General features: G+C 44.4%; 1 protein-coding gene across 4 annotated transcripts; it reads left to right on the top strand.

Annotated features, from left to right (window-relative positions):
- Positions 1 to 7,998: 7,998 nt before the first annotated feature.
- HLCS (holocarboxylase synthetase) lies at positions 7,999 to 193,383 on the top strand. Of its 4 annotated transcripts, none has more exons than XM_040423107.1 (12): positions 7,999 to 8,046; positions 20,940 to 21,289; positions 24,423 to 24,566; positions 29,805 to 29,967; positions 36,984 to 37,891; positions 38,996 to 39,178; positions 86,990 to 87,258; positions 181,094 to 181,161; positions 184,715 to 184,875; positions 188,929 to 189,043; positions 189,820 to 190,033; positions 192,897 to 193,383. In XM_040423107.1, the coding sequence occupies exons 2-12, from the start codon at positions 21,065 to 21,067 to the stop codon at positions 193,066 to 193,068; spliced, it is 2,622 nt and encodes an 873-aa protein (XP_040279041.1). In that variant the 5' UTR covers positions 7,999 to 8,046; positions 20,940 to 21,064; the 3' UTR covers positions 193,069 to 193,383. The 4 variants fall into 4 exon arrangements, with proteins under 4 accessions (XP_040279041.1, XP_040279040.1, XP_040279043.1 ...); XM_040423106.1 differs by having other exon boundaries at positions 8,006 to 8,046; positions 20,943 to 21,289; XM_040423109.1 differs by lacking the exon at positions 7,999 to 8,046 and adding an exon at positions 9,221 to 9,239.
- Positions 193,384 to 225,130: the final 31,747 nt, after the last annotated feature.

Genomic DNA, 225,130 nt, shown 5'->3' on the forward strand with positions numbered 1-225,130 from the left:
GAAAAAAATATTTTTCATTACACCTCAGGTCAGACCACCAATCAGACCCCCAAAGTTAATCAGACCTCAGCTGACAGCCCCAATCAGACCCCCAATGTTAATAAGACCCCAATAATGGAAGTGCTCATTAGTATTCGTGCCATAAGACGCAGGGGAATTTCTCCCCCACTTTTTTTGGGGGCGAAAAATATGGTATGTAGTTTTGGAAGCCAATATCACATATGGATCATAATAGGAGAGAAAGGATTGAAAGTACTAAGGGTAGATAATGCTTCTCCTGGTTTTGCTTTCAAAAATGGTATAAAAATCTTGAATGTGTGGGCGTACCCTAATAAACATTTTTGCAATAACACTGTCAGCCCCGAGCGATTTTCTGTTTTCGTTTTTTTTTATTCTCCCTGCCTTTCCAGAGCCTTTTTTATTTTTGCACTGACATATCTGTATGAGGGTATGTTTTTTTGTGGGACAAGTTGTACTTTCTAATGGCACCATTTAAAGGGATCCTGTCACCTGGATTTTGTGTATAGAGCTGAGAACATGGGTTGCTAGATGGCCGCTAGCAAATCCGCAATAACCAGTACCCATAGCTCTGTGTGCTTTTATTGTGTTAAAAAAACAATTTGATACATATGCAAATTAACCTGAGATGAGTCCTGTCCCTGACTCATCTCACGTACAGGACTCATCTCAGGGTAATTTGCATATGCATCAAATATTTTTTTTTTAAAACAATAAAAGCACACAGAGCTATGGGGACTGGGTATTGCGGATGTGCTAGCGGCCATCTAGCAACCCATGTCCTCAGCTCTATACACAAAATCCCGGTGACAGGTTCCCTTTAATATTGCCTACAATGTAGTGGGAAGCTGGTATTCCAAATGGTGTGAAATTGGAAAAAAACACAATTCCGCTATAGTTTATGGGTTTGGTTTTTATGGCGTTCCCTGTATGGTAAAATTGAACAGTGCCCTTCATTCTCCAGGTCAGTACCATGGAGTGATATCACATTTGTATAGTTTTTTGTGTGTTTTAATACTTACTTCTTTTCATCGCCATAGTCTGACTAACTTTTTTATATTGAAGTCTATGGAGCTGTGTGAGGGCTAATTTTGTAATTTTCAGTGATACCATTTTGGAGTGTGTATGACTTTTTGATTACATTTTATTCATTTATTCATTTTTTGGGGGGGGGGTCGGTGAAGAGATGAAGAGATAAAAAAAACATTTGAGTCGACCATTTAGATTTTTTTCTCCATTATGGCATTCACCGTACAAAATAAATTTTGGGATGCGGCAGTGCAAATGGTCTTTTTTTTTTTTTTACTGTTTATTTTTATTATGGGGAAAGGGAAGTGATTTGAATTTTTATATAATTATTTTTTTAGACTTTTTTTTTTACTTTTTTTGTTTCCCTCCTAGAGAACCTGAACACACAATCTTTAGATCACTTCTGCAATACATTTCTGTGATTTAATACAGTAGTGTTTGGGAAATTCTATATATTCTTATGGGGCACTGCAAACTACAGTACATGTGATAGTCCTGGTAGCCTCCAGTAGGCTCCAGCCAATCACCACCAATAAACGGCTTCCCCGATCTCAGCACAAGGATACCGTTCAGGCCCTGCAATGCTCCTGCTTTTGAGGGTTTAAATATATGCAATCTGCATTATTGCCGATTGCAGACATTAGACCTGTGTGTCTGCTGTTTAAAACAGCAGATACCCGGTGGCTATGGCACCTGCTGCACTCACAAGTGAGCGCCATCTTTAAATATCTGACCAACGCATACATGTACACCGGTAGTCGTGAAAGGGTGAAAATAAAAAGTCCCCGAACCATCCTGTTCTGTTCATCCATGCGTTAAATGGTGTCTGTCAGCAGTTTTGACCATGCTAAACTTCTGACAGCACTAGACAGGGGTTGGGCAGAGCAGGATGAACATACCTTATACAGAGCTTTAATTATCATTAGTAGTGTGAATAGGAACTATTAGTTTGCCAGTTCTGCATCTTAGGTGCCCAGAAGGTGGAGCTTCACTGTGAAGTGCTTTCTGCATTGGGCTGCTTCACACTTCCTCCCCTCTGCTCTGAGTGACAGCTGTCGTGGTTCCCTGGTTGGATGCTATAGCTGTCACTCAGAGCAGAGGGGAGGGGCTCTGCTCAATGCAGAGAGCACTTCACAGTGAAGCTCCACCTCCTGGGCACTTGCAGGAGCAAAACCTGGCAGAATAAAACTTTATATTCTCACTACTCCTGATGAGAAAAGCTTCACAAAAGTCACATCCAGCTGAACGGAACAGTTGCAGAAAAGTCCACAACAAATCTGCCGCATGTGAATATACCCTTACTATCCCTGCAGTTGGAACCCAATATTTCTAGACTCTTAATGACTAGTGTTGAGCGAACTTCTGTTTTAAGTTCGGCGTCTAAAGTTCGGCTTCCGGTTAGCGGAGAATCCCGATATGGATTCCGAATTCCGTTGTGGTCCGTGGTAGCGTAATCAATAATGGCCGATTATTGATTCCGCTACCACGGACCACAACGGAATTCGGAATCCATATCGGGATTCTCCGCTAACCGGAAGCCGAACTTTAGACGCCGAACTTAAAACAGAAGTTCGCTCAACACTATTATTAGAAAATGAATTAAAATCAATTAACATAAATTAATGAATAAATTTACTAAAAATGAATTAAAAGCAATTACAAATTAATAAAAAAAATAAATAAAGAAAATAACATGGTTGATAGAATATAAGGTTTCCATACTTGATAGAGGAGATTAGACTGGTGACAGGGACTGATGTGAGTGCACCCTCTGTACGGCGCTGTGGAATATGTCGGCACTATATAAATAGCAGATAATAGAATAAACAGGGCTAAATAATCATCACTCTGGGGAAGAAGATTGAACTGTACTTGTCCTGTCCAGTCTAAGACAGATGCATCGTCTTCACTCACGCCATGACAGCCGGGTATCTCACCAGCATCGTCTGTACATCAACAGGCGGACCTCACCTTTTCACACACTGCAGCCAGGACCTAGGGCCTCCCTCCCTCCATCTTATCACAGGCCTTATCTGGCCTTGGTGAATGCAGGGGAGATAATGACTCCTCTGCCCTCCTCCCCCCAGCAGTCATACTGCAGGTGAATCCATCTGTCATTGCTGGATTTAGCCCCAGGTATCAGTTGAGATATGGAATGTTATGTTAGTATAATAACCCTGATGGGGCAGTAATATACTGGGGGGCGCACTGACAGGAACTGGGAGTCATGGAGAAGGGCTCACTAATTCTGTTATCTGCGAGTAAATAAAAAAACACTATTCTTTAATTTTTATTCTTTAATATTTTTTTTTATATATACAACTTGCTCTAGGTGTTTTGGAGACCTTTATCACCCATAGAACTCAATTATTAGAAACAGTGCTTGTGGAGGTATTAATCAGACACTGCTTGGCAGTACTATTTACTTACTGTATATTATTCATTCTTCATATGACGGTATTATTCAGTAACTGTATACTGGTTTTATCCTGTCACTGTATAGTATTATTATTCAGGTAATGTATGGTGGTACGATTCAGTCATCATATGTCGGTATTATTACTCAGTAGCTGCATCCAGCATTAATCAGTTACTGTATAGTGGTATATTATTCAGTCTCCATATGACGGTATTATTCAGTAACTGTATGTTTGTTTTATCCTGTCACTGTACAGCATTATTATTTAGGTGATGTACAGAGGTATGACTCAGTAAATATATGGTGGTATGATTCAGTCATCATACGTCGGTATTAGTCAATGTACGGTATTAGGGTCAATTCACACGCCCCCGCAAATGGGTCCGCAATATCGGGAACGGGTGCGGACCCATTCATTCTTTATGGGGCCAGAAGAGATGCGGAGAGCACACTATGTGCTCTCCGCATCCGCATTTCCGGAGCGCGCCCCCGATCTTCCGCTCCGCAGCTCCGCAAGAGAATAGAGCATGTCCTATTCTTGTCCGCAATTGCGGACAAGAATAGGCATTTCTGTGGGGGTGCCGGCCGGGTGTATTGCGGATCCGCAATACACTACGGATGTGTGAATGGACCCTAAGGAAGAGGCTGCAGCGCTCTCACCAGAGCACTGCGACCTCTTCAAACAGCTGATTGGCAGGAGTGCCCGGAGTAGGACCCCCACTGATCAGATAAGGATAAGTCATCAATATTTTATCACTTGTAGAGCATTATTATTCAGCTTGTATAAATCATTCATCACACGGCGGTGTTATTTTGTCACTGTATGGTAGTATTCAGTAACTGTATGGCGGCTTTATTCATTCAGTGTATAGCTGTATTATTTAATTTATGCACCTATATAGCGCTACTATATTCCGCAGCACTTTACAGACATTAGCATCAAGCTGTCCCCAGTGGAGCTCACAATCTAAGTTTCCTATCAGTATGTCTTTGGAGTGTGGGAGGAAACCGGAGGACACGGAGGAAACCCGCGCAAACACGGGGAGAACATACAAACTCGAACGCAAGAACCCAGCGCTGCAAGGCACCAGTGCTAACCACTGAGCCACCGTGCTGCCCATTCTGCATTGTATGGCGGTATTAGGACAGGAATGCCCACTAAACAAAATATATGCACTTCTGGCATACACGCTCTTCTATAGAAGTCGATGTATCCGTTAGGCTACGTTCACATCTGCTTTGTGCTGTCCGGTTTTGAGATGCGGCACAGGCTCTCAAAACCACAGCACAACGTTTCAGTTTTGTCTCCAGCAGGGTTGCCAACCGTCCGTAAAAATAGGCCGCTTTTTTCCTGTATCCGTGAAAAAAAAAATTGATGGTGGTATTTTACTGGATTATTTTGGTGGAAATACTCATCATTTTACAGCTGCCAGTAAATGCTGGTAACGAGTTCTTATCAGTATACTATCAGGGGTGCACCTAGCCTTTCTTGTGCCTGAGGCGAAAACTGAAAGAACGCCCCCCCCCCCCCATCCCCATTTCTTAACCTAACCCCTTCCCTTCAGCACATGGCTATTCCGCTGCCCCCCTCTTGCCCCTACCTGGTGCTGCCTGAGGCAATCGCCTCACCTGGCCTCATTGGTGGTGCCAATAGTATAGTAGTAGTATAGTATGTATGTACATATATAGTATGTATTACTATAATGTTCATCATTCATTATGGTTTCCAAAATTGTCCGCAAAAAAAATATTCGCTGTCCGTGATTTTGGGATAAATTGTCCAGAAAAAAGAAAAATTTGGGTTGGCAACCCTGGTCCCTATTCATTGTCAATGGGGGCAAAACTGAACAAACCGGAACGGAGTGCACCAGAATGCATTCCATTGCGGTTTGCTGCGTTCCCATGCAAGCAGCGTTTTTGTGTGCGGCATGGGAAACCGAAGAAACCGGATCCGGCACTAAAAACCATGGACACAAAAAAAAAAAAAAAACGGATCCAGTGCCTCATTTTCAATATAATACAACCGGATTGGTTCTGAAAGGACGCAGCTCGGGCTGCAGTAAACGATTATTTTAGTAATCAAGTATTCTATTGATTATTTTTTACGATTGAATAATCTAAAAAGAAAAAATGAATTAATAGACTGTTTTCCTTTATAAAAACTCGGACCCGTTGCTATCAGTCCCCAACACCCTTCTTTCCCCCCTGTGCGATCAGCCTAAGTGCATCAGTTCCCCCAGTGCCATCAGCTCCACTATCCCCCAGTGCCATTAGCTCTGTCCCCCCAGTGCCTTCAGCTCCACTATCCCCCAGTGCCATCAGTTCTCCCCCACCCCAGTGCCTTCAGCTCCACTATCTCCCAGTGCCTTCAGCTCTGTTCCCCCAGTGCCTTCAGCTCCGTTCCCCCAGTGCCATCAGCCTCTCCATGCCATCCATTGCCATGTCCCCCACTCCCCCAGTGCCATCAGATCAGCCCCTCCATGTCCCCCAGTACCATCAGTTCAGCCCGTCCATGTCCCCCAGTGCCATCAGATCAGCCCGTCCATGTCCCCCAGTGCCATCAGATCAGCCCGTCCATGTCCCCCGGTGCCATCGGATCAGCCCCTCCATGTCCCCAGTGCCATCAGAGATCAGCCCGTCCATGTCCCCAGTGCCATCAGAGATCAGCCCCTCCATGTACCCAGTGCCATAAGATCAGCCCCTCCATGTCCCCCAGTGCCATCAGAGATCAGCCCGTCCATGTCCCCAGTGCCATCAGAGATCAGCCCCTCCATGTCCCCAGTGCCATCAGAGATCAGCCCGTCCATGTCCCCAGTGCCATCAGAGATCAGCCCCTCCATGTACCCAGTGCCATCGGATCAGCCCCTCCATGTCCCCAGTGCCATCAGAGATCAGCCCCTCCATGTCCCCAGTGCCATCAGAGATCAGCCCCTCCATGTCCCCCAGTGCCATCAGATCAGCCCCTCCATGTCCCCCAGTGCCATCAGAGATCAGCCCCTCCATGTCCCCCAGTGCCATCAGATCAGCCCCTCCATGTCCCCCAGTGCCATCAGAGATCAGCCCCTCCATGTCCCCCAGTGCCATCAGATTAGCCCTTCCATGTCCCCCAGTGCCATCAGATTAGCCCTTCCATGTCCCCCAGTGCCATCAGATCAGCCCCTCCATATCCCCTAGTGCCATCAGATCAGCCCCTCCATGTCCCCCACCCCCCCCACTGCCATCAGTCCCCTCCATGTCATCCATTGCCGGCTGTCCCCCTTCAGTTCCATGTCCCCAGTGCCAGTGAAATAAAATACTTACCTTTTCTGTATGTGCGCCGCTCCACAGCTCCTTCCTCTTCTTCTCCTTGCTCTGCACTGGATCCTGACGTCACACAGCGTCGGGTCATAGTGCTCGCTTACGTGCACTATGACCTGACGATGTGTCAGGATCCAGTGCAGCGCGGTACGGGCCGGTGGGTGACCACGGAGCGGTAAGTAATAGCAAGCGCTTCACTCCCGCTCCGTGGTCACATGACACAAACGAATCCTCGATGCAAAAAAATTTGCATCGATGATTTTTTGGGTGTCGAATTTTACTCGATTCAATCGAGTAATCGTTTCAGCCCTAGACGCAGCCGGTTGTATTATTCAAACGGATGCGTTTTGCTGTGGTTTTGAGATTCCATGCCGGATCTCAAAACCGGACATCAAAAACGCAGACGTGAAAATAGCCTTAAACACATCTGAAAATGGAAACATCCATCTTCGTATCTCAAGTAAGGAATTACTTCAAGTCTTGGCACCAACGAATTCTAAGAATTGTTGACCCTTGTGAGTGTTGGTTCAGGGTATTTGCCTCACTGTTCAACTACATAGACCTCCAGCTGTTGTGAAACTACAACTCCCATCATGCACACTTGCTCTGCTGTTCTCAAAACTTTCATAGAAGAGAATAGAGCATACTTAGAGTTGTAGTTGCTGACCAAGGATGAGCGAATCGACTTCGGATGAAACATTTTAAATACTGCAAAATTCAGATGAAACGTTTGAATACTGTCCGGCGCGCTCGCTGCGTACAGTATTCAAACAAAGTATAATGGATTCGCTCATCCCTATTGCTGACCCATGACATACACACTCCATAAATGTAAATATGAACAGCGTAATGCTTAATTTCTCCTGTGGTGGCGCAGTAGAGCTGAACACCTACAGCAGCGGGACACCCTATTCATTGGCCTCATAACTCTAACTCATTGTTACTGAATTACAGTCCCACCACCCTGTGGAAGCCTAAAACGTTATTCTATTTGTTTTTGTTGTTGTTCATAAAGTTTTACAGTTCAAAGCATAACTCAGCTGCCAGCACTTCATCTTAACTTCCGGGTTCCCTTGCATGGGTTGGGCAGGGTCAACCAATCAGGAGACAGGCCTTTTCACCATGTCAGAAATCTACCAATCGGAAGTCACCTATCCCAACGCCCGGTAGCCTCACTAAGAGACAAGAGCGCGGATTGGCTTTTGTGTTGGCACTGACAGCAAAGCAAGGTTGGTAGGCGGCTTCAGGTTTGGTTTCACTATCAAGTCTCCATAGGAGTGCATGTGAGTTGTCTGTTGTGTTGTATCTGATGTCCCCCAGTCTGTAATGGCGCCTGTAATGCATGTTCTGCTCTGCTGCCCTGTACTAATCCTCTGCATGGGGTCAGGAGGGGTGCCATTGCTCCATGGTATAGTGATGCTGAGGGTTATCCTCCTGTGCTATTATCATGCAAGGGGTTGGTTAATCAATGCAATTAAAATATATTATAAAAATATTTTACATTTATAAAAAAAGATCCCTCCCAGAATGAAAAAACGAAAAATAAATATAGCAACTTGTTAAATTTTTTTATTTATTTTTTCTCCAAAAGTTCTGTTCTTCTGGGAAAGTTGGGTGACAACCAATATGGAAGCCGTCAAAGCTGTAGAGGTTGTCAGAGGGTTTTTTCTAAACCCCTGCAACACACGGCAAATGTGACATTCTGGAGACCGTGATGCCTCGTAGAGCAGTCGTCACAATGTGTCAGTATGTCGTGACACATTCTATTCAGCAAGTTCTGGTTATGGGATACCCTGTAATGATGGACGGATTCGTTGTCGGGGACTTAAAGGGGCATGGCGTAGCATGTGCCCTGAGTACCGGGTATTTCTATAGAGGGCTCGGGCATCGCTGCCTGCGGTGAAGAGAAGCCGGGCTATGACTCTGGTGGTCACCCAGCTCTTCCAGGGTCAGATACAACTTGTTATGCAGAGACAGAAGGAGGGGTCAGGTAAAGATGGATGATCTTCTTTCCCCTCTCTTCTGGGAGGCGGGAGCTCTAATGGACACCATATTGGTTGTCACCCAACTTTTCCAGGAACAGATATCCTTTCTTATATCAGGTATGAATGATAAGTAGAAGGAGGGATCGTGGACACGTATTTACCGGTGGTTTTCATTCATTTTTCCTTCATAGTGAGCCCCGTGCTCCACGGTGCCTGATAGTCATGGTAGAATTGCTTGTTACCCCGACCTCTATGGGAGAAGAGGCGCAGGCGGCCCCCAAACCGCAGGGGTCTTTGCCTCCAATGGAAAAAATTGAGGTTGAAGTTATGGTGACCGTGGAGACCTCACCTAACGTTATACCTGTCATTTACGTATACTCGTACCAGACATTTGCAATTTGTGTTAATTGGGTGCTGGTAAATGTGTGTCTGATGGGCGAGATATATACCCAAAATGTGTCTACATATAAGACCTTCCGTCGTCCATAGGGGTATGTCCACTATATTAGCTAAAGATATAATCTACATAAAGAGTGGACTCACTTTATAAATATTGTACAACTATTACTGTGCTGATCCTTAGTTACATCCTGTATTATACTCCAGAGCTGCACTCACTATTCTGCTGGTGGAGTCACTGTGTACATACATTACATTACTTACCCTGTACTGATCCTGAGTTACATCCTGTATTACTGCAGAGCTGAACTCACTATTCGGCTGGTGGAGTCACTGTGTACATACATTACATTACTTACCCTGTACTGATCCTGAGTTACATCCTGTATTACTCCAGAGCTGAACTCACTATTCTGCTGGTGCAGTTACTGTGTACGTACATTACATTACTTACCCTGTACTGATCCTGAGTTCCATCCTGTATTATACTCCAGAGCTGCACTCACTATTCTGCTGGAGGAGTCACTGTGTACAACATACATTACATTACTTATCCTGTACTGATCCTGAGTTACATCCTGTATTATACTCCAGAGCTGCACTCTGTAATGTATATACACAGTGACTCCACCAGCAGAATGGTAAGTACAGCTCTGGAGTATTACTTATTATGTAAATCAGGATCAGTACAGGGTAAGTAATGTAATGTATGTACACAGTGACTGCACCAGCAGAATAGTGAGTGCAGCTCTGGAGTATAATACAGGATGTAACTCAGGATCAGTACAGGATAAGTAATGTAATGTATGTACACAGTGACTCCACCAGCAGAATAGTGAGTGCAGCTCTGGAGTATAATACAGGATGTAACTCAGGATCAGTACAGGATAAGTAATGTAATGTATGTACACAGTGACTCCACCAGCAGAATAGTGAGTGCAGCTCTGGAGTATAATACAGGATGTAACTCAGGATCAGTACAGGATAAGTAATGTACAGTCAGGTCCATAAATATTGGGACATCGACACAATTCTAACATTTTTGGCTCTATACACCACAACAATGGATTTAAATTAAGCGAACAAGATGTGCTTTACCTGCAGACTGTCAGCTTTAATTTGAGGGTATTTACATCCAAATCAGGTGAACGGTGCAGGAATTACAACAGTTTGCATATGTGCCTCCCACTTGTTAAGGAACCAAAAGTAATGGGACAGAATAATAATCATAAATCAAACTTTCACTTTTTAATACTTGGTTGCAAATCCTTTGCAGTCAATTACAGCCTGAAGTCTGGAACGCATAGACATCACCAGACGCTGGGTTTCATCCCTGGTGATGCTCTGCCAGGCCTCTACTGCAACTGCCTTCAGTTCCTGCTTGTTCTTGGGGCATTTTCCCTTCAGTTTTGTCTTCAGCAAGTGAAATGCATGCTCAATTGGATTCAGGTCCGGTGATTGACTTGGCCATTGCAGAACATTCCACTTCTTTCCCTTAAAAAACTCCTTGGTTGCTTTTGCAGTATGCTTTGGGTCATTGTCCATCTGCACTGTGAAGCGCCGTCCAATGAGTTCTGAAGCATTTGGCTGAATATGAGCAGATAATATTGCCCGAAACACTTCAGAATTCATCCTGCTGCTTTTGTCAGCAGTCACATCATCAATAAATACAAGAGAACCAGTTCCATTGGCAGCCATACATGCCCACGCCATGACACTACCACCACCATGCTTCACTGATGAGGTGGTATGCTTAGGATCATGAGCAGTTCCTTTCCTTCTCCATACTCTTCTCTTCCCATCACTCTGGTACAAGTTGATCTTGGTCTCATCTGTCCATAGGATGTTGTTCCAGAACTGTGAAGGCTTTTTTAGATGTCGTTTGGCAAACTCTAATCTGGCCTTCCTGTTTTTCAGGCTCACCAATGGTTTACATCTTGTGGTGAACCCTCTGTATTCACTCTGGTGAGGTCTTCTCTTGATTGTTGACACACATACACCTACCTCCTGGAGAGTGTTCATGATCTGGCCAACTGTTGTGAAGGGTGTTTTCTTCACCAGGGAAATAATTATTCAGTCATCCACCACAGTTGTTTTCCGTGGTCTTCCGGGTCTTTTGGTGTTGCTGAGCTCACCGATGCGTTCCTTCTTTTTAAGAATGTTCCAAACAGTTGTTTTGGCCGCGCCTGATGTTTTTGCTATCTCTCTGATGGGTTTGTTGTGTTTTTTCAGCCTAATGATGGCTTGCTTCACTGATAGTGACAGCTCTTTGGATCTCATCTTGAAAGTTGACAGCAACAGATTCCAAATGCAAATAGCACACTGGAAATGAACTCTGGACCTTTTATCTGCTCATTGTAATTGGGATAATGAGGGAATAACACACACCTGGCCATGGAACAGCTGAGAAGCCAATTGTCCCATTACTTTTGGTTCCTTAACAAGTGGGAGGCACATATGCAAACTGTTGTAATTCCTGCACCGTTCACCTGATTTGGATGTAAATACCCTCAAATTAAAGCTGACAGTCTGCAGGTAAAGCACATCTTGTTTGTTTAATTTCAAATCCATTGTGGTGGCGTATAGAGCAAAAAATGTTAGAATTGTGTTGATGTCCCAATATTTATGGACCTGACTGTATGTACACAGTGACTCCACCAGCATAATAGTGAGTGCAGCTCTGGAGTATAATACAGGATATATTTCAGGATCAGTACAGGGTAAGTAATGTAATGTATGTACACAGTGACTGCACCAGCAGAATAGTGAGTGCAGCTCTGGAGTATAATACAGGATGTAACTCAGGATCAGTACAGGATAAGTAATGTAATGTATGTACACAGTGACTCCACCAGCAGAATAGTGAGTGCAGCTCTGGAGTATAATACAGGATGTAACTCAGGATCAGTACAGGATAAGTAATGTACAGTCAGGTCCATAAATATTGGGACATCGACACAATTCTAACATTTTTGGCTCTATACACCACAACAATGGATTTAAATTAAGCGAACAAGATGTGCTTTACCTGCAGACTGTCAGCTTTAATTTGAGGGTATTTACATCCAAATCAGGTGAACGGTGCAGGAATTACAACAGTTTGCATATGTGCCTCCCACTTGTTAAGGAACCAAAAGTAATGGGACAGAATAATAATCATAAATCAAACTTTCACTTTTTAATACTTGGTTGCAAATCCTTTGCAGTCAATTACAGCCTGAAGTCTGGAACGCATAGACATCACCAGACGCTGGGTTTCATCCCTGGTGATGCTCTGCCAGGCCTCTACTGCAACTGCCTTCAGTTCCTGCTTGTTCTTGGGGCATTTTCCCTTCAGTTTTGTCTTCAGCAAGTGAAATGCATGCTCAATCGGATTCAGGTCCGGTGATTGACTTGGCCATTGCAGAACATTCCACTTCTTTCCCTTAAAAAACTCCTTGGTTGCTTTTGCAGTATGCTTTGGGTCATTGTCCATCTGCACTGTGAAGCGCCGTCCAATGAGTTCTGAAGCATTTGGCTGAATATGAGCAGATAATATTGCCCGAAACACTTCAGAATTCATCCTGCTGCTTTTGTCAGCAGTCACATCATCAATAAATACAAGAGAACCAGTTCCATTGGCAGCCATACATGCCCACGCCATGACACTACCACCACCATGCTTCACTGATGAGGTGGTATGCTTAGGATCATGAGCAGTTCCTTTCCTTCTCCATACTCTTCTCTTCCCATCACTCTGGTACAAGTTGATCTTGGTCTCATCTGTCCATAGGATGTTGTTCCAGAACTGTGAAGGCTTTTTTAGATGTCGTTTGGCAAACTCTAATCTGGCCTTCCTGTTTTTCAGGCTCACCAATGGTTTACATCTTGTGGTGAACCCTCTGTATTCACTCTGGTGAGGTCTTCTCTTGATTGTTGACACACATACACCTACCTCCTGGAGAGTGTTCATGATCTGGCCAACTGTTGTGAAGGGTGTTTTCTTCACCAGGGAAATAATTATTCAGTCATCCACCACAGTTGTTTTCCGTGGTCTTCCGGGTCTTTTGGTGTTGCTGAGCTCACCGATGCGTTCCTTCTTTTTAAGAATGTTCCAAACAGTTGTTTTGGCCGCGCCTGATGTTTTTGCTATCTCTCTGATGGGTTTGTTGTGTTTTTTCAGCCTAATGATGGCTTGCTTCACTGATAGTGACAGCTCTTTGGATCTCATCTTGAGAGTTGACAGCAACAGATTCCAAATGCAAATAGCACACTGGAAATGAACTCTGGACCTTTTATCTGCTCATTGTAATTGGGATAATGAGGGAATAACACATACCTGGCCATGGGACAGCTGAGAAGCCAATTGTCCCATTACTTTTGGTTCCTTAACAAGTGGGAGGCACATATGCAAACTGTTGTAATTCCTGCACCGTTCACCTGATTTGGATGTAAATACCCTCAAATTAAAGCTGACAGTCTGCAGGTAAAGCACATCTTGTTTGTTTAATTTCAAATCCATTGTGGTGGCGTATAGAGCAAAAAATGTTAGAATTGTGTTGATGTCCCAATATTTATGGACCTGACTGTATGTACACAGTGACTCCACCAGCATAATAGTGAGTGCAGCTCTGGAGTATAATACAGGATATATTTCAGGATCAGTACAGGATAAGTAATGTAATGTATGTACATAGTGACTGTATTTGTAGGAGATATCTATAGGTAAATGGTGGTCATAGCTTTTAAAGAGGATTTCCATATCGCCTCCCAGTTTTTATTGCAGTTTTCACATCCTCCACCCATTACAGATGCAGAGCCCCCGGACGTAGACCACTGCCTCCTTCACACATGTATGCAGGTGATCGGCAGCTCGGTATTCACAGAGACTCGTATTGGACAGCTTTGGTTTCTACATGTAGCGCTGTGATTGTGTATGTTGCTGTCTCTTTAACCACCTCAGCCCCGCTAGCTTAAACACCCTGAAAGACCAGGCCACTTTTTACACTTCTGACCTACACTACTTTCACCGTTTATTGCTCGGTCATGCAACTTACCACCCAAATGAATTTTACCTCCTTTTCTTCTCACTAATAGAGCTTTCATTTGGTGGTATTTCATTGCTGCTGACATTTTTACTTTTTTTGTTATTAATCGAAATTTAACGATTTTTTTGCAAAACAATGACATTTTTCACTTTCAGTTGTAAAATTTTGCAAAAAAAACGACATCCATATAGAAATTTTGCTCTAAATTTATAGTTCTACATGTCTTTGATAAAAAAAAAATGTTTGGGTAAAAAAAAAATGGTTTGGGTAAAAGTTATAGCGTTTACAAACTATGGTACAAAAATGTGAATTTCCGCTTTTTGAAGCAGCTCTGACTTTCTGAGCACCTGTCATGTTTCCTGAGGTTCTACAATGCCCAGACAGTACAAACACCCCACAAATGACCCCATTTCTGAAAGTACACACCCTAAGGTATTCGCTGATGGGCATAGTGAGTTCATAGAACTTTTTATTTTTTGTCACAAGTTAGCGGAAAATGATGATTTTATTTATTTATTTATTTTTCTTACAAAGTCTCATATTCCACTAACTTGTGACAAAAAATAAAAAGTTCTATGAACTCACTATGCCCATCAGCGAATACCTTGGGGTCTCTTCTTTCCAAAATGGGGTCACTTGTGGGGTAGTTATACTGCCCTGGCATTCTAGGGGCCCTAATGTGTGGTAAGTAGGTAAATGACCTGTGAAATCCGAAAGGTGCTCTTTGGAATATGGGCCCCTTTGCCCACCTAGGCTGCAAAAAAGTGTCACACATCTGGTATCTCTGTATTCAGGAGAAGTTGAGGAATGTGTTTTGGGGTGTCTTTTTACATATACCCATGCTGGGTGAGATAAATATCTTGGTCAAATGCCAACTTTGTATAAAAAAATGGGAAAAGGTGTCTTTTGCCAAGATATTTCTCTCACCCAGCATGGGTATATGTAAAATGACACCCCAAAACACGTTCCCCAACTTCTCCCGATTACGGAGATACCAGATGTGTGACACTTTTTTGCAGCCTAGATGCGCAAAGGGGCCCATATTCCAAAGAGCACCTTTCGGATTTCACTCGTCATTTTTTACTGAATTTGATTTCAAACTCCTTACCACACATTTGGGCCCCTAGAATGCCAGGGCAGTATAACTACCCCACAAGTGACCCCATTTTGGAAAGAAGAGACCCCAAGGTATTCGCTGATGGGCATAGTGAGTTCATGGAACTTTTTATTTTTTGTCACAAGTTAGTGGAATATGAGACTTTGTATGAAAAAAAAATAAAAAAAAAAAAATAAGCATTTTCCACTAACTTGTGACAAAAAATATAAAAATTCTAGGAACTCGCCATGCCCCTCACGGAATACCTTGGGGTGTCTTCTTTCCAAAATGGGGTCACTTGTGGGGTAGTTATACTGCCCTGGCATTTTCCAGGGGCCCTAATGTGTGGTAAGTAGGTAAATGACCTGTGAAATCCTAAAGGTGCTCTTTGGAATATGGGCCCCTTTGCCCACCTAGGCTGCAAAAAAGTGTCACACATGTGGTATCGCCGTATTCAGGAGAAGTTGGGGAATGTGTTTTGGAGTGTCATTTTACATATACCCATGCTGGGTGAGAGAAATATCTTGGCAAAAGACAACTTTTCCCATTTTTTTATACAAAGTTGGCATTTGACCAAGATATTTCTCTCACCCAGCATGGGTATATGTAAAATGACACCCCAAAACACATTCCCCAACTTCTCCTGAGTACGGCGATACCAGATGTGTGACACTTTTTTGCAGCCTAGATGCGCAAAGGTGCCCAAATTCCTTTTAGGAGGGCATTTTTAGACATTTGGATACCAGACTTCTTCTCACGCTTTGGGGCCCCTAGAATGCCAGGGCAGTATAAATACCCCACATGTGACCCCATTTTGGAAAGAAGACACCCCAAGGTATTCAATGAGGGGCATGGCGAGTTCATAGAAATTTTTTTTTTTTGGCACAAGTTAGCGGAAATTGATATTTTTAATTTTTTTCTCACAAAGTCTCCCGTTCCGCTAACTTGGGACAAAAATTTCAATCTTTCATGGACTCAATATGCCCCTCACGGAATACCTGGGGGTGTCTTCTTTCCGAAATGGGGTCACATGTGGGGTATTTATACTGCCCTGGCATTCTAGGGGCCCTAAAGCGTGAGAAGAAGTCTGGAATATAAATGTCTAAAAAATTTTACGCATTTGGATTCCGTGAGGGGTATGGTGAGTTCATGTGAGATTTTATTTTTTGACACAAGTTAGTGGAATATGAGACTTTGTAAGAAAAAAAAAAAAAAATTCCGCTAACTTGGGCCAAAAAAATATCTGAATGGAGCCTTACAGAGGGGTGATCAATGACAGGGGGGTGATCAATGACAGGGGGGTTGATCAATGACAGGGGGGTGATCAATGACAGGGGGGTGATCAGGGAGTCTATATGGGGTGATAACCACAGTCATTGATCACGCCCGTGTAAGGCTTCATTCAGACGTCCGGATGCGTTTTGCGGATCCGATCCATCTATCAGTGCATCCGTAAAAATCATGCGGACGTCTGAATGGAGCTTTACAGGGGGGTAATCAATGACAGGGGGGTAATCAATGACAGGGGGGTGATCAGGGAGTCTATATGGGGTGATCACCACAGTCATTGATCACGCCCCTGTAAGGCTTCATTCAGACGTCCGGATGCGTTTTGCGGATCCGATCCATCTATCAGTGGATCCGTAAAAATCATGCGGACGTCTGAATGGAGCTTTACAGGGGGTTGATCAATGACAGGGGGGTAATCAATGACAGGGGGGTGATCAGGGAGTCTATATGGGGTGATCAGGGGTGATTAGGGGTGATCAGGGGCTAATAAGGGGTTAATAAGTGACGGGGGGGGGGGGGTGTAGTGTAGTGGTGCTTGGTGCTACTTTACTGAGCTACCTGTGTCCTCTGGTGGTCGATCCAAACAAAGGGGACCACCAGAGGACCAGGTAGCAGGTATATTAGACGCTGTTATCAAAACAGCGTCTAATATACCTGTTAGGGGTTAAAAAAAACACATCTCCAGCCTGCCAGCGAACGATCGCCGCTGGCAGGCTGGAGATCAACTCTCTTACCTTCCGTTCCTGTGAGCGCGCGCGCCTGTGTGCGCGCGTTCACAGGAAGTCTCGCGTCTCGCGAGATGACGCGTATATGCGTGACTGTGCGCAGGGCTGCCACCTCCGGAACGCGATCCTGCGTTAGGCGGTCCGGAGGTGGTTAAAGGGAACCTGTCACCAAAAAATCGCTTATTAAGCTGTTCAGAGCACCTTATAGTGCTGCATAGTAGTGTCCTATTGCACTTTTTCTTAGTTTTCCAGCATTTAGCCTCATTGAGAAATCGATGTTTTATTCAGTCGCTGCCCCGTGCTTCAAGTCAGGTTTGAAGTCAAGGGGGCAGCGGCCTAGTCGTCTCCAATCCTTCTCTCCCGCCTCCCGCCGCCTTGATTGACACGCCGCATCTCACTGCTGCGACCGCGCTCTCAGCCCGCATGCGCAGTAAAGGATTGCTGTAGCGCGATCCCGGCTCCGGCTCGTACACTCAGCCGGCTTCAGTCTCGCTACAGCGCATGCGCCCGCTCTGTATGCGCAGGTAGAGAAGATGCCGGGCGCGAGTATGTAAGGCTGGCGGGCGCATGCGCTGTAGCGAGACTGAAGCCGGCTGAGTGTACGAGCACTATAAGCACTATGTAGCACTATAAGGTACTCTGAACAGCTTAATAAGCGATTTTTTTTGGTGACAGGTTCCCTTTAAAGTGCATGCTTGAGATCACCGGTCCTAGGGCAGTCAGCCCTGTATCTAATTGCATTGTGGCCCCCCCAGGATTTGGCATCCTTTGCACCTGCACTGCCTGCCCCCCCCCCCCCCCCCCCCAGTTACGCTCCTGTGTGCATTTATCATATCTAACCTTATTGAAGTAACGAGCACCTGGATAACCAGTGTGATGTGTGCAGCATGCAGTGATGGACAGACCATTGTGTGGCCCCTGGTGTACTGGGTATACCCGCCCTCGGTAAACATCGTCCTCGGAGCAGAGAAGTGCAGGCTGGAGGAGCGACACTTTTAGACTGTGGGATTTTGCCAGGAAATGGGCTGATTAAATTGTATATTTTCTCTTGAGTCCTGATCAGTTCTACAGTTGGGGGACCCCTTTACAGCAATCGGAGCTCTGTTTATTTTTATATATATATATTTTTTAATAAAAAACTCCAAATCCCCTGTGTAGACGTAGAGGTAATAATAAAATTCTCTCTACCTGCAGCCACCTCTAGAGGGAGCTCACCGCAAACTATCTGAACATTGGACCCCGTAGGGGACCACAAAGGGATTGAAAGCATGCACATACAGAGGGATAGCAACACAGCCGTCACACGTTCATGTGTAGCCTAAGAATGAGAGCCCACCTCAAAATGCAGTGACCACCTTCTGTGACATTCATATGCCCTAATACAGGCATGCTAAACCTGCGGCCCTCCAGCTGTTGCAAAACCACAACTCCCAGCATCCCTGAACAGCCTACAGCAGGGCATGGTGGGAGTTGTAGTTTTACAGCAGCTGGAGGGCCGCAGGTGGAGCATCCCTGCCCTAATAGGACATATAAACAAGGGTAGTTCATACAGGACATCACCTTAAAATTGAAATGTCATCTTTTAAAATGACGTTGTTTTAGGTCCATGATTCTGTGCCGATTAATTTTTATTCCTGATAGAGTTTCACATCACTTGTGTAGACCTAAAATGGTTTACTTTCAGCCACCACAAGGGGGAGCATGCTGCTTTAGTATTGAATTCAGTGGATGAGCTGTATGCAGGAAGCTCCCGAGGCTCCCCCTAGTGGTGGCTGTAAACAAACAGAAATGTATCGTTTAATTTTAAAGGGTTTCTACATCAACTGGTAACCTTTCTCCATCCTTTTGTGTAGTGGATGGAGCTGGTTACTGCGGTATTCACTTTAATGGGAGCAGCACTGCAGTTACCAGCTCCGTCCACTACACAATGGGCTGGAACTACTCCTGAACAGCTGATTGCTGGGGGTGCTGGGTATTGGACTTCCACCAATCTGATGACCTATCCTTTGTGAAGGGAAGCGGGGAATTTGGAGCAGTGTAAGGGTCCATTCACATGTCCGCAAGTGTTTTGTGGTCTGCTAATTGCAGATCCGCAAAACACGGATACCGGCCATGTGCGTTCCGCATTTTATGGACCTTCTGATAGATTTGCCTATTCTTGTCCGTGGCTGCGAACAAGAATAGGACATGATATATCTTTTTTGCGGGGCCGCGGAAAACGGATCTACACGCGGTGTGCTGTCCGCATCATTTGCGGCCTTATTGAAATTAATGGGTCCACACAGTTCCGCATTCATACGGAGGTGTCAATGAACCCTAACAGAGAATATGGCCTCATGCACACGACCGTTGTTTTGGTCCACATCCGAGCCGCAGTTTTTGCGGCTTGGATACGGACCCATTCACATCAATGGGGCCGCTAAAGATGCAGACAGCACTCATTGTGCTTTCCGCATCCGTTGATCCGTTCCGTGGTCCGCAAAAAAAATATAACCTGTCCTATTCTTGTCCGTTTTGCGGAAAAGAATAGGAAGTTATATTAATGGATGTCCGCGCTGTTCCGCAAATTGCGGAACGCACACGGCCGCCTTCCGTGTTGTGCGGATCCGCAATTTGTGGACCGCAAAACACACAACGGTCGTGTGCATGAGGCCTAAGACTGCTATAAGATAAATTACCATAGTAAGGCCTCTTGCACACAAATGTTATTTTTTTTCCCGTTTCCGTTCCGTTTTTTTTTTTTGCGTTCTGTATACAGAACCATTCATTTCAATGGATCCGCAAAAAAAACAGAAGGTATTTCCGTTTTTCCGTTCAAAGATAGAACATGTCCTATTATTGTCCACATAACGGACAAGGATAGTACTGTTCTATCAGGGGCCAGCTGTTCCGTTCCACAAAAAACGGAATGCACATGGACGTCATCCGTATTTTTTGCGAATCCGTTTTTTGCGGACAGCAAAATACTGAAAAATCCATACCGTCGTGTGCAAGAGGCCTAAAGGGCATCTGTCAGCAGTTTTGTACCTATGACGCTGGCTGACCTGTTACATGTGCGCTTGGCAGCTGAAGATGTCTGTGTTGGTCCCATGTTCATAGGTGTCCTCCGTGCTGAAAAAAATGAGGTTTTAATATATGCAAATGAGCCTCTAGGAGCAACGGGGGCGTTGGCGTTACACTTAGAGGCTCTGCTCTCTGCAGCTGCCACCGCCCCTGTACTTTAATTGACAAGGCCAGGTACTGCAAAAGTGATCACGCCTGGCCATGTCAATGAAAATTCGGAGGACGCAGCAGTTGCAGAGAGAGCAGAGTCTCTAGGTGTAACGACAACGCCCCCGTTGCTCCTAGAGGCTAATTTGCATATAATAAAACATCATTTTTCTCAGTAATGCGGGCGCATATGAACATGGGACCAACACAGACGTCTTCAGCTGCCAAGTGCACATGTAACAGGTCAGCCAGTTTCATAGCTACAAAACTGCTGACAGATGCCCTTTAATCTGTTCCGAATTTTGGGCCTATTTACAAAAAATAAAATAAAAATCAATCAGTTTTTTGGCTCCTGGTTCGGCGCGGCTCATACAGACTTCTGACTTTGACATTGGTTTTCCATTGTTTTACTTTTATGTTGTTTTTTTTTTTCTTTCTATAAAGTAGGAATTTCATTCTGGACATAAGGGGGATTTATCTTCAGGGCCCCCCAACCTTTCACACCTATGTGGGATCTCTGAGTTAATGGCTGTGTTTGCCCGCCTCCATCTTTCAAGTCAGCGACCGTCATGCTCATAACCCTCTGCTACGTGTATTTGTGGCTGCGCTTCCGATCCCGCTACGCCGTACTGATCAGGCACTGTGTCGGCCGCTTCCACAGGACCAGCTCCTTCACTTTTTGCAGCCACAATCAGGAACGGGGGGAAAAGATCCATAGTGGACGACAAGGGCCCGGGGAGGAAAAGTTGTGCCTAAGAGTGGGCAACAAAGCCTTCTTCATTGACAACCGCCAGGTACTTCAGGCCTCTTTAAATCTCTGATGTGTTAAAGGACTATTCCTCTGATAATGATAAGGGGATAAGTGGGGAGGGGGGGGGGGGGTCACTGGGTGGACCCTCACCTTTCAGAAGAATGTGGTTCCCATGACTTCTTTGGTGAGCAGAATCGGCAAACTGGGGTCACAGGACCTCTCAAATGCTAAAGGTTTACCATGGGACTGCCCCTTTAAATTAGCTATGATGTCCTGAGATATGCATGCGATGCACCTATATGTCTGTAGTTTGCAATTTTGCATAAATCACCTTTAACCATGAAAAATTGCACGACTTTGTAACATATTTAGTTTTGATTGCTCAAAATTTTCAAGATCTCTGCTTGCTGTCTGCATCAAAAAGTTGAGAACCACTTAAAGGGGTGAGCTAAAGAGACAGAGCAGTATGTTTTTTCTTTTCTGCATTATACAAGAAATTAATACAGGTTTTTTTTTTTTTACAGTTTTCGGTCTTGTGATTTCTTCTCTGACTTGCCCCGGCCCCTTAGATGGAACATAGCGGTCATTTAGGGGCGTGTCCTTGCAGTTCTAACAGTGTCATACTGTACAAGGACACGCCCCCAACTGGTAACTCCCAGCTTACAGGCATACAGAGTGCATCTGCTGTAGAAACTATGGGGGGGGGGGATTTAGCAAGACCTCGCCGGAGGGAGATGTGCCAAATTTATTAAGAGGAATTCCTCTTAATAAGGCTACATGCACATGACCGTATGTGATTTGCGGTCCGCAAATTGCGGATCCGCAAAAAAAAAAACGGATGACATCCCATATGCCATCCATTTTTTTTTTTGGGCAGATCCATTGTAACAATGCCTAAAACGGACAAGAATAGGACATGTTCTATTTTTTTTGCGGGGCTATGGAACGGACATACTGATGCGGACAGCACACGGTAAGCTTTCAATGGTTCTGCAAAAAAACGAAATGTACTCCGTATGCATTCCGTTTCCGTATTTCCGTTTTTCCGTTCCGTTGAAAGATAGAACATGTCCTATTATTGCCCGCAAATCACGTTCCGTGGCTCCATTCAAGCAATGGGTCCGCAAAAAAACAGAACACATACGGAAATGCATCCGTATGTCTTCCGTATCCGTTCCGTTTTTGCAGAACCATCTATTGAAAATGTTATGCCCAGCCCAATTTTTTCTATGTAATTACTGTATATGCCGAACAGAAAAACGGAACGGAAACACAACGGAAACAAAAAAACGGAACAACGGATCTGTGAAAAACGGACCGCAAAACACTGAAATAGCCATACGGTAGTGTGAAAGAGGCCTAAATCGGTTATTTCGGTGGCCTTCCGGGTGCCAGAAATAAAATTTTGGGCGTAGACTTGAGCTGTAATTTCTGGCACAAATTAGAGTAAATCTGGCGGGCTGTGGGAAGCTCCGCCCCTCCTGTTAAGCCGCACCCCTTTTCTCATTACTTCGCAACTGGGGAGTGCGCCCTTATTTGCAACTTTTTAACGCTAGTTTTGTGCCGTAAAAACTTTAACAAATTCCCCCAAAGAAATAGTTTTGTTGGAATGACCAACATGTTCTAAGGGGGCGGGGCCAGCCGGAGGGAAGATCACATGATCAGCAGACCAAGGGGAAGAAGAGGGAGTCACAGCCAAAACTGAGTATGAAATGTCATTGGGAACAAATATATTGCGCTATCTTTCCGTCTGACCGGACTACCCATTTAAAGAGGACATGTCCCCTCTCCTGACATGTCTGTTTTGGTAACTACTTGCAAAGAATAACAATTCTGGATTATATATGTTATAGATCCCTTTATTATTCCCACTAGAAATTTATGAATGAATTGCCAATGTTTGCAATATAGGTCCAGCTGGGTCTTTTACCAGTTGGGGGCGTGTCCCTGCACAGTCTGACACTATCCAATCAGTGCTGCCTGTGTCGGACTGTGGAGGGGCACAACCCACAACTGTTAACTCCCGACCGGATCTCCTTTACAAACTGCTAGTATTTGATTCCTGAACGTCTAGTAGGAATAATAGAGGAGCGGCACAACATAGAGTCATAAGAATTGATGCTCCAGAATTGTTATTCCGTCGGGAATGCAAGTAGTTACTAAAACAGACTTGTCAGGAGGATTGCACGTCCCGTCTGAAGCTGGTGTTTATTCCAGATGCAACGTTTTGGCTGAAGAGCTTGACAAAGGCTCTTCCTTCTTTTCGGGTTGTCAGGTGGTTATGGGGAAGCTGACCTCTTTCCCAGGGGGCGTGCACCCATCACCTATGCACGAGGAGTGCTGTCGTTATCTATACTGAATTGGATTTGTCCGGAGAGGGGACAGCCCTTCTTTAGAGACCTCTTTAGTTTACGTTACAAATTGCTTGAAGTTGCAGGTCCAAACCCTGAGGCTGCACTACTGAGAGATTCCGATGACTTCATGTCTTCTTCTGACGTCTTCCGGGGTGCAGTGTTGTACTATGCATTTAATGACATCATGCAGAAGGGGACATATGATCAGAATCCCTCAGTAGAGCATCTATTCTTCTGACTGTATGTTGTGCCATTCCTCTATTATTCCTGCTAGAAGTTTATGAATGAATTACTAGCAGTGTGCAATGGAGGCCCAGCTGGGTGTTACCAGTTGGGGGTGTGTCCCTGCACAGACTGACACTGACAGCACTGATTGGATAATGTCAGACTGTGTAGGGACACGCCCCCAACTGGAAACAATCCAGCTGGACCTTTATTGCAAAAAACGCATTTGGCCTGTATTTTCAAGCGCTCATTGCTTGCTGCTCCTGACAGATCTGGAATTATAATGGTGAATAGATTTGACGTTGAATCCATCAACAGCAACTTGCTGACAGTTTCCTGAAAGAAATGAAAGAGCAAAATGGATCGGTTTCATCACCTATTAATTTGCCACCTGTAGTAGTCTACTGCTGACTTTTTGCTCCACTTCCAAGTCCAGGGGCCACATGTGGGCACCGTGGTAGCACGCACGCAGCATGGTGCGCAGGTGTATGATGTCTGACGCAGCACACTCACAGTGTATATTATGGAGGGCTCATCCTCTTTACGGTATTGACTTTGGCTTCCATTACCTCTCATTTCCCATGTCTCTTTTTGCAGCTCTTTGAAGATCTGAACAAGTGGAGCCTGTTGCTGAGCCCCCGCAGTGATAGTCATCTCGGAGTCAGGAGGATCGCCTTTATTACAGAGAGCGCTTCATTACCCAGTGAAACCTTATCAGCTGCTTCGCACTCTCCCAAAAAGGTGACCCGCCCCTCCTCCCCCCCCCATTCTCAGATCCTTTGTCTTCTCTTCCCATCCCTGGTGTTGTGTAAACCTGTAAATCCAAACCTCATGTAAACATAGAAGAACAGGGACAGGGATCCGAAAATCATCTTACGCCATTTATATGGGATGATTATTGATATGAAGCGCCTGGTAATAAATGGCGTAACTGACCATGTGAAATGTGCTCATCAGATGCAAAATTCATTATTTAATGGGCAAGTTCACCGTATAGAATGAATCTACATCAAACGTTGTCACCGTGAACATATCCCTGTGATGGCTAACCTCCGGAACTCCAGCTGTGGTGAAACTACGACTCCCAGCATGCTCCATTCATGGAGTTCTGAGAACAGCCAAGCAAATGTGCATCTTGGGAGTCGTAGTTTTACCACAGCTGGAGTGCCAGAGGTTAGCCATCGCTGACTTATCCTCTACTGATCCTGAGTTATATCCTGTATTATACTCCAGAGCTGCACTCACTATTCTGCTGGTGGAGTCACTGTGTACATACATTACATTACTTATCCTGTACTGATCCTGAGTTACATCCTGTATTATACCCCAGAGCTGCACTCACTATTCTGCTGGTGGAGTCACTGTGTACATACATTACTTATCCTGTACTGATCCTGAGTTACATCCTGTATTATACTCCAGAGCTGCACTCACTATTCTGCTGGTGGAGTCACTGTGTACATACATTACTTATCCTGTACTGATCCTATGGATAGAGAAATCCCCTTTAAAAGCTATGACCACCATTTACCTATAGATATCTCCTACAAATACAGTTGATTCACTGTGTACATACATTATTTATCCTGTACTTTTTCTCAAATATATCCTGTATTATACTCCAGAGCTGCACTCACTATTCTGCTGGTGCAGTCACTGTGTACATACATTACATTACTTATCCTGTACTGATCCTGAGTTACATCCTGTATTATACTCCAGAGCTGCACTCACTATTCTGCTGGTGGAGTCACTGTGTACATACATTACATTACTTATCCTGTACTGATCCTGAGTTACATCCTGTATTATACTCCAGAGCTGCACTCACTATTCTGCTGGTGCAGTCACTGTGTACATACATTACATTACTTATCCTGTACTGATCCTGAGTTACATCCTGTATTATGCTCCAGAGCTGCACTCTATTCTGCTGGTGCAGTCACTGTGTACATACATTACTTATTCTGTACTGATCCTGAGTTACATCCTGTATTATACTCCAGAGCTGCACTCACTATTCTGCTGGTGCAGTCACTGTGTACATACATTACATTACTTATCCTGTACTGATCCTGAGTCACATCCTGTATTATACTCCAGAGCTGCACTCACTATTCTGCTGGCGCAGTCACTGTGTACATACATTACTTATCCTGTACTGATCCTGAGTTACATCCTGTATTATACTCCAGAGCTGCACTCACTATTCTGCTGGTGCAGTCACTGTGTACATACATTACATTACTTATCCTGTACTGATCCTGAGTCACATCCTGTATTATACTCCAGAGCTGCACTCAGTATTCTGCTGGTGCAGTCACTGTGTACATACATTACATTACTCATCCTGTACTGATCCTGAGTTACATCCTGTATTATGCTCCAGAGCTGCACTCTATTCTGCTGGTGCAGTCACTGTGTACATACATTACTTCTTCTGTACTGATCCTGAGTTACATCCTGTATGATACTGCAGAGCTGCACTCACTATTATACTCCAGAGCTGCACTCACATACATTACATTACTTTACTTGGCCTGATCTTGAGTTAGAGTCTGTATTATACTCTAGCACTGCATTCACAATTCCTCCGACTTCAGAGCTGAATTCCCTTTGTAGTCCTTACTGTCCATGGCTTGCTCTGTTGATTTGCATTAAGCCCTCCTGATGCAGTCAGTTAATTTTTGTTTTGTTTTTGTTTTTTACTCCCTGCCTTCCCGTAGCCATAACCTTTTTATTTTTCATTTCATGTAGTCATATGAGGACTTGTCTTTTGCCACCATTTAATATTGCATACAATGCAGTGGGAAGCTGAAAATATTCCTAATCGGGATGGAATTGGTAAAAAAAATAAAAAATAAAAATGCAATTTGTGGCGATACCAATGTCTTGAGCATATGACCATTAGATGACTTATTCCATTGGTATGGTCTGTCTCCATTGTGTCCTTATGGTACAAAGCAGCCGCTGTGTGTGATGATCCGTCCCGCCCGGGGAAGCCTTCTCAGGACACAATGGTCTTTGAATGGAGCCTCTTGTTTGGGGCAAGGCTGGCTTCCTCCACTTTGATGCTCATGTCTCAGGAAGGTCTGGTCCTTGTTTACCTTCTAGCCTGAGTGCACGGGAAGCGTCTCTTGTACCTGGGCTGCCATGCGACATAACAGGGCTTTGATCAGGTTACCCAGTCCTTGTTTTGGTTGTTCTACATCTCATGTCCTGACCTTATTGGTTATGGAGGATGCAATTAGTTGCAGAACGGGAACTTGATCAGGAGAATATGATTTCAGGCTGAGAAGCTCTCACGTTACCTTCACGCATACAGTGATTCCTGAGATACATGATACCGCCCTTAGCTAGGACTTCCAACACCTGGGTGCCGGACTCAGTTTGGTGCCCCTGCTTGTATCTGAATACCCCTGCCAGTATGGTTTCTGGCACCCAGCACGTAGCACAATTGCCCATCCACCACCCTCTAGCTACACCCATCCTACTGCCTGCATTGCCGTTTACTCTCAGTTGATACTTAGAAGGGTACCGTTAAAAGGGAAATATTCTACATTTTTCAAACCAGCACCTGGATCTGAATACTTTTGTAATTGCATGTAATAAAACATTTAGAAAAGCCACTGAGTTATTCAATAAAATGTATCTGTATAGCGCCACCTGCTGTTTGTTCTTTTCGTTTTTTTGTTTTTTTTCTGTCCATCTCGCTGAGGTGGTCGCACGCGCTCAGTTTAAATCGTCAACTGTCACAAGCCTTATCTTCTGTTAGAAGCTGTGGCAGGTACAGGGAAAGACCTACAGCAGAAAGGACACCCCCCCTGAGCTGCCAGTCTGAAATAAATGTAGCAGAACAATAGCAGCAATTAATGAGGAGATCTCTGGATCCATGTGAGGTACAGGGCTGGTTCTAGCTTTATTAGACAGAGATTGTTGTGTACTATATACAGTTTTCTTTTTTAACCTCAATCATGGCATATCCCCTTTAACCACCTCACTCAGCTCGTGCAGAAGTGGAATGGCGGCTTTAGCTGCTGATATCTGAACATATTGCTGTCATTCTGCTATTGTATGAAAGCTTGGAAGGCCCATATCTGTAGCTGGTACCAAACCAGAGATATGAGCAGTTAAAGCTGCCCCCTCCGTCAGTCTGGAGGAGAAGGAGGGAGCAGCTGCAGGAGGAGAGAAAAAAACGGTTAAAATATATAGAAATGTGGTATTATAATCACTGTATGGACCCACATAAAAAAATCTACACAATCATGTAAAATGCTGTTTTTTTTTATCTTTCCCCCTAAAAATAAAATAATAAAAGTTATTTAATACACTATATTTACCCCAAAATGGTTAAAAAAAAAAAAAACTACAACTAATCGCACAAAATAAAAAAATATAGAAGGAAAAATGTAAAAGTTATCACTGCTGGAACACAAAGGGAGAAAATATTACTGGTCCTTAAGGCTAAAATTAATAATGTCACTAAGGGGTTAAAAATGCAATAGTGTCCCCCGAGTTGTGCGCCAACAAGATTTACTACAGACACACATTAAAAAAATCTACAATAAAAAAAGTGACCTCTTTGGGAGGGTTTTTCCAATTTTAACATGCTTGTTAGGAGGTTGAAGGCGTCCTCCAGATGTACATTGGCATGGCCCCGTTTAACATTAGGGCGAAGGTTCCTTTCATTTCCGCATATGAGGTTGGTTACAATTTACTCTCTGACTGCGAGGGAATTTGTGACTATTTGTTGTCTTAAAGGGGTTGTCCACTTCTAAAAAAGCCCTGTCAATCGTTCTTACCAACTCTCCTGAAATGTCCTGGAGAGTCAAAAAAAAAAAAAGGAGCGACCTCTCAAAGTCCCGGAATAGTTGGCAAATCTGGGCCCTGCATGGAGGACGCCTTTCTTCCGAAAATCAGCCCTCCTTATGCGTGGTTATCCGTATGTGGCACAGGATGCTTAGTCATAAGACTCGGCTCTGGCCCCCAAACAGTACATCGAAGAGGCGGCACTGCAGCGTGGCCAATTATAAAGGGGTGAGGCCTGACTAAACGGGCACGTTTGCTCCCTCGGCACAGGTTCGGCTGCTCGTATAATGCATGGATGTGCTGAGTCCTAGATCTTGGCAGTTTAGTATAACCCTCAGCGTGTGGCTGTCAGAGCACGCTCTGAAGGACCGCAGGTTGCTGAACTCTGTTTTGATATGTTAGGTTGCCTAGCAACCACTAACCTCCTGCCCAGGTGACCACTATTTTAATACTTATAATAAGACAAGGGTTGGAGAACTCTGTTCTAGAAGCTTTAATACATTTGGTTGCCTAGCAACCACTAAGCTCCTACCTGGGTGACCACTTTTTTTTAATACTTCTAACTAGATAAGGGGCAAAACTATGGGAGAAAAATGTATGTTGGTTTATTTAAGCCTCCAAATAAGTGGGGAATGGCCACCAAACAACGACGTTTGAGTGGGTTTTGCAGGAACCATGCCAGTTTTGGATTGTCCTGGCAGAATTTGGACATGTCACTTCTTCATGCGGTTTCCTCATGGAAAATGTGGTGGGAGTAGTTGCAACGTGTGTGGACCCCCGGCAGAAATCTGGAGGTCAGACCCAGATTTTTGCCGCAGCAAATGTTTCCGCTGTGTGAACATATCCTAACCCTTTGATGGCTAACCTTCAGCACTCCAGCTGTGATAAAACTACGATTCCCAAGATCTACACTTGCTTGGCTGTTCTCAGAACTCCATAGAAATGAATGGAGCATGCTGGGAGTCGTAGTTTCACCCCAGTGCCGGAGGTTAGCCATCGCTGCGCCTAACCCGTGTATATGTTAGCATGTGCCATCTGTGAACACTATGGTATCTTGCATGCCAATCCTCCATAGCGCTGCACTAGTTATCATATGTGGCATGCTCTCCCTTTTCACGTTCTACTAGATGTCCTGATCTCACAAGGTTCTTCTTCCCGTTCTTCTGCTAGGTTCGGAAGCTCTCTGAATACTGTTTACCTCTGGCTCTCTACCATGGAGACTCTTCAAGGTTACTGGCGGAAGCGAGCGTAGATAACTTCAGCGAGCTGGGTATAGCATTCATGGAAGATCGCCTGCAGATGGACAATGGATCACTTCCTCAGAAGATAACCTGTAAGCTCCTGTCCTCCTAACTAGTCAGGTCTAAAGCAAATGATGATGGCAGGGGGGACCCGAGGCACCACTTACCTCAGCCCTCACGGGTTGCAAGTGAATTGGTAGCTGCTGCTTTCTTCTCACTTCATGTACTTGAACACATTAACAGGAGAACGCAGCATTTTCTGATACCAGAAGGTTTCTATTCTGGGCAGTGAATCAGATGACCCTCCTGTGTGTGCAGTACGAGCTCCGCACAGTGGTCCTCTGTCTACTAATCTTATACTACAGTTACTCAGAAATATTCCGGTCAGATGATTGTGTTTAGTATGTCCCGGGGTCTGTTTCTGAGAAAATTTCTAGGAGCGGTCACCCTGTCCAAGGAGAAGTCTACCGGGAGCCTAGACCCTCTCGGCAAGGTGGTAAGATACCTGTTTGGGTGGTTAGTTCTGTATGGGAGATAAACTTGACCCAGGAACAGCCAAAACAACCAGGATCATGCAATTTTGGGTGATATTTGCCAACCCCTTGTTCCGGTTCCTGGAATAGTCCTTGCAAAATTGAGACTGTTGGCATGTAGGTAACACCTGTGGTTTAAAGGGGTTGTCCAGGATTTTTTTTTATTTTTTTTTTATGTCTCTCATCGCTCTCCAGTGGGACCTGCAAAGAGATCTGTACCTACCTGCTCCTTGCCGCTCCATTTGGGCTCTGTGGCTGCCAGGCTATCTTCACCAGACTTCTAGGTCCCGCTGCTGCAGCACTGACATTTCCCCAAGCAGTACTCCAGTGGGAAGATATCACCACTGAGACCAATCAATGGCTTCAGCAGTGCATTTGACCGCGTCCATGCAGCAACCATGAGTCTGGTGAAGACAGCTTAGGAGCCACGGACCCCGAATGGTTGGGATGCAGGTAAGTCTAGATCTATTCACAGAAACTACCGGGGGAAGGGGGCGGGGGGCTTAAAAAAAGTCCCGGAAAACCCTTTTACAGGGAATACCCGTCTTATAAAGCCCTTTGCTATCTCAAATGTTTTTTGAAAGGACAGGTACACTGGGAAGGTGCAGCACACTAATATCTGGGAAATGGATGACCTATCAGTAGGATAATCCATCACGTTATAATCATGAGGACTGACCTCTGGGACCACCATCTATCCTGGGAATTAAGAGGACTCAGCAGTGATTCGGCATAGTGGCCCCTTCACAGTTTTTCCCTGGGCTCCTAACCACCCGCTGCGTTCCTTGCTCTAATTCTCTTTCCGGCAATTGCGGGATCACATGCCGTACATTGGGCACATGATCCTAGCCGGTTTCAACCCACAATGTGGGTTGTGCCTGGGCAATCTGGCTGCCTTGGGCTTAGACAGCTTACAGCGCCCGAGGCTACTGGACTGCGCAGACGCAACACCCCTACACGTGCCCAATGTACGGAATGTGATCCCGGAATCTCAAGCAAAGGAATTACACCGGGGAGTGCAGCGCTCGCCCAGTTATGGAGTATACACATCATCATGATCACTTCTTGTAATTCCTGGGCACTGTGGGCATATTGAGATAAATAAAAAAAAGGATCACCCCTTTAAAGGGGGTTTCCGGTATTTAGATGCCGATGGCCTATTCTCAGGATAAGTCACCAATATCAGATTGGTGGGGGTCCAACACCCGGCATCCGCACTGATGTTTTGAAAGGCCTTTGGTGCCAGAAACTATGCAGTGGATGAAGCTGGAAGCAGAAGGTGCCGTCCACTGTGTTTCGGCCGTGCCAAGTTACCATCCACATAAATGGAAGCTGAGAGGTAGTACCCCAAGACACCTACTACATAATGGATGGAGGCTCCTGCTTCTAGCTCCAGTGCCAGAGACTGCCGAAAACAGCTGATCAGTGGGGGTGTCGGGTGTCAGACCCCCACCGATCAGACATTTATGACCAATCCTGAGGTAGGCAATGGCATCTAAGTAATGGAAAGCCCCTTTAAATGACTGGAGCATCAATGTCTCGTAGTGTGTCTGCACACCTCCACCTAAAAGACAATAAAAAAAATCCTAAAGGGATTATTACCCTTAATGGAGATCTGTTGATTCAGTGTATGGAGCTGAAATCTCTACAGAACTGTCTGTGCCCTAGAAAAAATCCTGAATACGTGTATTAAATATGTGAAACGGAGCCTAGGGATCGGCCGGAAGGCAAAAGCGGTTGGGAACCAGAGGACGCTGTGTTGTGTTTTTATGGTCCGCCGTCTTATTAGGGCTTTATCTTGTGAGGGTGACCATCAAGTGGAATCAAGGGATAGGTGGGGACGCGAATCCCAGAAGGAAGTGAGACTCAGATTTCTACACGTTTTCATAAGCATTAATGTCATTTACTTTTAAGAAATCATCTAAACCCTTTTTAAAATAACCCTATTTCCTATTGTGACCACGTCCTGAGGGGTCTATTCCACAGATTCACAGTTCTTACAGTAAAAAAGCTTTGACGCTTCTGGAGACAGAACTTTTTCTTCTCCAGTCGGAGGCAGCGCCCCCTTGTCTTTTGAGGGCATTTTACATGGAACAGTTTTTCACCATATTTTTTGTATGGCCCATTTATATACTTGTACAGTCTAATCATGTCCCCCCTTAGACGTCTCTTCTCAAGACTAAATAAATTAAATTATTTTAATCTTTCTTCATAACTAAGACCCTCCGTGCCCCTTATCATTTTAGTCGCTCTCCTCTGTACTTTTTCCAGTTGCAGAGCATCCTTTCTATGGACTGGTGCCCAGAACTAAACTGCATATTCCAGATGAGGCCGCACCAACGCTTTGTAAAGTGGTAATAATACATCCCTGCCCCGCGAGTCCATGCCTCGTATAATACATGACAATATCCTGGTGGCCTTAGAAGCAGCTGATTGACATTGTGTGCTGTCATTTAATCTACCATTCACTCTCCCAGTGCTACATCACCTAGGACATATGAGGCACAGAGATTATTACTACCAAGATGCAGAACTTTACATTTATCCACATTGAACCTCATTTGCCAAGTCGATGCCCAATCACTCAGAGTGTTCAAGTCAGTTTGTAGTTTGTGGACATCTTCCATAGACTGTACAGTACTACATAGCTTAGTGTCATCTGCAAAAATAGAAATGGTGCTATTAATCTCGTCCTCGATATCATTAATAAATAAATTAAATAATAGAGGGCCCAGCACTGAACCTTGGGGTCACCACTTATAACCCGGGACCATTCTGAATAGGAATCATTGACCACAACTCTCTGGACACAGTCCTTCAGCCAGTTTTCAATCCAGTTACAAACTATACTTTCCAAGCCTATAGACCTTACTTTACTTATTAAGCGTCTCAAAAGCCTTTGCAAAATCCAGAAACACTACATCCACAGCCGCCCCTCTGTCCGGGCTACTACTCACCTCACTACATCCACAGCCGCCCCTCTGTCCAGGCTACTACTCACCTCACTACATCTACAGCCGCACCTCTGTCCAGGCTACTACTCACCTCACTACATCCACAGCCGCCCCTCTGTCCAGGCTACTACTCATCTCCTCATAAAGACAAATCAGGTTAGTCTGTCAACTTCTGTCCTTGGTAAACCCATGCTGGTTATCACTTATAATATTATTTACAGTCACATACTCCTGTATATAGTCCCTTTAAGAGTCCTTCAAACATTTTCCCCACAACAGAAGTTAATCTAACTGGTCTATAATTACCTGTGGAGGACCTTGATCCTGATATCCTCATGCAGATTGCAGTAATTGTGCAGCAGCTGGTAATCAAACAACATATAGCAAAAAGCCCTGGACGGGTAAACATCTCAGTACTGCCACATGCGGACCACGAAGACCATTGCTCGGGATGTTGAGGTTGGAGAGAGCAGGGAAGTAACCATGCACAACGGTGAGAGATTTTATCACTGTTCCACCATGCCGACTCTAAGGAGGCCATACACATTAGATAGAAATTGCTTGATGGGTGGACAGCAGTTGACCATTTCACAGACAAGGCTGTACGCGCTTCGCTCCATATTGGCCATACACTTTCGATTAAACCAGGTGATGGACAAGCAAACCTTCTAGGAACTTTCTTTCCATGGAAGTTTTTTTGACCGACCACTGGATGAAAATTTCAAACACTGACTCCTTTTCAGACGATGACGATCGTAAAATGATCGTTCGGTAAATTTCACTCTATAAGAGTGATGATTTTGGTTGAAATTGCCCATTTTCTCATCAATTTTAGGCTAAGGCTACTTTCACATTAACGTTTTCCTATGACGGATCTCGATAGCGGAAGAAAATGCTTCAGTTTTGTCCCCATTCATTGTAAATGGGGACAAAACTGAACTGAACGAAACGGAATGCACCAAAATGCATTCCGTTCCGTTTGATTGCTCTCCCTTGCAGCGTTTTTCTGTCCGCGATGGGGTGCGGAGCAAGTCGGATCCGTCCTGGCACACAATGTAAGTCAATGGGGACGGATCCGTTTTCTCTGACACAATAGAAATCGGATCCGTCCCCTATTGACTTACAGTGGTGTTCATGACGGATCTGTCATGGCTATAGAAGACATAATACAACCGGATCCGTTCATGACGGATGCATGCGGTTGTATTATGGTAAATGGAAGCGTTTTTGCAGATCCATGACGGATCCGCAAAAAAACGCTAATGTGAAATAGCCTAATGTGTCTGAGATGCCACCAACCGTAATCCACTGTGGAACTCCGAGTCCTGTACTTATTGATTGACTGTTTTCTTCATGGTAGATAAGGGTTCTTTCACACCTGCGTCCTGCTCTCCGTCAGAGCTCTCTGCATCCGGTATTGGCGTATGTTAACGCATTAACTGCCAGCCCTGTGGACTATAATGGGATCCAGAGGAGATCCAAACACTACAAATAACAAACTCCACCTGCCAGAGACCTGTAAAAGTAGAATCTAGCATAAGGAACTTTTTTTTTTCTTTCTGCTTTTACTTGCTCAGTAGCCTCTTCTGTCGTTTTTTCCCCCCGATTCAGTGTAGCGGCCTTTTCACAATCCTTACCTGCATGGCTGGTGGTCACAAGCGCAGCTGTGCAGGGAAAAAATAGTAAAGGGACTGCAATGCTAAATCGGCATTGTGTCCCAATCAGGATAGATTGTGGTCCTAGAGGTCAGTCCTCATGATTATAAAGTGATGGGATATCCTACTGATAGGTCGTCCATTTCCTATATATTCCTGTACTGCGCTTTCAAAAAACATTTGAGAAGTCATAGTGAAAGGTCAAAGCCTTTGGTGGGGGTCCGAGTGTTAGGACCCCCACCGATGGCTAGAATGAGGAGAAAGTACTGGCACAGAGCGCTGTTTCTGCTCACTGCTGAAGACTCCATCAATAGCTAAGAGGCTGTGCTCTGTGTGAAAACCTCTAACTCATCGGTTTTAGCAATCGGAGAGGGTCTCGGCACTCTGACCCCCACCGATATGTCACTATGACATATTCAAAGTTTTTTGAAAGTACAGGAATACTTTAAGATACAAGTTTAAGGGACAGACTTGTTCTAAAACCCAGTTGGTGGAAGGTGTCCCAGTTCGACGCTGGGTAAACTGGTTGTGATTCGCCCGTAAGACTTCAGTAAAGGAGCAGAAAAGGACGTTCCCTTGTGTGATGCCCCACAGGGCATAGAAAACGAAAGCAGCAGCCCTGCTCACCATAGGGAGTTGTGCAGTCCCGGGAACTACTCAGTGGATTGCAGTAGAAGTGGTGTTCCCGCTCCCTCTCGATGAGTGATCTCAGGTGAGGTCCCAATACAATAGCGAAATAAGACAGGCAAGGGTTAAAACCATGGCTAAAGACACGATACATGGTACGCTACTACTGTAAACAATCAAATGGGGCTTTATTGAAAAAAAATATGTTACAAAGGTCTTTCCCTTTTTGAGCACATGACCCTGGTCCCGAAACGCATCGTACTTTACAAAATAAACCCCCATTTTATTGCATATAGTAGTAGCGCCCCGTGTATCCTGTTTTCAGACATCACCCTAACCTGTCTGATTCCGCTTTAGTTCAATGATAGCCTCCATCTACTTTACTTCATGTGAATGGCTGAATGTGGTATAGAAACATACTTCTAATATCTATATTAAAGGTTAAAGTTGTATTCCTGACTTCACAAAACTGATGGCTTATCCTTAGGTGGGGGTGGTCCGATCTGAGAGATTTATGGCATATCGATAGGATATGCCATATATGTCTGATAGGTGCGGGTCTCGCCTCTGTGACCTGCTCTTATCTCAAGAACAGAACCCCACCATGGATGGAGAGAAAACCGTGTATGCACAGCGTCCTCTCCATTCACTGCTATTGGAATCCGGAAATTGCCGAGCTAGTGCTGGGCATGCTTGACCAGTGGAACAGCGGAGGGCGTGCTCGACCAGTGCTCTTTTCAAACTGGAGACACAGGTCCCTCATTCTCTTGATTGGTGGGAGTCCCAGCGGTCAGACCCCCACTGATCTAACTGCCCATAGGGTATAACTTGTTCTTACTGGAATACCCCTCTAAGTAAGAGGTGGTGTTAGGAAGAGAAAAATGCAGAAGATGTCTAGCAAGAGCCACCTGAAATATCATACAGCTTGAGCCAGTGTGATACATTTTAGCACAACTGACTGCCTGAAGAGAGGCAGGGACTACACGGCGCCTGTGGTCACAACACATGTAGCAGAGGCAAAGATCGCAATGTATCACTGTCTGCATTGTAACTAGTGAAAGTGAATGGGGTTGCATTGCAACCAGCAAGTTGGTGCGACCCGAAAGTTACAGGATTTTTTGCAACCGCTAGGTTGCGAACAATTAAGGTTCGCGGTGCGACCCCCTTCACTTTCACTACTTGCAATGCAGGCCATGCTATACTACAGTCTTTGCCTGTGTGACATGTGTCGCTGTCTAGCCTCTGCCTTAGCATTGCCAATGTTTTACGGTACTTTTGTGCCATAACTGTGCCTTTTTATGTGTTGTCATATTACGTACTTTTTGTTACTGTGTTACAGCTGTGCACTTAAGAGAGTCCTTGGCCAATAAAAGTGAAGCGTTACAAGAAGACGGCTTAGTTGAGACAACATCCACGAAGGAACCAAACGTTTCCAGTTCTGAGAAGAACCCTAAAGAGGATATGGGGGCAGCCGAGAGTGCCGAGATGATTTGTAGCCAGAAAAGTGATGGAAATTCTGATGCGAGTGGTGGAACTGATCCTGAACAGAAGGATGAAGCTGTTGGAGAGCATCTTCATCTCCACCTATCTAGCTGCCACGAGTGCCTCGAGTTGGAGAGCTGTACCATCGAGTCGGTAAAGTTTGCGTCTGCTGAAAACATTCCAGAGCTCCCAGATGATTCCTTCAGCTTCGAGGACAATTCTGATTGTCTTGGAGAGGCATCAGCCCTTAATAGAAGCGGCAAGCCACCAAACGTTCTCATATATGGTGGCACTTCATCCCAAGACCGTCTGCAGCAAGTCAAAGATGTTCTTCTCCAGTGCTTTGATTCATGTCGATATGTGGTCTACCCTCTCCGGGAGGAGCAAGCCCTCAAGGATCCATGGATGGATAACTGCTTGTTATTGGTGGTGGTGGCCGAGGAGCCAATACCATCCCAGGTTCAAAACCAGTTCATTTCCTACATGGAAAATGGTGGGAAGATTCTGGGTCTCTCCTCCTCATTTACATTTGGTAACTTGGGTTTACAAACGAGGCCTCAACTAAAGGACTGCGTTCAAGCTTTTGTTTTTGATGGACCCAATGGCAACCTAATTAATTTCAATGGGCTCGCCAGTGGCTATGTGTATGAGATGCCCAGAGATGATCAAGTGGATGGGTGGATCTACATAGACGGTGACAATCGAGATTTGATAATGGTCCACCAGACCTATGGAGACTGTGGCGGAGAAGCTGTTCTTTGTCAGGTATGTTTTCCTGCTCAGTCCCATTTTAAATGTACTTAACTTTTTAAAGTTTTTTTTCATCCTTCACCCGATACTGATGACCTATCCTCTGGTCTGACTTCAGCCGCCTCGACCGATCAGATGATCCGTGAACTGATCTAATACTGAGCACCAATGTCTTGGATATTAAAGGGGACCCCTATACAGGTCATGGCACTGAGTTCTGATGTCATGGATATTAAAGGGGATACCGTACAGGACACTACAAAGAGCACCGATGTCGTGGATGTGTCAAGTGAATGGCCTTCAGTATGCCACCAGCACTGGAAAAAACAGTGGACAGAGCCAGAATCGGAAGGCTTCATCCAATGCTGGTGGCATTTTGGCTGTTCCGACGTACTGCAGCTGAACTCCCATTCAGTGCACACATCTATGACATTGGTGCTCTGTGTGCTGTCCTGTATAGGGGTCCACTTTAATATCCATGACATCAGACCTCTGTGCTCTTCCCTATAGGGGTTATGCCATGATTGATGTAAAAAGTGATCCTCAGACATCATATAGTAAATGAAAATCTCCTTCTAACAAAGCTAGAACCAGCCCTGTACCTCACATGGATCCAGAGATCTCCCCATTCATTGCTGGCAGCTCAGTGGGTGTGTCCTTTCTGCTGCAGCTCTCCCCCTATCACAGCTCAGCACAGCCGATGCCCAGGGGGCTGCCTGGGCCCTCCGCATGACCGGCCAGTGAAAGTGTTTGAGGATGTATTTTGTGCTGCTGGCAGTATTTTGTGATGGACTGCGGTATTTGGCTATGTTGGGATGGTATAATGTGCCACAATACGGTATTGCTGGCCCTGTCTTCCATCAGTTTGGACCCAACTACAAAACGGGGCCACTTTTAGTATTTTTTCCGGAACCACTTTAAGTTCCCAGTCCGCCCCTGGGATTCGTACTCGTGCTTCAGATGATACTGGACAGTGCGCTGCTGCACAATCATGGTTTCCCCAAAAGTTGAAGTCCCCTTTAAATGGCTGCCTCTATCTCTGAGGATTTCAATGTGTTTCTTCTTTTTTTCTTTTTTTTGTGTTAACCCTTTAATCTGTCCTTTGTATTCTGACCACAGGTGAGACTGGAGATCGCTCCGCAGTGTCAGACGGATTATAATAAGGAGACTTTTGACTCTCTCAAGCTGGGCAACCCCCAGAGGCACGAGGTGCTGACTGAGGTCCTCACCAGTCTCGGCCTGAATTGTGGAAGCAGCTCTGTACCCTCTCTGACACCTGTCTACCTGCTGACTGCCCGACAGGTAAGTGTCCGTCGGTGAACCTCTGAGAGGCTTGAAAAGCCTTTCCCCTTAGGCTGGGTTCACACGGGCGTTGCGGGAAAATGTGCGGGTGCGTTGCGGGAACACCTGCGATTTTTCTGCGCGAGTGCAAAACATTGTAATGCGTTTTGCACTCGCGTACGAAAAATCGCGCATGTTCGGTACCCAAACCCGAACTTCTTCACAGAAGTTCGGGCTTGGGATCGGTGTTCTGTAGATTGTATTATTTCCCCTTATAACATAGTTATAAGGGAAAATAATAGCATTCTGAATACAGAATTCATAGTAAACTAGCGCTGGAGGGGTTAAAATAAAATAAAATAATAATTTAACTCTCCTTAGTCCACTTGATCGCGTAGCCCGGCATCTCCTTCTGTCTCCTTTGCTGAACAGGACCTGTGGTTAGCATTCATTATAGGTCAACGACCTTTGGTGACGTCACTCCGGTCATCACATGATCTTTTACCATGGTGAAAGATCATGTGATGGATCATGTGATGACCGGAGTGACGTCACCAAAGGTCCTTTACCTGTAATTAATGCTCACCACAGGTCCTGTTCAGCAAAGGAGACAGAAGGAGATGCCGGGCTACGCGATCAAGTGGACTAAGGCTACTTTCACACTTGCATTAGGAGCGGATCCGTCTGGTGTCTGCACAGACGGATCAGCTCCTATAATGCAAACGCTTGCATCCGTTCAGAATGGATCCGTTTGCATAACCATGAACAAAAAAATAAAAATAAAATATATATATTTTTTTTTTGTTCATGATAATGCAAACGGATCCGTTTTGACTTTACATTGAAAGTCAATGGGGGACGGATCCGTTTGAAAATTGAGCCATATTGTGTCATCTTCAAGCGGATCCGTCCCCATTGACTTACATTGTAATTCTGGACAGATCCGTTTGCCTCCGCACGGCCAGGCGGACACCCGAACGCTGCAAGCTGCGTTCAGGTGTCCGCCTGCTGAGCTGAACGCCGCCAGACTGATGCATTCTGAGCGGATCCGCATCCACTCAGAATGCATTAGGGCTGGACGGATGCGTTCGGGGCCGCTTGTGAGAGCCTTCAAACGGAACTCACAAGCAGAGCCCCGAACGCAGGTGTGAAAGTAGCCTAAGGTGAGTTAAATTATTATTATTTTTTTTTTAACCCCTCCAGCGCTAGTTTACTATGCATTCTGTATTCAGAATGCTAATATTTTCCCTTATAACCATGTTATAAGGGAAAATAATAATGATCGGGTCTCATAGCAACCGTGCGTGAAAATCGCACCGCATCCGCACTTGCTTGCGGATGCTTGCGATTTTCACGCAACCCCATTCACTTCTATGGGGCCTGCGTTGCGTGAAAAACGCAGAATATAGAGCATGCTGCGATTTTCACGCAACGCACAAGTGATGCGTGAAAATCACCGCTCATCTGAACAGCCCCATAGAAATGAATGGGTCGGGATTCAGTGCGGGTGCAATACGTTCACCTACCGCATTGCACCCGCGCGGAAATCTCGCCCGTGTGAACGCAGCCTAAAAGTCACCTTTTCTGCGGAGCCATTTATGTATATTCTGTTTCTGAACTCTATCTGCTCTGGAAAATTTGGTGGGGGCGCTATAGGGGGGCATGGCAGTTGTCACTGGCAGGTCGGCTCAAGCGTGCTTTGATACGTCCCCCTATTCCCATATCGCATGAAGGTGCTCTGATGGTTGATTGTCTGTTTATGGGCGACCCGGATCCTTGTTCAGTGGCCAGCTGTAGGATAAGACCATACACAGTGGCCGTGGTTTGGCCAAAGCGTGGTTGCACCGCCATGCGTTTTTACAGCAAAATCGTCGCGGTTTACATTGCCCGATTGTGTCTGTGCAATTTTTGCAGGTAAATAAGCGTGAACATAAACTAGCACTGCAAAACTTGCTGTAAGAACACATCCCAGCCTGTTTTTCGGAGGGGCGTGGACACAATCTGTGGTCGTACTCTATAATGTTTGGGAGGTAGAAGGTTAATTTAGAGCCAAATATTAAGGGGTTATGGGGAACATTTTTAGACGTCGGTCTTAATAAAGCCCTATATGTGACGGTGCATCCGCCGAAGTTATGTAGAGGCCGGGACCTCAGGGCTCGTGCACACGACCGTATGTATTTTGCGGTCCGCAAAAAATACGGATGACGTCTGTGTGCATTCCATATGTTGTGGAACAGAACAGCTGGCCGTTAATAGAACAGTCCTATCCTTGTCCGTAATGCGGACAATAATAGGATATGTTTTATTTTTTTGCAGAACGGACATACGGAAACGGAATGCACACCGAGTACCTTCCGTTTTTTTGCAGACCCATTGAAATGAATAGTTCCGCATACGTTCCGCATAACGGAATGGACAGCTTCCGAGCTGTCTTACATTTAGACCAGGTGTAGAAAATGGTTAATGAGACGGGCCTGCCGGCCAGTCCCCTTCTCCGCCCATGCTACGCCCACTTTTTTAGACCTGGCATGAGCGAGGAGAAGTCGTAGATTGCGGCACAAAGGCTGATAGCTGTAGGCTGTCCGGGTATGCTGGGAGTTGCAGTTTTGCAACAGCTGGAGGGCCGCAGGTTGGGCATCCCTACCCTAGTGCGTGCTGGGCAGGAAGGTTGATGAGGCGACTGCATGACGCTGTGCACTAGTCTTATTCTAATTAAAGGGGCAGTCCCATCTTGGACAATTGGCGGCATATCGCTAGGTTGTAGCATATAGCCTATAGCCGCTCAGAGCTCCCATAGACCTGAATGGAGGGCAGCTGCGCATGCACGGGGCAGGTCTCAGAGGCACCAATCCCTTTAATAGTACATGGTTCTCCCCAGGTTGCCTTGCCAAGTATTCAATCCAGTGTGTACTGGCGTCTTTCCTCCCCTGATGTCACATTGGGCAGTGCATCATAACTGGAGGTACACTTTAAGGGTACGACCAGGCGGTACAGTCCGGTCGTGTCAGTGTTCAGTGCGTCTGTGATGTTAATGGGTGAACGGCATTGATGTTGGTGCGCGGCCATTAACAATACAGTGCAGTCTTCATGAGTTAGTCAGCCGTGTGGTACTTGAGCGCAGCACGGCCGTGTCACCACCGTGACGTGACTGCGCCATGTGTTCGCACCCTAGAAGGAGCAGCAGTGCCACGTGCTCGACCATTGCTCCATTCACATGGGGGGACGATGCAGCAGCTTTGTCCTTGCGATTGATGGGGGTCTAGCGGTTGGATCGGCGCACTCACTCCCTGCAATGGGGATACGTTTAAGGCTAGGGCTACACGGCGACATTTGTCACGCAACATATTTTATAATGCTAGTCTAAGGTGTTGCACTGCCACATGCTGCGACACGACATTCAAGATGGATTTTTGTGCGACTGTCACTTTGCGGTTGCAGCATGTCGCAGTGCGACACCTAGACATTATAATACGTGCAGCACTACATTGGTGCAACCTGAATGTCGTGCCCCACATGTTGCGGTGTAGTTGTGACCTTTATCTCACGCGACATGACACCGTGTAGCCCAAGCCTGAATCCTGACACAACGAAGCTGCTCCTATTGGGCACAAGCCTGCCATCTAGTGGTTGGTTACTGCACTTCTTATCTGGTAGGTAGTAGTTTATTGTTTGGATGCAGTGCAGGCAACAAACTCATTTGGCTGGAAATCAAAATGATTAATATTTCAACCTTTGTACCTTTTGTAACAGTGAGTCCTGGGTCCGAATGGGACCAAGACTTGTTCTCCCAGTATTTGTCAGGGTTTTCTCTCCAAAGAAACTGGTCCCAGAGTGCGTCTGAGAAAGGGACATTAGATTGTGACTATATTGGGGCTCTGTAATGAGCGTTTGTAGTAACGTCATTAGCGATCATCTGACAGTCTAATACTGACACTGTTTTCCTGATGAATGAGCAATCCAAATCTTTTGACAGGTTAAAAAAAATCATCATTTGCAGGCGGCAGATCGTGGAGTCTAATCACAATCTGCTGCCGGCAACCAGTGATCTAGTAAAGGGAAGGTATAACGATCGCTCCTCCCTGTACTGAGGAGGAGATTACTGCATGTAATAGCAGCAGTCTCCTCCGCTAGCGAGCAGACAATTGCCGGGAAGGAACACTTCTTTCCCAGCAATGGCCTGTTTAGGCTACTTTCACACTTGCGTTGTGGCTTTCCGTTTGTTAGATCCGTTCAGGGCTCTCACAAACGGTCCAAAACGGATCAGTTTTGCCCTAATGCATTCTGAATGGAAAAGGATCCGCTCAGAATGCATCAGTTTGCCTCCGATCAGTCACCATTCCGCTCTGGAGGCTGCCTGCAGCGTTCTGCTGTCCGCCTGACGAAGCGGAGCCAAACGGATCCGTCCTGGCACACAGTGTAAGTCAATGGGGACGGATCCGTTTTCTCTGTCACAATAGAAAACTGATCCGTCCCCTATTGACTTTCAATGGTGTTCAAGACGGATCATGGCTATAGAAGACATAATACAACCGGATCCGTTCATGACCGATGCATGCGGTTGTATTATTGTAACGGAAGCGTTTTTGCAGATCCATGACGGATCCGCAAATAACACTAGTGTGAAAGTAGCCTTTATTGGGCTGTCTAATACAGCCTTAAGGGCGCCTTCACACGCGGAAGATTTTGTTGCAGAAAATTTCTGGCGCTGAAAACTGGTTCCATTCAACTGAACGTGGGGCAATTTGCGGTCCCCAATGCACAGAACGGGAGCGCACGTGTGCGTGAGCCCTCATATCCTCGTGTCCTGAGGATAAGCCATCAGTATCAAAATGTCGGAAAACCCCCGTTAGTATCTGCAGCACTTGTCAAGTTGCGTGTGGCTATTGCTGCGGGAGACGTCCGCAGGGTGTGGATGAGATTTATGGAATCTCATCGACTTTGCCGTTTCTGTAAACGCGGTGAATTTTTCGCCCACCGTTCCGCGGCAGGTTTACTCTCGCTACAATAGGACGGAGATCATATCTGCCTCAAACACCGCGGGACGGAGCCAGACGGACTTCATTATAAGTCAGTGCGTCGGGGGCGCCATCGGCGTTATGTCATGTATCGAATTCGGCTGTTTCTAATTTTTAAGTATAATGCCCCCTTAACGGGGAACAAAAAACGGAAATGACAACGCAGATGTGAAACCAAACTCGGTGCTGGAGATTCATTATGAGGAGAATGTTTATAATCCGTTTGGCAGAAGTCTACGTTGCCGTAATTTGTGCGAAATTTATCAAATGTCGCACAATGCTTGATAAGTTTGGAGCCTCTTTAAATCTACCACCTCTGTTCTGTGGTGTTCCTCCCGTTCACTGCAGTAGGATTGCCACAGTTGATAAATCTGGACGACAGGCTTAGCACGGCCACTTTTTCAAAACTGGAGTGAGTGGTGTAAAAAAATGAAAAATTAGCTAATTTCTTGCTCCCCCCCAAGTTTAAAAGCCAGTCTGTATGTAAGCCGCTTTATGGTCGGATCTAGATATGCACAAATTCCACGGGAATATATTGGCTTCTGTGTAATCTTGTCATTAATTAATAAATTAAATCGGTAGCGAAAAATAAAAAATTCTCAGGCTTAGTTTTAATTCTTAATTGCAATTTTGTCACTGTCCACAGGGTGTCACTGTTGATGCGCAGTTAGATTTGCAGATTCCGCTCTGTCGGTGAGATTTATTATACAGATAATTATAATGCCGTTTTTACAGACTCCTGCATATTATTCACATAAGCTAGAAAGCTCTGCACGACCAGAAGAGTGGGATTCCTACAGGTACAAGTTGCAATGGGAAAAGCCCTGCAATTCCGCCTTTGTTTTTGTGTTTCATGTTTATGGTGTTCATTGTGCACTACAAATTGCATGACGACCTTATTCTGCAGGTCGCTAAGATTAGTCATATCGTTTTTATTTTATTATTTTTTTACTACATTTTGTTAAATTTTGGGCTACATACGATGTTTTGAGCCTTTTTTTATTTAAATTTTGGGGACCAAAAAAAGAGGCAATTCTGGCATTGTACTTTTTTTTAATGGCGTTCAATATATGACATACAGTTGAAACTCGAAAAATTTGAATATCGTGCAAAGTTCATTTATTTCAGTAATGCAACTCAGGCCTCATGCACATGACCGTTGTGTGTTTTGCGGTCCGCAAATTGTGTCCGTGTGCGGTCCGCAATTTGCGGAACAGCGTGGACAGCCATTAATATAACTGCCTATTCTTGTCCTCAAAACGCGGAAAAGAATAGGACAGGTTATATTTTTTTTGCGGACCACGGAAGGGAGCAACGGATGCGGACAGCACACGGAGAGCTGTCTGCATCTTTTGTGGCCCCATTGAAGTGCATGCGTCCGCATCCGATCCGCAAAAACAACGGCCATGTTCATGTTAAAAGGTGAAACTAACATGAGACAGACTCATTACATGCAAAGCGAGATATTTCAAGCCTTTATTTGTTATAATTTGGATAATTATGGCTTATAGCTTATGAAACCTCAAAGTCACAATTTTGAGGTACCCTTTGCTCAGGGGTATGGATTAACCTCTTAAGGACACAGGGCGTACCTGTACGCCCTGTGTATTTCCGATCACTGCTGCGCGACAGGCGGTGATCGGAACAAGGTGCCTGCTCAAATCATTGAGCAGGCACCTTGGCTAAATGCGAGGTTGGGTCCCCTCCCCCCCCCCCCCCCCCCGTGTCGGCGATCGCCGCAAACCGCAGGTCAGTTCAGACCTGCGGTTTGCGGCTTTTCATGTTGCGGGTGGCGGCGGGCAGCTGTGCGATCGGGTCCCCGTGGGGCTGTAGAGAAGTATTGGAATGCATTGTAAAAGGGATTAGACCCCCAAAAGTTGAAGTCCCAAAGTGGGACAAAAAATAGAGTAAAAAAAAAATTTGAAAAAATTAAGTTTCAAGTAAAAATAAACAAAAACGTAATTTCCCCCAAAGAAAGTTTGAAAAAATTGGTAAAAAATAGGGAGACATTTTAGGTATCGCCGCGTCCGTATCGACCGGCTCTATAAACATATCACATGAGTTAACCCCTCAGATGAACATCATAAAAAATAAAAACTGTGCTCAATAAACCATTTTTTTGTCACCTTACATCACAAAAAGTACAACAGTAGGCGATCAAAAAGGCGTATGCCCACCAAAATAGTACCAATCAAACCGTCATCTCATCCCGCAAAAAATGAGACCCTACCTAAGATAAGATAATCGCCCAAAAACTGAAAAAAATATGGCTCTCAGACTATGGAGACACTAAAACATGATTTTTTATGTTTAAAAAATGAAATCATTGTGTAAAACTTACATAAATAAAAAAAATTGTATACATATTTGGTATCGCTGCGTCCGTGACAACCTGCTCTATAAAAACACCGCATGATCTAACCTGTCAGATGAATGTTGTAAATAACAAAAAAAAAAAAACGGTGCCAAAACATCTATTTCTTGTTACCTTGCCTCACAAAAAGTGTAATATAGAGCAACCAAAAATCATATGTACCCTAAACTAGTACCAACAAAACTTCCACCCTACCCCTTAGTTTCTAAAATGGGGTCACTTTTTTGTAGTTTCTACTCTAGGGGTGCATCAGGGGGGCTTCAAATGGGACATGGTGTCAAAAAAAACAGTCCAGCAAAATCTGCCTTCCAAAAACCGTATGGCATTCCTTTCCTTCTGCGCCCTGCCGTGTGCCCGTACAGTAGTTTACGACCACATATGGGGTGTTTCTGTAAACTACAGAATCGGGGCCATAAATATTGAGTTTTGTTTGGCTGTTAACCCTTGCTTTGTAACTGGAAAAAAAATTAAAATGGAAAATCTACCCAAAAAGTGAAATTTTTAAATTGTATCTCTATTTTCCATTAATTCTTGTGGAACACCTAAAGGGTTAACAACGTTTGTAAAATCACTTTTGAATACCTTGAGCGGTGTAGTTTCTAGAATGGGGTCATTTTTGGCTGGTTTCTATTATGTAAGCCTCACAAAGTTACTTCTGACCTAAACTGGTCCTTTAAAAAGTTTTTTTTTTTAAATTTCTGAGAAATTTCAAGATTTACTTCTAAACTTCTAAGCCTTGTAACGTCCCCCAAAAATAAAATGTCATTCCCAAAATGATCCAAACATGAAGTAGACATATGGGGAATGTAAAGTAATAACAATTTTTGTAGGTATTACTATGTATTATAGAAGTAGAGAAATTGAAACTTGCAAATTTTTTAATTTTTCTATTTTTTTTTAGCAAATTTGGTATTTTTTTTATAAATAAAAATGAATTTTTTTGACTTCATTTTACCAGTGTCATGAAGTACAATATGTGACGAAAAAACAATCTCAGAATGGCCTGGATAAGTCAAAACGTTTTAACGTTATCACCACTTAAAGTGACACTGGTTAGATTTGCAATAAATGGCCTGGTCCTTAAGGTGAAAATGAGCCCGGTCCCTAAGGGGTTAATTAGCTGACTAGAGTGTGACACTTTGAGCCTAGAATATTGAACCTTTTCACAATATTATAATTTTAAGCTGCATTAATGCAGCTCCTTTTAATTTGCATTAGGCTCCATTCACACGTCCGCAATTCTGATCCGCATTTTGCGTAACGGGATTGCGGACCCATTCATTTCTATGGGGCTGCACGATGTGCGGCCCGGATCCAGAAATGCGGATCCGCACTTCCGGGTCCGCATTTCCGTTCCAGAAAAAAACAGAACATGTCCTATTCTTGTCCGCAATTGTGGACAAGAATAGGCATATTCTATTAGTGCCGGCGATGTGCGGTCCGCAGAATGCGGAACACACATTTCCGGTGTCCGTGTTTTGCGGATCCATGGATTTAAAAGCAGGCAGTTTTTGCCTTCTATCTGCTGGTAGACATGTCCTCTGTGTATTAGGGTAAGTTCACAGAAGGGAAGCTTTACGTTCGGATTTTAACAAATGCGAAAAACACGCTGTGAAAAAAACAAATGTATAGAAATGAAAGTTTTTTTTTGAGATTCTGATATTGATGGCCTCTCCTCAGAATAGGCGGGGGGTCTGACTGCCGGCACCCCTGCAGATCAGCTGTTTGAAGAGGCCACAATGTTCCAGTGAGCGCCACTGCCTCTTCCTAGGTGCAGCTCCGTCCCATTCAAGCGAATGGGGCTGAGCTGCAGTTCCATGCACGGCCACTAACAATGGATGGAGCTGTGCGGGCAGGTCCTAGGTGCCAGGGCTCATGCACACGACCGTTGTTGGCAGATGCCCGTATTGCGGCCCGCAAACAGCAGGTCTGCAATATACGGTCACTGGCCTTTTGTGCACCGCATCACGGATGCAGAGCCATTCACTTGAATGGGTCCTCAATCGCAAAGGAAGGTGCAGAACGGAGGCACGGAACCCCATGGAAACACTACGAAGCGCTTCCGTGGTTTTCTGTCCGTGCCTACGCATCTCAAAAAAATAGAGCATGTTCTATTTTTATGTGGTGCGGACGGATCAAAATTTGCTCATTTCTCTCCCCCCCCCCCAAAAAAAAAAACCCCAAAAGTTTAAAAGCCAGTCCGTATGTATCCCGCTTTATGGTCGGGCCCAGATAAGCACCCACTTTGTGCTGGAATTCCACAGGAATATATTGGCTTCTGTGTAATCCTGTCATTAGTTAATAAATTCAATCGGTAGCGAAAAATAAAAAAGTCTCAGTGAAACCCAGGCTTAGTTGTAATTCTTAATTGCAATTTCCCCACTGCCCACATGGTGTCACTGTTGATACATAGTTCGATTTGCAGACACAGAGATTGAGACGTTCTTGTTTCGCTCTATCAGTGTTGCTATTAATGAGATCTGTCATACAAATAATTATTATTCTGTTATTAAAGGCTCCTGCATATTATTCACGTAAGCTAAAAATCTATGCAAGAAGAGTGGGATTGCTACAGGTACAAGTTGGAATGGGAAAACCCCTGCAATTCCGCCTTTGTTGTTGCGTTCATTTTGCACTACAAATGACATCACACCCCTATTCTGCCTGTCACTAAGATTAGTCGTATAGGTTTTTTATTTAATTTTTATTACATTTTGGAGCTGTAGTTTTAATTGTTACCATTTTGGGATACATACAATGTTTTGAGCCTTTTTTTATTTTTGGGGAGCAAATAAATAACGTGACATTTTTAGATGCAGCAATACCAATATTTTATCTTTTATAGTTTTTATTTTTATTTGATCAATTAGAAATAGAGGTTGTGTTTTTTTTTTTAATATCTTAAAAAACTTTATGAAACCCTTTCTTACTTTTTTTTTTTAGTCCCCCCTAGGGTAGCGCTTATACAATACACTGCAATGCTTCTGTATTGCAGTGTATTGTGGTTTTACCATTATTCTATTACATAATATACATTAAATGTACATGTAATAGGGGTTCTAAGATGGCAGGCGTGGGGTCCTTTGACTGTCATGACAACTGCTCAACACTCGGCGGTTGAGGGACAGAAGGAACCCCTCCGCTTGTCTAAGGCCCCTTTCACATGGGCGAGTTTTCCGCGCGAGTGCAATGCGTGACGTGAACGCATAGCACCCGCATTGATTCCTGACCCATTTGTTTTTTCAATGGGTCTGTGTACATGAGTGTTTTTTTTTTCACGCATCAGTTCTGCATTGTGTGAAAAATGCAGAATGTTCTATATTCTGCGTTTTTCATGCAGCCCTGACCCCATAGAAATGAATGGGGCTTCAGTGAAAAACACATTGCATCCGCAAGCAAGTGCGGATGCAATGCGTTTTTCACTGATGGTTGCTAAGAGATGTTGTTTGTAAACCTTCAGTTTTTTATCACGCGCGTGAAAAACGCATCAAAACACATTGCACCCGTGCGGAAAAAACTGAACGCAATCGCAGACATCAGCGCAAATAAAATTAAAAAAAAACACTTACCTCTCCTGCTCCTGGACGCCACCGCTCCTCACCATCGTGATCCTCTCCATCCTGCTGTCGGCTGTGTATCGCGGATGCGGCGCCCAGTGTGAGGTCACAGTGCACCCTCACGCTGTGCGCAGCCCTGCACAGCCGACAGCCAAGCCGAGGACCAGGAAGCGGTGATTACAGATTCTTCACCGCTTCCTGGTCCTCCGGTACTACCATAATGAAAGCGCTTCATTAGTACCGTGTTAAAGATGGCCCTGATTGCTGCAGCCCAGCAAACAATCTTCCAGTAATCTCCATTACAGGCAGCTCCATTACAGTTCGCTCCAGACACCATAAATTCGGATCAACTAGGCCCTGACCCCCAAAATACCCCCAAACTGTGGGTGGGTTTATATACGCTCTATCCATTTTTGGCCTGGGACAGCCACGGACTGTCTTTTTCTATTTGAGCACTGTTGACAACTGCATTTAAATGAATGGAGGATGCTGCGAGTTGTAGTTTCATAGCAACTAGAGTGTCATAGGTTTCTGACCCCAGTCCTAGGATATGCTAGGACATCATGATTAGTGATGGTCAGTTCGCAGTGTTCGCCAGCGAACACATGCGGGCTGCCATCTTTAGTAAGGTAGACTCACCCGTCCGGCGACGCACAGGTAAGCCCTTACTTGTGCCTGTGCCGGGAGCCGGGCTTAAATCAAATGCAGTCACCGGGAGCAGGCAGTTCCGACAACAGCCGCCGGGGGCCTTCATCGGGCTATTCTCGGAACTGCCTGCTCCCGGTGACTGCATTTGATTTCAGCCCGGCTCCTGGCACAGGTAAGGGCTTACCTGTGCATCGCCGGACGGGTGAGTCTACCTTACTAAAGATGGCAACCCGCATGTGCTGGCGAACACTGCGAACTGACCATCACTGATCATGATTGGTGGAGTCTGACATCTGGGACCCCACCGATCACCAGATCGCAATCCCTTCATTTTGTTTTGGTGCCCTCTGTTGGCCATGCATTGAATGTCTCTGTAAGTCTAAGGCCCGAGCAGGGATGTTCTGTTCTCTCACAGATTAACATTGGTCGCGTTTAACGTCTGCGGAGGGGAAATTTATTGTATATCGAGAGCGGTTTTTCCACTTCGAGCTATTCCCCATCTTCTCGTAACTTTACCTTTCCTGACTACCAACAATGTCATAAAATGGCATAATTGTTAAGAAAGTCGGAGCCTCGGAGACTCATAACCGTTCTACATGAAAAGTGAACCCGTAAAACCAGGACGGGCAAGAACCTAATACCTCGAACGAGCGCTCGTCTCAGCGAGGAAAGAGAATTGGCTTCAGTACACTTGAACAGATGGCCGGACGGCACAGGAGAGGGACGAAAAACCAGTAAGCCACCCCTCCCATACGTTACATATGAACCAGTCCTTCTACGAGGAAGAATACTGGAAGGATACGATTTAACATCACAACGTCGTAAAGTTCTTTTGCACCGGAACATGGGAATTCCTGGGTCTCACCGGCAGATATTTAAGATCTTCATTGTATAACCGTCAAATTGGCCCCTATGAAAACCACGCTAAATCTTTAACTTCAGTCGAGGGACCAATATATCATCGCGCGCCCGCAAAAAAACAGCAAGGACGTGATCTTTTTCATGTACTTAATTGACACAGTCTATAACGTTTTCCCATTCGTGATACCAGGTTGTAAATGGGTGAAAAAGTTTTCTTGGGTTCGCGCTTTTTTTTTTTCTTTTTCGGATACGAGAAGAGAAAAGGACAAGAGTCCTTTGTGCCGGGCGTCGTAAGGAGGCGAGCGGCTCATTAACACCTTCTGCTATTGTTTACACAGATGTCTGCTTCAAAAAGTAATGAGGAAATAAAAAAATTTAAAAAAATGGAGGAAAGCCGGGGATATGTTGTCACATCTGTGACTGGGAATCTGCTCAGAACGCACGAGGTCGTCTTGACTCCGCGTATCGCTGGATTTGGCTTCCAGGTAGAGCCAAGTTCAGTTTAATTGGACGTTTTGTGCTCATTTCTTTGCACTGGGTTTATTCGGCTCTTAAGAGGAAATCCATCTGTGTTTTAGCTTCGTGAACAAATTATAATGTTTTACGCACTTAAAGGGAACTTGTCATGTGGATATTTGATTATAATCTAACTAATTATATACAATCATTAACTACTAAAAAGTGCCTTAGATGTATTCACATACTGGTGTGACAGATGGTTACCTCATAATATGCACACAAAGATGCCGCATGCTAATGAGCTGATTTGAGTCCAGCGTGATGTCATAGTCCAGCGTTTATTTAATTCAGAGCTATAGCCACTCCCCTGCCCACCTGCTGCTGATTCATATGGAAAAAAACGGTCATTCAGCAGCAGGTGGGCGGGGAGAGTCAGGAGCTCATGAATATTCAGGACTCATCATTATCAGCTGGGGCTTTTCAATACAAGATGTTGGCAGATTGACTGGGTCAATTAAAGAAAGTGACCCAGCATTGTGCTAAGAGAATCAGTCACTTATTTATGTTGCCCTTAGTTAGGACACCATAAAACTGGTGACAGGTTCCCTTTAAGGAACACTGCTGATAAAATGGCTCTTGGTAAAAAAAATGGTTCCTGTCTTGGTTGCCCATAGCAACCAATCACAGCGCAGCTTTCCTTTGGTATTCTGCTCTTGATTGGTTGCTAAGGTTAAGGAATTTGTTTTCGTTTAGAAATCTGCACTATTGTATTAATTAGACTTACTAAAAGGGCCCGAAATGGTGAAGCATGACACTAGGGGGGTCCTAGAACACCAAGACCTTTTTCATAAGGTCCACAGGGTTACACAAACTGTCTTTTTTGCCCATAACAGCCAATCACAGCGCAGTTTTCATGCTCTGGTACGGGGAGCTGTCTAAAAGAAAACTAGCTTTGCCTTAGCAACCAATCACAGTGCAGCTTTCATTTCTTGAAGTGTGCTGGTGAAATAAAAGCTGAGTTGTGATTGGTTGCTAGGGGGCAATTGGCTAAAAGAAGAACCGTCATGGTTGCCCATGGCGACTAGGGTTACCCTCTTTTGCAACAAAAAATACTGGCCAAGTTAAGCCACACCCCAAAGGGGTGTGGGGTTGTGGGGGCGTGGCTTAACACAAAGTGTTAAGTCACTGTCATAATGTGGCTCCCAGTAATATTAATGCCTTTATTAGTGCCTCCCAGAATTAATAATGCCCCCATTATTGCCCCCCCAGCATTAATAATGCCCCCATTAGCGCCCCTCAGAATTAATAATGCCCCCATTATTGCCCCCCCAGCATTAATATTGCCCCCATTAGTGCCCTCCAGAATCAATGCCCCAATTAGTGCCCCCAGTAATATTAATGCCCCCATTAGTACCCCCAGTAATAGTAGTGCACCCCAGAATTAATGCCCCCCAGTAAGAGTAATGGCCCCATTAGTGGGCCCCAGAATGAATAATGTCCCCCATGTATTACGGTACTTATAATATTTATCCTTCATTATGTTTTTCCAATTTGTCTGTAAAAAATGTTGGCCGTCCGTGACTTTGGGATAAGATGTCCAGAAAAAAGAAAAATTCTGGTTGGCAACCCTGGATACCGGCCGAGTGGCAACCCTTATGGTTACCAATCACAGCCCAGCTTGCATTGCTTAAACTGCTGTGGTAAAATGAAAACTGCACTGTGATTGATTGCTGTGGGTTGCTATCTAAAAGAAGAACTGTCTTTGCCCATAACAACCAATCACAGTGCAGCATTCATTTGTTAAAGTGCTCTGGTGAAATGAAAGCTGAGCTGTCATTGGTTGCTAGGGGGAAACTGGCTAAAAGAGGAATCTTCATGGTTGCCCTAGTATAACCAGTCACAGCACAGCTTTCATTTCTTAAACTGCTCAGGTGACATGAAAACTGCGCTGTGATTGGTTGGTCTGCGAAGCCGTCTAACCGAAAAACTGTCTTTGCCGCTAGCAACCAATTACTGTGCAGCTTTCATTTCTTAATATGCGCTGCGATTGGTTGTGGTGGCCAACCGGCTTAAAGAAAGAAAGCATTGTTGCCCATAGAAACCAATTACAGTACAGCTTTCATTTTACCATAGCAGAGTAAGAAATGAAAGCTGCACTGTGATTGGTTATTATGGGAAGCAAAGACAGTATGGATAAATCTGCCCCAGTGTACTAGTTTTTTCGTCAGTTAGCGCTCCTCTCAGAAATCGCCATTTACCCCTCCTGTGAACTCCTCTTGCTCTCTTCCTGTGTGCTGTGGTGTCTTTCTATAGCAGCCACGTGTTACTAAACTAAAATTCCTGTGGTAGAGTTTAGGAATTATTATTAGGATGTCACAGCAGCCATTCTGAAACAGAACCTGACATGTCTGTTTTAGAGAATACCTGTATTTCCCATAAAAAAAAAATTCTTAGAACTCTGCATTGTGCCGTTCCTTAGTTATTCCTTCTGGGCATGTATCAATAAACTAACTCCTGGGCATTATCATTGCCATTGTCAATAGATTGTGTCCCTGCACAGTCAGCACTAATCAGACAATGTCAGATTGCTTTAAGGGGTTCTCCGGGAATTAACAAAAATGAAAATACTTAAATTTTACTTTATAATAAATATATTACCAAATACCTTTCATTAGTAAAAGTGGCTAGTTTTGTCTACGGAGCAATCACTAGGAGAAATAAAATGGCTGCCGTCCTACCAGTACACACAGAATCTGTCCTAACCACACAGGAGGACAAGTTACTTCACAACACTGAGCTAAAGAGCTGCCTCATCCTCCTCTCTGCTCTGTGGGAATGGAAATGGTGAGGAGACATTAAGTAGAGAGAGGAGGTGGGGGTAATGAGCAGCAGCACTTGTATGCAGTCTCCATTACCACAGTCTGTCCTGTCCGTCCTCTCTGTACTTAATGTCTCCTCTGAACTAAATTCCCCAGAGATTCAGCTACAGTTCTTATCAGCTGTATTCAGGGTCATAATCACTGACAAGTAGAGCAGAGAGGAGGATGAGGCAGCTGTTTAGCTCAGTGTTGTGAAGTAACTTGTCCTCCTGTGTGATTAGGACAGATTCTGTGTGTACTGGTAGGACGGCAGCCATTTTATTTCTCCTAGTGATTGCTCCGTAGACAAAACTAGCCACTTTTACTAATGAAAGGTATTTGGTAATATATTTATTATAAATATGATTAGGACAGGTTCTGTGTGTACTGGTAGGATAGCGGCCATTTTGTTTCCCCTGTTGATTTCTCCCCCAACAAAACGAGCCATAATAAATAATGAAAGGTATTTGGAAATATATTTATTGTAAAGTAATATTTAAGCACCCGCCGCCGCCGTGCCCAGCTCCGCCTTTCCCGACCTCAGCGCCGCCTCATAATCCTGTGTGACGCCTCCGGCTCTCCTTCCCTCCCCCCTCCTTCTGCTCTAACATCTCGCGCGTGCGCACAGGGCTCTGCCTGATGCGCCCGTGCGGACTTCTCCGTTCGGCTTCATCGAGCGAAGTGCGCATGCGCCGGCACTTCGCTCAACCTCTCGATGACCTGCACACTGGCAGAGCCCTGTGCGCACGCGCGAGATGTTAGAGCAGAAGGAGGGGGGAGGGAGGGAGAGCCGGAGGCGTCACACAGGATTATGAGGCGGCGCTGAGGTCGGGAAAGGCGGACCTGGGCACGAACGGCGGCGGGTGCGGGCGGCAGCTTCTGTCCATTTACATCCCCTTGGGCACCTTTTTCTGTTGATTGACAGGTCAGTAATAGCGATTTTTGAGAAAAATGAGCCTTCAGATTACATTTATAAGACCACATTAGCAATCGTGAAAGCTCCCTGAACATAACCATATTTTTATCTGGAGGGGGTGAAACCTGGTGACAGAATCCCTTTAAAGACTCCTTAGTGTGCACCAGTAGTAAATATGCCCCCTTATAGTGTCCTCCGTAGTACTAGTGCCTCCTAAAGTACCCTCCACTAGTAATAATGCCCCCATAGCATGTCCCTGAAGTTATAATGCCCGTCTATAGTACCCTCCAGTAGTACTAGTGCCCCCAATATTACTAAAGACCCCATAGTGTGTCCCAGTAAAAAAGAAAATGCCCCCTTATAATACCCCCAGTAGTATTTATCCTCACTATAGTGCCACCTAGTATTAATAAAGCCCCCATAAATTAACACAAATGCCTCTTTATAGTACCACCTGTAGTACTCCCCATATTGTGTTCTCAGTTATAATAATGACCCCCATAGTGCCCCAATAGTGCTGCTCCATTTATAATAATGACCTCCCATAGTGCCCCAATAGTGCTGCTCCAGTTATAATAATGACCCCCCATAGTGTCCCAATGGTGCTGCTCCAGTTATAATAATGACCCCCCATAGTGTCCCAATAGTGGTACTCCAGTAATAATAATTACCCCCCCATAGTGCCACAATAGTGGTACTCCAGTTATAATAATGACCCCCCTAGTGCCCCAATAGTGCTGCTCCAGTTATAATAATGAACCTCTATAGTGCCCGAATAGTGCTGCTCTAGTTATAATAATGACCCTCTCCCCCATAGTGCCCCAATAATGCTGCCCCAGTTATAATACTGACCCTCCATAGTGCCTCAATAGCGCTGATCCAGTTATAATGACCCCCATTAGTGCCCCAATAGTGCTGCTCCCATTAAAATAATGAGCCCCCCATAGTGCCCCAATAGTGCTGCTCCAGTTATAATAATGACCCCCCATAGTGCCCCAATAGTGCTGCTCCAGTTATAATAATGACCCCCCCATAGTGCCCCAATAGTGCTGCTCCAGTTATAATAATGACCCCCCCATAGTGCCCCAATAGTGCTGCTCCAGTTATAATAATGACCTCCCATAGTGCCCCAATAGTGCTGCTCCAGTAATAATAATGACCCCCAATAGTGCTGCTCCAGTTATAATAATGACCCCCCCATAGTGCCCCAATAGTGCTGCTCCAGTTATAATAATGACCTCCCATAGTGCCCCAATAGTGCTGCTCCAGTTATAATAATGACCCCCCCATAGTGCCCCAATAGTGCTGCTCCAGTTATAATAATGACCCCCCCATAGTGCCCCAATAGTGCTGCTCCAGTAATAATAATGACCCCCCCATAGTGCCCCAATAGTGCTGCTCCAGTTATAATAATGATCTCCCTCCCATAGTGCCCCAATAGTGCTGCCCCAAGGTGGCAAATGAAAATAACAAATACCTGTGCGGTGCAGGACACAAGCCTCTTCCGGCATACATCCTGAGCTTCTTGCAGCCTGGCTCAGGTGGCGCGATGATGATGTCATCACGCCACCTGTGCTGTCCTCTGATAGGCTTCAGGCCTAGTGAGTGGTGGCATAGGGAGACATTGTCTCTTGCACAGAGTACCCCTTGAGGACCGCTGGTCTAGAAGACGATGCTCTGTCAGCTAATTAGTTTGTTACAAAGTATTAGTGCAGGAGAAATGTATCCCCCTGGAGTCCAGAGTATTGTATAGCGTGGTGATGCCTCATCCCATGGCTGCGGTCAGACTGTATAGCCACACGATGCTCCGTCACTCTCAGACCCCCCCCCCCCCCAGTCCTGGAAAACCCCCTCAATGTGTCCCGTGGTTGTGAATGATGTCTGGGTGACATGTTTGGCGTCCCCTCCGTATGAATTCCTTGTCTGAGCCCCATATGCCGTGTTTGGGAAGGGATATGTGTCTGCATCTTGGTGCTGAAAGGCTACAGAAAAGGGCAGCTGGGACACAAAGGCAAACACTTAGGGGATCCCGCCTGACACAATAGGCCTGTAAAGTTGTCAGGTTTCGGCTTCTTGACTTTGCTCTTGTGTTTGGATAACCCTGGAGTCTGGGCTGTGAGGATATTCAGCTCTTCTCCACGGGTCTAATCCCTGGCAGAATGAAGGTGTGTGCAGAAGAGGAGCGCCGAAAACAGATGTCGGGAGCGGAGACCAGACAAGGAGGAGAGGAGAAGGCCAAGTGTCTTCCAGGCCTGACCCCCTCCCTATAAATGACATATTCTGTTGTGACGAATCTCCGAAAAAGTGTGCAGAATAGATGCCCTCTGGACCATGGCTGCCAGTGCACTTCCTTAGCAGCACCCCAAATTTCGATTTGGGTGCCAATTTAAAGTGGTTTGATTAGCCAAAAGGAATCACATGGTCACGACTTCAGCTGAAATGATGCGGTACACGTGGTGCAATGCGGCCTGCCGCTCTGAGGGATACGTTAAAGAGGTCAGGGGCGGACTGGGAACCTAAGGGTAAATGCACACATTTTGTTTTGCAGGGAACTCCGTGCGGACAATCCACATCAATTGGTGCGGATTTACTTGCGAATTTGATGCGGATTTTACTCTCCCTATTGAAGTGAATGGAGAAAATCCGGTCAGGAAAAATAAAATAAATTGACATGCTGCGGATTTTAAAATTCTCATAGAATACAATGTACACGACCTATGGTGCGGATTTACCGCGTGCAAATCCACACGCGATCCTGATCGTGTGAATTTAGCCTAAAAGTGGCCCCATGTTGTAGGCGGTAGCACAAGTAGGCAGGGGCAACAGAAGTGGGCAGGTTCAGCAATACTGTAGTGCAGCACGAAATACCGCCCCAGCAGAACCAAATATCACAGTGCAGTACAAAATACCGCCACCCTCACCACAGTATTCAACTGGACCACCGTCCTGAGGACCAATATACAGTTGAATTCAGGAGAGTGGCTGCTGGTCAGGTGCACTAGTATCTGATGCTCCTACGACCACCCTGCAATCCATCAGAGGTGGTCGTGCATGCACACTATAGGAAAAAGCACCAGCCTATGTGCACTCCTACAATCCCAGCCACCAGAGAGGCCAATGCTTTTTCCTATGGTGTGCAAGTGTGACCACCACTGCTGGATTGCAGGATGGTCGTAACCATGGAAATTGACATGTATAATATGATGGGAAAAATGAATCCAGCCGGCAAAGGAGACAATATGGACAATCACAACACATTAGTAAGAGGCTTGTATTAACTTTCTCTACATGATAAATACCATTCGCTGTAGTGAGAGAACCCCTTTAATGCTGAGAGCATCAGATCGTTATGTGCCTTCCTGGGGGGCCATGAGAAGTACCTGTACAGAGAAATGTCCCTGTAGGGTCTATGGCCAGTCCGACACCCCTTCCCCCCGCTTCCCCAAATTGATCACAAGAACAGGAGTCCTGTGTTCCCAATTTGAACGGAGCAGTGGTCGAGCATGTGCAGTGCCGCTTCATTCAACTTGACAGGCTTGACTGCTGCTCCATTTATACAGGGGCAGGACCCTCGTTCTCATGAATGGTTGGGTTCCCCCATCAATCTGATGGTTATCCCTTATCTAATGAATAGGAGATAGCTTGGAGTTACTGGGGTGCCCCTTTAACTTACATACCGTGCATGTGTAAAATCAGTAGCACCTACTGTTAGATTTCCTATACTGTAGGTAGATTACTTCTGGGGTTGTCCCATTAGAACAGCCATCGTCCATATGTCCTATAAGAGTAGGTGCAGAGAGCTGCTGCAGAATGTTCAACAGTGTGTAATGCAATGAATGGGTGCTATGCAGTGCTGCATTTCTCCTGCAGGGGGCGCCGCAGGAGAAATATGGAGCTGCCTGCATCTTCCAGGCTCCTGGTGATCAGTTGATTGCTAGTATGTTCAGATGGGACATAAACCTGTAAGATATTAGTTTAGTTTCAAAACATAAAATACAAATGCAATAGCACTCTGCAACCAGCATTCTGCCCTGCCTCCATGCTGGATGAGGCATTGGTGTACATTTTGGCCAAAGCGCAATAAGCCACTCACCACGTCAGCATGCATGTTGGTACTTGCATCCCTGGATCCGATGAAAGCTGTAATGGCACCGGACGGGGTTAAAAGCAGAGTGTGCTTGGCGTGCCCGCTGACCTGCATTCCCTGGACTTTGTGTGGCTGTTATGGCCCATAAACAGGTAGGAATTAGTGTTAGGGACCACTCCATAGAGGCGACCTTGACGTGGTGAGTGGCTTATTGCGCTTTGGCCAAAATGTACACCAATGCCTCATCCAGCATGGAGGCAGGGCAGAATGCTGGTTGCAGAGTGCTATTGCATTTGTATTTTGCGTTTGTATATGTATTTCGCCATAGCGATGTGCACCTACATACAGGTTGTGCTGACTCAATCCCCCACATAGTTTCAAAACATAGTTATTGGTTTGATGGCAAGGGTGGAGAAAATATACATGTATATAAGGCTCGGTCTACACGACGATTTTTACAATGATAGTCTATGGTGTCGCACTGCAACATGCGACATGCTGCGAATGTCGCAAAAAGTCCATTTGAGGTGGATTTTTCCGCGACTGTCGTAGTCGCAGCATGTCGCATTGCGACACCATAGACTATCATTATAAAAATTGTCACGCGACACATGTTGCAGTGTAGTTGTGCCCTATCTGTCGCGCGACACATGTCGTCGTGTAGACCTAGCCTAAGAGTACAGAATGGATGATCATAGTTCTCCAGTGATATTGAATCATTATCAAACATAGTTTAAAGAAGTACAAAGTAATAAAACATGAAATATGTAGGACAGTAGGAACCCGTCCTACATCATGAGTTAGGCCTAGTTCACACGAACGTATGTGATCCGTGCCCGTGCTGCACGATCGCCGGCCATAGGTCAGCCGCATCGGATCGCGGACCCATTCACTTTAATGGGTCCACGATCCGCCCGTTCCGCAAAAAGATAGGACATGTTCTATCTTTTTGCGGAACGGAAGTACGGGACGCAACCCCACGGAAGCACTCCGTAGTGCCTCCGAGGGGTCCCGTTCCGGGCGGCCGTTCCGCAATTCCGGATTTGCGGACCCATTGAAGTGAATGGGTCCGCATCCGTAACTGTGGCCGTGTATTGCGGACTAGGCCTTACAAGAATAAAACAGTACAGAGTAAAAAGCGTTCAGCTCTCGTGAATCTCCCAGTCAGAAGTAATAGAAAGAATAAGGGGGATGGGGGCAAGCAGGTAAGTCTTCCAGCCCCTGAAGCAACTATTTAGAGGGATAGGAGATACTGTAAGTTAGGAGAGTTGGTACAGTTTAACCAGGGGTTCCATATCTGCGAGCAATGTTCCCTAGTATCCTGTAAGATATTAGTTTATAGGAGGCAGTATACGAGGTCTGAACTTCCTGCAGTATTAATCCACACTCCAAATTAAGCCCTATTCTGCCCAGGGTTTCAGGATCTTTTTAACACAAATCCTAAATTATAAAAAAAAAGAAAGTCAGATAATGCCGACCTACCAATATATATTTTCTAAAAGTAGGTACATGGTGCCCAGCGCTTTCTAAGTATGGGCACCTTCATGGTGTATGCAAACAGGTTTCTCCCAGGGAAAGAAATTACGGATTTCCAAAAATATTACCTATTACCTACATATAAATTCTCCCGTGGCATTCGTCACTAAGCAATAAATCCAGAAAAATTGCGCAGGAGAAATATACATATAGAAGTTGTAGTGTATCCCATAAATCCCCCATGTAGTCTAAAAAGAGCACCGTATTTTTCGCCCAATAAGACACATCTAGGTTGTAGAGGAGAAATATAAGAAAAAAATATTTTTCATCAGACCCTCAGTGTTAGGTTCCATTCACACGTCCGCAAATGGGTCCGCATTCGTTCCGCAATTTTGCGGAACGGGTGCGGACCCATTAATTTTCTATGGGGACGGAATGGATGCGGACAGCACACAGTGTGCTGTCAGCATCCGCATTTGCGGAGCGCGGCCCCGATCTTCAGGTCCGTAGCTCCGCAAAAGATAGAACATGTCCTATTCTTGTCCGTAGCTTGCGGACAAGATTAGGCATTTCTATAGGGGTGCCGGGCGGGTGTGTTGCGGATTCGCAATTTGCGGGTCCGCAACACACCACGGACATGTGAATGGAGCCTTAGGGCTCATGCACACGGACGTATTTTCTTTCCGCTTCCCTCCCGCTTTTTTTGTGGACTGTATGCAGAACCATTCACTTCAATGGGGCTGTAGAAAATAGTGAAGTTACTCCTTGTGCATTCCCTTTCCGTTTGTCCGCAAAAAACTAGTGCATGTCCTATTATTGTCCGCAAATCACGGTCCGAGGCCCCATTCAAGTCAATGTGTCCGCAAAAGATACAGAACGCACGCGGAACACATCCGTATGTCATCCGTATTTTGCAGATCCATACTGTAGAAATGCTATGCCCAGCCCATATTGCTCATGTGTTTGGTAATTAATAAGTTACTGTTTCCTATTCCGATCCGCAAAAAAAGTGTCAAATACGGAAACCATACGGATATGTTTTGTGGAATAACAGAAGAGGACTTAAATCAGAGAAAAAAAAAAAACTCAGATACGGACAAACGGATCCGTGAAAAACAGACCGCAAGACAACAACAGTCGTGTGCATGAGCCCTTAATCAGACCTCAGCTCAGACCGCCAATGCTAATAAGACCTCATCTGAGACCCCTAATCAGACCACAGATCAGACCCCCAATGTTAATCAGACCTCAGCTCAGACCCCAATGTTAATTAGACCTTAGATCAGACCCCCATGGTTACTCAGACTCCTAATTTTAGGGCTCATGCACATGGCTGTAAGTGTTTTGCAGTCCGCAAATTGCAGATCCGCAAATCACGCATGCCGTCTGAGTGCATGCCACCATTTCTTTTTGTGCTCTTGTAGAAATGCCCTGTCCTTGTCCGCAAAACAGACAAGAATAGGACATGTTCTATATTTTTTTTGCGGGGGCCGGGGAACGGACTTACGGACCGCACTTGGGTGTGCTGTCCGCATCTTTTGCAGCCCCGTTAAAATGAATGGGTCTGCATCCGATCCGCAAAAACTGTGAATTGGACACGGACAGAAACTACGGCCATGTGCATGAGCCCTTAATCAGACCTCAGATCAGACAAAAAATAAAATCAACTGGCCTCTTCTGCTCCGAACGCCATCACCACACGGAAGATCCGGCGCCCTTCTTGTCGCACAGAGTGAGGTCACAGAGCGCCCCTACGTCCTCACGCTGCGTGCAGGTCGCAGCACAACATATGGTGCTGGCAGAAGAAAACCAGGGTGTGGTGAGTACTACCAGCGGTGTATTCACCGCTCTTCGGTCCTACTGTACTAATGAGCTTTTTTAAAAAAAATGCATCTTACAGGACGAAAAATGTGGTAAGTCTATAAATGGATTATAAATATATATGTTATATTGCAGCAAAAAGCTATACTATCAGCACACCTATACAATCCACAAAGTATGGCAGTATATATCACCCCACATTTGTGATTCAATTACGGCATCACACAATGTTCTTCTTTGGGCATCTTTTTCTAGAAATTTTAAGAGATTAAGAGAGTAATGTCATAATATTATCCTAATTCTATGGCTACTATTATCATTCGATTACCCTCTGGGTAACATTTTCTCCTCCCAGCAGCAGTAAACTCAAAATGGGTCTAGGAATTTTATTTTTTTTCTAATTGCTGACTACTACAGACGGACAATATTTCATCATCAATAACCTAGTACTGCCGAAAGGAAAAAAAACGCCAAAAATTCTAAAAAAAGTTGTAAAAAATTTCCCTTTTAGATAGAAGTGTCCATTTACATATCGACTGAGAAAAATTCCCAAATCTGTTGGAACCAATTTCTGGGTAATAATCAGTATGACCTCCAATTCCCAGTTGAGCCAGGAAGTCTTCACCTAATTTTCCTAGAATTTTGAACGATAAACCTGCTTATGCAGTGATTTACACCCGTCCCACCCCAGCCTTACTGCCTTACACACCATTGTGGGAGCGTTAAATGTGAGCCTGTCACCCAGCTTTCCCAGGAACAGATAGAACCAATAAGCAACCAAGTAGAATTTTTGACTCAAGGGTTCAGACATTTATTTGGCATTTTTTGGTGGCCGATTAGATTTTTTTCAATGTTTTGTAGGATTTCTCCATTTACCTATCACTTGTGGATTTCATATTTATTTGGCCAGTCCTAATATAAAGAGCCCGTATCGATGGTGCCGGGCGCACAAGTGGAACACTGCTGTGACTGAACAGCACCGCTCATTCAGCGCACACGGTTCCTGAGTAAATATACATGCTCGCCCTGCAGACCTGAATATGTTTTTCTTGTATTATTTGCCTGTTTTCTTATGCAGCCGGTGTATCAATATGCAGGTCTATTTGCTCGCCGATAGAGTTTAGCTCTTGACCCTAGTGTTTTCCTACAATAAACACAGCGGTGATGAGGGGAGCAGTTCCGCAGATTGCTTCCAGATCAACCTATTTTGCAAGCTACAGGTAACGTGAAGGGTGGTCAGCACTGAACCTGGGGAAACGGAGCTGAGCTCATATTGTCATTCATTACTGTGTGCCTTTTAAAGGGGTTGTCTCACTAAACACATTCTACATTTTCCAAATCAGCCCCTGGATCTGAATACTTTTGTAATTGGATGTAATTAAAAATTCAGCATAGCCACTGAGCTATTCAATAAAATGTATCCGTACAGCGCCACCTGCTGTTTGTTCTTTCCTTATTATTTTGTCCACCTCACTGAGCTGGTCGAACGCGCTCCGTTTAAATCGTCAACTGTCACCAGCCATGTGTTCTGTTAGAAGGTGTGGCCGTTACAGGGAGAAAGCTGCAGCAGAAAGGACACGCCGCCTCAGCTGTCAGGCTGAAGATAATCCAGCAGAACAATTGGAGCAATGAATGTGGAGATCTCTGGACCCATGTGCGTTACAGGGCTGGTTTTGTCATGTATTATATCATGTTTGATTTAGATTTTTTTCCATCAATCATGACATAACCCCTTTAAGCAAAAGAAGGATTTCTATAGCTTCCATGTAACTCAATCATAAATCAGTCTTTAGAAAGATACTTGGCTCCCTCTAGTGGTGGCTGCAGGAAGCTAGTAATTTTTTTTTAAAGGGTCAGAATGATTTTAAAAAAATTTAAAGTTGTACCCAACTCACTGATCTCCCTCCACTCCCCGAGTTCCTCACTGATCTCTACTCCCTGATCCCTCTTGACACTGAAGTCTGACCATCCAAAATAGATCAGGAAATAGACACTGGCGGAGGAACCTAGGAAGCTTAGGAAGTAGGGGATTTGGAGCCCTGTGTCAGGAAAACAGAGCTTCAGCCCCTATAAAACATATGGCGTAGACTTCAGCTCTGAATTCCGCCACTTGCTGGCAAAAATTATCGTAAATGCGGCAGCACTAAGCCACGCCCCTTCAACTAAGCCACACCCCTTTTCCGCTGCACTTCATAAAAGTACTGAGAAGCTCAAAAAGTCGCACAGATGCGCCATAATGTGCAACTTTTTTACTCCACAATTGTGGCTTAAAAGCATTGCTAAACGTCTCCCAATATATGTAATATCTTACTTTGCTAATTCTAGTTGTTCCTTGGCTAGCGGTTCCCCTGAGTCAATTGTTATGGCAGAAACATGTCGGGAGCAGCTAGGGATACAATAGGTCCATATTTTAGGGTAAGGTTCCAGGTAGGGTCACCCTTATTGGGGTGGGTTGCTCTGTGGTTAGGCTCTTTAGGGTGCAATAGACCCCCTCATCTAAAGGTGTAATAGGGCTAGCTATCCTCGTTTTTTTTGTATCTTGCATCTCAATCTGACAATATATACGGGCTTATATCCAAGACATTATAAACTTGTGCATCTTGGCCTCTCTGACGCCATGGTTTAGTATTAAAGAGGACCCGTCACCTTTCCTGTCATGTCTTAGTAACAACATGCATTCCCCATGTAAGAACATTTCTGGAGCAGCTATTCTTATGACTCTCTGTTGTTCTGTTACTCTATTATTCCTACTAGAAGTCATGAATGAATTGCCAGCGGTTTGCAGTGAAGGTTCAGACTGGTCTTACCAGTCATGGGCGTTTCCCCGCACAATCTGACATTATCCGATCTGTGCTGCCAGTGTCAGACTATGCAGGGACACAGCCACAACTGGTACCACCCCTCTGGACCTTCATTGCAAACTGCTAGCACTTTTTATAGTAGGAATAATAGATGAATGGCACAACATAGAGTCATAAGAATAGATATTCCAGATTGTTTCTTACATGGGGAATGCAAGTCGTTACTAAAGTGGACATGTCAGGAGAGGTGAGGGGTCCTCTTTAATAGGGTTGCCTGCTGTAGTGAGCATGTGATGGATGCCCACTACTTCAGCCGGTCACGTTAGGTTTTTGGTGGCAGTTAATGAAAGTAAGCTGATAATGAATTTGGTAGAAACTCTAATGAGCAATCACATAGGTCGTAACTTTGGGAAACGGATGGTTCTGGTCGCCACATGGGACATCATAAACTTGTGAATTGAGAGGCGCGCTGAAGCTTCTGGTGAGCGGAGAATTCGCAAGAAGAAAAGATGTGAAAAATAAAAAAATGCAGAGTGAGGGGGTAGAAGGCTGCCTCATGCATTACACATAAGTAGCCATTTTCTAGGCGATTGGTCTTAAAGGGATTGTCCGGTGGTAAAAAAAACCTCTTTGATATACTTATCATTGCCTGCTGCGCTGAGATTCATCAGTATTCATTGTGTCACCTTGTAAACAGAGAGACCTGGGGTCGAAGAGCGACAGCGCAGAGAAGCGCACAATTAATAAATTAATCAGTTTTAGAATGTTTTTATTTCTGCATTTTATTGAAAATTGCACCCCGTAGTGGTAACCTAGATGAAAACGTTATATTTCCAAATATTCCCTAATATAATTACCTATTCAGTAATAGGGCAGGGGCGGGGAAATGAACTTCCTGACTCTTGTCCTCCTGCAACGGCATCATTAACTAGCATATGTAAAATCATCAATGTAATGAAATTATTATTATTTTTTTTAGTTACTTCACTAAAATCACAACAAATTATTTTCTCCTTTTTTTCATGAAAATTCGTTTTTTAAATATGTAAAAAGGGGGTTTCCAGTTTGCTTCAGTGTCCTTTAAACAAAAGATTTACGAAGGTTGCTGTAATTTTGAAATGTATTTTTTTTTTAACTTTATTGCTCCTATCTCTCGTTCTGGGCTGTGGTCACATGACCGTGTCCATGCAGCTCTTTTATATTTCCTGTGATGTCATGTCCATGGGCGGAGCAGTGATAGGGGAGTGTCTATGTAAGTAGCTGGGCGGGAGGAGCTATAAACTAGCTGGGCGTTGTTAGGGGGCGGTGCTGGAGCTGTGGCAGAGGAAGGAGAAGTGCATCATGGGTTTGGTTGGATACAGGAACAGGAAGTGCTACATACAGGAAGGAAACAGACAAATCACAGGGATTGGTTTACATAGTGATAACGAGTCCAAAGTAAAGAAGAAAAAGCACATGGAAGACGTACTGGCGGTAAGCAACCACATGAGCATAACCATAGTAATCCTGGCAAACCACTTTAACTTGGTTTAACACAGTTTTGTGGCTATAGGCAAGACTTATTTTTATTATATCTATGGCCACGTTTTCCTACTGCTATTGTCTGTACATTGATTAGTAGCTGAATTTTTTTGCTGCTTTTTTAAGTGATATTGCAGCTTTTTCCTCTTTTTATTCAAAACACTACAGTAACTTCACATTTCAACTAAATTTTTGTTAGAATTTAATCTTTTTTTTTTGCCCGCTAATTATATATTTTTTATATTGTGATGGTGTTTGTTGTTCACCCCCAGGCCTACAATGTCCATACGCTACAAAATCCAGAACACATCAGTAAATTGTGCTTTTTTTTTTTCTTTCTTACACAAATATTGCCATTTTTCTAATGTGCTACTTTGACTATTCGTGCAAGATTGGTAACAAGATCTGACCCCATGTTGGTAGTCATTATTGACTTTCCAAGTATCTGGTGCCGTTCAGAAGTTGTTGCCGGGGCAGCTGTTAAATCATTGTGAAATTTGGCGTGGCCTGACTGTCTTGCACCGATAGATATTGTGCGCTGAGAAAAGGTAGATTTATGTAGACTGAATGAATTCTCATGACAATTTTCAAATGGACTTATATGTATTATATCTACTAATTAAATTACCTATAAATTTAAACAAATTATTCAAAAATTATTATTAAAAAAAAGTCTAACAATATTATAAAAAAAATATGTAATTACCTATTTTTATTTTTTAGATTTTTTTTATTTTAGGGTTTTTTATTTTTATTTATGTTATTATTTTTTATTAGTTTAAGATTTTTTTTTTCAGCTAACACCATAAATCTTAAACCGTTTACCTAACTAGTGTTCAATTAGGTTATTATTATCATTAATTAATTAATTATTGTTAATGGTCTTTTAGATGGGAACATGCTTTTATTTCGAATTTAATTCTGTAAATTGTAATTCTGTATGATTCCCTGTGCATCTAATAGGTACCGTAATTCATTTTAAGTTTTTTTATTTTTTTTTATTGCAGATTCGAATTGGTAAAATTGATCTAAAAAATGGAAAAATCTTAATCCCCAAAACAATAAGGATATATAAAGTTTCTTAGCTCTTCCCGTGTGTTCTAAAATTTAAATTAACTAATAGTTTTAATTGACCCATTTTCAGGTTTTTAACATTTTTTTTCAACGTTATTCTTTATAATTTGTCCTTGTATTTTCAGGTGACTTTTGTTTTACTGTTTCCCCATCCATGGCGCCGTTCGGTGCTGCTCTGTGGGGTGTTTCAGTAGGTATAAATTAGAGATTTGTCAAATATTAACAAGTTCATGGCTGCTAAAATAAATCTTTAAACATTCAGAATTATTTTATTGGATTTTTGGAGCCAATATTTTCTTAAGCAAGGGTCCTTTTTATACAGGCAGATAAATTGGCCTTAATGAGCGCCGATCGGTGATATAGTAAATTGATCTACGGTCGTTTACTGCACTTATATGTTAGAATTATTTAGAAGTTTTTTTTTTGTACAAACCCAAAAAAATTGTCTCCCCTCCCGTACAGCTTCTGTTGGCAGCACCTCTCCTGTTTACACAGTGGAATGTGCTGCTGAAAAATTATCAGTTTTATGTCATTATAACAGATGCGATCAACTGTGTGATCTTATCGCCGAACGCGTCCCACGGGGCAATGATTGGCAGTGAATGTTCATAAACACAGTGATTTGCAAGATTATCTTTTCTGTGTGAAAGGCCCTTAACGACAGATCTTTAGTCCATTGAAGAATTATTATTTAGAAATATAATGAGAACGTTTTGAAGAATGATATAGTGTATAGAAATATTTGACATTTGACAAAAAAACAACACATTTTAAATTCAGATCCGACCTTCCAAAACCATGAATTTTATCCATAACAGAATTAATAGGCACTGGCAAAAATGAAAACCCATAGAAACACGTAGATATTACGGTATTTATAAGACAAATACACACAATATTTGATCAGTATTATATGTCAAGAGTAGCATTTCCCATTTTTCTTATTACAAAAAAAGTCAAACGTTTCCAGATATAGTCAGTTTTGGAATTTAAAAAAAAATATATATTTTTTTGACTATGTGGACTGTAGTAAAGGCATCTAGATATTATTATTATTATTTTTTTTAGATGTTTTTACTGTGTCGATGTATGGTACATAGAATTACTATAAATATAATAGAAAAATATTAAAAGCAAGAAAATAAAATTGGCGATGGAATTGTAGGCTTCATTTTGGCTATGTCCAAGGGTTTATGTTTGTGCTTACGTGGGGCATCGCGGTGAGGAGGAATTTGAACACTAGATGGTGCTGGAGATTGGAAACGGCAAACTATTTGCATTCTGTCTACGGCCGTGTGAGAACAAATTACCTCTTAAACCTGCATTCTATAATTTTAGTGAGTATATTTTTATACGGTGTATATATTGTATATCTATCTATCTCCTATCTATATAAATATATATTTATTTATACACATATACTATATATAGACCATATTTACAAAACTAAAACTGTACAAAAAAATAAATAACACATTTTTGTTTAAATATAATTTTAGTATATGAATATCTATCTATCTATACACAATATGTCTGTGTCTCTCTCTCTCCCTATATATATATATATATATATATATATATATACATATATATACACACACATACACACACATACTGTGTATAGATAGATAGATACAAAAATTATTATTTTTTTGTAATTATGGTAATTTCAGGCAATATAAAAAAAAATCTTATTTTGGATAGGTTTTTAGCGTTAGTAAATGTACATGCTAATTTCTTGCGGCTGAAAAAGTGATCGGTATGGTATGTGATATGTTTGGTATTTCACCCGAATAGGAATTTAGCCATATATTGCTCTTGCTGTACACTAATGGCTCCCACCTGTTTAAGGCCTCATGCCCATGACTGTATTTTGGGTCACCGTCCGATTAGCATTTTGTACATGGACACAGTCATTTCTATGGGGCTGCAAATATTGCGGACAGCACACGAATGTCATCCGTGTGCTGTCCACATCCGTGTAGCCATTCCGCAAATTACAGAACATACTCCTATTCTTTTACGTTTTGCGGACCAAAATAGGCATTTCTACAAAGAAGTTGCAGCATGCACATGACTGGTATCTGTATTATGCGGACCCGCAGTTTGCAAACTGCAAAATACATACAAAAATATGGAGATACATTTTTTTTTATTACACTGGCTTTTCATTTTGTCATTGTATATTTTTGAGATAATATTTAATTAATGCAAGATAAAGTTACGGTAAATCTTTAGTATAAATTTGATGTCTTGCAGTCAGAAGCCTTTTTATTCCTCCCATTTTTATGTCTGCATTTTATTCTATTTTTTTTTTATATTTGCCTTGCAAACCACAAAATAACATAACTATCCTCAACTGTGCTTGCTGGCCGGGTAAATGTAATGAATCACTATGGGTATTTATATGGGACAGGTTTTACTTCTAGGGTGTAGATAGGGTCTCTATTATGATTGCCTGGCGATTCTGGCAGCAGATTAGTCTTTGGAAAATTTGCATTGAATTTTTTTTTTTAAAGGGGTTCTCCAGGATTTTACGGTACATGTTGATGACCTGTCTTCAGGATAGGTCATCAATATGAGATCGGTGGGGGTCCGACTCCCACCACCCCCACGAGGGTTTGAGGAAGCTGCAGCGCTCACCAGAGATTACCAAGCACAGCGCTGTACATTGTATAGTGACTGCATGTGGTATCGCGGCTCAGCCCCACTTACTTGAATGGGACAGCTGCGCCTAGGTCATGTGACCGATGAACGCGACATCACATGGCCTAGGAAGAGGCTGCAGCACTCGCGGAGCTGCACAGCTTCTTCGTACAGCTGATCGGCAGGGGTTCCAGCAGTCAAACCCCCTCCACCAATCTGATATTGATGACCTATTCTGAGGATAGGCCATCAATATGGAAATCTTGGAGAACCCCTTTAATAGAAGAAAATCTGGTCAGCCTGTTGGAAATGTTTTTTTTTTCTGCTAAGGGTATCAAAAACCATCCAGACATGGCCACGAGACGATTTTTAGCACGGCATTTGGTCCATATGTACTGTGTGTGTAGGACACGGACCTGGCAAACACTGGAGACAGTTGTCTCCAATGGTCTCCAGGTCCAGAATAGCACCACTTCTATGGGTCCATGTTCTTAGGCAGCCTGTGGTGCACACGGTTAGCACACAGGCGAAAAATATTTTTATGTGAAGCTGTATTGTAAATGATATCCTGAAATACTTTTTTTATTATTAATTTTTATTTTTTGATTGTATTATTTTTTTTTCCAGAGGTTTGCTTCAAATGTACTCTGCAAATCCTTATGCTTTATTCTAGAGATGGGACGGGGGATTCGTCGAATCCACGAATTCCTCGAATCTTGCTGGATTCGTGGACTCGAATCCCGACGTAATTTACCGGATACGAATCCGACGAATCCCGGTGGGGCCCAGACTGGTGGTGGCGGCGGCAGGGCACAGCAGAAGATGAGCGCTTCGCTGCTGCGACAGGGGAGGGAGAGGCGTTTCCTTTCCCTGTTCCTCTGATAGGCTGCGGGCCTTGTGCCGGCAGCCTATCAGAGGCCGGTGCAGGCGGCACGATGACGTAATTGCGCCGCCTGAGCCGTACAGCGCGGGACACAGGCCAGAAGAGGCCTGCATCGCAGCGGAGGTAAGTAAATGTGTTTTTTTTTTTTTTTTTATCTGTTACTGGCACATTGGCGAGGGGGAGAGGTGAGAGGCACTATGATACTACTGGCACATTGGGGGGGGGGGGGGGGGGAGGCACTATAATACTGGCACATTATGGGGGGAGATTGCACTATGATACTGGCACATTATGGGGGGAGATGGCACTATGATACTGGCACATTGGGGAAGATGGCACTATGATACTGGCACATTATGGGGGGAGATGGCACTATGATACTGGCACATTATGGGGGGAGGTGGCACTATAATACTGGCACATTATGGGGGGATATGGCACTGATACTGGCACATTATGGGGGGAGGTGGCACTATAATACTGACACATTATGGGGGCAGATGGCACTATGATACTGGCACATTGAGGGGAGATGGCACTATGATACTGGCACATTGGGGGGGAGATGGCACTATGATACTGGCACATTGGGGGGGAGATGGCACTATGATACTGGCACATTGGGGGGAAGATGGCACTATGATACTGGCACATTGGGGGGGAGATGGCACTATGATACCGGCACATGGGGGGGGGGGGGAGAGAGGCACTCCACACTTGATACTGGCACATGGGGGGGAGGAGAGAGGCACTTGATACTGGCACATGATTAGGGGGGCATCTATGGGGACACTTACTGGCACATTATTGGGTGGCTCTGTGGGGCCACTTCTTATTGGCACATTATTGGGGGGCACTATGGGGGGCATCTACTGAGGCCACAAAGAAGGGGTATTTTATATGGGGGGCTCTGTGTGGTACTAGTATTATCAGGGTTTTTTTCTGTTTCTGCAGTATAGTATTGGGGAGCACAGCGGCACAGTATTGGAGGTGTTAGGATGATTTGTCCAGAAGATGCGAGGATGATGGAAAAGTAGTAAACTAAGATTTTTTTTTTTGTCAAACTGCAGAGACTAAAAATGGCTGAAAAATGGTGGTCTGGTCTGAAGGTCTGAAAGGAGAAGATGAGGAAAGAGAACATCTACATCAAAGGAGACGTCACTGGATGTAAGAGGTATGGGGCGCTGTATTACCCTGTATGTTCTGTAGTGAGAGGAGCAGGGGCGTAACGATCGCGGTCATATAGGGTGCGACCGTGACTGGGAGGTGGAGGTTCAGACAAACTGACGCGGTCTGACTTTGTTTCTTACACCGTTCACACAATTATGTACAGGATTTGTAGGATTCGAGATTCGAAAGATTCGATATTTTCGAGAACCGATTCGGATTCGGATTTGAAAAAAATTGGATTCGTCCCACCTCTACTTTATTCACATGTCAGTGATCTGGTCAGTGATTTCCATTAGCTATTGTGAGCCAAAACCGGGATTGGAGCCTCCACAGAGATGAGGTCTAAGGGAAAGATCAGCAACTGTTCAGTGTTTAGACCTGTACCTGGTTTTGGCTTAAAATCGCTCATAGGAAATAACTGACCAAAACAGTGACGTGTGAATAAGGCTTTAGTCAGAAAATGATTACCGGTAATTGACTTCTTTAGACGAGTGTGGTGTGCGTGCTCTGTAATCTGTGCAGAGGTGACTGTGCGGGGAGGGGGAGGAGGCGAGCTGCAACATCACCAATTGTAAATGGTGGATCCTGTATTATTTATATATGCGTGTTTCCTGTCATTGTAATCCCGCCTGTGATGATAATGACTGCTGAGAAGTGATCTCTGCAGAACAAGAAGTGACAGAGTGAAAAGTGTACATTTTCAAGATAATTTTGAAAATATACATAATATAGAAAATATAGACAAGGAAAAAACACCAGGTGATAAAACAATACAGTAGTTCACGTTCTTGTCTTACGATAGATTCCCTTTAAATGGCCGTTGAGTTGATTCTGAACTGTGCAAAAATGTCTGTGTGTGTGTGTGTATATAATAAAAACATTTTATTCAATATTACAGTGAATATTCATAAAAAATAATATTTCTTTAAGGCCTCATGTAGTGGAATTGAGGAGATCTTTTGCAGTAATTCTGCAAGCAGTGGCAAATCTAAACCAAATCCTGCCGCTTCTGGTGCATATTTGTGTGTGGATTTCACCTGTGGAACACTAGCGTTCATGTAGCTCCCTTGTCTGACCTCCTTGGATGGCGTCTTGTAAGATGTGACCTCTGCAGCCTGTGATTGGCTGCAGCAGTCACATGGATGCTAGACATCATTGCAGGATGCTGCTTGTCATTCATGGCGGGGCCCCATTCTTGAGACTGGAGCAGATCTCAGAGGTGGGACCCTCACCTATCAGACATTTATGGCCTACACTATCTTTAATCCTAATTTAAGCTTCAATGGGGAATGCAGCTAAAGTATTCTTAAAAAAAGTAACATGCAAGTGTATTGGAAAGCAGCTGTGTAAAACATAAAGATAGCCTTAGGCCTCTTTCACACGGTCAGTATTTTTGCATCAGTATCATTTGTAAGCCAAAACCAGGAGCAGGTTCAAAACACAGAAGAGGCAAAAATATTTCTATTCTACCTTTTCTCTGTAGATTCCATTTCTTCTTTTGGTTTACAAATACTGACCAAATGCTGGCCATGTGAAACAAGCGGCTTTTCAGCAAGTGCCAGCAGCCTGCAGCGCTAAACTTGTGGCCATGTCACCGCCAAAGGCAGTTATTGGCTGCAGCTGACATGGACACACCGGAGCCAGTGGGGAGGACTGGAGCAGGTAGGTATGAATCCTCAGCTTAGTGTGGCAGGCTGCTGGCATTTGCTAAAAAGTCATTATTCCTGGAGCAGTGTCGTTCCCAGGGTGTTTGGCACCCGGGGCGGGTCATTTCTCTGACACCCTTCCCCCACCAATACTTGACCACATCCCTCTTACATCCAGGGACATCTCCTGTCATGTAGACCTTCTCTTTCCTCTTCTCCTCCGTTAGACCGCCATGAGAAATTCTTTCAGCCGCATCTCGTCTCTACAGAGTTTGTTACACAGACATGTTAGATTTCTAAATTTTTCCATCAACCTCCCCATCCTGGTGTCCCCACAGTGTCATCCTGCTGCCACCCCCAATACTGTGCCGGTTGTGCTCCCCAATGCCCCAGGTACTATACTGCTGAAGAAATAGTGACCCTAATGGACATAATTGGGGTCATTTATCAAACTGGTGTAAAGTAGAACTGGATTTCCAAAAGAGCTGTCAAAAATTAAAGGTGGAATCTGATTGGTTGCTATGGGCGACTAAGCCGATTCTACTTTACACCAGTTTGATAAATGACCCCAAATGTCCTTATAGTGTCCACAGCAGCTATAATGTCCCCTAGAGTGTCCCCAGTAACAATAACACCCTCTATTGTGCTCCAGGTAATAATCCCTGTATAGTGTCCCTAGAAATAATAGAATGGCCCCTACAGTGCCTCCCTAATAGCATTGCCCCCCACGCTGCCCCCATACAGTAATTTCCCCTACACAGTAGTGTCCCCCACACTGCCCCCCACACAGTAGCGTCCCCCACACAGTAGCGTCCCCCACACAGTAGTGTCCCCCACACTGCCTCCCACACAGTAGTGTCCCCCACACTGCCTCCCACACAGTAGTGTCCCCCACACTGCCTCCCACACAGTAGTGTCCCCCACACTGCCTCCCACACAGTAGTGTCCCCCACACTGCCTCCCACACAGTAGTGTCCCCCACACAGTAGTGTCCCCCACACTGCCCCCCACACAGTAGTGTCCCCCACACTGCCCCATACAGTAGTGTCCCCCACACTGCCCCCCCCACGCAGTAGTGTCCCCCACACTGCCCCCATAGAGTAGTGTCCCCCACACTGCCCCCATAGAGTAGTGTCCCCCACGCTGCCCCCCACACAGTAGTGTCCCCCACGCTGCCCCCCACACAGTAGTGTCCCCCACGCTGCCCCCCACACAGTAGTGTCCCCCACGCTGCCCCCACACTGCCCCCCACACAGTAGTGTCCCCCATGCTGCTCCCCACACAGTAGTGTCCCCCACGCTGCCCCCACACAGTAGTGTCCCCCACGCTGCCCCCCACACAGTAGTCTCCCCCACGCTGCCCCCCACACAGTAGTGTCCCCCACGCTGCCCCCCACACAGTAGTGTCCCCCATGCTGCCCCCACACAGTAGTGTCCCCCATGCTGCCCCCACACAGTAGTGTCCCCCACATTGCCCATATAGTAATTTTCCCCCCACATAGTAATCCCTCCCATAATAATTTGCACCCACACAGTATCCCACTATATTCCCCCCACATCCTCCTGTGTGCACCCCCCTCATGTCCCCCAAAGTTGGCACATAAAATAAAATAAAAAAATTTGCCCCCACACAGTATCCGACCATATTTTCCCCACACACGTTCTCCTGTGTGCACCCCGGCCCCCTCATGTTCCCCAAAGTTGGCACATAAAAGACTCGCAGAGTCCCGACACTGTGCTGCTGAGTCCCAGCACAGGCGCGCGAGATGACGTCATCACGCGCCTGCGTCGGGATTTCACTACTGCATAGGCTTCAGGCCTACTAGGCCTGAAGCCTATGGCGGTGATCGGCGGCGGGGCAGGGAACTATGCGCTCTGCTCCCTGCCCCGCCGCAGTATGTGGCTGTCAGCGCTTCAGCAATAAGCGCTTCCATCTGTATTGATGGAAGCGCTCATTGCTTCTGGGCCTGCTGGCACCCCCGTGAGAGCCAGCACCCGGGGTGGACCGCCTTCCCCCTCCCCCTGGGCACGCCACTGTCCCGGAGAACCCCTTTAAGGGGTTGTTTCATCTCATCCTAGTGATATGCCATCAATGTCAGATAGGTGTGAATCCCATCTCTGAGACCTGCACCTATCTCCAGAACGGGCCTCGAAAGTGAAGCAGAGCGCATGCAGGTCTTAGTCTCCATTAGTTTTTATGAGAGTCCCATAGAAATGAACGGAGAACGCATTGTGCAAGCGCAGCCACTGCTCTATTCATTTCTATGGCACTGCCACAAATAGCCTAACCAGCGCTCGGCTATTTTCCATAGTGCCCTACAAATAAATAGAGGGCGACAGCACATGCTTCGTTCACTTTAGGGGTCCATTTCTGGAGATAGATGTGGGTCCTACCTCTGGCGATATGCTACCCATATCGAAAAATGCTGTGGGCCAAGGCCAGTACATAATGGTTTTTTTTCCCCCTATACTAGCTTGCCATACATTCATTTTTGTGTCTGATTAAAAAAATATATATATACTTTAGTATTTTTAAATTTTAGTTTCTTTCTATTTTTCATTGCATAAATATTTTTATGAACATTTTTTTGTCAGAGATTTTGAAATTAATCTGGCCTGCAAAATGTAAGGACATGTGTTTTGTTCCCTTGTGTCCGGTAAGAGCGTATCTCACCTGTGTGGTCACGGGGATCAGCTAGGAGATGGTGTGTAAACAATAATATTTGCATAGTTCTTTGGAACGTCTTGGAATTCCCTTTTTCCTTGGAAGTCACTTGACTTCTCTTGCTAATATGTCGCCACACCTTTCTAAATAATTTATTATGCAGACTGGGCAATATTTGTAAAACTGTAAGGGTCCATTCACACGTCCGCAAGTGTTTTGCGGTCCGCAAATTGCGGATCCGTAAAACATGGACGCCGGCGGATCGCACATGCCAGGCACTTTTAATAGAAATGCCTTTACTTGTCCGTGTCTGCGGACCAGAATAGGACATGTTCTATTATTTTGCGGAACGGAAGTGCGGATGCGGACAGCACACAGTGTGCTGTCCGCATCTTTTCCATCCCCGTTGAAAATGAATGGGTTCGCACCCGTTCCGCAAACTTGCAGAACAGATGCGGACCCATTCATGCGGACGTGTGAATGGACCCTAAGCATGGTAGGAAATCTTCTATACGGCTGTCATCTGATTTTATAAATTTTACAAGTTTTAAATTTTGTAGAATAACTTTTTGTCGTTTTCATTTGTTAAATTAGTAAAAAGTTTTATTGTTTCTGAAATATAGCTAAAATGGTACCTACAGTGCAGCTCCCAGATGACCGGTCACCCAACTTTCCTAGCATCCTGACTGACAAATGTGGCGAGGCCAGCACAGTAACGCAAAAACTTGAGCAAATTTTTTGCGCAAGTGCCATTGAAAAAAATTTACAATCTTGCAGTTTGCAAAGTGGTGTATTATAAATGAGAAATGTGGCCCATAGAGGTGAGTGAAATGTATGGCTAAGCATGTATCCATACACAACCTGACATGAAACTATGAGGCATCCATATTGTTTGGTATTCATCTGCCCATAAATTAAAGTAATGAAGAATTTTGGTGAATTCAAATTAAAAAAACTGGCGGAATATGACAATTGATGGTCTTGCCTACAGTAGTTTTCCCATACTCCTGAAACGTATGTTCACAGATCTCATCCACCAATTGCAGAAAAATTGATCTGCTTGGAAATTGAAATATGGTTTGGATTTTAAATCTGCAGCATGTCAATTATTTATGCAGATTTTCACCCATTCGAATACATTGGGTAAAATCTGCCACAAAATTTGCAACAGATTTTTTGCACCACTGCAAGAAAGTTACCATGCATGTGAATCCTCTTTGCTAACTGCCTGATTGTCAGGGGTGTTAAGTGGGCTCAAGATAATCATTAGGGTACTGTTAATAAATGGATTGTCTCATCACTGACAAGCCCTTTAGGAATGCCATCTGCCTGGATTTCAGCACCCCAGGGAATAACATTTCAGAGCTTTCAGGCTCTCAATGTTGTAGCAATACCCAAGAATGGCTGTTTTTGACTTTTGAGTTAAAGGGGCTCTTTGAGTGTCATAATGAAATTATTTTCATTTCCCTAGAGCAGTGTTTCCCAACCAGTGTGCCTCCAGCTGTTGCAAAACTACAACTCCCAGCATACCCGCACAACCAATGGCTGTCCGGGCATGCTGGGAGTTGTAGTTTTGCAACAGCTGGAGGCACACTGGTTGGGAAACACTGCCCTAGAGTACCTCAAAAACGGCATATTTTGCTCCCTATACCTGTTTGTCATGTCGGCTCTTTCCTTCCCCTGTTGTCAGCATCACTGCATCCTGGCAGGATGTTTACACACAGAACTTCCTGTTGGGGTTTCTAACCAATCCCAGCATGCTTTGCTCTATAATGTTACTCAGGGCTTGTTCTTCCTCCCACACTGTTCCCTCTTCAGTAGTCATGCCCCCTACACCACCTCTCTCCATGCTAGCTAGGTGAAGGATGCTCTGTGAAACAAGGTGATGAAAACAGAAAGTTCTGTATGTAAACATCCTGCCAGGATGCAGTGATGCTGAGAACAGTGGAAGGAAAGTGCTGACATGAATACAAGTATCTGGGGCATTGTTTGAGGTACTCTGGAAAAAAATTCTTTATTGTAAAACTGGAGAACCACTTTAATGTGACTGTGGTGGGACCTTGGTGTAGATAGATGAGAGATTTCTAACGTGATCACAGACTAATTTAAAGAGGAAATGGAAATAGATTGGATTTAATGTTGTGTATTGAGAAAATGGACCTACCACAAACCTAATGCTAGGCTTGGAAACCAGAAGTAGAGTCTAATTAGCTGACCAGTCTTTATCAAGGTGCTTATTAGTATAGAATGGATTTGGATGTGTGCCACATAAGGCAAGAAAATAGATCTTGGCTAAATTGTTGTATCTGAACCAGAAGGCACAATCGAGAAAAAGGCTGGATGGAAGGCGATGACCACAAGCATAGATGGATCATCCTTGGATCAGGTCTGGTATCTAAAAATCAATGATCAGACTAAGAAATCAAGAATCAGAATACCAGAACAGTAATATCTAAAGAAGAGGAAGTCTGGTATGGGAGTCACCAATCAGGGCAAAAGACTTGAGTCATGCAGCACGGCCATCTTGAATAGACAGATAAAACAGTCCAGAACCTTACATGTGCTTGTTGGGTTGGCAAAACCAGTAAGATTCGCCATGTTTATTGTAGACACGATATAGATTTGGTAGTTCTGACTTATATACCAAGAATAGATAAAATATTATGTAGTTTTTGACCTTGAGGACCAAGTGTGTCGGTGGCCAGAAGTGGCTTCTTCTTGTTCTGGCCATGAGAAGTGATCAGTATTTCTATTGGCGGACAGCACTGGTAAATGGTATTTTAATCTCACGCTTTGACATTTCCATTGCAAGTATCACAGTTTCCTTTCCATTACATTAGGAGGATCTGAAATGATTGGATTTAGCAGATTTGCTTTGTTTCTGAGAAATATTTCCCGATGAGTCCACGTGCAGCAGTCCTCCCTCACCAGTGTTATGTTTGTCTAAAGAAGACAGCATGTGTGGCCAAGCCATGCCGGTCGGTCTGACTTGTCAGATGCGTAGATTACTATTAAATCCATTGACTAGACCCTTCACTTGTTGAGGACACTTACAGGAATTGCCAACGACAAATATTATTTTAAAGAGTAGTTCATCACCCAAGTATCAGTAGCTGTGAAAATAGCTCTCGTCTCATTCCTGAGCACATCTGTAATTCCTTGGGAGATTTGTGGCAGGCAGTTTGGAAAAGTCTGACATTGGAAAATTTGTGTCGCTGTGGGAGGGGGGTGCTTCAGAAAGATGAGCTACGTTGGTGATGTATCTGTAATTTGTATTGAACTTCGATGAATGTGAAAAGTATGTAAGTTCCCCCCACATTTATATAATAAATCTAGAATACCTCAATACAATATCCATGTATTGGAGGTAAGTTAAGCACAGATGACTACGATCTCAGTAGGACCCTGCCTTGGTGTCTGTCCAAGATTTGGGATGCAAATGAGCTCTTAACAAGCTCTGCCTCTAATGCCACCCGATGTAAGGCAGCTATCCTATAAGTCAACGTTTGACCCTTTAACTAAGCCAGCACCTCATCTGCAGACAGCTGTTTCGGGGTGCTTGCCCCTCGTCGATGAAGAGCAGAGAGTACTGGCTTAAATGGGTTGTCTCACTTCAGTAAGTGGCATTTATCATGTAGAAAAAGTTAATACGAGCTACTTACTAATATACTGTTATTATACATATTGCTTCCTTTGCTGGCTGGATTCATTTTTCCATAACATTATACACTGCTCGTTTCCATGGTTACAGACCACTCCGCAATCCAGAATCGGTGGCGGTGCTTGCACAATATACGAAAAAGAACTAGCCTATGTGAGCTCCCATGGTCCCAGCCACCAGAGAGGCTGATGCTTTTTCCTATAGTGTGCAAGCACCACCACCAGTGATGGATTTGAGGGTGGTCTGCACCATGGAAACTAGCAGTGTATAATGTGTTGGAAAAATGAATCCAGCCAGCAAAGGAAGCAATATGGATAATAACAATACATTAGTAAGTGGCTTGTATTAACCTTCTCTCCATGATAAATGCCACTTACTGAAGCAAGACAACCCCTTTAACTGGGTGAGAGGCCGAGTCAGAATTTGGGGGATCCTGTCCAAGATGCCACACATCAAATATGGGTCAGAAAGGCCTTTGACTTAATTCTAAACCCTTTTCCTTCTCATCTGTAGTTTGAAAAGCACGGACTGTTCAGGCAATATGAATATTAAAGAATTATTCCCATCTCATAGATTGATGAGATATTGCTAGGATATGCCATCAATGTCAGGCAGGTGCAAGTCCCACCTCTGGCCCCCTGAAGTCTTGGGAGAGCAGCAATGCATGAGTGGCCACCCTTCATTTACCGCTATGGGAGCACCTGCTCAGCTATTTTCAGGCCTCCCATAGCAGTGAATGGAGAGGCCTGCACAATGTGCTCTCCCTCACTTCAGGAGCCCCGTTCTGGTGATAGGAGCATGTCCCAGGGGTAGGACCCTCACTTATCTGACATTGATGGCATATCCTAGCAATATCCCATCCATGTCTGGGAATGATGGGAATACCCCTTTAATATGTCTGCTGAATGCTAGTTTGGCTGACAACTATATCTTGCGATCCGTCCATATACCTGCATGTGTCCTAGACAGGAACAGGGGCGAGAACCGCCGACAGAATCCTCTCACAATGGATTATCTCCCTGAGTACAAAAGAATCTGCAGATGAAATCCAACTGCTTGATCTTCATCTCCCCCAGACCATAGTTGCCAACAGTCCCGAATTTGTAGCGGCTGTCCCTAATTTGATAGACATTAGACAGTTCTTGCTAATTCAGAGTGAAAATAAGTGGGGCTTAACAAAACTCGTAAATGTGTCCCCCATGGTTTGAGGGCCTCTCTGTCCCGAATTTACCAAATGCAACATTGGTAAGTATGCCAGACATCTGTTTTCGGTGGAGAGTTGGGGAGTTGTAGGGAGTCTTCCGAGATGTGTTATAGGGGAAGTACTGTAATTTTCTGGTTGTATTCTAAAATAAACTTGCACCGCCTTCTAAATGTTGGCCTCTTGAGAAGGACCTAACAGGTACAGGAGAATGTACCTCTTTCTTTTGGAACTAAACCCATAGACTGCACCTTACCAGCTTGTCCTGGAAAATGCCCCTAGAATGTGGAAGAACGTCACTGACCTACACAAGAGATCTGACCTCAGTTCCATCAAATAACCTTGGATAACATTGGAACGCCAATTGAGAATCACAGCATCCCTACTCATCCTCACTTATGATATTGTGGCTGAACGGACATTAATTCAAAAAGCATATTTTAATATCCATCTGAGTGGAAGTGGGTGCAGACTTCAAAACAAGAATAGGGTTACGATTCTCCCTGGGGAAGTAGATCCTTGAGACACAGTGGGTTCTGCGCTGGTCAAAACTGAAGTGTGGAATATAATCAATTTCTCTCTCTAGTTACACCCCTGATTATCACCACCTACTTGGAAATCAACATCAAGGTTGTCCTCTCCATGCCATTGTCCAACGGTCAACTAATCCAGAAGTGGTGACTTCATGCCCAGTTAGGCTGCATTTATAGACAGTGCACTTAAATCTGCAGACGTTCTTGCCCCCTTTTTTGTGATTTTGCAGACCTAGTTCTTTGGAAAAAAAAAAAAGATGATCCCTCGTGATCATGACACAGATTGCATAGAAAATGTCTGTCCAGGGTTTATTTCCTTCGGGATGTTCAGATTCGATGTAACCGCACAGCCAGAATGTAATCAGAGGTTACAGCGTGGGATTAAGATAAACCGCACATTGACGGGAACCTGACGGGGCTGATGTGATACAGACATATGGTCTTCTGCCAGTGTGATACCTGGCCTTACTATCCATGAAGGAGCTAACCACATGGAGCTCCCAGGCCCATCCATTCACGGGTCATGCTTTTCAGCCCCGCTCTGGATCTCAGCACGGAGAACTGCATCATGTTAATTGGTGTTACATCATTCTTCACAATCTTCTTTTCAGCAGCCTCGGACTTCATTACAATGCTCGTCCATCATGTCGTTTTATGCTAGTGGAGTGCCAAAATCTTCTGTAATGTTATATCCGTACAATAGCCTCTGCAGTTCATAAAATCAGGGAAGTATCATCAGCAGTAACGTGGCCACGGAGGCCATCATCCACCTGAACTCCTGAGTAGCCACTGTCAATGGTGGATTATAATAGGGGCTTTTGGGTCGGTGGCCTCGGGCCGGACATCTCTGTGGGGCCCAACACCGGTCCAAATTACAGAATACATCCAGCAGGGCTGAGCGCTGCAGTGTCTCCCTGGACTGTGCGGCCGCACAGATTCTATTCCCACTATCCGCTAACCAGCTCAGGGCCGCTTTGCAGGCCGACGCTCCACTGCAGTCCCCGCTTCCTCCCTCTTGCAGAATGAGGAGGGTGTGCCAGCTTTGACTGCAGTATCATCTACTCACATTATCTGTACCCAGAGAGGTATCATTGTGCGATGTGGGGTGTTACGTAGGACTGCAGGGAACATCTTGTACGTTATCTGTACTCAGAGCATTATCTCTGTTATCTGTGGCATTACATGGGACTGCAGGTGACATCCACTACAATATTTGTACTCGGATACTCTAAGTACAAATAGTGTAGTAGATGGTACCTGCAGTCCCATGTAACGCCACAGATAATACAGTAATAGCTCTCTGAGTACTGAGTATATACTGTGGCTCCCAATAATATTAATGCCCCCATTAGTGCCCCGCCAGTAATATTAATGCACCCAGTAATAGAAATGCCCACATTAGTGTGCCACAGAATTAATGCCCCCATTAGTGCCCCCAGTAAGAGTAATTACCCCATTAGTGCGCCCTAGAATTAATGCCCCTCATTAGTGCCCCACCAGTAAGAATAATGCCCCCATTAGTGCCCCCAGTAAGAATAATACCCCTATAAGTGCCCCCGAGTAAGAGTAAGGCCCCCAGCAAGAGTAATGCTCCCCATTAATGCCTGCATTAGTGCCCCCATTAGTGTCCCCCAGTAAGAGTAGTGCCCCCTTCTCTGCTTCTTCTTCTTAAAAAAAAACAAAAAACACCTCTATTTGCTTGCGCTGCGGGAACGCACACTGCTGACTGGATGTGCACAGGACAGGACCTGCGCTCCAGCGTGATGACGTCTCTCAGGTCCTGTCCTCCAGTCAGCAGCGAGGGTTCACTGCGGCGCTAGCAAATGGAGGAGGGGAGTGCTTTTTTTTTTTTTTTTTTTTAACACAGGTTGCGGTGGGGAGGGTTGGTTAAAGGCGGCACTAATGAGCGCTCCGCACAGAAAAATACCGGCAATTAACATTCCCGGGCGAAAATAAATTACCGGCACCGGCAGGGCCACTGAAATACAGGCCCTGCTGGTGAGATGCCGGCCGAGTGGCAACCCTACCTATAATGCACTTAATCCACCCCTAGCCACTCTGCCTGGTTATTATAGGGTACCCAGTTCCATGACATTACATGTAGAGCTCCGACTTCTAGAGGGAGCAAATGGGGTAATAGAAATACATGAGGACACTGCTGATAATGCTAATAGTGGTGTAACCAGTTCAAGACCAGGCCATTTACCTCCGTTCCTGATCAGACATATTTTCCATTCTTTTCAGTACATACGCCTTTGAAAGCCATAACTTAGATTTTTGCGCATTTTATCATAGATACATAGATCTTTATTTTTACGTCATTTTTATTTTTAGTATTTTATTGTTTTTAGTTTTTATATTCGGGGAAAATGAAAAAATAAAGGGAAAAATGTTTTCATACCTTTTTAATAGCAAAAAGCGCAACCAAAATACTTCTTTTTAAAAATGTATATCCCCTTTCTGTAATTGGTCATATATCGGGTGATAGTTGTTATGGTTACGGGGGGTGGGTGGGGCTAGAAGCTGTGGTATGGTGTGTGATGGCATTTTAAAATATATATATATATATATATATTTTTTATTTGACACCTTTTGCCACCCCATAAGATCATACAAGACATTTGGGGGGCAGTATAACATTATCTTTTATTTTTATTTTTTTTATTACTACTGACTTCTCCTGTAACTGGGGCTGACATCATAGCTCTAGTTACAGGAGGAATACAGCCCTACAAGGTTGCTGAGCCTCACTGTAGAGCTGATCTGGGTGTGCTAAGACCCAGGAGTTCGTTCAGTTACCTCGCACCCAGTGATCGCATGATCGTTAGGACCTGAGCTTGAGGGCAGCATTGCCGCTTCAAGATCTAAATACACAGTCCCCTTTAAGCCACACCCTTTGCTCGCAAAGCCCCTCCTCTTTCCCGCTAAGCTACACCCTCTAGCTAAAAAGTATCTAAAACACATAATACATGTGGTGCATGTGCAGCGACCGGGTCACAGGGGCAATATGTGTGAGTTATGGTGGGCCGATGGGGGTAGCAGCAGTTTGACTCCCTTGGCCCCTGGCGTGCAGTGAATGGAAGGAGAGCACCAGTTCCTTCGGGGCACACTCTGTTGTCCAGGGACTCCCGCCAGATAGTGGATGAGGTGCCCTTGGTGGTGTGAGTTTAAGGTGCCGTGGAGGCAGGGTCCTTGGTGTTCATGACGCCAGCACCGTAAGGTGCAAATAGGTGATAAGTTCGCACAATAAGGAGACCTGTTCTCTTAACAAATTCCCAGTACTTTACTGAAGCTGATCCAAAGGTCATCAATGTGCACAAAAGTCATTTACAGCAAGGCAGCTTCTACAATGGCTCAGGTTAGTTCCCAAAAGTTGCATAAGGGGTATTTTCCTCTATAACAACAAGTCCCTTGTTTCTCCAGGCTGGAGAGATGGACTGTCTCTGCTGTACTGTATAGTCATATACTTCTGTAATCTTTCCCTTCTATGGGCTGGTACATGGAACTAACTCTGGAGTTTAGATAACTCTCCAAAATGGCTGCTGAGATGCCGCTTTCTCCTCCTTCTTCTTCTCCTCTCTGAGCAGAGCTTGTTAGAACCTCCGCCTCCCTGTGCAACTTTAAGGGAACTCCGGCACAAGCACATTTTCATGAAACACAAACCCAATATTAAGCAGTGTGTTTCAGGACACTGCACGTGCACACCAGTTTTTTTTTGGCACACATTAAACCAGAATTTAGCTAAATAAATCTCCCCCTTCGTGCTCCAAGTCCTCACCATATAAACAACAGTATTCTCATTCACTGACAGCAAAGAGAGATCCTAAAAACGGTGAGGAATTGTAAGGATAAAGTCTATTAGAAAGTTGTAGAGCGAAGTAGTCCCATCAGCTCCATGTTATTTGTAATGAGACCCTTTTGTGGTAGTCACCATACTTCATGTTTGTGTCTCTCGTACAGGAGGATTACCCTGATGTTCTCCAGTGGATTCAATCAAGAAGCAAAAATGGTTTGATAAAATCTAGCAAGATGTCTTTGAAAATCTGCGACTGCCCTCAGCATGATATGGACATCAGTCCATCTCTAGGTGCACTCATCACTGGAGAGGAAAGCTTCACGTCTGAGGACTTCAACATGAACAGATACCGGGAGAATCTCCAAACCGAAAAGCTTGGTAAAGCCGTACTGTTTTCAGAGGTCACTACCTCCACGTTTAGTGTTCTTGATGGGTAAGTTTAACCTAGACTTCTTCCAAGTCTTATTCTTTCTTTTATCATCATAGACTGAATCTAAAATTCCACCTTTCAACTAGGAGCCACCATAAATGCTATAGGGTTGTCCATGCCAACTTCTTTTGGTTTAAGTTAATATAAGACAGCCTCTTCAAATAGGTGGCACTAGCGAGATGGTTCTCTTTCTCTGGGAGATACCTCTTTGCATATTATATAATACCATGGAGTAGGGATCGACCGATATAGATTTTTTAGAGCCGATACCGATAATCTGTGAACTTTCAGGCCGATAGCCGATAATTTATGCCGATATTTTATATCTCATAATATATATTATATTAGTTGGTAGTCACTGAGGTGGAAGAAATTTTTCATTTGGCACTAGTATATTATAAATGTAAATTATAAATTAATAAAGCCCTTAGTTGGTAGTCAATTTATAATTTACATTTATAAGATACTAGTGCCAAATCCCAATTTCCACACCATCCCGCCCTCCTCACTGACTTTATTAACCCCTATCAGACCTCAGATCAGACCTTTTCTTAACCCCTATCAGACCTCAGATCAGACCATTATTAACCCCTATCAGACCTCAGATCAGACCTTTATTAACCCCTATAAGACCTCAGATGAATAAAATAAAAAACTCCTCACCTCTCCTGCGCCGCGGCTCCTCTTCATCTCCGGGTCCAGCGTCTCGCTCCCCTGTCTTCTCCGGCCCGTGCTGCACTGTCACCTGACAGAGTGCAGCGTCCGGTCATAGTGCACGCACTACGTCCTGACGCTGTACGGGGTCAGGACAGTGGCGCGCGGGCCCCATCAAAGAAGACCAGGGAGGGTGAGTATCAGAAGCGCTTGCTGCGCTTCTTCTCCGCTCCCGGCACCCGATGCATACTAGTGCGCGCTTCCATAATGGAAGCGCTCACTAGTATTCGCTTTATACGTATTATTGGTATATCGGCAAGGTTAGATGCTGATACCGATAATCTACAAAATCCTGAATATCGGCCGATAATATCAGTACTTCCGATAATCGGTCGATCCCTACCATGGAGCATTGCCTTTAATTCTCCTCAAGAGAGCCAGTACCTCCCCTAAGCTTTGTTTAAAGGGATTCTGTCACCTTCTTTTTGCTTATTAAACTAGGCATAGTGTCAGGTAGTCTTAGCAGAAACATATAATTTGTTCCCTTTCTTATGGCAAACCATTGCTTCAATTAGAAGAAAAAGTATGCTAACGAGTTGTTCGGAGCACTGAGGGCGGGCCCTTTTCCCTTGGTTGCACCATTGTTCCACTCCTCTGCTTACTTTGCCTGTCCTACTTCTTGGTAATTGCCTGGGCCAGACTTCTGAGAACAGCTCTCGCCTGGCCTCGTTTGTCACGGGTAAGGAAGGTAGAGAGGAACTGCACCCCCTAAACTTCCACCCTCAACCCTCTCCCTGCCTACTTGCACCACCCGCCCTAGGTGACGGGGCGCAACTGGGCGACGGTCCCTGACCTACGTAAGTGTAGAGCAGAGCGAACAGAGAAAGAGAGGAACAGACAGCCAAGGCAGAAGGCGGTACACAAGACTAAGGCAAACGGATAGACAGGGAGGTAGATAAGACAACAGTACCCAGTGATGGGAAAGGCAATGGCGGGTCAACTAGCCGAGGTCGGTCCGGGAGGTCACGTCAATACAAGGGATGAGGCAGGAGACGAAATCCGAGAACGAGCTGAGGTCAAATCCGAGAGATAGCGTAGGTACCAAGGGAGCTGGCAAAGCGAGGTCAGGAAACAAACAAGGTCAATACCAGAGGTCAAGTAGGAAGCAATAATAATAGTACACACAGCCCTAGAGACGAAAACCACAGGCAACCTGTAGCCAGTAGGCGCCTGTATTTATAGTGGGGAGTGAGAGTCATGTGACGTGGCCCGCGTCACATGACCGACAGACAGACAAGTCGAGCACCGAGTGATCAGCTCGGCGCTCAAGGCAGACCTAGGAGCAGGGAGCCTCCCAGCTAGCAAAGCTGCCCTGGGAACCAGGCCAAACACAGATCCTCGCTCCCGAAGCTAAGCAGCAGGTCTGCGGCTGATGGGAGACCGAGTGCGCCTTCGACGACACGATACATCGTTATTCCGCCCTTGCACCAGGCATCAGAATTTCAGTGCATGTGTACTACACTTCTCTCCAGGACAGGAATAATGTACTGTGCATGCGCCAACATTCTGGCACGCGCACGAGATTACAGAGTCAGGCAAGAGCAATTCTCAGAAGCCTGGTCTTGTCAATCACCAAGGGATAGGAGGGACTTAGTGAGCAGAGGGAAGGAACAATAGTGTCTTCGGTGCTCCGAACAACTCATTTGTATATGTATTCAAACATCTTTTTGTGCTATTTGAAGCAATGATTTAACTAAAGAACAGTAACCCTTTGAAAGTCTCTGCTAGCACTACCTGACACTAAGCTTAGTATAATAAGCAAAAACAAGGAGGCTGCCAAGGGGCTTATCTCATGATATAGTACATGACAAAGCTAGAACCAGCCCTGTACCTCACATGGATCCAGAACTCTCCCCATTCATTACTCCACTCGCTCTGCTAGATTTAGTTCCAGCTGGCTCCTCAGGGGCGTGTCTTTTTCTCAGGGCGTTTGGCCTTTTTGCTGCAGCTCTCTCTCTATCATAGCTCAGGGTGTGTTGTGTCCTTTCTGCTGCAGCTCATTCCCTGTAACCATCACAGCTTCTAACAGGTGGCAGTTGAAGAGTGGAACTGAGGGTGTGCAACCACTTCAGCGATGTTACCAAGGTGGACAGAGAAATAAGTAAAAGAACAAACAGCAGGCAGAGCTAAACGAATACATTTTATTTGATAACAGTACTAATTTTTTTATTGCATTATATTACAAAAGCATTTAGATCCAGTTGCGTATTTTTTGTGGGACAACCCCTTTTACGTTACCAACATTCCCCTTAATGTGTCATTCCATTGAACCAAAATGTCCATTGGTGTTTCATATCTGGTGGATTGGTTACAGGACATATTGAAGATATTAATCTGGCTTCAAAGAGGGTCCTACCAATTGTCTAACTGGTTTGGGCAACCCCCTATTTCAGGATGAGGGCCTCCCTGGTTGATTAGGTGGGGTCATTCTGATAGGATTCCCAGTTTTCAGGTGTTGTCTCTATTTTCATTGCCAGGCAATTGTCGGTTCTGTAGTGGTGTCTTATTATCTCAATGTGCCGTAATAGACACAGTTACGGAAATGTATTGCTTTCCAGTTCATTATCTAGCTGCCAAGCAACTTACAGCCGGCTGTGATCTTCTGCGTATGGTCTGCACAAACCCTAAAAAAAAATTGTCTTCATGATAGGAGACTCTTGTCGGCTTCTAGTCCCTGCATTGTATAACTTGACCATCGGAAAGCAGATTGTAGTTTTTATGATGTTGATTTATCTTGTGGACCTTAATACGCCTTACAGATGATATTTGCAGCGTGACGCGGCTTTACTGTCTGCCTGCGAGATGATTGGATGAATCTCGGAGGTTCAGCGGATAATGGATTGGATAGAGCAAGGTATCTCTGCTGTGTTAATAAATGTAGGGATTAGATCTGGTGTGACAATTGCTTTTTAAGTTGGACATTTCCGTCATCTCAAATACTCTCGAGAAATTTTATCCCCTTTGAAAACAGTTTGGTGATGGTGAAGCGTTGTCTTTCAGCTTTATACATTTGCATATGGCTAAAGCAATTCCTAACCAGATATGAAATTCCTCCTACCATGGTCTTGCCCACACGAGGCACTATTATAGGGAGAAGACCTTGTGCTCAGAGCATTATCCAGTAGGGGGGCATCAGTGAACACAGGAGAAGCCTCCTCCAAGGGTAAACGTAATATAAAACCTATTCACCAATCAGAAGCATGGTGACAGTTTGACCCTCATCAGATATAAAGTAAGCCATACATTGTGTACCATAGTGAAGTGCCATTTTTGGATCCTCGAACAATGCTCGCAGAAAATAGGACTCCTTGGGGGTCTCTCAAAACCTCCCCTCTTTGTAAACAGCTTATAGTTCTTCTTGTTTCCACACATTCTCGCCTTGTTAGAGTGCCCATAAATATGAAAGAAATCAGCGTAACTGGCCAATATTCTTATTTGTATTGGGTTTTCCGTCCATCCCTCGATGGCAGATGTCAAGAGGCAGAACCATTGAGTAGGTTGGATTTCAGCACGCTCAAAACGTTGATCCCGCTGGAGATAGTCCTCTGCTAGAGGTCTCTGGTAACAACTTATTCCCACCTTCCCATAGAAAGGACGTGCTAATCCAAGCATGCGTGTTTATGGTGGTTACTCTAGTGTTAGTAGGCAACCTGAAGCTAAACAGTTAAAGGGGTTGACCACTTTCTGGGTACTGTTGACCAATGTCTGTGTGAGATGACAATATGCCACTTACTAATATATTCTTTGTTGATATTCTGTGAAGGTTTTCAATATTTCATAAGCCATGTACCCTTGTTGGGAAAATCTTCTGTGCTTCCACACAGAGCTCCTGTCCATAAGATGGCCACTGATGGAGTGTCATGTGACCAGACATCACTCAGCCACCTCCATTTCTAACATATCGCACCTACCCTAAACTCTTAACAGTCCAAGCGCAGATGGCAGGCGCCGTGTATTTGCCTGGAAAACACTGAGTCACTTGACCTTCCATCAGAAGCCATTTTATGGACAGGAACTGCATGTGTACAGCTCAAAAAGACTTGACTGACACGGGGAATAGCTTATGAAATATAGAAAATGGTGCAGAATATCAACAAAGTTTATATTAGTAAGTGCCATATAGCCATCTGACAAAAGCATTCAGCAACCCTAGACTGAAAGTGACCAAATCCTTTAAGTACAGAGGAGGTAACCAATACAGCAGAGAATTTTTTACACCACTTCCCGATTCAGATTCCAATCCTTTGGCCATTAGGATGGGTACTACCATCTGAGACATTGATGGATATTTCCAGCAGTCCCATATCGGCAGGGGCGGATTGGCCATAGACTTTACAGGGAAATTTCCGGGTGGGCCACCTGGGCCCTCCTCACGGCCGGCGAGTGGAAGTTTTTAGGGATGTATTTTGTGCTGCTGGCAGTATTTTGTGATGGACTGTGGTATTTGGCTCTGTTGGGGTGATATAATGTGCCACAATATGGTATTGCTGGCCTTGCCTTCTATCAATTTGGACCCAACTACAAAACGGGGCCACTTTTAGTATTTTTTCCAGGTCCACTTTCATTTCCCAGCGCGCCCTTGGGAGAGGTGGCGGCGCTTGGGCGGTGCGCTCTCCATTTACCGCTATGGGACTTCTGAAAATAGCTGAATGTGTTCGCTATAGCGATGAATGGAGAGCTTGCTGCGCAGGAGCGGTGTGTTCTCCCTCACGTCGGGGACCCGCACCTCCTAGTGATATGCCATCAATGTCCCAGATGGGCCAACCCCATTTAAGTGAATCTACTTCGCCGGACCGGCGAATAGAAAAATTTGGTGAATCTCGTTAAACGAGTTGGTCTAGTTCCCATCTGGTTCCTGTTTACAGAGGAAATGTATGCCCGTGCTGCCTAGTTTTCATACATGTCTGCTGTTATTCGAACGTGAATATAATCTTCACAGGTAGATCGCGGCCAGTTTTGAGAGCTTAAATATTCTGCCTTTCCTCCCCTCCGTCCATTCTTTCCGCAGCGCTAATGAGGACACTTAGAAGCCTATGCAGATCCCGACCACAGAACAAGTCAAATCCTGCCAACAATAATACAACATATATATTAATATGTAAAACATCAACAGAGACCATCTGGAGATCTAATGAATAATCAAGGGATTCCAAATTAAACTATAGAATTTTTTTTTCCCTCCCTAGCTCTGAATCTTTAGGACAACACTGTCAAATTCAATTTAGTCAGCTCGGGCCTAGAATCCATTTTTCAAACTTTCTGTGACAGGACTAATCGCTTCCACCTGTTGTTTGACTCTGAGCCTTGACTGGCATCTTACCAGTCAGGGTGGAAACATATACACACCGACTCTTATTAGACTCCGGCTGTTTCTCTACTGTGAGCTCATTCAGCCATTAAATTAATTCCATCCCGTTTTTTTTTCTCTCTTTTTGCTGTGATTTTTTTTTTTGTACTTATGTATGTATTATATAGATTTGTAGGTAGGTTGTTGGTAGATAGACTGTTATTGGTTTAGTGATTTGTGAGCAGAGCTGTAAGAATCGGCAAGGTACCAGAAAAGTACCTCTCTGTCTTTTGGCTAGGCTTTGCAATTTGACACATCATTACGAGCGGTCACTAAACTGATGACTAAGTCGAACATGACACGTTCCTAATTGCTTCACGTATCTGAGAGCAGCAGTTTGTCATTGTCTTGGACCTAAAGTTTCTGTAGCGCGAGGGGATGAAAGCTTCATTACTGGAGGAGTTTGGCCGGTAAGAATGGGCGGACGTCTTAGTGATATATTATACACAGGGGCAGTTTGGTCGGGGGCTGTTTTTATCTTTTTCAATTCTATATATTTTTGATATTTTACCCTCTAACGAGAAAATGATTTTTTTTAAAAAACACCTTCAGACACCCATTTAGCCACACTCCCTGCCAAAAGCATGGGCCGTAGTTCCTACGATAGATACAAATGTAGATATCCTAGTAACGACACACAGTGACTTGATACTGCGGCAGACAAATTATTTCAGATCTTTTCAAACTGTCGGAGCATTTCTTCCTTTCTACCTATCTCATGTCCACTTTTTTAAGGGGTTCTCCAGTTTCATAATGAAATATTATTTTATCTGCCCAGAGTACCCCAGAGACTCCATATTTTACCCCCTATACCTGTTTTTCAGGTCAGCACTTTCCTTCTCATCAACATCACTGCATCTTGGCAGGATGTTTACATGCAGAACTTCCTATTTTCACCCCGACCTGTTGGTGTAGTCCCTGTGTGGTTGACAGCCTACCCACGGGGGTCAGAGCGCCGAGGGATCAGGCAAAACCGTAGTCAGGGACAGGCTGAGGTCAGGGCAGGCAGATTATGTGCAAATCCAAGAAGCAGGTCCAAGGTCAGAACAGGTGATGTGGCAGAGGGTCAGAATCCACAAATATGGCAGCAGTTGGAACACGGGCAGACAAAGAGAAACAACTCACCTTTGCAGGATGTAGCAAGCTTCTAAACCTATTGCTCAGGCACCCTTTCCTAGGGAAAGGTGCCTTAAATACCCTGAGATAGCCAGCCATAGGTTGGGGAGGATTAGGATGTACAGACTTGCCTTCTCAAGAACTGGGAGCGTGTGTGCCTTACAGGCGGACAGGGGAGACCTGGCTGAGAAGCACAGGCTACGGCCTGCTGCGGATGATGAGACATTGGATTCCGGTAGCGAGGCCTTCTTCAGGTGGACAGAGGAGGGACAGCGTGTCCAGACCAGCAGATCCACGGAAACAGCAGCAGGATGATCGACACGGTGTTTGCACAGGGTGGTGGGGTGGCAGTTGACATGGGTCGCTGATATAACAGGGAGGATATGCAAGATAGCCACTAGTAAAATTGTGGTCTTGTGGTGGTTTCCAATTTTTCCTTGATGTCAGGGAGACAAGTGTATTCTTCTTCTTTAAATTAGAATCCAGTCTCATTGGACCTTGTCGCTTACCTTGAAGGAAATTTATCATATGATTTTTGAGTAAGTATCCTCATAAATAAATTGCCGTTTTCAAACTAGTCACTAAATTGCAGTTTTTAAAACTAGCCACTAAAGCACATACCATAAGCTGCTGCTACCTATTTTCTGCCCATCACTTGCCAGCTTTGCTGTATAGACTGAGACAGAATAAGCAGAGTCTTCTCATTATCATAAAAGGGCTGGGGATTATTATTGGCAGCTCTGTTTTACTGTTAAAGGCCTGAGTAAAGCAGGATACCAACACTATACACACAGATAAGGCTCTATGTGTAGCTCCTATGTCACTCTCAGGGTTATGGGGAGGGGGCTTTACTCTATATCTTCCTGATGACTGTAATAATCTGTTACTTTGTCAATTGACTTTCATTCATTTCAGCTGCCATAAAAAACACACCCTGCTGCACGGTCTGTACATTGAATATAGGAAAGAAGTGTGTGCCTGCAATATGGCCGCCATCAGGGAATGTTTTCAAAAATAAAAATACAACAAAGCTACATTTCAATAACTTTAAAAAAAAAAGAGAACAAATTTGTGATTTCTCTTCTACAGACTATAATTAGTAAGACTAAAATAAATGACACACTTGGGGTCATTTATTAGGATTGGCCGCCCATGCTACCCCCTTTTTCCGCCACCTCGGAAGAGTGGCGTGAGCGGGAAAAAGTAGCAGATTCGTCCGTAAATCCCCTTGGCGTACTTCTCATCATAAATGACTTTAACTTTTTTTTTTACACAAAATATTTGCCATAAAATGTACAAAAATGAAACAGGCTGGTGTAAATAAATCATACAGCATACCATAAAGAAATGAGTAAACTATATATATAAATTCTGAAAAATAAAATACGAATCAAAGCTAGAGGATGTCGGATTGGGATGTCCTTTAATATGGAGGCAACACCTATGTTTATGCATTCAGCTCTGCAGGTGTGGATGAACCGAGGCCTGTTTTATTGCACCTTGTAATGTATTCATAATCCGCCGTATGGAATTGCTGGATGAATGCTTTTCCTTCATTTGTAGGCTTTGAGAAATCGTGAAAAGTGAGAAGACTGGTACAAATAGAACTGGCAGGACCTGAATCTCACTGCCTCGGGGCTGACTGCATAAGTAATGCCCTCAGAATACACCCTTTAATGGCTGTACAGATAACAAAGCTTCTCCGTGCCCTTAAAGGGAAATGTGTCATCAGAAAATGACCAATTGTTTAAATCACATTTTTGTATTAAACATATTTCTTTAGCGTTTTTGGTGATTTTTTAAAAAAAATTTTGCACTGGCCACAAGGCCTAATAATACAGTGAGACTTCCTGATCTGTACAGATAAGTTTTCAGCATCCATTGCATTATCATCAAAGGTAGATTTACAATGACAGATAAAACCTTTGTTTAGATAACGCAGGATCCACCATTCACAGTAGGTGATATCACAGCTTATCTCCTCCTTCCTGACAGCTGCACAGGTCACAGAGCGTGCCCAGAAAACTCTCCCATAGAAGTCAGTGAGGTCCCTTCCTGTCCATTGTGTCCATGGCCCATGTGACTGCTCTCAGAACAGGAAGAACACGAAGTCTTGACATATTTAAGCTAGTGGCCAGTGTGAAAACTGCAGGATTTTAGGATTATTTTTTTAAATGTAGTTAGGGACATGAATTTTTTTTTTTTTAAAAAGAAAAACACTGAAAATTCTTAAAAAATATATTTATTTATAAATTTTCTGATGACCCATTACATTTAAAGTGCTTGTCCAGAAATGTTATATGGTTGGCCTATCTTCAGGACGGAGCTGTGTAGTTCCTGATTGGCGGAAGTGTGGGTGTTGGACCGGAATTATTTATGGATGGCTTATTCTCAGGACAGAGCTGTGCAGTTCCCGATCGGTGGAAGTGCGGGTGTCGGACCGTCACCGATCACATATTAATGGTGCATGCAGAGGATGGACCGTCGATATACAAATCTGGACAGAGTGGCATCTATTTCTATACAAAACATAGGGGCAGACTGAGAGGTAGCTGGGCACGACGCCCTTACCAACCACTATAGTCGTGATACACTTGATTTGAGTGAATGCATTACATTTTAGGAGCACCTATTGCTTCCTTAGTATGGTAACTGTGGGCGCCTTCCAGGTATGGAACCTGTGTTAAAGGGCTTGTCCAGCAGGATAAAATAATAAAAAAAAATTAAAGGAGCATTATTCCCCTCGCCGATCCACTCCGCTGCCGTTTCGGTACTTACTGGGTCTCCACTTCCTGGTCTGGCCACGACACAAAGGAATTGGCAGGAAACGGAGACCGTTGGGGACCCGATAAGTGTCATACTCGGTAAGCGGGGGATCGGTGAGGTGAGAAAGGCTTCTTTTATTTTTTACACCATTTTGCCCCTTATCTAAAAATATTTCCCCACCAGACAAACCAATTATAATTAATGCTCTTTCCCTTAAATGCAAACAGTCCTCTACTGTTCCAAGTTCTATTTAGTCACACACTACGGCCCTCGTTCGTTTTGGAAGGCAAATCTAGCGTTGCACGGGATGTATTTTTTGCACAACTATACAAATGTAGGGCCTAAAAAAGGGAGCTGACCAGGGGTGGACTGGCCATATGACCTTACAGGAAAATTTCCTAGCGGACCAATGCCCAGGGGACTACCCAAGCCCTCCTCACGGCGACGAGCCAGGTACATAAAGATCTAATGCTTTCAGCATTTATAAAAGCTACTGGTACTTATGCATCTGGCTGGTGGCTGCAGGTGCCTCCTGTATTCAACTATATTGCTGTCCTCAAGGCAGTGATATAGTTGAATACTGTGGTGGGGGCGGCAATATTTTGTGTTGCATTGTGGTATTTGGCTCTGCTGGGGCGGTATTTTGTGCTGCACTGTGGTATTTGGCTCTGCTGGGGCAGTATATTGGGCTGCCCTGTGGTATTTGGTTCTGCTGGGGCAGTATATTGTGCTGCACTGTGGTATTTGGTTCTGCTGGGGCAGTATATTGTGCTGCACTGTGGTATTTGGCTCTGCTGGGGCGGTACATTGTGCTGCACTGTGGTATTTGGCTCTGCTGGGGCAGTATTTTGAGGTGCTCTATAGTATTTAGCTCTCCTGGGGCAGTATTTTGTGCCGCACTGTGGTATTTGACTCTGCTGGGGCAGTATATTGGGCTGCCCTGTGGTATTTGGTTCTGCTGGGGCAGTATATTGTGCTGCACTGTGGTATTTGGTTCTGCTGGGGCAGTATATTGTGCTGCACTGTGGTATTTGGCTCTGCTGGGGCGGTACATTGTGCTGCACTGTGGTATTTGGCTCTGCTGGGGCAGTATTTTGAGGTGCTCTATAGTATTTAGCTCTCCTGGGGCAGTATTTTGTGCTGCACTGTGGTATTTGGTTCTGCTGGGGCAGTAAGTATATTGTGGTGCTCTGTGGTGTTTGGTTCTGCTGGGGCAGTATTTTGTGCCGCACTGTGGTATTTGGTTCTGCTGGGGCAGTATTTTGGCTCTGCTGGGGCGGTATTTTGTGCCGCACTGTTGTATTCTGCTGGGGCGTTTTTTTTATGCACTGTGGTATTAGGTTCTGCTGGGGCAGTATTTTGTGCTGCACTGTGGTATTAGGTTCTGCTGGGGCAGTATTTTGTGCTGCACTGTGGTATTTGGTTCTGCTGGGGCAGTATTTTGTGCTGCACTACAATATTTCTGACCCTGCCTACATCTGTTGTCCCCTCCTACTTGTGTTTGCCCGCCTTCTGTCAGTTTGGACCCACCTCCAACATGGGGCCACTTTTTTTTTTTTGCAGGGCCACTTGAAGTTCCCAATCCGCCCCTGGAGATGACCTTTGCAGGGGCTGTAATGGAGGCCACATTTATATATTATCACATCCTTCTTACTGACAATAAGGAAGCTCAGAAAGCTGTGTGACAACCCCCAGGACTCGTAGTCTTTTTGGTTCCTACCCAATTTTTTTGGTGAGAAATCTGCCAGCTTTCATATCCACTCAGATTTGAGCGCTGGGGGGCAGTCCGTAACGGAGCTATAGTGGCGTCCATATTGGCGGTCACCCCCTTTTAAAAACTTTCTTTATCTTAGAACATCCAGTGCCACCCTAAATAAATAAAAAGTATTTAAAAAAAAAAAAAAACTGAGAAAGTAGGAAAACTCCTGATTTAGGTAGTCAGGGTCGTGGCGCTGAGTTACTTATTTCATTTGAAACAGGTTAATTTGTGTTTGACTTTTAATCCGCTGCGAGTCAAAGGCCACGGGTTAATTTTGTTTTCAGATAATCAAATGATTGTCTCGAAAATCCAGCTCCCTGCTCAGAATTAGCTGACACTGACCCCCCATAAACGCGTTAAAAATATCAGAATCTTTCCCCCTCTTGTTGCTCCCAGTCCCTGCGGCCTAATTTTCTTCCAATTATACCGCGAGTGCAAATATTTTAACAATCTTATTTTGTATTCACGTGAAGTTTTCAGTCATAACACCTCATATCCTTGAGGCTCAAGTGTCCTTTTAATTGTAAAAGGAACATTTCATTTCCCCTCACGCTGATTTGGAGTCTGTGGGATTTCGGTAGAGACGGATTTCACATTTCACTCCTTTTGAAAAAAAATTTTTTAACCCTTGTTGGGGCCTCGTGAAAAATTGTCTCCGAGAAGAAGCGGCCTTGTTGCCTGGGGCAACCAATCAGCGCTTAGCTTTCATTTTTTTTAAAACAAACTCCTTATTAGGGAACGGAGCGGTAAGTGGACGCTGGTTGCTATGGACAACAAGGCCCCTTCTGCTTGGAGATGACTTTCAAAACACTCTGCATGGAAAGGAAAAGTGGTTTAGTTGCCCTTAGCAACAAGTCAGATCCCACCTTTCATTTTTCAAAGCTCCTACAGAAAACGAAACTGGTATCTGATTGGTTGCTATGGGCAACTAAACCAGTTTTCTCTACACCACTTTTGATAAATTTCCCTCCCTTGTGGAAAGGAAAACTTACTTAGTTACCCTTAGCAACCAATCAGATTCCACCTTTCATTTTCCAAAGGAGCTCTGAAAAATGAAAGGTGGAATCTGATTGGTTGCTATGGGCAACTAAGCCAGTTTTCCCTTACACCACTTTTGGTAAATCTCCCTCTCTATGTGGAAAGGAAAACTTACTTAGTTACCCTTAGCAACCAATCAGATTCCACCTTTCATTTTTCAGACCTCCTTTGGTGGAATCTGATTGGTTGCTATGGGCAACTAAACCAGTTTTCCGTTACAGTAGTTTTGATAAGTCTCCCCCTTTGTTCTTACTTTTTCCTTGTTTGTGAGGCTCCAGAGCTCTTGTATAAATGGATTGTATCCCAAAAATTTGGTGCCGTTATGTGTTTTTTAACAATATAATGGAATGATATACCTCTTACACCACTTAAGAAACCGGTAGAGTGGGACATATTGAAATCCAACGTGTCAGATGATAGATGTTGAGTATCGGCCAATGGAAATCTTCGGGGTCTGCCAAAAAAAAAAAAAAAAAATCAGACTGTGGCCTTAAAGGGGTTGTTCAGGATTTTGAGGATAGGTCATTAGTATCTGATCGTGCGGGTGCAACTCCCGCGGCCCTCACTGATCAGCTTACCAAACCTAGTGGCACTACCTTATCAGGTCTGCAATCCTGCATGCATGGGGGGTCTTCTGAGACTTCGGTAACTTGACAAAACGGAGTTGCTTAGCAACAAGACCAAAGAGATCCAGAAGTAGTAGAATGTAAAGTGCGACACTCACCAATAGCTAAAACCGCTCCTTTATTCGTCACAAAGCCTTACAGAGGGTGCAGCTGGCATATCAGGGGCATATATTGCATAGTGGCAGTGCTTGGTTTTGCAGCTCAGGCACATTTACCGGAATGGGAACCACGTGACCTCATTGGCCTCTTCAAACAGCTGATCGGCGGGGGTGCTGGGAGTTCAGATATTTAGATATAATGACCTATCCCTCAGCATAGCCCATCAATATTAAAGGGGGAAAAGATGCCGCTGTACCACAAATCAAAGTGCAGACACGTGATGAGGAGTCCAAAAATACTAAAGGTATGTTCACACCATGAATTCTGAAAAAATCTGCCTACAAAATTCAGTGCCGAATCAGCGACTCTATTTTTCAGCACATTTTCTTAAACGCATCTTTTTTTATTTGTTTTGATGCAGTTTTTCAGTGCATTTTTTAATCTAATGGGTGATCACTTCAATACAAAACTGCATTTTCAGCTCGTGGCTTTTGGAGTGGATCCGCACTAAAAAAACACACAGAACACACAAAAAAAAGCGCTGTGCGATTTCGTTATGCTGGGGCAGTATATTGTGCTGCACTGTGGTATTTGGTTCTGCTGGGGCAGTATTTTGTGTTGCACTGTGGCATTTGGTTCTGCTGTGGCAGTATTTTATTCTTTACTGTGGTATTCGGTTCTACTGGGGCAGTATTTTGTGCTGCACTGTGGTATTTGGTTCTGCTGGGGCAGTATTTTGTTCTGCACTGTGGTATTTGGTTCTGCTGGGGCAGTATTTTGTTCTGCACTGTGGTATTTGGTTCTGCTGGGGCAGTATTTTGCTCTGCACTGTGGTATTTGGTTCTGCTGGGGCAGTATTTTGTGTTGCACTGTGGCATTTAGTTCTGCTGGGGCAGTATTTTGTGCTGCACTGTGGTATTTGGTTCTGCTGGGGCAGTATTTTGTGTTGCACTGTGGTATTTGGTTCTGCTGGGGCAGTATTTTGTTCTGCACTGTGGTATTTGGTTCTGCTGGGGCAGTATTTTGTTCTGCACTGTGGTATTTGGTTCTGCTGGGGCAGTATTTTGCTCTGCACTGTGGTATTTGGTTCTGCTGGGGCAGTATTTTGTGTTGCACTGTGGCATTTAGTTCTGCTGGGGCAGTATTTTGTGCTGCACTGTGGTATTTGGTTCTGCTGGGGCAGTATTTTGTGTTGCACTGTGGCATTTAGTTCTGCTGGGGCAGTATTTTGTGGTGCTCTGTGGTATTTGGTTCTGCTGGGGCAGTATTTTGTTCTGCACTGTGGTATTTGGTTCTGCTGGGGCAGTATTGTGTTTCACTGCGGTATTTGGTTCTGCTGGTGCAGTATTGTGTTTTACTGTGGTACTTGGTTCTGCTGGGGCAGTATTTTGTGGTGCTCTGTGGTATTTGGTTCTGCTAGTGCATTATTATGTGTTGCACTGTGGTATTTGGTTCTGCTGGGGCAGTATTTTGCTCTGCACTGTGGTATTTGGTTCTGCTGGGGCAGTATTTTGTGTTGCACTGTGGCATTTAGTTCTGCTGGGGCAGTATTTTGTGTTGCACTGTGGCATTTAGTTTTGCTGGGGCAGTATTTTGTGTTGCACTGTGGCATTTAGTTCTGCTGGGGCAGTATTTTGGGTTGCACTGTGGCATTTAGTTCTGCTGGGGCAGTATTTTGCGGTGCTCTGTGGTATTTGGTACTGCTGGGGCAGTATTTTGTTCTGCACTGTGGTATTTGGTTCCGCTGGGGCAGTATTTTGTGTTTCACTGCGGTATTTGGTTCTGCTGGGGCAGTATTTTGTGTTTCACTGCGGTATTTGGTTCTGCTGGGGCAGTATTTTGTGTTGCACTGTGGCATTTAGTTCTGCTGGGGCAGTATTTTGTGTTGCACTGTGGCATTTAGTTCTGCTGGGGCAGTATTTTGTGTTGCACTGTGGCATTTAGTTCTGCTGGGGCAGTATTTTGTGTTTCACTGTGGCATTTAGTTCTGCTGGGGCAGTATTTTGGGTTGCACTGTGGCATTTAGTTCTGCTGGGGCAGTATTTTGTGGTGCTCTGTGGTATTTGGTTCTGCTGGGGCAGTATTTTGTTCTGCACTGTGGTATTTGGTTCTGCTGGGGCAGTATTTTGTGTTTCACTGCGGTATTTGGTTCTGCTGGGGCAGTATTTTGCTCTGCACTGCGGTATTTGGTTCTGCTGGGGCAGTATTTTGTGCTGCACTGTGGTATTTGCTTCTGCTGGGGCAGTATTTTGTGCTGCACTGTGGTATTTTGTTCTGCTGGGGCAGTATTTTGTGCTGCACTGTGGTATTTGGTTCTGCTGGGGCAGTATTTTGTTCTGCACTGTGGTATTTGGTTCTGCTGGGGCAGTATTTTGTGTTGCACTGTGGCATTTAGTTCTGCTGGGGCAGTATTTTGTGTTTCACTGTGGCATTTAGTTCTGCTGGGGCAGTATTTTGTGTTGCACTGTGGCATTTAGTTCTGCTGGGGCAGTATTTTGTGTTGCACTGTGGCATTTAGTTCTGCTGGGGCAGTATTTTGTGTTGCACTGTGGCATTTAGTTCTGCTGGGGCAGTATTTTGTGTTGCACTGTGGCATTTAGTTCTGCTGGGGCAGTATTTTGTGTTTCACTGTGGCATTTAGTTCTGCTGGGGCAGTATTTTGGGTTGCACTGTGGCATTTAGTTCTGCTGGGGCAGTATTTTGTGGTGCTCTGTGGTATTTGGTTCTGCTGGGGCAGTATTTTGTTCTGCACTGTGGTATTTGGTTCTGCTGGGGCAGTATTTTGTGTTTCACTGCGGTATTTGGTTCTGCTGGGGCAGTATTTTGCTCTGCACTGCGGTATTTGGTTCTGCTGGGGCAGTATTTTGTGCTGCACTGTGGTATTTGCTTCTGCTGGGGCAGTATTTTGTGCTGCACTGTGGTATTTGCTTCTGCTGGGGCAGTATTTTGTGCTGCACTGTGGTATTTGGTTCTGCTGGGGCAGTATTTTGTTCTGCACTGTGGTATTTGGTTCTGCTGGGGCAGTATTTTGTGTTGCACTGTGGCATTTAGTTCTGCTGGGGCAGTATTTTGTGTTTCACTGTGGCATTTAGTTCTGCTGGGGCAGTATTTTGTGTTTCACTGTGACATTTAGTTCTGCTGGGGCAGTATTTTGGGTTGCACTGTGGCATTTAGTTCTGCTGGGGCAGTATTTTGGGTTGCACTGTGGCATTTAGTTCTGCTGGGGCAGTATTTTGTGGTGCTCTGTGGTATTTGGTTCTGCTGGGGCAGTATTTTGTGTTTCACTGCGGTATTTGGTTCTGCTGGGGCAGTATTTTGTGTTTCACTGCGGTATTTGGTTCTGCTGGGGCAGTATTTTGTTCTGCACTGTGGTATTTGGTTCTGCTGGGGCAGTATTTTGTGTTTCACTGCGGTATTTGGTTCTGCTGGGGCAGTATTTTGTTCTGCACTGTGGTATTTGGTTCTGCTGGGGCAGTATTTTGTGTTGCACTGTGGCATTTAGTTCTGCTGGGGCAGTATTTTGTGTTTCACTGTGGCATTTAGTTCTGCTGGGGCAGTATTTTGGGTTGCACTGTGGCATTTAGTTCTGCTGGGGCAGTATTTTGTGGTGCTCTGTGGTATTTGGTTCTGCTGGGGCAGTATTTTGTGTTTCACTGCGGTATTTGGTTCTGCTGGGGCAGTATTTTGTTCTGCACTATGATATAGCTAACCCTGCTTACTTTTGTTCTCCCCTGCACAGACACGTATTGGGCGTTTTTTTTATGCTTTCTATTCATTTCATTGAGAGATTCAGCGTGGATTCCGCCCTAAGATGGGGCACACTGCTTCATTTCCCCATGCTTCCCATTGAAATAAATGGGAGGCTGTTTTGAGGCGTTTTTTTAAAATCTGATTTTGAGTTTGGAAGGCGCCAAAAAGTTCAGTGTGAATTGGTCCTTATAACGGGTCAACCAAGACCCCATTTACGCCAATCATTACAAATATGTGTTAAGCACAGCATTTGTGTCAGCGCCATACTAAACATAAAAGACGCCGTGGGTCTGTCTTGCTATAAGGTCACTGTGTAACAAACCGGTAAGCTTGAACGTAATACGTCATTGTAATCCTGACTAACAGCGCAAAACGCGTGGAAGGTACAGCGGTAAGCTTGAGTGATGTACATGCAGCCACATAAACCCAATTCAAAAAGTAATCACCTACCCATGGTCATGTTGAGGGCCCTTTGGCCTTGGTGTGTTGCCCACGTCGACACGCGTTTCACTTTGATAAGCTCTGCCAGGCAGTACAGCCAGGACTCGAGAGAACTGCTTAGATCAGGGATGCCCAACCTGCGGCCCTCCAGCTGTTGCAAAACTACAACTCCCAGTATGCCCAGACAGCCTACAGCTATCAGCCTTTAGCAGGACATGGTGGGAGTTTTACAACAGCTGGAAGGCAGTAGGTTGAGTGTCCCTGGCTTAGATGAAACCGTCAATATTGAGAGCGGCATCTAAGTAGTTAGAAAACTAAGGTACTTTTCACTCCCATGCAGTTTAAATAAATAATACTGTTCAATTAAATCATAAAAATGTATATACAAACACAGAACTATTTTTCATATTTTTTTCCCCCCACATTTTTATTACATTTTATTATAGTTATTATATTTTATGACCTTTTTCAGTCCATCGGCAGGATATAAAAGGAACGTGTGTTTTCATTTTGACTTTTCTCGAGCAAAAAAAAAAAGTGTTACAGATTTTAAAAAAAATTACAATCAGACGGGACCCTGTGGCCGATGACAATACCAGATGTGAGGTGAGGCTGCTGGTGGCCACCTGCTTAGTGTGTGGTAGCTGATGTCATTGTGAATGCATGGGATTGAGCGCCGGCCGTATCAGGTTCTCGAGGATCAATGCGGGAGGAATGTGCAGAATCTCCGCGCTCTCCTGCTCCATGCATCTGTCGGAGGAAAAGGGACAGGAAAAACCACAGTTCCCCAAGGAATTCCCAAAATCTGTCTGCATTGGTTGTGAAGAACCAGAATGGGGTGGGGGTGTTCCCAAACAGCGGCTGCACAATTTTTTGCCCCCAAATTTTTTCTCTCTCCAGTTCTGGCATCAGAGGTGAGACCAGTGTCGGCAAAACAGAGGCAGGCGTTTAAGCCTTCCTATATCCAAGGGCATGCGTGCCATGACCCTGGTGTGGGCCCATGATGAGAGGGGGGTCTTTACAGCTTGGTCTTCCCCTAGTTTCATAAGTGGTGCAACACATTGAACATTGGGATGGAAGCACCTGGATCTTGTGTTGTAAGAGGGCGGTGGCGTCAGGCCCACATTTTTTTTATCTTTGCTCTGCTTTGCTCATTTTCCTCGTATTCAAATGCAGTAACCTTCAGATTTCAGGAACTTCAAGGACAACGCTTGCAGCAATTGTGTCGTTTTATCGGAGGCTCGGGCTGCTGCTTTGTCTATCCCCCTTGCTTTACACTGCAGCTTTTGTTTAGATTATCTTCTGCTGTGTATAAAGGCAGATTTCCACAACCCAATTGTCAGGCAGATTATTGGGAATGATAGTTACTACGAAATATGTTGCCAGTCATTAACACTTTGCTGCCCAGAAACAATGAATCTGTATGAGGACGAGCGGTGGCAGCGGAGGTGATCGCTGCATGTAAATGCAGCCATGTGCGTTCCGAATTTTGCGGACCGCACATGGCCAGCCCTATGATAGAAATACCTATTCTTGTCCGTGATTGTGGGCAAGAATAGGACATGCTCTATCTCTTTTGCGGGGCTGCGGAACGGAACTACGGATGCAGACAGCACATGGTGTTGAAATGAATGGGTCTACACCCGTTCCGCAAAATTGTGGAACTGATGCGGACCCAGAACTATGGACGGGTGAATGGACCCTAAGTACATGGAGAGTCGATTGCTACTACAGCAATCAACTCAGCCACTAACGAGAAAAAGATTATCCGATAAGTGACAACCAAATACTCAGATTGAATTCAAAAAGGACAATCCTACAGATCAGTTATGAGAATTGTGCCATCAACCATGGTAAGCTAGGTATACTGCCTGCTAGGATTCATCATGCACATTGTAACCATCCCATGCAGCAATCTGATGCGTCTTTATTGATAAAACCCTACAGTACTTTTATTTTCATGTTCGGAGCACCAAGGGGTTGTCCTAGCCCCTCAGAGCACCACTTGACCTCCCGACTTTCTGCCTTAGTTGCTTCTTCTTTCCCAGTGATTCACAGGACTGGGCATCATCACTGCTCCGATGTCTGGCCCTCAGATTTCTTACCGACAAGTGAAAAGTTGAGTCATTTAAAACAGATTTTCCTTTGCGGTTTTCGTACCAATCACAACATTGGACGCCTGGCCCTAAAATCTCGTGCATGTGCTAGTGGCAGTTAAATTGGTGCACTATGAGAATGGATAGGCTAATGAGATCTACTGCGCATGCGCCTATCCAGTCTCACAGTGCACCAATTTAACTGCCACTAGCACATGCACGAGATTTTAGGGCCAGGCGTCCATGTTCTGATTGGTACGAAAACAGTAAAGGAAAATCTTTTTTAAATGACTCAACTTTTCATTTGTCGGTTTAACCCCTTCCGGTTCGCCATCATTTGTTTACCGTACCTTTGTATTGCCAAGAAGCAGTGCTATATGTAACTTCTGATGGAGCATTTAAAAAAAAAAAAAAACTGTTAGATTTCATACAGTATAAAATCTTGCAGAGAAAACACTCGTTTAGGTCTCTTTCCCTCAAAACATATTTTTTTCAATCTCCAAAATTTTTAGCATTTTTCATTGCTGTTTTTAATAGTATTTTTGCTAGAATTTTTTGTTGACTTTATTACATTTGTAATGTGCTTTTTACTATAGAGAAGTCTGTTGTAAAAGAATAAAACAAAAACAAAACACCCAGAACATTCTGCATTTTAATAAAAATGCCAATGACCCAAAAGAAGCACGTAAAGAAAAAAATATGCTGCATGTAGTGAGTTTTTTTTTATATATCACTGTAGTATCTGGGTGCACAAACCATCAATTCTGTGATAAACGCCTTGAAAAAAACCACAACCGTTGTTTGGGTCAGCATCTGAGCCGGATTTTTGGCGGCTCAGATGTGCGGACCCGTTCACTCCCATGGGGCCGCAAAAGATTCGGACAGAACTCTGACCGCCGTCCGCATCCGTTGCTCCTTTCCGTGGCCCCGCTAAAAAAAATAGAACTTCCTAATCTTGTCTGTTTTGTAGGCAAGAATCCGTGTTTTGCAGATCCGCAAATTTGCAGACCGTAAAAACACGCGCGGTTGTGTGCAGGTAAAGAAACGCTGTGTGTGAAACCATGAATGAAATCGGAAGTATGGCCCTTAGACTATGGGTGTTGTATTATGGCTGCCGACTACTTGGAGCTTGACTGGAGGCGTGATATGGCCATGAGCACAAGTCCTAACATGTAATAATAAAATAATATATAAAATAACATAAAGTATATGATATATATATATAACAAAAAGCAAACAAAAACTTCCGTAATGTTAATATAAACTTTAAAAAAATGCACTCGCATTTTTCTTTTGGTCTTCCTTGTAATGACTTTTGATGAAGTGCTAATTTGTAAGCAGCAGGGTGTCTGTGTCCCCTCATTAGCCCCCGCCGTGTGGACCATACCACCTCGCTGAAGTATTAGGTGCCGAGGTGTTTATTTTAACATGGGGAAACATTTATCACCAAAGCCTTCTCCTGCGCCCAAATTCTATCTCTCAAAACCAGATGTACCACGTACACATTCGACACGGCTTGTAAAATACTGTAATCCACCACATTTTGCAGGATTTCTTAAATGAATGATTTTTTGGGATTTTTTTTTTACTTTACTTTTAGATCTATTAAAGCCTAAGTTGTATTCTGCACGCTGGGAAAATAGAAAATTCACATGTTGGTAAAAGGTGGTGGCGGGATTTTTATTTGTCATTTTTAGTAATGATACGTTGAACAATTTAATTATTTTTTATTTTATATTTACCGGTCTATATACCGTATTATATTCCAATTTTTTTGGTTTCTGTTTTTACATCTAAATCTAAATGGTTTGGAGAATGGACATGAGTTTATGAGTTTTTTAGTTTGCAAAAAATAAGTACGGTAAAGGAGTAAGTAGTTGGGGCTGATCTGCTGTAAGATAAAAAAAAAAAAAAAAAATTTTATGCGCAGCAGCGTCATTTTGTGCTTTATTTGTTCAGCCCAAAATATATTATAGATTCCCCGTATATATGGGGAATCTCAAGAAATTAGATTTTTTTTTTTAAATATTCCAGACAAAGAAAACTCGGCTTAATTTTAAGGCGTTGTTCACGCATTGTGGTCCAATCATACGTTGCATCTGTTTATGTAATTTTTTTTTTCCTTTGGATTCTGATACGTTTGCCAAAATCGGTGTCCTATGAATAAAAAATGGAAATCCATATCGTGGATTAAAAAAATCCACATTTCGAGAAAAAAAAAAAAAAGGGACGTGTCAGAAACTGTGGTGGCCACATGAAGATTAACACTTGTGAAATGGGGCTTATTCCTGTGCGTTTCTGCACCCGGCAAGGGTCCGCCTCGGATTTCTACCATGGGACGGAAAAATCCTGCGCGTGTCTATGCGCCCAAAATATTGCGGAGGGACGGATGTTCTGCGGGGAGATAAAAAAGAATCTACGGTAATCAGATTAAAAGAAAAATATTTGGTCCATTATTCAGTCCGTCCACTCCTTTACTATTGATAGGGTCTTCTTCTCAGTATAGGCCATCCATATCTGATCGGCGGGGGTCCGACACCCTGCATCCCCACCGATCAGCCGTTTCGGAGTACCTCCAGTACCGGGACTACACAGCTCCATCCATAGTGTAGTGGACAGACTTGGTTACTGCAGCTCGGCCCCCACTGAAGTGAATGCTGCAGTAACCAGCTCTGTCCACTACACAATGGATGGCGCTGTGTAGTCCCGGTACTGGAGGAAAATTGTGAGGAAAATTGGCTTCTACCTCACAGGGTTGTTTTTTTTGCCTTCCTCTGGATCAACTTGCAGGATGACAGGTCGAACTGAATGGAAAAATGTCTTTTTTCGGCCTTATGTACTATGTTACTTTGAAACAGCGGAGTGGGGTATTGTGTTGCCGATTAGATATTGATGGCCTCTCCTGCGGAGTGGACAACCCCTTTAATGATTAAAATAATTGACATAATTTAAGTACAATAAATATATATTTTTAACACCAGCGTAAGCGCGGCCTACAAATATCTTCCATCCGCTTGGTCTTTAGTCATCCTCCAGTAAGTCAGCGTTCTGTTTTTCTGGCTTCACAGTCCATTAGTCGCCTAAGTGTACCATGCACCGCCTTACAGGGGGTGTAATAACACAATCTAACGCCGGCATGTCTGCCGATTATTAATGGGACTTACTACAAATAACTGCTGTTTAATAGAGCTTACTAAAATAGCGGAATAATCTGATTAAATCGCTAAAATTCCTGTAATCGGGCAGGTGCTGGATTATCGGATATTCTGGATTATCATATAAAATTCCACAACACAATAGGCTGTGCTCCTTGCGTTGGAAGATTTTAAAAAATTTACATTTCAGAGTACTTTCACACTAGCGTTGTTAGAATCCGGCAGGCATTTCCGTTGCCGGATCCGGAAATCCGTATGCAAAACGGATATCTTTTTTTTTCCGGATACGGAGCCGTTAGACCTATTCATTGAAATACGGGATCCGTCTTTCCAGTATCATCCTGAATAACGGATCCGGTATTAAATTTTTTCAAAGCTAAAAAGAACTGCGCATGCGCAGACGGGAAAACCGATGTGGCAATTTCCGGAACACTTGGTACCGGATCCGGCATTAATACATTTTCAATGGAAATTAATTCCGGATCCGGCAAGTGCAGTAGTGTTCCGGAATATTGGCCGGAAAAAATACTGCAGCAAGCTGAATACCAGTATGATACGACAAATGACGTGACCGGCAACCAGCACACAACATGAATTTTTTTTTGTGTGAACAGTCTCTAGAAACAAAATTCAATTGTCAACAGGGGCGGACCAGGAATTTAAAGTGGCCCTGGATAAAATACTAAAAGTGGCCCCATTTTTGTAATCGGGTCCAAATTGATGAAAGGCAGTGGCCACACCCGTAGGCGGTGCCAGCAATACCATATTGCGGCACATTATACCACCCCAACAGAGCCAAATAGCACAGTCCATTACAAAATACTGCTGCCAGCAGCACAAAATATATCCCCAAAAACTCCCACTGGTGGCTGTAAGGAGGGCCCAGGCGGCCCCTGGTTGTCAGAGACAACCACACCAATACGAAGCAGTCTGTATTCTCCTGTAGGTTACAGTTTAAGAGTCCTTACACCAATTGCCCTTTTAACTTAAAGTCTATGGAAACCATCGGGGCAAATTATTTTTATGATCGCATTTTACTCATTTGGGGCTAAAAATATTTTCTTCGGTTGGTCTTTATTAATAATGTTCAGCCATTTCCGAGATACAGGAGTTAAAAATCAGTCTGTTTGCAAGCTGTCACTTTGTTTTCTTTGAATCCCATCATCTGACGGCACATGTGTAGCGCTTATCTTTGATCTCCTGATCTCATAAACACTCCTTGTAACTGAATTCTTATCAAACTGATAAGAATATGGCCTAAATAAGTGTTTAGGAGATCAGAGATGAGAGCTAACGCCGTAACGGAAAGAAAATGAAAACCACGCAATTTGCCATTTTTTTGTCACCCCCCCCTTCCCAAAAAAAATAGAATCACGGTGATCAAAAAGTTGTATGTGCCACAAAAATGGTGCCAATAAAAACTACAGTTCGTCCCGCAAAAAACAAGCTCTCAAACAGCTCTGTGGACGGGAATATAAAAAAGTTATGGCTGTCAAAATATGGCGATGCAAAGAAAAGTTAGATTTTTTTTCACAGGTTTTTTTTTTTTTTAAAGCAGTAAAACAATAAAAAACCATACAAGTTTGGTATTGCTGGATTTGTATTGAGCTGCAGAATAAGGACATCATCTTTGTCATACGCTATGATGTCACAATCCCAAAAACCTTGGTGGAATTGTGTTGTTTTTTTTGTTTTGTTTTTTCAATTTAACCCCAACAAAGATATTCCCCCCCCCCCTTTTTCCAATAACAGACTTGTTAAATTAAGAGGTGCCTTTAAAAAATGCATCTTGTCCCACAAACAAATAAGCCCTCATATGGCTGTGTGAACGGGAAAAATAAAAAAGTTATGGCTATTGGAGGGTGGGGAGGAAAAAAATAAACGAAAATGCAAAACAAAACATGGGCCTGGTACTTAAGGGGTTAAATAGTAAATAATTGTTGATTATATATTGCCTTCAATGAGTAGCCTACCCATGAGGTGAACAAGATATAGGAGATGGGTTGAAGGGAATGTAGGGCCAGACTACACAGGGTTTTGTTTGTAGTCTGTAACCATAGAAACGCAAAGATCTACGTAGGAGCTGTATACATATAATTTAGAAGTTTTAAAAAAAAATAAAGACTGTGTGCAAAAAAATAGTTTTTTTTAGGCACACTGGATCATTAGAAAGTGGTTGTAGATGTGGACAAACCCTTTATGCTAATGACAATGTCTAACAATGACTTTTTGACTTCCCATCAACAAACTCTCCCAAACAAGCCCACCCATGCTGTCCATGTCTCTCCTGCCCCAATGAATCTTCATTACTGTTCTTCTGTCTGCTTGTGGCTTCTGTGTGTCCTTGTTGAGCTTGGCTACTGTGCTTGGTGGATTTAAAGAGATTTAATCCTAAGGCTTCTGCTCCCTATAAGATGCCTTCTCTCTTAAGCAGTTGTAAACCCTGGAATTTTTATTCCGAGGTTCAGCCAAGATGTAATGACACTGCATGGACTGATGCAGATCAGCATTGCTGCTAGCTGTGAAATTGTCTTCCAATCCCCCAGTCACGCAGAAGATATCTGTTTTATAAGTGGGAAAGGGACATTTCTATATATAAAACCTCTGTTCTCTCGTTGTAGCCGCCTCGGCTTGATGTAAAAGAAGGATCATTATTTACATTTCAATTTATTTGCTTGGCATGAATCCAGCTCGAGAAGAAAATCAAAAAATGACTGCAGTCTTCAGGCTGAAACTTTGGCTTGTTTTGGCTTGCAGTCGCTTTATAATATTTATTATGGAATTGCTTAAATGACAATTCCTTAAAGGGGAATTGGACGGCTGGACATGCTTTGTGAGTACAAAAAACCCACTCACCTGCATTGGTCATGCCAGCTCTTGCAGCTCGCCTCCGTTCCAGTGTGGCCAACCCGTGGTGAAGTTTGCAGGCAACACATGTGACCACCAGGGGGTGACTGGCCATAGACACTACAGGGGAATTTCCCGTGGGCCAATGGCCAAGGGGGCTGCCCGAGCCCTCCTCATGGTTTCCAGCTGGGTATATAACACTCTGATGGTTTCAGAATTAATTGATGCTAGGATCATCAGGTACTTAAGCACCTGGCCGGCTGTCGCAGGGTCCTTCCTGAATTCAACTGTATCTCCATCCTCAAGCTGGTGATACAGTTGAATACCATGGCAAGGGCGGCCGTATTATGCACTGCGATTCTGCTGAGACAGCATTTTGTGCTCCTCTGTGGTATTTGGTTTTGCAGGGGCGGAATCTTGTGCTGCACCATGTCATTGCTGCCACTCCTACTTGTATTATCCCCACCTACTTGTGTTAGGCCCGCCTTCAGTCCATTTGAACCCGCCTTCAACATGTGGCCACTTTTTTTTGTTTTTTTTTCAAGGGCCACTTTAAGTTCCCATTCCACCCCTGGTGACCACTGAGGCCATTGATTGGCCAGCAGCAGTGACTTGTGGGGAGTTGGCACATTATCTTTCCAGGCTGGGATGGAGATGTCCTAAAAAAAATTTTTTGATCACACACTATGCTCGGCCATCCCCAGACAACCCTAATATGCAGGAACAGAAGTACAAAAATAACAGCAGCGCCAGATCAGTCACATGACGTACCTCAAAGGCGCCCAGTCGACCTCAGTGACCTAGTGGGATCCATCAACTTTCCATCATAAGGTCCATCATTTTACCTGAGCAAAATAGTGCAGTGTGCAGTTTTTTTTTAATAGAATGCCCTAAAAAAGTACCAGACACAGCATTTCCCTTTCCCATGACTTTGTTTAAGGTACTCAGTAGGCATCTGAGAAGTGGTCATGTAGTTCAGATGCCAGCAACATACTGTATGTATTTACAGGTCTGTTGTACCGGAATGTAAGCACAGCAGGTAGCATCAAGGTCTCGGTAACAGAGGTCGAGCGGCGCAGAGTATATGGCACAGTAGGGGGTAATATCTGATGGACCAGGTATTTGATCACTGTGGTCTTGCAGAGCTGTTAGTGCAGTGGTGCTGAAGTGTCAATGGCAGAGGTTCACAATACAAAAAAAACCCTGGAAAGATAAGACCCATGAATGTCACTGAGGCTCGTGTGTTGCCTTTTAAAATAAAACACCCCGACTGGCCCTTGCACGTGCGTTGCCTCGTCAATTGGCGAAGCCCTGGCGGGACTGAAATACAGCTCAGAATGGTGAAAAGGGGAGTACGTTATAGCAGGACTTTTGGAATAATAATAATGCATGGAGCGCCGCCTCTTCTTCAAACAGCTGATCGACGGGGGTACCAGACCCCAGTCGGTCAGATATTGATGACCTCATCGACATAAACGGCCTGCATGACCCCTTTTAAATCTTGATCTCTGTGAGTACCTTAGGATGGTGTGCTCACACTGTTTGACCTCATTTAACATCAACTTTTAATGATCATTAGAAGAAAAAAAGATATCTGGAGAATACGAACTAAGCTCCCAAAGTGCATAGGGATGCATTTAGTGTTCATAACTGCTAATATCAAAAAATGCAATAAATAAGGCATAATTTAAGGGAGTCTTTTTGTCATTTTGAACAATATAACTAACAGCATTGCCCCACAGTGTGCACTGTGGGGCTCATTAAGGTCCTTTTGGCGACTTTTCCCCACTCACGCCTGGTCTAAAAAAGTAAGCGGTGTAGAAAATGGTTTAAATGTAAGACAGAAAGAAAACTGTCTTACATTTAGAAGCTGTGCTGGATCCACCAAAGTTATGTAGAGGCCGGCGCCCCCTCATAACTTCGGCAGAACCACCGCCTGTTTAGGGGCTTAATAAGACCGGCGTCTTAATAAATGTGCCCCAAAGTGCACACAGATATGTCTAGAATGTGTGTGCAATCTTCTGTGCAGTTAGTTCTATTGGTGAAAATGACAGACTCCCTTTAAATCTTGATCTCTTTGAGGACATCAGCATAGTGCGCTCACACTTTTTGACCTTATTTATCATCAGTTGTTAATGATAATTTGAAAGAAAAAAATATCTATAGAATATGAACTAAGTGTCACGCTTTGTTGTGGGAGGGAAACACCACACAGAGCATAGGAGGTAAGGGGGAATCAGGGAATCAGGCCTGAGAACTAGGGAAGGAAGATGGACACCTCCTAGTGAAAACCCTAACCAAAATCCTAACTGACTACCAGTATGAACAGACCCCAAAGGTTAGGTGAGTTTGTACGCAGGAATACCTACAGTCCTATCTAGCCCTATAGGACCCTGGTACTAATGGCAGGACTAGACTAGCTGTTCCTCCAAAAGGAAGGACGAACAGGAGTCTACCTCAGGCACAATGCAAAGAATAGGGAAATGCAACACACAGAACCCAAACAAAATACAAAAGGGAAAGGAAAGACTTAACTTCAAAGAGGCTCTGGAAGCACCAAGAACTCAGCCGAGATCCAACCGCAAACAATCCACAGGCACAGAAGCTATAAACCGCACAGCATTGTGGGCGAAGCCACTATTAATAAGAAAGATTAAATTACCACATATGCAACACCTGGAGACAAGGGCTGTGGCCATTACCAGAAACAACACAGACACCTATTGATCCACAAGTAAAACCTGTCAGATCAAACCACGTGTTGCCAGTCTCGCATATCTCCTGCCACTCACTGTCGCCGGGACGTCCGTATGTTTCGGCACGTCCGTGACACTAAGCTCCCAGAGTGCACAGGGATGCATTTTGTGTTCATAATTGCTAATATCAAAACTGTGATAAATATCATCTAAATCTTGATCTCTCTGATTATTTCAGAACGGTGTGTTCACACATTTTGACTTATTTATCAGTTTTAAACCCTTTTCGTTCATGTTTTCTATCAATTAGACTGGATAGGCTGGACAGTGCCATACACACACACGTCTCGGCTGTGTCTACACTGCGCATAAGGAATATGGGGAGTCTTCCTGCAGTGTTGCTGCTGAACCCGATAGGTCCGAGGACAACCCTCCCAACAGTGCTGCAGATCTGGGACGTGTCTGGATGAAGTGACGGCTCTGTTACAAATGAATGAACAAGACAGCTGTCTGTAGCGGGGATGTGTCCTGCGTGTAGCCTTTCCATTAGGGGGCGTGCCTCGCAACTTGTACCTAAGACATAAGGTATATTCTCAGCATCTGTGCCTTTAAAAGGTTTGTCTCCTAAAAACAACTCCTATCCGTGTGACTTTTTAGAGTATATGGACACTATGGAGGGCTTTCCCCCTCTATGACCCAGAACACCCCCCCCCCCCCCCCCGCCCAGGCAGATTCAACCCGCCAATATATGACATGGTTGACTGAAATCTAGTATTGCATTATCTGTATGTGGATACAATTTCCAGCACAAGTTAAAAAGATATCTTTATTTGATCCACATCTCCCAAAGCAGCAACATGTCAAGGTTTACGCGTTGCCTTAATCATAACCTAAGATTCAAGATATTTTTATAACTGGTTACCACGTCGTGCTGGAAATAGCCTACTGGTCTCCGTTTTGCTAAGAGGCGATCTGATGATCCTGTTAGTTTACATTATCTGCATCGCTTCTGCCGCCCCCCCCGTGATCGCTGGTCTCTAGAGGTCTCAATACATCCGTGAATTTTAAAGATAGCCTTATCAATTTAATCTTGAAATCTGTAATACCTCATTTCCCCTGTGGTGGCGCTGCAGAGAAACTCGACACTTGCTGCTAGGTTACCACAAATCTTCTGCTGCCCCCTGTGATCGCTGGTCTCTGGAGGTCTCAATACTTCCGTGTATCTCAAGGATAGTCTTATCAATTTAATCTTGAAATCTGTAATACTTACTTTCCCCTGTGGTGGCGCTGCAGGGAAACTCGACACTTGCTGCTAGGTTACCCCAAATCTCCTGCTGCCTCTTTTGATCGCCGGTGTCTGGAGGTCTCAATACTTCCGTGTATCTCAAGGATAGCCTTATCAATTTAATCTTGAAATCTGTAATACTTACTTTCCCCTGTGGTGGCGCTGCAGGGAAACTCGACACTTGCTGCTAGGTTACCCCAAATCTCCTGCTGCCTCTTTTGTTCGCCGATCTCTGGAGGTCTCAATACTTCCGTGTATCTCAAGGATAGCCTTATAAATTGAATCTTGAAATCTGTAATACTTACTTTCCCCTGTGGTGGCGCTGCAGGGAAACTCTTCACTTGCTGCTAGGTTACCCCAAATCTCCTGCTGCCTCTTTTGATCGCCGGTCTCTGGAGGTCTCAATACTTCCGTGTATCTCAAGGATAGCCTTATCAATTTAATCTTGAAATCTGTAATATTTAATTTGTCCTGTGGTGGCGCTGCAGGGAAACTTGACACTTGCTGCTAGGTTACCCCAAATCTCCTGCTGCCTCTTTTCATCGCCGGTCTCTGGAGGTCTCAATACATCCATGTATCTCAAAGACAGCCCATTGATCTAATCGGGCACTGTGTAATACTTAAATCTCCCATGTGGTGGCGCTTCAGGGAAACTTGACACTTGCTGCTAGGTCAATCCAAATCTTCTGCTGTCTCCTCCATTGGTTGCTGGTATTTCTAGGAGCCGCCCCAGCATAAATGCGGTCATCGGGCATCTATTTTAGAACAGGGGTGGTTTTCAACCCCTTAAATTTTTGTAGATCATATACATTTAAATGTGGAATGGCCATGTATATAAGGCCCCTTCTCAAGTGATGGCCGGGACCAAATCTACCTTGCTCTCTGGATCAGTGACGGACCCTGAAGATCCTTTTGACCCGGTTGACTTGTCATGAATTAATAAGGAGAAGCCCTTTAAGAGCAGGTATGCAAATCTGTATATAGTTAATTGCCTGTCCAGTGATTGGCAGCGAGTTCCTATCTATCTATTTTGAGAGACTAACAATGGGACGTTGGAAAGGTCACAATGGCAGTAATGGGCAATCGGTGGAGTGGGCATGACTTCTTTAATTTTTTTAAGCCATTCTGGCCCTTTAAAAAAATAATAATAATAATTTTTTACTGGCCAGACATCTCAAATACTTACAACAATTCAGGTTAAAGGGGGTGTCTCCATCTATTTGGGGAGGGGTTACAAAAGGCTTCTTGGTCTCTGGAGGTCCCATCCATGTATGGTATCTCATGGACAGCTAATTGATTACATTGGGAACTGGTAATACATACTTGATTCCCATCGCCTGGTTCATGCTCCGTGGGTCACGTGCCGATTGGGGGCATATCACCACTGTGGCCAGTCATTGGCTGCAGTGGGGCACGTGACCCCCTTCCATGCTAGAAGTTTACATGTGGGGACCTAAGAGTCATGAAAACCCAAGGAATCACACCAAGTGAAGAGGAGCAGGTAAGTACGGTTTCCTCTACAGGTCCCACTGGATGGGAGTAGGTATTTTTTTTAAAAACGACATGATTTTGGACAACCCATTTAAATTCGAGGAAAGCTCGATACTTGATGCCAGGTTACCCCACATTTTACAGTAGACCAGTAGAGGTCTCAGCAGGTGATCCAATTCTGTTGGTGGGACCCTTCTAACAAATGGGGGTTGTCAGAAGTCTAGGACTTGTAACTGCAGTACCAGACACAACCTATGGTTAGGGTGGCGCTGTTCCAGGGAGTGGGGTGAGCGGATTTTTTTTTTTCTTTCCAAATTCAGAGCACTTGACAAATTTTCATTGTGTTATTTACCGCCCTGCAGTCCCCCCAGGCCGTCTCCACCGCTAGTGCGTCCGTGCAGCACTGATGAGGGCGAGGAGCACGCTCATTGTTTATTATTGTACAACCTACAATGGAAATTGACTCGGGTCTCTATTAAAGTCTGTTTCCTGTAAAAATATCACGTGTAAAAAAAAATGCTAAAAAGCAGCTAGCCTTAGATTTACACATAGACAGTAATTGGACCAATTGACCTTCTTTGGTGTATTTACAATTGCCTCGAAATTGTAAGCAGATGGCGGTGGTCTTACTGGAGAGTGACGGCACATCTGTTGGGCTCTGCAGAGCGTTACCCACCCTGCGCTGCCAGCAGGACTTGTTCAGACTTTAGATATCTGTCGGAGGATCCCTATGATGGGCAATCTTCGAGTGGTGGAGATCTGCTGTTGTATCTTGGAAGGGTCTTGAGATCTGCTTTGTCCTGAGTTATAATAGGGTTAAAAGGGGAATAGTATGTACGTTATCAGGGGTCTTGCTAGACTTTTAAAAGACGCGGGGGGCAGATTTACTAATTCTGTGAAATTTACATCTCGCCAAGTAGCAGATCTGGTCAGAATTCAGGCTTGTGGCGATGCCCGTGGAAGGGACGCGTTCCCGATCTTTTCAGAAAACAGATTGTTACGTACAGTTGACAAAGGCTCTGGACGGGGCCGAAACACGTCCTATGTGCTGGGATCATCTGTTTCCGTAAATCCGGCCACCTTAGGCCGTTGCTTGCTTCGGTCCCAGCATGGAAAGGCCTCATGCACACGACCGGTTTTTTTTGCGGTCCGCAAAACGGATTTCCGTTGTTCCGTGATCCGTGACCGTTTTTTCTTCCGTGGGTCTTCCTTGATTTTTGGAGGATCTACGGACATGAAAAGTGAAAAAAAAAACTAAGTCAAGTTTGCATTGAAAATGATAGGAAAAACGGACACGGATCACGGACACGGATCACGGACGCGGATGACTATCTTGTGTGCATCCGTGATTTTTCACGGACCCATTGACTTGAATGGGTCCGTGAACCGTTGTCCGTGAAAAAAATAGGACAGGTCATATTTTTTTCACGGACTGGAAAAACGGATCACGGACGCGGAAGCCAAACGGTGCATCTTCCGATTTTTCCACGGACCCATTGAAAGTCAATGGGTCCGCGAAAAAAAAACGGAACACGGAACAACGGCCGCGGATGCACACAACGGTCATGTGCATGAGGCCAAAGAGTGAGATGGGACAACCCCTTTAAATATGCAACAGATTTATACCACTGAGGAAGAAGTCAGCACCCCTTGGGACTTCGAAACGCGTCTGGGAAGAACCTGGACCCCACATTACCACCATTTTTGGCGTACGCAAGGAGATCTACAGCTACACCTCCCTTACCAATAACCTCCTAAGTGATAAACTCGTCCTATATCAAGTTCAAAAACTCCTCAGAGTGAGACATTCTGATTTACAAGTAAGGAGAAATCGAATATTTGGGACGCTGAGGAAACGGTGATTGAAAAAAACCGCATTGAGAAGTGGAGGTAAGGGATTTAAATAGCTTGAAACAAAAGGTGGGACGCCACCTAGAGCTAACATCTTCTGAACTTTAATCCGATAAGTTCCATGAACTGTGATATATAGATATTCGGAATAACTCCTATTATTAAATCAGAAAATCCTGCGACTGCACTATAATAATGATAATCGGTGATATATACCGAATCAATGGTGACATTTCTCATTGAAAACTATTGAGCAATAACGCATTCAGTGCTCTAGTGTTGAGAATTTAACCTTCTGGACCTATTCAATCAGATTATAGACAAGTACCCATTTGCTGTCTGATGTGTGTTTATATATACACTATAAGTGATTTTTTATATTGTCGATTGTGACTTTTTATTATTATGTTATTTAAATTCTGCACAAATTACGTACTTTGTATGACATTTTAAATATTTTATTGCACCAATAAAGTGACTTGTTTTGAGCAAAAATTTTCCAGATATTGAGTGCCATATCTCCAATATTATTTGAAATTCTTTACTTTCTGGTGTTTGGAGTTTACACCTAGATATTGAGCACCTCTCCACCCTACGGAGCAGTAGAGCCACTCCATTTTTGTTAGATTTATCACACGGGCTCCGGCTGGATGATACATTTGATGCATGACTGGACAGTATTGTCTAACTTTATGCCACCTATTCGTTAACTTTTTGGCAAAATTTTGATGCAATTTTGGCACAAATTGTCACATCCTAGGCCACTCTCTTTTCCAGCTAAGCCACATCCCTTCACCGAGCATGGTGCGGTGGATTATTCTTTTTTGCCACATTTGATTAATAAATTTGTCTAAGGTGTGAGCTGTCTTGCAGAAATTCCGGGGGATTTCTGTGCGTTTCCTCACCAAATCCGCACCGAAAAACGCATATGTGTTCACGTGTGCTGCTTTTGGCGTGGCCTGGCATTCTTATCCTTCTGACACGACACGTGAATTGAATTCCTGCTCACTTATTATGGGGGACAGAGATTCGGCAATTATCTGACCGCTTGAAAAGGTATTCCAGTCTTAATAAAATATCGCCTATCTACTGGCTAGATCAGTGGCGGTCTGACTGAAGGGACCCCTACCGACTGACCGCATGGGGGACCTGTGCTCCCCATTTGAATGGAATGACAACAGAGTATGATTGCTGCTACTCCATTCAAAGCCTAAAGCCTCATTCACACGTCCATGTCCGTGCTCAAATCCGTGAGAAGGTGGTCAGTGATGCATCCGTGAAGGATCCCTGTTGGGTCCTTGTGTCCGTTTTTTTTGCTGTCCGTGTGCCATCCGTGTTTCACGGACTCTGCACAGCTGAAAAAAAAATTTCAAAGCATTTCTTCCTAATGATCCGTGAAGCACGGATGGCATCCGTGGCTTTCACGGACCCATAGACTATAATGGGCGTGATGGATCTGCGAACACGGACAAAATAGAGCATGCATCCGTGCTAACGCCACGGACCGAGCTACAACACTGATGTGTGAATACACACATTAAAATGAATGAGGAAGTGTGCTGTCCGTGAATCACTGACATGTAAATGAGGCTTTTAATGGACTGATGAAGATAGCCAAACGATATTCATAAGACGTAAATTCCCCCCGCCCACCAGCTGCTGATTGACCTCTTTTTCCCTATACACAGTAATAGGTAGAAATCTGTCAATCAGCGACTGGTGGGCCGGAGGTAGTTTTACTAAATTCTTATATCCCTCTTGTACTAACAATTCTGGATCATTGTTTCTGTAATTGTCTTGTGCCATTCCTTTATTATTCCTACTAGAAGTGTATGAATAAATGTACAAGTGGATATTACCAGTTGGGGATGTGTCCCTGCACGTTTCACATGGACGGCATTGATTGGGCAGTCTCAGACTATGCAGGGACACACACATCGTATGGTAAGTATAGTAGGAATAAATGAGGAATGGGAAAAACCTAAGAATAAATGCACCAGAATCATCATTTCATGTGGAATATAATTATATACTGAAACAGACATATCGGGAGCAGTGACAAATCCTCTTTAAAGGGAACCTGTCACCGGGATTTTGTGTATAGAGCTGAGGACATGGGCTGCTAGATGGCCGCTAGCACATCCGCAATACCCAGTCCCCATAGCTCTGTGTGCTTTTATTGTGTAAAAACACAGATTTGATACATATGCAAATTAACCAGAAATGTGTCCTGTATGTGAGATGAGTCAGGGACAGGACTCATCTCAGGTTAATTTGCATATGGATCAAATAGTTTTTTTTACACAATAAAAGCACACAGAGCTATGGGGACTGGGTATTGCGGATGTGCTAGCGGCCATCTAGCAACCTATGTCCTCAGCTCTATACCCAAAATCCCGTTGACAGGTTCCCTTTAAGCTTCATCAACAAAGAATCTGAAAATACCAATTTAATAGACTTCACAGTATATGTGTATTTAAAAAAATATATATATAAAAATCTGATTACTACAGCATTAAGATATAGAAAACTGTTTCTGAGTTATGTACTCGACTATACCACAGAGCGAGCGGGCGCATGCTCAACCTGCTGCTCCATTGATACAAGTGCATGGGACCTCCATTCTTGTGATCAGTGGGGGTCCCAGCGGTCGACACCCCTTCTTTTACAGGCTCACCCCTTATCCTGTGGATAGGGGATGTTGGTAACATGGCACTTCCTCTCTAAATAGGGGATCCTGCTGCTTGGACCATGAGCAGTCAGCAGTAATCAGTATTAGTGAGTCCATGCTATGGACAGATGCTGGGTCCTGAACAGAGACACACTGCTTCCTATTTTGGCTAGTAGATGAGAATCCTGAATGGTCACCCCATCTTTTAACTCATAATTTTCTAATAGCATATTTGAAATATGTTTTTTTTTGTTTTTTTTTTGTTTAAGCTAGACAATCCCTTTAACATGCAGGAGGAATAGTGGCTAAGCAGAGGTCAAGCGATGTCCTGCTGATATCATGCTGCACTATTAATCAGATTTTTCCTGATGATATCTACAAGGGGAGAGAACTTGATTTCAGATAATTTAGCAAGAAGTAGAGGCCCGACTGAGATGAGTAGAACAGACTACGCAGGGTTTGTTTGTTGTCTGTTACCATGGAGATGAATAGATCTACATTGTAGCTGTACAAGCAAACATGGAGAAAATGCATTGGGACAGCCATAAAATTGGTCCCAAAAGTGGTCATAGCCTTTAAGAATTTGACTGCCATGTTGCTGGCACAGCCATCCTCTCGAGTTAGCTGAGGAAGATTTGCAGGGCTATTGCTCCCTGATGACCAGGTAATGAGGTTCTCTGAGATTTTTATATTGATGATCTTTTATTAAGATAGGTCATCAATCTCAGATCGGCGGGGGGTTCGATTCCTGGTACCCCGCCAGCCGGATGTTCTGCAGTAGCTCTGCCTGGAGGATGGAGCCGTGTAGTTTTGGTGTTGGAGCTACAGCTAAATATCCAGATAGGTTATTAATATAAAAATTCAGAAAACCCCTTTAAGACTGTGTTGGTAACAGGCTCCATCTAAGACAAAACAAATCCCCCTCCTCCTATCCCACAGACTCAGCGCACATGTGAAGTCCTCCACAATTGTCCCAATTCCAAAACAGGCAGGGGTGAAGACCAGTGATGGCCAGTTCGCATTGTTCGCCCGCGAACATCTGCGGGCTGCCATCTTTTTTCACAAGTCCGGCGAGGCGCAGCTAAGCCCTTACCTGTGTCTGTGCGGGAGCCGGTCTGAAAACAAGTGCGGTCAGCGGGAGCAGGCAGTTCTGAGAACAGCCTCCGGGGGCCTTCATCGGGCTGTTCTCAGAACTGCCTGCTCCCGGTGACCGCATTTGTTTTCAGACCGGCTCGCGGCACAGGCACAGGTAAGGGCTTACCTGCGCCTCGCCGGACTTGTGAAAAAAGATGGAAGCCCGCATATGTTCGCGGGCGAACAATGCGAACTGGCCATCGCTGGTGAAGACCTTAAGTGATTATCGCCCGGTGGCTCTCACTCCTATTCTTATGAAGTGCTTTGAACAACTTGTCCTCAGGCACATGAAGAGCAAGATCTGCACCTCCATGGACCAATACCAGTTTGCTGACAGAGCACATAGGTCGGCTGAGGAAGCTGTCTCACTTACCCTTCACACTGCGCTGTCACACTGGAGCAGAGAGACAGCAATGTGCGGATGCTGTTCATTGATTAACTTTCATCGGTCCAAACATTGTAAGATAATTATCAGGCTGTGTAGAGCGGCGTCCCGGGATCTCACTGCACTTAGTATTATTCCGGTGCTCCGTCCTCCCGGTATTTTCGCTGAATTGGTTCTACTAGGCGGAGTCTGCCCTGTTTCTCCCTGGGCGTTCCTTCTCCCAGGCTGTAGCGCTGTCCAATCGCAGCGCAGAGCTCACAGCCTGGGAGGCCTGCTTGCCGGATCACTCTGCCGCAAGTGTGAAAGGAACCTCGACGGCCGTTGTTTGGGTCCGCATCTCAGCCGCCATTTTTGCGGCTCGGATGCGGACCCATTCACTTCAATGGGGCCGCAAAAGATGCGGACAGCACTCGGTGTGCTGTCCGCATCTGTTGCACCATTCCGTGACCCCGCAAAAAAAAAATATAACATGTCCTATTCTTGTCTGTTTTGCGGGCAAGAATAGGCATGTCTACAATGTGCCGCCCGTTCCGTTCCGCAAATTGCGGAAGACACACGGGCGGCTTCCGTTTTTTGCGGATCCACGGTTTGCGTACCGGAAAAAACGTCACGGTCGTGTGCATGTAGCCTTAGTTTGTATATATATTCATAAGCACTTCCTACTTTGCTCTTGTTATATACAGTATGTACAGTACAGACCAAAAGTTTGGACACACCTTCTCATTCAAAGAGTTTTCTTTATTTTCATGACTATGAAAATTGCAGATTCACACTGAAGACATCAAAACTATGAATTAACACATGTGGAATTATATACATAACAAACAAGTGTGAAACAACTGAAAATATGTCATATTCTAGGTTCTTCAAAGTAGCCACCTTTTGCTTTGATTACTGCTTTGCACACTCTTGGCATTCTCTTGATGAGCTTCAAGAGGTAGTCCCCTGAAATGGTTTTCACTTCACAGGTGTGCCCTGTCAGGTTTAATAAGTGGGATTTCTTGCCTTATAAATGGGGTTGGGACCATCAGTGGCGTTGAGGAGAAGTCAGGTGGTTACACAGCTGATAGTCCTACTGAATAGACTGTTAGAATTTGTATTATGGCAAGAAAAAAGCAGCTAAGTAAAGAAAAACGAGTGGCCATCATTACTTTATGAAATGAAGGTCAGTCAGCCGAAAAATTGGGAAAACTTTGAAAGTAAGGGCTATTTGACCATGAAGGAGAGTGATGGGGTGCTACGCCAGATGACCTGGCCTCCACAGTCACCGGACCTGAACCCAATCGAGATGGTTTGGGGTGAGCTGGACCGCAGAGTGAAGGCAAAAGGGCCAACAAGTGCTAAGCATCTCTGGGAACTCCTTCAAGACTGTTGGAAGACCATTTCAGGGGACTACCTCTTGAAGCTCATCAAGAGAATGCCAAGAGTGTGCAAAGCAGTAATCAAAGCAAAAGGTGGCTACTTTGAAGAACCTAGAATATGACATATTTTCAGTTGTTTCACACTTGTTTGTTATGTATATAATTCCACATGTGTTAATTCATAGTTTTGATGCCTTCATAGTCATGAAAATAAAAAAAACTCTTTGAATGAGAAGGTGTGTCCAAACTTTTGGTCTGTACTGTATATGCTGTGAACTGTGAATAGTAATGCTTTCTAGTGATTCTTTTTTCTTTTATAATACTTTCATTTAAATGTCAGTTCTTGTTCCTCTGTCCATGGCATCTAGGGTCGCTCCAAACAACACTTCATTGTATTGTACAGTGACAATCAAGGCATCTTATCTTATATAAATATTCTAGCTATCTATTTGTAACGGAGGCAATTAGTGCTGAGATGCATGTAATTCTTCACAGATGATGGGGGTATTGCTTCCATTTGGAAGGAAAGGTTTTCTATCAGCGATATTCTAAGGCATCATGCACACGACCGTTCCATTTTTTGCGGTCTGCAAATTGCGGATCCGCAAAACACGGAAGACGCCCGTGTGCCTTCCGCAATTTGCGGAACGGAACAGGCGGCCCATTGTAAAAATGCCTATTCTTGTCTGCAAAACGGACAAGAATAGGACATGTTATATTTTTTTTGCTGGCCCACAGAACGGAGCAACGGATGAAGTGAATGGGTCCGCATTCCAAGCCTCAAAAACTGCAGCTCGGATGCGGACCAGAACAACAGTCATGTGCATGTGGCCTTATGCTTCCACCCCCGCCGCCTGCAAGATCTGTGCTCCGCCGAATATTCTGCGTGTAAACTATAGAGAAAGTGAGCTTTATTTTAACTTTGTTTTCCAAGAACAGCAGATTATAAAGTAAATGGTACAAGACCTGCATTCCACCACCACGTACGGTATTTGAGACCTGACGTTCTCCTCCACCTATAACAGGGTTACAGGGAAAGCCTGGTGCTCTCCTCTCAGCTCGCAACCAAAGTAAAAAAAAGAAAATCTGCAGGTTCCTAAGTCTGTCCCTGGTTTCTCTCCACCCCACTGTTTGTCATGTAACTAGGCAATTGTCATCTTAGCGTCCAGGACGCCCTGCTTTTTGCTTTCTGTCTGAACAGGCAATAAAATGTCCATTAAAAGGGGTTATGCCATTATTCGTATAAAAAATGAAAATCAGACATCATGTAATACACGACAAATCCGATTCATTGCTCCAATTGCTGTGCTAGATTTATTTCAAGCTGGTAGCTCAGGAGGCATGTCCTTTCTGCTGCAGGTCTCTCCCTATCACAGCTCAGGAGGCATGTCCTTTCTGCTGCAGCTCTCTCCCTATCACAGCTCAGGAGGCATTTCCTTTCTGCTGCAGCTCTCTCCCTATCACAGCTCAGGTGGTATGTCCTTTCTGCTGTAGCTCTCTCTCTATCACAGCTCAGGAGGCATGTCCTTTCTGCTGCAGCTCTCTCCCTATCACAGCTCAGGAGGCGTGTTCTTTCTGCTGCAGCTCTCTCCCTATCACAGCTCAGGGGGCATGTCCTTTCTGCTGCAGCTCTCTCCCTATCACAGCTCAGGGGGCATGTCCTTTCTGCTTCAGCTCTCTCCCTATCACAGCTCAGTAGACATGTCCTTTCTGCTGCAGCTCTCTCCCTATCGCAGCTCAGGAGGCATGTTCTTTCTGCTGCAGCTCTCTTCCTATCACAGCTCAGGAGGCATGTCCTTTTTGCTGCAGCTCTCTCCCTATCACAGCTCAGGAGGCATGTCCTTTCTGCTGCAGCTCTCTCCCTATCACAGCTCAGGGGGTATGTCCTTTCTGCTGTAGCTCTCTCTCTATCACAGCTCAGGAGGCATGTCCTTTCTGCTGCAGCTCTCTCCCTATCACAGCTCAGGAGGCATGTCCTTTCTGCTGAAGCTCTCTCCCTATCACAGCTCGGGGGTATGTCCTTTCTGCTGTAGCTCTCTCTCTATCACAGCTCAGGAGGCATGTCCTTTCTGCTTCAGCTCTCTCCCTATCGCAGCTTAGGAGGCATGTCCTTTCTGCTGCAGCTCTCTTCCTATCACAGCTCAGGAGGCGTGTTCTTTCTGCTGCAGCTCTCTTCCTATCACAGCTCAGGAGGCGTGTTCTTTCTGCTGCAGCTCTCTTCCTATCACAGCTCAGGAGGCGTGTTCTTTCTGCTGCAGCTCTCTTCCTATCACAGCTCAGGAGGCCTGTTCTTTCTGCTGCAGCTCTCTTCCTATCACAGCTCAGGAGGCATGTCCTTTCTGCTTCAGCTCTCTCCCTATCACAGCTCAGGAGGCATGTTTTTTCTGCTTCAGCTCTCTCCCTATTACAGCTCAGGAGGCATGTCCTTTCTGCTGCAGCTCTCTCCCTATCACAGCTCAGGAGGCGTGTCCTTTCTGCTGCAGCTCTCTCCCTATCACAGCTCAGGAGGCGTGTTCTTTCTGCTGCAGCTCTCTTCCTATCACAGCTCAGGAGGCGTGTTCTTTCTGCTGCAGCTCTCTTCCTATCACAGCTCAGGAGGCCTGTTCTTTCTGCTGCAGCTCTCTTCCTATCACAGCTCAGGAGGCGTGTTCTTTCTGCTGCAGCTCTCTTCCTATCACAGCTCAGGAGGCGTGTTCTTTCTGCTGCAGCTCTCTTCCTATCACAGCTCAGGAGGCCTGTTCTTTCTGCTGCAGCTCTCTCCCTATCACAGCTCAGGAGGCATGTCCTTTCTGCTGCAGCTCTCTCCCTATCACAGCTCGGGGGGTATGTCCTTTCTGCTGTAGCTCTCTCTCTATCACAGCTCAGGAGGCGTGTCCTTTCTGCTTCAGCTCTCTCCCTATCACTGCTCAGGAGGCATGTCCTTTCTGCTGCAGCTCTCTCCCTATCACAGCTCAGGGGGCATGTTCTTTCTGCTGCAGCTCTCTCCCTATCACAGCTCAGGAGGCATGTCCTTTCTGCTGCAGCTCTCTCCCTATCACAGCTCAGAAGGCATGTCCTTTCTGCTGCAGCTCTCTCTCTATCACAGCTCAGGGGGCATGTTCTTTCTGTTGCAGCTCTTTCCGTATCACAGCTCAGGAGGCATGTTCTTTCTGCGGCAGCTCTCTCCCTATCACAGTTAAGGAGGCATGTCCTTTCTGCTGCAGCTCTCTCCCTATCACCGCTCAAGAGGAAAGTTCTTTCTGCTGCAGCTCTCTTCCTATCACAGCTCAGGGTGTGTCCTTTCTGCTGCATATCTCTCCCTATCACAGCTGACGGGGTGTCCCTTCTGCTGCAGCTGTCTCTCTATCACAGCGTGGCGTTGTCCTTTCTGCTGCAGCTCTCTCCCCATCATAGCTCAGGGAGTGTGTCCTTTCTGCTGCTTATCTCTCCCTATCACAGCTGAGGGGGTGTCCTTTCTCCTGCAGCTGTCTCCCTATCACAACTCGAGGTCCCAGCCATTTTTCACCTTAAGGACCAGGCCATTTTTAGCAAATCTGACGTGTCACTTTATGTGGTAACAACTTTAAAACGCTTTTTCCTATACAGGCCATTCTGAGATCGTTTTATCGTCACATATTGTACTTCATGACAGTGGTAAAATTTGAGTAAAAAAATTTCATTTTTATTTATAAAAAATACCACATTTACCCAAAATTTTGAAAAATGTGCAGATTTCCAAATTTCTATTTCTCTATTCTTATAATAGATAGTAATAAACTATATTAACTAAATATTTATTACTTTACATTCCCCATATGTCTACTTCATATTTGGATTATTTTGTGAATGCCTTTTTATTTTTTGGGACGTTACAAGGCTTAGAAGTTTAGAAGCAAATCTTGAAATATTTCAGAAAATTTCCAAAACCCACTTTTTAAGGACCAATTAAGGTCTGAAGTCACTTTGTGAGGCTTACATAATAGAAACCACCCAAAAATGACCCCCTTTTAGAAACTACACCCCTCAAGGTATTCAAAACTGATTTTACAAACTTTGTTAACCCTTTAGGTGTTCCACAAGAATGAATGGAAAATGGAGATGAAATTTCAGAATTTCACTTTTTTGACAGATTTTCCATTTTAATAATTTTTTTCCCCACTAACAAAGCAAGGGTTAACAGCCAAACAAAACTCAATATTTATTGCCCTGATTGTGTAGTTTACAGAAACACCCCATAAGTGGTCGTAAACTGCTGTACGGGCACACGGCAGGGCGCAGAAGGAAAGGAACGCCATATGGTTTTTGGAAGGCAAATTTCAGTGGGATAATTTTAAGCTGCCATATCACATTTGAAGATCCCCTGATGCACCCCTAGAGGAGAAACTCCAAAATAAGACCCCATTTTGCAAACTACGGGATAAGGTGGCAGTTTTGTTAGTACTATTTTAGGGTACATATAATTTTGGGTTGCTCTATCTTACACTTTTTGTGAGGCAAGGTAACAAATAATAGCTGTTTTGGCACCATTTTCATTTTTTGTCATTTACAATGTTTATCTGACAGGTTAGATCATGTTGTATTTTTATAGAGCAGGTTGTTACGGATGCGACAATACCAAATATGACAAGCATTTTTGAAATTTTAAAATTTTAAAAATTTTTTGGCCTACTGTCTTATGTAGGGGCTTTTTTCGGTATGAGATGACGGTTTGATTGGTACTATTTTAGGGTGCATATGACTTTCTGATTGCTTGCTATTACACTTTTTGTGATGTAAGGTGACAAAAAATGGCTTTTTTGACACACTTTTTATTTTTTTATTTTTTACGGTGTTCATCTGAGGGGTTAGGTCATGTGATATTTTTATACAGCAGGTTCTTACGGACGCGGTGATACCTAATATGTATATTTTTTTTATTTATTTACGTTTTGCAAAATAACAGCATTTTTTAAACAGAAAAAAATCATGTTTTAGTGTCTCCATAGGCTGAGAGCCATAGTTTTTTTATTTTTTGGGCGATTGTCTTAGGTAAGGTCTAATTTTTTGCGGGATGAGGTGATGGTTAGATTGGTACCATTTTGTGGGGCATACGCCTTTTTGATCGCTTGGTGTTGCACTTTTAGTGATGTAGATAGAGCCAGTTGATACAGACGCGTCGATACCTAATATGTCTACTTTTCATTTTCCCCCTATTTTTTACAATTTTTTTTTACTTTATTTTGGAAAAAAGGCGCTTTTTTTTTTTTTTTTTTTTAACTTTCTTTTTTAACTTTATTTTTTGTCCCACTATGGGACAGGGTCTGGTCCCTGTTTCAATACAGCACAATACATCTGTATTGTGCTGTATTGAACTGTCAGTGTCTTACACTGTAAGACGCTAACAGTTGCCTAGGAGACCCAGCCCTGGGGCTGGATCTCCTGGGCTTCCGTAGCTGCCTGTTCAAGGCATCGGGGCTGCCATAGCAACCCTTGGTTCCCCGTCACCGCAGTACGGGGACCCGATGGGGATGTACAAGCTGCCGCAAACCCCCTGTATGCTCACCGATGCTGGCAGATACAGCAGGGGCCCGGCTGTCAGTATCAGCCGGGCCCCTGCTGCTGATTGCGGCAGCAGTTGTGGGGCAACGCGTTGACCCTAGGACGAGAATGCTCGTCCTAGTGTGTTAAGTACCTGCAGGTTAGGACGAGCATTCTCGTCCAAGGTCCTGAACGTGTTAAACACCAGGGGCACCATTATAATGAAGTAAAGAGAATATCTCACAAGTGCAAGAAAGTAAATTACAAAAGTAACTTCTTTTTTTTTTTATACTGAATTATATTAAAATAACATTTAATTGTGTCGCAACCCCTTTAAGTATCTAATTCCTGTGTAACGCCACCACGGGGGAATGAAGCAGTGCATGTGATCATTATAATACCTAGAAGATTTGGATCCTCCATAGAGCGATACTATGTAGCCACTCTCCACTGTGTAGGACCTCCATTTACTAATTTAGAATTCCCTTACTAGATAATACCTTTAAAGGCTATGGATGTCTTTGGGGAAATTTTTGTTTTTATGGTTGCCTTTTAATCATTTTGGTTTAAAATTATTTTTTTCAGTTGGTCTTTATTAAAAATGTTCAGCCATTTTTGAGATATAGGGGTTAAAATGCTGTCTGAGTATCACTTCGCAGTCCTGTCAGCTCAAAGCTCACATTAAGCCTTATTTCTAATCTCCTGACCTCATAAACACGCGTTATAGCTAAACTCTTATTATAGCTTAAATGAGTGTTTATGAGGTCGGGAGATCAGAGATAAGGCTTTACATGAGCAGTCAGCTGATGGGACTGAGAAGTGATACTCTGCAGACAGATTCTAACTAGAGAATGTAACATCCAAAGTCAATTCTCTCATCCCTAATTGTAACCTTTGTGTCTCAAAAATGGATGAAAATATTTAAGAAAAACAAATTGAAAAAATTATTTTTACCCCAAAATGAATAAAATGCAATCATAACAAAATGAATTGCCCCCGAAGGTGTCCTTAGCCCTTAAAGGAAGTATATCGTAAGTTCAGGTCTGAAGAATTACTAAGACTTGTATAATTTTTGCCAGAAATAAAAATTTGCCAGGACCAGGGCCAGCCTTTGGGGAGAGGCACTTGATACTGGCACATGGGGGGGAAGGAGAGAGGCACTTGATACTGGCACTTTGGGGGGGGGGGCGAGATGGCACTTATGATACTGGGACATGTAGGGGGGGGAGAGAGGCACTTGATACTGGCACATAATGGGGGGGCATCTATGGGGACACTTACTGGCACATTATTGGGGGGCATTATGGGGGTCCCTTTTTACTGGCACATTATAAGGCCCTTAATCATACCCAGTGTCACCCATAGCCAGTCTCCTGCCCCCCTTTATCATACCCTGTCACCTTTGCCCAGGCCCCTGCCCCCCTTAATCATACCCAGTGTCACCCAGAGACAGTCCCCTGCCCCTTAATCATACCCAGTGTCTGTCACCCTTCATTTAAGGTGGGCAGGGTCTAATTGAGGGGGCAGGGGACTGGGTAAGGGTGACACTGGGTATGATTAAGAAGGGCAGGGGACTGGGCAAAGGTGACAGGGTATGATTAAGGGGGGCAGGAGACTGGCTATTGGTGACACTGGGTATGATTGTACTTGTTTGCACTTGCACTTAAAGGGAACCTGTCACTGGGATTTTGTGTATACAGCTGAGGACATGGGTTGCTAGATGGCCGCTAGCACATCCGCAATACCCAGTCCCCATAGCTCTGTGTGCTTTTATTGTGTAAAAAAAACAGATTTGATACATATGCAAATTAACCTGCGATGAGTCCTGTCCCTGACTCATCTCACATACAGGACACATCTCAGGTTAATTTGCACATGTATCAAATCGTTTTTTTTTTACACAATAAAAGCACACAGAGCTATGGGGACTGGGTATTGTGGATGTGCTAGCGGCGATCTAGCAACCCATGTCTTCAGCTCTATACACAAAATCCCGGTGACAGGTTCCCTTTAACCACTTACCGTCACACTAACGCCGAAAGGCGTCATCTCTGCGGCGCTCCCAGGTCACACTAACGCCGATTGGTGTCATCTCGTGTGACCCGAGATTTCCTGTGAACGCGCGCACACAGGCGCGCGCGCTCACAGGAACGGAAGGTAAGCGAGTGGATCTCCAGCCTGCCAGCGGCGATCGTTCGCTGGCAGGCTGGAGATGTGATTTTTTTAACCCCTAACAGGTATATTAGACGCTGTTTTGATAACAGCGTCTAATATACCTGCTACCTGGTCCTCTGGTGGTCCCCTTTGTTTGGATCGACCACCAGAGGACACAGGCAGCTCAGTAAAGTAGCACCAAGCACCACTACACTACACCCCCCCCTGTCACTTATTAACCCCTTATTCACCCTTGATCACCCCTGATCACCCCATATAGACTCCCTGATCACCCCCCTGTCATTGATTACCCCCCTGTCATTGATCACCCCCCTGTAAAGCTCCATTCAGATGTCCGCATGATTTTTACGGATCCACTGATAGATGGATCGGATCCGCAAAACGCATACGGACGTCTGAATGGAGCCTTACAGGGGCGTGATCAATGACTGTGGTGATCACCCCATATAGACTCCCTGATCACCCCCCTGTCATTGATCACCCCCCTGTAAAGCTCCATTCAGATGTCCGCATGATTTTTACGGATCCACTGATAGATGGATCTGATCCGCAAAACACATACAGGCGTCTCCCTGGAGCCTTCCAGGGGGGGTGATCACCCCATATAGACTCCCTGATCACCCCCCTGTCATTGATCACCCCCCCTGTCATTGATCACCCCCCCCTGTCAGGCTGCATTCAGATGTCCGTATGATTTTTACGGATCCACGGATACATGGATCGGATCCGCAAAACACATACGGACATCTGAATGGAGCCTTATAGGGGGGTGATCAATGACAGGGGGGTGATCACCCCATATAGACTCCCTGATCACCCCCCTGTCATTGATCACCCCCCTATCATTGATCACCCCCCTGTCATTGATCACCCCCCTGTCATTGATCACCCCTCTGTAAGGCTCCATTCAGACATTTTTTTGGCCCAAGTTAGCGGAAATTATTATTTTTTTATTACAAAGTCTCATATTCCACTAACTTGTGTCAAAAAATTAAATCTCACATGAACTCACCATACCCCTCACGGAATCCAAATGCGTAAAAATTTTTAGACATTTATATTCCAGACTTCTTCTCACGCTTTAGGGCCCCTAGAATGCCACACATGTGACCCCATTTCGGAAAGAAGACACCCCCAGGTATTCCGTGAGGGGCATATTGAATCCATGAAAGATTGAAATTTTTGTCCCAAGTTAGCAGAAAGGGAGACTTTGTGAGAAAAAAATAAATAAAATCAATTTCCGCTAACTTGTGCCAAAAAAAAAAAAATTCTATGAACTCGCCATGCCCCTCATTGAATACCTTGGGGTGTCTTCTTTTTAAAATTGGGTCACATGTGGGGTATTTATACTGCCCTGGCATTTTAGGGGCCCTAAAGCGTGAGAAGAAGTCTGGGATCCAAATGTCTAAAAATGCCCTCATAAAAGGAATGTGGGCCCCTTTGCGCATCTAGGCTGCAAAAAAGTGTCACACATCTGGTATCGCCGTACTCAGGAGAAGTTGGGCAATGTGTTTTGGGGTGTCATTTTACATATACCCATGCTGGGTGAGATAAATATCTTGGTCAAATGCCAACTTTGTATAAAAAAAATGGGAAAAGTTGTCTTTTGCCAAGATATTTCTCTCACCCAGCATGGGTATATGTAAAATGACACCGCAAAACACATTCCCCAACTTCTCCTGAATACGGAGATACCACATGTGTGACACTTTTTTGCAGCCTAGGTGGGCAAAGGGGCCCATATTCCAAAGAGCACCTTTAGGATTTCACAGGTCATTTACCTACTTACAACACATTAGGGCCCCTGGAAAATGCCAGGGCAGTATAACTACCCCACAAGTGACCCCATTTCGGAAAGAAGAGACCCCAAGGTATTTTGTGATGGGCATAGTGAGTTCATAGAACTTTTTATTTTTTGTCACAAGTTAGTGGAATATGAGACTTTGCAAGAAAAAAAAAAAAAAAAATCATCATTTTCCGCTAACTTGTGACAAAAAATAAAAAGTTCTATGAACTCACTATGCCCATCAGCGAATACCTTAGGGTGTCTACTTTCCAAAATGGGGTCATTTGTGGGGTGTTTGTACTGTCTGGCCATTGTAGAACCTCAGGAAACATGACAGGTGCTCAGAAAGTCAGAGCTGCTTCAAAAAGCGGAAATTCACATTTTTGTACCATAGTTTGTAAACGCTATAACTTTTACCCAAACATTTTTTTTTTATCAAAGACATGTAGAACAATAAATTTAGAGCAAAATTTATATATGGATGTCGTTTTTTTTGCAAAATTTTACAACTGAAAGTGAAAAATGTCATTTTTTTGCAAAAAAATCGTTAAATTTCGATTAATAAAAAAAAAAGTAAAAATGTCAGCAGCAATGAAATACCACCAAATGAAAGCTCTATTAGTGAGAAGAAAAGGAGGTAAAATTCATTTGGGATGTAAGTTGCATGACCGAGCAATAAACCGTTAAAGTTGTGAAGTGCCGATCTGGAAAAAAGGGCCTGGTCACTAGAGGGGTATAAACCTGTGGTCCTTAAGTGGTTAAATTATCTGTAATAAAAAAAACTGTTACAAAGATTGTTTTCCTCTTTGTTTATGTTTAGGTGAATCGGGGAGGGGGGGGGGGGGGCGCCACAAGATTAGCTCGCACAGGGCGCCTGAACACCTAAGGCCAGCCCTGGCCAGGACTGTCCCTATTTGTAGGGGCAATTCTGACAAATATTTGCCCAGGGTACTGTCCAGTCCCTGCGATGAGAGGTCCCTGCAGATTTTTTCTTATTATTTTTTTCTTATCGGTAACGGCTGATAGTAGTTACCCACCTTTCCTTGCCCCTGGCTCTTCTTTTGCAGTCCAGCGTCCTCTTTGCCTCTGGATGCAGCCATATGTTATCCTGACGCTGACCAATGTCTTGGTGCTGGCCAGACTGTGCAGGGGCACACCCTCAACTAGTGACATCCAGGTGCAGACTGTGCAGGGGCACAGCCTCAACTAGTGACATCCAGGTGCAGACTGTGCAGGGGCACAGCCTCAACTAGTGACATCCAGGTGCAGACTGTGCAGGGGCACAGCCTCAACTAGTGACATCCAGGTGCAGACTGTGCAGGGGCACAGCCTCAACTAGTGACATCCAGGTGCAGACTGTGCAGGGGCACAGCCTCAACTAGTGACATCCAGGTGCAGACTGTGCAGGGGCACACCCTCAACTAGTGACATCCAGGTGCAGACTGTGCAGGGGCACACCCTCAACTAGTGACATCCAGGTGCAGACTGTGCAGGGGCACACCCCCAACTAGTGACATCCAGGTGCAGACTGTGCAGGGGCACACCCTCAACTAGTGACATCCAGGTGCAGACTGTGCAGGGGCACACCCTCAACTAGTGACATCCAGGTGCAGACTGTGCAGGGGCACACCCCCAACTAGTGACATCCAGGTGCAGACTGTGCAGGGGCACACCCTCAACTAGTGACATCCAGGTGCAGACTGTGCAGGGGCACACCCTCAACTAGTGACATCCAGGTGCAGACTGTGCAGGGGCACACCCTCAACTAGTGACATCCAGGTGCAGACTGTGCAGGGGCACACCCCCAACTAGTGACATCCAGGTGCAGACTGTGCAGGGGCACACCCTCAACTAGTGACATCCAGGTGCAGACTGTGCAGGGGCACACCCCCAACTAGTGACATCCAGGTGCAGACTGTGCAGGGGCACACCCTCAACTAGTGACATCCAGGTGCAGACTGTGCAGGGGCACACCCTCAACTAGTGACATCCAGGTGCAGACTGTGCAGGGGCACAACCTCAACTAGTGACATCCAGGTGCAGACTGTGCAGGGGCACACCCTCAACTAGTGACATCCAGGTGCAGACTGTGCAGGGGCACACCCTCAACTAGTGACATCCAGGTGCAGACTGTGCAGGGGCACACCCCCAACTAGTGACATCCAGGTGCAGACTGTGCAGGGGCACACCCTCAACTAGTGACATCCAGGTGCAGACTGTGCAGGGGCACACCCTCAACTAGTGACATCCAGGTGCAGACTGTGCAGGGGCACACCCTCAACTAGTGACATCCAGGTGCAGACTGTGCAGGGGCACACCCTCAACTAGTGACATCCAGGTGCAGACTGTGCAGGGGCACACCCCCAACTAGTGACATCCAGGTGCAGACTGTGCAGGGGCACACCCTCAACTAGTGACATCCAGGTGCAGACTGTGCAGGGGCACACCCTCAACTAGTGACATCCAGGTGCAGACTGTGCAGGGGCACACCCCCAACTAGTGACATCCAGGTGCAGACTGTGCAGGGGCACACCCCCAACTAGTGACATCCAGGTGCAGACTGCTGGAAATTCATTCATAAACGTTCAGTAGGAATAATAAAGGACATATAAGAATAGATGCTCCAAAATTGTTATTACATGGTGAATGCAAGTAGTTACTAAAGCAAGGCACGTCAGCAGAGGTGATGGGTCCTCTTTAAGGTGACCATACACCATCAATAGTTGTTGGCCAAATGCGACACCTATGGCATTGACAGGGCTGGGAGCTCCCCATGCACATTAGGTTGTCAGGCGGTCCTGCTGAAAACGGTGGGTTTGACGATTGATACTCTAATGTGTGTAGGGGCCTTTAGTAGCAAAAGGACTAACCAGGTCTGGGACCCCTCTCGCTCTCTAAGGACCCTAATGGCAGCTGCATGAGCTGCCTTTTTCGGGACTGACTTCCTTTTTTGGAAACCCCCAGAAAACTGTACGAAATGACAAACTCGGCTCTGCTACATCTGTACTTAAAGTAATAAGCGATACTTTGTTTCACAGCTCTCCATCCACTCCTCCGGGTGTGTGGCATGGCCTCCCCTGGCACAGGTGAAAGACTTCTGTCTGACGGCTTCTCCCCTTTCTCCTCTGGGTGGGGGGGGGCTGCGATTTGCAAGCAGGAGCGGAGCAATCCCACCCCCCGCTCTCTGTCATGCGTCCATAAACAGTCATTGTATCCATATTGTTATAGTTCCCTCTCCCTAATGTCAGGAAGCAGGCGAACGTTTTGCTTCCAATTTATATTTGTTTGCTACTCCCAAAAATCTGCCATGCGGGGATTAGCCGGGAGCGGCGAGCGGGCCGTATTAAAAGTCTGATTGGACGTATTATGTTTCACGATCCTGCGCTGCGTTCTAGCAAAGCCACACAGAACACACTAACACTCATTATTTCACTCGCCTTCATCCCCGTGATTGCAGTTGACGTTCGCGCTCGCCCCCCGAGATTGTGGTTCGGCTGGAAAACAACTATTTCAATGTCTCCAAAAAATTACCAGCCCTTACGCCCCGGCTCGACCTGCTCTGACCTCTGTAGTGCTCTGGTATTATCTCATATAAGTGGCCCCATTTTATTTTAATATTGCGCCTCTCGTTGAGGAAAGCCTCAGCAATAAAAGCTTCACTGTTGCTGGCAACTCTGTGTTTAACTTTGCAAATATTGGATAAGCTGGGAGGTGAAGCGGGGCCGAGATTTCCACACAAAAGGCTTGTGGCAGGTAAAACAAGGAGGGCGCCAGCGACTGCTGATAAGTCCACTCTCAAAGAAAATTCTTGTGCAGGTATGCGAGTTCTCTCCCCCATGGGGGTGCAGGTCCCACCGGGCATTTGTCACAGGGTGTTAAAAGGGGGCAACAGTACAGAGACTTCTCTGCGTGAAGGAACAGAGATTATGATGCGTTTCCCAACTTGTGGCTCTGCAGCTGTTTCAGAACTACAACCCCCATCATTTTTTGACAGCAGGAGAGAAGCCAGTTGAAGGCCACTGTTTTAAAGGGCATCATTTCAATGGGTCTGTGTACATGAGCGTTTTTTGTTTTTTTTCCACGCATCAGTTCTCAGTTGCGTGAAAAACGCAGCATGTTCTATATTCTGCGTTTTTCACGCAGCCCTGGCCCCTTAGAAGTGAATGGGACTTCAGTGGAAAACGCAAGCAAGTGCGGATGCGATGCGTTTTTCACTGATGGTTGCTAGGAGATGTTGTTTGTAAACCTTCCGTTTTTTATCACTCAAAACGCATTGCATCCGCGCGGAAAAAACTGAACAACTAAACGCAATCGCAGACAAAACTGACTGAACTTGCTTGCAAAATGGTACGAGTTTCACTGAACGCATCCGGACCTAATCCGTCACGCTCGTGTGAAAGAGGACTTAGGGCTCTTTCACACGAGCGGATGCCGTGCGGGTAATCCGCTGCGTGAAAGAGAGCCAAGCCGCGCTCTGGACAGCAGAGACATGGAGCAGTAACATGATTGATAATGCTCCGTGCCTCTCTGTGACCTTTTTACTACAAAATCACAGTCAGATAAAGTTGTCACCCTGATTTTGTATTAAAAAAGTCACAGAGATGTTAATGCTCCGTGTCTCTGCTGTCCAGAGCGCGGCTTGGCTCTCTTTCACGCTGCGGATTAACCGCACAGCATCTGCTCGTGTGAAAGAGTCCTTAGAGGTCTGGAATGTATTGGATAACACTGACATAGTGCTGTCAGTGTTATCCAATACATTCCAGAACTGTAAGGATTACACAGCATCATAAATCAATATAATGCAATGCAACCCTGGCATTTGGACAAGCTGTAAGGTTATGCAAATCAAGGAAGTAGCAGGTGTCGTTAAGATCTGCAGATGATCACATTTTCAAACACCTAGCTCCAATCTGTGGCATGTGAGAGATAAAAATCTGATTGAAAGCAAAGCATTTTGGCCACATGAAACCTCAAAAATTGTGTTGGGATAATTGTGCGATGCCTCCTGTTCATTGACGTCCTTGACCTGAGAGACCTTGGTTTATCACTCCAGTAGATCACTACCCGCCTAGGCTGAGATGTCAGTGCTGTACAGTGTTGTGTTTCCCAGTGCTTGGGAGAATAACGACAAGAGGTGCACAGAGGGGAGCCCTACACTCAGCTACTGGTGTTCCATTGACCTCACGCCACTGCTGTCAGAGGCTATCATGGTGCACAGCAAGACGCCAATGAAGGTCTATCCTCTTCAGCCATGAGTTCCGCTTTTGTCTTGGACACAATTACAGCTGGACATTGGTCTAGGGACCACGTGGCCAATGCTATGAAGATGACTTCACAAGAGAATGTCACATATGTCCTACTCCCAAGAATATGGTGTGGAGTGGCATAGTATACAGTAGCCGGACCCCTCTAGTCTTCATTGCAGGTACACTAGCAGCTCGTCGTTACATTTATTTGGTTGTATAACCAGGGCTACGGTCATTTCTTCAAAGTGTCCCAGGAACTGTTCCTCGTGCTACTGTGAGCAGCCTGTGTGGCCTAAACATGCTACCATGGCCTGCAGTGTCTCCGCACATGTCTTCCACATCTGTGACGTCATTAGTCGAACAATGCAAACGGAGCTGCCAACAGTAGATCTTGATGATTTGTGTGCCCACGTGCATTCAGCATGGCAGAACATTCCTCAGACAAGCATTAATAACCTCACTGATAGCATGCCAAGGCGTGTAAGTGTGTGTATTTCTGCTCGTGGCGCTCATACTCTATAATGAATACTTTGAGATACTCTGAATATTTTATTTCCTTTTTTTAATCACCCCATGTCTGTGGATCCTGGGATTTCCATAATCCCACAACTTTCCCTTTATGGCGTTGCAATCTCAATGTCGAGGGGTGTATTTTCTTGGTCTGAAACATCTTCAAGTTGGTGGAATTTCTTTCTAGACCATAGGGGAGTCCTATTCCCCCAAAGCAGTGTGTGGGGATACTAAAGTTACAATCATCGCTGATCAGCATAGGAATAACGATTATCTTTGTGACTTCTCCATGAGGCCACCAAGGAAGTAACGGCCGCCACCATGGTGTCCTATTCTACATAAACATCCTATGGCTCATATTGTAGGGTGCCGTGCCTTTCCCGGCTATGATCTGTCGACATGAATACACAATTAGAGAAGTATTGAACTTCAGTAAACCTTTTAATCTCTCTTCGTAAAGATTTTTGGAGCCTCAACGAGTGAAGGATCTGCAGATTGTTGCATCCGCTAATAACACTTTAGCACTTTTTGCCTAACAGGATTTCATAAATGAGGCACATTTCCAGATTGGTTGGTTTATTGATCCGCCGTCATCGTGCAGAAGATCAATGATAATGTACTTCACATTCATATTGTTAATCCCTTTCTGGCTATTAGCATTGATAGGTTCCAATCCTATCCCTTTACATGCAGAATGAAATCTTCAGGAAATTTTTAAAAAGGAAGACATGAAAAAGCTGGCAAAATGAAGGCCTGTGCCCTAATGTTAGACGTCTGGAACCTTAACTATACCCAAAACCAAATGTAATACGGTAATAATTACCCAGTTCTTCCACTTCAGACTTCTGGTCTAATGGGTTGATGGACAAGAGCTTTGAAGATCGGGAACGGAGAAAGTGATACAAAACCTATCTTGTAATCAAACCTAGGAAACGGCCGGAAGTATTAGGCGACTCTCTGGGCACTGTACATGGGGCCATTCTTTGGCTAAGGCACTTTATGTGGAGTTACTTTCTTGTGTGCACTATATATGGGAAAATCCAAAGGTGAGCCCATCATAGGAGGTGCCCCTTTGTGACAGATACCCAGATATTAAGTATGGAGGCATTTAAGGTTCATTTTATGTGGTACTATCCTATAACTGAACATAAGACCTGGAGAAGATGAGTAATTTGGCACGCCCTGGGGTCAGACACTGTATATGAGTGTATTCTAACTGTGGGCACTATGGCAATGTCTGCCAGGGGAACTATCTATGGGGAAAGGGGCACTCTCTGCAAGCACTGTGTATGGGAAAAAATAGAGCAGGCATATTGTAGGGAGACTTGATTTGCAGATACACCCGTAAATTGAGCATAACATAGGATTGACCCTCATAAAAAGACCTAGTATACAAGTGTAGGGTCCACTAGCAAAGAGAGCTGTCGGGGAGACTCAGGAGGCCCCATACACGTTAGATGGTCATGCAGTTCCAACAGCATTCAGCTTCATACGTCTAATGTGTAGGGGTGGCTTTAGGGTGACCACTGATACAGGTGGAGCCAATTTTTTAGCCTGTAGTCCACTCGTAATGCTAAAAGGCTTAGCATCTGATTGCACCATCCAGGTTTACATATGTTAAAGTTGGAGTTCACCTTGAAGGAAGGATGTAGCGGTATATGATGAACTTTTGCACCAGAGTCATGTCTTGCAAGTTTCAGTCATATACCGGAAGATTGAGGCAATCAAGTCCAGGAGTATTTGTCCAGAATGTGCTTTTTTATGTCCTTGAGCCCCTATTGTATATATAGGAGATATATTCTTCAAGTTGTCACATTTCCACCTGTGACAACTAACGAGTGCATGATTCTCGAGGGATGTAGAAAAAGGACTGGATGTCCATCAGAACCTTGTCTTGACTGTTGACTATTGAATGACACAAATATTAGTTTTCACAAAGTTTGCTGCTAAACTGCTTTTAGATCTTTGTTTCAGTTGTTTCTGTGATGTAGTGAAATATAATTACACGCACTTCATACGTTTCAAAGGCTTTTATCGACAATTACATGACATTTATGCAAAGAGTCAGTATTTGCAGTGTTGGCCCTTCTTTTTCAGGACCTCTGCAATTCGACTGGGCATGCTCTCAATCAACTTCTGGGCCAATTCCTGACTGATAGCAACCCATTCGTTCATAATCACTTCTTGGAGTTTGTCAAAATTAGTGGGTTTTTGTTTGTCCACCCGCCTCTTGAGGATTGACCACAAGTTCTCAATGGGATTAAGATCTGTGGAGTTTCCAGGCCATGGACCCAAAATGTCAAGTTTTGGTCCCCGAGCCACTTAGTTATCACTTTTGCCTTATGGCACGGTGCTCCATCGTGCTGGAAAATGCATTGTTCTTCACCAAACTGTTGTTGGATTGTTGGAAGAAGTTGCTGTTGGAGGGTGTTTTGGTACCATTCTTTATTCATGGCTGTGTTTTGGGGCAAAATTGTGAGTGAGCCCACTCCCTTGGATGAGAAGCAACCCCACACATGAATGGTCTCAGGATGCTTTACTGTTGGCATGACACAGGACTGATGGTAGCGCTCACCTTTTCTTCTCCGGACAAGCCTTTTTCCAGATGCCCCAAACAATCGGAAATAGGCTTCATCGGAGAATTGACTTTGCCCCAGTCCTCAGCAGTCCATTCACCATACTTTCTGCAGAAGATCAATCTGTCCCTGATGGGTTTTTTTTGAGAGAAGTGGCTTCTTTGCTGCCCTTCTTGACACCAGGCCATCTTCCAAAAGTCTTCGCTCACTGTGCGTGCAGATGTGCTCACACCTGCCTGCTGCCATTCCTGAGCAAGCTCTGCACTGGTGGCACTCCGACCCCGCAGCTGAATCCTCTTTAGGAGACGATCCTGGCGCTTGCTGGACTTTCTTGGACGCCCAGAAGCCTTCTTAACAAGAATTGAACCTCTTTCCTTGAAGTTCTTGATGATCCTATAAATTGTTGATTGAGGTGCAATCTTAGTAGCCACAATATCCTTGCCTGTGAAGCCATTTTTATGCAACGCAATGATGGCTGCACGTGTTTCTTTGCAGGTCACCATGGTTAACAATGGAAGAACAATGATTTCAAGCATCACCCTCCTTTTAACAAGTCAAGTCTGCCATTTTAACCCAATCAGCCTGACATAATGATCTCCAGCCTTGTGCTCGTCAACATTCTCACCTGAGTTAACAAGACGATTACTGAAATGTTCTCAGCAGGTCCTTTAATGACAGCAATGAAATGCAGTGGAAAGTTTTTTGGGGATTAAGTTAATTTTCATGGCAAAGAAGGACTATGCAATTCATCTGATCACTCTTCATAACATTCTGGAGTATATGCAAATTGCTATTATAAAAACTTAAGCAGCAACTTTTCCAATATTTATGTAATTCTCAAAACTTTTGGCCACGACTGTACTTAAAGTGAAAATCTGGTCAAAGGGATCTTCTCATATGTCACATGTAAGGACCACCACTGGTTTCCGACAGGGCTATTGATCACTTGACTGGATTTCCAAAGTGGTCAACCCTTTCTGGCATTAAAATGTTCTTAACGATGAGCAGATCACAGGGGGCGGACATAGACTGGAAACCCTAGAACCCCAGAATAGGCATTTGGCAATGAAGCATTTTATGGCATCCAGATCCTATTTCCTCACACTTTGCACTCTACGGCCTCATGCACACAGTCGTGTCTGATATTCGAACCCCAAAAAACAGATCCCTGAGAAACAGAAACCTTCCATGTACATTGCATTTCATTCTCCCTCCCAACCATATGAATGGCTTTTCTCATCTGCAAAAAAAATGGGCAAGAATAGGAACTGTGCTGAGATTTTTAGAACGGGCACACGGATCCGTGAAAATAATTAATAATTATAATAAAAAATTATGATAAATAATAAAAAAAACGGATAGCACATTGAAGAATAATATGTGCATGGCACCTAATGGACACGGTCCTGGTCTTAAATCAGTAAAGGAGTTGTGCCAAGATCTTCTCCTTTATTTAGAGAATGGGCGTCCTGTGTCCCCCTATATGAATGGAGCCAATTACAGCGCTAAGTTATCTCTGGCAGTCCCATCAGAGATGAATGGAGCAGTAGTACACATGCTGGACCGCCGCTAGATTCATATGGGCAGGACACAACACTGCTGTTCTCAAGATCGTGGGGGTCCCAGTGGATGGATAGGGAATACCTTTTTATTGTGGCGCGCGCTACCTTTAAATTCATAAATGCACTGCGTAATCCATACTTGTTAGAAGAGTGCCTTAAGGATAAGATGCTCACAAAGTGTCCTCCTTCTGGGACCTCCAGCGATCAACTGCAATCTGTGGGAAGACCTGGTTACAAGTGTTTAGTTTCTCTGCAGCGCCACCACAGGGGACTTCAAGCATTGCACAGTGTCCATTGAATTCATTGGTTGTCTGAGTAATATAGGACAGGGACAGGTTGTCTCAAGCAAGAGACGTTCTTTGTAACCGCTCGCCAAGAGATGAGAATCCTAAACAGAGGACACCCCTCTGTTAATTAAATTTACCAGAAAGGTGTATGTACAGTAAATTAATTTTGTAAATTAGACAACTCCTTTAAAGGGGGTTATCCAACATTATAACAGACTTCACAGAGTGGTTGACCCGCGGTGGTGATCATACTTACCTGGTCCCCGCCGCTGGGTTTGGTCTCTATCGCCCCCTGGCTTATCCTGTAGAGGGAAGGAAGGAGGGCACGTGACCACTGCAGCCAATAGCTGGCCACAGGAGTGACCTGCTCCCCTTGCATCACGACAAATAGTCACATGCCACCACTGCGGCCAGCTATTGGCTGCAGCGGTCATGTGCCCCATCGTTAACAGGCTGTTGATATCAGCACACCAGGGAGATGAAGAGCAGGCCATGGAGCTATAAAGACCAAACCCATCGGCGTGGACCAGATAAGTATGATCATCACTGCAGGTCGGCCGCTCTGTGAGGTCTGATATAACGTTGGATAACCCCTTTAAGTCTGCTACATGTCCCACCATGGTTAGCCAGTAGACAGGATAGGTGGCAGCTGGTTTACATTATATAGCCCATTATTGTTCGTTCTGCCAAGCTTAAAATGATAAAACATACCGGGTGGACAATGGCTTCCTTATCACTCTCTGGAAGTTCTCAAGTCGTTGCTCATTACAGAAATAGCCATTATCCTGCAGAACTGTTAACAGGATTTGGTCACCTTATGGGTGAAGTGACCCTTTCACAGTCTGCAGTTTATCTCATTTCAAGTGCTTTATCTCCATAATTCGATAATTATTGACGCGGTAAAAATGTACGTTTGTGTGAATTGTCCCATAGCTGCATTTAGAGAGAAATCTAGTAAAGTGCTGCTGTGAAGCTTCCCCGTGTCCTTACTGCTCGCAGAGTGAAGTCATTGGGCTGGTAAAATGCTGAGACATAGCCAAATTATAAGGGACTGCTTTGTGTTTTATATTTGATTATTTGTTTTGCTTTTATTTTCTTTTATTTATTTTTTCATTTGAACTAATTCATTATTGTTGTAAAAATAATGTGTATTTATATGGCACCCACATATTGCGCAGTGCTGTCCATATGAGCTTACACTCTACAGGAGAGAGGACCCTGCCCATAAGAGCTTACACTCTACAGGAGAGAGGACCCTGCCCATAAGAGCTTACACTGTACAGGTGAGAGGACCCTGCCCATAAGAGCTTACACTGTACAGGTGAGAGGACCCTGCCCATAAGAGCTTACACTCTACAGGAGAGAGGACCCTGCCCATAAGAGCTTACACTCGACAGGAGAGAGGTCCCTGCCCATAAGAGCTTAGGCTACTTTCACACTAGTGGTTTGGCTTTCCGTTTGTTAGATCTGTTCAGGGCTCTCACAAGTGGTCTAAAACGGATCAGTTTTACCTTAATGTATTCTAAATGGAAAAGGATCCGCTCAGAATGCTCACGTTTGCCTCCGTTCAGTTACCATTCCGCTGTGGAGGCGGACACCAAAACTCTGCTTGCAGCATTTTGCTGTCCGCCCAACAAAGCGGAGCCAAGCGGGCTTCAGGAGAGAGGTCCCTGCCCATAAGAGCTTACACTCTACAGGTGAGAGGACCCTGCCCATAAGAGCTTACACTCTACAGGAGAGAGGTCCCTGTCCATAAGAGCTTACACTCTACAGGAGAGAGGGCCCTGCCCATAAGAGCCTACACTGTACAGGAGAGAGGACCCTGCCCATAAGAGCTTACACTCTACAGGTGGGAGGTCCCTGCCCATAAGAGCTTACACTCTACAGGAGAGAGGACCCTGCCCATAAGAGCTTACACTCTACAGGAGAGAGGTCACTGCCCATAAGAGCTTACACTCTACAGGAGAGAGGGCCCTGCCCATAAGAGCTTACACTCTACAGGAGAGAGGTCCCTGACCATAAGAGATTACACTCTACAGGAGAGAGGACCCTGCCCATAAGAGCTTACACTCTACAGGAGAGAGGACCCTGCCCTTAAGAGCTCACACTCTACAGGAGAGAGGTCCCTGCCCATAAGAGCTTACACTCTACAGCTCAGAGAGACGATGGGTGTAGAATCTGTTAGATCAGGGCCCCGAGCTCTGACAGATCCATACTAAGTGCATGTATGTTGCGGTTTATAGTCGGAGTTGTGTTTGTACGATGCAAAAGCTGAGCTAGACTTTCGCTCAGTGCTGTTCCACATGCTAATCCACCCAAGACTCATTATGGAAAGGTCAAAGTAATGGGCATCTTCTGAATGGGAAGAAAATCCACTTCCCAGACACGAGCAGTGGTCGTCTCCTCATTGAGACGCTCAGAAGAAGCTTGCTATGTGCTCAGAAACATCAAAGAGGCGCTTTATCCGTCACATCAAAGATGAATTCAGCTGCCCAGCGACCGCTTCGGATTGGACCGGTGCCCACATACTGGTCATACCATCGTTTCTATATGTGAGCCCAAACAGATCAATTTCAGTGTATGGATTTAGGGGAACATATATTAAGATCGGCGTTTTAGACGCTGATCTTAATAAGCCCTTTAGCTGGCGGTGGATGAAGAGGCGCCCGCCTCCACATAACTTCGGTGCATCCATCGCCGAATCTAAATGTAAGCCAGCTTCCGAACGGTCTTACCTTCAGACCATTTTCTATGCCTGAGCCAGGTGTAGAAACGGATAAATGAGACGGCCTGCCGGCCCTTCCCCGCCCAATCCTCACCCCACTGTTTTAGACCTGGCGTGAGCAGGGAAGAAGTCGCAGATTCTGCCACACCATGGTGTGCGACAGGATCGGCGCCAGATATACTCCACAAAAGTGACGTATATCTGGTCATAAATGACCCCCTTGTTTTTTAAGGTGGTGGTATGCATACCTATAGCAGAGGAACTGTATGTGGGATAGATATAGACTGGAAAAAAACGGATCCGTTTTATCCTGATGCATTCTGAATGGAGAGCAATCCGTTCAGGACGCATCAGTTCAGTTGCTCTTACGTTTTTTGGACGGCGAAAATACCGCAGCATGCTGCAGCTTTCTCTCCAGCCAAAAATACTGAACACTTGCCGGGTAAGTGTATTAGTGCCGGATCCGGCATTAAGTGTTCCGGCAAAACGGATCCGGCTTTCCGGTCTGCGCATGCAAAACAAAATTAATACCAGATCCGTTTTTCCAGATGACACCAGAGAGATGGATCCGGTATTTCAATGTATTTATCAGACAGATCCGCATCCGTATCCGTCTGACAAATGACATCAGTTTGCGTCCAGATTGCTGGGTCCGGCAGGCAGTTCTGGCGACGGAACTGCCTGCTGGAATCCTCTGCCGCAAGTGTGAAAGTAGTCTAAGAAGATTAAAACTGCAGCATAAGTAGAAATAATTAAAGGTATGTATAATATCACCATGTATCAGAAAACCCACATTATAGCAAAACACCACTATAGTGTACAATGTTCTTCACCTGATAGGGTCCCCCCACAACCTTTGGGCCCCATAGCAAGTGCTATGACTATTATGGCTATACTTACACCCATGAACAAACAGATATGAGATTAGATAGATAGATATACACTCACCTAAAGAATTATTTGGAACACCTGTTCTATTTCTCATTAATGCAATTATCTAGTCAACCAATCACATGGCAGTTGCTTCAATGCATTTAGGGGGGTGCTCCTGGTCAAGACAATCTCCTGAACTCCAAACTGAATGTCAGAATGGGAAAGAAAGGTGATTTAAGCAATTTTGAGCGTGGCATGGTTGTTGGTGCCAGACGGGCCGGTCTGAGTATTTCACAATCTGCTTAGTTACTGGGATTTTCACGCACAACCATTTCTAGGGTTTACAAAGAATGGTGTGAAAAGGGAAAAACATCCAGTATGCGGCAGTCCTGTGGGCAAAAATGCCTTGTGGATGCTAGAGGTCAGAGGAGAATGGGCCGACTGATTCAAGCTGATAGAAGAGCAACGTTGACTGAAATAACCACTCGTTACAACCGAGGTCTGCAGCAAAGCATTTGTGAAGCCACAACACGCACAACCTTGAGGCGGATGGGCTACAACAGCAGAAGACCCCACCGGGTACCACTCATCTCCACTACAAATAGGAAAAAGAGGCTACAATTTGCACGAGCTCACCAAAATTGGACTGTTGAAGACTGGAAAAATGTTGCCTGGTCTGATGAGTCTCGATTTCTGTTGAGACATTCAAATGGTAGAGTCGGAATTTGGTGTAAACAGAATGAGAACATGTATCCATCCTCTGATGGCTACTTCCAGCAGGATAATGCACCATGTCACAAAGCTCGAATCATTTCAAATTGGTTTCTTGAACATGACAATGAGTTCACTGTACTAAAATGGCCCCCACAGTCACCAGATCTCAACCCAATAGAGCATCTTTGGGATGTGGTGGAACGGGAGCTTCGTGCCCTGGATGTGCATCCCTCAAATCTCCATCAACTGCAAGATGCTATCCTATCAATATGGGCCAACATTTCTAAAGAATGCTATCAGCACCTTGTTGAATCAATGCCACGTAGAATTAAGGCAGTTCTGAAGGAAAAAGGGCGTCCAACACCGTATTAGTATGGTGTTCCTAATAATTCTTTAGGTGAGTGTATATATATATATGGGATAGATAGATATGAGATGATAGATATGAGATAGATATAGATAGATAGATATGAGATGGATAGATAGATAGATAGATAGATAGATAGATAGATAGATAGATAGATAGATAGATAGATAGATAGATAGATATGAGATGGATAGATAGATATGAGATGGATATTAGATAGATGGATATTAGATAGATAGATAGATAGATATTTGTCCTGGGCAGTATAAATCTCAGGAGTCCGGTGATGTATTCGCTATTGGCACCTTTGGTTTTTTGCTCTTTCCATTGATATCTATGGTTTGTGAGGGCAGTAACACCTTGCACTGATCCCTGGAGTCTCCTGTATGTTATCGGCTCTGTTCATCAGTATTATTACTATTATTCCTGTAGGCTGATGAAGCATTATGTTCTCTTATCTTTTGTTATCTGAGCCGGGGCCACACAGCTGAAGCTTTTTTATCTGGCATAGAAAGAATTACGGCAATGTAACAGTACGCCGTGGCTTTCGCGGGGAGGTCAACGTCAGACCCCTACTTCTCTAGCTGGTGACTGTCCGCTTTCCCATTAAACCTCATTTATTCTGAAGGAGGCCTCGCTGAGACCATCTGGGTCCTCCTGTCTGAGTTGATCAGAAGATAATTTCTCAACTCGGTGCTGCAGTCATGTTCCAGTGCAGAAGGCGATCTGCCGCTCCTGCCGAAAAACAAGAGTCCTTAATTAGCAGCAGTGTTCATTGAGAATGGTTAACCTGCTGTATTGCCCGGCGGGTCATGCTGTTCCCAGTGCAATGAATGCATCGCCGGTAAACTCCGACCCCTAGCACTTTCTAATATTCTCGTATGTTCACAGGGGGTCTCACAAGCACTACAGTCTTCTTTTATCCAGCTGTGTGAGCGCCTGTTCAGAATTTTAATTTTTTTTTTAAAACATATTTTTTTATCCTTTTCTATTTAAAGCTCGTTTTTTTTTTATAATTTAATTAATATAATAATTAATAATTTAAATAATTATTTTACTTTTATTTAAAATGTGTTTAAACATTTTTCTAGAACCTTAGAAATAAGTTTTTCATAATTTTTTTTCCCCTTCATTTTCGTCTAGTTCAAAATCTTAAAAATATATATTTCTAAGGGACTGTTCGTATCACTGTTCACTGTTATTGTTTCCGTTTAGCAACCAATAGATATGTTAAACGGAAGCGGTGACAGGTGCTTATGGCCCATGACATTACCTTTCTATCAAAGCCAGAACCAGCCCTGTACTTCACATGGATCCAGAGATCTCCCCATTCATTGCTCCAATTGCTCTGCTAGTTTCTCTCCAGCCTGACAGCTCAGGGGTCGTGTCCTTTCTGCTGCAGCTCCCTCCCTGTAACTGTCACAGCGTCTAACAGAACATATCGCTGGTGGAAGTTGAATATTTAAACTGATCACGCTCGACCAGCTCAGTAAGATGGACAAAAAAAAAAAGAAGGAAAATAACAAACAGCAGGTGGCGCTATACAGATACATTTTATTGAATATCTCACTGGCTATACTACATTTTTAGTTACATGCAATTACAAAAGTATTCAGATCCAGGTGCTGGTTTCAAAAATGAAGAATGTGTTTTCGTGACACAACCCCTTTAAATACGGGATAACCCATATTTAACATATGCATTTAGTTTTTTCACTGGGCTTCACAGGTGCTTACCAGCCAGGAAGAGGCCAGTAGGACACTCTTTTGTGCTCCATCTGGCAATCTAAGGGCTCATGCATACGGCGGGTCCACAATACACGGGGTACCGGCCGTGTGCACCGCGCATCATGGATGCGGATCTATTCACTTGAATGGGTCCGCAAACTCGGAGATGTGGTGCAGAAGCACAGATCGAAACCCCACGGAAGCACTACTGAGTGCTTCCATAATGTTTCTGGCCGTGCCTCCGCACCGCAAAAAAGTAGTGCATGCATGCAGTTTTTGCGGTGCGGACCCCATTCAAGCTGCCCCGCGGTCGGTGCCCGTGCATTACAGACCGCACGGGCCCGGCCAGCACGCGGTCGTGTGCATGAGCCCTAAGGCTATGGATATGTTTAGGGTGTGAATTGAAGCAAATAACATAATGTAGGCTTCTTTCACACACCGTTTTAGTCCTCTAGGCCAAAAAATAAACACCTAATGCATGGCCTGCTCAGCATGTCTTGTAGCCTTTTTTTTTTTTTTTTTGTCATTTATGTGCCTCTTGTAATATCACTTTCTCTGGATCTGAGAAAAGTATAGTTTTAGAAAAAAACACCATGCAAAAATGTCATTTAAAAACACAAACCCACATTGCGCATTCTTTTTTATCTATGGGAGATAAACCTCACAAAATGAAGGTAAAAAAAAAACCCCACCAGAACGAAAGCATGCTACAATTTGAAGAAAAAAGAAAAAAAAAAAAAAAAACAACAACCAAAAATACAACAAAGTTCCTGCTTGTCCTGCAGAATACAGCACAATCCACACAACCTTTCAAAAATGCCAGAAAAAAACCCTGACACCCCCTGTAAATAGAAAACTACCAGAGAAAAGTATAACAATGATAGGTATTAAAACCATAAATATGGGGGGAAAAAAATCTTTTTTTGGGATTTTAAAGAGCCTCTGTCAGCATCATGAACCTTTTTAAACCAGGCATACCTGGTAGGGTTGATCCTGCTGATTAAAACAATACTTTTGTCTGTGTGTTGAATAGCTTCAGAGATATATGTTTTTATTTTTATGCATATAAGCAAGTTCGATTACCAGGGGGCCGGCCAGAGCCCTTGGAGCACTGCTTTTGTAACAGAGCACAGGGGCGTTACAGAAGCAGGCAGGGGGGAGTGTGCAGAGCACAGGAGCATTACAGAAGCAGTGCTCCAAGGGCTCTGGCCGGCCCCATGGTGCTCAAACTTGCTCATATGCATATAAATAAAAACTCAGCTATTCAACATATAGACAAAAGAAAAGTATCGTTTTAATCAACATGATCAACCCTACCAGGTTTCAATTAGAAGTTTATGACGATGTTGAAACATTTTCCTACCTTTAGAATAGTACTCGATTTTTGAGTGGGAAAATATATCGTCACTCACACGTTCTAAAAATGTTTGTGACATATTTGACCCATTTCTTTTCAAATACAGTATTTAGAATTGTTAAAACATACGTCATTGATTATTCAAGTTCAGCCTCAGCTGATTACATGGATCCTATGTCTGAGGCAGGGGTGTACACAGATCTCACAGGGCCACATAGCAAAACGTAGTATGGCCCCAGCCCACCCCATCAAGTTTCCCAATATGCTTGCATCAAACCCCCCCCAGGCTTCATAAACATGGCGGTCATTCTGAACACCATATTTCTCAATACATTTTACAGCACATGACTGGTATAAATAAACTGATGAATCTCCCCCATGCAGTTCTATTTTTGTATATTATAAAACGGTGTGCCTGAAGTCACCACTAGGGGGAGCTCAGTGCATAGAAATGTATACAGTTACCATTGGCTTGTAAAAATGTGTTTGCAGTGAGCTCCCTCTAGTGGTGACTGCATACAAATATGCAGTGTTGTCATGTCAGGAACAGAAGGAGTTCAGCGCCGAGCCTTCCCTTCCCATAGCAATCCCATGGTCTGCTTCCATTGAAGACATGCCACCGGTGCATTGACACGACCGTATGATTTGGTCTCCATCCGTTCCTCAATTTTGCAGAACGGGTGTGGACCCATTCATTTCAACGGAGGCCGCAAATGATGTGAACAGCACACCGTGTACTGTCCGCATCCGTAGTTCCGTTCTGCGGCCCCGCAAGAAAGATAGGCAAGAATAGGCATTTCTATCATAGGGCCGGGCATGTGCGGTCCGCAAAATATGGCAGGCAGGGTTTATTTTGCCCTACAACATTACATGGTGTCCATTTAAATTGGTTGGTGATCCATATAGCGCATGGACCTGTCAGGTTCTCCAAAAATTCTAGAAAACATCTCAGGCGCTGCCGCGTATAAGGTTTATTTACTCAGTTTGCAGAGACAGAGAAGCTGTCTGGAGAAGACGTGCATAGACGTAAAGTATGCCATGATCTGCCTGGACAAGTGCAGATTTACACACGTTCCAGATGGTGGCCCCAGGATCTCCTCAGGGAACACAGTCCATTGGGGTATATTCACATGCAGCAGATTTGTCGCGACATTTCTGCAACTCTTAGGTGTATTACGCCTCGGAAGCAACCCATTTTACCATGATATAAGTATTAGGCCTCTTTCACACGAGCGTGTGCGCTCCGTAGCCGTATTGCGGACCGCATTTGCGGATCCGCAATACACGGGCGATGTTCCGTGGGCATTCCGCATCACAGATGAATGGATCCGCAAATCCGGAGATGCCGAACGGTGCAGAACGGAACCCTACGGGAGCACTACGGAGTGCTTCCGAGGGGGTTTCGTCCCGTACATCCGTTCCGCATAAAGATAGAACATGTCCTATCTTTTTGCGGAACGGCCGGATCGCGGACCCATTAAAGTGAATGGGTCCGCGATCCGCTGCGGCTGCCCCACAGTCGGTGTTCGTGGATTGCGGCAAAATACGGGCCGCAGCACGTTCGTGTGCAGGAGCCCTAACGATCACGCATTTTTAATTACACGCAGTTACAAAAGTGTTCAGATCCAGACGTTAGTTTGAAAACTGTAGAATATTTTTTGTGCGTCAACCCCAGACAGTCCTGATAACAGAAGCAAAACTTTGTAAGAAGCACCAAAAAAAAAACATTATATATATATATTTTTTTAATCATTGTATAGGATAAAATGACCTAAAGGGTTAAATAGACTGGTTCTCGTCTTAGTTTTTACCTTTTTTTTTCTTCTTCTAGCTACTCCTTTTTAGCCATTTTCCCATTTCCAAGATCCATTGAAATTCTTAAAGAAACGAGCCTTAAGTGGCGTGCTGATACGTTAATCCCTTTGTACATACGGGTTCATCCCATAGCCAACATTGTTTGGGTGGTTCGAGGCAGATCACAGGGAATTTTGCCTATCTATTAATCAAGGGATTCTCGGAAAGAATGTTTGCCGTCTTCATTCCTAATATGAATGGTTGGATTTTCGAGAACTTAAGCCCATCGGCCCCGTGTTTACACGCTGTGTGTCGGGGTTTGTGCTAAAGCGTTTCGGTTGTGACTTGCAAGACTCGAAAATTTCTTCATAAGTGGAACATCTCGTAGCCTGAGGCTTTTATTCTGTGAAGCTGAGACGTCTTTTCATTTTAGAGTAATTTTACGAGTCACGTTTTCGCCAGCATTGACCCCGTAATGTGTGTGTGTGTGTGTGTGTGTGTGTGTGTGTGTATATATATATATATATATATATATATATATACACACACACTATGTTGGAGAACTCTGTAGCCTACAAGACCAAAAATCAGACACCATATAGGACATGACGATCTCTTTCTAACAAAGCTACAACCAGCCCTGGACCTCACATGGATCCAGAGATCTCCACATTTACTGCTCCAGTTTTTTCTGTGAGAATCTCTTCAGGCTGGCAGCTAAGGGAGTGTGTCCTTTCTCAGGGGACGTGTCCTTTCTGCTGTAGCTCTTTCCCTGTAACTGCCACAGCCTCTAACAGTAGAAATGTCTAGTGGCAGTTGAAGATTTAAACTGAGCGCGTGCGACCACCCACATTTTTTATTATATACAATTACAAGAGTATTCAGATCCAGGTGCTGGTTTCAAAAATGTAGAATGTGTTTCGTGGCACAACCCCTTTAAGGGCCCTTAGTTCTATGACCAGCTAGTCTGCATTGGTAAACAGATTCTGAGATGTCATCAGTAGAGATGAGCACGCTTTGTTTGGTGAATTGCGTAATGTATTCCGTTACCACGGACCATAATGCAATTCTATGACGGAATGCATAACGGAATGCCTTTAGAAGTCTATGGGCTGCAAAACGGATCCGTTATGCAGCCCATAGACTTCCATTATGACGGAATGAATAACGGAATGCCTCTAAAGGCATTCCGTTATGCATTCTGTCATAAAATTGCGTTATGGTCCGTGGTAGCGGAATCCATAACGCAATTCCCCTTTTACCAGTAAACAAAGCGTGAACGAATTTTAAAATAAGAAATTTGCTTATCTCTAAATGTGACCTCGCTGGCCTAGGAAGAGGCTTCAGCGCTCACAGGCCTCTTCGAACAACTAGTTGGCAGTGGTGCCGGGAGTTACACCTCCACCAGTCAGGATAGGTCATCGATAAAACACCTTTAATACCTTTTTTGCATCTCTTGATGGATCCACTTCCATAGCTTCCATGTATGCAAAGTTTATCATAAACTGTTCTTTATTTTTTTTTTTTTTTTTTTTTGGTAGAATACCCCTATTATATATCAGAACTAGTGTTGGGAGAGCATGCTTGACCGAACACTAGTTCAGCTCAAGCGTCGCGATGCTCGGCACATTGCGGTGTGTTCAGCCAAATACTGCGTGTGCTCGAGTCTCCTCCGCCAATAAACGTGCAGGTGTGTACTGCCATTCACTGTAATGCCGTAGCCATGTTGGCTACTGGCATTACAGTGATTGGCTGGCCGGAAGGTGACATCGGGTGCTATATAGCACCTGATGACGCGTGTTCGACTCAGTCTTAGTCAGGGAGAGCTGGAGAGCAGAAGGGAGAGATAGTGTAGCTATTAAAATAGCAATATTTTAGTTTTTATACTTGTTATAGACCTAAAAGTTCTTTTAAGGACTATTGTGTGTGGCAGCAATATATATTTTTAGCGCAACCTGTGCTAAATAGCTTCCAATTGTTTGGCCGCTGCAGACAGCGTTATTATCTGTGCTGCATCTCCTGTCTAGATTGTGCGCAGCCTAAAAATATCTGTGACATCCATCGTACTTTTTCCGTAGACTGTGTCCGCTGCGGACAGTTACATTATCTGCGCTACATATCCAGTATAGCGTTAGCGCATCCGAAATATCAGTGACATTCAGTGTAATTTTTTTCGCGGCTGGTGACAGCGACATTACCTGTGCTACATCTCCTGTCTAACGTGTGCGCAGCCTAAAAATATCTGTGACATCCATCGTACTTTTTCCATAGACGGTGTCCGCTGCGGACAGTTACATTATCTGCGCTACATATCCAGTATAGCGTTAGCGCATCTGAAATATCAGTGACATTCAGTGTAATTTTTTTCGCCGCTGGTGACAGCGACATTACCTGTGCTACATCTCCTGTCTAACGTGTGCGCAGCCTAAAAATATCTGTGACATCCATTGTACTTTTTCTGTAGACGGTGTCCGCTGCGGATAGTTACATTACCTGCGCTACATCTCCTGTTTAATGTTTGCGTATCCTAAATATCAGTGACATTTATTCAGTGTAATTTTTTATTAGCCGGTGGTGACAACGACATTACTTGTACTATACCTCCTGTTTAACGTGTGCGCATCCTTAAAATATCTGTGACATTCTGTGTACTTTATTTGCGCATACACTTACAAAACCTGCGCTACTGTACGTGTGACATACTTGCAAGCATATATATCATTTAATATGCGCAAGGCGAGCAGTAAGGGACGTGGAAGTGGCCGTGCTAATGATGGTGCACGCAGAGCCTGTGGCCCTGGGCGCGTTAAAACTGTGCCTGCTGCCAGAGCACAAGAAACACACTCATCAACGATACCTAGCTTCATGTCCCAGTTTGCAAGGCGGCGCAGGACACCACTCTCGAAGTCAGACCAGTGCGACCAGGTGGTCAGTTGGATTGCAGCAGATAATGCTTCCAGTAGGTTAAGCACCACCCTGTCTTCCGCAAAGTCCAGTCTCAGTAGCCAAGAGTCTGGTCAACAGAATCCTCGCCCTGATACTCCTTCCACCCACCATGGAAAGTCTTGGCAAACAAGTGATCCCACACTCGGATATTCCGAGGAGCTGTTTTCATCGCCATTCCTTAATTTGGGCCTCTCGCCAAGCCCGCTTCAAGAGGGACATTAGGAGATCTTGTGCCCTGATTCCCAAACTCTGGAGCATCCACAGTCAGAAGAAGATGATGGTGGGGAATGGCAATTAGTGTTTCACAGGCTGGATGATGATGATGAAAAACAGTTGCCAATAAATCAACCGCAATTAGTGTCTCAAGAGGTTCATGATGATGATGAGACACAGTTGTCAATAACTGAGGTTGTTGTTAGGTCAACAAGTCAGGAGGATGACCAGAGTGAGGAAGTGGAAGAGGAGGTGGTGGACGATGAAATCAATGACCCAACCTGGGAAGGTGGCAAGCCAAGTGAGGACAGTAGTACAGAGGGGGAGGGATCTGCAGCACCGCAACAGGCTGGAAGAGGCAGTGGGGTGGCAAAAGGGAAAAGGCGGGCCACACCAAACAGGCCTGCAACTGTTCCCCGGAGCACCCCCTTGCAGCAATCTCCCTTGCCAAGGGGTAGGTGTTCCGCAGTCTGGCGCTTTTTTGAGGAAAGTGCGGTGATAAAAGAATTGTCATTTGCAATCTGTGCCATACCAAAATGAGCAGGGGGGTGAACACTAGCAACCTCACCACCACCAGCATGATCCACCACATGGCATCAAAGCACCCACAACCAGTGTCTGCGGGTCACACCACTGCCTACTCTTCCCCTGTGTTACGTGCTAGCCAATCCCCTGTCCAAGGCGCAGGCCCAGATGCCTCCTGCCATGCACCTGGACCTTCGCAAGCACCATCAGCTAGCACATCCACTTCTGTCCCAGCACAGCGGACAGATGTCTATACACCAGGCCTTTGAACGAAAGCACAAATACCCAGCCACCCACCCACAGACCATAGCACTAAATGCGAACCTTTCCAAATTACTGGCCCTGGAAATGTTGCCATTTAGGCTCGTGGACACTGAGGCTTTCCACAGCCTGATGACGGCGGCTGTCCCGCGGTACTCTGTCCCCAGCCGCCAATATTTTTCACGGTGTGCAGTCCCAGCCTTATACCAGCATGTGTCCCATAACATCACCCGTGCCCTGACCAACACAGTTATTGGGAAGGTCCACTTAACGACTGACACATGGACAAGTGGTGTTGGCCAGGGACGCTACATTTCCCTGACAGCACACTGGGTGAACGTTGTGGAAGCCGGGAGCGAGTCATACCCTGGGATGGCACAGGTGCTACCGACCCCAAGGATTGCGGGCCCTACTTCCATCAGAGTTTCCGCCGCCACCTACGTTAGTGGCTGCAACCCCCCCTTCTCCTCCTCCGCCTCCCCTTCCACCTTTGAATTATCATCTTGCAGCACCAGTCAGACATCAGTCGGTAGCTGGAAGCAGTGTAGCACTGCATTGGGGGAAGCGGCAACAGGCCGTGCTTAAACTGATCTGCTTAGGTGACAAACAGCACACCGCTGTAGAACTGTGGCAGGGGATAAGAGACCGGACTGAGCTGTGTCTCTCGCCACTCAACCTACAACCAGGCATGGTTGTGTTTGATAATGGCCGTAACTTGGTGGCGGCTTTGGAGCTCAGCAAGCACACACACATACCATGCTTAGCCCACGTGTTCAACCTAGTGGTTCAGCGGTTTCTCAAAACCTACCCCAGTTTGCCTGAGCTACTGGTGAAGGTGCGCCGCCTGTGTGCCCATTTCCGCAAGTCATCGACAGCTTCCGCTGGTCTAGCAACGCTGCAGCAGCGCTTGCAATTGCCAGCTCACCGACTGTTGTGCGACATGAGCACGCGCTGGAACTCAACGTTCCACGTGTTGGCCAGGCTTTGTGAGCAGCAGAGCGCAATAGTGGAATGCCAGCTGCAACATGGTCGTCGCCTTTCCAGTCAGCTTCTGCTCTTCACAAGCAACGAATGGGCATTGATGTCCAACATAGACGGTGAGTGGCGATAACGATATTATCAGCGTAACCATCCCACTTCTGTGTCTACTCAAACGCTCGCTGCTCACAATGAAGGCAGACGCTTTGCATGTGGAAGAGGTGGAAATGGGGGAAGACATTACACAGGGTGATAGCCAGACCACCCTCAGTTCGTCTTCTCAGCGCAAATTGGATGATGAGGAGGAGGAGCAGGAGACGGTTGCCTCAGCTACAGAGAGTAGTACCCATGGAAGTTTTATTCCATCTGTTCAGCGTGGATGGCTAGAAGAGGAGGAAGAGGATGAGGAGATTGAGAGTCATCCTCCTGATGAGGACAGCGAAGTCTTGCATGTTGGGACTCTGGCACACATGGCTGACTTTATGTTAAGCTGCCTTTCCCGTAACCCTTGCGTTATACGCATTTTGGACAACACGGATTACTGGTTGTTCACCCTTCTCGACCCCCGCTACAAAGAGAAATTCTCATCTCTCATTCCTGTGTTGGAGAGGACGAGCAAAATGGTGCAATACCAGAAGGTCCTTGTGGAAAAATTGCTCCAAAAGTTTCCAGATGACAACGCTGGCTGCAGATTACGTAGTTCCTTGGCCAGTCGAGGAGGGGAGACGAGGGGAACACACAGCAGTTCCAGCAGAGGCAGGGCAACACTCTCCAAAGCCTGGGACAGTTTCATGACACCCCGCCAGCACCCTCACCCTGATGCGCGGCCTAGTGTCACAAGGAGAGAAAAGTTTTGGAAGATGATGAAGGAGTACGTAGCAGACCCGTGTCAGCGTCCTCAATGATTCCTCTGTGCCTTACAACTACTGGGTGTCCAAGCTAGACACGTGGCACGAACTGGCGCTCTACGCCTTGGAGGTGCTGACCTGCCCCGCCGCCAGTGTTTTGTCAGAGCGGGTATTTAGTGCTGCTGGGGGCATAATAACTGATAAGTGCATCCGCCTGTCATCTGAAAATGCTGACCGGTAAACTCTTATAAAAATGAACAAGGCCTGGATTGCCCCTGACTTCTCTACTCCACCAGAGGAAAGCGGCTGAACATAAAAGCACTTTAAATGTGGCTTTTATGGTGTATTGAATACACTGTATTCCCATGCAACCCTTCTACCACTAAAAAGGATATCTGGTTCAATCTCCCTTTTCTCGTCCTCCTCCATCATATCAACATGCTTATTAGGCTGCCCTCGCTCCTAATGTTTTAGAGGGTCAACTCAGCAGCGGGCCCTCACCCATAATGTTTTTGAGGGTCACTAGCAGGCCCGCAACCATTATGTTTTAGAGGGTCAGCTCAGCAGCAGATCTCACCCACAAATTTTTTTAGATGGTCAGCTTGGCAGCAGGCCCTCACCTCTAATGTTTTAGATGGTCAGATCAGCGGCAGGCCCTCGCTCCTAATGTTTTTGAGGGTCACCAGTAGGCAATCAATCATAAATTTTCAAGGGTGTGTATGATGCCCTCATTTATGTGTAACAAAGGGTGTATTGGAGTGCTGGTTCCTTGTAATTTTCGGCAGCCCTCTCATTTAGTGCATAGGCTTTATGAGTGTAGGAGTCCCACTACCTGAACAATTGTACCACAATGTGAATGAGGCCCTCCTTTATGTGATATACAGGTTGTATCGGAGTGCCTCTTCCTTGCAATTGTTGGCAGCACTTGCACTTTATATACAGGAACAAATGTTTCCTAACAATTTTTCCTCTAAAATCGATTTTTTTCTCCCGGTCTTGTGCGTATTATTGTCAGTCTGTAAAAGTGGCGTACTACTCGGACAAAATCGTTCCCAGCAGCGACTTGGGAGTCCAAGATGCATCCAGACATCCTCCCCATAATGTTCCCGAACCATTTCTGTGGTGTTTCCATCTATTTCTGACCTTTTACTATGAACAGACACCCTCCCCTCTTCAGAGCAGGGGGTGCCTGGTTTAATGCTCGGGTTCCCCCATGGACTTCCATCTACCGAGCACCCGAGCACTTTGGTGCTCGACCAACACTAATCAGAACTAAACAATAGTTCTTAAAGGGAAACTGCAGTACAATTTTCCCACTGTAATTACTAATCGGTGCTTTAGACTCCCTATTGATTTCTTTTTTTATTTCCCCCTCTTCCTTCCATCCCTAATTCCGGATAATCCTTTTGATTCCTAAAAACGGATGTGTTTTTTATATTTTTTTTACCATAGGTGGATAGATAGTTGAGCCCAAGGTCTAGTAACTGACCCTAGCAGAAGTTTCCACTCCAGCCGTCGGCGGCCGCAGTGCTCCCACATTATAAGGAGCAGATGTCCGCCCGCCCCTTTAATGGAACGCAGAGAAAAGCAATCTGTTTACAATAGCAGCAAGGTGTTTTATTAACTCCCACATAATCCAGCAGTCGCAGCGCTGCCTCAGCTCCACAGCATCGTGGTCTTTTGTCTCCTTCAGTAAGGCTGAACTCCAGTGTTTGTGACATTAAACATGGGAACGGCCCGTCCTCAGCTGCAGAATTATACAAGAACAGGAAGAATTTAAGGAGGGAAAATGTATGTATATATATATATATATGTATAAGACAAATGATGAGGCAGCACTCCAAATTAGGTCAAGGGTGTTAGACCCGTTTATTCCCCAGTCACAATGTTTCAGCCCAGCTCAATGAGGCCTTTGTCAAGCCTATACAGTTGCAAGAAAAAGTATGTGAACCCTTTGGAATGATATGGATTTCTGCACAAATTGGTCATAAAATGTGATCTGATCTTCATCTAAGTCACAACAATAGACAATCACAGTCTGCTTAAACTAATAACACACAAAGAATTAAATGTTACCATGTTTTTATTGAACACACCATGTAAACATTTACAGTGCAGGTGGAAAAAGTATATGAACCCTTGGATGTAATTGGTTGAACCTCCTTTGGCAGCAATAACTTCAACCAAACGTTTCCTGTAGTTGCAGATCAGACGTGCACAACGGTCAGGAGTAATTCTTGATCATTCCTCTTTACAGAACTGTTTCAGTTCAGCAATATTCTTGGGATGTCTGGTGTGAATCGCTTTCTTGGGGTCATGCCACAGCATCTCAATCGGGTTGAGGTCAGGACTCTGACTGGGCCACTCCAGAAGGCGGATTTTCTTCTGTTTAAGACATTCTGTTGTTGATTTACTTCTATGCTTTGGGTCGTTGTCCTGTTGCAACACCCATCTTCTGTTGAGCTTCAGCTGGTGGACAGATGGCCTTAAGTTCTGTATATATACAGTTGCAAGAAAATGTATGTGAACCCTTTGGAATGATATGGATTTCTGCAGAAATTGGTCATAAAATGTGATCTGATCTTCATCTTAGGGCTCTTTCACACTTGCTTTGTCCGGATCCGGCATGTACTCCATTTGCCGGAGGTGCCCGCCGGATCCGGAAAAACGCAAGTGAACTGAAAGCATTTGAAGACGGATCCGTCTTCAAAATGCGTTCAGTGTTACTATGGCACCCAGGACGCTATTAAAGTCCTGGTTGCCATAGTAGTAGTGGGGAGCGGGGGAGCGGGGGAGCAGTATACTTACAGTCCGTGCGGCTCCCCGGGCGCTCCAGAATGACGTCAGAGCGCACCATGCGCATGGATGACGTGTAGAAGAAAAGAACGCAAGTGTGAAAGAGCCCTAAGTCACAACAATAGACAATCACAGTCTGCTTAAACTAATAACACACAAAGAATTAAATGTTACCATGTTTTTATTGAACACACCATGTAAACATTCACAGTGCAGGTGGAAAAAGTATGTGAACCCCTAGACTAATGACATCTCCAAGAGCTAATTGGAGTGAGGTGTCAGCCAACTGTAGTCCAATCAATGAGATGAGATTGGAGGTGTTGGTTACATCTGCCCTGCCCTATAAAAAACACACACCAGTTCTGGGTTTGCTTTTCACAAGAAGCATTGCCTGATGTAAATGATGCCTCGCAGAAAAGAACTCTCAGAAGACCTACGATTAAGAATTGTTGACTTGCATAAAGCTGGAAAGGGTTATAAAAGTATCTCCAAAAGCCTTGCTGTTCATCAGTCCACGTTAAGACAAATTGTCTATAAATGGAGAAAGTTCAGCACTGCTGCTACTCTCCCTAGGAGTGGCCGTCCTGTAAAGATGACTGCAAGAGCACAGCACAGACTGCTCAATGAGGTGAAGAAGAATCCTAGAGTGTCAGCTAAAGACTAACATCCCTGTTAGCTAATCTACAATACGTAAAGCACTAAACAAGAATGGATTTCATGGGAGGATACCACAGAGGAAGCCACTGCTGTCCAAAAAAAACATTGCTGCACGTTTACAGTTTGCACAAGAGCACCTGGATGTTCCACAGCAGTACTGGCAAAATATTTTGTCGACAGATAATACCAAAGTTTAGTTGTTTGGAAGAAACGCACAACACTATGGAGAAAAAGAGGCACAGCACACCAACATCAAAACCTCATCCCAACTGTGAAGTATGGTGGTGGGGGCATCATGGTTTGGGGCTGCTTTGCTGCGTCAGGGCCTGGACGGATTGCTATCATCGAAAGAAAAATTATTTCCCAAGTTTATCAAGACATTTTACAGGAGAACTTAAGGCCATCTGTCCACCAGCTGAAGCTCAACAGAAGATGGGTGTTGCAACAGGACAACGACCCAAAGCATAGAAGTAAATCAACAACAGAATGGCTTAAACAGAAGATAATACGCCTTCTGGAGTGGCCCAGTCAGAGTCCTGACCTCAACCCGATTGAGATGCTGTGGCATGACCTCAAGAAAGCGATTCACACCAGACATCCCAAGAATATTGCTGAACTGAAACAGTTCTGTAAAGAGGAATGGTCAAGAATTACTCCTGACCGTTGTGCACGTCTGATCTGCAACTACAGGAAACGTTTGGTTGAAGTTATTGCTGCCAAAGGAGGTTCTACCAGTTATTAAATCCAAGGGTTCACATACTTTTTCCACCTGCACTGTGAATGTTTACATGGTGTGTTCAATAAAAACATGGAAACATTAAATTATTTGTGTGTTATTAGTTTAAGCAGACTGTGATTGTCTATTGTGACTTAGATGAAGATCAGATCACATTTTATGACCAATTTGTGCAGAAATCCATATCATTCCAAAGGGTTCACATACTTTTTCTTGCAACTGTATACTGTATATATATATATATATATATATATATATATACACACACACACACACACACACACACACACACACACACACACACACGCACGCCCTTAATCCTTCCTGTCTTACCTCAGTTTGGCTGATCTGACTACTAGTGATATGCAAAGTATAAAAAAAATTGATTCAGCTGCTTTGCCGAATTTTACCTAAAAATTTGCTTTGTAACAAATTATTCACGAAGCGCGTTTCTTTGTAAGTAGTGGGTGCAATGACAGAATGGCCATTATACCGTTCCCCATCATTGTACCCCTCAGATGCTGCGTTCATAGTTGATAGCGACATGTGAGATTAATATTAAAGTGTAAAATAAAAAAATTATAAAATCATACTTACCTAATCCATTTGATCGTTAAGAGCCGACTGCCGCCATCTTGATTGAAGATCTAGCGCAAAATCTTGCGAGGCCCATGATGACATCATCACGTCGGCAGGTGTGGTGACGTCATACATCACCGTGCACGGGATTTTGCGCAAGATCTTTAATCAAGATGGCGACGGCCGGCTCTTTGCACTCAAACAGATGAAGTAGGAATGTTTACCACCATTCAGGTAAAATGGATTCGCTACCACGAAGCATGTGGAAATTCGGCTTTGCGGCGAATCAAATTTTTCCTGAAATTCGGAACAAATTCCACTTCGTGGAGTTCAGTAACCCTACTGACTACGCTTCTGACTATTTCTTGGGACTACATTCCATATTCACATTGTCCACAAGTTTTCAGCCAGTAAATATAAAAAAAAAAAGGTAAGAATATAATGACATACAGTAGTTAATACGGTTGAACAAAGACATAAGTTCGTCAAGTACAACCAAGGGATAGCTTGGGGTGCAAATTTTAGGAAAAGGGAGTGAGAGCTACACGTTTTTTAAAACTGTCCACTGTTCCTGCTGTGACCACGTACTGAGGAAGTCCACAGATTCACAGTTCTTACAGTAAAGAAGCTTAGACGCTTCTGGAGACTGAACTTTTTCTTCTCCAGTCGGAGGCAGCGCCCCCTTGTCTTTTGAGGGCATTTTACATGGTACAGTTTTTCACCGTATTTTTTGTACTGCCCATTTATATATTTGTATAGGTTAGTCATGTCCCTCCTTAGACGTCTCTTCTCATGACTAAATAAATGTAATTTTTTTTAATCCCTCCATGCCCCTTATCAATTTAGTCGCTCTCCTCTGTACTCTCTCCAGCTCCAGGGCATCCTTTCTATGGACTGGTGCCCAGAACTGGACTGCATATTCCAGATGAGGCCGCACCAACGCTTTATAAAGTGGTAATATCACATCCCTGCCCCGCTAGTCCATGCCTCGTTTAATGCATGACAATATCCTGGTGGCCTGAGAGTCATCTGATTGACATTGTAGATCTATGATCTACAAGTACACATAGCATAACAGAAAGCAAAAGAAGTGATACTTACCTCACAAATTCTCTGCCACTCCTTACCAGGATCCTGCTGGTCTCTATTTCTTGTTTCCTCTTGGCACACAGCAAATGACAACTCGGCCAATTACTGGCTGAGGCACGTCACCAGGAACCAGGAGCTAGATATCAGTGAGGACCCGAGGGATCGGCGAGTTTCATTTCTTTAACAGACATGGTACTTATGACTTCTTGCATCATGACCTCCAGTTTACACAATTCTGAGGAACATTTATGCATTACTTTCAAGTATACACTTCTCTTTAGGATTCTTGTGTTGTAAACATTCCTAACTTTATCTTTAATGACCTCTTACCAACTCTCACATTGACATCTTCTCACTTGTCCTTCTTGCCTGTCTAATGTCCCAACTCAGCTTCTTTTGCATATTCTGCTTCGATTTGGCGACTCGTTTGGCCTTGACCACCCATTGATGACCAGTACCAGCTGGTTAGAAGGTTGTTGTGGGATTCCAAACCTGCTAATATCACACAGCCAAGTCGATTCTGCTTTGTGCATGGGCCTCGGTGGACTCTACATGTATTTGAGTAATGTCAATCCTTGTTGGCATCATTAGATTTATATGCTAAGATATCAATATCAAGTAGATCTGACTTGGATGATACATAGTAACTAAGTCAGGTATAGGTTCTCCATCTAATTGGACATCTGCCTACCTTTTGAGAGCTTGTAAAAATGTTGTCATACAACCAACCAGAACCCTACTCTACTGATGAGGATCAACTTGAAAACATTGATGTTTACAGATGGGTCAGTCTGGTGTGGCCTTTATCTTGACTTATGTTTCCAGGTTCTTCAAAGAGCTGGGTATTGAGTTGGATACCTGTAAGCCACACTAGAGAGACTCTCCTGGAGAAGAATTATTTAGCATACTTTTTCCCAGGAAGCATTGTCCTAGAGCCTCCCTACCACCTGGATCTCCGTGAGGAGAATAAGGTCCTTCATGTAGGAACCCATCTGTAATGAGCTAGTAAAGGTCCTTCAAAAAAATTTCTTAGATTATTCTAAATACTTATTAGCATTTCTCTGGAAATAATTATTTTCTTTTTGAAGCCTTTCTAACACTATAGCTCCTATAATTATTTCTGAATGGACTCAAAACAACCATGGTGCTGAAAGGGGAATTTGTGCCAAAAGCCATGTTGCCGGGGGGGATAAAGTTTAGTGAAGTAACTCGAGTGCAGTGCGTGATATTATCTTCCTCTTTCCAGACGACCTAAAAAGCAGATTGTGGTCCGATGACTGTTTGGATGGACAACAATAATGTGTATTCATAAAGTCGGGAAATAACGTCTACGAAACTTGATTAAGAAGCTGACAGATATTTCTACCGGCTGGGAGCTGGCATCCTTCTTTGAAATGTTCTCCTGAAGCCATCAGCAGTGTAGCCCAGAATCTTGGAAGCGAGCGAGATTTATACATCTTGGCCGCATTTGAAGTTATTTTGGAAACTGGCTGCTACTTTTTATAGTATTGGTTTAGAGGGGAAAAAAATGGGTAAAATCTACTACTAGAGGAAGTCCTGTTCTTTGACGAGGGAAACACAAGCATCGTTAATCAAGAAAGTCATAAATTAATACATCCGAGAGCTGTTTTCATAATGGTTGAAGACCATTTTCTAGATGGTTGCTGCTTAGTGAAGAAAAAAAATGAACGTCTAAAACATGATGGCTTCTACATTAAAGGGGTTATCCCATGAATAATGTAAAATTAGACATCATACAGTACATGAGAATCTTTTTCTAAATGTTTTGCGGTCCGCAAATTGCAGATCCGCAAAACACGGATACTGACAGTATGCGTTCCGCAGTTTGTGGATCGCCAGCGCTGTATAGAGAATGCCTGAGCTTGTCCGCTGTTGCGGACAAGAATAGGACATGCTCTATCTTTTTTGCGGGGCCACGGAACGGAACAACGGATGCGGACAGCACACGGTGTGGTGTCTGCATCTTTTGCGGCCCCATTGAAATGAATGGGTCCGCACCCGCAAATTTGCGCAACGGATGCGGATCCATTTATACGGTCGTGTGAATGCACTCTTACAAAGCTAGAACCAGCCCTGTACCTCACATGTTTCCAGAGATCTCCTCATTCATTGCTCCCTTTGTTCTGCTAGATTTATATCAAGCTGCCAGCTTAGGCGGTGTGTCCTTTCTGCTGCAGCTCTCTCCCTGTCACAGCTCGCTGCTGCTTTGCCATAGAGGATCGGTCATCCTGAGGATAGATCATCAATATTAAAAGCCTGATTGGGAGGGGGGGGGATTGACCACTGGAGTTCTTCCAGTCGCTAGAACAGGGGCCCGTGTTCCCGTGTTTGAATGGAGTGCTGCTCCGTTCAACTTTATTGGGCTGACGGAGAGAGCAGTCTCTGGCAGTCCCATAGAGCAAAATAGTGAGGCAATGTGTGGCACCCCATTTAAATTGGGAAACACGGCTTCCATTTATTTTGTGATTGGTGGACGGCCATGCAGTCAGACTCCCCCCAACCAGACACTTATCCCCTATTGGGCCCCTTCACTTATCCCCTATCAGGCTCCCCTCCCCTTGGGTCATGTCAAATGGTCACGTGTAGCAAGCGGGGCAGGTGAACGCTGCGGCCTATCATTGACTGCAGAGGCGTCAAATAGGATGTTTACGGTGGGGGGCCTGAGCGAGGCAGTGGCTGCCAGGCAGCAAAGGGGCCGGGACCCAAAGCCTGGAAGCAGGTATGTATGCTTTTCTTTGCAATTTTGGCCAGGAGGGTAGGGGTTTTCCCAAACGCCACCAAATGGTGAACAACCCCTTTAACTCGACTGGAAGTGTACTCGGGGTAGTCGGGTGGCAACCTGTGTGGAAGCTGTTGCATCTACTATTTTGGCTGTCAACCTGCTCTCCTAGAGATATCTATTACTAAGCCATTCTTTGACAAAAGGGAATATCTTGGAATAATTTAGTATCTTGGACTTTAGTGCAGGGCCTAAGGGGGCCGTGCTTGACTTCTGTCTTTGGCATCCTTTGAGTCACGCTCCTCCCCCTCGGGCCCTGTGCTGGGCCTAACACACTGGGCTGCATATATCAAGCCTAAGACTGGTTGCCATGGGTAACAAAGACAATCAGAGCTCAGCTTTCATTTTTCCAGAGCAGTTTAAGAAACAGAAGATGAGCTCTGATTGGTTGCTGTGGGCAACAGAGACAGTCTTACTGTTACTGATAAATGAGGCCTAACGCATCAGATTTTTTCTTTATTTTCTACCGAAGAACATCTTTCTTTATCCGTCTCTGTTCATTGCTTTGTATGTTAACTGATAAAGAGATCGAAGGCGATTTTATCAAAACTGGTGTAAAGGAAAACTGGCTTAGTTGCCCATAGCAACCAATCAGATTCCACCTTTCATTTTCCAAAGAAGCTGTGAAAAATGAAAGGTGGAATCTGATTGGTTGCTATGGGCAACTAAGCCAGTTTTCCTTTACACCAGTTTTGATAAATCTCCCCTCATAATCTTGGGGGAAGGGGCACCCAGCGTCAGCCATTTTGAAGTCAAAGGAGAACTGTTCAGTGACAAACATGGATGGAAGGACACTTCTCTCCTCCATTCCCCCGTCTATGTCAGTCACATGTATGTGGTTTTGAGACGTCAATATGGGGGAGTTCGCAGCTAATAGACTCATTTCTTATAGTTCAGCACGGTTGAAATAAAAATCGTGTCCTGTTTGGTTCTTACGGACATCTCCTCCGCTTTCGCGCTAGTTTTGATACATCTCCTTCCTTAGGTTTTAATAGCGTACCCTGAGATATTTTTTGACCAAATAATGGGTGTTATCCCTGATTTTATATATTTTATTTTTTTCTTCAAATTTTAAATTCCCCAATAAGCAGCCAACTAGAGGCTAAAATAAATGACTGTGAACTTTACGTGCCCATACGTCCCCCCTTTATTTTTTTGGCAGGGCCTGAATTATTAAAGCTGGTAGACGACAGTGTGTTCAGACGGTTTTTGCACTGAATCTCCATCTATCCCCCAAAGATCTCCCCAATCCAGGAAAGTCGTGTGACTGATTGCCGGAGCGAACCTTACATGGTAGAGACTCTGGCCGCCCTTCACATATTCTGCTGAAATCTACATTCCTTTTCTGTTAGCACCTTCCATGGGCATTAAACCCACAAACTGAAAAATGAGTCTACAAACCGCACTGTATTTCATCCAGAATAATATGATCTGTATTATTTCTTCTTACAGGCCCGATGGTGTTTTCTTATTTTTCCCTAAAGGCTATATAGGTACTATTATGAAAAAAAAAAATTGATTATATATATATATATATACAGTACAGACCAAAAGTTTGGACACACCTTCTCATTCAAAGAGTTTTCTTTATTTTCATGACTATGAAAATTGTAGATTCACACTGAAGGCATCAAAACTATGAATTAACACACGTGGAATTATATACATAACAAACAAGTGTGAAACAACTGAAAATATGTCATATTCTAGGTTCTTCAAAGTAGCCACCTTTTGCTTTGATTACTGCTTTGCACACTCTTGGCATTCTCTTGATGAGCTTCAAGAGGTAGTCCCCTGAAATGGTCTTCACTTCACAGGTGTGCCCTGTCAGGTTTAATAAGTGGGATTTCTTGCCTTATAAATGGGGTTGGGACCATCAGTTGCTTTGAGGAGAAGTCAGGTGGATACACAGCTGATAGTCCTACTGAATAGACTGTTAGAATTTGTATTATGGCAAGAAAAAAGCAGCTAAGTAAAGAAAAACGAGTGGCCATCATTACTTTAAGAAATAAAGGTCAGTCAGTCAGCCGAAAAATTGGGAAAACTTTGAAAGTAAGGGCTATTTGACCATGAAGGAGAGTGATGGGGTGCTGCACCAGATGACCTGGCCTCCACAGTCACCGGACCTGAACCCAATCGAGATGGTTTGGGGTGAGCTGGACCGCAGAGTGAAGGCAAAAGGGCCAACAAGTGCTAAGCATCTCTGGGAACTCCTTCAAGACTGTTGGAAGACCATTTCAGGGGACTACCTCTTGAAGCTCATCAAGAGAATGCCAAGAGTGTGCAAAGCAGTAATCAAAGCAAAAGGTGGCTACTTTGAAAAACCTAGAATATTACATATTTTCAGTTGTTTCGCACTTGTTTGTTATGTATATAATTCCACATGTGTTAATTCATAGTTTTGATGCCTTCATAGTCATGAAAATAAAGAAAACTCTTTGAATGAGAAGGTGTGTCCAAACTTTTGGTCTGTACTGTGTGTGTATATATATATATATATATATATATAAAATCTATCGGGCTTGTCCTGTCCTGCATTGCACAGCCAACCTATTGATGTGAAAGGTCTTTGTGTAATGCTTAATTACTCCTGTGGTGGCGCTGCAGAGAGAGTGAACACTTACTGCCAGATCCCACAGATTGCAGCTGATCGCTGAAGGTCCCAGCAGGAGGACACTTTGTGATCAGCTTATTTTCAAGTGTAGGGAATGGCCAAAGCAGAGAACTTCTTTAAAGGGTTTGGCCACCTTTTAGGCCTCTTTCACACGGCTGTGCACATGAGCGGTGATTTTCACGCATCACTTGTGCGTTGAGTGAAAATCGCAGCATGCTCTATTTTGTGCGTTTTTCGCACAACGCAGGCCCCATAGAAGTAAATGGGGCTGCGTGAAAATCGCAAGCATCCACAAGCAAGTGCGGATGCGGTGCGATTTTCACGCATGGTTGCTAGGAGACGATCGGGATGGGGACCCGATCTTTATTATTTTCCCTTATAACATGGTTATAAGGGAAAATAATAGCATTCTTAATACAGAATGCTTAGTAAAATAGGGATAGAGGGGTTAAAAAAAAATAATAATAATAATTTAACTCGCCTCATCCGGCTTCTCTTCTGTCTTCTTCTTTGATGACAGGAGGAAAAGGACCTGTGGTGACGTCACTGCGCTCATCACATGGTCTGTCACATGATCCATCACCATGGTGATGGACCATGTGATGAGCGCAGTGACATCACCACAGGTCCTTTTCCTCCTGTCATCAAAGAAGAAGACAGAAGAGAAGCCGGGCTGCGCAAACAAGTGGATGAGGTGAGTTAAAAAAATATATATATTTTTTTTAACCCTTCTATCCCTATTTTACTAGGCATTCTTATAAACCATGTTATAAGGGAAAATAATAAAATCTACACAACACCTAACCAAAACCGGAACTTCTGTGAAGAAGTCCAGGTTCGGGTCTGGGTACCAAACATGCCGATTTTTCTCACGCGCGTGCAAAACACATTAAAACACTTTGCACTCGCGCAGAAAAATCACGCACTTTCCCGCGACGCACCCGCATCTTATCAAGCCCTCACACGTGACGCCCGTGTGAAAGAGGACTAGGGTTGTTTTTTTTGGGCAAATTCACCCCCCTTTCCCCCCTCCCCAGGCCACAGCTGTAAAAAAAAAAGAAGCTCTCTGGCCTCGGCTGCCTAGCTGGGCCCTCCCCCTATAAACATCTACTTTGACACCGCTGGAGCCAATGATGTAACCTGCTCCATTTGCGTCACGTTGATTGGTCATGTGATGCAAGGGGGGCAGGTCACCACTGCGGCCAGTCAATGGTTGCAGCGGCGTCAAAGTGGATGTTGGATAGTGGGTAACTTGAGTGAGGCAGGGGATCAAAGGAGCCAGGATCCAGCGGTGGGGAGAAGGTAAGTATGCCAAACAGCCCCAGCCTTCCCACCCAAAAAGTTGGCCAACTCCTTTAATATTAGTACATAAGAACTCAGCCTTAACCAAGAATTGAACAATAAAGTTCTGCATGAACCTGGATTTACCCAAAAACTGCACAAAATTGCCCTGTTCTAACTCAGCCTTACACAAAAATAGCACAAACGCCCCTGGTAAAATGCGTTCTCACCCGAAAGTTGCACTAAATTGCTCTGTGAGTTTGACTAAAAATTGCACAAAAATGCCCCGTGTTATCTTGCCTTACCCAAAAGTTTAACATATTCACCCTGTGTGAACAAAGCCTTACACAAAAATAGCACTAAATCGCCCACATGAACCAGGCCTTACCCAAATATTGCACTAAATTGCCCTCTGTTAGCATGATTCTACCCAAAAATTATACACAATTTCCCTGCATAAACCAGGCCAGGCCTTACCTAAATAGTGCTCAAAATTGCCTTTGCCTGTGAACATGGCTGTACCCAAAAAAGCGTGCAAAATTGCCCAGCATGGACCAGAACTTTTATCAAATATTGCACAAAATTGCCCTGTGTGAGTGTGTCTCTACCCAAACATTGAACAAAACTGTCCTGCTTTAACCTGGCCTATTCCAAAAATTTCAAAGCTACCATGCATGTACATGGCTCTACCTAAAAATTTTACAAAATTGCCATGCTAGACTCCAGCCTTATCCAAAAATTGTAAAAAGAAATGCCCTGCACAAACACAGCCTTCCACAAAATCCCAGCCTTACCCAAAAAAAATAGAGCATGTCCTATTCTTGTCCATTTTGCGGACAAGGACATGAATTGTTACAACCGATCCACAACAAAATGGATCTAACAGGGATGTCATCCGTTTTTTTTTTGTGTATCTGTGTTTTGCAGACCGCAAAATGCATACAGTCGTGTGCATGAGCTCTTACCCACATATTGCACAAAATCGCCAAGTCTGAAGCGAGATTTAACAAAACAAAACAAAAAATTGCACAAAAACACCCTGCGTGAACCCATGACCTTATCCAGGTGACTGATTTTCATACCCTTACCATCTTACATGGAGGATTCGGTTTCCTGTATGTCATGGTGCAAGAGTATGAAATGGTACAAGAAGTGTATTGTAGCGGCGGCGCTGGGGTAACGCCCCCGGAGTTACCCCGTGTAGCACGTATAAATCTGTCTGCCTCCATTTGTCTCTGTGCTGCATTATCCGCTTGCCTCCCATGTTTTTTACCTCCTTACCGAGTTTCCTCTTGGCCCAAAGGAACATCTACTCAGCTCATTAATATGGCTCAGCAGCCACTGCCAAATGTTTAGAAGCATCAAAGATTTCCCAGGATTTTTATTTTTTATTTTTAGCTTTTATTAAGCCGTGCTCTGGAGGATGGGGGTTATACATGGTGTAATGTGTGTTCTCAGTTAACCACGTAGCACTCACTGGCTCTTAATTAAAATTCCTCTCTCTGAAAAAAAATGTAGGTGAACGTCTGTCTGTGTGTCCAAGGATTGTTCATCCTAATCCTGCTGGTTCATGAATATAATGCAAGAATTGCAGTGAAGACTGGCCCTTCTGCAGGCAGAGCACTAGGATGAGGGAGCACGATATGGAGACTCAGGCGCTTATAATTTCTGTCAATTTCATTCCATTTTTAGGAAAAATTTTGTGTGTGTGTGTTTTAGGATCCTATGGATAAGGGCTGGTCTTTTCAAGTGTTCATGTACTTTTGGAGGGAGTGAGGGCTATAAAGTGAACATGCTAACTGACCGATGAATCTAATACCATAACTGCAGTGGAGACTGACACTTTTATGGACAAAGTATAAAGATTTCTCTGCAGCTGTCTAATCTGTCTGTATCCCATATCTATCTATCTATCTATCTATCTATCTATCTATCTATCTATCTATCTATCTATCTATCTATCTATCTATCATCTCATATCTATCTATCTATCTATCTATCTATCTATCTATCTATCTATCTATCTATCTATCTATCTCATATCTATCTATTATCTATCTATCTATCTATCTCATATCTAGCTATCTGTCTGTCTGTCTATCTATCTATCTATCTATCTCATATCTAGCTATCTGTCTGTCTATCTATCTATCTATCTATCTATCTATTTGTCTATCTATCTATCATACTTGGGCAGCAGGAAATACATTGACAGATCAAATCAAATAACAGGGCAACTAGTAGATGGTGCAGTAGAAAGCAGAAATCCTAAATTGGTGTCGTGTATAGTAATCTATCAGTTATGTGGCTTTTCATAGCAGCACAGATGATTTCAGGAACACATTTCATCCCCTTTCATATAATGGTGATGGACCATGTGATGGACCATGTGATGAGCGCAGTGACGTCACCACAGGTCCTTTTCCTCCTGGTCATCAAAGAAGAAGACAGAAGAGAAGCCAGGCTGGGCGAACAAGTAAAAAACCATGTTATAAGGGAAAATAATAAAATCTACACAACACCTAACCCAAACCCGAACTAATGTGAAGAAATCCGGGTTCGGATCTGGGTACCAAACATGCCGATTTTTCTCACGCGCGTGCAAAATGCATTAAAACGTTTTGCACTCGCGGAGAAAAATCGTGCATTTTCCCGCAACGCACCCACATCTTTTCCCGCACGTCACCCGCAACGCCCGTGTGAACCCAGCCTAATAGTTATCCCCTGTCCTTGATTTAACCGGAATACCCCTTTAAGAAAACATGCATTCTAGGCCAAGCATTGACCAGAATGAGGGTGCATTCACACAACCATATGTATTTTGCAGTTTGCAAAATTTGGATGATGTCCGTATTGCATCTTATACAATCTAGTGTATACAGCTTCTATGCAGACCAATGTGTCTCCATGGTAACAGACTACAACCATATCCTGAGTAGTCTGATCCTACAGGTATACTACCTTCTGTTTATTCCTTAAAGGGATAGTATGCGTTTTGTGGTCCACAAAACGTGAATCTACAAAGTACGGATGACATCTGTGTGATGTCCGTGTGGCACCTGTTTTTATTTTTTTATTTTTTGTGGACCCATTGACTTCAGTGGTTCCGTGAACTGAATTTTGCGGCCATATGGATGAGGAAAACACACAAATTATGCATGGGCTTTCAGCATCCGCCAAAAGATAGAACATTTCCTATTCTTGGCCACCATTGTGAACCACGACTCGTTGAAGGCAATTGGTCCATATACAAAAAAAAAACAACATGTGCCACACAGATGTCATCCGTATTTTGCAGAGCCACGTTTTGTGGACCTCAAAATACATACAGTACGTCGTGTGACAAAAGGTAGTTTACCTGTAGGATCAGACTACTCAGGATTTGTTTGTAGTCTGTTACCATGGAAACACTTTGGTCTGCATAGGAGCTGTATAAACTAAACAATATAATATTCTTATCGAGACTATTTTACAATTTTCTTAATTTTTTCTTTTTTTGTAGTTTAGGTGCGTTGGACAAATAAGTGGACATGCCCTTTAAGGGTAGATATCCTTTATTTCTTCATATCGTACAGGCTGTGTGCTCGCTATAGACATTCCTTTAATTGCTATTGTCCCAAATTGAATGTTTGTGCTGCCGATTCAGGTTCTCCGGATAATAAATACCCCTTAAGGACCTTTTATTCTGTAAAGAGCTATTAGCGTCATGGTTACATGTGTAGACTATTCATCATGGAGTCTAATGTTAATGTTATTAAAGTCTAATTAGATCTCTCGGGGAAAGAAATCGCTTTGAAACCCCAGTTCTCGTTAAACGGTGCGCTCTCGTATAGCGGGATCCTGCCGGCTTCCTGTGTATTGTGTAACAGATTTCACCATGGCCGGTCTTATTATCTGACGCTTTATACTATTATTATGTTATACATGTGTCGTGGCCTGTGCCGCCATCTTGTTTTTATAATCGTCTATTATTCCAGCGCGGCTTAGTCGGCCGCATTCCTCCTGCCAAGTGAAATAAACACTCTTGTTAAATTCAAAGGATGTAATCACGGCGCGTCCGTAATTTGTTCGTGTTTGTTTAGTTTTTTTTTTTTTTTTCTTTTCTTTTTTGGTGATGCTCCCTTTAGGTTTCCATCTCCCGTTTCCCCTAAAGTTTATACTGCAATAAACACCCATTTCGGCTCAGGGTAGGTGCGTGACACCGATCCCTGTTTTGGCTGCGGAGTTTGGGGGCTCGTATTAGGCTGATTTTTTTAAAAGCCATCGGGGACTAAATGTTTTTGGTTTCTCAGCAACACAGAAGCGACTTGTGGTTTTCATAAAAATATAAAGATCTTATATATCAATGACACCTAAAGGGGTTGTGTCACTAATAGCATTTATCATGTAGAACAAGTTAATACAAGGCACTTACTAATGTATTGTGATTGTCCATATTGCCTCCTTTGCTGGCTGGATTTATTTTTCCATCACATTACACACTGTTCGTTTCCATGGTTACGACCACCCTGCAATCCATCAGTGGTGGCCGTGCTTGCACTCTATAGGAAAAAAAATTGGCCTTTCTAGTGGCCGGGACCATAGCGGCTGACATAGGCCGACGCTTTTTCCTACAGTGTCAAAGCCGGGCTTCCGATGCTGGATTGAAGGGTGGTCGTAACTATGGAAACGAGAAGCATATAATGTAATGGAAAAATGAATCCAGCCGGCAAAGGAGGCAATATGGAGAATCACAATATAGTAAGTGCCTTGCATTCACTTTCTCTACATGATAAATGCCATTTGCTGAAGTGACACAACCCCTTTAAAGGGTTTGTCCCACAAAAAATATTCTACAGCTTTAAAGCAGCAACTGGCTCTGAATACTTATGGAATGGCATGTCAATAAAAATTTACTATAGCCACTGAGTTGTATCTGTGTAGCGCCACCTCCTGTTTGCTCTTTTTCTAATTTCTCTGTCCACCTCACTGAGGTGGACACACATGCTCAGTTTCGTTCTTCAACTGCCACAGCTGCAGCAGAAAAGACACACCCCCTGAGTTGTGATAGGAAGAGAGCTGCAGCAGAAAGGACACACCCACTGAGTTGTGATAGGGAGAGAGCTGCAGCAGAAAGGACACACCCCTGAGCTGTGATAGGGAGAGAGCTGCAACAGAAAGGACACACACCTCTGGAAAGCACACACCCACTGAGCTGCCAGCTTGATATAAATCAGAACATTTGCAGCAATGAATGAGGAGATCTCTGGATCCATGTGAGGTACAGGGCTGGTTCTAGGTATGTTAGGACTCATGCACACAAACTTATTTTTCTTCCCTTTCCTGTTCCGTTTTTTACAGGTCCGTATGCGGAACTGTTCCCTTCAATGGGGCTGGAATTTTTTTTAATGATTTCGTGTCCGTATGTGCTTTCCGCAAACAAATAGAACATGTCCTATTCTTGTCCGTTTTGCGGACATGGACAGGCATTGTTACATTGGATCTGCAAAAAAAATGGATGCAACACGGACTTCACATGGATGTCATCCGTTTTTTTGGCGGACTGGAAATCACATACGGTCTTGTGCATGAGCCCTTAGAAACAGTTTGTCATGTACTATATGGTGTCTGATTTTTATTTTGTACATTAATCTTGGGAGAAGCTCTTTAAAGGGAGAGTCCACATAACCAAAAAAACTCAGAATGGTGTAAATTAATAAATGTAGTCATTCTCACCTTACCGATCCCCTGCCGCTCCCATTCCGATGCTTCACGGTCTCTCACTGGTCAGTGGTCCCTCTTCACAGACAGGAAGTGACCCGCCGGCCAATCGTTGGCCACAGAGGTGACCGACCGCAGCCTGTGATTGGCTGAGTGGTCACTTCCTTTGTGTTTTAAGAAACTAGAAACTGCGTGTAGGGGATTGGTAAAGTGAGTATCGCTTATTGTCAGCCGGACTACCCCTTTAAAGTGGCAGATCAGGGGCACCCAGCCCAGAGTCTCACCAACATGGTCCCTGCCCATTGCGAGATCCATGAGTGTCATCTAGTTGTCTGCGCCACCCATGAACCTGTGTAGGTAATAACTTCCTGCGCATGCATGGACAGAGAGACCATTCCCTATTGAGGAGTACACGTTTATTTGTCAGATGTAGCAGAGTTTGTCAGATGTAGCAGAGCTCTTGCAAAGGCCTCATGCACACGACCGTATGTATTTTGCGGTCTGCAAAAAATACAGATGACATGCGTGTGCATTCCGGATTTTGCGGAACGGAACAGCTGGCCCCTAATAGAACAGGACTATCCTTGTCCATAATGCGGACAATAATAGGACATGTTCTATTTTCTTGCGGAATGGAAACGGAATGCACACGGAGTACCTTCTGTTTTTTTTGCGGACCCATTGAAATGAATGGTTCCGTATACGGTCCGCAAAAAAAAAACGGAATGGAAACAGAATGAAAATACGTTCGTGTGCATGAGGCCTAAGGGCTCGTTCACACGACCGTATGTCTTTGGCCCCGTTCACACGAACGTTTTTTGCGTTCCGTACACGGGGCGTTTTTTGAGTTCCGTATACAGAACCATGCATTTCAATGGTTCCACAAAAAAAAAACTGAATGTACTCCGTATGCATTCCGTTTCCGTATTTCCGTTTTTCAGTTCCGTTCAAAGATAGAACATGTCCTGTTATTGCCCGCAAATCACGTTCCGTGGCTCCATTCAAGTCAATGGGTCCGCAAAAAAAAAAAAACACATAAAGAATGTACTCCGTATGTCTTCTGTATCCGTTCCGTTTTTTCAGAATCATCTATTGAAAATGTTATGCCCAGCCCAATGTTTTCTATGTAATTACTGTATACTGTATATGCCATACGGAAAAACGGAACGGAAAAACGGAATGGAACCGGAAACACTACTGAAACAAAAAATGGATCAGTTAAAAACGGCCTGCAAAACACTGAAAAAGCCATACGGTCGTGTGAACAAGCCCTTTTTCAGTGTTTTGCGGGCCGTTTTTCCCGGATCCGTTTTTTTTTTCCGCTAGTGTTTTCAGTTCCGTTACGTTTTTCCGTATGGCAAATACAGTATACAGTAATTACATTTTATATACATAAAATTTTCAATAGATGGTTCCGCAAAAACGGAAGACATATGGAGTACATTCCGTATGTGTTCCGTTTTTTTGGAGACCCATTGACTTGAATAAAGCCACGGAACGTGATTTGCGGGCAATAATAGGACATGTTCCATCTTTGAACGGAAAAACGGAAATACGTTTTTTTTGCGAAACCATTGAAATGAATGGTTCCGTATACGGAACGCAAAAAACCTTTGTGCGAACGAGCCCTAATACATAGGACTGTACGTAAGCCGACTAGATTTCTCTGCTGCTTGATACGCTAACAAGGCAGCCTTGAAACAGCTGATTGATGAATTGGGCTGCACAGATGTAGCAGAGCTGAGTTTGTAAATGGGATGATGCATTTACCATTCCGCATAGCTGATGGGGATATCACAAGGTGTAAAACCGAAACGTGACCGATTCAGCTCTGCTACATCTGTGTATGAACCATTTATCACAGGACGGCCTCCCCAGCTGAGAAAAATGATTCTTGCAAAGTGATGCCGATGGCTCATTTCACACTTAATTACATTTTATTTGTCGCTGCTTCCTGTGCTAACTGACCAGTTCTTTTCCCATCACTTTCAGGCTGATGTTTCACGAACCAAAGGAAATGGGGTTAATCGCTATCGCAACTCAGCAGACTCAGGGCAAAGGTCAGGGGACGGCTTTCAATTTAAGAAAACACGCTGACTATTTAGACACGCAACCGGTTGTTTTTTCTGTCTTCTGTCTTTCGTTTCACTGTGTTCTCTCTTTTCTCACCGTTTTTTTTCTTATTCTTCATTTTACGTTTTTGCAGTATTAACTCTTTCCGCTTGACATCAAACAGGTTGTAGGGCCATAGAAAAGTCCGGAGAGTAGATTTAATGGGGAAAAATGATTGGTGCAGCTTTCAAGTGAATGGAACTGGGCTGCAGTACCAGATGCAGCCAGTGGAAGAGAGTGGCGCTGTTTGATGGAAACTGTGCCGTGATTGAAAGGGTGTTCCTAATTTTTAAAGGGATAGCATATCAATATAATATGCCATTACCTGTGGGACCCCGCTGATCCAGAGAATGAAGGGGCCACAGCACTGCTTCAGCTCTGCAGCCTCATTCACCGTTTTTACCTACACAGCAGCGCTCCCCGACACTTGTATACAGCCGAACTGCGGCACATCCAGGTCCCCGAGAGCGCCATTGTGCAGGGAAAGACTGTGAGGGATTGTGGGGATCTCAGAGGTCACCCCCTCACTGATCCTAAAGTGACTTAAAGGGGAATATTCCTTTAAAGTTACTGCGGTCATTTATTTATTTATTTTTGTTCTCTTCCATCAACAAATGCCAAACAATTGGAATTGTATAAAATATAATATAAAAGTACAAATCCCAGATCAGACACCCTATACTCAGACCCCAGACCAGTGCATCTAAACTGATAAAAACTCCAGACCAGATCCCCTAAAGCAGGGGTCCATTTACCAGACTCTGCCATCGGATCAAGGTCCGAACCGCCATGAAATGCAAAGACAACAATACCGGTGGCGCATAACGCACGGCAGAATTTTTTTTATTTTTACAATAAGCCATGCCTCTAATCCCATCCAATCCCCTTTGTGCCTAAACACAATAAAAATGTCCCCTTAGTGCCACCAACAATATTTATGTGCCTTCCCACACAGTGTGATGCCCTTTTAGTACCCACCGCAGAGTAGGTGTTAAGTGGCCCCCACACAGTGTGATGCCCCTTTTAGTACCCACCGCAGAGTAGGTGTTAAGTGGCCCCTACACAGTGATTACCTCTTCAGTGGCCCCCACACAGTGATTACCTCTTCAGTGGCCCCCACACAGTGATTACCTCTTCAGTGGCCCCCACACAGTGATTACCTCTTTAGTGGCCCCCACACATTGATTACCTCTTCAGTGGCCCCCACACAGTGATTACCTCTTCAGTGGCCCCCACACAGTGATTACCTCTTCAGTGGCCCCCACACAGTGATTACCTCTTCAGTGGCCCCCACACAGTGATTACCTCTTCAGTGGCCCCCACACAGTGATTACCTCTTCAGTGGCCCCCACACAGTGATTACCTCTTCAGTGGCCCCCACACAGTGATTACCTCTTCAGTGGTCCCCCACACAGTGATTACCTCTTCAGTGGCCCCCACACAGTGATTACCTCTTTAGTGGCCCCCACACAGTGATTACCTCTTCAGTGGCCCCCACACAGTGATTACCTCTTCAGTGGCCCCCACACAGTGATTACCTCTTCAGTGGTCGTGTGAAAGAGGCCTTACACTAGATATGCCTCTTTAGTGCCCCCTCACAATAGATATTCCTCCTTAGTGCCCCCATTACACTAGATATGCCCCTTTAGTGCCCCCATTACACTAGATATGCCTCTTTAGTGCCGCCTCACAATAGATATGCCTCCTTAGTGCCCCTATTACACTAGATATGCCCCTCTAATGCACCCTGACAGTAGAAGTAGACATTCCTCTTTAGTGCCCCCTCACAATAAATATGCCTCCCCACAGATAATATGTCCCCTAGGTCCCCCCCCCCCCACACACTAGATATGCCCCTCACAATAGATATGCCCCTTTAATGCCCCCTTAGTAGATATGGTCTTTTAGTTCCTCCTAATAGTACATATGCCCTTAGTGCTCTCATAGTAGATATGCCATCTTGATGCCCCCTCACAGTAGATTTGCCCACTCAGTGCACCTAGCTCCCACTCTGCTGATGACCGGAGCCCCACATCCTGGGGCTTGTGCTTCTCTCGCTCAGCCGGCCTGATGATGTCATTTCATTGCACCTGCTGCTGCCGTCAGTGAGCTGCCGGCTCCCTGCTTCACCATGGTATTCAACTGTATGTCCTTGCTCAGGATGAACATACAGCTGGGTGCGGGACATTCAGGGGTCCGGACAGCGGGCGTCCGAGGTCTGGATTCGGACCGCGGTCTGCCTGTTCAATACCCCTGCCCTAAAGTAATACAGACCTCCTAAACATATACATACCTGGGTGCCTCTTCAGACAGCGTTCCGACACCGACTCCAGTCTACAGCGGCGGAGGTGAGCATTCAGTCAAGGGAACTAGACTGCTCTTATGGCCGGTCTCTCCTTTTTCCATGAGCGTTCTGGATACTTTCGTTTTTTTTTTAAATATGCATATTCCGCAACTGAAATAGTCACCCGTGTTGGCAGCCTGCCATCTGCCTGATATGCCATAAATGTCTAAGAGATTTTATTGAATGCCCTATCGGGTTTAGTCTCTAGCAGTTATTGATGTACTCACCTATTGTTTTTTACATCGCCAGTCTACTTTCTTCCCTCTTCTCTTCTAGTCAATTTGATTGCAGGTCTTGAGGCCTATGAAGGATTTCCCTTGCCCTGGAGGGATGTTTATGACGTCACGGGTCAGGGCCTGTCCCACCTAATGATTGACTGGTCCCTAGTAAAGTGATAATCTGTTCTCATGAAGACCACATCCGTCATTGGCCGTAGTAGAGAAGGTCACTGTACGTTCACCTTTAACAGAGGCCTGAAAACATTGGATAGATCCAGAGGCATACCTTGAAATTCATGGTCCCCAATGCAAAATCTGTAAACCACCTCCTCACCTGCCATTTATATAACTGGTTGTAGAGGGGCCTTTGGACCCCCACAGACACCAGGGTCTGAGTGTAACTACTACTTCTACATCCCCTATAGATATAGCCCAGATGGTATTAATATGGTAAAAGTTTTAAAAATACCCATCATGCCTCAGGATGAAGCACAGATTTAACTTTTTTTTTTTACTGCAAGAGTCATCCAGTTTTATGAGTTAGCACTTTCCTTAAAATGTCGTAAGAGATTGTTTCTTGTGCCTGTATCCAACTGAAAAGGACATGAGGGTGGAGCATCACGAGGAGACCCATTAGTAATGCTTGGGCTGTTTTCAGTGATTTTGTTTGGCTGACAAATAGGAATCCTCTTACAGTGCTCCGTCGTGTCCTTTTCAGTTGGATACAACTCTCGTAACTCCGGTTTTCTTGCAATGCTCCGCCCTCATGTCTTTTTCAGTTGGATTCAACCTCTCATGACAATGGCCCGTTAAGTGTAGAGGACTATTTATTAATTTATTCTAATGGAAAACTCAGAATTTTTCCCTTTAGTATCATGTAACATGTTAATATTGAAATGCCATGATTTGCATGTGATTGGGTTGAATGTCTGTATGCAGGTCGGGGTGGAAACGACTGGCTCAGCCCTAAAGGAGGTGCCTTAATGACATTGCTTGTCACCATTCCCGTGTCGTCTCCACTGGGGCAGAGGATCGCCTTTGTACAGCACCTGATGTCCTTGGCCGTTGTGGAGGCTGTGAGGACGCTGCCTGGATATGAGGTATCCTTTATCTAATGCTCCATTGTTCTGTATGTCTCTAGTAGGGGTGGGCGATATGGCCTAAAATCTATATTGCGATATAATTTTAAGCATGTGCGATATATTCTATATTTCGGGGGATTAAACTTTTTTTTTTTACTTTTTATTTAATAACTATTAGCCTCCTCAGGGGCTAGAACCCTTGTCCTATTTACCCTAATAGAGCTCTATCAGGGTGAGATAGGACTTCACACTCTCCCTGCTGCTCTGTGCATAGTGCACACAGCAGCAGGGAGCCGACTATGGCAGCCAGGGCTTCGGTAGCGTCCTGGCTGCCATGGTAACTGATCGGAGCCCCACGATTACACTGCTGGGGCTCCGATCAGAAGCTGCCACCCTGGGGCCACTGCCACCAATGATTTAATCGTGTGGAGGGGAGGGGGCGCAATTAATATAATACTTAGAAGACGGGGAGTAGAAGGGAGGGGCTGTGGCCACTGCACCACCAATGAATATGGTTAATATGCCCGAATACAAACGTAGCCTGCATGTGCCGGCCATATCCCATACCTGGCCTCTATTACTGCACGCCGTGATCCGCCGCAATTAACCCCTCAGGACCTGAGTGGTTAATTGCGGCAGATCACTGTGCACAGTAATAGAGGCCGGGTATGGGATATGGCCGGCATATGCAGGCTACGTTTGTATTCAGTCCCTCCCCTCCTCCTCCTCTCTGTTCTCATTGGTGGCGCAGTGGCCACAGTCCCTCCCCTCCTCCTCCTCTCTGTTCTCATTGGTGGCGCAGTGGCCACAGTCCCTCCCCTTCTCCTCCTCTCTGTTCTCATTGGTAGCAGTGGCCACAGTCCCTCCCCTCCTCCTCCTCTCTGTTCTCATTGGTGGCGCAGTGGCCACAGTCCCTCCCCTCCTCCTCCTCCTCTGTTCTCATTGGTGGCGCAGTGGCCACAGTCCCTCCCCTCCTCCTCCTCTCTGTTCTCATTGGTGGCGCAGTGGCCACAGTCCCTCCCCTCCTCCTCCTCTCTGTTCTCATTGGTGCGCAGTGGCCACAGTCCCTCCCCTCCTCCTCCTCTCTGTTCTCATTGGTGGCGCAGTGGCCACAGTCCCTCCCCTCCTCCTCCTCTCTGTTCTTATTGGTGGCGCAGTGGCCACAGTCCCTCCCCTCCTCCTCCTCTCTGTTCTCATTGGTGGCGCAGTGGCCACAGTCCCTCCCCTCCTCCTCCTCTCTGTTCTCATTGGTGGCGCAGTGGCCACAGTCCCTCCCCTCCTCCTCCTCTCTGTTCTCATTGGTGGCGCAGTGGCCACAGTCCCTCCCCTCCTCCTCCTCTCTGTTCTTATTGGTGGCGCAGTGGCCACAGTCCCTCCCCTCCTCCTCCTCTCTGTTCTCATTGGTGGCGCAGTGGCCACAGTCCCTCCCCTCCTCCTCCTCTCTGTTCTCATTGGTGGCGCAGTGGCCACAGTCCCTCCCCTCCTCCTCCTCTCTGTTCTCATTGGTGATCAGCGGCAGCCGCACACAGTGGGGAGGGAGGGACTCCCTCCTTCTCCACTGTGCCGGCTCAGGAGAACATGGTGAGTGCCGAGAGCGGCGTATGCCATGTTCTACTGCGATATGGCGATATAAACGAAATCTCTATCGTTGGCCAGATTTATATTGTTTATATCGCATATCGTCTATATCGCCCACCCCTAGTCTCTAGTAAATGGGCCTGTGGACCTCCCTCCCATGGGGCCTGCTAGCAAGTCACCCTCTGTAGTCCTAGATATAGTGGGACTAATGGAATTTTATTAGAATTTTAGAACAACCTATAATTAATTGATATTCTGCATTTGGGGAATGGCCATGTTTTACTGCATTTATTTATTTAGAAAAATCTGATTAATAATGCAGGTTACAGTGGATGGAGGGAAAGACTTTACTGATGCCGAGCTGTGTTTCCTCTTCTCTCTTTAAGCGCCGTTTTAACAGAACATGTAATGGACGACGTTGTTGCTACAGACGTTTAGTTGTGCTAATAACAACCATTTTCAACCTGCTTTATTAATCAGATTTTTCTAAATACATTTATTCAGAAAAACATGCCCATTCCCCAAAGGCAGAATGATATGTTTTTCCATAATTCTTGTAAAATTCCATTATTCCCCAATATTCAGGCCCCTCATCTATAAGCTAGTGCAGAGAGTGTCTACAAAGAGCATCTCTCTCTCTCTCTGGAGGACCTGGCATGCCCCGTGCATTATATGGACTTCCTATTGGTTTGCATGAGCCCCATGTAATGCTTTATTCCCCCTGTGGTGGCGCTGCAGGGAAGTTGAACATTTATTACCAGGTTCTCCCATAGATCGGAGCCGATCGCTGATGAGCTTATCGTCAGGTGACCTTTCTATCTAAATGGATTGTCCAAGGAGGAGAACCCTTTTAGACTTTGAGAGCCCTTTTTCTAATTACGGTGTGATAACGGCGAGCGCAGGAATACCTTCCAGTATAATAGAAATTTAACCGCGTTTATTGGAGGAGTCAGCCAGCTTCATCACCTCGTAGCTTATTCTGCTGCTTTTTTTTGCTTTTTTCTTCGGGGGGGATTTTTTATTTATTTAACACCAGCATATGTTTCCCATATTCCCTAAAACCAATGACTTCCGCACATTTACACTATGTCTTTTTATATACTTCACGTCTCTCCTTCCAGCTGCCATCATTGGCTGGATCAGATCTTCATGCCTTGCGTCCATTTATCAGCCGGGGACTTAAGGTTAGACAGAAGGTTGAAGTATCAGGCCAGCCATGGCTGATGTTTCCAGCTTCTTCTCAATCCATTCACCTTGACGCGGCGGTTCTGTAATCCGGCGCGTCGCTCGCTGCCTCCCGCTGCTGTTCCCAAACCTCAAACATTTTTTTTTTCCCTTTTAAATCTTTCTAAGCCTTATGGGGCGGGTATCAACGTCTCGCCCCGTAGGGAGCTCTCTATGAAACGTTAGCAGCCCCGCCGCTAAATGTAAGCAGATGGACCCGCTTTGAAGAATGCCACGGTCGTACAGACGCGCAGGAGGAGTAGAGAAAGCTCCGTTGTGCTTCACCTTTCCAATATAAGCAAGGGGAAAAGGGGGCATTACAACCGGCGCTGGGCCTTGGTGATTGAAGGGTTCGCCGGGAAGCGATAGATTTTTATTCTGCATATTCTCTAATAGAAAAAAGACATAAAAAGTAAAATTTATATACAGATCTAGCAGAGATGAACTGGACATTTGACATACCGTAACATTTTCCTATGTGTTACCTGCCATTTTACCTAGCACCTATGCACAAATGGTGTCACACGCATAGCTCTGCTACATTAATACCCAAGGCAATAGTGTATATGACTTTTAACCCCTTGAGCTGTTATTTATTTATTTATTTTTTTCATGGCTGCGTTCCGAGATCCATAACTTTTTCAATTTTAATGGCACCATTTTGGGGTACATATTATGTATTGAGCCAAAAATATATTTTTTTTATTTGTGGAGGGGAAATGGAAAAAGAAACATATAGAAATGTAGTAATCCTTGGGTGTTTTTGTTTTTATTGTATTTGCCATGCCGTCTATATGACATGTTCATTTTTATATTTTGCGTATGTTTTTACTACTCTACTACATATTTATTACAACTTGTTCAGTCCCACTAGGGTACTTGTCCCTGTCACTTAAATATTACACTGCAATACTCCTGTACTGCGGTATGTTACGCCTGGCAGTGTAAAGCTGACAGGCAGATCATTAGGACCCGTCTCTGGCTGCATGCTCTGTATTTGGAAACCTAAGTCATAGAATAGCAGAACTGTTATTATAATTATTTCTTTTAAAGCGCCATTAATTCCCCTGTACATCCTGCTGGGGTTACACAGAAATAAAAAACACCGTAAACAATAAACTATCAACAGACGGTTACAGAGGGGTAGAGGACCCTGCCCGCAAGAGCTTACAATCTATAAATTGTTGTGGAAGGCCACTGCTGTAATGTGCCGGGGGCGCTTATCTGTTTATCTGAGCCTAACGTTCTTCCTTTATTGCTCCTTTACAGGATATTGAGTTGAATTTGAAGTGGCCGAATGATATTTATTACAGTAATCTGATGAAGGTCGGGGGAGTCCTGGTCAACTCGACACTCATGGGAAATATGTTTCATATACTGATCGGTATGAAATGCCTAGTTTAGGATTTTGACACTTTATGTTGACCTTATACAAGGCCTCCAGTGGGTTCTTTTCTCAAAAAGTGGTGGCCTCTCGCTGGGATCATTTATGTTCGGCGCGGTTCTGACCTCTGGGCCCACTACCAGTTGTGAGAAGGAAGGGGACACTGGTTGCATCTCCTTCATTGTTTTTACCATGCAGAGCGGCCACCCAATTGTGCAGGGAAGGCTGGGTAGCCCTGTTCAAGTGAGTGGAGCCGGATTCATGGAAGGAGACACAGCGCTGAGCCAACGATATTTCCACTTTATTCTGTCAGTTGAAGGGGGTCTGACCCTCCCCACCGATTATAATATTTTAGCTTTACTTTTTGAGATGGTAAAACCCCTTTAAATTTTGTCACATCAACATTCCTGGGATCCTGTACTCCAGGGATGCTCAACCTGCTGCCCTCCAGCTCTTGCAAAACTACAACTCCAAGCATGCCATGATTTCAGTAGATACGGTGTAATTCTTTTTTTCTCCTGCGGAGGCAGTGCAGGGAAATTGAACATTTACTGGCAGGTGCCTTCACAAATTACAGCTGACCACTCCGTGATCGGCTTAACGTCAGGGGGCCTCCTAAACAAAATGGACATCTGCCTTGAATGATTTGTACTGGAAGCCTTCAAAATGGATTCGTTCCACCAGAGGTCATCATGGTGATCCGACCTGTTGGCATTTGCTATGTTATGTATGCTTATAATGCTTTTTATTCAATTTTTTTTATCCTTTTCTGCTAGGTTGTGGGTTCAACGTCACTAACAGTAACCCAACAATCTGCATCAATGATCTCGTCTATGAGCACAACAAGAGATATGAAACAAATATTGATCCGCTAAGGGTGGATACCTTGATAGCCCGGTCTGTGACCGCTCTGGAGAGACTTATTGATATTTTTCAGAAGAAAGGATCCAATGGTATTCTGCCTTCCTATTATAAATATTGGGTACACAGGTGAGTGTGACGGACATTGTTCAGGGACTCTTTGTTTCCTGTGGGGCAAAAGTTCACTGGCTGAAGACTTGCGTGAAGAAATATCTAGATAACTTATCATAGACTTTGCCTATTCTTTGGTCTGGGATTAGGCACTGCTTATTCTGAATGATACAGGTGTCACTCATATTTCTAGCATCCATCATCAAGATAAGGGCATTGTCTGTGATTGATGGGTAAACAAGGCCCTCTCCTTTATCATGGGCATGTCACTGGCTGAGGCGTCCATTATAATATTCGCCATAAACAAGTTACGGGGACATGAAGAACTTGGTCCATATACAACACTGTGCTGGTATTGGGCTTGGCAGTAGAGGGGTGCTTTGTACAGATTGCCGACTAATTTCAATACGTTTTGGGTGGCCACAACTGCCTTGACCATTGCGTTCACATCTCAGATGTAAACTACGGTAGCCTGTTTCGGCAGAGGAACAGGCTACTGAAGTTCACCATATATGGCATAGCTGGACATAACTGGACATTGCTGCCTTTGGGGATCCGACCCGTTTCCAGGATAAATACCCGATTTAGGTCCTTCATGCAAGAATTTTTTATCCAGTCAAAACCCCAAAGGGGATAGAGCAGTGCGCGGCCAAGTCCAGCTATGCCAGATTCGGTGAACTCCGTTAGTCCGTTCCTCTACTGGAACAGGCCACTGGATTTCGCAATGAAGATGTGAAGGTAGCCTTACTTGTTGCAGTCACAGTGTATATAACAATGGGTATCACGACTGGTCCATATTGTCCGATTTGGACTATCCCATATCATGTTGTGGTTCCTCCTTCAGGTCTTCCAGTTGGGGGAGGTCAATGTTTTTAGAGTCATAGCCATGATGAATTAATAATGAAGTCTACCCTGACTTTGGACACCATATGCAAATAGGTAGTTCTTAAAGAGGGTTTTCCACCATGGGTATTTTTTAAACTTTGAGAGGATGTATTATGATAGTTCGACCACTGGGACTCTTAACAGTTGCTAAAATGTAGGAGTCATGTCACTATTCTAAGCTCTTCTTTGGTTCCCTTGGGTTTTGGTTGGTTTTTCTGGTGAGACACATGGTCAGATCATAGACTATAGTGGGCCTAACATGCTAGCGGGGAGCTGTGCTTCCAACTTCCAGCTTTCTTTGTGGGAAGTCCTACAGGATCTACACCAATCTCCAGGACTGTTCCTCCCCAACTCTTGTCACTAAAGAACTAGTTTTGTTCTTAAAAAAGCAAATTCAGTACAATCTTGTGACGTTACCAAAACCACTGACAGGATGCAACATACATCACAACCACTGTGTGGCTCAACATGGACACATACAGCATCGACATCTCATGGTAGAGTATCGCAAAATCATGTTTTTATTTTAAAGCTGGACATCTCACGAATCACATCTTGGTATACGTTCAGCCAACAGCTAGGGATGGAGGCATCTATATCTACTTTAATGGTGAGCAGTCTGTCTATTGGCTTTCCTTAAAAGGGTTGCGCACCTTTGGGGGGGGGGGGGCTTTAGTAAACCCAAGACCCCCCCCCCCCCCCCCCCCCGGACAGACCTGTGAAGAGAAGCATGCTTACCTGCTCCCCGGCGCTGGCTCCTTCTCTCCCCAACCTTTGTGGCTCCGCTGTGCTTCCAGGATGTAAATTTCCATTTCGACACTGCTGCAGCCAATCTCTGGCCGCAGCGGTGACCTGCTTCCCTTACGTCACGTGATCATTTTACATGATACAGGGGGAGCAGGTCACCACTGTGGCCAGCGATTTGTCTAAATGGATGGTTGCATCCAGGAAGCCCAGCAGAGCAGCCAAGGAGCCAGCATTAGGAAGCAGCTATGTATGCTTCTCTTTGCAGGTGCACAGCCCCTTTAAGTGCCCCTAGACGCACAAATCTGGTCTGGCACAACCCCTTTAAGTGCGCCTATACGCACAAATCTGCCTGGTGTTTTTTGCTCACTGAAAAAAACACATAGAAACCATATTTTTTTTCCATGCCGCATGCAGTTTTTTTAGCTACGTATTTTTTTCCATAAGAACCTTTTTTTTCTGGATTTTGTTCCCTATATAGAAGTTGTCAAAATTCCAGAAAAAAAACACCACCAAATATTATAGTTTTTAAACCAAAGCAACAACAACAAAAAAAAAGCCACCTAATTAACAGAAGAAGCAGCAACAAAAACGCTTGTGTGTCCTGCATTCATAGATCTTCAGCTAACATCTGGAGATGGCATTTTTTACGACAAAAAACACCACCAAAAACAAACAAAAAAGGAATTAAAACAGAAAAAAAAGTGCAGAAAAACGACGCTAAAATTTTTGGGGTGAAAAGAAAGCTGGAGGCATTACATACTGTAGTGATACACTGACGAAAAACCTGTAGGATAGTAATCACGATTCTAATGAAAATGTATGAATACCTTCATTTCTATCTAATTATTTCCAAAAACAAATGATATCTAACTTCCCATTTATAACATTCCGAGCCTGGGCGGAGCTTAGTTGTCACCTGACTGTACCGGCCTGTGTTAGTTAAGAGCAGTACAGTATGGGGGGGGGGGGGGGGGGGGGGTAGAAGGCTGACACAATCTGTTGGCCTGGGAATAAATATTGATAAATTATATAAAAATAAATACATAAAAAAGGAGATTCTAGCCACTGATTGCTGCTATGTAGAAACCATACTGTAACACCGCACCCAAGAACACAAAGCTGATACGCTCTACTGACAAAAACCAGATGCCAACGCTAGGTTATAGATGACGACTCTCCATTATTTTGGTGGGAGTTAACCCTTCCCCCTTTGACTTGTGTCTGTATTTGTTTTTTGCATGTCTTTCAGTGGGCAGAAGATTCGGCTCGGTGGTGAGGACGGCCCTTTAGTTGAGATTGTTGGACTAGATGACTCCGGGTTTCTTCAAGTTCTCCAAGATGGGAAAATTATTGTCACTGTCCATCCAGACGGCAACTCCTTTGACATGATCAGAAACTTGATTATACCGAAGCGCTCCTAATCCGGATTTCTCTTAAATATAGACATTCCTGGAATCGGTGGTCGGCTTGGTCGCTGTCTGAAATAGATATATTTTTAATCCACCCCCCTGGACGGGTGTAGGTGATTTCCTTCATGTATGGATCTATTAAGCCTCTATAACTTTTATAGTCTGGCGCAATCTATAGGATGCTCGGAGCTGTATGGAAATACTCTATATTATTACAATGGACTGACTCATTTAGGGACTTGTCTACAGGTACTTGGGAGTTTGGGGGGCTGGATGTAACTTAAATTAAACTTTAGTTAACATGCAAATAAAGGAAAATTATCCCAACGGTTCTGCTTGTCTCATCACGTAAGTATATAGATTGTTAGGGTTCTTCCTCTGTTTTATGTAACTAAAGCTTAAAGGGATTCTCCCATTATTAATGTAAAATATGATCATCAGACATCATCTAGTACATGTCCACCTTAGAACCGGCCCTGTACCTTACATGGCCCCAGCGATGTCCCCAATCACAGCTCCAGTTGTTCAAGCTCGCCATTTAGGGGGTGCGTCCTTTCTGCTGCAGCGAGTGGCAGTTAGAGGATGGAACTGAGCATGTGCTTCCAGAGCAGTGAGGTGGACAGAGAAATTAGAAAAAAAGCAACCAGCAGGTGGCGCTATACACATGGATTTCATTGAATAACTCAGTAGCTATAATACATATATTATTACATGCAATTACAAAAATATTCAGATCCAGGTGCTGGTTTGAAAATTGTATAATATTTTTCATGGAACAACCCCTTTAAAGAGCGTAAAGACTTTTGCAAAACTTTTTTTGACATTACTCCAATGCTTTTAAAATGGAAAAAAAAAATGAAGCAACTTTGCAAATAGTCTTCGCTACAAATCTCCTTTTCTGTTTACAGCTTCTAAGTAGATCTATGTGTCTCCATGGTTACAGACTACATTACAATCCCGGTGTAGTCTGATTGCCATCATACTCCCTTCTATCTGTTCCCTACTTCTTTCAAACCTACATTCAATGTTGTAACAGGAAGTAGAGGATGGGAGGAAGCCTGGCCGCGAGATCAGGCAACACAGATTTGTCTGTAACCATGGAGGCACATGAGTCTGCATAGGAGCTGTAGACATAAAACGGTAACAAGATTTTTTGCAAAGCTGCTCAATATTAGATGCGATAAAGCAAAATAGTAGCAAACATCTTGAACTGTTCGCTGTAAAAAAAATTGCAAATAATGGCACACGCCATATGGATGGGGGGGAGTCTATTATGGTCCACGCTGGATTTATGATAACTTGCGCCAGAAAGTCCATTGCCGGATCCTGGCTGACGTAGATTTGAAGGCCAGAGGTGCGACTGGCCTCTTAATAAATTAGTCACATCCCACTCCAGGTATGGGAACGCCAGTCTTGATGAATGTCCCCCTGTGTTTTTAGTTTTAGGCTTTTAGAAATTAATTTACAACTTTTTATGCTTGTGTCTTAGTAACATGTGTTACCGAAGGAGTTTTCTGGTTTTATAGAAAGTTTAAAGAGGATCTGTTCACTCCCCTTGACCTGTATTCTTCATGAAATAGCCATTTTGGAGCACCTTTTCTTTGAACTCTTCGTTGTGTCATCCCTCTGTTATTGACAACCGGGTGTTACCAGCTGGTCCGGGGGGCCGGTCCCTACACAGTCTGACATTGTCACAACTTTATAGTGTGCACAGGGGATATCAAAGCCTGGCCTAAAGAGACTTTTCTTGATAAATGACCCCCATTATGTTTAAATTCCTCACGATTTTCAATATATGTGCTTGCTGTCAGTGAAAGAAAATATTATTGTTTCCATTCAGAGGCAGTAAGTCTGTACATCCCCATTCCTGCTCTCAGCTGAGAAATTAACACTGTGAACTAAACACTTTCATTTGCTGCTAATTTGCTACAATGTATCAGTCTGGAGTCCTGAGCATTGTCTGGTTCGGATACAGTTGTATTCACCTCTCAGCTGAGAGCAGGACCAGCTATGGACAGGGTTATTACCGCCTCTGAATGTTACCAATAGTGTTGTCGTTCACTGACAGCAAACGGGGATCTTGAAAATGGTAAGATTTGGAATACAAAGGCCCAGATTTACTAATCTTTAACCTTATATAGACCTGCAGCAGACGGATCACGGGGCTCAGGATGGATGATAAATGTGGTGCAGAGATAGACACTTTTGCTCTGAGACTGTTTTTTCTACCAGAATTGTGGCGCAATTTTGGCACAAAATGGAGCAATTTAGACCCTTTCCACTAAGCCCCACCCCTTTTCAAGCATTTTGGGGAAAAAGTGTTGAAACCCTAAAGGCCTCTTGCACACGACCGTATGTATTTTGCGGTCCACAAAACACGGATCCCCAAAAAAGACAGATGACGTCCGTGCGCATTCCGTATTTTGCGGAACGGAACAGCCGGCCCCTAATAGAACAGTCCTATCCTTGTCCGTAATGCGGACGTGGTTTTTTTGAATGAATGGTTCCGCATACGGTCCACAAAAAAAAAAATACGGACACGGAAAGAAAATACCTTTGTGTGCATGAGGCCTAAGAGGAGAGAGATTTATCACAACTGGTGTAAAGGAAAACTGGAAAATCAACCAATCCGATTCCACCTTTTATTTTCCAAAGAAGCTCTAAAAAATGGAAGGTGGAATCTGATTGGTTGTTTTCCTTTACACCAGTTTTAATCAATTTCAATGCACCAATTTGCACCACTTTTAGACAGATTTTTTTAATTTTATTTTGGAGCAGACACATTTAGTAACTCTGGGCCAAAGCGTATTGGAGCTTTATTTATAGCGTATAAAACCTCCGCAGGTGGCGGTCGGATTGCGTATTCATTGTCCTAGGTGCAAGATTACATTTTCCTCACCGGACCCGGCAGAAATCTCTCCTTGTCTGGTCCTTGTGCAGCTGCAGGTTTTTGGCCCCCCCCCCGTTCAGGATACATTACTTACAAATTGGTCATTTCTTTTTATTTATTTAACGCAAATCACTTTCAAGGAAGCAAAAAAAAAACAAAAAAAAAAAACCCTAAGAAAGAATATAATATCCTATTGTGTAAGGCCGCTGGAATTATTGCTGCACGTCTACCATTAAAGCGTCCCCGCAGACTGGGTTATGAATAGCAACAGATTTCATGGGTCCCCGGGGGGATTCGCTATAAACCATGCACATTTCAATCTGCTTAGATATTTACTAATTTCATTGTATATGAAAGATAAAAAAAAGGTTAATTTGTTTCTGATTTCAGGATATATAAATCAGAGATGGTTTATGAGGTTTATGGAGGCTAAGAATTTATATAAGCGCCGATCTGCAATAAATAACATGTTCTGCTGGCCTGGGCCATCTACAGCCACTGGATGTGGAGGAACATGCAGCAGAGCCCCCACATACGGGGTTAAAGGGGCTGTATGTTTTTTTTCGGGGAGGTTATGGCAGACCTGCGAAGTGAAACATACTTACCTGCTTCCCAGCGCTGGCTCCTGCGCTCCTGACCTCAGGTCCCTAGGTGTAAATTTTTAGCTTGACACTGCTGCAGCCAGACATTGACCTTTGGATATCTGCCTCCACTAGGTGGCAGTACAGAGACGGCTTTCTTTCTTTTGGAGGAGAGCTAATTTGCATATCCATTTTCCCAGGGAGCATTGCTTGGCCTATAAGACTTCCTGCATACTCTCCACAAGAAATAACAGTACCCCTGGGACCTACTCTGAAAGATCTAATACTAGTTGTTGTCCGTTAGACTAGAAAAAAGGATTTCTCCCAGAAATGGTACCATCATGGGCTGTGGCCAGTACTGCAGTACTGTTTTAGTTTTTTTTATTCAAGAATCCGGAAGCCCAGGATGAACAGTACTACAGATTTTTTTTTTATAATATTTTTGTAAGATTGTGTGAATATTATCAGTTGAATTCACAATCTGTGCTGTGCTCCTTTCAGATAGGTGCGGGTCCGCAACACACGGGCACCGGCCGTGTTCACCCCTCATCACGGATGTGGACCCATTACGCAAAAAAGTAGTGCATAGTGCGGCCAGCCGGATGCGGATCGCGGACCCCATTCTCATGCGGCGGCCCCACGGTCGGTGCCCGTGCATTGCGAACCACAGCACAGGCCCTGCCAGCACACGTTCGTGTGCATGAGGTCTTAGGGTAAATGGTACAAGGGATCAAAAGATCCCAGGTTCTAGCACCTTAAGGGGGTATAAAAAAAGTCAAAATATTAAAATTTAAATCATCCCTCTTTCCCAATTTTACATATAAAAATATATAATCAATAAAAAAAATAGACATAACAGATATTGCTGTGTGGGAAAATGCCTCAACCATTAAAATATTTTTTAAAAATTCCCCGCGCAGTGTACGCCATAACAGAAAAAAAATACTCGATTTGCCATTTTTGTTCACCTTGTCGTCGTCCCCCAAAAAAAAATAATTGAATGAGTGATCAAAAATGTGTATGCACCCCGCAAGTTGTACTGATAAAAACTACAGTTCGTCCCGCAAACAGATTTTTTTTTTCAAAGCTTTTAAATTTTTTAAAAGTAGTAAAGCAAAATAAAAACTATACAAGTTTGATATCGCCGTATTCGTATTGAGCCACAGAATAGGGATGCCAGGTCATTTTTAGCGCACAGTGAACTCTGCAATATCAGAACCCCAAAAACCTGTTTGGAATTGTTGTTTTTTTTTCAATTTACCCCACAAAGATTTTTTTTTTTTCCGTTTTCTACAAGACATGGTACATTAAATGGTGCCATTGGAAAATGGATCTTGTCCCGCAAAAAATAAGCCCTCATATGGGTATATGAATGAAAATTTAAAATGTTATGAGGAAAAAACTAAAATGGGTCCGGTACTTAAGGGGTTAAGAGTGGTTTTAGTTTAAAAAAAACCCAGCTTTTTTGGGGCGCAAAAAGTCTCCACGACTAGTGTTACGTGCTGGTCAATAAAAAACCCTACAAACTAGTAACATAGTTTATAACACTAAAAAAAGACATCCATCCAGTTTAGCCTGTGAATTGTTTTTTGTAGTCACACTTTAATACAATTTCCTTGAATTTTTGCTCCCTTAGGCTGGGTTCACACGGGCGTTGCGGGAATATGTGCGGGTGCGTTACGGGAACACCCGCGATTTTTCCGCGTGAGTGCAAAACATTGTAATGCGTTTTGCACTCGCGTGAGAAAAAAATCGCGCATGTTTGGTACCCAAACCCGAACTTCTTCACAGAAGTTCGGGCTTGGGATCGGTGTTCTGTAGATTGTATTATTTTCCCTTATAACATGGTTATAAGGGAAAATAATAGCATTCTGAATACAGAATGCATAGTACAATAGTGCTGGAGGGGTTAAAAAAAATAATTCAACTCACCTTAATCCACTTGATTGCGCAGCCGGCTTCTCTTCTGTCTTCATCTTAGGCCTCTTTCACACTTGCGTTGTCCGGATCCGGCGTGTACTCCATTTGCCGGAGGTGCCCGCCGGATCCGGAAAAACGCAAGTGAACTGAAAGCATTTGAAGACGGAACCATCTTCCAAATGCTTTCAGTGTTACTATGGCACCCAGGACGCTATTAAAGTCCTGGTTGCCATAGTAGGAGCGGGGAGCGGGGGAGCGGTATACTTACAGTCCGTGCGGCTCCCGGGGCGCTCCAGAATGACGTCAGAGCGCCCCATGCGCATGGATGACGTGATCCATGTGATCACGTGATCCATGCGCTTGGGGCGCCCTGACGTCACTCTGAAGCGCCCCGGGAGACGCACAGACGGTAAGTACACTGCTCCCCTGCTCCCCCGTTCCCCACTACACTTGACCATGACTTTAGCGTCCCGGCAGCCATGGTAACCACTCTGAAAAAGCTAAATGTCGGCTCCGGCAATGCGCCGAAACGACGTTTAGCTTAAGGCCGGATCCGGATCAATGCCTTTCAATGGGCATTAATTCCGGATCCGGCCTTGCGGCAAGTGTTCCGGATTTTTGGCCGGAGCAAAAAGCGCAGCATGCTGCGGTATTTTCTCCGGCCAAAAAACGTTCCGTTCCGGAACTGAAGACATCCTGATGCATCCTGAACGGATTTCTCTCCATTCAGAATGCATTAGGATAAAACTGATCAGGATTCTTCCGGCATAGAGCCCCGACGACGGAACTCTATGCCGGAACACAACAAGGGCCCTTAGCTGTGTGCAGGAACAGGACCTGTGGTGACGTCACTCCGGTCATCACATGGTCCATCACCATGGTAAAAGATCATGTGATGACCGGAGTGACGTCACCACAGGTCCTGTTGCTGCACACAGCTAAGATGAAGACAGAAGGAGAAGCCGGGCTGCGCGATCAAGTGGATTAAGGTGAGTTAAATTATTTTTTTTAACCCCCTCCAGCCCTATTTTACTTTGCATTCTGTATGCAGAATGCTATTATTTTCCCTTATAACCATGTTATAAGGGAAAATAATAATGATCGGGTCCCCACCCCGATCGTCTCCTAGCAACCGTGCGTGAAAATCGCACCGCATCCGCACTTGCTTGCGATTTTCACGCAACCCCATTCATTTCTATGGGGCCTGCGTTACGTGAAAAACGCACAAAGAGGAGCATGCTGCGATTTTCACGCAACGCACAAGTGATGCGTGAAAATCACCGCTCGTGTGCACAGCCCCATAGAAATGAATGGGTCGGGATTCAGTGCGGGTGCAATGCGTTCAACTCACGCATCGCATCCGCGCGGAATACTCGCCCGTGTTTTTTTTTTATTTTGCATCGTCTTGTGTTTTTTCAGACATTTTTCCGCATAGATTTTTTCTATAGTGATAAAGGCATCTGAAAAAAAGTAAAGTAAAAAAATTGCCATCTCCCCAAAAACTATGTATGTCACTGTTTCACAAGCCAAGAAAATGTTAAGATAAAGACGTAATGTGGCAGCACCCTAAAGCCCCTTTCACACGAGCGAGTTTTCTGCGCGGGTGCAATGCGTGAAGTGAACGCATAGCACCAGCACTGAATCCGGACCCATTCATTTCAATAGGTCTGTGTACAGGAGTGTTTTTTTTTTTCATGCATCAGTTTTGCGTTTCGTGAAAAATGCTGCATGTTCTATATTCTGTGTTTTTCACGCAGCCCTGGCCCCATAGAAGTGAAGAGGGCTTCAGTGAAAAACGCATTGCATCCGGAAGCAAGTGCCGATGCAATGTGTTTTTACTGATTGTTGCTAAGAGATGTTGTTTGCAAACCTTCAGTTTTTATTACGTGCGTGAAAAACGCATCAAAAAGCATTGCACCCGCAAAACTGAACAACTGAACGCAATCGCAGACAAAACTGACTGAACTTGCTTGCAAAATGGTGCGAGTTTCACTGAACGCATCCGGAGCCAATCCGTCACGCTCGTGTGAAAGAGGCCTAAGGCCTCATGCACCCGACCCTGTCCATGTGCCGTCTGCATTTTTTGCAGACCCATTGACTTCAATAGGTCTGTGGTCTGCATTTTGCCGACATGTTCTATCTGTTTGTGGAATGGCCATACAGATGATCTGTGTGCTTTCCGCACCCGTATGTCCGTTCCGTGAAATGGTAGAAAATGTCAGCAAAGTGTGATGGACCACAGACCTATTAAAGTCAACGGGTCCTCAAAAAATGCAACGCGGACCGTATCCTGCTTTGCAGATCCGCAAACTACATACGGTGGTGCGCATGAGGCCCAAAGGGAATCTTTCACCAAGGCATTAGAAAAACATGGCTGCTTTCTTCCAAAAACAGTGTCGTCCTACCGGTCCATGGGTTTTGTGTGGTATTGCAGCTCAGCTGAAGTGAATGGGGGCTAAGCTGTCATACCGCAAACAACCTGTGGATAGGTGTGGCGCTGTACTTGCAAGAAAGCAGCCACGTTTTTGTAATCCCGAGTAACCCCTTTAATTAGGCTGATCTGATGCTCTAATTTAAAGGGGCGGATATCATTTCATCATTTACTGCTGCAGTGTATATGACTGGTATATATCGCTTATATACCGTCGCTGGGATATAGCTCACTGCTGCCGCGCCACCGATACAACCTGCGCAGTATAACGGGGTCAGTAACAGATATTGTATCAAATATTGTAAGAAACGGTATCAAGTGTACAACCCCCCAGTGCACCAGACCCTCCACTACCTACAGCTGCATCATGTTAACACCTCATCATGGAAATGAATGAGGACATTAAGGGGAAACTGGAACCACCGCTAACACGGGAACATGGCGGAGGAATCTGCATCTCTGAAGTGTTAACCGCCCCCGAATGATGGGGCGCAAGGCTCTCCGAGCCTGGTCCTGTGTGGCTTCTATATAGTGGATGCAGAAGTATAATCAAATTGTTCTGCAACATTGTACTATACTTAGGGTTTCAATTTCTCCCCAGGTTCTCTGCTTGCTGTCAATGAATGGGAACGTTCTTGTTTATATCCAGAGGTTGAAAACCTGAGCAGACCTAATATGTCTCACTGCTGAGCGTTTGCTATAATTGTATCCAGTTTAGACAAATGTAACTGCTGTCCGAATCGTTTGTTACAATGTGTCAGTCCACTCTAGGCTGTTTAGAAAACAGAAGGTTGTCCACACTGGGTAAGTATTAGACTACTTTCACACTTGCGTTGTTGTTTTCCGGTATTCAGATCCAGCAGAGGATCCGTTTCCGTTTAGTCCTCATTCATTCTGAAGCAAAAGAGCATTCCATTTTGTGACCGGACACAATACAAGCTGCGGTTTTGTGCCTGCTCATAAAAAAAACAAAACGGATCCGTCACTGAAAACAATGTCAGTCATTGGTGATGGATCCGGGTTTTTTTGGAGCCTAAAAAATCGCATCGGTCACCCATTGACTTGCAATGTATTTAGTGACAGATCAATTTTTTTCAGTTCTTTTTCAGTTTTGATTTCACAAAACCGCATCCTAACGGAACGGATGCATCCTAATGTGCAAAATCAAAACGGATCCGTTTAACTCTGGTATAGAGATTCTCTGCCGGATCTCAATACCGGAATTAACAACGCAAGTGTGAAAGTAGCCTAAGGTCTATGCAGATTTCAGCCTCTGGATTAAAATAAGAATGATTCTTATTCACTGAAGGCGAGTAGACATTGAAAAGGGAGTCTGTCAGCAGTTTTGACCATACTGAACTGCTGAAAGCACTAGTTAGGAGCCGGGGAGAGCAGGAGAAAAAATAACTTTTGTTTAGCTTTTATGATCAGAAGTAGTGAGAATAGGAAGTTTTGTTCTGCTCTCTCAAGTGCCCTGGATGAGGAGCTTCACTGTGAAGTGCTCTCTGCATTGACCTGCTTCACATCCTCTTCCCTTCTGCTCTGAGTGACAGCTGTAGCAACCAATCAGGAGACCACTACAGCTGTCACTCAGAGCAGAGGGGAGGGGCTGTGAGCCGTCAGGGCAGAAAGCACTTCACTGTGAAGCACCGCCTCCAGGGCACCTGAGAGAGAAGAAGAAAACTTTATATTCTCACTACTCCTGACCTTAAAACCTAAAAAACCCTACCTAGTGCTGTCACCTAGTGATGCCATCCAGTAGCTCAAGGGGAATCTGTCACCAGCGACCTGCTTATTAATCTGTTTTCATAGACACATAGCTGATTAAAATGCTGTTTTTCTTTTGTTCATCAGAATCCCCATTCCCAGGTTCTGATACTATTTCTTAATATTTAGATTAGGCCTTTGGTGCAATGAGGGCGTCACCGTTGCTCTTGTTGCACACAGGCTCTGCCCTTTCCGTGGCCAGCTCCTTCCTGGCTGCTTTGATTGACATGGCCAGGCAGTGGCACAGCAGCCAGGGAGGGGCAGGTCACAGAAAGGAGCGGAGCTTGGGTGCAACAAGAGCAAAGGTGAGTCCTTCATTGCACTATAGGCTTAAGTTCCATATTACGAAATAGTATCATAACTCAGGAACGGGACCTTGGGTCAACAAAAGAAAAACAGCGTTTTAATCAGGTCAACCACAGCTATGCGTCTATGCAGATAAATAGATAGAGAAGTCGCTGGTGACAGATTCCCTTTAAATTGGGCTCATGTTGCCCAATGGACTTTTTGCAAATAGTAAATGTGTCCCATTGTGTATTAGAAAGTTGCAAACCTTTTCATTATAGAATTATTAGGCTTAAAGGGGTATTCCGGTTACCATAAATATAACTTACTAGCAGAAGGACCCGGCTTTGCACGGGTATATTTAATCTATTTCATTTAATGTTTCTGTGTGTCGTTAAAAGATATTGACAGTATCCCCCATAACAGTGACCTCTACAGTACACCGCCCCCTTAACAGTGAACTCCACAGCCCCTCACCCCCCCTTCACAGTGCCCCGCCTCCTTAAAATGGGACCTCCACAGCAGCCCATCCCCTTAACTTTGACTCTCACAGCAGCCCGCCCCTTTAACAGTGAGTTTCACAGCACCCCACTCACCTGACATTGACCTCAGGGGTCCGCCCCTTAACAGTGACCTATACAGCACCCCGCCCCTTAACACCGACCTCCATAGGGGACCGTCCCCTTCTCTGTGACCTCCACTGTTCTCTTCCCCCTTATCAGAGACCTCCACAACACCCGTCCCTTTAACAGTGACTGCCATAGTAGACCTCACAGTACCCCGCTCCCTTAACAGTGACCTCACAGTACCCTGCTGACTGAACAGTGACCTCCACAGCAGCTGCCCCTTTAATAGTGGCCCCTGCCCCCATATCAGTGACCTCCACAGCTCCCTGCCCCTTTGAGGCTAGGGCTACATGACGACATGTGGCGCACGACATTTTGTCGTACCAATGTTGCGCAACCATTTTTTATAATGATAGTCTATGGTGTCGCACTGCGACTGCGACACGACAGTCGCAAAAAATCCATCCAAGATGGATGCGTGTAGCAGCGTAGTTGTGCCCTTATTGGACGACTTATTGTCGTCGTGTAGCCCTAGCCTAAAGATGACCTACAGCAGTAAAGAAAAAGTGCTGGGTTGTTATGGAAACCTGGAGTAAAACTGTGTGTGTGTGTGTGTGTGTGTGTGTGTGTGTGTGTGTGTGTGTGTGGAGACTAAGGGCCTGCGAGCTTCTACTGGCTGATAAGGGACATGTGACTGTGTGTATGGCAGTTGAGATATGAGTGAAAGACTTGAAGGCTTCTATTGGCTAATGCAGGTCATTTTTTGGGAATATCTCAGGAACGGTACGCCCTAGCAAGCTGAGACCCGCTCTAAAACCTTTCTGGACACCTGATGTACCTGTGTGCCAAATTTGGTGAAGATCAGTCCAGTCGTTTGGTCACGCATAAAGAACAGACAGAAACTCCTTTTTATATATATATAACTTATGTTTTAGACTTACTCATCATCAATAATTACCTAATATAATGTAAATTTCACATATGTACCATTCAGTAGTTTTCTTCCTCTGCCATCCACTGTGTTTCCTCATAAATTACCATGGCATTGACCTGTAGTTCTGAGCCTTTGTTAGGTCGCGCATGCTCAGTGATGTCATAGTACAGGGGTAATAAACACAGTGATTTCACGATACATGGATAATAAACACAGTGATGTCACAGTACAGGGATAATAAACACAGTGATTTCACGGTACATGGATAATAAACACAGTGATGTCACAGTACATGGATAATAAACACAGTGATGTCACAGTACAGGGATAATAAACACAGTGATGTCACAGTACAGAGATAATAAACACAGTGATTTCACGGTACATGGATAATAAACACAGTGATGTCACAGTACATGGATAATAAACACAGTGATGTCACAGTACAGGGATAATAAACACAGTGATGTCACAGTACAGAGATACTAAACACAGTGATGTCACAGTACAGGGATAATAAACACAGTGATGTCACAGTACAGGGATAATAAACACAGTGATTTCACGGTACATGGATAATAAACACAGTGATGTCACAGTACATGGATAATAAACACAGTGATGTCACAGTACAGGGATAATAAACACAGTGATGTCACAGTACAGAGATAATAAACACAGCGATGTCACAGTACAGGGATAATAAACACAGTGATGTCACAGTACAGGGATAATAAACACAGTGATGTCACAGTACAGAGATAATAAACACAGCGATGTCACAGTACAGGGATAATAAACACAGTGATGTCACAGTACAGGGATAATAAACACAGTGATGTCACAGTACAGAGATAATAAACACAGTGATGTCACAGTACAGGGATAATAAACACAGTGATGTCACAGTACAGAGATAATAAACACAGTGATGTCACAGTACAGAGATACTAAACACAGTGATGTCACAGTACAGGGATAATAAACACAGTGATGTCACAGTACAGGGATAATAAACACAGTGATTTCACGGTACATGGATAATAAACACAGTGATGTCACAGTACATGGATAATAAACACAGTGATGTCACAGTACAGGGATAATAAACACAGTGATGTCACAGTACAGAGATAATAAACACAGCGATGTCACAGTACAGGGATAATAAACACAGTGATGTCACAGTACAGAGATAATAAACACAGTGATGTCACAGTACAGGGATAATAAACACAGTGATGTCACAGTACAGAGATAATAAACACAGTGATGTCACAGTACAGAGATACTAAACAGTGATGTCACAGTACAGTGATAATAAACACAGCGATGTCACAGTACAGAGATAATAAGCACAGTGATGTCACAGTACAAAGATAATAAAGACAGTGATGTCACAGTACAGGGATAATAAACACAGTGATGTCACAGTACAGAGATAATAAACACAGTGATGTCACAGTACAGAGATAATAAAGACAGTGATGTCACAGTACATGGATAATAAACACAGTGATGTCACAGTGCAGGGATAATAAACACAGTGATGTCACAGTACAGGGATAATAAGCACAGTGATGTCACAGTACAGAGGTAATAAACACAGTGATGTCACAGTACAGGGATAATAAACACAGTGATGTCACAGTACAGGGATAATAAACACAGTGATGTCACAGTACAGAGATACTAAACAGTGATGTCACAGTACAGTGATAATAAACACAGTGATGTCACAGTACAGAGATAATAAGCACAGTGATGTCACAGTACAAAGATAATAAAGACAGTGATGTCACAGTACAGAGATAATAAACACAGTGATGTCACAGTACAGAGATAATAAAGACAGTGATGTCACAGTACAGGGATAATAAAGACAGTGATGTCACAGTACAGGGATAATAAACACAGTGATGTCACAGTACAGAGATAATAAAGACAGTGATGTCACAGTACAGGGATAATAAACACAGTGATGTCACAGTACAGGGATAATAAGCACAGTGATGTCACAGTACAGGGATAATAAAGACAGTGATGTCACAGTACAGGGATAATAAACACAGTGATGTCACAGTACAGGGATAATAAGCACAGTGATGTCACAGTACAGAGATAATAAAGACAGTGATGTCACAGTACAGGGATAATAAGCACAGTGATGTCACAGTACAAAGATAATAAAGACAGTGATGTCACAGTACAGAGATAATAAACACAGTGATGTCACAGTACAGAGATAATAAAGACAGTGATGTCACAGTACAGGGATAATAAAGACAGTGATGTCACAGTACAGGGATAATAAACACAGTGATGTCACAGTACAGACATAATAAACACAGTGATGTCACAGTACAGTGATAATAAAGACAGTGATGTCACAGTACAGGGATAATAAACACAGTGATGTCACAGTACAGGGATAATAAGCACAGTGATGTCACAGTACAGGGATAATAAGCACAGTGATGTCACAGTACAGAGATAATAAAGACAGTGATGTCACAGTACAGGGATAATAAACACAGTGATGTCACAGTACAGGGATAATAAGCACAGTGATGTCACAGTACAAAGATAATAAAGACAGTGATGTCACAGTACAGAGATAATAAACACAGTGATGTCACAGTACAGAGATAATAAACACAGTGATGTCACAGTACAGAGATAATAAACAGTGATGTCACAGTACAGACATAATAAACACAGCGATGTCACAGTACAGGGATAATAAACACAGTGATGTCACAGTACAGGGATAATAAACAGTGATGTCACAGTACAGACATAATAAACACAGTGATGTCACAGTACAGGGATAATAAACAGTGATGTCACAGTACAGACATAATAAACACAGTGATGTCACAGTACAGAGATAATAAACACAGTGATGTCACAGTACAGGGATAATGCACATAGCGATGTCACAGTACAGTGATAATAAACACAGTGATGTCACAGTACAGTGATAATAAACACAGTGATGTCACAGTACAGAGATAATAAACACAGTGATGTCACAGTACAGGGATAATAAACACAGTGATGTCACAGTACAGGGATAATAAACACAGCGATGTCACAGTACAGAGATAATAAACACAGTGATGTCACAGTACAGAGGTAATAAACACAGTGATGTCACAGTACAGAGATAATAAACACAGTGATGTCACAGTACAGAGGTAATAAACACAGTGATGTCACAGTACAGAGATAATAAACACAGTGATGTCACAGTACAGGGGTAATAAACACAGTGATGTCACAGTACAGAGATAATAAACAGTGATGTCACAGTACAGAGATAATAAACAGTGATGTCACGGTACAGAGATAATAAACAGCGATAACATGGTACAGGTAAGTATAAAAAATGGGAGACTTGGGTACTGTACTGGTAAAAATCATAAAAAAATATACAATTAAAGAACTACGCATTTCAGTGGCGTACCGCCGCCTTCCTCAGGCTTAAATAGCAATAATAAACAGTGATGTCGCAGTGCAGGGATAACAAGAAAATATAAGAATACATGGTGTTCCATAGTGTAACCTGTGAAATGTGACGCACTGACCAAATGTGGTTGTGCTACTGCTGGCACAACACACTGACGCGTTTGTAGCGGTGGAGGCTTGGACTGCCGCATCTGAACTGTTGGGTGATTCACCTGGAAACCCATTAAATGCTGAGACGCCGTCCTCAAAGGGTGTAAAGTTTATTGACTTAAAAACATATTGAAACAAATAAAATCAGTGTGTGGGGGGGGTCTGGTATGATGGGTTTCAGAGGTGGGCTGCCTCCTTCCTCAGATACTCTATCTATCTAATGTGTACGGCCACCTTTAGTTCTTCGGACCCCAAGTAGTCGCTATGGCTGGTAGCTGCGGCCATGCTACACACAATTATATGTTTTGGTTCCCTACCTTTGTAAGGCTACTTTCACACTTGCATTATTGCCTGATCCGTCAGTGATCAGCAAAACCGCTTCTGTTATTTATAATACAACCGGCTGCATCCGTTATGAACGGATCCGGTTTTATTATCTTTAAAAATGGCAATGACAGATCCATTGTAAAGCCATTGTAAGTCAATGGGTGCCGGATCCGTTTTCTATTGTGTCTGAGTATAAACGTATTATGTGTCTATTAAAGTATAAACGTATCTATTGTGTCCGAGTATTAACGTGGTATAAACCCGTATATAACGGTATGAGTTGACCTGCACTGTACTAATACCACTAAGCCCTCACGCTCCAGTCACTTGCCGCCTCGTTCCCTTCCCTTTCTCGGCTCTTACGTTCGGTTTTCCAGTTAATAGGAAACAGCCTCTGTGATTCTGATTCACCTTTATGGAAGGACAATGTTATTATTTCATTTCCCTCTTACAAATGAAAACTAATGAAGTGTGGAGATGTCCGAGAAGGAGGAGATCCTCCAGGAATGTCCCCAGAACCGCAGCCGCCTCTTACCAGAAGAGAAATGCATTTTGTCATCAAGTCCACTTAGTCTCGGGGAAAATGAGCTTTACCAAAGAGGATTCCTGCGCAGGATCTGTGTGTCTTCCAGTGCAATGAGAACATATGTAGCCATGTCACACGGCTGAAGGTGACAAGTAATAGACTTGTGTGTGCAGAGAGTGAAGCTATCACTCCTCTCATGAGGGAGGCAGAAGGGTGATGGTTGTCACTTATACCTGGCCTCATTGCCTCAAGCAACGGCTCATGGGCCCTGGGGCAAGAGTTCAGCTTGGGCCCCCTTCCATCACTACTTTGTGCCCAGGAGCCTTCAAGCTGCCTGAGGCAAAAATTGAAACGGCAACCCCCCCCCCATGCCAAATTCTTGACCCAACGGCACCGTAACAAAATGCAAGCGGGAACCTAAACTTAAAGGGACAAAAAAAAACGGAAACACCATGTTATCCCCCTATTCCCCGTGTGCATGCTCTCCCTATCACAGCTCAGGGGGTGTGTCTCAGCTCTCCTTATCACAGCTCAGGGGGCGTGTCCATGCTCTCCCTATCACAGCTCAGGGGGTGTGTCTCAGCTCTGCCTATCACAACTCAGGAGACAGTTGAAGGATGAAACTGAGCACGTGCGGCCATCTCAGTGAGCAGGACAAAGAAATAAGGATAATAAGCAGCAGGTGGCGCTATACAGATACATTTTATTGAATAACTTAGTAACTATTCTAAATTTTTAATTACATGCAACTATAAAAGTATTCGGATCCAGGGGCTGGTTTGAAAACTGTTGAATATTTTTCTTTTCTTTGAAGGGACAATCCCTTTAAGTTGTTGTAATAAAGACAGTGGCCATTTACGTGTGATTGTCCACCACGAAGACTGTTGATATATTAGAGGGTTGATTGGCTTTTAGTCCCTCTAACTTAACGCACTTCAGGAAAAATAGAAGAATAAAATAAAAACAAGTTCATCGAGATGTTAAACTCTGCAACGATTCAGCCTTTCCCTCCAGCCAGCTGTCATTAGTGCTGCGGCGCTGCCAGGACTCACTCCCGACTCTGCTGTTTGTCTTCCGCACGCTTGCTCCCTGGACCAGATTCAGTGTAATTCCTCATCTGATGTTAATTCATGGCACCGAAACATCATTCCCTGCGAGAGTCCAACCCCGTGCGGGGAAGTAGCAAGTAATTATGAGACCCCATAATAAAAATGGAGCCCCAAGTATTTGTCTGGCGCCTTCCACCATCTTTTTGTGTTTGTATCTTTTGCTTTCATCCACTATTAGTTTTTGCCCTCATTTCCTTCTGTACTCTCATTCTTTATTCTCCTCCTTACCCAGAGTTTGCCATTTTCCAGCAACTGATCCATGGCCTCACCTCCAGCAGTGCTGAAAGGGAATCTGTCACCAGTGACCTCCATATCAAACACATACAGTGGTCCACCTGATAAGAAACACTGTTTTCCTTTTGTTGATCCGAGGCTCCATTCCCGAGTTATACTTTTTTCTTAATATGCAAATTAGGCCTTAGTCCAGGGCCCAAGAAAATAATAGTGCCATACCTAGTACACCAGAAAATAATAGTGCCATACTCAGTACACCAGAAAATAATAGTGCCATACCTAGTACACCAGAATATAATAGAGCCATACTCAGTGCCCCAAAAAATAATAGTGCCATACCTAGTACACCATAATATAATAGAGCCATACTCAGTGCCCCAGAAAATAATAGTGTCATACCCAGTACACCATAATATAATAGAGCCATACCTAGTACACCAGAATATAATAGAGCCATACTCAGTGCCCCAAAAAATAATAGTGCCATACCTAGTACACCAGAATATAATAGTGCTATACTCAGTGCCCCAGAAAATAATAGTGCCATACCTAGTACACCAGAAAATAATAGTGCCATACTCAGTGCCCCAGAAAATAATAGTGCCATACCTAGTACACCATAATATAATAGAGCCATACTCAGTACCCCAGAATATAATAGAGCCATACCTAGTACACCAGAAAATAATAGTGCCATACTCAGTGCCCCAGAAAATAATAGTGCCATACCTAGTACACCAGAATATAATAGTGCTATACTCAGTGCCCCAGAAAATAATAGTGCCATACCTAGTACACCAGAAAATAATTGTGCCATACTCAGTGCCCCAGAAAATAATAGTGCCATACCTAGTACACCAGAATATAATAGTGCTATACTCAGTGCCCCAGAAAATAATAGTGCCATACTCAGTGCCCCAGAAAATAATAGTGCCATACTCAGTGCCCCAGAAAATAATAGTGCCATACTCAGTGCCCCAGAAAATAATAGTGCCATACTCAGTGCCCCAGAAAATAATAGTGCCATACCTAGTACACCAGAATATAATAGAGCCATACTCAGTGCCCCAGAAAATAATAGTGCCATACCTAGTACACCAGAATATAATAGTGCTATACTCAGTGCCCCAGAAAATAATAGTGCCATACCTAGTACACCAGAATATAATAGTGCCATACTCAGTGCCCCAGAAAATAATAGTGCCATACCTAGTACACCAGAATATAATAGTGCCATACTCAGTGCCCCAGAAAATAATAGTGCCATACTCAGTGGCCCAGAAAATAATAGTGTCATACCCAGTACACCAGGGGCACTGAGTATGACACTATTATTTTCTGGGGCACTGAATATGGCTCTATTATGTTCTGGTGTACTGGGTATGACACTATTATTTTCTGGGGCACTGAGTATGGTATCTGGAGATGAGGCCAGGCATCTGCGGATCTGCAGCTGAAAAGATGAAAAGGAGGGCACCAGGGAAGTGTTCTGTTTATTCCCCAGGTAATGTGATTTTTTTTTCTTGAACTGGAAGCTTGCTTTAAAGGGGTTATCCCTTAAATAATGTAAAAAATGAAAATCAGACATCATACAGTCCATGATGATCTCCTTCTAACATAGCTAGAACCAGCCCTGTACTTCACATGGATCCAGAGATCTCCACATTCATTGCTCTGCTAGATTTATATCAAGCTGACAGCTCAGGGGGCGTGTCTTTTCTGCTGCAGCTCAGGGGGCGTGTCTCAGCTCTCCCTATCACAGCTCAGGAGGCGTGTCTCAGCTCTCCCTATCACAGCTCAGGAGGCGTGTCTTAGCTCTCCCTATCACAACTCAGGAGGCAGTTAAAGGATGAAACTGAGCACGTGCGGCCTTCTTAGTGAGCAGGACAAAGAAATAAGGATAATAAGCAGCAGGTGGCGCTATACAGATACATTTTATTGAATAACTTAGTAACTATTCTAAAATTTTTAATTACATGCAATTATAAAAGTATTCAGATCCAGGCAGTGGCGGAAATAGAGAAGTAAGGGCCCCATAGCAAGGATCAAACCAGGCCCCCCTCACAGGACAGAAGGGTTTCTGCCTAAACCCCTTTCAATGACCCTTGGGCAATTTTTCCATTGCTTCATTTGCTAAAAGTTGTTCCATTAGAGGGTAGAGTCCTAAACAAGTTTTCACCCCCAGTAGAAGAGGGGATGATCCCAACTGGGCCCCCTCTTGCCCTGGGCCCCATAGCAGTTACATGGTCTGCCGCTATGGTAGTTACGCCCCTGGATCCACGGGCTGGTTTGAAAACTAGAATATTTTTCTTGGGACAATACCTTTAAGTCCCTGTAATTAAGACAGTGGCCATTTACGTGTGATCGTCCACCACGAAGACTGTTGATATATTAGAGGGTTGATTGGCTTTTAGTCCCTTTAATATCTGTAATTACCTTATAATAACAGCTTTAATTATTGTCCTGTCTCTTTCCACTGCTCCCTAGGGCTTGTCTGTCTCCCAACTTAATGTAAACAGAAGACAGAGAGGCGGTGCTTCACACTGCATGCCTGCATTAGACTTCAGAGTGAGGAGGCGTGTCTCTCAGTATTCCAATCTGATTGGCTGGCAGGGAGCTGCTGGCTACAGCAAGTGTGTATGTGAAGTGAGGGAAAGCAGTTTTGGCCTCAGAGAACTGGCAGAGGAGCCATTTTGAGAAGGTCTTCATATTGTAAATGTTTAAACAGCCGTAACGAATGGAAAAACTCAAGGAAAACAGTGGTATGTGAGGAAACTAAACATTGCTTTATGCATAATGCTGCTGCAGCAGTAACATGTGCTAAAATAGATTTTTTGATGAAAACGTGACAGTTACTCTTTAAACTCTTCAACAATTCAGCCTTTCCCTCCAACCAGCTGTCATTAGTGCTGTGACGCTCTCCGATGTGATTAGATCGCGGCACAGCCAGGGAGAAGGAGACGCCCATTGAGAAACCCTGGTGTCTCCTCCTCCCTGTACCGATGCTTGGTATTGGCATACTGAGCGCTGAAACTTCAGGAGGGAGCAGCGGGGCGTAGGAGCGATGTTTAAAAAATAATAATAATGGGTGCAGCATCAACTGGGGGGGGGGGAACCGCAAGTATAGGTCTTTAGCTCCTATAAGTAAAACAGAGGAAGTGTCCTTTTTAAATATCAGTAATTTATGTAAACCAGTAGAAAATGTCATGAATGCACATACCCTCCCACCTTTATACTTAAACACCCCGGCCCCAGAATCTTTGGTGTCCCAGATCTGACCCATCTCTAAGATGTCCACAGTTTACATATGGAAGCATTAGTCATGTATGATCTACGTCTTGTTTATGGGGATGTAAATATGCAGCTCTCCAGTTAGAAAAGTCCAAGAACTGGTCACGGTTGATCGCACAGGCTCATAAATCATAATATGAAATATTTCTTTCTCTGGCTTCCAGTGCTTTTCCAATCGTGGTGTATGCTGTGCCTTCTAGTCTCCAGCCGCCTGTAGATCAATAGTTTCTAACATATGGTATGGCCCTGGTAGTCAACCCATTGATCTTGAACCACAAGTAGATCATGGGACTATAGACAAAAAGTTCTGTCCACTGTGTTGAACTAATATTAATACTGTTACAACTTTTCCAATTTTTGGGGGGAGAGGGGGTGAAGTTGTAGCGCTAAAAATGTTTAATCTCTCAGCCACACCCTCTTCACACATGCCACACCTCTTTTATGGAATACCCCAACCCTTTACTGATGCAACCCATCTGTCACGCCCCTGCATCTGATGACGTAGGTCCCACGTAGGGTGCCACCACACAAAATTAGAGCAGCTCTCCTGGACACGCGAGGAGGCTTTCTCAGCATTCGGGAGATTTGCCAACTTTTCCGGGAGTCTGGGAGGTCAATCCTTTTCCCAGGAGGCTTGACAAGTACTAATTTACTAATAGTTTTCATAACTATCAACCGGTGTCCCTGCAGTACCCTAGTGGATTGGTTCGTACTCTTTTGTTATGTTAATGTAATGCACTGTATATTTAATATGTTCCAGCATAAGCCAGGTGTGGCTGGGATTAACCACCTGGTCCAGCCCTTTCTGGAGCTTAGGGTGTGGGCTGGCCCCACCCCCTGTTTTCCAGAGTTTTCTTGTCAGTCTAGGGACAGAGTAGGGAGCAGTCTCCATGTTCTCCTCTTCTCCAGGCTCTACCTGAAAGCCCAATAGCCTTTGGTACCTCCACAAGTTCCGGAGGAAGAAAGAGAGGAAAATCTAGGAAAAGGAAGAGGATTTGCATGGCTACAGAATGAGAGTCAGCACAGCAACCCAGCATAAAGCATTCGAGAGCCAGCTGCTAGAGAGGGGTAACTTGTTAAGACACCCTCTACACTTCAGATTAGTGGACACTACAGCCACGGTTACCAGATTGCAGTTGCTAGCCAGAGATACCAGTCCCAGAAACCTTAGTAAGAGAATGAGTAACCAAAGGGCTATTGCTGCCTACTAACTTGCTTAGCTCATGCTTGGACAACTGAGAAGAATTTGCACTGTGTACAGATAATTGCTGGATGTACTACAACTATTTTGTACACACTAAAGAGAGAATTTAATTTAGTTAATGTGGCCTGGTTACTGACTCCCCTAACACTACATGGTGTCCATTGCACCATTTCAAGCCCTGTCTCACACCCACATGGACATTTAACATTAAAGGGGTTGTCCGCTTTTTTCAATATCCTCATGATAGGTCATCAATATCAGATCAGCATGGGATGGCTGAGATGTAATCACACTGCTCTCCGCTGCGTTTGTGACGGCGAGCAGGTAAGCAGTGAGGAGAAGGCAGCGCTTGTATGAGCACTGCGGTCTCTTCAAACAGCTGATTGGTGGGGGTGCTGGGTGTCAGACCCCGCAGATCTTATATTGATGACCTATTCTGTGGACCCCAAACTACCAGCTTCAGGGAGTGCCCTGAGAAAATATAGGATGTCCTTCCCTCATTGCACCTACCCCAGGGATCACCAGCCTGAGGGAGTGCACTGTGACACATCATCATCAGGGCCACTACCACTCCCATCCTCTGCTTCAGCTCCTCAGGGGCGGGCTTGCTGCATCTCTAGTATCCATTTTGAAACCAGTTGAGCCCAATGTACTTCATCCCTCTGTAGGGACCTTTTATTCTGAAAATAAGTGACTTGCATGGTAGAAACCTTCCTTCCTCTAGACACAGAGGATGCCCCCTACAGTCCTGGGTAGATATAGATCATGGAAGAGATCTCTGTATTGTCCATTGATATATTTATACATATTTATTGGGTCACCCCTCAGCCCCACCAATGCTGTTCCAGTGCTGCTCAGGTCCCTGCTGCTCTCCACTTCCTGGTCTTAGGCTCGACTTAGGACTGCCCAATCACTGGTCGCAACGGTGAGCTGCCTCAGTCAGTGATTGGTTGAGCTGACAGTCCAGGAGGTGGACAGCAGGGTTGGACGATCAATTGGGTGAGTAATGATTTTTTGCTATTTAAACCCATTCTGCCTTATTTCTTTGAAAGTATTCCCCTTAAGGGATGTTTCACACAATTTTTTATTTTTTTTTATGCAATAAATAGTGCGGATGTTTCATGTAATGTAAATGTAATACATTTTTTATAGTATATATATATTTAAAAAAATCCCCTCAAGTTGCAGCATGGTCTGGGTATAGCTTTTTTCAGGTGTTTTTCCTAGGGAAAAAAAAGTTTGAAAAAACACTGTGTGACTAAAACACGCCACCTAAAAAAAGCTGGCATAAAAACGCATGAATTTCATGGCATTTTTTTTACAAGCGAAAAAAACCTTAAAGGGGTTATCCCATGGTTAATGTAAAAAAATTAAAATCCAATATATAATACATAACAGTCTCTTTGTAACAAATTTAGAACCAGCCCTGTACCTCACATGGATCTAGTGATCTCCCCATTCATTTCTCAGCCTAGGGGGCGTGCACTTTCTCAGGGAGTGTGTCCTTTCTACTGTAGCTGGTGGAAGGTAAAGGATGGAACCGAGTATGTGCTTCCATCTCAGAAGCAGGACTAAGAAATTCGAAAAAGAGTAAACAGCAGGTGGCGCTATACAGATAGATTTTATTGAATAACCCACTGGCTATTCAAAATTTTTAATCAAATGCAATTACAAAAGTTTTCAGATCCAGGTGCTCATTTTAAAAATGTTAAATATTTTTTGCGGGACAACCCCTGTAAGTGTGCAGCACCCTCGGGGTATGTTGATGCGTCGTGTTTTTAATGTGTGAAAATCCGCCTGGTATCCCACGATTTCTGCCACGGTTTCTCATTTTAAAAGTTGCGGCCCCGTTCTCAGTCCTTTCAATCGGTTTCCCGAGGTTTCTGCTTCTATAAAAAACTGAGCGTAAAAAATCTTCGACCACATAAACTGTATCAAAGTCTCCCCATTGAAAACGACAGGAGACGGTTTCACCGCAGACGTTGCGCAGTGTTTTCGCTACGAAATGCAAACTGAAACCAGTTCCAAAAGTCGGACATGTGAACAAACCCAAATCTGTGTATTCTGTGGCTGTTTTCTGTTCCATTGCCCGGCCACAAATGTGGGTAAGATCCAGAGGCGATGACCAAATGTAGAACCCTTCATCCCGGAAGAGAGCGCGCTCCTCGATCATAAACCGTAGAAATGACTACAGTAAACTTGCATAAAGCATTGCGATGAAAAGATAAATCCGCGTTGCTATGGTATGGCAGGGAGCTATGCATGTATTTGTTGGTGTTGGCACGTGCTCATTAACATGCGTGTATCACAATGGCGCAAATCGCTAATGAAGCAGCATTAACAAATAACGTTAATTACTTTGGACTTCGGGTTTTGCAATCACAGGGATCTGCCAATGCGTTATGTACGTCTCTGCTTTCTGCTATTTGGATAAGAACGGTAAAAATACTTGACACTAAATGATGGACATGTCCTTAACTGACTTCAGTCCTGGGGCGAGAGTGACACATGGCGGGCGTGGCCTCGCGCTGCTTACTCAGGGTGCATTGTGGGTATTCTGTCAGTAGACAGAGGGAGTTGATTACCCTTTTGTTAATACCGAGGGTCCCTCATTGATTGGAATGGTGTGAAAGCCAAAATTCTGCCTCGTAGATTGGGATGAATCACGCGTCTCTCTGCTGCAGGTTTACAGGAGGCTTCAGGGAAGGAAACCGGGGCTGATGTTTCCTACATACATTCTACAGCGCGGTTTCTATTCACACCTGGCATCGTTATTTTGGCTTATTTTCTTGATTGTAGAAGCAGAACGTATTCGACTTGGCATCCAGTTCACATAGGGCAGTCTTGCTACCAGTTTCAAAAAATCCCAGCAAAAGATGTGACCCTGCTGTGTGAATGCACGCTTAGGCTAGCTTCACACTAGCGCTAAACTGTTCCGGAAGGCTATTCTGGTAGAACCTTTTCCAGATCCCGTTGACTATAATGGGACCCGGCGAGGATCCGGGCTGTAACGGCATCAGTGCCGAGATTCGGACAGACAAAGAACTCTGCTTATAGTTGTATTTGTCCAGCCAAATCTCGGCACTAATACCGGAAACAGGTCGGATCCTCGCCAAGTTTCATTATAGTTAATGGGGCCTGGCGGTGCTTTCGGCAGTTCCCGGTCTATGCCGGATGCGATGAACTCCGGCGGGCTGTTTCTGTACCGGAACAGTTTAGCGCTATCGTGAAAATAGCCTTAGGACTCATGCATATGAACGTATTTTTTTTTCAGTTTTTTTTACAGGTCTGTATGCAGAACCAGACACTTCAATGGGGCTTGAAAAAAAAACGGAAATGACTCTGTGTGCATTCCGTGTCCGTATGTTCTTTCCGCAAAAAAAAAATAGAACATGTCCTATTCTTGTCCGTTTTGGCATTGTTACAATGGATCCGCAAAACAAATTGGATGCAACATGGACGCCACACGGATGTCATCTCTGCGGAAAGCAAAATACATACTGTCATGTGCATGAGCCCTTAGGGCGCCGCTACAAAGTACAGCCTGGCTGCGGCAAACATAGGCCTCTTGCACGCGGCCGTAGTGCTCCCGTGGCCATATTGCGGGCCGCATACGGCGGTTCCACAATACACGGGGCACCGGCCGTGTGCATTCCGTGTCACGGATGCGGACCCATTCACTTGAATGGGTCTGCAAATCCGGAGATGCGGTGCGGAACGGAAGCACGGAACAGAACCCCACGGAAGCACTATGGAGTGCTTCTGTGGTGTTCCGTTCGGTGCTTCCGTTGCGCAAAAAAATAGAACTTGTTCTATCTTTTTGCGAAATGGACAGATCGCGGACCCCATTCAAGCGAATGGGTCCGCGATCCGCATGCGACTGCCCCACGGTCGGTGCCCTTACGTTCGTGGGCAAGAGGCCTTATACTGTAGTTGGTAAATTCAGGGCATGAATGCCCCTGGGAATGCAGAACACTACCAGGACCACCCACTGATAGGCAGAGTTTACAAAATCACCATCCAATTTTGGCCTGGGACAGCTCAAATGTCCCGTGACTGTCCCTGCAAATTCAGGACTGTAGGCTACCATGCTATGGAATCTGTATTTGGATTACTGACGATTGTCAAGGTGACCTATATTTGCCATTTCTTTAAATGACAGTGCAGGTGCAGCCTGGTAATTAGTGGTAATCTGCATGCAGATCCAAAGGCTGAGCCGCTGCATGTACTCTTAGGCCTCGTTCACACTTCAGTGTTTGGTCAGTGATTTCCATCAGCGATTTGTGAGCCAAAACCAGAAGTGAAGCCTACTCAGAGATAAAGTATAATGGAAAGATCTGCACCTGTTCTGTGGTTTTGGCTCACAAATCACTAATAGAAATCACTGACCAAACACTGAAGCGTAAACAAGCCCTTAGGCCTCTTTCACACGGGCGGGTGCCTCGCAGGAAAATGCACGATTTTTCTACGCGAGTGCAAAACATTGTAATGCGTTTTGCACGCGCGTAAGAAAAATCGTGCATGTTTGGTACCCAAACCCGAACTTCTTCACAGGAGGTCGGGCTTGGGATCGGTGTTGTGTAGATTGTATTATTTTTCCTTATAACATGGTTATAAGGCAAAATATTAGCATTCTGAATACAGAATATATAGTACAATAGGGCTGGAGGGGTTAAAAATAAATAAATAAATAATTTAACTCTCCTTAATCCACTTGTTCGCGCAGCCAGCATCTCTTCTGTCTTCATCTGTGAGGAATAGGACCTTTGATGACGTCACTGCGGTCATCACATGGTCCATCACATGATCTTTTACCATGGTGATGGGCCATGTGATGAGCGCAGTGACGTCATCAAAGGTCCTATTCCTCACAGATGAAGACAGAAGAGATGCCGGCTGCGCGAACAAGTGGATTAAGGTGAGTTAAATTTTTATTAAAAATTTTTTAACCCCTCCATCACTATTTTACTATGCATTCTGTATTCAGAATGCTATTATTTTCCCTTATAACCATGTCATAAGGGAAAATAATAATGATTGGGTCCCCATCCCGATCGTCTCCTAGCAACCGTGCGTGAAAATCGCACCGCTCCGCACTTGCTTGCGGATGCTTGCGATTTTCACGCAGCCCCATTCACTTCTATGTGGCCTGCGTTGCGTTAAAAACGCACAAAATAGAGCATGCTGCGATTTTCACGCAACGCACAAGTGATGCGTGAAAATCACCGCTCGTGTGCACAGCCCCATAGAAATGAATGGGTCCGGATTCAGTGCGGGTGCAATGCGTTCACCTCACGCATGGCATCCGCGCGGAATACTCGCCCGTGTGAAATGGGCCTTAGGCTCCTTTCACACGAGCGTGACGGATTAGGTCCGGATGCGTTCAGGGTGCGTTCAGTGAAACTCGCACTATTTTGCAAGCAAGTTCAGTCAGTTTTGTCTGCGGTTGCGTTTAGTTGTTCAGTTTTTTCCGCACGGGTGCAATGCGTTTTGATGCGTTTTTGACACGTGATAAAAAACTGAAGGTTTAGGCTCCATTCACACAATTTGCGGAAAGGGTGCGGACCCATTCATTCTCTATGGGGACGGAATGGATGCGGACAGCACACAGTGTGCTGTCTGCAGCCGCAATTGCGGAGCGCCGCCCCGATTTTGGGTCCGCAGCTCCGCAAAAAGATAGAGCATGTCCTATTCTTGTCCGCAGCTTGCGGACAAGAATAGGCATTTCTATGGGGGTGACGGGCTGGTGTGTTGCGGACCCGCAATTTGCGGGTCCGCAACACACCACGGACGTGTGAATGTAGCCTTACAAATAACATCTCTTAGCAACCATCAGTAAAAACCTATCGCACCCGCACTTGCTTGCGGACACAATGTGTTTCCTTTAGGTAAGTAGTTGTGCCATCACAAGTGGGTTTTAGTCAGGTAAATTGTGTGAAATCACTAGTAGGTTTAAGTCAGGGTACATGAATGTGGGTTTTCTAATTTAGACACTAGACAGCCCCTTTAAGTTGATCTTAGTTATTCTGGAGCTTACACTTTTTGCTCACTCCAGCCAGCTCAGTAGACAATGGCAGATTATAATATGGGCAGCTGCCCAGGGCCCCAGACTCCCAGAGGTCACCCAAACTGCCCATCATCTTAAAAGACTACATGAAAGTGACAGAAGCAGCCTGAGGCCACCATGGCTTAGGCGGGTCCAGCCACATTTACAGTTACAGAAGAAAGGGGTAAGGGGGGGGGGGGGGGGGGGTCACGTAGTGTTCCCATGGATAGATCTTCCAACTTCAAGTCAAGAAGCACTGTGCAGCCTGCGCAGATCACTGCTGCATCTGCACATACGTACATGTCTGTCCTTCCGTTTGCCCCACTCTATGGGTCCTCTAGTTGTTGCAGTCATAGTACCGAGGAGATTGAATGTAGAGGTATGGTGAATGCTTTACAGCCATGTACTTGATGACCAAAGTCTAGACCTCAGCCATTGAATGCAACCAGGACAGGGTCTTTGAATTCAGTAAAGAACTAAACATCTTGAGGATCAAGTCCTGGATGAGGATCAAGTCCTGGAAAATTATATGTGATTTGTCCACCTTGGGAAGTCCTGTTGTTTATGACTCGATGTCCAAGTTCTTTGATGGTTCTTCAAGGGCAACCATCACCCTCCTATGGTTTTAGAGATTGCATTATTCACTCTACAATACCAGCATTATAAACCTCTATTATTAACTCTACAATACCAGCATGTTCTACATGTTCTCATTTATGATTAAAGACAGGCCATATAGCCAGGAAAAAAACAGAAATGAGATGGAAGAAGACAATACTGTTAATTATGGAAAAGTCATCAATAAACCAGAAACCCCAAAGGCAAAACCAGTCATTCCAGAGAAACATTGTTCCTATGGTCACTGGGAGTTATACAAGAACCAGTGCTGGATTTACGGGATCTATAGGCACTAAAGGCTCTTCAGTAAAATTTTAATCAACCTGATGTACATGTAGCAGTGCTACCATTATATGGTTACCCAAGCTGGTTGAGCACGGTACAGCGCATAGTGCAAAATCCCATGGCCATACAGTAAGTTGTGAATGGAGATGGCACTAAAAACCAATGCATTAACCATAATTTGGCCAACTGACACATGACAGTTCATGGGCACATCCCTTTTGTGCGTAACGGAAACTTGGAAAACTACCAAACATCTAGATGATATGTCAACTGAATGGCTGCCCATGCAATAAATTAATGGGTTGGGTCCATTCCACTCTTGCTCATACAAGGGATCCCAAGCTGAGGAATCCTCTCTATGATGTCAATGTCCTAATACTACATACGGACAATGGTTGAACCAGTTAGAACGCCACTGTCATCTCCATACTCTCTGGCTGTGGTTACTCTTGCTTGAATGTTCCACAGATAGATCCTAAGCACCTTCAGTGGGCAACGATGACCAACCCTCTTGCTTCTTACTGACAGTTACCAATACCAATGACCAAAAGTGGATTGTAAACCATTAGAGAAGTTGACATACTGTAGCAGTAATGGGCTTGTTAGAAATCCATGAGGAAGGTCTCTATGAACACCTTGCTCTATTGAATTATAAGGGGCCCACATTTCTGGCACTGGGGCCTTCTACAGTCTATGTCCATTCAGAGTTTAGAGGGTATTGAGTGGAGAGCCTATAAGAGCAGAAATATTTACGAAGTTCTATTCTAACTGTGAATAGAGGAAAACTGTCTATCCCCCCCCCCCCCATACCTCTCGAAAGCTGCGACCACACCAGCACACCAGATGAGGTTGTAATGTTTTTACAGAGCACGGAACCATGAAAAATATTCACAGGTGTCGGATAAGGATGGGCAGAGAGGGAAAACATCCTTAGGTTGTAATTCTTGGCATGAGTAGTGCATCTAGCAATCATCCGCCATCCATCAGGTTATTACACTCAGGTTTGATGGGCTGGAGAAATCTCTGATAGAACGATGGTCCTTCCTTGTCCGACAAACCAGAAAAGTGTTCAGGACTTTGTTTAGAGTTGCTGTTTCTGGTTATACTAGGAAACTGGAATGGATACTGGTTCTGGGTGATGAAGTACAAATGTATTTAATAAAATTAAATTCCGATATGTGAAAATGCTCCTCAGGACTCTAGGAAAGCAGGGTGACAATCTTAGTATGATAGAAAGTTAAACGATAGATAGACAGACCGGTGGATGGATATATATATATATATATATATATATAAAGAGAGAGAGAGATATGAGACAGATAGATAGATATGAGATAGATACACACATAGAAAGATATATATATACAGTACAGACCAAAAGTTTGGACACACCTTCTCATTCAAAGAGTTTTCTTTATTTTTATGACTATGAAAATTGTAGATTCACACTGAAGGCATCAAAACTATGAATTAACACATGTGGAATTATATACATAACAAACAAGTGTGAAACAACTGAAAATATGTCATATTCTAGGTTCTTCAAAGTAGCCACCTTTTGCTTTGATTACTGCTTTGCACACTCTTGGCATTCTCTTGATGAGCTTCAAGAGGTAGTCCCCTGAAATGGTTTTCACTTCACAGGTGTGCCCTGTCAGGTTTAATAAGTGGGATTTCTTGCCTTATAAATGGGGTTGGGACCATCAGTGGCGTTGAGGAGAAGTCAGGTGGATACACAGCTGATAGTCCTACTGAATAGACTGTTAGAATTTGTATTATGGCAAGAAAAAAGCAGCTAAGTAAAGAAAAACGAGTGGCCATCATTACTTTAAGAAATGAAGGTCAGTCAGCCGAAAAATTGGGAAAATTTTGAAAGTAAGGGCTATTTGACCATGAAGGAGAGTGATGGGGTGCTGCGCTAGATGACCTGGCCTCCACAGTCACCGGACCTGAACCCAATCGAGATGGTTTGGGGTGAGCTGGACCGCAGAGTGAAGGCAAAAGGGCCAACAAGTGCTAAGCATCTCTGGGAACTCCTTCAAGACTATTAGAAGACCATTTCAGGGGACTACCTCTTGAAGGTCATCAAGAGAATGCCAAGAGTGTGCAAAGCAGTAATCAAAGCAAAAGGTGGCTACTTTGAAGAACCTAGAATATGACATATTTTCAGTTGTTTCACACTTGTTTGTTATGTATATAATTCCACATGTGTTAATTCATAGTTTTGATGCCTTCATAGTCATGAAAATAAAGAAAACTCTTTGAATGAGAAGATGTGTCCAAACTTTTGGTCTGTACTGTATATAAAGAGAGAGAGATGAGACAGATAGATAGATAGATAGATAGATAGATAGATAGATAGATAGATATGAGGCAGACAGACGCCACTATAGCGTTATTCCCCATAGAAAAGTACAATGTTCTTTACCTGATAGGGTCCCCCCACAACCTTGGGGCCCCATAGCAAATGCTATGGCTACTATGGCTATAGTTACACCCATGAATAAACAGATATTAGATTAGATTTAGATAGATGTGACTTGCACACAAATTTATTATGCTATATGTGTAAATAGATTAATAAATCCCCCCCCCCCCCCCCCCCCCCCCCCGCATCCTCTGAAGCTGCTCAATTTTTTGGATTCCACATTTCCATATATTGTTTTACAACATCTACATTTATGCATGCCTTGTTTTCAATTTATGTAGCAGAGCTGACTTTGTCTGGTGTAGCAGAACTGAAAATGTTATCCCACGATTAATTAAGCAAAAAAACAAAACAAAAAAAAGCGCAAACAACATGTCCGTCCAGCTCTTCTACATCTGTATATGAAGTAGTGTTCTACTAAGCAGCGCCCTTCTCATTTGTACTTTCCATGTGAAAGTGAACTGTTTATGCGTGACTTGATCTATGTTAATTAGCTAAACACCGAAGTAGTTTCCATTCACCTCCAGCTCATTTACATGAATAAAGGTCAAATTCCGATGTAAAAAATAAATAAATTTGAGGCAGAGAGAAAAAATGAACAAATTGTAGTTCAGTTGGAAACTACTTATGTCACCTAGGACTCTGTCTCATTAAATGGTCATATAGATTGGGGAAATTCATATATACCGTTTCCCAAATACACTACTGATGTGCTAGAGATGTTGGCGTTTTCTTATGGCAACCATTTTTGCATATGTAACAGCAAGAAGTGCAGCCATAATGCTCGTCACCTTTGGAGTAGCGATACAGGAGTGTGTAATGTATCATGGACCAATCTGGTGCCTAAGAAAGTTAGGTGACAACCCATGAAGAAGCTGTGATGGCTTCCATACCATTACCAGACATACCAGATAGGGCAAAAAACACTTGACGTATAGCATCATTAGTGCTTGGATTGTTATCTTTCAATATACAGTAACATTCTGGCATCACATAATCCTAGGGAAAAGC

The sequence above is a fragment of the Bufo bufo genome, chromosome 3 (genome assembly GCF_905171765.1).
Source record: "Bufo bufo chromosome 3, aBufBuf1.1, whole genome shotgun sequence".
Classification (NCBI taxonomy): Eukaryota; Metazoa; Chordata; class Amphibia; order Anura; family Bufonidae; genus Bufo; species Bufo bufo.

Excerpts from the sequence above, each read along its gene's own strand:
- HLCS (XM_040423107.1), top strand. The coding sequence starts at position 21,065 with ATGCTCATAACCCTCTGCTACGTGTATTTGTGGCTGCGCTTCCGATCC. Across the intron at positions 29,968-36,983 it reads ACTTCCTCAGAAGATAACCT|CTGTGCACTTAAGAGAGTCC; the intron begins GTAAGCTCCTGT and ends ACTGTGTTACAG. Across the intron at positions 184,876-188,928 it reads GGACGCTGCCTGGATATGAG|GATATTGAGTTGAATTTGAA; the intron begins GTATCCTTTATC and ends GCTCCTTTACAG.